This window comes from Vanessa cardui, chromosome 10, assembly GCF_905220365.1.
Source record: "Vanessa cardui chromosome 10, ilVanCard2.1, whole genome shotgun sequence".
In the NCBI taxonomy this organism is placed as follows: Eukaryota; Metazoa; Arthropoda; class Insecta; order Lepidoptera; family Nymphalidae; genus Vanessa; species Vanessa cardui.
Window position 1 is genome coordinate 8408281 of NC_061132.1, and position 288358 is coordinate 8696638.

At 33.3% G+C, this 288358-nt stretch overlaps 11 protein-coding genes across 17 annotated transcripts; 8 read left to right on the top strand and 3 right to left on the bottom strand.

Moving 5' to 3' along the window:
* Nucleotides 1-358: 358 nt before the first annotated feature.
* LOC124532985 lies at nt 359-4969 on the bottom strand. The gene is made up of 3 exons (XM_047108129.1): nt 4645-4969; nt 3401-3617; nt 359-1151 (listed from the first exon to the last, which is right to left on the bottom strand). Exons 1-3 carry the CDS (start codon nt 4687-4689, stop codon nt 1000-1002), a joined length of 414 nt encoding a protein of 137 aa, XP_046964085.1. The 5' UTR covers nt 4690-4969; the 3' UTR covers nt 359-999.
* A 5724-nt stretch (nt 4970-10693) lies between these two features.
* Nucleotides 10694-20962, top strand: LOC124533099 (cytosolic 10-formyltetrahydrofolate dehydrogenase). Its single transcript, XM_047108263.1, has 15 exons — nt 10694-10822; nt 11073-11214; nt 12044-12141; nt 14155-14291; nt 14687-14838; nt 15090-15208; nt 16443-16706; nt 16814-17418; nt 17599-17926; nt 18282-18444; nt 18530-18648; nt 18772-18969; nt 19079-19251; nt 19833-20032; nt 20687-20962. The coding sequence occupies exons 1-15, from the start codon at nt 10796-10798 to the stop codon at nt 20740-20742; spliced, it is 2781 nt and encodes a 926-aa protein (XP_046964219.1). The 5' UTR covers nt 10694-10795; the 3' UTR covers nt 20743-20962.
* Nucleotides 20963-22661: 1699 nt separating this feature from the next.
* Nucleotides 22662-24289, top strand: LOC124532718 (NADH dehydrogenase [ubiquinone] 1 alpha subcomplex subunit 7-like). Its single transcript, XM_047107756.1, has 4 exons — nt 22662-22845; nt 22981-23069; nt 23552-23653; nt 24031-24289. The coding sequence occupies exons 1-4, from the start codon at nt 22780-22782 to the stop codon at nt 24101-24103; spliced, it is 330 nt and encodes a 109-aa protein (XP_046963712.1). The 5' UTR covers nt 22662-22779; the 3' UTR covers nt 24104-24289.
* On the bottom strand, nt 24173-48813 carry LOC124532716 (bromodomain-containing protein 1). Of its 3 annotated transcripts, none has more exons than XM_047107752.1 (23): nt 48113-48813; nt 47123-47362; nt 46448-46591; nt 46073-46166; nt 44564-44665; nt 44090-44228; nt 40973-41081; nt 39356-39442; nt 38011-38230; nt 37277-37373; nt 35704-35881; nt 34071-34234; nt 33505-33653; nt 32214-32302; nt 31527-31656; nt 31087-31203; nt 30741-30830; nt 29769-29874; nt 28681-28785; nt 28117-28221; nt 26465-26588; nt 25020-25117; nt 24173-24871 (listed from the first exon to the last, which is right to left on the bottom strand). In XM_047107752.1, exons 1-23 carry the CDS (start codon nt 48560-48562, stop codon nt 24541-24543), a joined length of 3468 nt encoding a protein of 1155 aa, XP_046963708.1. In that variant the 5' UTR covers nt 48563-48813; the 3' UTR covers nt 24173-24540. The 3 variants fall into 3 exon arrangements, with proteins under 3 accessions (XP_046963708.1, XP_046963709.1, XP_046963707.1); XM_047107753.1 differs by having other exon boundaries at nt 29796-29895; XM_047107751.1 differs by having other exon boundaries at nt 29769-29895.
* Nucleotides 48814-49047: 234 nt separating this feature from the next.
* LOC124532717 lies at nt 49048-52967 on the top strand. Its single transcript, XM_047107755.1, has 3 exons — nt 49048-49497; nt 49657-49887; nt 51128-52967. Exons 1-3 carry the CDS (start codon nt 49211-49213, stop codon nt 51282-51284), a joined length of 675 nt encoding a protein of 224 aa, XP_046963711.1. The 5' UTR covers nt 49048-49210; the 3' UTR covers nt 51285-52967.
* Nucleotides 52968-56047: 3080 nt separating this feature from the next.
* On the bottom strand, nt 56048-131280 carry LOC124532891. 3 transcript variants are annotated; one of them, XM_047108005.1, is made up of 8 exons: nt 131007-131280; nt 90745-90811; nt 66842-67083; nt 65272-65470; nt 64397-64547; nt 59838-60107; nt 57149-57250; nt 56048-56548 (listed from the first exon to the last, which is right to left on the bottom strand). In XM_047108005.1, the coding sequence occupies exons 2-8, from the start codon at nt 90790-90792 to the stop codon at nt 56400-56402; spliced, it is 1161 nt and encodes a 386-aa protein (XP_046963961.1). In that variant the 5' UTR covers nt 90793-90811; nt 131007-131280; the 3' UTR covers nt 56048-56399. The 3 variants fall into 3 exon arrangements, with proteins under 3 accessions (XP_046963961.1, XP_046963962.1, XP_046963963.1); XM_047108006.1 differs by lacking the exons at nt 90745-90811; nt 131007-131280 and adding an exon at nt 76954-77162; XM_047108007.1 differs by lacking the exons at nt 90745-90811; nt 131007-131280 and adding an exon at nt 74511-74705.
* LOC124532892 (methyl-CpG-binding domain protein 4-like) lies at nt 92411-140799 on the top strand. 2 transcript variants are annotated; one of them, XM_047108008.1, is made up of 2 exons: nt 92411-92555; nt 138869-140799. In XM_047108008.1, exon 2 carries the CDS (start codon nt 138880-138882, stop codon nt 139591-139593), a length of 714 nt encoding a protein of 237 aa, XP_046963964.1. In that variant the 5' UTR covers nt 92411-92555; nt 138869-138879; the 3' UTR covers nt 139594-140799. The 2 variants fall into 2 exon arrangements, with proteins under 2 accessions (XP_046963964.1, XP_046963965.1); XM_047108009.1 differs by lacking the exon at nt 92411-92555 and adding an exon at nt 138658-138787.
* A 3945-nt stretch (nt 140800-144744) lies between these two features.
* LOC124532738 (jmjC domain-containing histone demethylation protein 1) lies at nt 144745-180369 on the top strand. 2 transcript variants are annotated; one of them, XM_047107787.1, is made up of 21 exons: nt 144745-144925; nt 146186-146412; nt 162961-163072; nt 163934-164098; nt 164745-164880; nt 165004-165131; nt 165595-165744; nt 166273-166452; nt 167312-167471; nt 168058-168187; nt 168662-168785; nt 169595-169685; nt 169882-170036; nt 170389-170481; nt 170627-170729; nt 171090-171265; nt 172370-172537; nt 173062-173198; nt 173720-174008; nt 175406-175572; nt 177235-180369. In XM_047107787.1, the coding sequence occupies exons 1-21, from the start codon at nt 144878-144880 to the stop codon at nt 177350-177352; spliced, it is 3057 nt and encodes a 1018-aa protein (XP_046963743.1). In that variant the 5' UTR covers nt 144745-144877; the 3' UTR covers nt 177353-180369. The 2 variants fall into 2 exon arrangements, with proteins under 2 accessions (XP_046963743.1, XP_046963744.1); XM_047107788.1 differs by having other exon boundaries at nt 169595-169676.
* A 56992-nt stretch (nt 180370-237361) lies between these two features.
* Nucleotides 237362-238695, top strand: LOC124533288. The gene is made up of 3 exons (XM_047108502.1): nt 237362-237591; nt 238026-238197; nt 238430-238695. The coding sequence occupies exons 1-3, from the start codon at nt 237370-237372 to the stop codon at nt 238666-238668; spliced, it is 633 nt and encodes a 210-aa protein (XP_046964458.1). The 5' UTR covers nt 237362-237369; the 3' UTR covers nt 238669-238695.
* Nucleotides 238696-239630: 935 nt separating this feature from the next.
* On the top strand, nt 239631-241314 carry LOC124533115. The gene is made up of 3 exons (XM_047108279.1): nt 239631-239718; nt 240247-240374; nt 241153-241314. Exons 1-3 carry the CDS (start codon nt 239631-239633, stop codon nt 241312-241314), a joined length of 378 nt encoding a protein of 125 aa, XP_046964235.1.
* Nucleotides 241315-243343: 2029 nt separating this feature from the next.
* On the top strand, nt 243344-245049 carry LOC124533116. The gene is made up of 3 exons (XM_047108280.1): nt 243344-244087; nt 244178-244343; nt 244736-245049. The coding sequence occupies exons 1-3, from the start codon at nt 243344-243346 to the stop codon at nt 245047-245049; spliced, it is 1224 nt and encodes a 407-aa protein (XP_046964236.1).
* The last annotated feature ends 43309 nt before the right edge of the window (nt 245050-288358 follow it).

A 288358-nucleotide genomic window follows, 5' to 3' on the forward strand; every position in this document is an offset into this window, starting at 1 on the left:
GTGGTCTGGCGAAGATGTCTTGCTAATGGACAGCACTTGGACATTTGGACTCCCTGCATCCTAGGTTAACAGGGATCTGACTGGAGCATGATCGCTGCTTAGTTTTAATTATTGAATAAATCCTGTTTAAAAATAATAGCAATAATAATTGTAGACAACATTGCTTTTAAATTTTTATTACATAAGTACGAATTTAAAAGAATTTTTACATTGATTATTTTATTAAAATATATTTATCATAATCAATTTATTGTTTCAATTGTTAAACAATAAAAGGAGAAATTAGGACCATTAGTTAAGGTATTCTATGTTTAGTTTAGTTGTTCTTTACAACATAATTTATTTATCAACCGAATTATCTTCAAAATTAATTGAATAAGATAAATTTATAATTATAATATAATTATTAATCAGAAACCTAGTTAGTTAATCCTTACTACGAACTGCTTCTAAAAATACAAAGTGATCATCAATTTGTCAAATGTCAAAACCCGTATGTTCCGTGGGGATGCAATTTGTTATTGTAAATTATTTCGATTTCACTAACATTATTAATACCTAAGTGCCCGTGTGCTCCCGGAAGAGCATTGTTATAAATTTATAAAATAAAATAATAAAGTAAAGGTTCGTTTGGTACGGGATCGATGGTCAATTATTTCTTATTAGCGTCTCTAACGTATTCGTACCTCATATTTCTGACAACACCAATTTCACATTGCCCACAAACGAAGGCTTAGGTGAGCTACGAAAAATCCCTATTCTGTGACTTCAGTCTAAAAAAATTACAATCATCACCACCAGCATCACTTGTCTTGACTTGACGTTTTTAAACTTAAATTAATAATTTATATAATGTAACTATTCTGATAATAATTCTAAGAATAAAAAAGTGATTTTCAATAAATTAAAAAAAATACATTCCTCTGATTATTTTACAAGAATTAAAGTAGATTTTGATAAAAGACAAATTGTGGAATATTTATTAATTATATCACAATACTATATGTTTTCTGAACTGGAGTGTTTGGAGTGTTCTCGATGGCTTCTTAAACTTTGGCTGTTCAGTTTTTGTCTCCGCAACGCTTGGGAACGAGCACGCCTGCGGCCAAACGATGACTGCAAGCGGAGAGGCCTTCGACGATCAGCTATGCCTGTAAAATAATAATAATACATGGGACACAATCAATCAATCAATCAATCAATCAAAATAAACTTTATTCAAGTAGGTTTTTATAAGCACTTTTGAATCGTCATTTTACAATTAAGTGAAGCTACCACCGGTTCGGAAAGTAGATTCTACCGAGAAGAACCGGCAAGAAACTCAGTAGTTACTCTTTTAAAACATTTAAAAAATACAACGTCATGTTAATTAAATACAATTATTTCAATTAATGTATCCTGCTTGGAAGTCAACAGGTATTAACTCCACGCTTTTTTATCATCTACAAAATCTTGTATCGAATAATATGCTTTTTCTACCAATGTATTTTTTACAAACGATTTGAATTTACTAAACGGCAAAGTTAAAAATATCTGCGGAATTTTATTTTAATTAATTTGACACAAGTCATTGTTTCGGCTTGGAACTTGCCGATTCTCTTTCATCGTCATAGCAATCTTGAACTGACGGAAAAAATATGTTTTTCTTGAATTCTTAATATCATATTATTTAATAATCCAAAATATAGGAAAGTAACACCAGTTGTATTGTGTAAGATGAGTCATGAGTTCAAAGAAAACTCGATGTATTAAAAATTACCAGCTCTTTATTATCCGTCTAGAACGATAATTTGTGGTCGCATGCGAATACAATATGTGATAGATTGAGTAGGGTGCTATGCTATTTATGTCAGGCGCTAACACCAGGAAATTTTCAGGTGCGATTGAATGATACATATATTATGTAGTGGAATTTCATCCAATACATGTGTTGTATATATGGTAACGCGATGAATCTGCGATATTCGATTCAGATTACCTTGTTCTAGTCACTGGACCGACTGTTGAATTTTCACACATAAACTAGGGTAACCCCTTAAGAACGTCTGGTAGCTTTTAATACAATACTAGCTCAACTTGTTGCTTTACCCGCGCGAAATTTATTAATTACAAACTTTAACCTCCGTTTACCTTCATTGGGTGGAGTGTCGTGAAATCCATTCTTAGTGGATATCTACACCCCATAGTGAACATACCTGACAAATTTCATGTATGTAGGTGTTATAGCTTTTGACATTTCGTACTTAGTCAGTGAGTTGTATTTCGCTTTTATACGTATAGATATATATTTGTGGACTTAAGGTAATAGGGAAGACAAAACAATAAAAAAGATTTACCGATTAAACAAATGAAAGTGATCAACTTCTTACTCTACCTGGAACGTAGACTGCAAATTGTGTATGTCTGTGTCGTTATAGTAGTTCAGTATTACATCAGATTAAGATTAGAAAGGAAGACAATGACGCAGATGATGAAATATTACGTACGAGTTGATATACAATATTTTATATCCAATGGAAAATATAAAGCCTAACTAACGTGCATTTTATAAAGAAATGTAAATTTCGCATGTACTTGGCCTGGAAAATTGGTACAGATTATTCAATCCAATAGAAAAGTTCTTTGAACTTATTTATTGGACAAGTAAAACTAATTTATTTGTTAGAAATATCATGTAGAGTCAAGTAAGTGTCATGATAGCCTACTGTGAGCAAAATGCGTGCTGATGTACATCAACAATCAACAATGATCATATCGTGCTATAGACAGCCAAAAAATCACTCCTATGGGAGATTCTCTTCAGGACTACTTTTCCTATTAATTTTTATATATCTAGACTAGCTATTCTCACATATATGGAATATATATTTTTTTTCTTATATAGACGTTGTCATTAGCGACACGTACCAACAAGTGCACATATATTTTCTTTTTTTAATTTTAAATATTCGAATAATCATCAGATCTAAATGTTGTCCCTTGTTTGTACCATAATTGAAAAAAAAAACTTGTTTGTATAATGACTTCAACAGTAATACATAGCTTTTTGTTTTTTATTGTTGTTTCGCTGTAGAACCTTTTCTAATATTTTATATAATATTTGCTCATTCTTATGAGCACTGATAAATAACCATAGATTTGCATATTCCATATTTGTTAGCTCTGCTTTATGATGCATTACAAATAGTTCTTTGTTAATGGTACTTTATTTTTAATGCAACACTATTCCATTTAACTACTTATAACCACTTTAATTTTACTTCCAAAGATCCGATAACAATTACGACGACATTCAAAACATCATTATGTCGCGAATATTTACGATTTCGACCAATCATTTTACGTAATAATAATGTGGTAGTCTCTTTAAACAGATATGTGAACACAATCAGATACTAACGCTTGAGTCTGGTTAGATCCGTTCCAATATTGTCATCATCATGTAACTCAGCGAACTCCGTGCTGGCTTTTAGGATGTCATTGTAAGGCTCTAAGTGTTCAGATCTTATTGGCGTATCCTTCACTTTGCCAAAATTCTCGCGTATTGAGAAGCCCAGAGATTTTGATAAAGGAAGTTTATCAAATATAGTCTCGGCCATCTTGTCCGATATGACATTCTGGAATTGAGCAATGTGTGTTTTAGATCACAAAATCTTAAGACTATTTGTAACATATAAAGACAGATATCAATTCTTAAAGGACTGGCTAGAAACATCGATGGGAATTCATCCAAAAAGTTTTTATTTTATGTAAGACGAACAAACAAAATTATATTCTACTTGTATTGTATAACAAAAAAACAGGTGACGTTCAATATAAATTTATAATTTGACATTTGTTTTATAAACAAAATATCCAGTGATAAACTGGTATTACTTAAACAAACATATGTTTTTATCAATATATTTGTTATTGATATTAAAATGAGTCGGCTTGTTTTTAATGGGATGATTTGACATTTAAAAACCATTGGCGACTGAAAAAAATACTGGTTGTTTATTTTATAATTGCACATGGAAAAAAACATTTTAATAATATGTTACGTAACGGTTGGTTATATAATATATTGTTATAGAAAGGTTGAGTTAGAGGCCAATGAAATACAAATATTTTTCGTTTTCACTATAATCATAGTAGCACAGTCCCTTATACTTTTCAAGGAATTACTAATATTCCTATTTATCCTTCTAATTAAGCTTAAAAGGAAGGGACGATAATATCCATATAGGTCAAGTTATATATACGTAACTACGATTTTTAATAGTTTTTTTCCAATGAAAAAATGAAACAAATAACATTTCAGTTTTAATTAACAAGATTGAAAACTTTGTAAGTTTTTAAGCACGCTGATATTCAAATCGAGTGAGCACAGATAAAAATAATTAATCTCTAAAGATTCACAAATGCTTTTAGAATCACTGCGCTCAGATAAAACAAAGAACTATTCAAAATTCAATTAATTAGGCTAAATATAAAAAATAACTACATAACTTACCATTCGGACCGAAAAATAAAAACAATATTGTTAACACATACTAAAATCTATGAAAGCAGATCGAAGTTTAAATTAATTTTGAAGATACACGTATTCAAATGAAAAGTACACCACATCGGAAACTTTAGTGTAATATTGTATGGAGATACCTCTAGCACAGTTATTAGTAAGATTACAACCGTCCACACATCCATCAGTGCTAAGGGATTGAGATCATTAATTGTCCCAGTTATAACACATCCAACAGTCACAGTAACCACTGTTACATGTATTCTCCGTAAGTCGGTTATCTGCTAACTCATATATCTCATTGTTCATTGGACAATGGTCTAAATAAACAATGATAATATAAACAGCATTTCTTTCAAGAAATTTCAATCATTGTCTCCTTTGTAGTTTATGATAACCGTCTGAATGAGCTTAGTTAAATAGCGTGTAATTTTTAATTATAGAATTTATATTAAGTGCAATAAATATGAATTTTAGTTTAAAAAATCAGTACTATATGTTGTGTTCGGTGTTATAATTGAATTTCAGTACATAAATATCATTAAGCTTTTGTTTGTTTTGTTTTTATGGAATAGGTTGGCGGACGAGCATATGAGCCACCTGATGGTAAGTGGTCACCATCGCCCATAGACAATGACGCTGTAAGAAATATTAACTATTCCTTACATCGTCAATGTGCCACCAACCTTGGGAACTAAGATGTTATATCCCTTGTGCCTGTAGTTACACTGGGTCACTCACCCTTCAAACCGGAACACAACAATACTGAGTACTGTTATTCGGCGGTAGAATAACTGGTGAGTGGGTGGTACCTACCCAGACGGGCTTGCACAGAGCCCTACCACCAAGTAAAAGTAAGCTAATTGAATCCAGCTCCGTTAAATATATTAAAAACTATTTGGATTTGCGATTTTTATTTTTTATTTTAGGTATCGATAGTGGCGTCCTATTCATGATACACGAAACAGACGTGTTAGTTGACAGTGATGATTTAAAGAGTCACAAACCTGCATTAAAGATTCTGCTTGAATTAGTACTTTATTTTAGATTGTATATGAGCAAATGGCCTCTTGACAATATGTTCTTACAAAGTGACCTAGTGGTAATGTACCTAACCTGACCTAACACAGTCAATTCATAGACCACCTAGGGATCCTTTGGGTAAGGAGACAGACGAGCTAACATACCACCAGATGGTGATTGGAAACTTCCACCCAGACACTAGCTATAAAAAACATTAAGGTATTAGATGGCGTAACCCTGTCACGTCAGCCGTATACCGTTGTCATCAGTACCTGTTATAACACTGACACATTCAATGTTGATATTAAATACTAGAGCAACCCACGGTAACATGCGAAAGCGATCTTATGGCGCTCGCTGAAAAGACGGAGCCCTCTCCGCCAGCAGTACCCTTACCGCTGGTTTTTCAGTGGACATCCCGGTGTGCCGGGACGCACTCGGTGAGTCCCACATACCCCCCACTACACGTGGTGGTAAAGCGTAATGCATTTTACCAGCGAGAAAAAAGAGGTAACTACCCAGATGGATGGATACCTAAATGTTATTTAATTCGTCCGTAATGTACTAGATATTTATTTTTCGTTTAGAAACATACAAACTGCCACTGATTAAATCATCATTGTAAATGAATCGTTATTGAAATTACTATTTGATAAAGGCATATTTTATGTAATATATCATTATGATATAAATATGAAAATTCCTTGTATTTGTTTTGTGATTGACATAAGCGCTTGGAACAATGAGTGATCATCATTATATTAATAAAACAAATAGACCATGCAGTGAGGATTGTGCCTAACATACATAGTCTAGTAATAATTATGCAATTTAGATTTTTTCTTTGATGACAAATTCATATTTGTAACCTCGGGGCGTTGTCTTGTGTTAAAATCAGTAATTTTACTATAATATCTCAATTGTTAACAACTAAAATGTTCAATGCAAAATTATAGAGGACAAAATTTCAAACATTAGTTTTCTATTTTTTTTATTCTATCGCGATGAAAATTGACACCTTTACAATTTCCTAGATCTATTTATTTTTTCTATCTAGTCCTTACTTAATTATGATATACCTTTAGAGGGCAAAGTGCTGGTGACAAAAATTGAGTTACCTATTTGTATATAATACTAATTGAAATATACTTTTTTCGCTTTCCTAAAACAATAAAAAACTACAAGAAACTTTTTAATTAGATTAATTTCATTTTTATGTATTAATAATAATATACCTACCTACTTTGTCTTAATTTAACTCAACGTTGATAACACAAGGAAAAAGAAATGTAATTATAATAAGCATCAAGCTCCAAAATATAATCATGGGCCACTGTGATTCAGTTACTTCTTAATTTATAAAAAAAAGATGACATTTATAATAATACCTATCAATTTACATATGAAAGGTTTTTAGTTTAACTTAAAATAATAATGACGATGTGTGCCTTTCGCTAATTCACAGGTCATATTCTTAAATACTGGTAGATTTTTGAGTCTGAATAAAGTTATTCATTTCAAATTATTGAATTTCTTTTTACCTGTATGGAAAAATAAAATGCAGTATTTTTATTTAGATAGTTTATTTAATCGTTAATTAGCTATCTAATGATTATAAGTGATCAGGGCCTGGGCAAAATGATTTGCTTTAATTGAAATACAAATTACAAAATATTTTATTGCAAGTAATTAAAATACGAAATACAAAATATATTTAAGTGAGGTATTTGAAATATAAAATACAAAATACAAATTACAAAATACATAATAAAAAAATGTGAATGAGTTATGAGTTTTAATGCATTCACAATGCTATGTTTAGTATTTGAAACTTCCTAACAGTATTATAAAAAAATCGACAACCCCTTCACATACATCTCGTTGGTCGCAGATCCTACTCGTGTATATGTGAAAGGGTTTTGAATTGATTCTAATACTTTTAGAAATCTTCAAAACCAGAGATCCATTTCATAAAAACTAAATTTTTTAATGTAATGTCAGTAGCATGATGCCAATATAGCTCCATTTACTTCAGGTGACAGTATGTAATCTAGAGCTGTAGCAATTGGTTTTAATACTTCGAGGAAATTCCAAGTATTCTAGTTCTATAGCAGAGAAAGTGTTAGTATTTTCCAACTTAGCAAAAAGTTCATATAATTTGGATTTGCTTCTTATCTGCACTACAGAATTATAAAGAGTTCCATCTTGTGGGACAGGGACATATTAACTGATGTCCAAGAAACACTTTTATGATTTCAGCAGATTTGGGTCTTCTGGAAACATTTAGAAATTGCTGAATAGTGAATCCTGCTAATATGAGAAGCTTTGATAACATTATTCATATCTGTTGTTGCCAGAAGACTTAATGTGTGGCGCATCTGCGGTGCCTAGGCAAATATAGTTTTCTCTCCCTTCTTTCATTTTCTGTTATATTTACTGCTGCAATACCATCATTACATTTTCGCGTCTCGCACTCACACTCACGACCGTTAAGTGAAGATTATATGTATTTAAATGTTTAAATGTATTTTAAGCCTCAAGTATTTGAAATTTACAAATTACTAAATACCTTTGCGTCAGGTAATTGAAATACAAATTACAAATTACATTTTAAGGAAGTAATTGAAATAAAAATACCAAATACGTATTTGTATTTTAATTACGTATTTTAATTACAAGTAATTTAAATACTGCCCAACCCTGTAAAGTGATACATCTTTTTCTACACCTCTGTAAACCAATCATCAAACCGAAGTTAAGGCCTTATGCTCCTGTATTAACACTGGTTCATTAACCATTGAAATTGGAAACCGTAATAAGCACTAGCCTAGATTAGTTCAGCTCTGACACACATATGTTAAAATCAATGATAATACCTACACAAATATGCTTCCACAGAGCACTGTAATCAGTAGGTTGAATATTATTGTATAGCGATAAAATATATTCCCAAATATTCCACAATTATAACACATGCCTGTCACACAGTAATTGTAACTTTGATAATACTGAGCGATGTAGGAGAATAAGCAATATTTCACATTTATCATTATCACAGGTCAAGTGGCCAGCACAATACGGCTGATGAGCACGCATCGAACCGGCGTGAACCGGTTACGTTTAAATAATACTTATTAATCGTTATTGGCGAATAAAGGAGTGTTTTGAAAACATTGCGTTGACATATTGTAACATTTATTTATAGTTTCGATAGGTTTAATTCACTTTAATATTCCTAATGGCGAAAGGTTTATCAGGGTAGCCGGTTTCGTAGACCTTTTATTCGACGTCATATATGGTGCGCAAGGAACAATTCCTGAAACCTTTGCAGTTTTATTAATGTCTTAAAATTAATATATCATTTTTGTTTCAATTTAATTGCCCTGTACCTTAAAATATTAAATTAATCAATGAATTCCCTTAAACTTTCTATGATATTTCTACTTAATTTAAGAAGGTGCTGTCATATTACTGTACCTAATAAGAAAATAATAATTAGGTACTTAGTAACAAATTGGAAACATTTATATAAACTACTTACAAATAGTTTTAATTAGATGACAAAAAGGCTTTAAAATCATATTTTTCCACAAACAACTCCAAACTACTTCACAGTTCATCAGGATTAGATGTAATGAAACTACTAATACTATTATTGATTTAAAATTACACACAAATATATTGATATCAAACGCAGCGTGAATTTGTTTAACCCTCAGTGATTTGAGCGATGAACTGGTTAGAACCGGTACGCGTAACGAATGTTTGCCTTCGCTATCAGTTGATATGTTATTTCGTCGAACGGCTTGTGACCTACGAACTGTGCTATAAACAAAAGTTAAAAATAATATGAGGCTACCTTTCAGGATTTTATTGTAATAAATTAAGTCAGTATTGAGATATTTTATATATTTCATAGAAATTCTGCCACATGTGTATTCCACCAACCCGCATTGGAACAGCGTGGTGGAATATGTTCCAAACCTTCTCCTCAAAAGGAGAGGAGGTCTTTAGCCCAGCAGTGGGAATTTACAGGCTGTTGTTGTTGTTGTTTGTTGTTGAGATATTTATCATCAGCCCATCGTAATCCACTGCTGGATCTTATCGATAGAGGCGCTAAATGAGCATGTCCAGAGGTATTCCGCTGGTTCCCGAGCAATTGGGTTCCGTCACCTTCTTCAAGTCATCAATCTCCTCTACAGGACTTGGCAGCCCTAACAATCATCGGTACTTCTACATACATCCTTAGCCCAGCACTACCAGCTCAGTTCAGTTATTTAGCATTTCCAATAACATAATTTTATTAGTAACAGCATTATAACCAACTATATTGGATTACTCGTATTCACTTGTTCACTAAGTTTGTCACATATTATTCGAACAAACTATGCAATCATACAAAATAAATACCTTGGGCTATTGAACCTGACCCACGTTAAGTTAATTTTTAAACTGAGTTTAAAATTATTTTAATCGAACATTGTTAATTTGTATTTAAAGTACGTAACGTGTTGTCATTGTAACCCAAGAATCCAACTTTAATATCGATAAATTTGAATATTGTTCCAAATTAAAATCGATCACTAATATAAGATATACGAATTTTGAACTTCTTTATATATATTATTTTTATGTTTTAATGTAATCTTATGCAAAAAAGATCAAAATATTCGTTTCTTAAATCATATTACGTTTTTGTCCTATTTGCTATCGAATCACTTGGAGTAGAGATGAAAAAACCTTCATTAAAAGTACAACACCTCGCCTTATTGCTTCCACAGTTGACAGGAGGGCTGGATCGTTTTTAGAGGATCGGAATTGCGATTCAACGTACATACAACATTCATCTAATTCAATATACAGAATCTATTTTTAATTAATATTTGTTATATATTTAAGCAGTTAATGCTATTATTTCAACCACATCATATGTGAACCAAAAATATATTATGTAATAAGATATTAAAAAAATAACAGACAAAGTAAGAAAATTATAAATTATTTCGTATGTATTCCAAAAAATATAATGCATTTCATGCCGTAAGAATCAGCTGTTCGTAGCCCGATACGTCAATAAAATAGCTTTGTCATCTTAAATAACGGATAGTTTATTTATCGGGTAACAGATAAGAAGTGGCAAGGTTGAAATGAAGAAGAAACTCCTTTATATATAATGAATGGTGCGGACGGAATCTAGTTAGACGGTTAACGCTCCACGGCCTGACAAGTCGCAAACATAACTTATTTCGAAAGTAAAGAGTCAACATAATGCCACCCGTCGCTGTACCCGATGAGGTAAATATTGCTTTTTAATTCCTTAATATTTCGAAATATTTTTTGAAAATAAATTTAGTGTTGGTGATTTTTTTTTTAATAGTGACAGCTATAAGCTTACAATTGTTGATGAAATATTCTACCATTTCCGTTGTTATAGGTAATCGAGTTAGCTAAACATCAGCTCAGACTACCTATACTTCTCATATAATACACCCATATTTGACAGACTTCAGATGACACAAATTTAATTATGATTGTTTTTTTCTAGAGCCCAAAGAAACACCTTCGCGTGGCTATTATAGGGCAGAGTACATTTGCAGCAGAAGTGTTCAAATTATTACAAAGAGACGGGCATGAAGTAGTCGGTGTTTTCACCGTCCTAGACAAAGGAAACCGGGAAGATCCATTAGGTAAGTAACATATACTTATATTTATAACTTGATAAAAAGTAGTAGTAGTTAGCATTTTGATTATGTCAGATTATTATTACAGTAACAACGATATTCTAAGATCATTAAACGTCTGATCACCTCACAAGTGACAGGTGGTATGGTGATTTTATCTTAAGAAACCGCAGTGAGCTGGGAAATTCTTGTAACCATTCCAAACGGAAATGATTGCGGCAATGCGCCGAGTTAGCTTAAATCAACTCATAATTTATTCTTAAAAATATTCCATTATCAATTGAAATAGTTCTGCAATAAATAGGTATTTTAAATGTCAATCATTTGAAAATGAATGTGTATTGAGTATATATTTAAAATTTGACTCAGATTGTAAACTGTTGAAAAATTGACTAACCGAGCATTTAATAACAATGAAACGTGTAGTCTTGATACCTTACGTTAATGTAGGTTTCAGTGTTTATTATTTCATCACAATGGTTTTAGTATTTATATTAGCATAGTCCGGTTCGCCTTCAAGGGCTCGGGTACCTCATAGAAGGTTTCAAGTAATTGAAAAATAAAGTATTCTCATAGTGGCCATTATGTTTAAAACATTGTGTATCATTCGTTAATTTTCAACAGTCTACAATCTGTCTGATTTAATATTAAACTAAGAGCCATTAAAATTAAACAGTAACATATACATATATGTGTACACAAAACGTTAAAAAAATGTTAAATTTTTTTATTAATTTTATTAAGTTTAATTTTCAAATAAGTACCGATAACTGGGCCTTATGCCTTAAGTTTCATAAGATTAGAGGCATAATTTAAAATAATAACATACTTACAGCAACCATTGCGGCACAAAACGGCAAACCAGTGTTCAAGTATAAAACATGGAGAGTCAAAGGAAAAGTCATACCAGAAGTCCTAGAAGATTACAAATCGGTAAGTCTTTTTTTATATGAAAATTGTAAAGACCCTAAACAAATGGTTAAATATTTATAAATTTGGGCTAAAATAATAAAGAATGATGAAATGAAGATGGTCTAGTGCTTAGAATACGTGCATCATAACCGATGATTGCGGGTTCAAATCCAGGCAAGCACCACTGAATATTCATGTGCTTAATTTGTGCTTATAATTCATCTCGAGCTCGACAGTGAAAGAAAATATCGTGAGGAAACCTGCGTGTGTCTAATTTCATAAAAAATCTGCTATATAAGAATTCCACAAACCGTCATTGGAACAGCGTGGTGGAATACGTTCCAAACCTTCTCCACAAAGGAGAAATAGCCTTAGCCCAGCAGTGGAAAATTTACAGGCTGTTTTTATTATTGTAATAAAGAATAAAAAGCAATTGTATCGACGGGGCTTTTTGATACCATTCAATCATGATAAGAATATACTGATGATAAAACAGTGAGGAAATTGATTTTTATGTGGAAAAAAGTACTGTTCTTGTTAAATTTTCAAGATAGGATTCGAATCTTTGTTTCGTATCGTATTCCAACTTATTTGTAATTTGTTATAATGAAGTATCACTTATATATATCTGAAAACTTATACAGTAAAAAAATTAGAATGTGTAAATACCCTAATGCCTTGGTACGTGTCTTTTGGTAGCAGGTTTGCAGCTAATCATATATTGCTAATAAAAACACACTATTAAAGTTTAATTACAAGTTTTTTGTTATGATTTTGAAACTAAGCTATGTATTAATAAATAACACGTATAAACAGCATGTATATTATCATTATGAATTAAACTACGCGCCACTGCACTCTTGACCTCCGTATCTCACACGTTTTGTGTGCCAAATTGTATATATACTATCTTAATATCTTGTCAAAAATATGTATTAAATGTCTGTAAATAAATTAAGTAGGTATTCAAATAAAATATTTGACTATTGTGTATTTTCATATTGTAATCCAATCAGCACTAAATGGCAGTTGAACGAAATCCGCTCTTTTTTAAATTAGATTCCTTTCGAATGACTCCTTATGTATATTTTATTGTTTTTATTTGTTTACGTTTATTTACGTTCTCGTATAAATGTGGAGATATAACTCTTAATAAAATTAATCAAAATTGAAATATAAAATACACCGCCCATCAACATTTGATTGTACCTAGTTTATTAGGTTAGAAATGATTATACATAAAATCTTTTTAAACAGAAATTTTAATTTTTAAATGACACAAAATTAATTATTCATAAATTAAAATTGCAATGATATTAAATTTATTTAAATAATCGTTGATATGATTGACGATAAAGATTTGCTTTAAAACTGCGCAAAGGATTTTGATGCTATGTCATTTAGAAGATAGAGTGATTCGAAAAGAAGTTTTTATATATAATAGTTACATGGACAATTTAGTAAAGAAACGCTGATAATTTTATTAGTTTCCACTGTGATGTCATAGCATTGCACCCGCGCGAAGTCAGGGCGAGTTGCTAGTATTGTTTATTTTGGTACTGCCCATGACTTTTTATGTTAGTTCATACTATTTACATATTGCTACGTACATATGGGTAGAATGGAGAAACTGTTTTTTGAAGTCAGTTAGTAAAGGTAATTGGATCGATTAATATAATCGGCTAAAACATGTTTTGTATGACATGCTGATATTACATTATTATTATGTAAGAAACTATTAAGAACTATCGACTGCAAGATAACCCATGCTTTATCGTCGTTATTAATGCTACGTGTAATATGTATTACTTAACACATTGAACACTGCGTCTATATTTACAAATAACGTGATTACCTAATTTGAAAATCAGCTGCGATCAATTTATAATCATCGTTTAATATACTACGTAATAAACTACCTTAATGTTAAATGAAAAAGAAAAATCTACATATGTTTGGAATTTCTGACGTCATTTTATTCTTTTGCTGCAGAATATTTTTGATAACTAATCTCTAACCGTATGTTTCTTCTAGGTAAATGCAGATATCAACGTGCTGCCATTCTGCACACAATTCATACCCATGGAAGTCATTTTGCATCCAAAATATCAGAGTATTTGTTACCATCCCAGCATCTTACCACGGCATAGGGGCGCGTCTTCTATAAACTGGTTCGTACATATTTTTTAATATACACATCGAGTACAATTTTTTCTTTTGGATGTGCTGTATTAAATTTATAAAGAATAAATCTCAATTTATTCTACTTCGTCTTATAATAATCATAAATAAAAAAAAATGTAAATCTGAAACTTACGTCCGTCTCTCTCTGATTATTTAAAATTAACTCTTATATTTTTATTTCATTTTAGTAGTGATTTTTTCAAGCCCAAGTTTGTACCACCCATTTTTATCAAGTATTCTAGCGCCTAACAGCAATAATCTGTATCTCTGTGTCTTAAGCAACAGTTAATATTTCTTGCCAATCAATTTCTATATATCCGTGGTAAACACTTACCGACAGGTCCAACTTGCAACCACAGACACAAATAGTGATTGGTTTCAGGACTTTAATAGAAGGCGACACAACCTGCGGTCTGTCAATATTTTGGGCAGACGATGGATTAGACACGGGTCCGATATTACTACAGAAGAGTTTTCCTTGCACCATAGACGACACTGTGGACACTTTGTACAATAAATATTTGTATCCAGAAGGTAAGTTTCGTTTTATGATTTAGTTTCTCAAAGAGTTGCTTTGTTTATTTGCTACTACAATTAAGCTTGCACGGCTTAAGACCTGGATAAGGTCATAACGAAAAATAAATTTGAGAACCATGTATCCATGTTGGAACACCTAAAAATTACCTTTACCTAAAATATTAGTGCAAAAAAATACGTCTGACATGTTCAAAATGTTTTTTTCGACAAACTGTTTGATATAAATAATTCTTATCCTAATATTGTAGGCATAAAAGCACTGGCAGAATCAGTGAACATGGTTGCCAATGGTACCGCACCAAGAATAAACCAAACAGAGGAAGGCGCTACTTACGACCCAGCTTTATTCAAACCCGAAACTCATCAGGTTAGCATAATATTTTATCTATTTCGGCGACGATAATATTCTCAATAAACAACCCAACAATAGCTTCAATCGCTATATTAATGTTGCACAACAATAAACTCCTGAACGAATTTAGGTCGCCCCGGTTAATACAAGACACATGCAGGATACATTATAGTACAAAAGTTTATGTGCCAATATAGATCCTATCTATTTACTCTTGCAGTACAATATTTATACATTCATTTTTCTACATATATAATACACAATACATACATTATATAAATGATACGTATAATATAGTACAAGTTTAGTATAGTACGACTTAATTTAGATGTAGTATCGGCAAAATTCAATTAAGCCGATTAGGTACAGCCGATTTATACATCCAATAGAAATAGCTCCCTATCGCGCCATTTGACGCTATTCGTCGCTATAGGTTCCTGCGTCATTTCAATCCGAGAAAGCAAGTGTATGTAAATCGACGTGTCAAATTAACGAATATTTTAGGCCATATGATATTACGTTTGAGTTTGGGAGAGCGTAATTCGGATGTGATCGGTTTTACGAATTTTGCCGATGCTACATCTGATTTGTGTCGTACTATACGTAGGTAACTAAAATAAAAAGGAAGCGCTATTAAAACAGTTATTAAACCTAAGGACTCATTAGCTATTGGATTGTAAAAGTAAAATTAACAAAACGTCTACAACAACTACAAGGTTGGCCAATTTTATGTACAATTTCTGCATCCGATCAAAATGATTATTGAAACATTGAATGTTAGACTACTTAGTAAACCTAATTACTTTTAAAGCAATAAATCGTAATTTCAATTTCTACTTTAATGAGCTGGATGCAAGAACTATAATTTGTATGAAGGTAATCAACAATATCAGTAAATGGCAAAACATAATTTATAGCCTTCGTATAAGTTATATTATGCTTGATTCATATAACTACGATATAAAGTGATACGGCGAATTTTCCCATTTCGCATTGTATTAGTAAATTACCTGGCATTAAAATGTTTTTTGACGGGCTTCGCTTGCGTGGCCTTGTTTCCTTCAGATACCAATAAAACGACATTACATTTACATTTCGAAATGTAATGGTAATATTGTCGAAGTTCGCTTATGTACTTATATATATTAACTGGTACGCTTATATTAAGGGATGTTTGTAAAGTGAAAAGTCACTGAGAGTGACTAGTTTATATATTAACCAAATAAAATAATTTTAACAATTTTTTCAGATTGATTGGACAAAAGGAGGTGTTGAACTACACAACTTTATTCGTGGTCTGGATTCATCACCTGGCGCGACCACTTTAATAAAATCACAAAATAAAGATGCTGATGAGACAAAAGACGCAAATATAGAAGTAAAATTCTTTGGTTCATCCCTTTGGGAAGGTGAATACGAAGCAGAGGGTGAAAAACTATTTATACCCGGACTATTGAAACCAGCAGTGGTACATGATGCCGGATTACTGATTACTGCTAATGACGGCGTCAGGGTAAGTGTTTTTAATAAAAATAAAACTGATATTTTCCCCGAATAAGATTTACTGTCTTCCATATAGAAAATACGTATATTTTTTAATAATAACATGTGTATTTTTAGCTGAACATACAAAGATTAAAGGTGAATGGAAAAATGATCAACGCACAAAATTTCTTCAAAAATAACGAAAGCAAAGTAAAGCTCGAACTAACAGCAGATGAAAAACAATTTATCGAAAACGTTCGTGATATTTGGAAGGCAATATTGAGAATAGATATAGACGATGAAACAGATTTCTTCTCTTCTGGAGCTGGCTCTATGGATGTAGTGAGATTGATCGAGGAAGTAAAAGATTTAGCTAATTTAGAATTACAAAATGAAACCATATACATGAATACAACTTTCGAAGAATTTTACACAGTGGTTATACTTAAAACCAGAGGTGAATCGGCTAGTAAAGAAGTGGTGTTTGATGGAGTAGAAGTAGAAGCGAATAAAATGAAAATAAAGTTTCCAACTCAGCTGTTTATTAATGGTCAGTTCGTTAATTCAGACAGTGGGAAAATGTTAACTATAGTTAATCCCACAGATGAATCTGTGATCTGTAAGGTACAAAGCGCGTCAGCTTCTGATGTAGATAAAGCAGTGAAGTCTGCACTAAAGGCATACGAAGAAGGCGAATGGTCAAAGATAAGTGCAAGGGAAAGAGGACAGCTGTTGTTCAAGTAAGAATTAAATATTGACTTACCTAATAAAAAAGGCCCCTATTTCGCAACTTATTATTACGTCGCATACCTGTCTTACTTAAATTAATGAAGAGTTTATTTGAAAACGTTGATTATGATATTGAATACTTAAATTGAGATCATATATTATATTTTAATAAAAATCATTTTTCTTATTAGGTTAGCAGATTTAATGGAACAACATAAAGAGGAGCTAGCAACTCTTGAATCTTTAGACTCAGGGGCTGTTTATACACTGGCTCTAAAAACACACGTTGGTATGTCTATCGACACTTGGAGATACTTTGCTGGCTGGTGTGACAAGATCCAAGGCACTACCATACCTATTAACCACGCCAGACCTAACAGAAATTTAACGCTTACAAAAAAAGAGCCAATAGGTGTTTGTGGATTGATTACGCCATGGAATTATCCACTAATGATGCTGTCTTGGAAGATGGCTGCTTGTTTAGCAGCTGGAAATACGGTCGTCATGAAACCTGCAGCGGTAAATATATTTAATAAATAATTTTACGTTATAAAATGACAAGTTGTCTGTCAGATTTACTTGTTTTCTAAACCTTTATGTTTTTGTAAACGATAAACCATTTTTTCACGCGCTTTATCATTGCGTTGGTAGCTAAATTATTATTAGCAATTATTATTATTTGCTAATTAAGCAAAATTCCAAGGTTGACCAGTATGTACCCAAAAATGTTATCACCAGGAATTACTCTAATTGATTAAGATTGATGAAGTTTAACACACTTTTACACAAAAATATCTGCTGCACAATTAACTAATATCGGTTTAAAATGAACATCGTTAATAGACAAAAAATACAAAATACAAAAAACTTACAGGTATGTCCACTAACTGCGTTAAAGTTCGCGGAGCTATCTGTCCGTGCTGGTATTCCTCCTGGTGTAATAAACATACTGCCAGGAAGCGGAACTGTAGCTGGACAAGCGTTAGCAGACCACCCGCTAATCAGGAAATTAGGTTTTACAGGCAGTACAGAAATAGGTAAGTCTAAATATTTATTTTCTCAATTAGACATTTAAGTCCCTCATTTTTTACCATGTGCATGATCAATATATTTTATTTCAAGGTCAAACAATTATGAAGTCATGCGCTGCATCAAATATGAAAAAGGTCTCACTTGAACTTGGTGGAAAATCGCCACTGGTTATATTTGAAGATTGTGAGCTCGATAAGGCTGTCAGAAACGTAAGTAGTAAACCTGAAAGTAGTTTTCATTCATTATCATGGCAATAAATCAAAAAGAAAAAGTTTTTAATAGTGCTACACTGTCACTACTAATATTTTCCAATATATTTTCATAAACTTCAGGGTATGGCTTCAGTATTCTTCAACAAGGGCGAAAATTGTATAGCAGCTGGTCGTCTATTTGTTGAGGAAAGAATACACGATGAGTTCGTCAAAAGGGTTGTAGAAGAAACAAAGAAGATTAACATTGGAGATCCACTGCACAGAGGAACTGCACATGGTCCACAAAACCACAAGGCTCATATGGATAAACTTATTGAGGTACAGGATTCAAATTAATATTCATATATTTTATAAAATAAACGTCATTTTTCTTTATGAGATTCATTAATAATTTAAGATCACATTTTAATATTATTTGTAATTCCAGTTTTGCGAACGCGGTGTTAAGGAAGGTGCCAAATTGGTATATGGTGGCAAACGCCTAGATAGACCTGGATTCTTCTTCCAGCCTACCATCTTCACGGATGTCACAGACGACATGTTCATAGCTAAGGAAGAATCATTTGGACCCATTATGATTATCAGCAAGTTTAGTAGCAAGTATGTAAATTGCAATAATCATGAAATTTTTGAACGATTAATCCAATTCTTATTTTCTCTGAAACATTAAGTAATCCACAAATAACTGCAAACCACAATAAAATTCAATCATGAATCTACTTTAAAATGTAAATAATAAATTAAAAAACTATTTTTTTTAATAAGTTGTATCAAAACGCCTGAGCTTAAAATAAAATCAAAACGAACGAAAGAATTAGGTATTAATAATAGCTGCCATTTATGAATCTTTATTAAAACCTATACCGTTGTCGGAATAAATCTGAATCAACGAGATATTATGATGGTCAATATTTTGTAGTTGTGTTTTGTTTTCCTATATATATTATTTAATTGTAATATTTAATATTATAAATGTGACAGTAACTCTCTCTGTCTGTCGTTCTTTCACGACCAAACCGCTGAATCAAATTTGATGAAATTTAATATGAAACAAACTTGAACTCGAAGAAAGGATATGGGATACTTTTTTGCCTAACACGTGACAACTAAGACCCTAAAACAGAAGCGAAGCGAAGACGACTTCTAGCAATCAATAATATGACATTTTACCTACTTTTCAGAAACCTCGACGACGTAATCCGGCGTGCTAACAATACTGAATACGGTCTGGCCAGCGGCGTATTCACTCGCGACGTTTCTCGAGCATTGCGTTTCGCTGAGCGTATTGAAGCTGGCACCGTCTTCGTTAACACATACAATAAAACTGACGTTGCAGCACCCTTCGGTGGCTTCAAACAATCCGGTTTCGGAAAGGACTTAGGTAATTTTCAATTTGTATTATTGTTCAATCGTTACATACAACAAAGTCGCTTACCGCTGTCTGCCCCTATGAATGCTTAGATCTTTAAAATTACGCAACGGATTTTTGATTGGAGATAAAGGTTCTCGTATATATAATACTTGGACAATATAGTAAAAAAACACAGATAATTTTAGAAGTTTATAATGTGATGTCGTAGATAAACAAATTCTATAGTATATTTAGTATCAGTATCATACCCGTTCGAAGTCAGCGCAATGCGCTGGTATCAATTAAATCATGGTTGGCTTAGTAAAGTAACAGCCTGTAAATTCCCACTGCTGGGCTAAAGGCCTCCTCTCCCTTTAAGGAGACGTTTCGGAACATATTCCACCACGCTGTTCCAATGCGGGTTGGTGGAATACACATATGGCAGACTTTCTATGAAATTTGTCACATGCAGGTTTCCTCACGATGTTTTCCTTCACCGCTGAGCACGAGATGAATTATAAAGACAAATTAAGCACATGAATTAGCGGTGCTTGCCTGGGTTTGAACCCGCAATCATCGGTTAAGATGCACGCGTTTTAACCACTGGGCCATCTCTGCTCATGGTTGGCTTAGTGTGAGCAAAAGTAAAATAAGCTTTATTCTTAATTTAACTCCTTGTTACAGGTCAAGAAGCTCTCAACGAGTACCTCAAAACCAAATGCATTACAATAGAATATTAATATAATAATTAAGTGTAAACTTCATCGGTAAGCACAAGCTGAAATATGTTATTATTATGACTTCTTTAAAATAATAGTTATCAAATTGTATTCCAATAATAATAGGACTTTTATTATAATTTATGTTAAGTATTTATAAGTAAGTTGTAAATAAATTATTTTAATTATGAGTATGAAAATGTGATTAATCGTTTGAATAAAATCATATGTTTTGTTTTAAGATATTCTTTTATATACCTACCTATCCCATCAATAGTAAACGCTGTCGAAACAAAATTTGCTAATTTTTTTAAACATCAAAATATAACCCTTAAGTATTTAATACTTGTACCTGTAACGTCTAATAGTTGAAAGTGACTAGATTAACGTTACTATGCGAGTAACTTGTAAAATAAATTAGCCTTTAAATACCTCACGCTGGAGAAAGGCCTCTTCCTCTTTTTGAGTAAGTTTTGGAGCTTACTCCTAGTTGGTGAGTTGGTGAAAACATGTGATAGATTTTCACCTACCACATGCCGGTCCTTTTACAATGTTTCCTATCACCGCCGAGCACGAAATGAATTATTAAATAAAATTAAGGAATTGAAATTACAGTGTAGTATGTATTGTACTTAGTACTTATATAATAGCTATTTATCCGGGCTTGAACTCGGAATCATCGGTCACATTTATTTATATGATATAATCTGTGTAAGGAACTAAATTTTTTAATGATTATTGACCGACGAATCTTTTTTTTAGAGTAATAATTGAAAGTTGACTGAAGGTAACTTATGTTGTTTGTTCATGTTCTGCGTTCCTTGATGCTATCGCAGTTTTAACTCAAAGATAACATAATAGCTAAGTTTCACATCTATCCCATTGGTGACGAAATCAAAGAGAAGTTATTAGGAACAAGAACGGAACTGTGCCTATACTGAATAAATGCATAGAGCAAATGCTTGCATTTGATGCCAATATGCACGCGGTTACAATTAAGTAGATAGTCGATTATTTTTACTATTATTTTTTTTTAATAATTATTATAATTCTTGTTCCTGTGAACGCTGCTTTAAATTTAGTAAATAGGTTGTAAGTCATTTTTTCTTAAAATTTTAATACATTTTTTATTTTCATGCAGATAAAGTATCTATATGAATCAAAGTATGCCCCATTTTTGTATCAGGGGGTTTGTTTTTTATCATTATTATATGGGCTATTTGGCCACGTAACTTATGTAGAAATACTAACACGTATACAAGAATATACATATTACATAATCATCAGCGTCAGAAATTATGCGTATAAATTATTAATAATTTTATTCTTATATTATGAATTTAGCTTATTTTTTCTCATCACATTTTTTTCGAGTTTCGCTTCATCGATTATTAATGGATTTACTTCGGTATTTATATTTTAATATGCACCCACCTTTCCCACGACTCAGAACTGTTCGTATCGAAATTACACCAATATAAAAATTTAAATACAGTATAAAAGTATGTATTATTATATAAGTTAAGAAATGTTTATGGAATACCAACGTAGCGACAAAGGACAATCTTATATTTTCGTAGCCGCATCTGCGATAAGTTCATGATCACCCTATTGTAATACTTTTAGCAACCAACGTGTTAATAACATTACAACATATATATTTTAATTAATAAACAAAAATAAACGCTTAACTAGATTTTTACTCTGGCAGCCTAAAATTGTACACCTCCAGGACTTTTTGGTTCATACTACCAGAATAATGAGATGTTCGGCAATAGATAAATGTAATTACTAATGTTTTTGAAATACAAAAAATAATTAGCGTTAGTAAAAACTTCCCAAAAACTTCCATAAAATGATTCTTTATTTTCTCGTATGTTATGAAAAATAAAATGTAGCTATTTAATTAATTAATAAGCTATTCCAAAGTTGACAACTGACACTGTCAAAAGCGTCAAAACAGTTGTCAGTTGTCTCTTTGACATCTTATCGAAGTATAAAATACGAGAAAACAAACAAAGTTATTCGGGTCTAGGCAATAATTAAACATATAATAAAATGGGAAAGGTTCAATTCCGTGACATTTCTCCCGCTTTACAAGCTTTTAGAAATTTTCTTCTAGGCGTAAGTAATATTTAATAAATTTGTTATGTAACCTCTACATGCCTATAAAAATTAATATATATATAATTACTATAAAAAATAATATTTCTACACGTTTTATATATGACGTATGTAATGTAATGCTTTTATTTTTAGAGGAAGCATACCAATGCATTAAGATTTGAACCACTACTAGCTGCCAGGACTCAACCCCCTCCAGAAATTCCTGATGGACCATCCCACAAGTATGTGTTAATAATTATTCATAAAATACATTGTGATACTTGCATAGCAAAATACACTACGCAATACCTGTAGGGATTTCTAAATATAAAATAAAATAAAAAAAAACAAACTGCTTGGCGGTTTGTTTTAGTTGGTATATTAAAAAAACAATTTTGAATTAAGAATAACAGTAAAGTTTGGAGAAAATACATTTATATGCATGTTCTCCTTAAATTTTCTATGATTATTTTAGAAGTTCCATCACAGGACAAACACGAGTCAAACTTTTAAATATTATCCTAAACATAATAAGAACCTGTAATTAATAAATACTATGCAGTTCTCTATTTTCCAGTTTTTTGTTTTTTTTTTTTTTTTAATGCAGATATGTGATCTAATTCAAGATTATTTAATTGAATTAGTTGCTACTACTAGAACTTAAAATGCTTATTCAATGTTATTTTCATTAGTACCACAGCTGACAACCTTTTTTAATTTTCAGACACGCCCACAATTATTATTACACTCGTGATGGAAGGAGAGAAGTCAGACCACCAATGGTTATCACACAACAACTGTTGACTGACAGCAGTGCTGACCAAGCGTATGTTTATTTTAATTTTTAAATTCCAAAAATATTTAAATTACTTTGATAAATGCATTGAATATGGAAACACAAGAATTAAATTTAAGGTACTTGTGTTAGACTGTCTGGTCAGGTTAACAGATAAACAGAATGTAAGCTTAAGTGATTATCTTAGTCCCGATATTGTGGGGCATTAGCAATGTAAACAGTTATGTTGGTGACCACTGACCATTGGGTACCATTTACCAGGTTGCCTATTACATATAAATAAAAGAATAATAATAAAAAATGTATGTATTAATGTATTGTGTCTGTCTGAGTTTCAATTAATTTTATAAAGCTTTTTACATTTTTAATTAAAATATTGATTTTTTAATATTAATCTCTTTTTACAGAACTCCAAAAGCAGCTGCGACTGTAAGACCAACACCTGGAAAGTTGTATCACTGGGACAAACATTACGAATAGAATTAAAGTGGATCTATCTGTCTTAAATGGAACTAGCATCTACATTTAAAGAAAAAAAGTAGACGAGTCATACTGTTTGAATATTTTATTTTACACAACACAAAATGTAGTAACACTTACATAGTACGAACTATACAACAAGAAAAGTTATCAATAATCAGATTCCAATAAACAGTTAATATTAAACCCATGATTATTATTTCATACCTTCATATTTTATTATAATTTTCATTCACACTACAATACTGACAGATTATACATATTTTCTTACAACAGAGAATGTATTTAGGATCATGATTACATTTGCCTAATATAAAAATATGACTTTAATCGCTGGTGTCTGTGGTGTCAGGCGTCCGTATATGCATCATTGAGAATGTTCCAAAGCTAAAGGCTCTGTTTCTCGTCGGCCGTCTAGACCGATAACGAAACCTGTGTCATTTATCGCCATCCACTTGTTTCCTAAACTGCATCGCATCACCATAGGCCTTCTTAACTGCCTTTCTATCGGTGGGTTTCCTTGATTCGACCAGTTTAGCTTGATCTACGCTTTTGTCTATACCCAATGATTCCAACTTATTGGGGGGCAGCCATTGCCAAGTACGTTTAACGTCGAAAAATAAGACGAGATAAAGGATCGGTTCGTGAGCGTAGTTCTTCTTAAGGTTTAGAACATCTTGGGGTGGAACGGGGAGAGGAACCCCATTGTAAATAAAACCTTTTGGCATCTTCGGGTCAATGATTAAAGCTGGATACCATGGATAACCTCTGTAATAAAAAACAATTAATTTTATTAACCGACTTAAAAAAGGAAGTAGGTATCATTATAGTAAGTTTAATAACACAGACAAGTTGAATCCAGTTTCTTTCTTACGGAGATATTGTAATTGATTTTCCTAGAGGCATATTTACTGACCTGCATTTAGCCCACACAAGCTGTAATGGTTCAAGCTGAATATCGGGCTGTGCACTTTTCACTGGGGTTTTAGATGTAGACGACCTCGTACCGCGACCCTGAAAAAAATTGTATAGCTTATTTTTTTCATTCATCTTTTTTGGCAGATATTATATTGATACAAAATGTTACTTAACTGAATAATATTCGTAAAATGTATAAATTAAAATTAAATTGAGTTTAAAATTTAAAATAAATTATAAATATATTCATTCCATACTTTAATTGAATTTGACTGTCGTTGTCGCTTCGGAATCAGGATAACGATATAGTTAACAGTAGTTGAGTTTTATTATTTTTTTAAATGATTTCTTTTTTCTATTTATAAAACTAGCAAATTACATTAAAAGTAATTAGATTTAGATCTGGTTAGCTGTGTCGCGCTTTAATCCGCGTTAAATATTGATCACATATCAATCCGCATTTATATAAGTCTGCTCCGAATCCTCTGAAATGATGTCATATGACCTCTACAACTTTTAAATCTACATGAATTTTTTTTTAGTTAGCTGGCTAGCTACAATACTATATTTTACGACGACCTCCATGGTCGAGTGGTGTGTACACCGGTTTTCATGGGTACGCCACGCTGAGGTCCCGGGTTCGATTCCCGGCCGAGTCGATGTAGATTACCTTTAGTTTTCTATGTTGTCTTGGGTCTGGGTGTTTGTGGTACCGTCGTTACTTCTGATTTCCATAACACAAATGCTCCAGCTATTTGCATTGGGATCAGAGTAATATATGTGATGTTGTCTCATATATATATAACGAAGGGAACGTTGGAGATTGTGGGCGATCTTCTTCCATCATGTACATTAAGAAACGCGGCGAAGTCGGACGTTCATCAATTATTAGCTTTTTTTCATATCAAACAACCCTTGGCAACCGTCAGCTGTCAACCATCTCAGTGTTGTCCACCATTGTGTCCGAATACGAAAATCGATTAGGATTTGACGTTCCGTTTTTCAATCTCCGACATATATATTATTCATTTCCAGCTTTGAAATATTATAACATCCACTTCCAGTCAGGGTTTACAGTATAGATGTAGATAATGAGAGGTGTATAGTACGACACAAATTAGATGTAGCATCGGAAAATGCAATGGAATGAAAATAAAACCGATTACTGCCGATTTACACAACCAATAGAAATAGCTCCCTATCGCGTCATTCGACGCTATTCGTCGCTATAGATTCACGCGTCAGAGAAAGCAAGTCTAGTAAATCGGCGCGTCAAATTGACGAATATATTAGGTCATATGATATTACAAGTTATTACGTTTGTGCAAAGATCATATTCGCGTGAGAAATAAATATTGATAATTTGGTATAGCGTACTCAATTCGGATGTGATCGGTTTTACGAATTTTGCCGATGCGACATCTAAGTTGTGTCGTACTATACCTTAACGGGCGTGGTGGGCGGCTCGACGTCGGAGGCGTCTGCGTGCGCGGCGCGGCGCTCCCGTCGGCGGCGCTCGGGCCCGCTGCCGCCCTCCACCGAGTCCATGGTCTCGTTGTAGCTGGACCTGGAAACAAGTATAAATATAAATATGAGACAACATCACATACATTACTCTGATCCCAATGTAAGTAGCTAAAGCACTTGTGTTATGGAAAATCAGAAGTAACGAAGATACCACAAACACCCAGACCCAAGACAACATAGAAAACTAATGATAATCTATATCGACTCGGCCGGGAATCGAACCCGGGACCTCGGAGTGGCGTACCCTTGAAAACCAGTGTACACACCACTCGACCACGGAGGTCGCCAAAAGTATATTAAATAACATCGCCTCATATAAATAAACAAAAAAATATTAGTAAAATAACATTATTAGCAAAGTTGCCAACACTATGAAGTGGTACATTATGGCGGCTGTACACTCTCGGACGAGAGCTCTTGTACTGCCTCGCCGAGAACTTCACGCGAGTCGAGCACAACCCCGTACATTCTCGTTGGTTCAGTTGCGACTGCGCGCATCGAGAACATGAACGCCTTGGAAGCTCAATGTTAACTGAAAGGCACGAGAATGTACAGCAGTGCTCTCGCCGTCGCTCGCGAGGCAAGCGAGACCCTTTGACTCGGGCGCAAAAATCCGCCACGGGAGCGAGAGAAGAGACACACTCTCGTACGAGAGCACTCCTCCAGGAGTGTACAGCCGCCTTTATATAATTGCCGTGCGCTCTAAAGATAAAAAAAGTAAACATTAACGCAGTTTATCATAATATAACATAAATAGGAAATTAAAAAAAAATTCAATATTTGGGTTTATCTAAATAAAATTATGCATACATAACTATACTATATACATAGCATAACATAACACGCGACTACACTTAACGAATAGCCATAAGCGAAATGGTCTAACAAGATGAAACTAATACAAAAAATCCCTGAGGAACGTGACGATGAAAGTTTTCACGGAAATTCGTTAAAAATTCTGTTGTTAGAAATATGGAAATCGGTTTATGGTTATTTAATTTCGTCTATTGGGACTTGAATTTTTTGTTGATAAAGCTTGAAAGTGTCGTCGTATCATCGTCAGTTATACATTATAATAGACTATTTGACAATGCGAAAAATAAATTGTGAGTTATTGTAATCAGTGTATATTATGAGTTGAAAAATGTTTATTTACTAACGAAAGTTGAAAATAATACTTAATTTATTCAAAAATCAATAAATAAAAAGGCATTTTTTCAAACGCTTGTCACGTGACACAAAACGCTCTTGATTGGCCGGGCTTATGATGAAGTCACATACTTGTAAACCTTGCTTTTCTACTATATGTAACACAGATTAAAATACAGCAAAGTGACGTCACCGACCCCATTGCAGCGCCATATTGTCCAAGTAGCGTTTTCGCGCGTTATTTAAATATGGAATTTTTATATGATATTTTTCGGCAAATATGTACTGAAAATAAAAAAAACAACTTTTACTGGGTTCCTTAACCTCAACTAAATAATATAAAATGGATTTTAAAAAGCTGTCAAATAGCCTATTAAGAATATGTATATTCTTAAATTATATAATAAAATTTTATTCACCCATCGCTCGAGCTAAAGGAGCAAGAGTGGTCGGACGCGTTCTCGTCGTCGTAATGTGTGCACGACGAACACGACTGCGACCACACTGAGCTACTACTCGAAGACCTAAAAAAAGAATCATTATTAATACACTAGCCTTTATAAATAACTAGCAATCCGCTGATATGAAATATACTACAGAATTTGTTTATTTATGACATCACATTAGACACTTCTAAAATTATCGAAGTTTCTTTACTGTATTGACCCACGTATTACATACAAAAGCCGAGATGGCCCAGTGGTTAGAACGCGTGCAACTTAACCGATGATTGCGAGTTCAAACCCAGGCAAGCACCGCTGTTTCATGTGCTTAATTTGTCTTTATAATTCATCTCGTGCTCAGCGGTGAAGGAAAACTGCATGTGACAAATTTCATAGAAATTCTGCCACATGTGCATTCCACCAACCCGCATTGGAACAGCGTGGTGGAATATGTTCCGAACCTTCTCCTCAAAGGGAAAGGAGGCCTTTAGCCCAGCAGTGGGAATTTACAGGCTGTTGTTGTTGTTATTTAATTGTTACCTAGATAATGCGAGATCACTGTCGGAGCCGACCTCTCCGGGCGGGCCGCGGTACTGCAGGAAAGACGCCCCGCCCGGGACCGCGCCGTCGACACCTCCCATGCCCCTTCAAAATAAACAAAAATAATAATTACTTGAAACTTACCTTTTAGTTAATCATATAATATATATATTAGCTTAAACGTTGATTTATTTTATTTTCTCAAAATTAAACAAACTTAAATAAACATAGCTTATGTTCTAGGGTGACCAAAATGGAGTATCTTTTTATAGGACATGTGACAAAAAAAAACTTCTCTCTAATTCCTTCGAACGTATAGTACGACACAATTTAGATGTAGCATCGGCAAAATTCGTAAAACCGATCACATCCGAATTGAGTACGCTATCCCAAGTTATCAATATTTAATTCTCATCCGAATATGATCTTTGCACAAACGTAATAACTTGTAATATCATATGACCTAATATATTCGTCAATTTGACGCGTGGATTTACATAAATTTGCTTTCTCTGACGCGTGAATCTATAGCGACGAATAGCGTCGAATGGCGCGATAGGGAGCTATTTCTATTGGTTTTGTAAATCGGCAGTAATCGGTTTTATTTTCATTCCATTGCATTTTGCGATCCGATGCTACTAATCTAATTTGTGTCCTACTATACTTGATGAAAAATTGAAATACACGTTTATACTGAGTTATATGACCAATCACCTGCGTATAAAGTAAAATAAAACATATTTTTATAAGTTCAACCGGTAACTGAGATTATTATAGTAATTACAATGAATAGTATTAATTATTTCTAATACTGTATTTAAAAGTGATTAGAGCTCAACTCACAATTAAAGAGGAAAATCTTTTTTTCCGTAAAGATTTTTCTCCATACAGGTCTGTAATACTATACATATATAAACTTACATAAAAAAATGATTATTATTACACACAGATAACATTATACTTATATATGGCTACCTAACGACTTCTATATAATATGTATATGTACTTATATTAGATGAAATGAATGTTAATGTTGTCTTGAAGATACTCTTGCATTTACGTGATAATGACTTATATTATCGTGATACCTAAAAAGGTCAGGAGATGACACGGACTTATCTTTGTCCTGTTTCCTCGGCCGGCCGCGTCCTTTCTTCCGGGGCGAAGTCTCCAAGTTCGTCCGGCCCATGCTGGCTGATAATGTAGGCAATGACGCTATAACATTTTTTTAAAAAATTTAAAAAAAAAAAATTTTTTATTTGGCATGCTTTGTAATAAATAGAGTTTTATGACTTAGATATGAGTCGAGATGGCCCAGTGGTTAGAACGCGTGCATCTTAACCGATGATTGCGGGTTCGAACCCAGGCAAGCACCGCTAATTCATGAGCTTAATTTGTCTTTATAATTCATCTCGTGCTCAGCGGTGAAGGAAAACATCGTGAGGAAACCTGCATGTGTCTAATTTCATCGAAATTCTGCCACATGTGAATTCCACCAACCCGCATTGGAACAGCGTGGTGGAATATGTTCCAAACCTTCTCCTCAAAGGGAGAGGAGGCCTTTAGCCCAGCAGTGGGAATTTACAGGCTGTTGTTGTTGGCATAAATAGATAGGCAAAGTCTATTACAAATGTTGTTGTATGTCTTTAGTGATGCTGTACTCGTCATATTAGTCTTTTTAAAGTTAGTCTAAATTATTATAGCTTTCATTTAAATACTACCAATTGCATATATTTTACTCTGTTAACTTTAAGACAAGGGGCACCACATATCAAAAATATTACATTAAGAAACCCTTTCTTCTTTTGTACCACCTCAAAAGCAATACCTCTTATTCACTCAAGATTGTCTGTAATAGTTTTAGCAATATGAGTTTCCAAAAACAATTGTCCTTGCGATACCTTTAGTTTAGTTAGGCCACATAGAACTATAATACATCTTACACTATGAATTAATATAACGGTATAGAAAGGGTTGCCCTTTTGTATAGATAAAAATTTGGATTATTATGAATACCTTATAACCTTATTTAACCTTATAAAGCAAGGATGGAATATTACCGTCAGATCCAAAGCTCTTAGGCGGCGTCGCTAAAGTAGATGGTGTAACTAACAATGTCGGTTTTCTGAGGCTTCCCAGCATTCCTAGAACTATAGCATAATTATAAATAATGACTTTATAAATGATTTATAAATTATGTTAAATTATTGAATAGTATTTTATTTTTTGTGTAAAAAAGACAAGATTGATACTCATGCTTATATGGTATTTAAGAATAGAAAAACTTTGTTGATATTCTTTATATCAATGTTAGAAATATAAATGTGTTTTTTCAAACATAGTATTAGTTTGATTTGTATAATCAAATTCAAGCAATACAAAGAGCCACATTTTATTCAAACTCACCAGGAGTGTCAGGTTGCTTTGGAGGCGACTTTTCTGGAGTCGGAGTAGCCAATTTTTGCGTGCGTTCCACACTCTTTCTGGTCACAAGGGGAGCCTCAGAGTCTGTCGTTGGGGTATCTGGATAACAAATAACATTATATTTAAAAAATTAAATGAAGCATTAATTATGAAATGATTTTGAATTAATGAGCAAAATAAATTGCATATACTACAATATATATATATATATATATATATATATATGTAGAGGACGACCAAGGAAACGATGGATGGATTGTGTGAAAGATGATATGGCTAGAAAGAATGTTACTTGTGAGATGACGTTTGACAGAGACCCCAAATAAAATTGGGATTAGGGCAGGAGGATGAATGATGATATATATATATATATAAAATGTAAATTTCGACTTATATAGATATAAAATATACAGTGCGCGTACCGCGGTCGCGCGCGAGTGCGGCGCCGGCGCGCCCGCGGCCCCGGCGCCCGCGCCGCCCGCGCCCTCGCCCGCGCCCCGCCCACCAGTTGCGGTTGGCCTTGCTCTGCGCCTTCGACGGCGGCGACGCGCGCTGCAATGCCCAACAACAATGTCATTATTTACTCGCTGGTTTAGTGGCTCAACATTTGGCCACAGGTCCAGAGATTCTGGCAAACTCAGGCTCGACCAAAAACAGTAACATTAAAAATCTGGAAATTGCAAGTGTGTGTATTCCCGTAGTGCACAGAGTACGTACACCATTTTGCGCCATCAAAATAGTCGCTCTTTCCATTCATTCTTTGCTGTTCCCTGGGATTATGAGATTGACAGTAAAAAGAGTGTAGACAGTCGCTCTTTCCATTCGTCCTTTACTGTTCCCTCGCATTATGAGAGTGACTGTAAAAGGAGTGTACCTGTGTTTGCGCAGACAGTTGTGCACTATAATGTGTCCAGCGAAGTTGATTGGTCATAATATTGGCCACCGTGACCAAAATTGGCCGGACAATACATTATGATGATGATAATGATGATGTCATCCCGCCATATGATATTTATATACAAATTTTACTTAAAGTAGGAAAGTTTGATACACCAAGTTTGATACCAATACAGAGTAATAACAAAATATATTTAATAATTGTATGTTACCGCACTGTTCTCCTCGTCTGTATCTCTGCTGACACTCGGGTTGCGGCGTTCACTGCGCGCAACGGACGCACCTCGTTCGCTACGGGTGTCTGCAATAACATATAGCATTACATTAATACATATATATTACAAATATATAATCATAATATAATTCTGATCTACAATTATAACAACTATGTCTTTCAAATCTTTTTATGTAACAGATTACGAAACATTATTATTATTTTTAATTATGAACAGTGTGTGGTTTTCCTCAGAGTAGAATTAAAAACAAAATAGGAAATTTCGTCAGAGTTGACCCGTGATGGATCTCAAACTGTTTGCAATTTTGATACCATGCTATCGAAATCAAAATAAACATTATTCAAGTGAGCCTTTACAAGCACTTTTGAATCGTCGTTTAACAATTAATTGAAGCTACCACCGGTTCGGAAAGTAGATTCTACCGAGAAGAACCTGCAAGAAACTCAGTAGTTACTCTTTTTCAACATTTAAAAAATACAATCATATTAGTTAAATACAATTATATATGTATGTAATGTATCCTGACTGGAAGTCAACAGGTATTAGTTTCAAGCCTTTTTATCATGTACAAAATCTAAATAATAATAATAATAAATATGAGACGACATCACATACATAGCTGAAGCACTTGTGTTATGGAAATCAGAAGTAACGACGGTACCACAAACACCTAGACCCAAGACAACATAGAAAACTAATGGTATTCTACAACGACTCGGCCGGGAATCGAACTCGGGACCTCAGAGTGGCGTACCCATGAAAACCGGTGTACACCACCACCATGGCCATACCACTCGACCATGGAGGTCGTCAAATATATGTATATATAATAAATATTATCATACATAAATACTTACAGTACGACACAAATTAGATGTAGCATCGGAAAATGCAATGGAATGAAAATAAAACCGTTTACTGTCGATTTATACAACCAATAGAAATAGCTCCCTATCGCGCCATTCGATGCTATTCGTCGCTATAGATTCACGCGTCAGAGAAAGCAAGTGCATGTAAATCGACGCGTCAAATTGACAAACATAATAGGTCATGTGATATTACAAGGTATTACGTTTGTGTAAAGATCATATTCGCGTGAGAAATAAATATTGATAATTTGGGATAGCGTACTCAATTCGGATGTGATCGGTTTTACGAATTTTGCCGATGCGACATCTAAGTTGTATCGTACTATACTTAAATGAGCAAATGTTTTTCAAATGTCTCTGCCCAAGCCCTTATAATGTGTTAGTGTAAGGTGCGTTACCGGCGGTGCGCTCGCTGTCGCTGCTGGCGGCCTCGCCCGCCTCGCCCGCCTCCCCCGCGCCCGCCAGCCCCGCCATGCCCGCCTCGATCACGTCGCGCCGCGCTTGCCGGAATATTATCGCGCACTGCTCACGCATTTTTATTCCAGCCCTGGCGATAAAATAAATAAATTTATAGGTTAATTATTTTTTTATTATTCATCATAATGTATGATTGTGTTGTAATAAATACAGTAGTACTTATCAAAATATACATGCTTATTTTTTTACACAGAGTAGGCAAAAGTATTTTACAATGCTGTTACAAGCTTACGTTGTAAATGACATATAATGCAAAATAAAACAATTAATTGACAGGTATCGTGAGACATTCGTCTAGCTAATACAAAATACAAAATTAAAAAATCATACTAAAAAAAAAACAAAGTTATTTTTTAGTTAATTAAAAAAAAAAAAACAAAAAAAATGAACACAACGACTAACAACTACGCAGTATCTTAAACACATTTAACAAATAATTCAAGACGTATCATATAAGACTTATCATATGAAAATTACATTAACTTACTTGTAGAAAACCGTATCCTTATTATTGTACGTGAGGCAGTTATCGATCATGAGTTGGAAGTCTGTCTCGACCTCGTCGATCGTCTTGTACGAGCCTTTGTCCAATTTCTTTCCCATTGTGCTCAAATCCATTGGGTGTTTCACTATTGTACTATAATCTGGTACCTATAATGAAATTTTTTTGATAATCATTAAAATTACATAGTATAAAGCAAAATCGATGTCTGTTTCTATGAATGCATAGATCTTCAAAATTACACAATGAATTTTGATGCGGTTTTTTCAATAGACAAATTGACTCGAGAGGAAGGTTTATATGTATAATACATTCACAATATAGTAGAGAAACACTAATAATCTTAGTTTCTAAAGTGATGTCGTAGGACGTAGAGGTTTGTATTGTCTAATGACTGAAAAACTGTGAACGTTGTAGGACATTCTGTAGTATAGTTATTATAAGCATTGCACCCGTGCGACGCCGGGGTGAGTTGCTAGTTTAATATATTTACAAGTCGAGGTTAATAGTCAATATGTACGAAGAACGTTAAATTTATGCTTGAAACAGTGACTGGACAAAAATAAATATATCAATTTGTTTCTATATGTGGTTTTCTAGTATATATTACATAACAATATGTTACGATTTATGCATAACTACAACTCTTAAAGACGTTCAATAAAGTTGAAAATTGGGACACAAACTAATTATAGAAGAAGTGAATAATTTTATTTTAATATATCGGTACGGTTAGCAAAATAAAAACAAAACTGATTTTACAGGCTACCGTACACATCGTCCTAGTACCGCGTGTTGTTTTAGACTTAAAGGCTACCCCAGTGACGTTAGTAGTACAAGTGTACTGGCCTCATAACATTTTAGCGATTCTAATAACCACCGGCGCCTGTTACTCGGGGATTCGGCCATGCTGGTGACGGGAGGGAAATCCGGTCTCAAGTCTCAAGGAACATTGTCCAGCGCTAAGCAGCTACGTACACAGTGATGTTAAGCTGAAACCGCACTTTAGCGTTTTAGCTTAGTTTAGCTTAAATGCGTCGATTAATATTATATCTAAATAATAATATGATTCAAACCGCACCACAGCGGCGCGGCGCGGCGTGAAGCGACGCAGCGCGGCTTGTTTGGGCACCAAAGAATATTTTGCCGCGCCTCTGCCGCTAGTGCGGTATAGCTAGCGGCGCGGCGCGGCCGAATGTCATATACTCAGTTCGAGTTCAACTAGCAGCCAAACAAGACGACGCACGATTGACGAGGAGAAATTGATATCGATATAAATTTCTCTTTTGACATTCTCAAATTGGTATGAAAACGAACGGTGTCTTTCAAGAGTCGTGGAAAAAGTTTGTGATATTTGTAGCGAGAACGTGGGATGTCATGTATCCATGTAGATTTCGTACATTTCCTTTTCTCTAATTTTTCTGCCTCTTCACATAGTAAAGACACCGCGATTACTTTTGCAAAAGTTTCGTCCATCTTCAATGTCGTCTAGCTACGCACTGACTAGTGAAAAGGCCGCAACGCGCCGCTCCGCTGCAGTCTAGTGCGGTCCGCGCTCCGCGCTCCGCGCCTCTAAGGTGCGGTTTCAGCCTTAGGGTAGAGTACTGTCGCTGAGTACCTCGAGCGGGTCGACGGGCTCGCTGAAGACGTCGCTGTGGTCGGCGAGGCGCAGCAGACGCAGCAGCTTGTGCAGCGCGGCGCGCTCGGGCCGCAGCGCGTGCAGCACGCAGCGCTCGCACACGCGCGTCAACTCCGCCTTCAGACGCTCGCGCTTGCGCACCAGCTCGCACAGCAGCCTGCCAGCACGCACACGCAACGACACAGCTTAGATGCAGCATCCTGCCACACACCTCACGCAAACGTAACGACACAGCTTAGATGCAGCATCGGCAAAATTCGTAAAAACCGATCACATCCGAATAGGATATTCTACGGTGTTTAAAATAGTACTTCCAAAATGTTGTATATCCTCATATAAAGACACGAAAAATTATTTAGGCAAAATAAACACCTTTCCTTGTCCGAAAATGAAATTAATATTTAACCTTTTTTATCCCCGCAAAAAACGCTTTCAGTCATTTTGGTGACGTCACACCTGTATAAATAACGGTCCATATTCATAAATACGAGAGGCATTCTGCTTTTAAAAATCCGGTTTGTATTTTAATAAATACATACGAATTTCATGTTTACGCAGACATAGTTACTTGTAATATCATATGACCTAATATATTCGTCAATTGGACAAGTCGATTTACATGCAATCTGCAGCGACGAATAGCGTCGAATAGCGCGATAGCGAGCTATTTCTATTGGTTGTATAAATCTGCAGTTATCGGTTTTACTGAATTTGCCAATGCTACATCTAAGTTGTGTCGTACTATATTTCATTATAGTGGCCTCATAGAATCACTTATGAGTTGAATTAAACATAAACTTACTATCGGTTCGGTGAGTTGGTAAATACTAAGTGCAACCTTTTATCTTTAATGTAATCTTGTATTATATTATTATATAAAAATATAAATTAGTGTATTTTATAGCTCTATAGCTTTAGATTTTTTAATAGAACAAGTAAAAATAACAGTGGAATTTTACTATAGAAACGTATACCTATACAAATACTGAGGAAGTAAGTACATATTGACTTTGCGAAGTCGGAAACTAGGTGTTATTAGTTTGCCTCGTGTTAATGATTGTCAGTATCAGTCTGACTGACTAAATAAATATCGACTATCATTTCCAAAAATATATTTTTTTAATATTTGTACTAAAGATAGAACAGTGATTCCCAAAGTGGTCCAGGCTTACATCCAGGGGTCCACGGGAGACATGATGGGGGTCTACGTAGGCGTGAATAAAAAATGGGAGTCTATAAGATGTTAACGGGGGTCCACAAAAATTTATCTGCTTTTATAGTAAAGAGCAAAAATGTATGCATAGTTATATTACCTTATTAATTTTTTCTTGTCATTCTATTCTTTAAATAGATAAAGTGTTAGGAAATGTATTATTTTTCGTTTTTATTTTACCTATCGGCATATAGGAACGGAACTCAGAAGCGACACAATTTTTATTTTTTGGCAACTTTACGAATGTGGTAGAATTGTAGCGGGTCCACCAGAAAAAATAAAATTTTGAAAGTGGTTCACGAGAGTTATAAGTTTGGGAACTACTGAGATAGAACATACCTTGCTCGTTCGAGATCTTGTCTTATCCTCTGCCAGTATTTCAACTGATTGCAGAGTTCGCGTATGTTGACCGTACCATCTTGGATACCTCTACTGCCTGGAAAAAAATATTTAAATACAACATAACTATCATATTCTCAACATTCATCATCACAATAAAAAATAAAGTCATATTAATACAGTGCTCTGGATGTGGCAAACGGAAAACACCAATGCTAAGTATTGCTTTTTAGAGTTAAAATATATTAGTTGGTATCAAATCAGATGAGGTTGCACAAAACACACACAGTGTGGCAGTGAGATAACGAAAAAAAAAAAAATACTGCATATCAGATTGGTATAATATAACCTAGAAACTATGGGGCAGGGTCCTTATTCACATAAGGATTATTTTTTAAATTAAATGAAAAAAATTGTATCATTGCTGTATGAAAATTTAGACAATGCAGTCTATCCGGGTCCAAATTTTTATTCCAAACTAGTCGTCGCCTGCGTCTTATGTGTTTTAGGGGGTAGGTTGTCATGTGTTAAGCACAAAATGTAGCCTACGTCCTTTCTTGCGGTTCTTGCTTTATTGCATATTTCATCAAAATCGGTTCATTCGTTTGGTCGTGAAAGGGCGTCAGAGAGACAGGGTAGGTTTGGCATGAGCGGTCACACAGAGAGACAGGGTAGGTTTGGCATGAGCGGTCACACGGAGAGACAGGGTAGGTTTGTCATGAGGGTCGGCTTACCGTGGTGGCTGGTGAGGCTCTGCAAGCGGCGCAGCAGCGGCACGCCGTTGCGGCTGTGGCGCTTGAGCGTCCAGTAGGCCAGCAGGCGCTTCATGAGCGCGGCGCGCGCGGCGGGCGGCCCGTGCGCCAGCTGCGCGATCTCGGCCACGCGCTCGGCCGGCAGCGTCGGCACCAGCACCACGGGCGCCCACGTGCGCTTCAGCGCCAGCACGCGCCGCGCCTGCGCACACACCACCACTCCTTATACGCACTGCTCGCACTCACCATCGAATACTTATCAAAAGCACCTTGCTTATTCCTGTTGGGTTAGGTCAGGATAGACTTAAACTGTCTGACTCGTTTTATATAGTCTGGATTTGACTCCCATACGTACTTATATACTTATAACTAAAGTACTATTTTTTTAATACAAAAATTACCATATCCATCTCGTTTTATATATATTTTAATAATTGATATTTCTTTCTAGGCGGAAGTATTTCAAAATCCAGATATATTAGAGAATGCCCTCGAAACGGTTGCCTTATTTGGTATGGTCGATAAGGAGTTTGCGAGAGACCACAAAGCATTCTTCTTTGCTAATGTAAGTTTAATATTATAATTACAATAAATGAATACGTAACTATATTCAAATTAAGAAGAAACAACTCGATTATAAAAATATATCGAATGTCTGCTACTATCAAATAAAATATTAATTATGTAGTAAAACCTACCCATTTCCCTTAATAATATAGATCATGACCAATGATATTCTCATAAACAGATATGTTATACCCATACTAAACAACAGAAAAAAGTGTACCGCGCCGGGGACCGTTTATTTTACATTTCGTTACAAGTATGAAGGATAACTTGATAAAAACAATAAGTAAAAGGAATAACTAGATGTTTTAATTACGCAAAACGTATTAATACATAATTATGATGTATTATAACGTATTACTGGCGTAATTATGATGAAAACGACTAAAGGCAAACGTCCCAATTAGGACGTTTTCTAGTCTTCACTTTTTGCGCGTTAATGACATATCTGTTTATTAGAACATCATTGGGAATTTTCGTATTTTTTTTTTGTTTATCATTGAGACATTATTTTACAAAAAACATTTAATTTCTGACGCCAAAACACACGATAAATCGATGCACTTAACTATACTCCCGTCTTGTGACATTTATGAGTTAATATGGCAATAAATAATTTCTTTGGCAGGTTATATCCTTGAAACAATTAAAAAACATGTAATACAAAAAATAAACTCAAAAAGGCTCAAAGGCCTGTGTTCTTTCACAGATACAAATAAATAGTTGAACGAAAAAAAGAAAACTAGTATATGATTTATACCTGTTTTATTTTTTCCCGGCCTTTCAGTCTTACCGCTGATAAATCTGTAGACTTGTTTTCACCTTCAGATTCTTGCGCTCGTCTCTCCTGCGACAATAAATACAAATTTTAACTCAAATCTAAAGAATATTTTTTATTTCTTTGTTTTAGGTTTGGGGGTTGGACTCACAATTAAATTTGCATTTAGAAATATACCTATTTATGTGCAGTGATGTTGGTTTGCAGTAAATTAAGTTTTGTGCTGAAGGTACGCTATCCATTTAGAGCAATACCATGTCTACATGCACTCACTTTCCCTGACGCAAGAATCAATAGCGACGAATAGCGTCGAATGCCGCGATAGGGAGCTATTTCTATTTGTTGTGTAAATCGGCAGTAATCGGTTTTATTTTGATTCCGATGCTACATCTAATGTGTGTCGTACTATACTTTTACTGTTACTCGTATTTACATTTTAAAGGAATACATAGTATTTTAGAAGTCACGAATTCAACTTAGATGACATTTACGAAAGAATCATCATCAACCATATTCAGTATATCCTTTCCTACATTAGTTCCAAGTATCTATAATATAGAAATATGCATTTTTTTTATAATGGAATAGGTTGGCGGACGAGTATATGGACCACCTGATGGTAAGTGGTCACCATCATCCATAGACAACGCTGTAAGAAATATTAACTATTACTTACATCGTGCCACCAACCTTGGGAACTAAGATGCTTTGGCTCTTGTGCCTGTAGTTACACTGGCTCACTCACCCTTCAAACCGGAACACAAAAATACTGCGTACTGTTGTTTAGCGGTAGAATATCTGATGAGTGGGTGGTACCTACCCAGGCGGGCTTGCACAAAGCCCTACCACCAAGTAAAAATTTTCTATCAATATATTCAGAAGACAATTCGCTTGTTCATGTGGTGTTTACAGAAATTATTTATACTCATTTTTATATGAGAATACAGCATTTATATAACACGGAACTGTAAAACCTTTGAAAACAATTTTTAACTAATAATAGGCTATTTAACTGGTTTTTAAAATCCACTTTATATTATTTAGTAGAGGTTAAGGAACCCTGTAAAAGTTGATTTTTTTTATTTCTAGTACATATTTGCTGAAAAATATCATATTAAAAATTCCATATTTAAATACCACGCGAAAACGCTACTTGGACAATATGGCGCTGCAATGGGGTCGGTGACGTCACTTTCCTGTATTTTAATCTGTGTTACATATAGTAGAAAAGCAATCATAAGCCCGGCCAATCAGGACCGTTTTGTGTCTCGTGACAAACATTTGAAAAATAGCATTTTTATTTATTGATTTTTGAACAAATTAAGTATTATTTTCAAGTTTCGTTAGTAAATACATAACCATTTTTAAACTCATAATATACACTGATTACAATAATTCACAATTTATTTTTCGCATTGTCAAACATATTATCCTATTTGTCAAATATCAGCGATGATTTTTAATGTAAAATAGTTTTTGTTTAAGTTACTGATATTTCTATATTATTCATAGTCATCCCAAATCAAGCAAATCGGGCTTAGAATCTCTTAAATAAATAAATGCAAATATAAATCAGAGTGATATCATTGTTATTATTACCTGCAATATATGAGCTGGAGTGTGTGTGTCGCAGTATGCCATCTTTGCGACTTGCACCGGCTGGCTCGGGTCCCGCCCTGAGCCGGCCGCTTCCATTTTCATATACAACCTAGAATATGACAACTTGTTACATGGAGATCACTTGGTGTAGAGTTTTCTTGGTGGTAGGGCTTTGTGCAAGCCCGTCTGGGTAGGTACCACCCACTCATCAGTTATTCTACCGCCAAACAACAGTACTCAGTATTGTTGTGTTCCGGTCGAAAGGATGAGTGAGCCAGAGTAACTACAGGCACAAGGGACATAACATCTTAGTTCCCAAGGTTGGTGGCACATTGACGATGTAAGAAATAGTTAATATTTCCTACGTTGTAAGGAATAGTTAATATTTCTTACAGCGTCATTGTCTATGGGCGATGGTGACCACTTACCATCAGGTGGCCCATATGCTCGACCGTCAACCTATACCATAAAAAAAAATGGAGCTCTCGGAAAACGACATTTACTCCGACCACGGTATAGTAACAAACTACACATAACTACATCCCAATAACACGTAAATAGAAATATAATATATATCAAAAGATATATAAACTACGTATTATTACATATTTGCATACATTAATTAGATATGGATAGGTAGTAGTTTCTCAAACGATGTTTAAAGATTGCGAATGATTTAGACTGCCGTATATGTGGGCATTGAACGCATAATATGATTTCCTACATAATATGTATGTGTCGCCAGTTTGGCAAGTTTGGTTGAAGCATGGTACGAAGCATTACTTGTACTCTGTAATTGGCTTTTCCTCGTCACTTTAGATAAAATGTATTTTATTACGATATTTTCAATGGACATTAAATTTAAAGCTCCTTTCCGTTTGGATTATCACTTATCACATATGTGCGCTGCTTTTTACCGTTTGGATTTGGCGCGAAATTAATTAGAGAAGGAATTCTCTTCTTTATTAACGTCAACCTAATAATATACCGAGTCGAGATGGCCCAGTGGTTAGAACGCGTGCATCTTAACCGATGATTGCGGGTTCAAACCCAGGCATTTCATGTGCTTAATTTGTCTTTATAATTCATCTCATACTCAGCGGTGAAGGAAAACATCATGAGGAAACCTGCATGTGACAAATTTCATAGAAATTCTGCCACATGTGTATTCCACCAACCCGCATTGGAACAGCGTGGTGGAATATGTTCCAAAAACCCTCTCCTCAAACGGAGAGGAAGCCTTTAGCCCAGCAGTGGGAATTTACAGGCTGTTGTTGTTGTTGTTGTTGTGTTGTTGTAATAATACAAAACAAACTGTTACTTGGTGGTAGGGCTTTGTGCAAGCCCGTCTGGGTAGGTACCACCCACTCATCAGTTATTCTACCGCCAAACAACAGTACTCAGTATTGTTGTGTTCCGGTTTGAAGGCTGAGTGAGCCAGTGTAACTACAGGCACAAGGGACATAACATCTTAGTTCCCAAGGTTGATGACACATTGACGATGTAAGGATTAGTTAATATTTCTTACAGCGTCATTGTCTATGGGTGATGGTGACCAATTACCATCAGGTGGCCCATTTGCTCGTCTGCCAACCTATACCATAAAATAAAATAAAAATAAATACTGTAGGATTAAAGTTAAGTAGAGTATATTGTAATGAGTGTCCGTGTGTGAGTGTATGTGAGTGTGTGTGAGTGTATGTGAGTGTGTGTGAGCTCACCCGGCATGCTGCGCGCACGTGACGTGGAATGTCCGTGTGTGAGTGTATGTGAGTGTATGTGCGCGCGTACCCGGCCTGCTGCGCGCACGTGACGTGGAATGTCCGTGTGTGAGTGTATGTGAGTGTATGTGCTCGCGTACCCGGCCTGCTGCGCGCACGTTACGTGGAATGTCCGTGTGTGAGTGTATGTGAGTGTATGTGAGTGTATGTGCGCGCGTACCCGGCCTGCTGCGCGCACGTGACGTGGAATGTCCGTGTGTGAGTGTATGTGAGTGTATGTGAGTGTATGTGAGTGTGTGTCAGCTCACCCGGCCTGCTGCGCGCACGTGACGTGGAATGTCCGTGTGTGAGTGTATGTGAGTGTATGTGCGCGCGTACCCGGCCTGCTGCGCGCACGTGACTTGGAATGTCCGTGTGTGAGTGTATGTGAGTGTATGTGAGTGTGTGTGAGCTCACCCGGCCTGCTGCGCGCACGTGACGTGGAATGTCCGTGTGTGAGTGTATGTGAGTGTATGTGAGTGTATGTGCGCGCGTACCCGGCCTGCTGCGCGCACGTGACGTGGAATGTCCGTGTGTGAGTGTATGTGAGTGTATGTGCTCGCGTACCCGGCCTGCTGCGCGCACGTTACGTGGAATGTCCGTGTGTGAGTGTATGTGAGTGTATGTGAGTGTATGTGCGCGCGTACCCGGCCTGCTGCGCGCACGTGACGTGGAATGTCCGTGTGTGAGTGTATGTGAGTGTATGTGAGTGTATGTGAGTGTGTGTCAGCTCACCCGGCCTGCTGCGCGCACGTGACGTGGAATGTCCGTGTGTGAGTGTATGTGAGTGTATGTGCGCGCGTACCCGGCCTGCTGCGCGCACGTGACTTGGAATGTCCGTGTGTGAGTGTATGTGAGTGTATGTGAGTGTGTGTGAGCTCACCCGGCCTGCTGCGCGCACGTGACGTGGAATGTCCGTGTGTGAGTGTATGTGAGTGTATGTGAGTGTATGTGCGCGCGTACCCGGCCTGCTGCGCGCACGTGACGTGGAATGTCCCTGTGTGAGTGTATGTGAGTGTATGTGAGTGTGTGTGAGCTCACCCGGCCTGCTGTGCGCACGTGACGTGGAATGTCCGTGTGTGAGTGTATGTGAGTGTATGTGAGTGTATGTGCGCGCGTACCCGGCCTGCTGCGCGCACGTGACGTGGAATGTCCGTGTGTGAGTGTATGTGAGTGTATGTGAGTGTGTGTGAGCTCACCCGGCCTGCTGCGCGCACGTGACGTGGAATGTCCGTGTGTGAGTGTATGTGAGTGTATGTGAGTGTATGTGCGCGCGTACCCGGCCTGCAGCGCGCACGTGACGTGGAATGTCCGTGTGTGAGTGTATGTGAGTGTATGTGAGTGTGTGTGAGCTCACCCGGCCTGCTGCGCGCACGTGACGTGGAATGCGGAGTAGCAATTGCTGCGGTGGCACTGGATGCAGGCGCCCGCGCCGCGCTGCTTGCACACCATGCACTGCAGCTTCCAGCGCGCCGCCGGGATCATCTCGATCGAGTCTGCGGACCGACATTACCGACATGCCTTACCGTCTCGGCCAATACACAGGCGAGATGGACGGACTGGGGTTGCCATTGTTGCGTCAATATTAAATTAATTTATAATAAATATATATTGAACAACAAACACATACATTACTCTGATCCCAATGTGAGTAACTAAAGCACTGATGCTATATGGAAAATCAGAGGTAGCAATGGTACCACGAACATCAAGACAGTATAGAAAAATAATGAACTTTTTCTACATCGATTTGGCAGGGAATCGAAACCGGGACCTCGAGTGGACTCCTCAACACGGAGATCGTCGTTATTTATATACATTTATAACAAACCGATAGGCTCCAAGAAGACTGTGTTCGCGAAACGCACTTCGGGTATCCAAAGGGCGCAAACGACGTGAGCCCATGTGCCTTGATCTGTCTGTTTGAACGCTCCTGAAAAAATATGTCTTTATATAAACATTTTCCATTATGTTGTGATGATATCCTACTGATGATATGCACGTGATATTATAGCTTTGTCGTCTGTACGTAAACATGGCTACTCTATTTCCTCACTATGATATATGGTCGAGCCTGCAAGCCGACATGACAGGAGACTTTGAGCACTGTTCCATACAACAGCTTTAGTTATATGGCGGTTCTTCTCCGTAGAATCTTCTTTTCGAATCAGTGGTATCTTCACTTAATATTTTCGTTAAATGACGATTCAAAGGTGCTTCTAAAACCCTACTTGAATAAAGTATATTTTGATTTTATATTCCAAGAATGTAGTACAGTCAGCGTCAAATAACTAGAGACGCTAAGGGTATTCAAATAAATAGACGCAATCCAAAAGTCAATAATATCGGTACAAACAAAGGTTCCTTATTGTTGTCAACAATATACCTATAATACGACACAACTTAGATGTCGCATCGGCAAAATTCGTAAAACTGAGCACATCCGAATTGAGTATGCTATCCCAAATTATCAATATCTATTTCTCATGCTAATATGATCTTTGCACAAACGTAATAACTTGTAATATCATATGACCTAATATATTCGTCAATTTTACGCGTGCACTTGCTTTCTCTGACGCGAGAATCTATAGCGACGAATAGCGTCGAATGGCGCGATAGGGAGCTATTTCTATTGGTTTTGTAAATCGGCAGTAATCGGTTTTAATTTCATTCCATTGCATTTTCCGATGCTACATCTAATTTGTGTCCTACTATACTCGCTCAAAAGGTCGAGACGTTTAAAATGTCATATAGATCGTTTCAGTCAAACCACCATAAATATGGTTACAGTCATCTCGCCAGTGGTGTCCAAGCATTCTAAGTGTTCAAAAATACAGAACACGTTAGAAAAATAAACTTTACTGCTATATATTTTAAATATAATTTCTCACATCAATGAATATTAAAATATTTATGCATAAAGTGAAAGGGATAGAAATTACTGCAATCCTTTTTATTTTAAGCACGAAGTCATAGATGTCTTGTTTTTTAAAAAAATCGTGCATAGTCGTTTAAGACACTTAATTCGTTAACCAGCTAAATCTATATGAGCAAAATTTACAGGGGGCACTATTAAACATCATAATATTTAATGATTACTTAATATTAAAAAAATTCGAAATGCTATGTACGCACGACACCAAAAACAGAGCCAAATGGCCTATGAGATAATTAGAGGGGCATAAATTGTTCAGACGTGATCTCAATGAGTTATGAGTAGACTTTAATACATGTTATATTTAATATTGTGTCCTTATAATCCTGAGACAAGGTTTAATATTTTAAGTCAAATACAAAAAAATAAATGTGAAGCTGTAATAATTATATGATACATTACCTCCTGTGTTAGGACATAAGACACAATTCACAAGACGCGAAGGCGACTGTAAGCACCGCCTGCAAAGCCATTGCCCTTCCGGAATGTATGGCACCTGTAAGAATTATATTTCCTATCTTTAATACTTTACAAATAAATAAAATTCAAATGTCAGTCTTTAATTTTAAACTAACTGTGTAGTTTGATAACAAGTAAAACTAGCAAAAAATAAGTTATTAAATAATTAATATATTTAATAGAATCAAAATTTTAATATAAAAAAATGGAATGTTTTATAACAACCTCTAATTGAATTTTGATAAACATATAGTTTTATATGCATAAATCTATAAACATATGTATAGTACAACTTTAGATTGTATTTAATGTACTAACCCCATAACAATCCTGATGTACAGCTAAGTTACACATGTCACAGAATAATATAACATTAGTGTTTTGACATTCTCCATCCATACAAATACAGCACACGGCATCCTCGTCAACAGTTGCTGTTGTCTGCTGGCCATTCTGAGTTGCCTGCAAAAAAAAAAATATTATTAATTTCATCTTATACACAAATAAAATGCCCATGGGGCCAAAACTCATATGATATAGCCAGCTTTTTATACTGCTATATATTTTTATTTTATATTATTTATTATAGATTATGTATATATTATTTAAAAAAAAAAAATCAGTGTGGGCCACGTCTCCCAAGAAGACGACAAAAATGATTTCCAGCGAAGATCTGCTGATGTTTAGTATAAAATATAAAACGCCAAAATGTAATTTAATATAAAATGTAAAAAAAGGCATGGGCATCTGCGAGCCTGTGGATGTTGTAAATTAAATAAAAAAAAAAGATATAGCCAGCTCAGCCAACTAATATAATATACTGGATGAATATTTTCCATATGATCTCATGGAGATGAGGCCTTAGGCCCACTTGGAGTTTCACAGGCTATGACTTTATTTTTTAAACATTCCATATAACAAAGTTTATATTGAACAATAAATAAATATTCCCTAATATCACCAGTACAATTATGAATACTATAACAATCTTACTTGAAAATATGATTCTTTTTCCAATCTATCCATCAATAATTCCAAAGTATCAACAGACACAGGCGGCAAACTCTGTTTGACTCTGTTCTTGTTGATGATAGATAACCAAGCTGTATCTTCTTCGTCCACATCATATTCAACTTCTCCATCTAATTCTTCAGCAGACTTCTCGATAAAACGTATATAAGCATTAGGGCGGGCTGGGGCATCACATACTCTTTCATTGTAATCCGGTATGAGCTGTAAATAAATCATATAATAAGTATATTAATATTAGTTAACATTGAGAGATGGATATAGTTTTTGATATAGCTCAATTAGCCATAGAGCTGAGATGGGGCAGTGGAAACCTGCATGTGTCTAATTTCATCGAAATTCTGCCACATGTGCATTCCACCAACCCGCATTGGAACAGGTGGTGGAATATGTTCCAAACCCTCTCCTTAATGGAAGAGGAGGCCTAAGCCCAGCAGTGGGAAATTTACAGGCTGTTACTTTACTTTACTTTTTTTCAATTAGCCATTGCTATGTAATTGCAGGCAATAGTGTCACAGGTCTGTTCAGTGCAATGTTTCTTTCCTCAAAGAGATTGCATGACAGTTTGTGTGTATCATTAAATAAAACAATTGTTGAATAATATTGAAAAACATATCATATAATTGTGTTACTCAATGGTACTTGTTGCTTAGTCCTAATGTATGTATATATTTGAACATCATATTATTGTATTTATTTAATTTGTAAATTATTAATTTTCTAGGGCACAAATCACTTAAGTAGATTCTATGCAATTGTTCTGGGTATCAAATGTAGTATACAAAATTAAATTTTATAATATAGTAACTAAATAAAATGATAAGTAAAAGTGTATATTTCGAAAATAATAATATGTATGTTTATATTGTTTAAATATAAGGAATGTTATTGTAATATGAAGTAAGGTTATAATTTATATATGAATAAATTAATTATCAAAACAAACTTAATCACCCGAAATGTAGCTTCTGGCAATTTGACATGTGGTTCAGCGGGTGGTTCAACAAAGTGCAATGGCTTTTCCAACTCTGAATTTTTCTTTTCCCACTCTTCTAATGAAATAATTGGTAGAGGCTGGTCAATAGGAATTCTACTTATTTTACCGTCAATCTCAAATTGTACGACTTTCTGAGCTTCCGCGAAAGTCAAAGCTTCCTTAGGGGGACTTTGAAGGGCAATATCTCCGGTCGGCACCGCAGCCCGAGCTCTTCCTTTTTTGCGGTTATTAGTTACAGCAGGAGTCGCCGGTGTCGGATTGTCATGATCGTAGTTAACTAAATGATATTGCAAGCCACACAAGCTTTTGTATACTTTGTCGCACTTTTCTAAAGGACACTGATATGGAGGAGGTCTGTTTTGTCTTAGTTTTTTACAAAACTCCAAAACATCGAAATCTAAACCCATTTTTAGTGTTTAAAGTACAGGTAAACCAAATGCCATCGTAGTGTTATATGTGATATCGATGACAGTAACAAATGCCCAGTTATGTGGACAGTGCTACTTTTAATTTCTAGTTTAAATGCACGTTTTTATAAAAAAGTGAAAGGCATATCGAAATTGATTATTGAACTAAAAAGCAAAGAACGCAGTTAAAACGACCAACTGCCAACGACAACATGAAACATTGACATTAAGACTATATTTTTGTGTTGTTGACTTTTGACTACTGAGATTTACCTTATATGTAATCTGTGATCAAAATTATACCAAAAACTCGGATAATTTAGACATAAACATATATTACATTAAGAAATAAAATTAGAAGTGTTATTTGAATTGATGTTATTATAGACAAAATCAAGTAAGATTTATTAATTTCATTCAACATTGGAGGAAACCAAATTCTAGAAATTTCGGTACCACTGGTATTGTTTATTATCATCTGTATTACTGCCATTCTTGTTTCTTATTATTCTGGAAGTGTCAAGCAATTTCGTGTTGTTTTTGTATTGCTATTTGCTACAGTATATTTGACTTTGGATTATCAATTGCGTTTTACAATTATTCGTGAGAGTTATTAACAACAAAGGAAGAAGAGAAAACTCATGAAAGATGGATATCTATGGATACCCTCCGTATCAATATAATCAACCAGATGAACTTGCCAAACAAATGTTCGCTCAACAAGCTCTTGCCTCATCAGCTGCATATAATCGCGAAACACCTGGACCACATCTCATGCCGGTGCCAACTGGAGCTCCGTGGAATGTTCAAAGTCTTCCCTGGAGCTTGCACTCTCCTCCGAATCTAGTTCAATTTACAGCACAAACCCCTGAAGATGCTAAAATTACGCCAGTGGTACACTGTAAAAGAAAGAGCTTAGACATCGAACCAGTAATGTATGTATAAAAATACGTCTATATTTAAAACATCATGTAATATATAAATACATTAGAAGTGCAAGTAATTTTAATCATATTGCTAATCTACGTCTGTGCTTAAATAAAAATAAACAAATATTTATTGCTCTTTATTTTAATATATCTTTACAATTGTAGCCCTACAAAGCAATTTATAACAGAAGAAAAAATGGCAGCACATTTAAGTGGTCTCCATATATCATCCAATTACACGCAACACTCATTGGCCTCCGAAGATGTAATGGAATTGAGCGTGGAGCCAAACACCATGAGCATCAGCGAGAAATTGAAAGGTCACACAATAGTATTGTCAGAAGATGTAAAGAAATTGCAAGAGGAGCCCATTTTACCCACCTCACTCATTGAAAGGTAGGTCGTATAAAAGTCAACAGAAACAATCAATATTTTTAATATAGTATTTTATTTATTTATATACTCTTTATTGCACACCAATATAGACAAAAATAATAGGAGTAAAACAAAAACAAAGAAAAGAAAAATGTTCAATAGGCAGCCTTATCTCTAAAACAGCGATCTCTTCCAGGCAACCTTTGGTAGAGGAGAGAAATAGGATGGGGTGTACAAATTATTTAATACATAAAAAAATAGATTTTTATTTTAATTTTTAAAGAATTGCAGATATAGACTAATAATTAAATGAAAGAAATAGAAAACTATGGCTTACTAAAATATTTTAGTAAGCCATAGTTTAGGTATATTTATATTATTTATTTAAACTTGTCAATGAAATATTATAAGATTAAAAAATTATAGTATAGAGTTGACTCATTATTTTATTTATATTTATGGTGCTTGTCTGTAGTTTGAGAAAATAAAACAGAAATAGGCATTATTACCATAAAAAAATTTAACATTATTAAATAGTTATACTGGCTCAGTCATCTTTCAAACATGATGAATGGGCAACCCTACCACCAAATTTCTGTATATATGATTACCATTATCTCAATTTTACTTTCATCAGTGTTTGTAGCCTCAAGAAATGAACTTATGACTTTTAGAAATAATCCTATGTACAATTCGATTTTAAATATGAAAACAAGGTTAGTCTTCTCAGAAATAGTCTTACATTTGATTAAAAGCTTTTTAAGAAAACAAAAATCTGTTGAATTGATTGTGTGTATGTTACAGAAATTGTATTTCTTTATATCTTTAATACAAACATAAAAAATGATAAACATGGAAGTCTCATTAAATTTATGCAAAATCCTCCTGCTGACACTGTTTACATCTAGCTATTGTTCGCTGATTGTATCAGTAATGTGTTTTCATGATTTGAAAAGAAACCAACCTTTACAGCTTAGTGTTCCTATAACATAACATGTCTTGATATAATTATTTATTATGTATTCTTTTGTTTGAAAAATATATATATTTTATTTATTTAATCAAAAGTTATATCAATCAGCCACAATGAGAACCACTTACAAACAAGTATATTATCATCTCTATTTCAACTTTTACATAACATTTGAATTTAATTTAGAGAAAACTCTTTATGTAATTTATATACGTAGAAAATTAACAATAGAATTTGGAAATGTAAACTGTTACTTTATACTAAGAATATGTTTTTTTTTTTTTGTAGATTACAAAAGCCTCAAATGTCCTTAGTTGTGTGGAAACCCAGGGAGAATGTCTTAAAGAAAATTAAAGAAGAAAAAGAATCATCTGATGAAGATACTCCCAAAAAGAGAAATGGTGTTCTTGTTGCAGAACATGGACGAATAGACATGGATATTTAAATTTTGTCTATGATATATTGTACAGGTGCATCGTAGAGATTGTAAAGGTGATGGGAATAATAATTAATTTTATAGGTAACATTTCAATGTTATACATTAAAAAATACAAGCTTACTTCAAGTCATAACGAATCATAATACAGTAGAACTGCACTAAGTCACATTTCAAGGATGACAAGTAATAAAGTTCTTGATATTTCAGATTTGTTGATAAATTCAACAAAGAGAGATTTAATTTATCTGACGTAATATATACTTACAAAAGTGAAATAAATAAAAATTTATGTTTCCTACACTCTGTGCTTATATTGAATGCACATTGTTAATACTTCTAAGGAAATAACAGTATTTGTAGTAAAAATTATAAGGTACCTGGCTACATAGGTTTGTTTTTCAATGTGACACAGTTGTAGGAAGAGTAGCGGGTTTCGAGTTAGTGTAGTTCTACTGTAATAGGACTAAAGTGTATAGAAGATATATATTTAATTAAATTTCAAATCAATATAGCTGTGGTTAAATAAATGTTGTGCCTGTTGCCTTTACAATCTCTTGCTATATTCACAGAGACTTGCACAGATTTATTACTTTTTTTAGAAAGATAATTTGTAAAGATATCAATGTAGAATTTTCTTTTTTATTTGTATCTGACATTATTATCAACTGATTTACCTAAGTAGAAAGTATAAAAAATGAGGTAAGAATACCCAATTATATCTTAATTTAAAATGAAAAAAAATGAGCAAGATTTACACAGATTTTTACCTTTTCAGTAGGATAATTTGTGTAGATATTGATGAAGATGTATGTAGAATTATCTTTCATTTTTATATCTAACAATGTTATCAACTGACATGTTTTGTGTGCTTTAAATGTCTTTTTATGAAAATAATTTATTTTACATTAATAGCACAATAGGATGACAACAGCATTAATATAAATGTTCTTCGTTTGAACTCATGCTTAAGTAAGAATCATGTTTTATAGTATCAAGATTGTCGTCGTAAACTTTATAATTGATATTATTACGCGATCGAAATAGGAATAGGAATTATTTTTCATCATGCCTGGAATTAACTCGAATTGAAAAGATTTGTCTTAGTCCATTCCACAAGTCGAACTCCCAGGGCGAAATATTAAACCTCATTGGTCGATGTAATAAATAAGCAAGACGATTCCAACGTATAAGACAATCCTAAGGAATGATCTGCTAATCCAGGTCACACGCAATTCATTCATTTGTTATAAAAATTTTCGACTTGTGAATGAATAATGAGGCCTGTAAGCCACATCTAGCATTTTCGTGCTATATGCACATTTGAAACGATCTTTGTTACATATGAAATATAAAACCACAGATTGACGTAAAAACCTAATTAGACCCTCTAAATTTAAAATGAAAAAAAAAATCTTGCTGGCCTTACTTATCAAGTGACATTTGTTTTTCCGTTCGTGTTCATTATCGTTTCTATTCTTATCTCGATCGTAAATTAGGACTGCTGTTTATTTAATTCAATGTCATAAATTTTCTCCTAGTTGTAAGTTTTTAATATAAATTACTTTTAAGCTCTGTAATGTTTTTTTTTTAATTAGTTGTTAATATTAATTTTATGTTGTATTCATTAGGTATGTAGAAGTGTTCTGAGTATGATTGATTGATGTACGAATAAAGATGAATAAACAATTATTATTTGTTTCATTTTGAAGTCAAACATAGTTTTTTTACAATATAGCGAAAAATGATGCGTTAAATTGCAATCCTATATCGCGGTTCACAATATTTCGACAGTTTATTATCTGACGAGTTAGATTGTAATTTAGGTAACACGTTGACTGTCCCGGCCAAATCCAACAACCTTCACGTGGCGTCCTGCGGTTTTTTTATTAAAAGTTGTTGGAAATACTTCACATTTAATAAATTTATACTTGAAATCTCCGTCACTGTAATATTACAGTTATTTTCAGCATGTATCACATGTGATACAAGGACGTCTCGTCCTTAATTTTAGTGTATCACATATGATGCAGGGAACGTCGAAGCAAAAAATGTGGGTATTCATGTAACTAATTGTTTTAGTTTTCTTGCGGTAGTTGCATAAAAATAATTATAAACGTTAATCATAATTAATCGAGCCTCGCAGATCTATTGTTGCACAAAATAGTTAGCAAAAATGAGTTCCCGACCGTCTTAGCAATATTTTCATTTATTAAAAAAAATGTGTTGGTTCATTGGTGTTTTGCTTTTCTTAATATCTATTCTAGACGTCCTAATAATATTTATTTCCCTAACTCAGACGTCCTCGCCAATAAACGGTGTAGAGTCTGTACGCCTACTTGCATCAGATGTGATGCAAGGACGTATGGTGAAACATAAATTTGTATTATATATGATGCAGGGACTGTCAACGTGTTAACGAATTTTGTAATCTTACGGTGACATATATATTAATACACTCATGATGTAATTATGGCGCCGCAGGAGATTATAAAGCCAATGTGACACAAATGCGAGATCTTAGTCCGATTAGGCAGTAATCCGACAGCAACGAAAGGGATTAGCCGCTTTGCTTTCCTTGCGAGCTTATCACAGTAGTCGCATTCGTTGTCTGAAAAACATACAATATTATATATATATAGCCTGTAAATGTTCTATTGGACCCAAGCCTCTTGAGAAATCTCGGTCATTTTCATTTCATTGGCCTGACAGTTTCGAGCTTAAGACCTAGGAGCTTATAAGCTAGCCATTAGACAGGCATTTCAGTTAAATAATATAAGCGATTTTAGTTAAAAATCAAATCCAAGCGATAAGCTTAAAAATTCCAATTCTAAATACTTATCTTAAAGTCATGCTGTTTATCATCTCACCAGTTTTTCGACATTTGTTGCTACATTGAAATGTTAGTTATCTACATTCTACAACATGGATAATATTTTCTATAGGCTATATTTTTTAATAGTCGTTCTCTGTGAACAAGTGTCAACGTAAACTCTAAGCAGTGTTCATAACACCTCTGAAAAAAAAGAAAACCGTATAGAGATCCCGAAAAATAAATATTTCAAGGAATAGGGAACATGCAAATATAATATTTATGGAATTTTTGCTATTAACATGTTGAACAATTATAAAACGCCTCTGCAAGGTTTAAATTTGATATAATGTTGTTTTTTAACAACAATTACGAATTAAAGTAATTTGAAACGGAACGTATTTCAAAACACTAATTAGCGTTCAGTGACGTCACCCCTGTTATGATTATGTATTTGAGGTTATAGTTGTAAAAAATTGAATATTAAAACGAAAATTAATTGTGTATTTCGAAAAAAATGGAAGTTGAGTTTGTCAAAGCAGATTCCAGATTCCTCTTTTCAGCTTGAAACCACTTTTTTCTCAGTTTTGTGTCAGAAGGTCCACTCAAAAACTATTTATTTAAAAACTTTGTTAAAGTAGATGAACACATTAGCACAAAAGATATGTCAATACGGCTTTTTTCGGAGTATCGAATAGTCCGTTTTAAATTTTTACAAAAAGGTGTCTCAAAATACGAGAAAAAATGCATGAGTATGAAAGCCAGTGAGGACAAGTACGCTCAATGGGCCAGTGACGGACAAGAGTGACGTCATACGAAACGAAGATCCGTTTTCGCGCGAAAATTTAAAATTACATTTTTTTTATGGAATAGCTCGGCGCACGAGCATATTGTAAGTATGGTATATAATATGGTAAGTAGTCACCATCAATGACTCTGTAAGAAATATTAACTATTCCTTACATCGTCAATGCGCCACCAACCTTGGGAACTAAGACGTTATGTCCCTTGTGCCTGTAGTTACACGGGCTCACTCACCCTTCAAACCGGAACACAACAATACTGCGAACTTTGTTTAGTGGTATAATATCTGATGAGCTGGTGGAACCTACCCAGTCGGGCTTGCACAAAGCCCTACCACCAAGTAACCACCATTTTGGAACTGCATTTTTTGAGGTAAATTAGAGTGCTTTGGATTTTTAATATACTTGTGATCTATCCTATATAGAGTTCTTTAAAATAAGCAGAAAAATAAAAATAGTGCATCTTCCCAATTAGGTCATGGGAAACCATGGCCTAGGTTAGTATTTTATACGTACTTATTTATTCAAATAAGGGACTATTGCTTCTTCCATATATAAATTAGTAACCTGTAAAGTAGCAATGCTTGAAATACGTCGAAACTTTCTCATTAAAGTATTGTAAGTGTAATAAAGTAAAACAGTTTTTTGACTGTTTAAATATATATATTTCAATTAAATGTAATTACTGACATAAATCCATTCTATTAATTAATAAATAATAAAAAAGTCTATAATATTGAAAGAATTGTCGACACTATTATAATATTCTATTCACAATAAATATTACAGTCTTACGAGAAACTAAGATTGAACTATTAAATTATTTAAAATAATTTTAATAATACTACAAAGCATAGCACAATAGGTCAGACACAATAAACAAATTTATACACTTTGAAATAATGATTTTGAGACTTGGTTCACAATAGTAAAATTCAATTAGTTATCTGTTACATTCGATTTTTAAACTAATCTCGTTTCGATATAATATTTTATAAATACCTACATATCTATTAAATTTAAATTTTACACTGATAAATACATCGTTATAATTTGATATTTGGGATTCTATCTATCTTCGTAAAGTTCAGAAAAAAGTCCACATTTTAAATTTTTTGTTTCGTTACATATTACTATTAAAATTGATTTCCAAATTTTTAAATTTTTTATTAAGTACATATATCTAAATTTTTGAAAACGTTTCATCGTTTTAGTATGAAATAATAATGGAATGAGATTTTCAGACTAGAAAAAAATAAATACCAATTATTATTTTTCAATCACAAATATCAAAATCATCTATTACATGACAATTATAGGTTATATATATTAAAACCATAGACAACAAAACATCACAGTATTTTTTCAATATTAATATCATACATTCGAAAAGAGTTCGCATTATAACAAATCGTATAGAATATTACATTTTTCGAATAATTACATACTACTTATTTTTCTATTACATAATTCTTTGCACTAACACGTTTTTGATATTTCATATCAAAATCATTGGTACATATTGACTTTGACGGTCGCGGTGTCTAGATCTCTTTTCATATTTTCAAGTTGTTTGATGTCCTGGACTGATGTCTCACACTTCTGCACGACCAAGGAGTGGTAGAAATGAATCGCAAATGCAACGAAGACAATTAATACTGCAAAATAAAAATGAAAGATTTAGTAAAGTAAAGAAAAGTAACAGCCTGTAAATTTCCCACTGCAGAGATAAGGCCTCTTCTTCCATTAAGGAGAGGGTTTGGAACATATTCCACCATTCTGTTCTCATGCGGGTTGATGGAATGCACATGTGGCTGAATTTCAATGAAATTAGACAAATGCAGGTTTCCTCACGATGTTTTCCTTTACCGCCAAGCACGAGATGAATTATAAACACAAATTAAGCACATATATACAGTGGTGCTAGCCTGAGTTTGAACCCGAAATCATCGGTTAAGATGCACGAGTTCTAACCACTGGGCCACTTCTTATTACAAGGAAGATCTTTGCCTTGAATTTAAAAGTATCAAAGATCATTGATCAATGCTAATTGTCTATCAGCGTCGATTACAATTACAAGCTGATGGATCTAGCTTCCAAAACAAACTTATAAAGCGTTATGACTTTGAAGTTTTTTATGTTTAGTAGAATTTTTATGTTGTTTAAATTAAGGAATAGGGAATTACGTTAATTCAATTGATGTTTAATTAATTATTAAATATATAATACATATATAATCAGTAGATATGAATAATTACCTGGAATAACGATAACGGTGGCTGCAGTCGCCGCAGCAAAGGAGTAGTCCCAAAACTTCACCCAACATAGTATAGCTATTTCCACTAAGAATAGAAATAAACCTGAAACAAGATTAATGATTATACTATTAATATACGATAAATTAATACATACTTCAAATGTTTAATATTGGTATTTAATAATAACTAAGTCACACTTAAACAACTAAATACTTATTAATAAAATTAATTAATGCTTAATGATTTTCATAAACAGATATTTAAATATACATTTGACTTATATTCAAGACTAACTGTGTGTAACTAAATTTAATGATTTTTTTATTGGAGCATAAGTTACTCCTTATTGTATAAGTTATCTGCCAGTGAAAGTCCCGTCAAAATCGGTCCAGCCGTTCCACAATTAGAACAAACAGACAGACAAAAATGATAAAAAACGTAATTTTGGTATATGTACCGTGTATACAAACATATTCATTGAGTACAAAAGGGCGTTTTTAATATTACAAACAGACACTCCAATTTTATTATATGTATAGATTGAAATCGTTTTGATTTTGCGTTTTCGATTGTAGAATACTCGAAGGCATCCCTACTCCCTATACAACGGTTTTTTTTAAGCGAAAGAATATTGTCATGTCTCTTGTGCCTGTAGTTACACCGGCTCGCTCTACTAAGAACACAAATAACTAAAGCCAAGTATTACTTTTTGGTTGTAGAACATATGCTAAGTAGTAAGAAAAAATCTATGTCTTAGTAGATACCACCCGTATCTACTAAGACATAGATTTTTTCTTGTTTCTTTACTATATTTTCCATGTATTATAAACAAAAATGTTCCTCTGGAATCACTGTATCTGTTAAAAAAATCTGCATCAAAATCCGTTGCCTAATTTTAAATATCAAAAGCATACATAGAAACAGACAGCAGTAAGCGACTTTGTTTTATACTATGTAATGATTTGTACGGACCTTTACAGTGGCTTGTTATGTCCATAAATAACATGCTTACGAATACTGTTGATTGTATAAATTGTTATTTAAATTAAGAATATTATAGTATGAATATAATATATTATAATTATAAATAATGATTTATGAATAGAGTACGTAACGAATTATCATTAATAATATCATTATTAATGATAATTTACACATTTATTCTGCATTGCTTGCGACAAACATAACCTAAAAATAGATAAATAAATATTAATATCAGTCTTATCATTACATCTCCAAACACCTCTAATCGAGATAGTGATGGAAGAAAACCAACGGAGTGCCAATTTACACATGTACGGGATATCGTCGGCAAAATGAGTAACTACTGAATTTCTTGCCGGTTATTCTCGGTAGAATCTACATTCCGAACCGGTGGTAGCTTCAATTAATAGTTGTTAAATCATGATTGAAAAGTGTTTGTAAAAGCCTACTATAATAATGTATAGTTTAGAAAAAATACTATGGACTTTATAGTCCAAGGAGAGAATAAAAAAGATAAAAAAATAAGTTTTACGTATGCAAGGCGATTTGTTAATATCCCAGGCTCTATATTGTGCACTATCGTTAATTGTAATATTTCACAAAAATACTCATATCCCCTTTATATTTTATTTCAATGGTTATTGAAACATTAAGTCGCGTCGACGTTCAAAACGCCATTAATTTGCAAATCCATAATTAACATCACAGACTATTTAAGCTCTCGACCAATGACATCGCTTAATTTCCTTGTCATTTCACAGTTGTTTATTTGACTTTTGTTCTCTTGACGCTGGAATAGACTTGGCGAACTTGAAATGGTGAATGAAAAGATATATAAAGAACTTTGACCTTGAATTGATAGTACATTGGTCGAGATCTAAGTTAATATGCCTTAGAATTTTCATTTTCAATTGGTCTGTGAGTGAGACACAAAAATAGAAATTCATAAATCTAAATACACTTCATACACAAACATGGGTTGAAAATGGCCCTGAATGATTTTAAGAAGAGGATGTTAACTATGAGTATTAAAATTCAACTTAAAAAAAATTGTAACTTATTTTCAACTATGGATACGAGGTTATTAATTTCGGGATATTTACCATGTTTTTTATTTTTGTTCGGTCGAGCTCGATATTTCGACATTATCTACGAATGTCTTGTTCACGAGACTCGATGTCGAAATATCGAGCTCCACCGAAGAAAAATAAAAAACATGGTAAATATCCCGAAATTAATAACTTTAATAATAAAAATAACCATGTTAATTTAAAATCCTATATATGGATACGAAACTACTAATAAAATAATAATATTAGTTATTTTTTTTTTATGTGATAGGTCGCAAACGAGCAGTAGGCTCACCTGATGGAAAGCGACTACCACCGCCCATGGACATCTGCAACACCACCTGCGTTGTCGGCCTTTAAGAAAGGATCTCTTCAGTGGCGTAGCTAGATGAGGAAGGGCCCCGGTGCATAGAAAAAGAATCGGGCCCTCATCCCCTCTTTCCCATCCCTCTTTAACTAATAATTACCCTTTAAAATTATAGATAGCAAATAAGAAATCTTGTGCGTAGGCTCTTGATTTTCCAGCTTCAGAAGCTTAAGGTTTAGTTTAGAGGGCCCCCTAAACTCCGGGGCCCTGGTGCACTGCACCATCTGCCCTACGATAGCTACGCCACTGGATCTCTTTGTCAACTCACCTAAGACAGTGCTGAAGGCCCAGGCGAGCTCTATGAAGCCTCTCATCCGCTCGTGCGGCGAGTCGAGCAGCGCGCGCGCGGGCGCGCCGGGCGTGTTGTCCATCTTGCTCACCGCGTCGATGTTGGGCAGCAGGTACGTCGATATCATGAGGGCGAATATGTGGACCGCCACTAGGACGGTGGTGCAAACCGCGAACATCACGAACAACCATTCCGGAACGTTCGTCGGCTCGTTGATTTGGAGTTCCACCATCGCTACCATCGCGAAACCTGCGAATAAATATTATTATTGTGAACGAGTACAACTCTGCTAACATTGTTTATTTGTATTTTGTTAATTTTGTGTTACTTTCTTTTTTTTATTTTTCTTTGTGGTGTGCAATAAAGTATAATTCATTTCAAAAGCCAATTAAATAACATTTGACAGCAAATTGATATCATTTGATCGAGAATTGCGAAAAAATGGTGTTTAAACTTTTATAGTTTTTAAACTTTTTGAGTTAGGTAGCCTATATGGGCTACCTAACTCAAAAAGTTTTTTTCAAATCAAACTGAAAAGTTCTGATTCAAGTTTGAGCGATGCAATGAAATGTTACCTTTACAATGTTAAAAAAATATTGTTCTTAATAAAAAATATTTTTTTTTTCTTCTTTTTGATTCGAAAATACGTGGGGAAAATTAGGCTGAACTGGACGATACCTTGTTACTACTATAATAATAAATATAAATGTTAAAAAAAAGTCAATTGATTTTCATCTTTTGACATGATCTGGGTTGTCATTGATATATGTGGTTGCTACTTTTTGCATGCTTTTTCTTTACCTATTTTTTGCATGCATAATGTATAAAAATATAAGCTTCCTGCACTCATACACCCTATATAAACATTAATACATAATGCCAAATTTCATACAACCCCCACTTTTTGGAAAAAAAGGGGTAAACAGTGATTTCTTAACATATACAGGGTTACAGGTTTAGTCGTCCGAAATCCTTTAAGAGAGGATAGATTCCATCATTTCTAACCGATTTGACTATGGAACCCCATATCCTAAACCTAACCCTTCTCAAGTTATTGGCCTTTGAATTTATTTTATAAAAATTACAGATTTTTTGTCGATTGCCCCTTTATTTTTGTTTTGTGTCCCAATTTTGTATTCTTTTTGCTAGTTTTGAGTAGAAGGTTAGTTGCTTTATTATTTTAAGCTACAAAACTGCCAGTAACTATACCAAATAAGTCGTAGTAGACAGTCAATTGTTAAAAAAATAATTACATTTTAAAAAAAATATTTTTTATTTGTAAGATATCTTTAAAAAAGTCTATGACACATGTACTGCAGATGTGCTAAAAAATATCTACAGCTCTTCAGCTTTCCGATAAGGTATAATAACATAGGGTATTATTAGAATTCTTGAAAAAAATCTTAAAACAAAGACGCCCGAGTAACAAACGTTAAGCCGCTCGCAGTGCCTATCGTCCTGCAATGAGTGCGAGCGGGACATTTTTTAATGTAAATAGCTACGAAAGGGATAGGTAAAAACTATTTCGTTGTTATTGTGTGTGCTTTTTGGTAATTCCTTAATTCCTTATTCAGTCTGCTTACGCGTTTCGTCCGTGGTAGATGCGATACGATAGTGCTCTTGATTTTTTACTCGATTTGGCTTGTTTTCTGGACCGTTTCTTCCTATTCGTGACTATGCTTGTTAACTGGACCTTGAATTGAGCTTCTGATTTGGAATGGTCGAATTTTGACTCATCAGTCCACAAGATTCTTCTAAATAACAACGGATCTTCTAAATCTGCGTTGAGCATAAATTAACAGAAGTCTAGTATCAGGATCTCCTTCTTTGATGATATGTACTGGCGTGTAGTGGTAGGAGTAAAGATCAGCAGTATTTAAACCACATTTTCCACTGTGAGAGTCCAAGTTCTCGAGCAGAACAACATTAGTTGTAGTGGTATCCTGTCGAAATCGTCGAATTATCTCATTATCTTGTTCTTCGTCGTCGTCATAATTTCGTGGTCTACCTACGTCTGTTCGTCGTCTTGAAACAGAGCCAGTCTCTCTAATTCGCCGATAAACTCTATCAAAGACACTAATATTCGGTATACGGCGGCCAGGATAAAGTGCTATGTATTTTTCACGGGCTCGTGAAGATACACATTTGCAGTACCCATAACAAATCAGAATTGCAGCATATTCTTAATTTGTAAAGGTCGTTATTTTCAACTGTTCCAAATCAGAAGCACAAATCAAGGTCTAGTTAACAAGCACAGCCACGAATAGGAAGAAACGGTCCAGAAAACAAGCCAAATCGAGTAAAAAACCAAGAGCACTATGTATCGCATCTACCACGGACGAATCGCGTAAGCAGACAGAATAAGGAATTAAGGAATTACCAAAAAGCACACACAATAACAACGAAAAGTTTTTACCTATCCCTCTCGTAGCGATTTACATTAAAAAATGTCCCGCTCGCACTCATTGCAGGGCGATAGGCACTGCGAGCGGCTTAACGTTTGTTACTCGGGCGTCTTTGTTTTGAGATTTTTTTCAAGAATTCTAAGAATACCCTATGTTATTATACCTTATCGGAAAGCTGAAGAGCTGTAGATATTTTTTTGCACATCTGCAGTACATCTGTCAAAGACTTTTTTAATGATATCTTACAAATAAAAAATTTTTTTTTTAAATGTAATTATTTTTTTAACAATTGACTGTCTACTACGACTCATTTGGTATAGTTACTGGCAGTTTTATAGCTAAAAATAATAAAGCAACTAATCTTCTACTCAAAAATAGCAAAAATAATACAAAAGTGGGACACAAAACAAAAATAAAGGGGCAATCGACAAAAAATCTGTAATTTTTATAAAATAAATTCAAATGCCAATAACTTGAGAACGGTTAGGTTTAGGATATGGGGTTCCATAGTCAAATCGGTTAGGAATGATGGAATCTATCCTCTCTTAAAGGATTTCGGTCGACTTAACCTGTAACCCTGTAGATTTATAGATAATGTTATGCGCATGCGGCTACTTTACAGTCTTAATAAATTCATAATATAGTTATTTATAAGTAAAATTGCAAAGATATTTAAATAGGGACGAATAAAATTTTTATTTTGTATAATTTTAAACTATAATTAATTTCGCCTTGAATACAGATTGTTGATAAATATTATGCATCTCATTTTAATTAACAGTCTAAAGCTATAATAAATTAAAAAAAAAGATACCAGAATATTTTTATTAAGAAATTACAAAGCAAGGTTACAATATTAAGATTAAGCCTGTTGCGAATTGAAACTAATTGGTTCTGTTTTAAATTTCTCTACTTCCTATTAAACGTTAATTAATTTTACATTATATGTAAAAGTGGTTGTTGGTAGTTTTAGTGTATTTATTCATGATGAGATTTATTGTAGATATTATAATTTGTTGTAGTTTACCACTAAGTGACTGCAGCATATTAACTTCCATACCGATTGCCAAAAATATTGGTATATTTACTTGGTGGTAGGGCTTTGTGAAAGCCCGTCTGGGTTCCCCAACACTCACAAACCCCACTCATCAGTTATTCTGCCGCCAAACAACAGTACTCAGTATTGTTGTTTTCCGGTTTGAAGGGTGAGTGAGCCAGTGTAACTACAGGCACAAAGGACATAATATCTTAGTTCCCAAGGTTGGTGGCGCATTGACGATTTAAGGAATAGTTAATATTTCTTACAGCGTCATTGTCTATGGGTAATGATCACCACTTACCATCAGGTGGCCCATATGCTCGTCCATCTACCTATACCATAAAAAAAAAAACAACAAATATAGGCTGTTCCATTGGAATAAGCTATATAACAATTCAACACAATTCTAAGTAGGAATAAAAATAAACAAACTTGAAATTTACGTAATTCATGCAATTTGCTAATAAACTCAACTATATTGTGCGTTACTTAGAGTTTTATTAATGTGTTTTTATTTATAATACAACACTGTTGCATGTAATTACTTATTTTCACTTTAATTTCACTTCCGAATTCCGACAACACAATAACATTTAAAACATCATTTTCTCGCAAATCCATAATTAATATCATAGAATATTCAAGATTTCAATGTTGTTGTTGTTTGTTTAACTTTTCTCCTCTTATGTTTGGAATAGAGTATAAACAATGATGTCCTAGTAAATAGATATGTCATTAACGCGCAAAAAGTGAAGATTAGAAAACGTCCTAATTGGGACGTTTGCCTTTAGTCGTTTTCATCATAATTATGCCAGTAATACGTTATAATACATCATAATTATGTAGTAATACGTTTTGCGTAATTAAAACATCTAGTTATCCCTTTTACTTATTGTTTTTATCAAGCTTTCCTTTTTACTTGTAACGAAATGTAAAATAAACGGTCCCCGGCGCGGCACACTTTTTTCTGTTGTTTAATATGGGTATAACATATCTGTTTATTAGAATATAATTGAGTATAAAGACACTATATCTGCCTGGTTGGCTGGAATTATAAATAAATAACACTAGGAATGTAACAAAATAATATTGACCTGATAACAGTTCGGAAGTGGTAGCGGTGGCTTTGAGTTTGGCTCTGGACATGTGTAATCTCCTCCACGACAATCCATCTGGTGACGCGGGCCCGGGAACCTCCTCGTTGTATCCAGTAACTGGCATCGCTAGTGCTACTTCGCTTGTACTCTGAAATTATTTAATAAATATATTAACTTTAATTTTCAATTTACGAACAAAATAATTACGTGTTCGTGATTTGTATAGCGGTTATTTTTATTCTTTAATTATATATGATTATATCATTTAAGATCACAATGTTAAAATCCTTTTGTTAAAAAAATATGAATATTTTATTCATCCATATTTATATTTAGCAAGTAGGAAACCCGAAGTATGTCTTGGCAAAACCTCACAGATTCAAAGTACATGAATTCTAATGCCGATTTTTGAAATAAATATGCACCTCCAAAGCTAACGGTTAACCGGGCTTCAAAACGTTCTGTATCTTCAATAATAATTTCTAAGACTATCATCATATCCACTCGTAGCTTAGCGTACTTAAAAGCACAAAATAGTTAGCAACTCATAACTCCTTATACATCTGTTCTTTATATATTTCTAACAACAAGGAGCGATCATATTCTATTTTAATATTTTTCCCTTTTAACGATTCTTGACAATGTATCTCAAGGATGATGAGGTGTTTACCTTATAATTAGACTATCGGCCCGTCTTGGATTCGCACGGGCATAAGCTTTTTTTATATTTTTATATAAATATATTTATTAAAATAATATATAAATTCATGAATTATATAGTAAAGAAATAAGAAAAATCTGTAGTATATTTAGTATCAGCATTACACCCGTGTCAGCCGGGCCGAATCACTAGTAATTAGTACATTACTTACCCTAATCGACTGGTTACATTGGCAAGGACTTTGCAAGTAGGTCGGGCTTAAGAGCACCGTGGTTGTGGACTTGTTGGTCAACATGCCGGTTGGGGTGACACTCCCGTTCGGAGTGCTGATACCCTTCGGACAATCGTACTCCAAGCTGTGGGGCGGTGTCACTGATATAGTGGGGCTGTCCGCTGCCGTCACCTTGACTCTACGAAAAAAGGAATTTCACGTCATTAATATTTCGCATTTTATTTTTTTAAATTGACTTGAATTATCTACTATTAATTGCGCCTAATAGAAGTTCACCTGAGATGGTCCAGTGGTTAGAACGCGTGCATCTTAACCGATGATTGCGGGTTCCCAGGCAAACACCAGTATATATATGTGCTTAATTTGTGTTTATAATTTATCTCGTGATCGGCGGTGAAGGAAAACAGCGTGAGGAAATCTGAATGTGTCTAATTTCATCGAAATCCTGCCACATGTGCATTCCACCAACTCGCATTGGAACAGCGTGGTGGAATATGTTTCAAACCCTCTCCTTATTGGAAGAGGAGGCCTTATCCCAACAGTGGGAAATTTACAGACTGTTACTTTTTTTTCTTTTTATACAATATTAAAATATGTACATATATACATACAACTCCTGCCAGCCATGGTTTCTGTGATATAACATACCTCATGCTTGCTTACAGGCTTAAACACACATCAAACTACGAGATGAAAATAGGGATCCTACCAGGATGAATACTAGACAATCTTTGCCCTATTACTGGTTTAAATTTTCAGTATTATCTTTTGTCGCGTTGTTGCTACATTTGATAAAACTGTGACTAACTAGAACATTTATTGCTCCTTATGTTTACTAACACCTTGTGGAAAATGACAACTTGTCAACGTAAACAAATAATTTAATCTTTATGTAATTAGCATAAAAGCAGATACGTTATTTATTAACATTAGTTACTCTACGACTGAAACAAAAGGTGCTGCTGTATTGTACATTATTAATTATTTTTGTCTCTAGGATATTTCATTTGTTCCATAAATTAATTAAATTAATGTCATTCTGTAAAATAACTATTAAAAAATAATCGCAAGAGTCGACCTGAATGAAAAGTATAAATTTGATTTGAATGAAGGGATCTTATTTAATACGTAAACGAATAGATTACAATACGTATTAGACTACTGTGGTTGTAAAATGAGAATAAATTAGAAGGATAACAGTACCTCATGATAAATGTAATATATATCTATGTAGGTACTAGTGAGTAAAATAATTTCTACTTTAAGTTTCATATATTTACCTATAATCTTTTCCTTCATGTTATATTCCTTTTAGTTCATTTTGTTATTAAGACTCATTCCTTAATAGGTTTTTTCTTGAAAATAATATACGATTACCTTTTGATACCATGAGTTATTCAGGTGGAAACCATATAAGTATAAGATAATACTATAGAACTATAAAAGTGATACTCAAAGTTTGAGTAAGATTTCTGAAATATGACACCAAAGAGTTTTGAGTTTTGAGTTCGTATTTCCCGAAGAAAACTCTAAGCAAATTAAGACTTACTTTGCCTGACTTCCACTGTCATAGCTCGGCGGTTTCCCGAGACATTGATAGGACTCGCAGACGCCCAAACTCTTCGGTCTGTAGTCCTTCAGTCTGTAAGGCCGATGTCTTTCGTACAAATGGTCGGTTGTGTTGTATCGTAGTAATGAGCGCGGCTTTGACTTCCCGCACGGCGGAGTCTGGGTACATTGATCTATCCGAGACGCTTCTTCTACGCTTGTTACGAAGCTGGCTTCGGATATCTGAAATATAAAGATAAATTCATTAAAAAAAAATCTTCACACAAAACTTTACTGAATCTGAAATGTCAATTAAAATTTTCATTATACTTTTCATATGTTTTTTATACAAATCAAATCACTGCCGACTTTTTTTGTTGTTATTTCCTTAGGATTATTTTTATTTTGCCTGCATATTTTTATTTCCCCTGTTCGCAACTAATATTATTATATTGTTTTCTTTCAGTGTAGAGAAATGAAACCAATTAAAATATGCACGTCTTATAATAACCCTCTAAATAACAGCACTAAGCTTAATCAAAATAGTTCCAGTCGCTTTTGTATGATGCACGATTTACCTTCTTGTTTATTAAAACAATATATGGCAATTTCGTGTGTCATTGTGGTTAAAAATATGATAATATGATCCGTGTTCGTAGCAAAATAAATATATTGTAACAGTTTTTATATTCCTTGTCGTTATAAAAACGAATACACGATTTGGGATCTTGGAAGAACCCAGTTATAATAATAGATTGGAAGACACAAAAACTATAATGATAGACATTGCCGGAGCAAGGTTCCGTCTACAAATATGGCGAGGCAGTGCCATTACAATTGTGACTTAAAAAAAATTATGCGGGTGTTTAGTTAAACACGACTTTATCTATTTTCATCATAACTTCATGTAAAGCGACATAATCATGTATTAAAAAAGGTCGTTCACTAGGAGTGCAATTCTGTGTAATAGCGTCAACCGACTTACGGACTATATGCCATTTTGATATATAATATTAAATATGAGACAAAATCACATACATTACTCTGATCCCAATGTAAGTAGCTAAAGCACTTGTGTTATGGAGAATCAGGAGTGACGACGGTACCACAAACACCCAGACCCAAGACAACATAGAAAACTAATGATAATCTACATCGACTCGGCCGGGAATTGAACCCGGGACCTCGGAGCGGCGTGCCCATGAAAACCGGTGTACCACTCGACCACGAAGGTCGTCATTTTGATGTTTGTAGCTTATAAATTTCATAATAGTTATTGTTAATGTCACATATTCCATTCTGACCTACTTACATTAGGGCTTCATCCGAGGATACCATAGGGCCTTGAAATGGGCTAAGACAGTACTGTCTCCATATTTACGGCCTTAGTTTTATTCATTTTTTGAAATCATGTATCCGTCGCTGTGATATTTGACTGGGCCACAAGAATAAGTTACACCGCGTTTTCGAGCTACATCTAACATGGGTCGGTACACCACAAAAACTTGTCAAATGAACGTGTCAGAGTCGTTTGTTAATCAGCGATTCGTTGACGCAGGCATCAGGAGAAAGCATTGTAAGATCTGCGATTTGGATATTCGGATGTCTCATGAGTCGGAGACGCATGGTTTCTCAAACTGTTCAGAAGGAAGAGACCGCTCGAATTAGCACTCCCGGACTGAACCACGAGTGGAGCACAGTATAACACATTTTTAACTTTGTCGTCTCGTAAATTCAAATCGTTTATAAAAAATACATTGGTAAAAAAGGCGTATTATTCGATACAAGATTTTGTAGATGATAAAAAGGCATGGAATAAATACCTGTTGACTTCCAGGCAGGATATATTAATTTAAATAATTGTATTAACTAACATGACTGTATTTTTTTAAAAATTGAAAAAGAGTAACTACTGTATGGCCGGTTCTTCTCGGTAAAATTTGCTTTCCGAACCGGTGGTAGCTTCACTTAATTGTTAAATGACGATTCAAAAGTGCTTGTAAAAGCCCACTTGAATAAACTTTATTTCAATTTTGATTTTGATTGAGAGGAAAAGAACATTTCTGGCCTAGAATTTGAAGCTAGGATTTCAGTACCTTCCGTTTTGTAAGTTACAATAGCTTCTACGTCGACCATTTTTGCCATCGGAATTATATAAATAATATCAAAATAACATCCTATTGTGTTAAATATAATGAACGCCAACAATAAGTTCTTGAAGTTTTGATAACGATGACTCGTCATTATTGACCGATGTTAAAAAAGCATCAGTACTTCGTGTACTCCTACGATTTGTGCGTCATCTCCTCATAAAATTATCTAAAAAAAATAATAATGAAACATGAATAGATCCTACGGCGATATTTTTTTTCAACTTTTTGTTGGTGTCGAATTAAAGGTTAGGACCTTTTTATTTTTTGTGATTATATTTATTTTATCGATCAGCGTTATCATCGATATTTATATACAAAATACAACATGAAGGGTTAAGAGTACAACAGCGGCGTACGTCTCTTGCGGTAGTCGCTCGGCATTCGGTTTGGTTTGGTATTAATGATTCTTAAAAAAATTGAAAAGATTATGTTATGTATTATTTAAATATTATTCAAAATAAAAATAACATGATTGTTAAGCTTGCAATTTTCGTTTAATCATAAATAATGGACTTGAAATTATGTGTTTAATGTTCGTGAAGAAATTACGGATGAGACATAAAAATATTATATTCTGCTAGTTTCCAAACACGACTTCCCTCGACTTTTGTTGGTCGGTATTAAGTAGGTCTTTTCTTTATTGAAACAAGACCTAACACAGAGATTATTTACTGTTGGGTACCTACAAACGTAACCATAAGAAATTATTGTTAATATCACCCAACGAGGTTCGATAATAACTGATGCCTTTATACCACAGCATATATGATCAACTACGCAATTATTTAAAATTGATGGTTTCTCTTTTGTTTCTCCGTACATTCGAGTGAATTTACAAGCATTGCTGATCATCAGCCGCCAATGTCACTGGCAGGGTAATTGTTGGCGCAATCAACGAAATGACTGTCTTCCACGCCACGCGGTTACCACGCTCATGTTACGGTCCGTTCCACTCAGTTGAATTTTATTTGTTATCATTTTAGTCACAATATTTGGTGGCAACGACGTTATTATCTATTTAGATATGTCATTTATCTATTTTTTTATGTATTACGTAAAACAATACTAACCATTCAATCGGAACTTCCAAAACTTATTGGAACATATTTCTGTATTATTTTTTAGTCTTTAGTCTACTTTATCTGTGAACTCAAGATAAACACGCGGTATACTTATTAATAATGATAGGAAATATCTGATTGAGACCCTACAAATTTACGGTATTTCCATAGACAAATTAATTCTTAAGTAGTTTAAAACTACCCACCCTAACAATTTCTAAATATGACAGTAGTTTGTTGCACATGAAAAAGGAATACCATTGAAACACGTATATTTCATTTATGTTATGCGGATAAAATTTCAATTATATTCCGAATTGAATTATCATGATTAAAATATGTACGTCATTATACGGATTCGTCTGATGTATTACAAGTAGAACTCCGTTCTTTTGTTTTTTTTTTTAACACATCACCAACTTATATTTCCTATCAGTTTTGATTTTCTATTTATACGTATTACGTCGTGACTCTTATGGAAAGGCCACTTTGCAAATACAGCCATGAGTTCCGCGCAAAAGATGGTTATACTAAGGAAGGTCGAATTATTTCAAATCATTAGGGCGAATTGGTCGAGTTAATTCACAACCCTCAGTTTTAATCAGCTCCTCTATCAACGCAGTGTCGTTTTTATGCCATTTTTAGATTGACATTCCATATTGCTTGTCGCTATCTTCAGAGGCAAGATGATAATTTCATTGTAAAAGATGATTGCAGTTTTGCAGTACTGCAAACATATTTATGCCAGCCTTGTTCAGTAATCCCTGTCCTTATTTGATCACTGTGCCCATCTCATATCCTTCAATGATGAGGGTACTCTGAGGCTCTGTGACTGAAGGCCTGGACTGTATTATTCTTTAAGTAGAGGAAGATAGGCGAGCAAATGGGAATCTGATGGTAAGTGGTGCTGTAAGAAATAATACCCATTTCTTGTAACGCCAATGCGATGAAATGCAAACATTAGCCATCGCTTACGTTTGTACACTGACTTCACCCAAACCGGAAAACAACAATACTGAGTATTGCTGTTTTTCGGTAGAATATTTGATGAGTGGGTGGTAATTACTCAGACAGTCTTGCACTAAGCCCTACCACCTAGTGCAAGACGATAGGACTGAGACGAATAAATATATCACCGTATACACTTAAGACGTATTACGTCTATTGGTTTTACTATTGACTGAGGATGTGTTCAGTTTAGTTGGCTGTATTTCAACTTCGGAGATCGAGTTATTGTGGTGATGAATGAACAACTATATAAATTCTCGATTAGCAAAACTTCATTGCACCGTCTATTCCTATCGCCAGGCCTCGGGATAATCTATGAAGTTCTCATTGACTAAAAAACTTTGACATCAGACCTTTTTGGTGGTCATCTAAGTCATGATCCTTAAGGGGGAAACGATTTTGGCCTTTCTGGTACTATTTATATGCGCTGATAACTATCGTGCTAAACTTTTATTCGGCTTTGAACCCTCTACTTCGTGCAAGTCTTTTTTCAAACAATTTGTATATGTAAAAATCTTACAGAATTTAGATTTCTAGATTATTGTATTCTTGTATCGCTTAATAAGTCCGAATAGACAAGTTACTCACTGGCTATATTAACATTTTAATATAATTTCATAAAATCTTAATCAAATAATATGCAGCATAAAGAAGAACGTTATTATAATCTGTCCTGAAATTAGAAATTTACTGGTGGTAGGGCTTTGTGCAAGCCCGCCTGGGTAGGTACCACCCACTCATCAAATATTCTACCGCTAAACAATATAGTACGCAGTATTGTTGTGTTCCGGTTTGAAGGGTGAGTGAGCCAGAGTAACTACAGGCATAAGGGACATAGCATCTTAGTTCCCAAGGTTGGTGGCGCATTGATGATGTTAGAAATAGTTAATATTTCTTACAGCGTCATAGTCTATGGGTGATGAGGACCATTTACCATCAGGTGGCCCATATGCTCGTCCGCCAACCTATTATATAAAAAAGAACAATTCATAAAATCCATTTTAATGACATTATATTATTAAATATTATTATGATAATATGTCATTGAAATATCGGTTAAAGATTGAAGAATGAATGAGCTGGTGATAAACTTAAAGATAATATAGTTTTATTGTTAAGCGCATAATATCCACTCATTGGTTTTTGTATGAGCGTAAAATTGCAAATGAATTTATATGTCATGTTCTGTTCATTTTAATATACAAACAAACATTATGACAGAGCGAAACATATTGTAAGACAATTAAATTATCCAAGTAAAACATTTTACTGCTTTACGCGCAATCGAAATAATACGGTCAGAAATCAGTCACGGTTATATAGTAGTAGTATTATGTAAGAAGAAATTCGAAATTCACCGCAAAACTCGAGTGTGGAACGTGAGATGTGAAACTAGATATTATCTAGTAAATAAAAGTAACAGCCTGTACATTTCCCATTGCTGAGATGAGGCCTCCTCTTCCATTAAGGAGAGAGTTTGGAACATATTCCACCACGCTGTTCCAATGCGGGTTGGTGGAATGCACATGTTGCATAATTTCGATGAAATTAGACACATGCAGGTTTTCTCACGATGTTTTCCTTCACCGCCGAGCAAGAGATGAATTATAAACACAAATAAAGCACATATATACAGTGGTGCTTGCCTAAGTTTGAACCAGATATTATCTACATTAATTATATTATTTTTAGAATAAACGAATCAAAATGACGTATCTCCATAAGTCCCTTGTTAACATTTCACTAATGAGATACGAAATTAACCTTATAGAATTGCACTGCTGATGTATTTATTATAAGTAAGGGCAGACGATAACTTGAGAATAAAGAACATTTTGCGGTTGCGGATTACAATTACGTTTTGTATATTTATTTTTATTACATTACGCGCAAATAAGTTCTTAAAAATTAAGGTAAGGTACTTACATATTAAAGCCAATGCAACAAAACAAAGTTCTGCGATTTGGACAATATAGGTTTAGGTTAAGTTAGAATTTATTTATTAATTTAGAGATCCGCCCGACTTAAGTAGAAACTTTTAAAATTATTAAAAAAGTATTTATAATACTATTATCCGTTGCGTATTTTTCTCAGCATACTTAGGGACAGACAGCGGTAAGCGACTTTGTTTTATGCTATGTTTATTTAATATTTAAAAAAAAAATCATATCCTAACCTTAACGGCGTTATTACTTACTTATAAAGGTACTAAAATTAGTTAGATTGACAATCATTTTTTACTCACCAAGTGTTTTACACGATTAATATCTCACTAAACATCAGAGGAAAATGTAAATTGATTTTTCCTTTGGGCATACATGCAGGATAGAAGTATATTTTATTATAAGTATATTACATTGTAATATCGTCCATTGGTTAAAATTAGTGATGGCGATATGGTTAACGTTAATTACTTTTGCGTACGATAATAAAAGAAATACAAACATAATTTAAAACTAATACGCGTAATATATTTATTATAATAACTCAAAACACTCTTGAATTAATTATTTATTTGTATACTTTTGCTGGAGCTGATACGGACCAGGGGTTAGATCACGTGCATCTCAACCGATGATTGCGGGTTCAAGCCCAGGTAAGCACCACTATATACATATATGTGCCATATGTGCATTCCACCAACCCGCATTGCAACAGCGTTGTGGATTATGTTCCAAACCCTCTCCTCAATGGAAGAGGAGGCCTTATCCCAGCAGAGGAAAATTTACAGGCTGTTACTTTACCTATACTTTTGTGTTTTTTTAGTTATTTAGTAACACCGATTCTAAAACTTATCAAGTACACTTAGACAATTTTTCATCACCTTATATGCAACAGATATAATATGTAACAATGCATTTTATTGTAATAAATATTTCATAGAAATATTTACATAATGAGATTGTGAAAACTATGAAACTATGTACTTATATTTAAATAAAAATGATTTCTATTTGTGACCCACTTCACTCGTCTTAAATCTTAATCATAATATTTATTCAAAGATATGTTCGCACCTGATGTTTTATCTTAGTGAAGGTATCTGCATCGAATCGCAGTGTTTTTTTCTTATCAACTTCAGTGTAGTTAATTAATTTAATTTTACTTTAGAGTGATTAATTTCCGAAAATTTAAGATGAAATGTTTATCTTTGGTTTTTTTTTTCAAAGAATGTAAATTAAATATAAGTGCTTATAATTTAACTTGGTAGCTATTCAAACTTAAGAAATAAAGATTTTTCTTCAGTGCTATTTAATTTTTTTTTTATAATACATAAATAAGCTTGAAGTAGTTATCAGAGTCGGTTCTTTTCTTTCAGAGAAGACACGAAAAACATTTTAATTAACATACTTGTAAATACCTATTTAGTACAACAAATATCACCAACTATACTTAACATTTACACATTTTTTTATATTAAAGAAATAACAATTAAATTAAAACGAACCTTTTTCATAATGCTTCACTATTCGCTCCACTATTTTGTATGATGTATCATTGAATTAATTTCTAATAAAACTCCTTACATAATATAAAGTATTTAAAAAAAGAACAGATATTGTCGCTAATTCAAAATAAAACTCCCGCGTAAATAACAGCCGTAAGTTTACATGTCGCTGGCCGACAAGTTCCCACCACAAAAGGAAAAAGCGCACTGATAGTTGATACAACAATAACGCGCGCTATGATTTTACTATTTACCGCTTGATGTTCATTCCGATATAAGAATTTAACCCACGATACGTAATCTCCTGTAAACATTCATCACCACTGTACATATAATTAAACTTAAATACTATAGGCCACACACAATTTGTGGTTTAGTGTATCAAGTATTTAGAATGGCTTGTGATGCCATTTGTAGTGGTTAGGTTATATGCATTTAGACCCATAAATCCTATAGTTTGTTCAATTCAAAGCTATTAGGGATTTTTTTAAATCTTGAAGCCAATTTGATTACTACAAATAACAAAGAAAAAATCACAAAGTTTTACTGAGCATGGGATGTTTTCAGTCACTAAATTATTGTAATGCCATGATTTATTCTGTAAAATCGAAATTAAAACGAAAGAGTATGAGGGACATTTGTAAACATTTCACTAGTGAGATACCGAAACTAAACCTAGAATTGCACTGCTGATGTATTTATTATAAGTAAGGGCAGACGATAACTTGAGAATAAAGAACATTTTGCGATTGCGGATTACAATTACGTTTTGTATATTTATTTTTATTACATTACGCGCAAATAAGTTCTTAAAAATTAAGGTACTTACATATTAAGCCAATGCAACAAAACAAAGTTCTGCGATTTGGACAATATAGGTTTAGGTTAAGTTAGAATTTATTTATTACCTTAGAGACCCGCCCGGCTGTAGTAGAAACGTTTGAAAATCATTATAAAAGTTTTTATATTACTATTATAGAAATATTTCTTCAAAAATTGTCCATGTATTATATACAAAAGCCTTCCCCTCGAATCTTCTAAAAAGACTGCATCAAAATCCGTTGCGTATTTTTCTCAGTATACTTAGGGTCAGACAGCGGTAAACGACTTTGTTTTATGCTATGTTTATTATATATTTTTAAGAAAAACCTAACCAAACTTACTAGTACTTATATAGGTACTAAAATTAGTTAGATTGATAATCATTTTTACTCATTAAATGTTACACGATTTATATCTCACTAAACATCAGAGGAAAATATAAATTGATTTTTCCTTTGGGCATACATGCAGGATAGAAGTATATTTTATTATAAGTATATTACATTGTAATATCGTCCATTGGTTAAAATTAGTGATGGCGATATGGTTAACGTTAATTACTTTTGCGTACGATAATAAAAGAAATACAAACATAATTTAAAACTAAAGCGCATAATATATTTATTAAAATAACTCAAAACCTTCTTCAGTTAATTATTCATTTGTATACTTTTACTGGAGCTGAGATGGCCCAGTGGTTAGATCGCGTGCATCTCAACCAATGATTGCGAGATCAAGCCCAGGTAAGCACCACTATATACATATATGTGCTTAATTTGTATGGGTCTAATTTCATCGAAGTTCTGCAACATGTGCATTCCACCACCGCATTGGAACAGCGTGGTGGAATATGTTAAAAATCCTCTCTTTAATGGTAGAGGAGGCCTTATCCCAGCAGTGGAAAATTTACAAGCTGTTACTTTACGTTACTTATACTTTTGTGTTTTTTTAGTTATTTGGTAACACGAATTATAAAACTTATCAGGTACTTAGACAATTTTTCATCACCTTATATGCAACAGAAATAATAACTAACAATGCATTTTATTGTAATAAATATTTCATAGAAATATTTACATAATAAGATTGTGAAAACTAAGAAACTATGTAGTTATATTTAAATATAAAATGATTTCTATTTGTGACCCACTTCACATGTCTTAAATCTTAATGATAATATTTATTCAAAGACATGTTCACACCTGATGTTTTATCTTAGTGAAGGTATCTGCATCGAATTGCAGAGATTTTTCTTATCAACTTGAGTGTACTTAATTAATTTTATTTTATTTTTCAGTGATAAATTTCCGAAAATTTAAGATGAAATGCTTATTTTTTGTTATTTTTTTTCGAAGAATGTAAATTAAATATAGGTGCTTATAATTTAATTTGGTACCTATACTTATAAACTTAAGAAATAGAGATTTTTATTCACTGCACTTTGAACTAAATCTTCGTAATTATAGTATTTAATAACCTCTATTTAATAACTGATTTTTATCAAAATTAGGTCTTTTCTCAGATAATACATAGATAGAAATAGATATAAAATAACATATTTGTCCACGCACACATTTAGTGATATATTATTTTTATTCAAAAAAAATTAATTAAAACGAACCTTTTTCATAATGCTTCACTATTCACTCCACTATTTAGTATGGGGTATCATTGAATTAATTTCTAATAAAACTCTTTACATAATATAAAGTATTTAAAAAAAGAACAGATATTGTAGCTAATTCAAAATAAAACTCCCGCGTAAATAACAGCCGTAGGTTTACATGTCGCTGGCCGACAAGTTCCCACCACAAAAGGAAAAAGCGCACTGATAGTTGATACAACAATAACGCGCGCTATGATTTTACTATTTACCGCTTGATGTTCATTCCGATATAAGAATTTAACCCACGATACGTAATCTCCTGTAAACATTCATCACCACTGTACATATAATTAAACTTAAATACTATAGGCCACACACAATTTGTGGTTTAGTGTATCAAGTATTTAGAATGGCTTGTGATGCCATTTGTAGTGGTTAGGTTATATGCATTTAGACCCATAAATCCTATAGTTTGTTCAATTCAAAGCTATTAGGGATTTTTTTAAATCTTGAAGCCAATTTGATTACTACAAATAACAAAGAAAAAATCACAAAGTTTTACTGAGCATGGGATGTTTTCAGTCACTAAATTATTGTAATGCCATGATTTATTCTGTAAAATCGAAATTAAAACGAAAGAGTATGAGGGACATTTGTTACAATAATTATTCCTGGAAATATACCATATATTTATGTAGCAAAAAAATCGTTTTCAGTAGTATGTAGTAATAATAAAGAGCAAGCGCTGTTTAGTTTTCAGGCCTCCTTCCTCTGACGGAGATATGCCAAGTCAAAGTATTAATGACCAAATTGTGGACCAATTACATTTTCGATGTCGGTTAATATAATAATTATTTCGCAAATTTCACGAGCGAGATCGTACACAAGAATAAGACTAGCAAGTTATTTTTCATGAATATAAAATTGTTTTTATAGGGAGACAGACAAGAAAATGAATCACTCATATTTCATACCATACTTGGTAGCGCACTGATGGTAACGAGTGGGGTATACTTCCCCTTCAATTGCCATTATTGACACCTCTTATGGTGCCAGTGATACCACTGGATAAGCCACCACTTGTAATCGAATAGAACTTAAATGGATAGTAAACTCACTTACCCTATGACTAGACACTATTAAATACATAGAATATTACTAAAAACAAAGCAGGATCAAAATATCTTTATGTACATTACTGTGGAACTATTCCATCTGCACATACTTCATAATCAACTAAGATTAGTCAAAGGAAGCACTTATAAAAATAATAATCATAAATATAATAATCAACATGGATGTAAATATTCCACTGGCCAATTCCGTTTAGTAACATATATGGCAGATGTTTATCCAAGATATGCTTGAACTTGGCTTCTAAAGTCGAATTTGGCGGTGAGTGGGTTGATACCCAAAAAAAAAAGCACATGTTTTTGCACAATTTTCAGTTATGATTTTAAAATACCACTGTACTATGTCGGCTCTTAACTAAGAGCGTGAAACTATAAAAATATAAATATGCACGTAATGCCTATTGAGATGACAGAAGTTATTATTACCTTTTAATTTTACAACGCTTTGTACTTCATTTGAATACCACATAAACACAAATCCTATTTTTTATGATTGCAATCTTTTCATTATTTATTATCTACATTACGTAGTAATACCATAATTATTATCTTATTCTTTAAATTTATTTACCTAGACGTTTGTGAATAAGGACATACGAAGTTGTTTTATTACAGTATATATTTATTACATATTAGATTGTTTACTTTAATTGCGCGAATTATATGACGGATTCATTGTTTTTTTTTTCATGATATCGATTCGTATAACTAACACTTATGTCATTTTTGACGTGCTATTCTTGTCTATTGCTTGTCTATTCTATTGACGATTTTTGATTTTATAGCATTCGGGGAATTTCCTAAATCATTCTATTCGTATTCTTAATTCCATCCGTAATGGGACTTTTATTTAATTCGGAAGGTCTTCTCCATTTCATAACAGTAGAAGTCGTTTCGAACTTTTCAATTACTAGACAGTTATTACTATTACCTATATTATTTAATACAATGAGTAATTTTTTATTTGAATCTAGTCTCGAGAGATTATAAATTGTCAAAGGACTGAATATATACATCTGAACTGTAAGATACTGCTTACAATTTAACGCATCATATATCGGTAGATTATAATCTATCGAAATGAACCCAATCTAAAGGAATGATAAACGATATCGAAATGTGAAACACTTGAAGTAAGGGGTTGGTGCAAACCCGGCTGGGTAGGTTACCCAGTCATCGTAATACATTCTATGGCCAATCTATCCAAACAGTATTAATCAATATTGTTCTGTTAAGGTCCGAAAATTGAGTGAGCCAGAAATACAACCACAAAGGACCTATCATCTTAGTTTCCAAGGTTGGTGGCGCATGGGAGATATGATTAACGAGGGCACTATTTTCCAAACCAGCGGTAGTTTCACATTTAATTCATCATAGAAACATGTCGATATAAAAGTGCTTTCATAAACTTGATAAAAGGAAATTTTGATTATTATTTTTTATAAGTGGCTCATCTGCCAATCCATCCGCCTATGACCAGGGCCGTATTTAGGGGAGGGCAACCGGGGCAACTGCCCTGGGGCCTTCCACATTAGTGAGGGCTACATTTTTCAGCAAGTTAACAAATACCGAGATATAGTCAAATTATAATAATGTTATTATTTAATATTTTAAAAGTTAACGATACAAGTAAATAAATCACAGCTTAGTGATTGAAATGAAAACGTAATTAATTCATGATAACATAATTATTAGGTTGTTCACGCTTCTGTTTGTCTAGGGCCCCAACTGCTTTGTGGCCCAGGGGCCTCCAGACCTTTAAATCCGACTCTGCCTATGACATAAAAAATATATACACGTTGTACTATAAGTTCAATCACCTTTAACAATGATTCGAGATACTCTTATGAGATATATCGTAATCTAACGGTACGTACAATTTCATGGTTCTATATAATATCAAAAATCGTTAACAATATAACACTATCTGATTGCCTGTACTGATGACTGGTGACTGGTGGGTGGCCCAAAAGAACAATTGCGATTCAACGGAGAATTACTGCTAACATACCACTATCCCACGCGGTCATGGTCTATTTTTAATTAAATTTCTATAAATGTATGGATTTAAGGTAAATAAATGTTAATATATATGACAAAAGTATATTTATCCTTACGCCTTATAAATTTTTTAATGGTCCTCTGCCCAAAGATTACCTGGAAGAGACAGCTGCTTTAACGATAAAGCTGCCTGTTTAACGTTTAATAATTTATTGCATAAATATTACCTAAAGGAAAAACAACAGTGATTTCAATCTGTTATCTATAAAACCGTATATTGATCTCAGCAATATTGATCAGCAGATGCATAATATATTACTGATCTTAGACTATAACTACGATTTGCGTTGTGCAAGCTCAATAATAGCTCAATAATAATAGTACTATTAATCACGAACACATGTGCTATTTGTTAAAATATTAATAGTTTCAACGAATGAAACGTAGATATTTAATTTTAATTAAGCTTAAGCGCATATAAACTAGCCTTTATATAATCTATGGTTTAGCATGGAATGTTGAAACATTAACTAGATATGACACGAGAGAATCAATAAAAAACTGATTCTACGACAAAGCGAAACATCGTATTGTTGTGTTAGTTACTACAGATTTGGTTGAGTTAGCCAGTGTAACTACAGGCACATCTTAGATCTCCGCTTGGCAGCGAATATGCGATTTACGGAATGTTTGATATATCTTAAAACACATATATTTTGACCATTTAATATCAGACCCATGCAACATTCGAAATCGTTTTCTTAAAAAATAGGAGGTATATTAGTAGCATACACTGATTTGACTTTAAAAAGATTTAAATCGAGCGTGTAATTTTGTGCGATTTTACGTCAATATTTTGGTTTGCATCTCAAGTTACAGGTATTCGTGGAAAACAATGACAAGGAATACTTTCCCACGACGTTTTCAAATGAAACAAATGGAAAACGGTGGCATGTGAATCGTATCAACATCGATAAATGAATGATTGTGTATCGTGCTTATATATGTACATTAGAAAAAAATACACTGTAACAGATTATTATAGTCTGACATTGACATTTATGAAATTATTTTAATTATTACAACAATGATTTAAGGTTCTTGAGGCGTTTAAGCAACAAAAATGTAGAAACTCCTGATAATTATTTTACAAAGAAATTCATTTCTTTCAGTAAAATTTGTCAACAATTTATTCACATTATATCAAGAACTTTTGACTAAATATAGACTCCTAAACATATGTATATTCAAATCAAACAAAATATTATTTATTATTATTGTTATTTGAATCGTCATATTTAACAACTATATTAAAGAGTTACCACCGGTTCGGAAGGTAGATTTTACCGAGAAGAACCTTAACTCTATTTCAACATTTAAATTTACGAAGTAATGCAAGTTAAATACAATTATATACATAAATATGTATGTAATATACCCTGTCTGGAAGTGAACAAGTATTCATTCGTCTGTATAATCTTGTATTGAATATTATGCCTTGTTTTTGTTATCTCGAAGAATTATGTGTATATTTATTTTAAGGACCGTTTTCTTGTAGAGACCACAGGGCAGTTACCCTTACAATCAGGTACTGTTAAATAAAACCATTCTACAGATGAAACCAATTTTGTGGACAATGCCGATTTATTACTCCATTGATGAATATTTTGTTTACTATTTTTGAAGGCAAACTGGCTATGCAGTCAGATCGGTTTAATAATTCAGTTTCGACAAGTATTTACACTACTACAAACAGAGAAGAAAATTTAATAAGACGTTAGAGAGAAACATAGCTATATATTTAAGGGAAGTAAAACTTCTATCACGTGTAGGGTATTGTAAATACAATTATTTTCTTATCTACTTGTTCACCTACAGAGCAGAACTTCATGCAACAGTTGTCATTATGGCTTGAACATATTTAAAGTAACTGACAGTTACCAAAGAGGTTTAACTGCCATAATTGTAATAAAAACATTTTGTATTTATTTTGTCAATATTACTAACTTTCTACATTTCTTTTTCTTTCTTCTTAAGTATAACACCTCGCCTCATTGCCTGCTCTGGTGATGGGAGTGCTGGTTCGTTTATTTTTGTCCAGAGGATCGGAATTGCGATTCAACGGGGAAATGCTGCTGCATTCTTGCCACCATTCCACGCGGTCAAGATTTGTGCAGTACCTAGCTTAAGTTCATATTTGTAAATATTTAAGCATTAATGTTATTAATTCTTATGTTAATGAAACATTATAACTTTCTAGACGTATATATATTATATGTATACACATTAAATAATAAAAATAAGTAACCGGGGTAAGTACTTCAGAAAAGTCCTGTACGTGAGTAGAATTTCAATAATGTGCTTGCGTTATTTTACGTTCAACGACCATCCTAATTTTATTTAATAAAATATGAGGAAAAATTATAAGGGATTTTTACCGTGTAGTTAGTTCTCTGTACGTGATATACTTTGTCCTTCCCTATTTCCTATCAGTTGATTTATGATATTATTTTATACGTCAAGTATTTGTTTGTACATAACCATGTATTACTTATAAATAATAGAAGTATCTAACAGTGAAATTAGTTCAAAAGTGATTTATCTCTTAGTTTTGAAATAAAATTTAATAATAATAGTAAATAGTAACAATTTGTTAGAAATACTTCTTTATGCTAATACATTTAAATTATAATTATATATTTAATAAACTCATATTTTCTTAGTGTATCCGTTTTCGTAAAAGTGTAATCGATTTTAGAACGTCATTGGTATGGCTGTATAAAATAATACAAGATGTTTTCCCGCGCAAACGGATTATTAAAGAAACAAGAGAGGATCGCGCATGGAACGACGTTTAAAAATGATTGTAAATTTCAATTTGTAAACTTCAGGGCACTAATATAAAAATAAAACGAACAATAAATAAATACCATACTTTCTACAGGCGTATTTAATAAATCTATATCAAGACAATAAGAAAGAAATAGAGCTCCTTCCGAGATTATCTGAGACTGAAATCATCTGAGAATAAAATTAGATACATCTTTATGTATAATTATATATAAAGCTTATGTGCGTTTGTACATAAGTGAGCTCGTAAACGGATGGATCGCTTTTTTGTTTTTAGTTGAGTAAGATAACGCTGCGTATTGGAAGTAAATACAATATGAAGTCATGATGGGTCCTTTATATATAAATGGTTTTATAAGAAACATGAATTATATAAAAATATATATATATTTTGTTTATGGTATAGATAGACGGACGAGCATATGGGCCACCTGATGGTAAGTGGTCACCATCACCCATAGAAAATGACGCTGTAAGAAACATTAACCCTTAAACACTAACTAATTATTCCTTACATCGTCAATGTGCCACCAAGTAAAATTAGTAATGTAATGATTGAATGAACTTTCGATTTAAACACTTTACAGTTTCCTAAAGAGGCGGAAAAGACGTGTACCGTACGTTCTCAAAGTATAAATAGTGCAAGAATACATAATATACCTACATACAGATAATTTATAACGTAGTAAGTTATAACACAACATAATCGTTATTTTTGAGTTATGTTCTTACCGAGTACCTTGAACTTAGCAATGCTTACTGTCAAGTAAGCAATGCTTAGTTAGAGAGGAAAAAGAAAAAACAATTAATGGCGCCTTGAACAATTTATCTTTCACATCTTATGAGCAATAATCATTATATTATATCAAGTATTAAACCGAATCGGATACAATACCGATAGAAATACGGAAATTATTGCTAGAGTAATTGACAGCGGAGGACGAATATGTACCTACTAGTTATATACTTCAATATATAATTGGTCGTATGTGCTGTATACTGGCAAATGGTGTAACTAAAGATTTAGAGTCGACTAGATACCTCAACTACAACAACAACAGCCTGTAAATTCCCACTGCTGGGCTAAAGGCCTCGTCTCCCTTTGAGGAGAAGGTTTGGAACATATTCCACCACGCTGTTCCAATGCGGGTTGGTGGAATACACATGTGGTAGAATTTCTATAAAATTTGTCAAATGCAGGTTTCCTCACGATGTTTACCTTCACCGCTGAGCACGAGATGAAATATAAAGACAAATTGAATGAATCAGCGGTGCTTGCCTGGGTTTGAACCCGCAATCATCGGTTAAGATGCATGCGTTCTAACCACTAGGCCATCTCGACTACCTCAAGCCATTGGCCAAAGCGCGCCCGAAGCTGTGTAAAAATTTGACAGGCTACTACTTTAATTTGTTGTGTAATTCTGCCGTTATGAACTAATACTATAATCGGTTAGTATTTTTTGCTAAATAAACTATGATTAATTCAAGAATAATTTATAACGATGTTTAAGAATGGGGTGACTTCATCGTAGGTATAAAAAAGATGACACGCTCGCTTTTCATAATATACAAGGAACATGCGTTATCTACCCTAGGTATGTGGGTGCATCAATGCGCAGGCGCACTTTTCAACAAAAGCGACATACAAGACTGTCTTACTCATAGAATAAGCTACTCTTACTGATAGTATGGGAAAAAAGGAATCGATAGATGCACGAGAGGAAGCTGATATAACGTAAAACAAGTTTAGTTATTCCTGACCGTGAACGACTAACGCTAGTTTCACACCTCGCTAATTGTGTGAAATGTACAGGCGATTACACAGAAACATGCATCATTGTTGTGTTTGTTGACATCGAAAAGACGCATGACCGAAACTTCCGCGATATTGTTATATGATATATGATATCGTATGTCATGAAAGTGAAAGGAGAATTTATATGGATATATGTGGAGATATTTCGAGCGGTGTGGGTACAGCTGATTTAATTAAAAAAGAAAAAAGACATACAAATGAGCATGAGCAAAGGTGACAAAACTAAATAAAAATATGATAAATTAATGAATGCCAATATTATATCAATAAAATATTTTTTTGTAACTATGTTAATAATAATTAATTAAAAGTACATAACCTTTGGAATTGCGAATTATTAAGAGATTTTGATGAGTATATCTTTATGACAACACACTTAACTTCTAAAACCACTATAATATATTTTTTTATTTTTTATTTTTTTTAACATGTGATCTCATTGGCGTTTTTTTTACTGATACATAGTTTTATATGTATTTTTGTTTTTTTTTCTATTCTCAATCTCTTTAAAATTGTATATGAGAATATTGGCCTAATAGTTATTAAGTATTTGTTATTTTGTTTATCAACAGCTGTATCTTCTCCTATTAAATAAATAAATATTTATACTTCCTAAAATTCCGATAAGAGTTTCATAAGCTACAATAAAATAAAATACTAATGTAATATTATAAATGTGAAAGTAGCTCTGTGTGTCTGTCTGTCGGTCGCTCTTTCACTACAAAACCGCTGAACCAAATTTGACGAAATTTGGTATGAAGCAAATTTGAACTCCAAGGAATACATAGGCTACATATTACTCTTTTTGCAACCAAACCCCTAAAACGCGAGCGAAACCGCACACAACAACCAGTCCATAATATATCACAAGTTGTTTATTTGGTTTTGTGCTCTTGTGGTTTAAATAGACTATAGCTAGTCTATTTAAGAATTCACTAAAGGTTGAAAGCGTTGTCAAATTCAATGTGGCGCTAATACTAGTCTAGTAATAGCTTACTTATCTTTTCTGTTTTAATGTCGAATAAACAAGAGGATCAAAGCTGAAAGCTATTCGACACATCAGCTATGGTTAAGTTGGCGGCCCTGGGACATCAAAGAAGTGTAGCCCACTAATTATTTTCCAATCCATACTTATAAATGCTCTAAAGTAAAAAAGTAATTTTGTCTATCTGGCTTTCATGCTAAAACTACTGGACCGATTTTAATGAAATTTGGTGCACAAATATTCTAGAGCCTGAGAAAGGACATAGGCTATTTTTTTTGGAAACAAAGAGGTAACACCTTTTTGTATACCATCAATCATCAGCGTAATATTTGTAAATATATTCATATTCTACGCGAGCAAATCCGTGTGTAACAGCTACCAGGTAACAGCTTACATATAAATATTTTTTTAAGTCGTGTTTTTCTTTTATTTTTTTGTTAACAAGTTAAATTATTTCAACAAACATCGTAAATATGACTTATGTTTGATATTTCTCCACGGACGTGCTAACCATGGCGTTATTTTATCAAATTATTCATAATTCTATTATCAAATTAAGGAATTTTAATTGCCTGCGTAATATTATATTATGTTACGAGAATTATACTTATAGTTTTCTTTACCTATATTTTATATTAAAGCGATGATTTATATTAATGAGCTGAGAGGGCCCAGCGGTTAAAACGCGTGCATCTGAACCGATGATTTCGGGTTCAAACCCAGGCAAGCACCACTATATGTATGTGCTTAATTTGTGTTTATAATTCATCTCGTGCTCGGCGGTGAAGGAAAACATCGTGAGGAAACCGGCATGTGACTAATTTCATTGAAATTCTGCCACATGTGCATTCCACCAAACCGCATTGGAACAGCGTCGTGGAATATGTTCCAAGCTCTCTCCTTAATGGGAGAGGAGGCCATTAGTCCCGCAATGGGAAATTTACAGGCTGTTACTTTACTTTTATATTAAAGTAGCTTGCTTATCGAAATTCTTTTGATGTTTTTAGAATTCTCCTAAGAGTTTCAGTCCCGCCCTGGATAGTGGTTGTGGAGATAATCAGGTCCAGTGCATATTGTTAATATTGCACCAAAAACGAAAAAGCAACTTTTGGAAAATCAGAACCAAAACTAAACAAAAACTTTTTGATTCAGTCACAGTTTCGGCGTTACTCCAATTTACTGACTTTTCTGACTCAGATTCTCAGTCATATAAATCGATGTTAATCTGATGGAGTAACACGAAAGAACGTACTTGGTGATAGGGCTTTGTACAAGCCCGTCTGTGTAGGTACCACCCACTCATCAGTTATTCTACTGCCAAACAAAAGTACTCAGTACTGTTGTGTTCCGGTTTGAAGGGTGATTGAGCCAGTGTAACTACATGCACAAGGGACATAATATCTTAGTTCCCAAGGTTAGTAGCGCATTGACGATTTAAGGAATAGTTAATATTTTTTACAGCGTCATTGTCTATGGGTAATGGTGATCACGGACCATCAGGTGACCCATATGCTCGTGGCCAAACTATACCATAAAAAAATCAGCATCACAAAAATATTGACAGACATTTGAATAAATATTTACATATACAGTCTTGACATGATTAAGACGTTTACACATAAATATTATAATTGCGCTTATCTTTCGCTGTCTTTTAAATAGGGACGCTGCTATTTGACTGTTACTTTTTTTAACTTAAACACGAAAAATTATTTTACATAATTTGAATACTTAGATCGCAACACTTTTTAACACAACATTACGGAAACGGACCTCGGCTGTATACAGATGCAATTTATTAATAATGAAAGTGATATTGGATTATTAGTTTCGAAGATAACTCTCTACACAAAAACTAAGAAATTAGACACATCTCTTTATAATATTAGTAGGTGTAGATGAATGAAGGTTAATGAGAGATAACACGAGTGTTATTTTATAAAATAAAAATGGGTTAGTTAAATATTTGCAAAAAAGGTAAGTACCCACAATTTTCTGTCCTCTATACATAAAATAAAATTGAAGTGTCTGTTTGTAATATTAAAGTAGCCCTTTTTTACTCAATGAATAGGTATGTATACACGATACATTGTTTGTTCCGGTTAATCTATGGATCGGCTGGACCGATTTTGACGGAACTTTTACTGGTAAGTAACTGATATAATAAGGAGTAACTTAGGCTACAATAATATATGTTTTTGTTAAATTCAAACGCGTACAAGATCGCGGGCACAGCTAGTATAAAATATTTTTCTACCTAAAATAAGAATAATTCTTTCATGCGTAATCGCACTAATAAGATTTCAAATCAACACTCTTTTTTGCACACCAATAAACACATACATAAGTCAAATTCAAGAAAAACGCACAAGAGGCGGCCTTATCGCTAGATAAGATCTCCTCCAGATTTCTTAAACGGAATGAAATCTATTTATTCATCAATACAGTATCGTCTAAAAATACGCATTCGGTCCATTACATCGTCCGAGATCCGACTGACTTTGAAAGAATTAAATAGCAGAGATTGCTAAATATATTTTTATTATAACCTTTAATCGATTTATAAAATAATCTTATATTAAATATCTGTCTATATACACAAAATCTCTTTAAACGGCAATCGTAAATATGTATATGCAATTGTGAATCGTTTTGGTGGTTCAGCCTTAGTATTCATTACACACACCTGTTTGCACTTCGAATCTTATTTTGGAAATCGACTGCCGCCGTTTAGAGGCAGAAATAATCATGAATATATGCATTGTTAACAGCGAAAAAACGTAGAAGATCAATCGCTTAGGTAACCTACCCGATAATGCCTTGCAGATTCTTATCTAACATTTAACAAAATAAGTACATATTATTAACATTAGCATTGACCGCTGACAACTCAATGTAAATACCATCTCAAATACATTATTTAAAACGTATATTTAATAAAAAAATACGCACGTTTTCACAATTATATTTAATTATCAATAATTAAAATTACTTACCTAGTTCATCCCATAGGAAATACGCAAGCGATCTTATTTTATTACAACTTATATTTAAATTAGTTCTACGTCCAATAATCACATTGAAACACAATACGGTTCCAAGAAGCATTAAAGTACACGTGTTATTATGGTTTGCCTGTTCAAAACGAATTATTAAAGGTACGTAATGATGCACTTTCGTACTTTATGGTTGTGTACATTTGATCATTAGGAAACGGCGCGCACGACTAACGTTCGCGTAACGAACAAATACAACATCGAACGTACACAGCTTGACCTTATACACAGGGCTGGGATAGCACAATTAACTTCCTTACCCTTTTAAAAATAAGTTAGCGCTACAAGTAACGACACAGTGTAGACATAATTATGTCGATTATCTTTAACATAAAATAACTCAATAGTATTCGAAGTATTTCTTACGTATAATTATTAAACAGATATTTAAAAAAATCTTCTTTGCGTTTAATATGAAAAACAATAAATAAAACTAGTAATAAATCTTACATCCAAAGAGCTCAGTCGATTGTTGCAAAGGTATAATAAATTTATTACAATTATTCAATAATTCAACATTTGACAATGTTAGAATATTGAGTAAGTGTGTAGTCTTTAAAAAAAACTTCTGAAAATTGTATAGTATTATGCTTACCGAATACATGCTAATACGTAGTGTAATTATAACGTGTAGTGTTAGTTATATCATTTTTTAAATATATCACAATTCACAGATCTGAGGTATCCAGCATAGCTGATATATTTATGCACAGGCAAAAAAAAATGTTTTTAGTACCGATTGTTTAAATATATATTTTTATGATTTTATTTGATAAAAATAACCATGACTGTATTTACAAATGATAACTGATTTATACTAAATTCTTTGATATGAAATAAGGAAAGGAAAACTGTGAAGCCTTTAGAAAAATTACATATATGTTCATCCTACAACACTTTTTGTCTCGGAAAATTGGGACACCACGTCCAATATTCAAATTAATGAAATCGCGGCTAAAATACCGAAATAATAAAATAAGTAATTATCGTCAACCCTTAATATGAACGTTTACTAGAAAGAGTTAATTATACGGTAAAGGCTTGAGTTAATGTTTGAATAAGAACGAGATAGTATTGTCTCGTTTGGTACATTTTACCTACTGGTTAGTTGTTATCTTTAGCCGACTTTAAACGACCTAGATCGACTAATATCGATATAACTAAGGCTCTTCCGGGATAACGGCAATAACCATTAGGCATCGTTAGGTCAACCAGTATGCGTCATTTTAGTTTATACGTGTTTCCGTAAATATTAATTGGTACTTTTTTATTACGCTCCTGATGTCATTCCTTAAATATAACCGATTCGCTTATTTATTTATGTTTAACGATATTATATAATTGGAAGTGTAGTTAAAATAAATAAATGTAAAAAATATATATGACTAACTTGGAAGTGTTAAATGAAACATCTGTGTTTATGTTTCCATGGACTCAGGAAAAAAAATGTGAAACGAAGTAAAACAATAGCAGTGTTTTTGCCAATAACTAGCAGTTGTTATATTAATTAGTTCAATATAAAATAGGAGCAACAGTCTACAATCCACACGTCAAGGCACAAGTGAAGACTTGTTACTCAAAACGTACCCTAAGCGACATATTTAAAGAAACTCTATTACAAAATAATAAGATCGATAATGGCTTGATATATTTAGTTCATTGCTCTCCACATATGTTTTGGATATTTTCCAATTGAAGACATAAGAATGACTTTATTTCTGTGTAGTCAAATGATTCCACTGTTGATTAAATTTGTTATATAAATCATGGTATTCATTATTAAACTTAAAATTATTTTTTCTAAGTTCAATAACTTACCTGTACATATTTTCGGTAATATATCCCTTCCACTAAGGAGAAACAATTCGAGTATAACGTAATACTGTCAGGGATGAAAGAAAATGACAATTTCGTTGCCGTATATTATTTACTATAATTTTAATATTATATATTAAATGTACTTACATTGTCTGGTATTTCCAACATTTTTGCCAAGTAAAATATTAGCATCATCGTCGAAAATCAGCTCTATCTGCAACAAAAACAAACAATACTTTTAAATATTGTCACAGTGACAGAGGTCGATTAAAAGATAACAAATAGAATCACAACGATTATGTTCAAACATTTGCCGACTATCGTCTACTTAATAAGTAGTTGTTGATCCAAAACAGCACACAATAGTAAATATGTACAATATTCGACAAAATATTAATGTTTATAATACAAATAAGGATTGTTTCATAGTATATTGTTGAGTATCGTTGCCATATATACAATTTTTCCCGGATGTTCCTAAATTCAAATACGATTAAAAATGTTCATCAGACACACATTTATTATTACGTTTTTTAACCTTGCTAAATCAAATATAAATAAGTCTAGTCAAAATGATAATACCTACATGTTTGTAATTAAATAAAGTTATTTAGGAGCAAACAATAACAATCGAGGTATACTTGAAACAAGACGTAGTAAATTTATAAGCCTTTAAACTAATACTTTAAATGTAAAGTGTAGTGTATTTAAGGAAGTAAAAATATAGTTTTAATATCAAAGTACACAATTATTGTTGATGCGTAAAAAATAACATTTTAATATCATGTTAAAGGTATTTAATCGTGATATACTCAAATCCAATAAAAGAAACATTCATTTGTCAAGCTAATATTTTTTATTCTTAGAATTTTTTACGACCATCTATTGTTATCGTGCCGAAAAGACAGATTTATAAATACTTAAGAAATGCATTGATAAATTATAAATAAATATACTTTTGGAAAAATGCATTTAATGGCTGTCTAAGTACAGATGTGAAAAGCTTTAGTGTGAAGTGGAATATAAAGTCTTATACCTTTAATGATAATAATAACTACGCATGAGAAATAATAGAATATGATCGATCGATAGACAAATAAAAATAAGACAAAATATGAAGAACGGGTGGACAATAGGACGACTTTTGCTAAAGCGTCAGATTTTTTTTTTTATTAGACTCAAATACATTTCTAATATCAATGTTATTTTACCTATAATAAATCAGTTTATTTCACATTGCCTCTCGTTAAAAAAAGAGCTTGTACACTTGTTTAATACAACGGATATTAACTTGACAAAATAATCTAACAAAAGTAGAACAGACTGATAAGTAAATATTATTAAATACTCTTCCCGACATGATCATTAAGTTTATCCTAAGTACGCCCAGTGCAAAGCAATTGTCGAGGCAATTAATTAACAACATTACATGCATAGTAATAAAGATGCGCCGGATTCGAAAGTACTAAAGACCGAACTTTTATCAATTGCACAGTACCGCGCTTTCTTTCTGTACCATACGCTGAGAGCGGTAGCCTCGAGCATGTCGTGTTTAGCAAGTAGAAACAATTCGCCTTGTCTAGTATTTGTTCTGTTCGACGACTTTAAAATTTCAAAATAGTCCAGTTAAAGCTCGACGGCTGGCAACCCTAAGACTTTTGGTGTAAATTAACCTTCAATCCAAATATGTTGATTAGTTTTAAGAATGCCAAATAGAATATTTATTTATTGGATATGGCGTGGTAGTTCGGTTAAAATGAAAGAGTAGTACTTTTTATGCAATGAACTGTCAAAACTGACAGTCAAATGTCGATGTCTATCAATGATCTATTTTGGTTTTGATTTGCTTTATGTTGTTTATTTAAATTTAACAAAGGCTATTTTATTTGTTGCAAATAACATTTGAAAAATATAACATTCAGCTTTCGTTTGATGGGTTCAATATCTGCTACATACTTGTGAGTTTTTTAATTCGATTTTATTATTATTTAACTAACATTTTTTAAATCTATTATTAATTTTGATCAGAAAATATTAATGTTTCGTGAAATTTACGATATTTAATATAATTCATATAATTTTTACCAAACTAATTACATAAAATTAGGTAGGCAAATGTAGATTTTAAATCATTAATGTTGGAAAAAACTGGTCATATGTTTAATATTAATTTTGTTATAAAAAGTATCTTATTATACTATTTACTAAAGTAGATTATCAGACAGCTATATAAGTTTCAGAATGTATAATTGTACCTGATGGTTTCCGTGTCATGTTATTACAATAAAAATATATAAAAGTATGCCTTTGAATAATTGTAACATAAAATTAAAACTATGTAGGGCTTAAACATATATAACCTAATAATGAATGTTGATGATGACTGTTATCATTGATTGGTTTACATGTATTATCAGCTGGATCAGTTTTCTTCATTTTAATGGCCAAATAATGTTTTTCTTAAATTAAAAATAATGATTTCAGAACCAGGTATATTTATAGTAAAATTAAAAGACTTTATTTAGACAAGAATAAAAATAAAAATATAATTCATTCGAGTAGGCTTTTACAAGCACTTTTCAATCGTCACTTAACAACTATATCAAGTAAATCTACCTCTGGTTCGGAAAGTAGATTCTGCTGAGAGGAGCTGGCAAAAAAACTCAGTAGTTACTCTATATCAACAACATAGAATTAGAATAAATTACATTAAAGCCTGTAAGAATTAAAAACAATTATAGGCAGGCCTTTGTGTAAGTGCATCAGTAGGTACCACCTTTCTGGTATTTTGTTACAAACAGCAATACATAGTATTATCGTGTTCTAGGTTGAAGGGTAAGTGAGCCAGTGTAACTACAGGCACAAGGGACATTACATCTTAGTACCCAAAGTTTGTTGAATGCTCATTTGACATTTATGAGTAAGGAATGTTTCATATTTCTGACATCACCAATGTCTATGTATGCCTAACACATATAAAAAATATTACTCACACATACATAAAGGTTACCATACTAATTATGACCAAGTGTAATAATGGTGGCAAAATTGCTAGTTGTATTTTCTCATTGAACTAGAACTTTTTAAATCCTTCCTTTAATTTCTTGATTATATTTTAAAATTAGATAATTTGAAAAAAAAAAACAAGAAATTTAAATGATTATTTTATGTTAATGTATTTTTATGAGCAGCCATTATTCCTTACTAAGGTAAAAAATTTAGCAGAATAGCAATTTGATGAAATTATACCAACCATTTTAAAAATAAATACATTTAATAAATATGGTAACTATTTCTTTAATTAATTAATGAAGTCGACTACATATTTTTCAGTAGATCTACTAATAAAATCATACCACAATAAAGTACTTGGAAAATATCAAATAGATTTTAAAAATCCGATAAATTTTAATATTCTATTTTACCTGCAATGGAATAATTTCATATAGATATGTGATTGAGTATAGGTAGTAGTATAAGTATAGTATTATACTTTAGGTTATTGTATGTTAGTTTATAGATTAAATTAAATTACAAGTAAAAATAAAATTATTTCATATGCAATCAAATAAAAAAAAAGTAAGAAACGGTTATTACATATACATTCAAATTTTATTCATTTAAACTGCAGATGTAATAATTTATATATACATATGTATATTTTCGTACTTACTATTAAGTAGCCATATTTTGTTGGTCATCCAAGAAATTAAATAGGCAAATATACATGCTTTATAAATGTAAAACAAAATACAATATAACTTAATATGGAGGGTACAATGGGACTGGCATTCCTGTGTAGGACAAATACCAAAGTAAAATAAGATTTTAAAAAAAGAATACTTAATATGCAATTATGATTTCTACAGCAATTTCTGTATTTTATAGTTTAATAGTTGTTAATTGAGGAGAAAAATTATGAAAGTTTAGTAGGAAGATAAATAATTGTTTTTTTTCTTTATCTTTAGTAATTAGTATCATAAACAATAATAGTAATAACAATAATTTCTGCTATTGGTATTTGATTAGCCTTAATATACTCTATTCTAATGTAATATGGTCGAAATTGCAAAGTAATACGGAAGGGTCGACGAAAGTGGCCCTGCACTACTTTCTAACAGTGACAATTGAACTAGAATCCTCTTGAATGCCGCAAGTGTGTCGAATCTTCCGTGAATGACGCCACCAGAAGTAAACTAACAGACACTTGTCATAAATACATATATATATTCTGTAACACGGCGATTTTTTAAGTGAGTGTAATATTTTTTTTTGTTTTAACATTGAGATTGAACCCATTATTAAATGTTTACAGTAGACTAGCTTCAATAGGCTATTTGACAATGCGAAAAATAAATTGTGAATTATTGTAATCAGTGTATATTATGAGTTTAAAAATGGTTATTTAGTAACGAAACTTGAAAATAATACTTAATTTATTCAAAAATCAATAAATAAAAATGATTTTTTTTTCAAACGTTTGTCACGTGACACACAACGCTCCTGATTGGCCGGGCTTATGATTAAATCACTTTCTTGTAAACTATGCTTTTCTACTATATGTACCACAGATTAAAATACAGCAAAGTGACGTCATCGACCCCATTGCAGCGCCATATTGTCCAAGTAGCGTTTTCGCGCGTTATTTAAATATGGAATTTTTAATATGATATTTTTCAGCAAATATGTACTAGAAATAAAAAAAATCAACTTTTAATGGGTTCTTTAACCTCTACTAAATAATATAAAATTTATTTTAAAACCAGTCAAATAGCCTATTGGATTAAAACCTTTAAGAGTAATTATTAAAATATACTACAATTATTAGAGAGTAATAATTTTGTCTATGAGTCTAGCTCTATAAGAGACAAACTTCTGTGTCTGGCTTCCCGTGTAAGGGGATGGAGGCTTGTAGGCGTTACGAACGTACTCCGTATCAATTTTGTAAGCAAATCTAATGATGATCGATGGAATAGTATTGACATGAATAACAAACAAAGACACTGGCTATCATAATATAATTTTGAATTTAATTAAGCCCTATTGAGTTTTAGAATGGGCTTTGGGCGTATTACATAGCAATTAATAAGAGATACTAGAATTTAGTTTAGAGACTAGTTTGAATGGCGAGTTAATTACTGGGTAACTTTGCCTTTGAATTTAAGCTAAGAAACAAGTAGCTCGTTCCTGAGTAATTGATCCGTACCCACTTTACTCCTACTCACGTGTGCCAGTGTTAATGCTAATAGGTCTTAACGTACAACCTACGCCTCTTTAACGGCTTTTAATTAGCTTTGTCTATAACATTCATAGATAATAAAAAAAGTGTCACTCATTTAAAAAAAAAATTTTGGTGTAACAACACTTGTAACATTTAACTTTCACTGGAATAAAGACATAAGCTTTGTTATACGTTAATAATCTCCTTAAACTCCTTGAAGAAGAAGAAGAAACCCCTTTGAAGTGATACATATTCACTCTGATATTAAACTTTAGTATCTACCTATCTAGGTTCTCAATTATCTGATCAATTCATTTGTTGTATGTATGTCTGACGACTTTAAATGAATGGCTCAATTAATCGAAATTATAATCACCTGATTGCACCTTTGGTTTCTCATACTAAGGCCATTGCTTGACTTGTTTTCGTTAGCCTTTACGTAAAGTATTGTAATTATATTATGAGCCTGATGATAGTAAGGGAAGATTGGCATGGCGAAATCATTGTTGCTTATTAACAATAAACAATCAACATAATATTATCGTTGCAAGATTCAATTATTTCAGTTTGATAATATTTTGTATTATATGTTGCTTTTCGAAAAATCTTTTAATCAATATCGATAAAACGGCTGGTCAGAATAACAATATTAAATTATATAACCTCGCCTCATTGCCTCCACTGTTAACAGGAGAGCTGTTTTCTTTTTTGCCCAAAGAATCGAAATTGCGATTCAACGGGAAAATGTTGCTATCATTCTTGCCACCATTACACGTGGTCAAGATTTATAAAGGTACTAGTTTTGGTCCATATTTGTATATATTGAAGCACTTAATGTTATTAATTATGGCGGCGGTTTTAAATGCGTTCGAGAATATACAATTGGACATCAATTATACACTACAAAATAATGATGAAGATTACACTAATACAACCTTACAAGACTTTTGTTTTTCCTTTGACGGTAAATTATATGATTGTTTGAATGTTGAATAAACTGTATGTATTATATTTACTAGGTCATGATATGATAAAAATACTATTTTTTCCGTATTGATGATTAAGAGTTTGTATAACATCAGGTAGCCAATTTACACGAGTGTTTTCCTAAACAATAAATAAAAAAGACAAGTCGTGTGAAATTGGCGGGAAAATATGTATAATGGTCATTGTAATTGCCCTGATAGGATGAACTGCTCAAGGCTCTCTTAAACCTTTGGCTTTTGTTTAAAAATACGTAAACATGAACAATTCGTTAATCCATATTTCTATATCTCTCTGCTTGTCGCTCTTTCACGACAAAACCGCAGATCCGAATTTGATGTAATTTGGTATGAAGCAAACTTGAACTCCAAGAAAGGCATAGGCTACTTTTTCTAGGCAGCGGACGTGCTGCAAAAGCGATCTCGCACCCTCTCCGTTTTCCGTGCTGATGGCGGCCATCGCAGGGTTTTTAGTGAGTACAATCTCGCAAAACCCGAAATCCCCCCCAGGAGTCGGGTATTTATGAACATTTTCCCTGCGTGAAAAAAAAGGTTACTTTTTCCACCGGACATATTATAACAACTAACACCCTAAAATGCGAGCGAAGCCGCGTACCACTACTAGTATTTTGTATGTTTTATATGTAGGTACAGTTGGGGTAAGAAAAGATTCGTCACTCATTATGAGCGATATTCCCATCGAGAATGACATATTGCGTCACAATGATTTGATGTTTTGATTCAAAAGGTACTAAGAGTTTATGACTTGACGAAGGAATTAATTTGAAAACCGACAAAGGTTTTCTTACTCTGACTGTACATAGATAACATAACGTTCGTGCCATTTTTCGCATCATCCCACATACAATAGCCGCTAATTAAAGCCGTTAGCCGTTTCCTCGTGTTAATGTCATTTCTATTACCGGTGTCCCCGATTACCATTTAACTGTAAGACATGACCCAGTGCTGTGAAATGACGAAACGTATACAATACATCATATTCAAATCAATCATATTTCAAAGAATCGATGAGATAATAAGGACGGAATTAAAAAGAAAAAAAATAAAAGGCTTTATAATTAGGTACTTCTCTAGTAATTAGTGGGCCAAATCCAATTCAAAAATTAGATTTTTTTTTCATCTCATTTGAACGTATTGTGTTTTTCGAACGCGTCTTTAATACTTCGCGTTTGATATTAGGATTTTTCAAATGAGAGAACAGCAGTGCGATTCTGCAAAAACCACATTAGGATTTAAAACAGTTTTCATTTCTTAACTCATATCGAAACGACCTTGAATGGAAAAATATTTGGTATTCCGCAACGATAAGTCAAATCATGTGAAGCGAAAACTGTGAAGCGAGATGCTAGTGCAAACACTTCAATTACCGATTTTTTAAAAAACATTCCCGATTAGAAATTTCTAATAAACTAATGATTTGAAAAATAAATGACGTCATGATGCATGCTAAATATATTATAAATAATTTATTTTATAGTTTAAAATAATTTATAACGCAAAATCAGAAATATTTTATTAATATCTGGCTGAAGACAGATTACCTTTGCGTAAAATTTTGTCAAAAAAAGTATAAATGTCAACATTAATATTTAATAATAAAATATCAAGTAAATATAGTAAATTGCTATTAAACAAAGAATTTAATTGAATCGAAAGTTTACCCGTAACTACTTTAATAACTAACGTTTAGATTTATTATGGAATTCTAATGATGAAGTAAGTACCTATATACATACCTATTTATTTTCTATGTTCGGAATACAATAATCCCAAAAATTTAATTATATAATTTTTACGTTATAAACACTGGTCATTAAATATATGCCTAATGCCTATAATGTATATTAACTGTAATTATAAATTCTCAACTTAATTAGAAAGCATCCTGGTGGTGCTACTCCTAAAAGTTGTACTACATAATATACAAACAATGTAATATACAACTACTAGTTTGAGTAATTATTTAAGTCTAATTTGGTTGATTCAGACGAATGTTCAGACATTCAGTAAATAATGTATATAATTTAGTATGTAATACAATTCACATATGTATGTTATTTTTCAGCTTCTTTATAATATGATTAATGTGTTTTTAATACTATTTTATTTATTTTAGTGATACCATTGATGCTCACAGCATACCAGCTAGGCAGAAAAACATGTGATAATACAGGAATAGCATCTATATATTCTATCATTTCTACACAAAATGATCCATATTTTAACGAGGAGGAAAACATATTTGGGATTTGAATATGAAACATTAAAAAATTTTACACATTTTGTTGTTTTATTATTTATGCAATACTATTTTTGTACATATAGAAATACAAATTATTATCATTACAGTATCTGCTTATTACAATGGTCTTCAAATAAGAAAATATTACAATTAGATTAGTAAAGTAACTGACATTTAATAATTCATTACACTTAATTTAAATAAATAATTGAAATACAAACATACCTAATTGGAATATATTCATTTAATAAGTTATTTTTATATTAAATAACATTAATAGAATACTGTACATACATTATCTAACATTTAACAATTTATAACACTTCATTTTATTAAATAGTTAAAATATTTGCAATGTCTATACTATTTTTATTTTTTTTTTATTAACTCACTTATTCATGTTTATACTAGTTGTATTTTATCAGAATTTCTTATTTTGTCTTTTCCTTTAAAATTTAGTATATTCCACTGACTTGAAATACATGTAAAATTTTTTTGTTTTATTATTATTAAATATCCTAATATGTGTTAGACACAACAGTATGCAGGAATCCAGCTTCTTAAATTAGAAAAGAAATTGAAATTCAATTCAAGTATCTACTTATTGTTCTTAAATCTTTACCATGAAGCATCAATTTGTCCGTGTAGTTTGTATGGTATCTGGTTGTAATAAATTATATCTGTTTACCTATAATTTATATATGTATATATATTTTCTAGTAAGATATTATTGACTTAGCTGTAGTCTTATATAAATGTATGCAATCCATCTGAAATAGAATGATAATAAATTGATATGTTAATTAGAAGGAACTAATACCCTTAATATAATAATCAGCATTATTATATGTTAAAGAAAAACTGTGTAAAATTGTAAACCTCAGATCAAGGCCTTTACAGCTTAAAGGTTTTTGATAATTTTCTATATAATATTAGATCTTAAATACTTAATTGACAATGAATTATTAGTAATTCGTAGATGCGAGATAAATATGACTTCATTTTCTTAATGATTAAAAGTAAGATCTACTTAGGTATGCTTACGTTAGGATACATTCTCCGAGTGATATCATGCCAAGGTAGTTTTATTTGGTCCGAAGGTACAATATTAATAGATCACATAGATTTACAGTTTTCGCTTAAGCCTTCCGCCACCTTTGATCTACTTTTAATTTGACGTATTTAGCCGAGATTAGTTTCATTTTTTAATTTCGAAATCGAGATACAGAATGCCAATTAATGTCAAATAATACAGTTCTCACTGAAACTAATTCGTATTACTTTCAATCTCACAAAACGGCGCTAGTGTAGATTTAATTCGAGTTTGCTGAATGCCAAATAGAGTTTTCATTAGAAATCCCACATATGGAGTCGAAAAATGGGTTTCGGAATCGCCCAGCAGCTGTGAATAAACAGCCAGTAAATATCAGCTTGATGAAAAGATTCGACTATTATTCCACCACGATGCTCCAATGGGGTATAGGTACTTCAATAGTAATACACTTGTGGCAGCATTTTATCTGACACATGCAGGTTTCCTTCCGATTGCTAACATTGTCGAGCATGCAAATACGTATTAAGTAAATTTAAATAGCTTTCATTTTTTTTTTAATATGGATGAATTAGTCGGTGGGTACCACTGTCTAAATTGGTATAAAGATTATCTTTCACGCGAGGTATGTTATTACATAATATGTCAGAATTACCAAATACTATAACAGTCTATAAATATCCCACAGCTGGGCTAATGTCGCCTCTTCCTTTGAGGAGAAGGTTTGGAGCTAATTCAACAACAATTACAAGTAATTCATTAAAATTTATGTAACCTATTGTTATATCTGTTAAGTTGCAATAATTATATAGTGAAGATATGTAAATCACAACTTCTCGACGGCAACACGAGCATGAGATTTAAATGTGTTAATATTTCCGTTGTTATTTGTAACTAGCGACCCGCCCCGGCTTCGCACGGGTGCAATATTGATACATAATGTACTACAGAATTTGTTTATTTTCGAAATCACATTAGAAACTTCACATTCTAAAATTATCAGTATTTCTTTACCATATTGTCGTTTGACGTTGATTGTCAATGTGATTTGAAAATAATAAAATATTGTCTACCTATTATACTAATTATGAAAGCCTTCTTTTTGAATCAATCTATCTATTAAAAAAACTGCATCAAAATCCGTTGTGTGATTTTAAAGATCTAAGCATACATAGGGACAGATAGCGGTAAGCGATTTTATACTATGTAATGATAAAGTTAATGAACATCCATATTTTCTGATAGCTATATGCCACGAGTTCGCACGGATATATTTAGTTTCCATTTTTTTGGACATTCCACAGACACTAGAGGATGATGCTTTACCCTATGGTACGGTCGCTTTACGGGTTGCTGAATTTAAATGAGGTAGATCGAGCTATAAATGTCTGCGTTCTGGGCGACCTTACGTAAGTAAATATTAAAAAGGTTAAAAGCAAATGATTTGAAAGGAGAGCAGACCAAGCGTAAATCGCTAAATTGAGATCCTTAATATGTCATTAGGTGGCATTCAATCCAGTTTTTCAGATTCACTGGGATTCGGAAAAGTGCTGATAAAATAGGCACTACGAATGGTAGTCGAGCAAAACAAAAGTATGTATTTGGAAGATTATTTATACCATATCTTGAAATATTCCAGCGTGTTTCGGATCATTTTTGCCATCAATTTGTCACCAAGAATAAAACACTTATGGGATAGGATGTTCTAAAACGATTTTTATTTTATTATTATTTTTTTATGGTATAGGTTGGCGGACGAGCATATAGGCCACCTGATGGTAAGTGGTCACCATCACCCATAGACATTGACGCTGTAAGAAATATTAACTATTCCTTACTTCGTCAATGTGCCACCAAACTTTGGAACTAAGATGTCCCTTGTGCCTGTAGTTACACTGGCTCATTCACCCTTCAAACCGGAACACAACACTACTGAGTACTGTTATTTGGCGGTAGAATAATTGATGTGTGGGTGGTACCTACCCAGACGGGCTTGCACAAAGCCCTACCACCAAGTACGATTAAAATTGAAGATTGATATCCATGTCTTCTAGTACGAAATGCGGAAGCTCCATATCAATGTGATTAGTACTTTTTACGCTAACCCAAAATAAAAACAAACAAACATAACTTCCTTCTTCATAATATGAGTATGATAAATAGCCTGGATGTAAATTGTTTCTTATCAAGACCATTCGTCTAATCTGGGAAGTCCCATTTTAATAATTACACCTGCAATTATCCGCAATCATATGATAGATCTCTGAGTGAACTTCAAGATTCTTATATAAAGAAATTAGTAATCGTAACCTTATGGTTATGTATTATACTAGCGTCGCGCCTCGGCTTCGCACGAGTACATACAATTAATAAAAAATATATGACATAAACAATTTTTTACCCGATGCCATTCAGGTGTAACGAAGGTTTCTAGTAGTAGATTTTTTTTAGAATTGGATCATTAGTTTCGGAAATAAACATCTATCTACGTATTAACCAAACAATTTTACTTCTAAACGAAATAATTTTTCGCGGTCTCGCCTGAATCTCAAATGGATCTTCTCGTAAAACTACGAAAAATAAATTGAGAAAAAAAGAAATTGAAATTTGCAATTTTGCTCCTTCCCATGTACTTTCTAAATATTCGCTGACTACACTTCACATAGGTAAGAAATGGGTGAATAATTCACATTTTATTTCCTTTGTTTAATATTGAAGCATTAAACTTACTTATTACAATAAAAGAACTACCTCCACTTTAAAAAAAAGACACTCTGGTTCAGGGGATTATTACTTCAAATACAATTTTTGAATAATGAATTATTGTGCGTTTCTATTTTCAAATCTTCAATCCTTGATCATAATTTATAGGCAAGAAGTAATTTGGACGGTATAAAAATGTATTAACTAATTTCTTAATGCATATGCACATGGTTTTTATAGATATACTTAAAATATCTCGTCTGTATAATCTTGTGTTAAATAATATCCCTTCTTCACTAAAGTATTTTTTACAAATGATTTGAATTTATGAAAAGGCAAATTTGTAAGTCTGTAAAGATATTAAACAGCCTTTAAACAATTCCAAATAAATGATTTATGTATTGATTTTTTTTTTAATCGGGACTAATATTTTCTTTCATTGGCGTGTTCAAATGGAAATCAAATGAAAAAACTCTTCAGCTTTATCTTTAATATCTATACATGTAATAAAATTGAATTTTCTGTTTGTAATATTAAAATAGTCCTTTTTCACTCAATGCATACGTATATATACACGGTACCTATACCAAAAAACCATTTGTTACAATTTTTGTCTGTCTGTCTGTTCGTTTGTTCCGGCTAATCTCTGGATCGGCTGGACCGATTTTGACAGGACTTTTATTGAAATGTACTGATATAATGAGGAATAACTTGGCTACATTTTTATTTTGTTAAAATTAAACACGTACAACATCGTGGGCATAGGTAGTTATAAATACGAAAGTAATTGTGTATGTAAAACAATCTTTATTCCCAAATCCCAACCGGTGGTAGCTTGACTTAATATAGTTGTTAAATGACGAATTAAAAGTGATTGTATAAGCCTACTTGAATAAAGGAAATTTTTATTTTTTTGTATAATTTGAAAGACATTGAACCTTGTATGTGCATATAAATGGTCTAATTCCGTCCAATATAATAGGCCAATTGAAGCTCGATAAAATATAATTTAATTGATTATAATTAAACGATTCGCTAATTCGAATATATAGCCTTCAAAAACCGGTTTTTGGATTCAGCCATATACTTGATCGATTCTAATAATATTATTAATTTATTTAAAAATAGTCTCTAAAATCCGCTATTAAAGTTATTTTTACACACATCAATGTAAAAAAAAAAGTTGGATGGTTTTAAATAAACTAAGCTTAGCTTAGAACTTTATTTATTTGTATAGGATGTTTTTTTATGTCTGGTACGAGTTTTTAAACAGCTATCTTCCTTATTTCACAAGTTATCAGTGGGGGATTTACAAATCTGCCGCTAGTAGGCTATTCAGTTTTTGCCGTCCCTACTTTTTTTTGCAACATTTATGATTTGTGTTCTATCGTCCTCATTACATCAGTTTTTTCCCGTTATTAGTATGATTATAAGCTAGATGACATTTCTGTCAGTTACTAGATTATTTTTTCAACCCGCTCTGTAGTGACGAGTATGCGGATTACGGATGTAATGTCCATACACATAAGTATAGGCGTTTTTTTAAATTTAGAAAGATAATAAGAAATTTGTGCTAAATCTGCCGCCCTAGGCTCCAGCCTACTTAGCCTCTTGGTAAATCCGCCCCTGCAATTTATATTACTCTTCGTTGGTATCCACCCAGGCATAAAGCTTCATAAAAAAACTAAGGCATTCTGCGAAGTAGGTATCATACCCCGTTTCTACTATAAATATATCGTTAAAGCTAAGCAGTAATTGATCCTTTATAAGTTGCGTTACAGACCGTTTAAGTAATTCTTATAAGTTTATAATTTTCGATTTTTTTTATATATGACACCGACTCTGCTTCGCACGGGTGAAGTGCTGATACTAAGTATACTGTAGATTTTTCTTGTTTCTTTAATATATTGTCTATGTATTAAACTAAAACCTTCCGCTCTAATCACTCTATCTATTGAAAAGAAAACACATCCAAATCCGTTGCGTAATTTTAAAGACCTAAGCAAAGGTACATAGGGACAGACAGCGGAAAGCGACTTTGTTTTATACTATGTAATGATAATGATAGACCATTCCATCATTCGTAATTAAAACGAATTTTTACTTAGATAAAGTAAGCGGACAGTAACGAGAGTAATGATATGAATATAGAAATAGACATTTATTGCAATTTATTGTGAAATAATTTTTTACTATAGGAGTCCTGTAACAAGTATGTTATTGACCAGAATAAAATCGTTTTGTAATAAATAAACACGTAATAATGAAACTGATAAACGAATAAAGACATCAGCTGTCCGATTCTGTAAGACCTTCGTATTTCACTAGTGAAATGTTGAAAACAGACTTACGGTGTTACGCTATTTTAAATAATGTGTTCTTTAAATGCTGTAATTATTTATGGTTATATATTGTGGTTATTGTTGCAATCAATCTATATCTAATATTATAAATGTGAAAGTACCCTCTGGCTGTTTGTCTGTCTGTCTGTCGCTCTATCACGACCAAATCAATTAAGCGAATTTAATGTAATTTTATGTGAAATAGAGTCGAGATGGCCCAGTGGTTAGAACGCGTACATCTTAACCTGCTATGATTGCGGGTTCAAACCCAGGCAAGCACCGCTGATTCATGTGCTTAATTTGTCTTTATAATTCATCTCGTGCTCAGCGGTGAAGGAAAACACGTGAGGAAACCTGCATGTGACAAATTTCATAGAAATTCTGCCACATGTGTATTCCACCCACCCGCATTGGAACAGCGCGGTGGAATATGTTCCAATTCCAAACCCTCTCTTCAAAGGGAGAGGAGGCCTTTAGCCCAGCAGTGGGAATTTACAGGCTGTTGTTGTTGTTGTTGTTTGTTATGTGCGGCAAACTCGAACTCCAAGAAAGAACATTGTCAACTATTTTCCTTGACACATGATAACAAACCCCTAAAACGCGTGCGAAGCCGCAGGCGACTACTAGTTTCTCATAATTGAGTATCGTGTTCTGAAGTGAGTTTCGAGCTTATTATTATAGAATAGGGCTGCTAATTATAGTAGATTTATATACAGAGAGTTCAATTTAAAATGGCGATAAAAAACATTCATATATCAAATTCGCTCGAGCACAATTTAATTTATAACATTTTAGTTTTTGTTTGAAATTCACAGAACGTCTTGAGGAAATTTGCTTCGAACTATAAGTGATGATTAATTTTTTATTATCATTAAAGCCAATTCATATTTAGTTATTAAATAAACTTGTTATTTATGTCATGATGTCATTCTATAAACATACAGATGTTATGTTAATTATATCATTCACTTGAAAGAATTCAGACTGGTGATTATAAATAAAAAGAAATCGTAATATCGTATTCAAATATAATTATTAGTATAGTGCTTGGAAAAAATATTAATCTTTACTACTACGAAAGCCTACTGTAGTTTTGATGATATATTATTAACGTCGTTATAAATGTCCTATCATCCTTAATCATATATAAATTAATGATGTATCAACTCCCAGTGTGCCGAAGCACGCCGGGTTTACCCACTAAAAAACCAGCGGTACCCTCTCCGTCTTTCGGCGGACGCCACGGGATCGCTTACACATGCTACCGTGACGGAGCATTGCATTACAGTAGTGCGAAATAAGCTTGAAATGCCAAAATGTCATAAGCGATATTAAATAGCAATACTAAAATAATTATAAAATTTACAAGATACACAGGTCAAAATGGCATATCACTGTAAGTCAGTTGCCATCATTTGCAGATGACATGCAATTATGTTTGAATAGAATCAGTATTGCCCTGCTGACCCGTTCCTATCCTGTCGTGTCAGTTGCATTACTTTGTAATGTTCGATTATTCTATCTCACTGATGTAATGTTACAAATTGTATTATTACATGTTGAGCACTGATGTGCTAAGATTTTCAAGTAGGTACTCTTGTTCGTACTGCTTGAATCGTAACTTTTAACATAAAGGCGAGTGCTCCCAAAAACGGGCTGCCTTTGGGCTAGTTTTTCTATGGTATTAGTAACTTTAGTAACTAAAATAATTCGCCTACTCGCATTGGAGCTGCATTGTGCTATATCCTCCTAACCTTCTCCTCAAAGGGAGAAGAAGCCTTAGCCCAGCTGTGGGAAATTTACAGGCTGTACATTAGTAAATTAAACATTAAAATACTATCCAAGTGATAAGTGTATATGTTAAATATTTATAACAAAGATTAATCGAGGCATACAATTATTGATACAAGTGTTCTGAAGAGAAGTTTACTAAAAATATTGAAGAACTCTATTAGAACAAACTCGAAAGTCTTTGCATAATTTAAATTATTCGCGTACCAAATACAGCGTGTAACCGTAGTTCTGTTTTTCAATATTTCACGAGTGAAATACGAAGTGAGTTCTTACAACACTGTTGATATATAGCAGTTAAATAAACTCAACATAAATATTTTAACTAGCGTAAAGAGCTCGGTGTTGGGTCAACATGTCGCAACTTTAAAAAGCGGAACTTATATGTACCAGAATTTCTTTTGACTCATGTGTATTACTGTTGATATAAATAAATAAGCAACACCATAGAATTATGGTTTTATTACGAATAAAATTAGACACATTTAAAAAGACATTACATGTCATTAATTTACTTTTAAATATTATATGTCATTCACCCCCTCTCTTAAGACAATACGTAATCGTTTAAATAGCTCGGCATTCTTCGCGGTCGTGTTGAACGACGTTCTTTAAATGACGAACTCGTGGAAGGAAGTTCATGAGATTGATTATATTCAATAGATTCTTGATTAGGAATAGGATTTTCATCTTGAATATTTTCAGAATTTTGCATTTCATTATTTTCATTACAATCTTCTAAATTTTCTGGTAGTGGAGCTAATTGTCTGTTAGAGATTGTAGTTTCTCTTCCATCTGACAATCTGACATACGAATATTGCGGATTGGGCTGGAGTAACTCTACCTCTTCAACTATAGGATCGTACTTGGTAGCTCTCACGTTCTTTTTCATTAAAACAGGTCCTGGATTTAACATCCAAGAAGGAAATGATTCGCCGTTTGAAGTTCTTCGGGCATGGTTGAACATTCTTTCGTGAGGAGTTACATTAGTACTAGTACATAAAAGTGACCTGATGGAGTGTAAAGCCACTGGTAAAGCTTTTTCCCAATCTGATATCTCCATATCTTTAGATCGGAGGTATAATTGTATGTTTCTCCAAAGAGTTCCATTAAGTTTTTCAACTTGTCCATTCCCCTGGGGATTATATGGAGTTGTTCGACTGCAAGCTATCCCAAGAGAGTAAAAAAATTGCTTCAATTGTTCAGACATAAATGTCGCTCCTCTGTCTGAGTGTACATAAAGCGGAGTGCCAAACATAAAGAAAAGATCCTTCAAACATTTAATTACAGTCGTTGCAGTCATATCTTTGCAGGGATAAGCGAATGGAAATCGGCTGTATTCATCAATAATCGTTAACATGTATTTATTTTGCGTGTTAGATGGTAAGGGTCCCTTAAAATCTATGTTCAATCGTTCAAATGGAGAAGTAGCTTTTATGAGTTGATAATTATTTTTATTAAAACGAGGCTTGATTTCAGCACACACTCTGCAGGAAGTAGTTATAAGTTTAATGTCATTGATAGAGTATGGAAGGTTCTTCGTCCTTACCCAGTGTGCTAATCTTGTGACACCAGGGTGACAAAGAAGTTCGTGAATTTCTTTCAACTTACTATTATCAGAATTAATATGAGCACATACTCTAGATAGAGCGTCAGCCACTGTATTATCCTTACCAGGTCGATAAATAATTTCAAATTTAAAACTGGAAAGTTCAAGCCTCCATCTTTCAATTTTCTCATTTTTTATTTTGCTTGAATGTTTTTGATTGAACATGAATACTACAGACTGTTGATCAGTTAAAAGCAAGAAATGTCTACCCATTAAATAGTGCCGCCATTTACGCAGAGATTCAACAATTGCACTTGCCTCCTTTTCTATAGAAGAATGTTTGCACTCAGACTCAGTTAAAGTTCGTGAAAAAAATGCAACTGGACGACCGTTTTGAGAGAGTGTAGAAGCAATGGCAAATTCAGATGCATCTGTTTCTACCATGAATGTTGCATTTTCGTCGACCACTACCAAAGTAGATTTACAAACATCTGACTTTAAAGAGTTAAAACATGTAACAGCCTCCTGGTTTAAAGGAAAATGCTTAATACCAATAAGTGGTCTGATCTTCTGAGAAAAATTTTGGATCCACTTGGAATAGTGAGCAAATAAACCTAAAGTCCTTTTTAAGGTTGGTAAATCCGTAGGAATTGGAAGATCCAATAGTGGTTTAAGACGGTCATTGTCAGGTTTAATCGTATTATTGTATATTGAGTATCCTAAAAGATTTATAGAGTCGCTTCCAAAGACACATTTACTTTCGTTTAGAGTTAATTTGTATTTCTTAACTGCATTCATAAATTCATTGAGTTTTCTATCGTGGTCATCTTTACTCTTACCACAAATAGTGACATCATCTAAATATGCGAACGTTCCTGCTAATTTTTCTGTATCGATAATGTATTGTAATGTTCGCTGGAAGGCCGCGACACCGTTTGTTACCCCAAAAGGTATTCTTGTAAATTGATAAAGTTTACCACATGCTTCGAATGCTGTATATTGTCGTTCGGATGACAAAATTGGTACCTGGTGATAAGCGCTTTTTAGATCGATTTGGCTAAAATAATTAAATTTTGCAACTTTTTCAATTATAGACTCGATGCTAGGTAGAGGAAATGCATCTAGTTCTGTAAATCTGTTTATGGTAAGCGAATAGTCAATAACAAGCCGCTTTCGGTGTGTACCACCTCCTGTCACTAATACTTGTGCTCGCCATGGAGATACGCTGGGCTCAATGACGCCTTCTTCTATTAATTTAGATATTTCATTATTTATAAATTGTAAATCGTCTTCGGAGTAACGTTTAGATTTTATAGCTATTGGTCTAATATTAGGAGATAAATTACTAAATAAAGTTGCAGGAGGAACTGATGCTTCTATAATATTGCAGACTTTCAGGGGTCCTTGGTTACCTCCAAACTGAAATTCAAGCACTGAATGATTTTGTAATAAGTCATGCCCTATAATAAGGTCTGCGCAAAGATTGTTTACAATTAAGAGGGGCTGACTTTTATAGATATGTTGCCCTATTTTGATTGTCGCTACACAGGAACCTTCCACAAAAGATATGTGATTAAGTGAGGCTAAAGTTATGGCCTGCTTACATGGCTTCCTTTTCAGATGTATTGTTTGCGCTAAAGAACCGCTTACGAAACTTACGGAACTACCAGTATCAATAAGTGCATCAGCTTTGTTATCGTTAATTGTTACTGATACCGTAGCTCTTTTTAAGCTAGAAGGTGAGGCCGCAGAAATCGTAGCAACTTCCACCGGTGCATCTTCTTTTACAACATAGTTAAGTGTTTCTTTATTACTACGGCAGACATTAGCGAAATGACCTGTTTTGGAGCAAAGTTGGCAGGTGGCATTACGAGCAGGACACTTAAATCGTCGATGAATGCTTCCACCACAAAAGAAGCACTGCTTCTTTCTTGAATAATTTGCTATAGCTAAGTTTTGTTGAATTGGCGTTTCTTGTTCCTGCTTAGAAAGAGCATTTAGATTAAAAGAAGTATTATTAATATAGCCTCGAGAATTTCGTTCGGCTGTTTCTAAAGCAATCGCTTGATTTAGGGCCTCATCTAAACTTAAGGTAGTGTTTTCTAAGAGTCTCTGTCGTATTGTTTGGGATGTGATCCCAGCAACAAACGCGTCACGAATGTATTCATTCTTATATTCTTCAGGAGTCGCGGCTTTAAAATTGCAATCATGTGCTAATAATTTCAGTGCGTGTACGTATTCTGTAATAGTTTCATCCTGTTTTTGTTTTCGAGCAACTAAAGTATATCGAGCAAAAATTTCATTTTTAGGCTTTAAATATATGTGATCTAATAATGATAAGGCATGCTCGTAGGATTTATAATCACGTATATAGGAGTACACGGTAGGAGATAGATGATTTATTAATAATTTGAGTTTCATTTCATCAGTTTCGTTACAAGCTTCTTCTGAGATAAAGTTTATGAACGTATACCTCCAGTGTGACCATCGCAAATCTGCAGAAGCCGTATCAGGTTCGACATTAAAAGTTTCAGGACGAAGATATCTTGACATGGTTGATATATAAGATGGCATAGAATATTCTTCTGACATTGATATTAATTATTCGTAATAAATTGATATAAATAAATAAGCAACACCATAGAATTATGGTTTTATTACGAATAAAATTAGACACATTTAAAAAGACATTACATGTCATTAATTTACTTTTAAATATTATATGTCAACTGTTTTGCTTGCTTATACTTCCTAGTGCAAGGTAAAGGTTCCGGTAATAAAATCGGCATAGTGTTATGCCGATATTATGTGCAAGACCACCTGGGTAGGTACCACCCACTCATCAGACATTCTACCGCCAAAGAACAGTACTCAGTATTGTTGTGACTCGGTTTTAAGGGCGAGTAAGTGAGTAACTTCAAGCACAAGGGACATAACATCTCAGTCCCAAGGTTATGTAAGGAATGGTTGACATTTCTTACAGCGCTATAGTCTATGGTATGTGGCCACCACTTACCATTAGATGGCTCATTTGCTAGTCCGCCTACCTATATAAAAAATATATATATTAAGCATTTGACTCATGTTTTACCATTGTTGTGTCTACTGTGTGAACATAACACAAGAGTTAAAGAATAACAAAAGGCGTGGAAGTGATATTCGTTGATATCGAATTCAATTCTTTTTTTTAATAAATAAATAAAAATTTTAATTGTTTAAATATGTATTATAATTATGTATGTATGTATTATTGTCATGACAGATTAAAAATTGCTCATAAGAGCCAATAAAATGTATTTTAATTTGTTTATTTTTCACATCAATTTTATTTTTAATTTTTGAGTTCCAAAATTTTTTGTGGTTATATTGTTCAAGTTAGTGGTGGAAGAGCGTACGTTTTAATAGCGACCCTAACATCTATAGACAAAAACAATAGGAAACTCTACCTGCCACGAGCAAATTAGCCGTGGATTAAAGGCCGACAGGTTCCACGAACAAGCTAGCCAGACTTGACGCTCCGAAATATAACATTTAGTAAAGACAGGTCATTATAACATATCTGCGATTTACAGTTAAATAATTATAAATTTAAAAAATGGCGTTTTGTTTTTTGTATTTTAATACATAGTCGCAAAAAACAAATAATAACTTTGGTTGCTTTTTGTTTGACTTTTTGTTTAAGATTCTTCAAGTGACGTAATATTCGTAAAACATTGTTTTGCCGCCCACATTATCTCCTCCATATCACCATGACGTATCAAGGCTTTATTTTGTGGCGTTGCAAAATTGTTTAAAAGATTACGCATCAAAACCTTCACTTATTCGGTCAATTGATGGTTACAATCTTTGACCTTAGTTCACTATGTGGTAGGTAAACTGAGTTTATGAAACCATCTTTAAAAACAGCCTGCACTTAGCACTTCATATATAGTAAAACTACTAATTAAATTGATAGGCAGTTACATTGAAAACGGTACAAAAATACACAAATATTTGCGGATATATAATTACTAGGAAATGTAAGACAATTCGATAATGTTCCCGTTTTTTTATATTATGTGTGTAATATTTGTTATATGTAATATTTATCGAACAAGCTTTATATAGATAATACAAGAATTATAATAGAACTGGCTGTGCCCGAGAATTCGTGCGCGTTTGAATTTACCAAAAATATATTGTTGTAGCCCTGATTTCTCCTTATTACATCAGCTTTCTGCCACAGATAGTTCCGTCAAAATTGGTGCAGCCGTTCCAGAGATAAGCCGGAACAAACCAACAGACGATCAAAAATAGAAAACAATATATATACTATGTTGGTATACTCGTATGTACCATATGCATTTAGTAAATTCGGTTAATTTAATTTTACAAATAGATACTGCATTATCATTATATGTACTTAGGTATAGATGAGTTCGTTTTAATTAATTTATTCATATAATATTAATATAAAATAATTAACTTATTATAACCTTCAATTGTGTATGTGTTAGGCAGGCCTCGCCTTACCGAATTATTGAGAATGTGTCCTTTCCCTTTACGACTTTCTCTCTTTGATTTGTTTCCAAAGTGCCGCTGGCAACTTTTATTTCCGCACTCCGCCTATTCTAAAGTAGAGTTTGGCTGCCACAAAGATGTCTTGGACATTTTTTTGAAAGTAGCCATACTTAAATCTATTGAAAAAGTTTGGTAACAAATTTTTTTTCTGCGTAAAACTTATGTATGTGAATAAAACGAGTAACAACTTGTAAATTTCTCACTGGTGGGTTCTGCTATTCATAAGAGGAGAAGGTCTGGAGCTTATGGATATGGTGGATACACATGTAATACAATTACAGTAAAAACTCATGCATATTCACCTAAATAAATATATGACTTTTCAGTGTTGTAGCACAGTCAATAAACGCCTGGGCTTAAACCTGTAACCATCAGTCAAGAGGTAAGCAGTCTGACCACTGGGCTATCTTGGGTCAAATAACTATTAACTGCATTGGATTTTAGTAATAGAATTATTTTTAAATAGTTCACTACATTTATCCGTAAACATTGATTAGTAGCGATCTGTTTTAATTAAACCGATTGGTCTCGGATTGACATTGAACAGTGAGAAAGAATTGATATGGCGTAAGGATAGGTATAGGGATATTTTATCGTAGTATATTGTAAGCAATGATCTATGGACATTTGCTAGCCGATATATTCGTCTCATATCATTCTCCTGCCCTTATCCCAATTTTATTTGGGGTCGGCACAGCATGTCTTCTCCTTCCATACTTCTCTGTCAGACGTCATCTCATAAGTAACATTCTTTCTAGCCATATCGTCTTTCACACAATCCATACATCGTTTCCTTGGTCGTCCTCTACCTCTATATCCATCCACATCCATGCTCAAGGCCTTCCTCACAATGTGTTCCTCATTCCTCCGCATTACATGCCCATACCATGATAGCCGCCTTCCACATAACTTCTCGGCTATCGGTGTCACTTTCAAACTTCCTCTTATATACTCATTCCTTACTCTATCCATTCGCGTAACACCACACATTCCTCTCAGCATTCTCATCTCCGCAACATGCAATTGTCTTTCAGTCATCCCTTTTGTAGCCCAACACTCTGATCCATACAGGACAGCAGGTCTGATCATGGTCTTATAGATCTTCCCCTTAAGTTTAAGGGGAATACGGGGGTCACAAATTGTTCCCGTAAACTGCCGCCATTTCATCCACCCTGTGTTAATTCTGTGCTTCACCGTTCGATCTGCCGATATATTCGTCTGTACTGTACTAAAACCTTTTCAGGACATTCTCTAAACACACGGTAGCGTGTCAAGCCAAGTTCGTTTATATAAAAAAAATTGAAACGTCTACTGATCCTTATTTATTAAATATGGCTGTCGCCTACTTTTCTGTAGATATTTTTAACATTTATAAATCACTAGCGATCCGCCCCGGATGCAATACTGTCAATCTAAATATTCTACTGAATTTGTTTATTTACGAAATTACATTAGACACTTCTAAAATTAGCAGTGTTATTTAGCTATATTATTCTTTCCCCTCGAAACACACGCTATAATATTAGTATGATAAAAATTTATTTACATATAATTGACCGCGACTATACATTTCCTTGTCCGTCTGACATTGTCTGGTCATTTATAAGCGTATTCGTGCAGGAGACTTGCAAATTAATACATATTCGTGCGCAGTGCCTCTATTCGGAATTATCCGCTGTTGATTACCTATTGTCAAACATTATAATTAAATATTAAATCATTACTTGTTAAGGCTTTGTGCAGCATTATCCAATATTGTTGTATTCCGATTGAGTGAACCAGTTACCAAGGTTGGTGGCGCATTGCTAATGTAGAGAACAGTTAATATAACTTACAGCATTAAAAAAGCAAAAAATGCATTTGACCTTTTCAATGAGGCTCCGTTTCCTAGAGTCTTAGTGGTATAATATAAAAAAGAATAAGAATGACTTTGTTAATTTGTACGTCACCCTTTCACGCCTTGCTCAACCAACTGTCAGGAATTTTAATATTTATAGTCAAGGCCAAAGGTACCTAAGATGCAGAAACGCATGGGCAAGGCAAAACTAGTTCTTAATTAATGGACTAAATTTCTATGTGTTTCCTAATTGAACTGTAGATGCTGAGATAAGCGTATACAAACAAAACTATTCTGCTTAAAAGTTTTAGGATATACTGATCGAAACTAGCAATTTATATGTATACTGTTATTTGGATGGATATCATGATCGTGTAACGTGGAAATAAAACATATCATTATTAATGTTCCATGCAGAAATAGATAATGAAATGAAAATTATAAAATATCCAATAACATGTAACTGTTAATAAAAATTACTGAGAAAGCTATTGTTAATAATGCGGCTGCGGTTGATAGGTATTTTAAAGGATGACCATGTTTACAGATTATATTGGAGGGTTGGTCCTTAAGTTCATACTTAAATTCTGTTCGTTGATTGTTGGTTGCACTTTCACAGCTAAACCAATCAACCAATTTTGACAAAATCACTTATTAATCTCTAAAACGCGAGTAAAGCCGCGTGAGACAAATTGCTATCCATATTTATAAAATCGTTTGTCCTGTTTCGCTATTACGATACAAATACACAAAGTCAAAATTATCCACTAAATTAAGATGAAATTTGGAATATTAATTAATTTTGTAACATAAGCATTCATTAAGATAGGTAATAAAATACGAGGAATAACTTTGTATAAATTAAAACCGTACGAAGTCGGAACAGGCAGCTAGTAATAAATTTATTTTAGGCAGATTCTGTTTGCAGATGATTCGACTCTATTTGAATGATTTCGATTTTGTCGAAGTTAGGCAACCCTCCAATTGGTCGCAAGCACAGAAATCGCATGGTCGCAAAATTTGTCAAAAAAGAGCAAAGTTTACTAGTGTGTGATCAATTAATACATTGCTGAAATATCATAGACTGGTTCGTCAAATTTTAATTATTGATATAGTTTTATCAATATACATATTTTACATTATAGTGACAGTAACCCATTTTAGTAGTCTACCGAAATCCCTGAAAGTCGAAAGTTTGTGTTCCCCCTTAAAAGGTAGTGTGAGCCAGTGTAACTACAGGCACAATTAAATTGATATCTTATGACAGTTTGTGGTCGCCAAATTTGTCATATGGGTATATCAAAAAAATAAAAGAAATCAATATGAAAAACGGTTATACATATGCTATTTGTAAGAATGTATTCTTAAGAGAAAATTTTTATTCTTGAGGATTTTGGAAAAAAAACTGGTTAGTCGATCATAACACATTATTCGTTTTTATCTAAATACTAGTAGGGATATATATACCATGTAGGTGTTTAAGCAATTTCCTTCCATAAGTAATTAACGGTCACAGTACGTCTCGGAACAGCAGTCTCGAAGATAAAACAAAAGAAAGTCTGAGGAATAACTTACTGATAAAAATGGCTCCCATTTCGCGGTAGTTTTGTCCTAACGCTGACAATGTTTGGAACATTGAACTAGTGGAAATAATCTCAAATTTGACTAACACATGACGATGGTGATGTAGTTCTAATAGATTTCGGTCACGGCTGGAACGACGAGGTAGACACGTAGGGAGATGATCTAATTGCGCAAGACATAGCACAGTACACAAGCATATGCTCAAATACAAGTGCACTCTCTCTTCCTTTGTTACATATTAGGTCGAAAGGCAATTCCGAATCGAGTGGAAAGACTTCTGACGCAGGACTAACCTTTTCTCATTTTTGCGAAGCGTAGTATGTTAATACAAGCTTCTAAATTTCAATTCTTTAGAAAATTTTTCAAGAGCAAAACCCAGTCATTTTTAGCATCCTGTCCCGGGATTTGAACCCAGAGCGTCGGGATTTACACTCTTATAAGCTGGCCTCTAGTGACCAAACCAACGTAGTAATTACACATAATAACAGGAGAATGGAAGCTTTTATTTAAAGCTTGCAAAACTGCGGCGTGCAGTTAAATGTATTTATATTTAGCTCGGTAAGTGCTGATGGAAAGCTTGTTAGTATAACATAATTTTATAATACTTGTTTATATGTTTGTAAAACTTTAATATTATTTAACAAAGTCGGAGTAAGTTAGGTACACTTTTTAATGAAAATGTTAAATCATAAAGGTGTTTCATTGTAATTATTCCAGTAGTGCCAAAACGAATTCGACAATAAAGTATAAAAGTGACTCGATTATTGAAAATTCGTGAATTCGAAGAATTTTTATTAATTATTAATTTCGAAGAACGCTTTATTCCGTGTTTATAAATTAATCGCAGTGAAACTTCAGGAGATATTGCTTCAAGACTTATGGTTTAAATGTTTCGTGAACTTTACTTGGTGGAAGGCATTTATTCAAGCCTAGTTAGGTATCACCTACTCTCATTTATGTTACCGTCAAATTCTTTGTATTGTTGTGTTCTGGGTTTAAAGGGTGAGTGAGCTAGTATAACGTCGGGCAAGGGACATCACACCTTAGTTGTTAAGGTTATGTATTGATGATGTGAGGAATGGTTTACATTTATAACAGCGACAATGTATATAGGCAGTGACATGCCTTTTGCTTGTCCGTTTACGTCTATTGTAAAAAAATGTAAATGTGTTCAATAGTACTGTACGTCGTAAATACATGCCATTTCTATTGCTCATTTCGCTGATATAAGTACAACCCGAAATATTTCTGTGTCCGTGTCGAAACAATTTAATGTAATATACCATTGATATAGTAGGTTTTTTGAGTCGAGATGGCCCAGTGGTTAGTATGCGTGCATCTTAACCGGTGATTGCGGGTTCAAACACAGGCAAGCACCGCTGATTCATGTGCTTAATTTGTCTTTATAATTCATCTCGTGCTCAGCGGTGAAGGAAAACATCGTGAGGAAAACAAATTTCATAGAAATTCTGCCACATGTGTATTCCACCAACCCGCATTGGCACAGCGTGTTGGAATATGTTTCAAACCTTCTCCTCAAATGGAGAGGAGGCCTTTAGCCCAGCTGTGGGAATTTACAGGCTGTTGATGCTGTATGTTGTTGTATAGTAGGTTTTTTTAGATATTGTGTTATAGGTTTATTAAAGCCTAACTATAAATTATTGTATTAAATTTTACTTTTTTTTGCTGTAGCAAAAAAATACTCAACTACGCATGGCCATCCTCGCCTTAACGATCTACAATCTTTTTTTGGTAAGTTGGTATAAAAAAATATTATAAATTTATAGACCTCGTTCACACTTGAATATTTTTTTAAAGAAGTCTTCATACCCCAACCATTTCTCTTAGGATTAAATGTAAACGTAGTTTAAGATTTTACCTACGTCAGGCTAATTTATGTTCGAACATCATTTTTATTCCTCATTAAAAAAATTCGATCGAATAAATTTGAATAATTAATAATAATAAAATTTTCCTCATTTATGTTTTTGTTAGGTTTTAAAGTCATTTTTTGGCTGTATGAGCGCAATTCTAAATCAAATGTTACATGTCAAAAGTAATACCGTAAGAGGAAATTTATTACAACTTGCGCAAACAAACTATAAAAACCGTACGCGAATAAAACAGACATATTTTTTTATGAAGCAAGCTCTAAAGAAGCAAATGTGCTAAGTAATGGTAAATAGTCACTCCTATTCATAGTGTATGTTATTTGCATAACATCGCCATAGATAAAAAAAATATTAGTACTTAATTGCAAAATATTTAAATTGTATTGTTTTCATTCATAATAGAAGCGATAACTTGAACTAATCTAAGTCGAACTATCAACAAGAGCCTTTAAATTTCCCACTGCTGGGCTTAGGCCTCCTCTCTCTTTGAGAAAAGTTTGAAAATATTCCTCCATGCTGTCCCAATGCGGGTTGGTGGCTACACATGTAGCAGAATTTCTATGAAATTAGACACATGTAGGTTTCCACTTAGATTTCTTAAGCCGCCGAGCTGGAGATGAATTATAAACACAAATTAAGCACTTGAATATACAGTGGTGCTTACCTGAGTTTGAACCCGCAATCATCGGTTAAGATGCACGCAACCACTGGGCTATTTCAGCTCTTCTCTTCTAGAAACTATCGACTATTGAAATTGTTTAACTTGAGATAAGCATCTGTCCGAAATACGGTTAATGCTGTGGATTAGAGTGAGCCTGCCTTCTGCTGCCCTATGCGTAAGGAAAAGGGAAGCCAGATAGACTGGTAACCACAGCGCGTTACGTAACGAAACGGCTCACCCTCCCATAAGACGATATCACTTTAAATAATTGGGTCTGGAGAGATATAGCTCTGAGAGATAATCCATTAAGGCCACTGATGGTAACCAGTTCCCAGTACCAATTTATTCTTTACAGAGGCGAGAATTCGTCCCACTAACTTTAAGAACCATAGTTCTTAAGGTTAGTAACATCATAATGTTATGTACTGTGTCTGCATTGACACTGGCACAACCAAAATCAAATTATACTTTGTTCAAGTAGGCTTTTTCAAGCACTTTTATATGGCCTTTTAACAAGTATATTAAGTGAAGCTTTACCAGTTACTCTTTCAGTAGTTACTCTTTTTCAACGTTTAAAAAAGGATCCGGTATACTATGTTTCGCTGTTTAGCGGGAGCATATGTAATAAATGGGTAGTAGGTACATAATCAGTCGAGTTTGTACAAAGCCTTATAACATTAAACGTTAGTCACTGTACTACGTCACACCTTAGCCCATACATCATCTCTACATGATCAAGTCGATATCTTCATTTAAAACATTCATTCTTTTCATTTTTTTTTTGCGTTTATAACATAAACTATTAATATATATAGAAATGATATTCACTATTAAATATTCTATATCGAAACAGGTTATATTGCATTTACATTTACAGATTCTAATTCGTATACTTTGACGTCACTCTGATGATCCGTGTTGCTGATTTTCATTAATTTAAATAAAATAGATAATTATAAACGAGTTTCTAAGAGATTTACGCTAACACGTTAACCGTCATTAGGTACCTAATACCAGAAAAAGTGCCAACATTCCGGATTATAAATATATTATTAAGTTCTTCACATGTGTAGATATATATCTACTTTGATTATTTTGACTAGATTCTAGATAAATCGTTGAGTTTCAATCGCAACTTATGAAACAGACCAAAATTAAAATTCTCGCGTAGGACGTGCGAACATTCTTTTGTTTTACGTACGTACTGACTCACGATAAGATCAATGTTAGTATACGATGTTGATTATTTAAGTCCCATAAAATTAAAAAAGTTTGTATATGTTTTGTTGTATTCAATTTAAATACATTTGTGTAATTTTTGAATATGGATACAAAGTAGCTGGTTGTACGGCTTCGTTCCTGTTTTAGCTGTTGGTCGTAAGGTGTTAGGTTTAGGTATATTTCTTTCAGTGGAGTGGCTTGCTTCATACCAAAATTTCATCAAATTCGGTTTATAAATTTAGCTTTGAAAGAGCCACAGACGGATAGAGTAACTTTCCAAATTTTAATATTAGTATAGATTGTGTTAATGACTTAAATAATCTTCTTATTATAAATAAATAAGATTGTCCGAGAAAGTTACTTTCAATGCGAGAAATTTTTGATGAGATTTTTTTTAAATATATAACTAAGTACAAAATGAATTAATAAGAAGTTTCCGGGACAAAGACAAAGAACGGCAGGTATACTTCCCGTTTGATACATAACTTTAGATAGGTACCTACATAAAATTTTCAATAAATATTTATATTTTCAATTTAGTATTTAAGTAGAAGTATGCACTAATTTTGATTAGTTTTTTTGTTTAAAAAATAATGAAATGTAAAATTTATCACAATTTTAAAGTTTATATTCTTTTTATTATTGTCTATTTACGTATTTAATCTCTGTAATCTGCCAAAAATAATCATTATCACCTACCAAAACTCACCGAGCCACATTTCATCTCTGCAACACGGTACGATCTTATGAGCCAGTTTTGGCTTATATTTTTTGATTAAATACATCAATTGATATATGGCTATCAAAATGATAATTCTCATTCGTTATGATATACAAGCGATTTATATTTATATTCAACGTAGTTATTTATTTCATTCAATAAGTTTTAATACATTCATTTGTACGAATCGCTATTCCGAGAGACTGCCATTCGTACTTTATGATAAATCTCGCGTGTTCGACACATAATAAGTAATAATGAAATAAAAACATTATTAATATTTATAACAACATTTTTGTAAGTCACTAGCTTAATAAATAATTTATCTTATTGTTCGTTTTACTAAACACGATTTTATTGAGTTGATAAATTGGAATAATTAATTACGAGTATAGAACAGTATAGTATAGTGAGCAGATAATTTTGTATTAGTTGTTACGTTATATTGTTGTCAGTGAGTCAATCGTTATAATAATAATACGATTTTTTAAAATTAGAGCTATCTATCCGAATTTTTTTTTATGTATTCCATAAAAAAAAACGGTTGGCGAACGCTCATGGGCCACCTGATGGTAAGTTGTTACCATCACCCATAGACAATGACGATGTAAGAAATATTAACTATTCCTTACATCGTCAATACGCCACCAACCTTGGGAACTAAGATGCTATGTCCCTTGTGCCTGTTGTTACACTGGCTCACTCACCCTTCAAACCGGAACACAACAATACTACGTACTGTTGTTTAGCGATAGAATATCTGATGAGTGGGTGGTACCTACCCAGGCGGGCTTGCACAAAGCACTACCACCAAGTATTAATATAATAAATGTCAAAGAAACTGTCTGTGTATATTTCTGTCGCTCTTCGTGACCAAACCTCTGAACCGAGTTTGAAATGTAGAATGAAGCGAAGTTGAACTCCAAGGCAGAACATCAGCCTTTTTGTTGTCTGACACGTGACAACCAACACCTTAAAAGGCGAGTGAAGCCGCGAGCGACCACTAGTAACATATAAAATGTATTACAATTCAATCTCTCATAATCTCAAACATCTATGAAATGGGACAAATGTCAAGAAAAAGAAATATCTATAAAGTATCACCTAAAAACTCGTACTTGTTTATATATTTATTTATAGATATGTTCGAAGAACAAAGGATTCGTTTAACGCCATAACGATTGTGTTTCGAATCGAAGTAAACATATTACACGAATATGAGTCGAGGTGGCCCAGTGGTTAGAACGAGTGCATCTTAACCGATGATTGCGGGTTCAAACCCAGGCAAGCACCGCTGTTTCATGTGCTTAATTTGTCTTTATAATTCATCTCGTGCTCAGCGGTGAAGGAAAACATCGTGAGGAAATCTGCATGTGACAAATTTCATAGAAATTCTGCCACATGCGCATTCCACCAACCCGCATTGGAACAGCGTGGTGGAATATGTTCCAAACCTTCTCCACAAAGGGAGAGGAGGCCTTTAGCCCAGCAGTAGGAATTTACAGGCTGTTGTTGATTGAATTGATTGATATTACACGAAGCAGAACAAAATAATGCCTAGCTAACCATTAAAATATTGTAAATAGCTCGAATTCCATAGAAAAGTCGTAAAAATAACGCGAAAAACAACTGATCATTTATACGCTTGAACGCAACCTAGAAAGGCACAGTCATAAAAATATATTTCAATAGCGTATGGAAATGCGAATAGCTTTAATACTTTTGCGTTTCGTTCTTTGAATGAAAATAGAGATTTACATGAAATATGTACGAGTCTTAGTTTACTGCGTTCTAAATTTTTTTTCTTGAATCCCACGATTAGACATTATAAATCACAGATAATAAATCAAACTCATTTATTTAGATTTAAAACGGAATACTATCTCCTTGATTTTACAATTTAATTTTGATATTAATTGCAAATTGAATACGAAATTGTCTTCCATTTATTCAATTAAACGCAATAAAAATAAAATTTATTTTTAAATATAGAATATGTTTTATTAACTTATCTAAAACAGTTGAAGGCATACTATTTATATATCGTTGTAAATGTGTGCGTAAAATCACACATATCCAATAATGGTCAATACAATGAAAGTATTCAATGAATATGAGTTGTTTTCATAGATTACAATAACATAGCAACTTGATACGAAAGAAATACTTTAAACAACGTTGCATTTGCTTTCAATATATACGAGTGGCTCCATAGCTTCTTCTGTGCGTAATGTATAATATAAAATATTATCTTTTGAATAACTGTCCATATAAAAAGTAGTAGTTGTTTACCTACAATAGATACTACTTTTTTATGGTATAGGTTGGCGAGCATATGGGCCATCTGATGGTAAGTGGTTACCATCACCCATAGACAATGACGCTGTAAGATATATTAACTATTCCTTCGGAACTAAGATGTTATGTCCCTTGTGCCTGTAGTTACACTGGCTCACTCACCCTTCAGACCGGAACACAACAATACTGAGTACTGTTTTATTTGGCGGTAGAATAACTGATGAGTGGGTGGTACCTACCCAGACGGGCTTGCACAAAGCCTTACCACCAAAAAAACTAAATTGTTATACGCGGCTTGACTCGCGTTTTAGGGGTTTGGTTGTCATGTCTTAGGGAAAAAATGTTGCCTGTCCTTCCTTATAGTTCAAATTTGCTTCATACAAAATTTCATCAAGATCGGTCTAGCGGTTTGGTAGTGCAAGAGCGACAGATAGACAGGGTTACTTTGACATGTATAATATTGGTATAGAAGTATTTATTGTAAAAAAATACGTACTATATTTACTTTTAAGATGCCTTTAAAATAGGAACGTTTGTGTATGGGTTTTGGATATCCGTCACCAAGTATAATCCGATAGTTGGCGAATCAATTTGCATAAAATTAACTACGTCATTTCTGTCTAGCTATGACTTCCTTTTTGCAACTTTTTCATTTAAAAAAAATGCACTTATGTTGATAAACGTCGAGACCACGCAAGGTGTAGACATCAAAGCAAATCTTCAAATATATGTACGTTTAAACTACACGAATCACGCCGCAGAACCCTTGAGGCTTGAGCACGGCCGAAAAACAGAAAGCGGATGATAGGCCAGGCACGCCTCAATTCGAGCCTTGAGGAACGTTCGCATAATTATGTAAGTCGTGCCTTGCTTTAGAGTTGCTTCTGATCCTTAGGAACCGTAACAATTATAATCTTCTTCCAAAAACAAATACATGTTTTTAAAGGTTAGTTATTCATCTGTGTGATAATCTTTATTCTTTAATATTTATGAAAGTGTTCTATTTTCAAATCCGTATGCGTTAAATCTTTCTATATATTACAAAAGACAATCATTACATAGTATAAAACGAAATCGCTTACCGCTGTCTATCTATATGTGTTAGATCTTTATTTAAAATTACGCAACGGATTTTGATGCGCTTTTTTTATTAGATAGATTGATTCGAGAGGAAGGTTTTAGTATATAATACATGGGCAATATAGTAAAGTAACACTGGTAATTTTAGATGTTTCTATTGTGATGTCGTGAATAAACAAATTGTGTAATTAGAACATGCGAGTCGGGGCGAGTCGCTAGTGAACTATAAAGTATAAAAACACAGAGCGCAATGATTAAGCGACCTTAGATACGGAAGAGAGAATTAAGTATGGACATTAACTCGACTCCAAGGCTTAGCATACTAGACAGTTGTTACCACGTCGTTATGTACGACACACTACGTATGTAAGTGGCTTTACACATAGATCTAGTAGTCAGAAGCGATTCAATTACGAATATGGCTCTCAACGGCACAACGGGTTGTGGATAATAATTATTACATTCTATTCTACAGAGCTTATACACTGTGCTTGTATTTAACACTTACTTTGTTCTGTATTATACAATTCCTTATCAATTATTTATAATTATTACATAGTATAAAACAAAGTCGCTTACCGCTGTCTATCCTTATGTATGCTTCTTATCTTTAAAAGATTTTTCACACAGTGTTTTGAGAGGAAGTTTGTACATATTAATGGATACAGTGTTTCGAGAGGTAGGTTTTGTACATAATACGTAGATCATATAGTAAAGAAAAGAGAAAAATTCTGTAGTATATTTAGTATCAGCATTGCACTGGTGCGAAGCCGAGGTGGGTCGGTTATTTCCAAAATAATGATAATTTAGTTTTTCTTTTAAATTAATGACTATTGATTCGACTCCGTTATATTATTATTCTTAATTAAACCAAATCGAGATACATATACACGCTTTATTGTAAATTTAGCTCGACAGTTTACAGTATAGAGATTTAATTCTCCCACCGTAAAATTTTAGATACCGTTAGATTATAATCAATCTCGCGAGATTGTTAAGTATCGAAAAATTGTAGACCGCTTGTAAACCATGGCCCTGAAATGGCCCAGTGGTTAGAACGCGTGCATCTTAACCGATGATTGCGGGTTCAAACTCAGGCAAGCACCACTATAAATATGTGCTTAATTTGGGTTTATAATTCATCTCGTGCTCGGCGGTGAAGGAAAACATCTTGAGGAAACCTGCATGTGTCTAATTTCATCGATTTTCTGCCACATATCCATTCCACCAACCCGCATTAGAACAGCGTGTTGGAATATGTACCAAACCCTCTCCTTAATGGAAGAGGAGGCCTTATCTCAGCAGTGGAAAATTTACAGGCTGTTACTTTACTTTACTTTTGTAAACCATATTGCTCAAAAATTAAACGCAAATAATTCGGTAGTTTATAATATATCGAAGTTAATTTAGTAAAATTTACAAGTAAACACTATTTTATTTCCCCTACTTGGTAGAGTGCGTAGCCACTAAACGGGATTACTTTCCCATGCTACCCTAAAGTAACTGGAATATTATTACATATCGAAATTGTATACGTTTTATTCCAATCGAATCAACTTCCACGATCTGTCAAAATTTTACAATTGCGTAGGATAGATTATAATATAATGATATTTAGAATCTTGCAGTTATATATTTAATTAACGGATTTATTATAAACTGACGGCCCTTACAATTTTACGGTACATATCGTTATATATATTAAGTATATTAAATAGTGCGTAATAGATTAGTTGCAAGGAACTTTGTTGCTAAGGCGAGTTTAATTATGCGTCCAATGACATATTTAATTAGCAGTATTGAAGAATCATGTTTACGTCAATTTCTGGTTTAAAATTACCTTTAAATTAACCATAGATGTTTCATTAAATTGCCTTTGTATGACTTTAATTATAGAGTACTGACCGTATACGGTTGATAGTTTTTGTGTGACTGGAAAAAATATATTATCTGCCTGCAAAGATATGTTATTATATGGCTATTTGGATATGAATAATGCACCTATTGTTGGTTTACGTATGTTGGTATGTATTATGTATGTATGAGAGCACGTTGAGGATTATTTAGGATTATATATAAAAGTTTATTCTAACATATATTTCAGCAGTTTTCCAAGCAAGGGACTTAAATATCTTGTATTATATATTGACGTCATTTATCAGAATTGCTCTTGACCAATTATATCGCGTCAAAGTACTGTCAAATGTTGTATATTTAACTTTTTTCCTATTATGGATTGAATAGAGTATAGGTTATTGATTAAAATATCGGTTAGGGTTGACAAAGAGTAGTTGTTCTATCAATAAATACTCAATGGTCCTGAAATAAGGATGTTCCGTGCCTCACCATCACTATCATCACCACACACACCATGAATCACCTTCTTATCGGATTTTGAGTAGGATTAGAGAATGTGCTTAACATACTTGTGCATCTCGCATTTGAATTATTCAGATCAGTGTTAAGGAATTTTAGTTAGTTGGACTTAGTGCTTCATCTAAGAGTATTCGATGTCTCCGATATTAGAATATATGTTATTGTAGATTATGTTTAGAATTTCTTCTAATATATCTTAATCTACAATCATATTTTATTAACTTTTTTTATACTGCACGAAATTATTATTTTGACTTATGAAAGCAAACCGTGACCGTAAAAATCAAAAACCCGTTAAACTGTCATATCATTGAATTTCATAGATTAGAAATATCTATATAATAATTTAGATAAAGGCCATTAAACCTGCCATTAAACCAAGAATTTGATTGAATTAATATCGATTTATGCTGCGTGTCAGCTAAAAAAATCTTTATTTTTTATCGATCTATAATTGTGCATCGGGTTCTAATACAAACAAGCATCATAAATTATTCGTGTCACGTGTTCGGTAAATAGTAAATACGAACCGAATAATATCTTTACAAACCTTACATCAAAAAAGATCTGCCATGTTCACTAACCCGCACTGGAGCAATGTATCGGTGTAGTAAGATCGATAACCTTCTCAAAAAAGAGGAGCTATTCCAATCCTAGTGCTTACCAAATCTTTCCTTTTTTATGTTTTCTTTCCTTTTTGTTGTTTTTTTTTTTTTATAGATAAGTATCAGGTATGTTTTTAATATTTCTGTCGTATGCTACATAAACATTACTGTCGTTCTTTCTAGTATTTTCTGGTATTGTAAGATATTCTACACAATTATGTCATCGATCACTATCTAAGTATGCATATTCAAATCTCTCCATTCGCCTGAGTGATGTTATGTCAATCAAAGAAACTTTCACATTTCTTAGATATACAAATAAATAAAATTTATTTGTATGTCTGTAATTTTAAAATCTTTTTTTTTGTTAATATCTATATTTTCATGTTACTGTTATTTTGATTGAGGTTTCCTCAGTATGTTCAGATTGTTTGACGAATGTAAATAATACGATTGAAAGGCTTTTCAAGGTACTGTTAACTTTTTTATTTCATTAATATCAGTCGAGATCATTACAAGTTATAAAAACAAAGTTACATACATATCTCTATGTAACTTTTCTACAATATCAAAACGAGGCATCATCCTACTGCACTTATCCCAATTTTATTTGGGGTCGGCGCAGCGTGTCTTCTCCTTCCATGCTTCTCTGTCAGACGTCATCTCACAAGTAACATTTTTTCTAACCTTATCGTCTTTCACACAATCTATCCATCGTTTCCTTGGTCGTCCTCTACCTGTATATCCATCCACATCCATGCTCAAGGCCTTATTCACAATATCAAATCAAGGCAATAAATAAATAATCACTAAAAACTTATTAGCCTATTTAATATTGTTTGGTTTTGATATTTTTTATTATTCCATATTGTATTAATTAAGGCGGATATAACCGCGGGTCATAGGCAATCTTACGAATGTAATGCTCGATCTCTCCGCCCTTCCACCAAACTCATTGCTCTTGCTAAATATATGTATGTCTCTTAGCGACCACCAACGCTATTATTTCATCATCGACTTAAAGTATTCGTAGTACTCGATTTTTTCTTTAATTGCTTTGAATGTTATACTTATTGTATGGTGTGTTTTTTTTATATTTATTTGCGATTGTTCGAGTATGCACTACTAATGTATATATTTCTATCAAAGGAGCAACGCTCTTGGATAAGCAAATGCAAATACGGTATAAGTCCCATATTATTGTAATTTTTGAGGAAGGAGGAGCTGGTTGCTGATTGTGTCCGAATTATGTCATTTTCGACGTTGAGTTATGATACTAAGTGACAATTTTATGATGATCGTATACTAATTAGGATGTTAAAGCATTACAAACAATTGCATATTCGCATTATGATACTCTATATGTAGGCGGACGGACAAATAGGCTATATAATGATAAGTGGCTGAAGACAATGGTAGTGTCAGAAATGTTATCCAGTCCTTACATCACCAATGCGCCACAATTGGGAACTAAATTATATTGCCTTGCGTTTCTAGTTACACTGGCTTTCTCACCCTTCAAAACGAAACACAACAATACCAAGTATTATTGCTTGGTAGTAGAAAATATGGTTAATGGGTGACCAACCCGGGCTTGTACAAAACCAAGGATAATTTTTTTTGTAATTGTTTTAATTTTATTGTTCACTCGTCGACATCTCAATGGTTTTGATCCTGAGCCTACACTTGTATTCATCCCCACTCAAGAATACAAGCACGCCTAATTGGAGAGGATGATACGATTATAGGTTTTTATGGAACAATATTAATTCATCGAAATTAATCTTACTAGTTTTGTTTTTTATTAACGTGATTTGATGTGATGAATGATTTGATTTGTTCGCGTGAGATTTTGCATACTACATACTATGAATGGGGTTTTGAGTATTTTATTCGGAAACATATGTATATATTGCTAAAAAACCTAAAAGATGATGAATTGATATTATAAGCGTTTTCTCTCATAGAGAAGGTTGCAACTTATTCCCGGAGATGGATTCTAAACTCAATAGCGCTTATCCGGTTTTGATCCTACTGCCTTCGGTCAATATCGCCCTTCTATCCTCCAAGACATTCAGGCTTTTAATACTTGTTTTCCCTCATATAAATTTAAACCGCAGCTATTTATTTTTATTTAGATTATGGAACAACGCGGTGCTGTATATCATGAAACGTCTTTAGTTCAATTATTACATCGGAGAAATGCATAATGTTTGATTGATATGGCTGATTTTTTGTGATTTTGGTGTGAATTTCCCACACGCTTTCCCCGCAATTATTAAAACACTTTTGACACGCCATAACTGATTTGATCAATTTCATTGGTTTAAAGTAAATTTAGTTCAATCTTGTTTTACTTTATGATAGAGCTACAAAGCTCTAAGCTTAAGCCAGTCTAAGCGGGTAGGAACCCAGGTAGTCTAAATAGGTATTTAAACTGGCTTAAACAAAGTTCTTTCATCACTTATATTGTACAGACAAATAAAATAGTTTTGTTGTGCCTTGTCAAGTGTGAGCCGGTGTAACTACAGACAAGGTTCATAACATGTTAGTGCCCAAGATTGACTTACAGAGTTAATATCTATGAGGGCGACAACTTAACATCAGCTGTGTTTGTATGATCCCCAATCTATTCGAAATTTAAAAAAAAAACTTTTTTTTTAATTAAGTTCTTAATCAATTTACAAGCACTTGTTTCACTTCGTTTGACAGTTAAGTCGTTAGTATTGTTTTTTTTTCATTGACCCAAAGATTCGTAATGAAACTTTATATTCCAAGTACGAATAAACTGTAATTAAACATGAAAGATATGTTTCAAACCATTCTATCATCTCGAAACGGAAGAGACTTCGGTGGTTTATAACTTTGTTTTCAGAAACTTAAATACGTTTTTTTTTAGTAGGATACGATAGGGTTGTCATAATATTTGTAAACAAAAGCCTCATAAATAATAATTAAATAACTCTCGTACAATGAAGACATATTTATATATATGTGTATTCAAGTATCTTTAATACCACAACTAGTCAACTGTAACAAGCTGTTTTAAGAGAGACCGCTTTTTAGAAAGACGCAAACATGCCACTTGGTGGTAAGTGGTCATCTTCGTACTTAGATACTGGTTCTTTGAGAAAGATCAACGACTCTACACCTTCTAAAGAAGTTCAACATCTACTTAGAAGTTCAAAGAATTGCAGTTCAGTAGAATAAAGGTGCAGCCACATTTATGAGATCCTACATAATATATAAAGTAAATACCACAAATTTTAGATACAATCGGTATTATTTATAGCAGTTTTTTGCTAATCCGTGTTCGCAGACATACATTATAATTTTATACATAACTAGCGCTACCAATAAGTTTATCGTTTCAGATTCTAATTTGATTTTTTTTAAGATTTTAGTATAATATAAAAGTTATTTTTTTTAAAGGAACAATTTTAGTGTTAAGTTGTAATGAAGTTAATTATGTGATAGTTGTTTTTGTCGATACAAATAAACAGGATATAAAAATTACCAATGATTATTCGCTGCTATGTTTTATAAAATGTGTAATATGCACAATTAAATGAATGTTTCGAAAAAAAATATTTAATGAACACAATGATAACTTATACGTTTTCAAAAACTTTTAAATAAATAATGCACATAATGTAATATGATTTTCTTACCCATTTTATCTGGACCGATCATACTCAGTTCGTATAACTTAGATCCATCGTATCCATTCTCAAGTTCAATTAGCAGTAAAACATTGACCTTTCAGTATCACAATTTTCGCTAACAACAACTGCAATGAGATCAAACAATAGCTGTTTCCAAACGAACACGACACACGATTACCTTTTTGTAAACAATTTCGTTTCGATCGGATACGCTGTTGAACGTGATTATTTAGGTTTTACGACACGGCGTGCGGGCGATATACGCGTGTTGCTTCCGCTGAGCAACTCACCGTAATAAACTTAACTAGCAAGTTAAGACGCTCAGTCAAAGGCAGTGCGACATGCCGGAGATGTTATCTTTAAAACACATTTGATATGTTGCGTTTTCTTTTTTTTTTTTTTTAAATAATATTCGATTTTTAAATTTGTCAAGCGATACAGTCAGTCGTTTTTCCTTTTCGTTCTCGTCGCGCATTTTAACGTATTATCCATAACTATCAGATATTACTTCTGCATTACTTTTTTATTGATACTGATTCGTATTTGAATACGATTTTGAAATATTCGTATTAAAAATTATTTCAATAACGGTATGATTGTGAAGTACCTTATTACGTATAATTGGTTATAAAATTAAGTATACATGTACACGTAGGTAAACGTAATTTCAAATTATGATGTATTGTTATTCATGTGTGTGTAATATTATATGGTGTGAACTTTGGCCTTTGAATCATGATAATATACTATAACAAGAAGACACCTTAAGAAAAACATATTCAAGGAATTTTAGATAAGAAATTAATGTTTTATTAACTCGCTTTCGGCAAAGCCGGGGGAAAGTAATCGATTTTAAATATGGGTAAATAAATTGTTAATTCGTACAGGTAACTTTCTTAATCATTAAAAACATCTTTAAAATTGCTTGGAATTCAATGCAGTAAATTCCTTCTATTTTTTTCACTCTAAGCACAAAAGGTACAAAAATATATTTTCTCAATGCTTGATATGAATTAAACATTGAACCAAAAGTGTCAGTTCCGTTGTTCCTTTTATTTCGAATTTATTTTGTTTGGACTATATCCACTAGCCCATACATTATTACAACGACATACCCAAATATCAAAAATCGTAACTATCTTTTATAATCTTAGAGATATGATCTGATTGTTAACTTGTTTATCATTTAAAGGATTTTTATTCGGATATTATTAGTATTCTAAGATCATGAGGCCTCACTTCTAGTAAGTAACATCACATAGCATAATTGCTCTCAGAATATCCGACGAGTAGGTGCTACCAACACTCCGATCTCTACCGTTTCAAGGAACACGATAATTGGTTTATTATTAGCGTTACGTTTCTTCAGAATATCAAAATAACCCAATTTTATTATACTTTAATAGTATTTTAATGACACGAGTATGATTAAGAAGATAATAATACGATATAAAAATGGGTTAATAATAATATGCAAATAGAATTAACTTGTTTCTATTGAGCTATTTTATATATCTGATACTTAATTAAACATAAAAAACTTAATGAGTATGATGTTGTCAGCACAAAATCAAAATATATTTTTTTCAAGTAGGCTTTCAAAAAATCTTTGTAGCACTTTTGAATCATCATTTTACAAACTATATTCAGTGAAGCTACCACCTTTTCGGATTGTAGATTCTACCGAGACAAACCGGCAAGAAACTCATTAGAAAAAGATAACTTTTTCAAGAATTAAAAATGCAAAGTCATGTTAGTTAAATACAATTACATATATATGTATGTAATATATCCTGTTAGAAACAAGTATAAACTCTTATATATGTATAAGCTTTTTTATCATCTGTATAATCTTATATTGCACTAGCTGTGTCCGCGACCTTGTACGCCTTTGAATATAACAAAAAAAAATATTATCGTAGCCTAAGTTACTCCCTATTATAGCAGTTATCTGCCAGTGAATGTACCGTCAAAATCGGTCCAGCCATTCCAGAGATTAGCCGGAACAAACAGACAGACAGACCGACAAAAATTGTAAAAAATGTTATTTTGGTTTATGTACCGTGTATAAATACATAAGCATTGAGTAAAAAAGGGCTATTTTAAATTTACAAACAGACACTCCAATTTTATTATATGTACAGATAATATGCCTAATTTACCTATGTATTTTTTACAAATGATTTTAATTGGAATACACATGTTCTCTCTATATTCATAATAGGATGGGGAAAATTCGGCCCAATTGAATGGAATTCAGACCCAGGACCAAGGATTACGTTCTTTCCGAGGCACGGAAGCGTTACTTCCAACTTCCAGACTATGGACTGTTACTGAGAATGTTTCGACACAAAAACTTTAATCTGTATGAACCAAGTATTTCGGATATATTATAATATAGTAAATAAACTAACATGAAAAGGAGGAAATGAAGGTGAAAAGGCAGGGCCTCACCTTAAAGAGATTTATTCTAGTAGTAAATAGGAAAAAATAATAACACAAATAAAAAAGAAGTGGACATAAGAAATCTCAATGATCATGCACAGTAAAAATAAATAAAATGTATTATATGTATTAAAGTTTTATTAATAAAATTAATTTCCATCCGCGGTTTTCATTCCTGTATATCCTTTCTTGTTCCTCTGAAAACGTTTAATCTAAATTTCATAATGATCGTTTGAATAGTTAAGCGTAATAAATAGTCAGTTTTATAGTAATATTCCTTCAAAATAGTTTTTTTAAGGTATAGGTTGGCGGACGAGCATATGGGCCACCTGATGGTAAGTGGTCACCATCACCCATAGAAAATGACGCTGTAAGAAATATTAACTATTCCGTGCATCGTCAATGTTCATCAACCTTGGGAACTAAGATGTTATGTCCCTTGTGCTTATAGTTACACTGGCTCACCCTTCAAACCGGAACGCAACAATACTGAGTACTGTCATTTGGAGGTAGAATAATTGATGAGTGGGTGGTACCTACCCAGACGGGCTTGCACAAAGCCCTACTAAAGCAAACAGCCAAATCGGCTATCCGATCATCTCCTCTTTAAACGCGCTGTAACAAATAATAAACATTATAGCAACCCTATATCGCTAATGCCTTAAAACCTTAGAACCAAGATGTTATATTCCTGTGATTATTTTGGCTCATAATATTATGATTATCAGGTACATAACCACACATAATTATACATTTTAATATAGTGAAATAGATGTAGCAACGACACATACTAGTTGACATATTATATATAGATAAGATAGAACATTAGCTGATAACTCCGTTATACTATATGAGCCAACTTGAGATAAGAATCTTAATTATAAAATTAAAAACACATGTTTACTTACCCCAGATCCGAGATTTATTATGCCTTACGTGTCATACTTATATTATACAGTTAACTTTAATTTGTTTGGGTTTAACCAAGAACTGAAATCCATAAAAAAACTTAAACTCATAGATAGACAAGCTGAACCAGGCTTTAATCGCTAGTATGAAACTAACTTCCAAGCCCCATTTTACCCCTTAGAGGTGGAGTTTCGTAAAATCCTTGCAAAAAAATTCTTAACGAATGCCTTATAAGGGACCCTGCCAAATTCCAAGTTTGTATGTTATAGTTTCTGAGATATCGTGATTAATCTGAATGGTATTTCGCTTCATAATTTCACAGTATAAAACATAGTCGCTTACCGCTGCTATTCCTATGTATGCATAGATCTTTAAAATTACGCAACGGATTTTTATGCGGTTTTATTTAATAGATAGAGTGATTCGTGAAGAAGATTTTTATATATAATACATGATGTCGTAAATAAACAAACTATGTAATATATTTAGTATCAGTATTGCACCCGCGCGAAGACGGGCCGGGTTGCCAGTTTAAATATCTAGGTAACAGATAACAAAATCAAAGTGAATATTGTCCGGTCGCTCTCTAAGCGAACGCTGTTTGAATTATAACGGTAAGATAGTTAATGATAACACGAATTGTGTAGGTACGTTAAATTTGGAGATCCTGAAAGTTTATACTCAAAGATTCTAGGGAATGTTGTTGTATTAGATTTTATCTTTCACTATCAAACCGCAGAACTGAATTTCATTAAATTTAGTATGAAGTAAACATGAACTGAATGACAGTACATAGGCTACTTTTTTGCCTAACACATGACAACCAACACCCTAAAAGGCAAGCGAAGCCGCGGGCAACTAGTAGTTTGTAATAATATTACAATAACAACCTCTCGTGATCTATCCTATAATAGATAAAGGGTGGGGCTATATTGATGACACGAATATGTAAATTTTATAAAGTATAAGATGATGTAAGATCATTATTAATAGCCAATATTTAACTTAATTAATCGCCAGCAAACATACATAAATAATGGATAAATTATTTGCGTAACAGTTTTATTTTAAAATATATCATAAATATATAAAAAGCTGGACTTATTTATTATTATTTTTATATAATTAAATTATTTAAGTTTTTCCCCAAAACAAAGTCGATTATAGTAGGTGTCAGCTTACAATAAAATTAAATCAAAATAAAACCCGTCATAGGATTTGAAAAACTTAAAAAATCTTTTGAATAAACGCATAGTTTCGCAGGCGACCCATTATTTTATATATCTAATCTTGCCAATAATATCAAATCAAATTTCATAAAATGAAAACAAAAACAAACAAAACCTTTGAGAAAGTCTAAAAATATTACACGTTATTCACTCATTTGCTACAGTGATGCTTAAACATTAGATAATGCAGTTACTGCAAAATCCGAGCGGCAGAGTTAAATGTACGCACTAAACAAACGACAGAAGTTGGTATATTATATTTCATAGATGCCGACTATATCCATATATGTACTTAATTATGGACTGGAAAGTATTATAGGATATATCCTTTATTGATTTAACTTCCACTTACATAATACGATTAAAATACCAAATAAGATTTTTTTATGGTATATACCATATACTATATATATATATATTTATATGGTATATACCGTATACCATGCCACCTGATGGTAAGAGGTCACCATCACCCCCTTTTTTTTTATTACGCTGGAAAAACGCTTTACACGCTTCCCCCACGTGATGGAAAGTGGGGGGGTGTGTGGGACTCCCCGGAGCCCGGAACGCCCAGTGCGCCCAAGCAAACCGGGTTTACCCACTAAAAAACCAGCGGTACCCTCTCCGTCTTTCGGCGGACGCTACGGGATCGCTTACGCATGCTACCGTGACGCCCTGACGGTCGGCCCGACTATACGGGCCTTCAACAGCTAGGGGGGATTCCCAGGGTACTGGGACCCCCCCTGGTCCCTACGGCGCCTATTGAGGCGGAGGGAGAAGATGCGCGTAGCGTTCCTTCTCCCCGGTGGTCTTCTGCGGAGCGAGTCAGCGGCGGCATTTTTTCCCGCTCCCGCTCCGCTGCTTCCTTCTGCGACATGACACTTTTGCAGAAGGAGCGCATCGCTAAAAATCAAAATCAAAATAAACTTTATTCAAGTAGGCTTTTATAAGCACTTTTGAATCGTCATTTTACAATTAAGTGAAGCTACCACCGGTTCGGAAATTAGATTCTACCGAGAAGAACCGGCAAGAAACTCAGTAATTACTCTTTTTTAACATTTAAAAAATACAACGTCATGTTAATTAAATACAATTATTTCAATTAATGTATCCTGCTTGGAAGTCAACAGGTATTAACTCCACGCTTTTTTATCATCTACAAAATCTTGTATCGAATAATATGCTTTTTCTACCAATGTATTTTTTACAAACGATTTGAATTTACTAAACGGCAAAGTTAAAAATTTCTGCGGATTTTTATTATAGAAACGGATACCTTGCCCCAAGAAGGATTTACTGACTTTGCGGAGTCGGAAACTTGGCGTTATAAGTTTATCCTTACTTCTAGTGCATATACAATGATTATCACTGATTTTATCAAAGTGATCAATGTTACTGTGAATATACATGATATTGTTGTTAATACATTGCGACGCAACAGTAAGTATTCCTACTCTGTTAAAAACATCCCGAAGAGAGTCTCTAGCTCCAAGATTATAAATAAACCGAATTGCTCTCTTTTGTAAAATAAAGACAGATTCAATATCTGCAGCGTTACCCCAAAGTAATATATAATAATAACCAGCACACCTCGCTACCGAGCATGGTGTTGATAACGCTCGGTAGCGAGAGGTCTCCGCCCATAGTCGCCGCAAGAGTGCCTCTGGGGCCCCCACGCAGCACACTCGTACAGGGTGTGGTACGCCGTGTCCACTGGCGCACCACACTCGTGGCAGGAGGGTGACTCCTCCCGCCGCGCTATCCCGTGCAGGTACTTACCGAAGCATCCGTGTCCGGTAAGTACCTGCGTCATTCTGTACGACAGTGTGCCGTGCTTCCTCTCGACCCAGCGACTCAAGTGGGGACGGATCGCCTCCACTGTCGCTAGGCCCGCCGTGGGAGACCCCAGATCCTCCTGCCATCAGGCGATCAGGGCTTGCTGGGCTAGAGCCCTGATCCGCCCGATCTCCGCCGACGTCACCATCACCCCTAGACAATGACGCTGTAAGAAATATTAACTAATGCTTACATCGTCAATGCGCCACCAACCTTGGGAACTAAGTTGTTATGTCCCTTGTGCCTGTAGTTACACTGGATCACTCACCCTTCAACCAGAACACAACAATACTGAGCACTGTTGTTTGGCGGTAGAATAACTGATGAGTGAGTGGTACCTACCCAGACGGACTTGCGAAAAGCCCTACCACCAAGTATATATGGCTCTGTCTACTACTGTAGTAGAAACTAAATTTTAACAACAGTTCTTATCTAAGTCGTCTGTAACTATACTAAAAAATGCCTCTAAATTACTTATACCTGCTTTTATTTTACTTTTAAAGTTCCGATAACAGTTTTGTCATCGTTAAAAACGGCAATTTTTCGTAAATCCATAGTGAATATAATGGAATATTCAAGCTAGACCATTGATATCCTGTCAATTCTACGTCAAAATTGACAAAAGCCAAATAAACAACACTGCTCACATATGAACACATACTACAAACAAAAACAAGTTGGAATAGACTATAAGTAAAAAGCTATTTACTGATCCAAATTTAAAAGTGAATCATATTATTTGTCAATAATATGTAGTAGCATTAATAATTCACACATAATTAAAATAACTAAACAATCTTTAAGCAGCCTTTATCATCTAATGAATTTTATAATTTGAATACATACAAAAAAATCGAATTCGAACGATTGCTGAAGAAGATGTAAAAAAAAAAGTAACAGCCTGTAAATTTCCCACTGCTGGCCTAATGGCCTCCTCTTCCATTAAGGAGAGGGCTTGGAACATATTCCTCCACGCTGTTCCAATGCGGGTTGGTGGAATGCACATGTGGCAGAATTCCAATGAAATTAGACACATGCAGGCTTCCTCACGATATTATCCTTCACCGCACGAGATGAATTATACTCACAAATTAAGCAGAAGATGTAAATTATTTTCCAAATATATTGTGACAACAAAGCCTTAAATGAAAAAAATGTTTTATTGCTGTGATAAAAAAAGGTTGTATACACTATGTTTCCTTGTTTTTGAATCGAAAAAATCCATTACGTAAAAACCCATTCAATTGTTTTGCACGAAATTGATGTTCAAAAAAAATTGTAGTTGTTTGGGATTATTTATCAAATTCCAAATTTAGATAACATATTTGGTTCTCTAATTCACATGTGTGAAATGTTATATCATTAAAGGTACACAAGTTTCGCGTATTGAATACTAAAAAATGTATATCTAATGATGAAAAAGCTAATTTTAAAAACTACCTTTTTTAGGTACACAGAAAATGTCTCAAGATTCCGGATGCATCAGTTCTTTCTTCGATAGTGATTTGAACACCACAAGCAGCCCAGATAGATTATCACTGTCATCGTTTGCAGAAACATCTCAAGACATCAGTCAGACTTCAACCGACTCCATTTCAGACTTGAGTTTATCACAACTGACGATAGAAGAGCCTGTATCCCTAAATATTCAACCGTTTTATAACCTAACGCCACGTCCGTTGCCCCAGTCGCCGCACTACGTCATCGAGGAAGATTTCTCATCAAACCCCTGGGCTTTATTAGTAGCAACAATTTTTTTGACGAAAACTTCGGGTAAAACTGCCAGGCCGTATATGAAGAAATTCTACGAAGAGTATCCTACTCCATATCACGTATTAAACGACCCGCCAGAGACGTTCGAGAAATTTTTCGAAAATCTCGGACTAAAGAAAAGAGGTCGCATCATTTGGAAATTGAGTTATCAGTTTGTCTCTGCTAAATGGCGTCGAGCGAGCGATCTTTGTGGGATCGGAAAGTACGGTGAAGATGCTTATAGGATATTTTGTTTGGGTCATACGGATGTGGACCCTGAGGATAGATACTTAAGGTTGTATATGGATTGGCTGAGAAGACACACCGAGTTTATGGAAGACAATAGCGTGACGGATAGCGAACACGTAATCGATGATCCGGTTTTGAACTATTATAGAATTACTTTGCGAAATTGTGTTTAGTATAGTGCTAATAACATGCCCCTAAACTGATTTTACATATGAAACATTATCTCAAATATTGTGTCTGTCTACAAATAATATTATTAGGTATATATGGAAAGAGGGCCAATTTGTACAAATTCCTTGAAAGATTTTTTAATTAATTTTCAATTACGGTCAACAAATAGTCATTATTAAATTCTATTTAATTTATTTTCTAATTTTATATTGCGTATCTATTATTAAAAATGAATATTGCTTCTTTTCTGTATAATGCTATTCATTAAACTCGTTTACAGCTAATAATAATAAGTGGGGAATACAACCTAGCGTGATTGTTATTAATAATTAATTAAGGGTTTAGCAAAAGATTTTTTTTTATTTAAAACCAAGTTATAACATTTTATTCTCATAATAATCAGTTTTACTTTATTTTAAATTTATAATTTTAAAAATGTTACATTTTAATCAACGTAAATTGTGTTATATGTAGTCTACTTTAATTTACTGTGGTTTTGATTACCCTTGCAAATATGGAAAAGGGTAACAATTTACAAAATAGTAGTTATTATGATTGCTAGTGATTATTATTTATAGTTAATCTTGTGCATGTCATTTAAAATTAATTGTTCATAGTTTCTGCATAACAAAATGAAAATAAAAGTAAGATTATTTCGTGATTATTATATATATATCTATGTAATTAATCTAAAATTATTTCTTGTTATTGTGTGAAATACTTACAATTAAGTCGGTAAAGTATCAAAACAAATATTTAAATTATTAAATTTTATACGTGATAGATAAAAGATTATTTTTTAAATTGGTATGTTATATTCCTTTTTTAACAACCCTTCGCCTCATTTTTCATCACATTTAGATTGACGAAGAACAAAGCATGTTCGAAATTTCTTATTTTAAATATAATTACAAATACCATTAATTCTAAAAATTCAAGCTAGATTAAAGATAAATAGATAAAAAAATTATCATGTAATATTATTACTGATACGAATAAAAAAATTAAGATTTGCGATTGATAAAATAACTAAGAATTGCTTGTTATGAAGTTTCTCAGTGACGCCTTACAAAATACTGCTATTATTTCATTATTCGACGTAAACAAGCTATTTTAAAATTCAAATAAAAGTTTCAAAGTATTTTTAGACTCATTTAACATTGATTTGAAGTATTTGGTTTATTTTGAAATATTAAGCATTCAGGAGTAACGATTTGAATATTTTATAAAATATATTATAACGCTGTGTGTACAATTAAAATATATATACGCAACCATACATATTTATATTTTATAAGTTAGCTTTTAACAAATACATTAAAATTTGAACATAAATAAAAAATAGTTTTTGTAGTTTCATTTTTATCTGATATTATTTTATTAATGTTTTCATTACACTATCTTTATGTTATATTTATTTCGTATTGTGGTATGATGAAATTTAAAAAGATATTTTCACCTGAACGATATGTTCTTGCACACATCCACAAAATTAATTTCCAAATAATATGTCGCCAGGTATATAAAGTTAATAAGTAGATGTGTTTATATTTTTTTATTATATACAAGTAAATATTCATTGACTTCAAATATTTATGCAATGCAATGGTCACACCATTGCATTGCATGAATATTTGAATTTCAAACGTTTAAATATTTTCATATATTTTGTAGTAATACTAGAAAGAGATCCAAGATACATTCCCTCGGACGAATCTATATGAAGCAGTTAGTAGATATCTATATAGTACCAACTAAATTAATAACTATGAGTGGGTATGGAGGAAGTGCATATCTCCTCAAGTGGCTCTATAATGTTGCACTATTATGCGACAAAATAAACAAAATGAAGTAATAAAGTATTATTTCTACATTTATTTATAATATGTAAAAAAGGGCATTTAATAATTCTTAGAATGAGTTTAATTGTGTTTTGGGTCTACTAATGACAATTGTGCTTTTTTTTCTTTTTCTGATCTGTAACTACGCAAGTTGAGCGCATAATATTCTGCCAATTGAGCACTTATGATGGGAAAAAGTCATACACTCACACATTGATACTATGTCAGACGTCGTCGGACATTACTTGTGTTTATGTAATATTGCCACATAAAAATACATTTCCATTTAAATGGAGAAATTAAATTTCTTAAATTAAAATTTTCTATTCTTTTATTTTTTATAATAAATATATTTATTAAATGATTTTGAAAATGTGTTTAAACGTATAATATCATTAATTGATTGACGACTTGTAAAATTTTATTTCAAGTTACAACAGATAAGAGAGAATAACTAAAATAAAACCTTAAAATATGAAGGAATTTAACATAGTAAAAGGGTTCGGAGTACATATGTATAGTCTGTTCCACACGAGGAAAACCCCAAATAAACAACATTTGACAGTAAATTGACTCGATATCATTGGTCGAGAGCTTGAATAGTCTATGATATTCTTTATGGGTTTGCGAGTAAACGACAATGAATCTACTATCGGAACTTTGGAAGTGAAATTAAAGAGGATATAAGCAGTTAAGTATTATATTTAGTAGAAATATTATATTTTTAATTATGAATGAATAAAATACTAAACCAGATATTACTAATATTAAACGAGAATAATGGAGTGCCTATAGCTCTAGTGATTTAAGCTATGATAAGGATAGGGAAACCATGCTCTTAGCGACTTCCCGATCCCGACTCTAAGCATATAGAAAATCGGGATCTGACTTCACATTAACCGACAGCTATTAAGTATAAAATATATTTATACTTATTTAATACTTCTCATAAATGTAAAATTTACTAATAAATTTTAAATAAGTATAAATAAATATTATTTTTTTTAATTCACATGTAGTAGAAAAAAATTAAAGGAAGGAATAACATTATGAACTTATAAATTTGAACGTTCCATGTACGTTTCATTATGATGATGGTTATATTATCGTTATTTTATTTAAATTTTAAAAATTATGGTTTACCGGTCATCGGTTTTTTGGAATACTAAAATAAATTAAAAAAAATTTAGGCATACTAAAATGTGGACCATGGTTACTTTAAATTAGAATTTTAAAATTTAAGTTCTTGACCCATATTATTAAAACAGACAGAAGACACATGGAGGGCGCGGAATATTATAGTAACGCCACAAAAGCAAATATGAAATGCGATTGAAATTTCGCGATAGTGTGTAATGCGTTTTTTTGTTAATATTTCTAAAGTATGTCTTTAATTATTAATGTTTTAATTACTACACACAATACTGGTAATTTACATTTGTTTTTGATTTTGTATTCGCTTTTGTTGCTTCACTATAATATTGCACGTATTCCATATGCCTTTGTTAATATAATCTGAGGGGATTGAAATCTATAGTGTACTGCTTAAGATGTTATACGAATCTGCACGGTTATAAGGGAGAATAATATAAAAATCATTTTCGCCAATGGTGGTGTCTGTATAAACTATAAATACAATCACATGCTGTTTTTGTGTAAAGCAATTAAAACGAATAATCTTAACGATGATTGAAGTATGTCGGTGTAAAGTTTTATCAGTAATAAGATCTCATAAATATTTCGATGGCTAATGTGTTCCTGAAGACGCAATTAAATTCGACCTGAGAATCAACGAAAGCTATTTTTGGTTAAACAAACCAAGTTCAAGGACTGGTAAGCAAATTTACCCAATTAAAAGTATTAGTTCACTTCAGAATCGACTCGGCAATCTATGTAAAGCCAATGCAAAATATAACTGACGTAGGATACTCACTTTATTGAAATAAAAGACTAATTACATATTTATCTAGGGAACAAAGCTTATTTCGTTTGCATTTTCTTTTTTTTTTAAACTTTTATTTAGTATTTTTACTCTAATAACATGGCCTTAGCAAAAACAATGGACATTGTTCAGAGTTAGTCAAAGTTACATCAAGATGTCGCTACAATCGAAAAGACGCCTTGTCAAAGATAGGCTTAAGTCACATTACAAAAAATAACTGGAAAGCTACTTGTACCAAATTCACTTTCTCTTTTTTAATCGAGCATGAATACATTTCAGTAGATATCTATTGTAATTGGTTAATTTTATCTGTCAACTTAGAAAATATTTTTTTTTATTTATTTTTACTATGTCAAAATTAGGGAATTATAATGCCACATTACTAGTATTATAAAATTTGTAATTTGATTAGTACCTAGAAAGTGTATGAACCGATTTCGTAATATAAATCTAAGCTATTTAGAATCTTAATATCATTTACTAAAAAGTTATTTATTAAACAGGATAAATTTATATTTTACCTGATATTTGCTTTATAATAACTTGATTAAGAATAATATATGTTAAATATAAATAAGAATATTCTCATAATACTTACATTTTCAACTTTAACTTTAAACACAAAGGAGAGTTAAATATGACCAGATAATTTTATTGATATAAATTGTTCGTGAAATAAAAATAATACTTTTATAAGCTATGATGCTAAAAACCTTTTATGCATAATATGCTAAGTTGTTATAACAAAAAAAAATTATAAATTTAATAAATATGTATATTCATAATACTTTGTGTTCGACACCTATTTACGATGATTAAATATATTAAAAACAGTTTGGTATAAAATCGTTATTTATTTATTTATTTGAAACACCATCGCCGTATTCACACAAAACCCTTATGTAATAAAAGTACACGGACCAGTGCAGTGTGATACACCACTACGGGCATTTACAGCACTGTTGAATTAAATAAAAAGTAATACACTCTTAAATAATATTAAAAACTAAAATACTATTTAAAACTTATATAATATTAAAAATTTAATTTTTTAACGGTGCACAATTAAAGAGTGTATTATTTGCAAGATTTATACATTGTTATATTAAGGTAAATAATGATTTTTATTTACAAAACATCTGTTATAATATCTCTCAACAACATATATTTATATTAAAGCGATTATAAAATTTAAAGATATTTAAGACGGAATTATCGATTTTGTAGTCACATTTTATTAAACACAGAGTTCTACTATAAAGAAAATATTTCGTTTGCGATCTTTTGAAAATTCCCGCTCTGGTGTTTCATAAATAAACCAATAGGGCAATTCACGTAATACCAACCTTCAGTACATTGCCAGAGTGATTGCTGATCGCATTGTTGGCAGCAGTGTCGACTGTTGCAAATGGTGGATTGCGTTACTTTTTCTCGTGCTCCGTGTAAAATATTTACGTAAAATAGTGCAAATCTTGTGGTGCAGTGTTTCTGACTAACAGAAACATGTCGGAAACACTGCCGAATAACAAAAAACAAGTTCCAAGGCAACTGGTGAGTGTTTATTGTTAGAATTTTACGTATTTAGACCCGGGTGACGCCATGGTGGCTTTATCTGGGATCACGTAAACATGAAATGGTGCATCGCTGCATCGTGTATCGATTTATGTAAGTTATGGGAGTGTGTTAGAAAAAGTATTTTTACAAATATTTCGTAAATGGTGATAATAAATGAGGGTCATCGGACTTGATTTTTTGTGCGATCACGCCGCGAGCAAGTTTAAAACGCGGCGGCCGTATTCATTCGCGCATGCGAGAAGGTGTCAAAATCTATAATAGTTTTGGTGATCGCAGTATTGCGATGTAGCGGTGTTGACAATGAACGACAAGTAAATTGCGCACGGCAACGACGTCGTTATCGGAGCATACCTAGTGGGCATCTGGTAGGGACGAAGGCGTAACCCTCCCGCGGGCTGGCGGAGGACAGGCGGCCAGGGGCGTGCGCGGTACGAACTACGACCACACGTCGAGTCGGCACGTAATCTAGTTTATTACTTAAATAATCTTGTGTCGAACAATTAAAGGCCGACGACGAGGCGAATGTCCAAAACATTGTTTTATTTGCTTACAATGAAAATATTCTACGGCTACACATTCTCCATATGACTGACTTCTTTGTTTAATAATTGTAAACTAGAGTACGACAACTGAAAAGTTTTATTGTTAGGCGATCGAATACTTTACAGCTTTATTTAGCTTATTACATATTTACGTTAATATTCATTAGCCTTGAAATGGCTTTTAAAGTAACCTACTTTATGAACAGAGAATTTTTTATTTATGTATATTACTATGTAGAGTCATTTTGACAACACAAAAAAGAAATTTTTCTTGCACTGTAACACTTACCCAACTAATTTTAAGATTACTTTCAATCGCTTGAAAAGGATTTTTTAAATTTATTGAACACTTATAATATAAAGATGAGTATATGAAGTTTTTTAAATTACATTAAAATTAATTACTTTTTAAAGTTTTACCTGAATAAAAAAATCCATGAGAATTTCATTCAAATGTTTTTCTGTATTCAAATTCAAATATAATATAAAATAATAATTACTGGGAAAAGCAAATTAGTAGATGTAAGGTTACATAAATTATACTGTACATTAAGTATTGTTTGTTTTTATTTGGAAGTTGATAAATATATAAAAAACCAATTAGACGAGTGTGTTGCTCTGAAATGCTATTAGTTGTTTTGATATATTGTATAAGCATGTTATTTTATATATTAAATTATAATATTTTTCACAGCGTGAACGTAAGCAGCGGAAACTGTATTCAGATGAATGGGCTCTCGGTGACGATGAAGCAGAGGGTGGTCGAGGATTTTCTCTGGCTGACAAGCTGGAGAGTCCGCGGTTTGAACACACTGGTGCCGTTGTTGAGATGCATGGCACGGACCTGACAGTGTCTTACCTTCAAAAAAATGGTTTTACTACTCCATTGCTGTTTAAAGAGAAAATTGGACTGGGGTTAAGGTAAATAATCAGACATTTTTATTCAATATCATAATTAAAATTATTTACTCTTGTTTTCAGGTGTTTTTAATTATATAAATATTTATAAATGTGGAAAGACTTTTTGCACTAAAATCTATGTGGTCTTAGCTATAAAATAGATTATCATAGTAATAATATATTGTGAAGATAACAACATAATTTTATTCCCTGAAATATGGTAGACAGCTGATTAACTTTTGTTTCCCTCAAGCAACTAAAAGTTTCTATATTAAATTTTGTCTCTACAGTACCATTCAAATTAAAAATGAACAATTATTTTACTACCAATTGCTATTAAAATTTTATATAGAATATATATACACAATTTACGTTTTTTTTATTATGTTTTGTTGTAAGTAATAATTGCTGGTGAATTGTCAATATCTTATTTATTTATCAATATATTTAAAAAAACAATTAAAAATTCTTCAACATATAACCAGTAATGCTTAGGTATATAATCATAAAGAAAATATATAAATCACAGAAAAAATAATTAAGAACGATTTAATTACGATTTATAGCTGAAATTATTAAGCATTCACACTTGTCCTAATTTTTAATCGCTATGTACAATTGTTTTTATACGAATATCGTGAAATGATTAGTGCTTAGCATTTTTATTGCTTATCATTAAAGTTCCAAGCGATTTACTAGACACCAATGGACGCGAATAATCGAAAGTGAAAACTCGATTCGAATTAAATAAAAACTTTTTACATGCTCTAAACTTCGGCTAGTTAATTGAAGGCAATATTGGTTTGTGGAAGTTGTTATTTTTGCGTAATATACCGAAATGATAGCAACATTCGATTTTTAAAATTTCTTCATCTAAAAACAAAAACTGATCTAAAGAGACATGTTATGGCTAAAAAGTTAAACAACATGGGTAATTCATCCATGAGTCCATGAATTTGAATGTCAAGGATAAAGTAAATGTTGCCGTGTGAAACTTTAAAATAGTATATACCGCGATATGTGTACACGATTGGAAAGTAAAACATATGAATAAATCGTGAAATTAATTGAATTTCATGGTACAATGTTGTTGTTAATATATTATAAAAAAAAACAATAATTTTTCAAGCTAATAACAGTTACAAGTAATTTTAAATAGTCCGTTTTGATGTGATTAAACCTAAAGCGTAGGTTAAGTTACGCATGCAGATTCTAACAATAATAATATTTGAAAACATAAACTAAATTACAAAAATGGTTATTACCTTAAACACCAAAATATTATCTAAAATATTATTCAAAATTAATGATTAAATTAAATTCAAAGTATTATAGTTAAATTAAACTTAAATTTAAACTCGACCGCAGATTTATGTACTCACTATAAAGAAATATATTTTATTGTGCAATACGTAATAAACAGACAACAATTATAGACAAACAAAAGAATAGTGCTAACGAATCCAAAAACATTGATCTAGATTTGCCGTTTAAGATAAAACAGGAAACATTTCAATATGCTTACTGTGCATGTATTATCTGTGTATGACAAAGTGATTCATTTCTGATCACGTACGCCTAAAGAAGCGTACATAATATTACGATTGCGTTCACATTACAGTTAGAGTGCGATTGTGCAATACATTGCTGCTTATAATCAATATAACTTAAGTTATATTTTTTAAAATATAAACATCTCAAGTTTATCAACCTTCGATTAATGTGAATACATGTAATTCTATTTTTGACATTTACATTTGACAATGACAGTTCACAGATCATATAAAACATGGTAGTGGTTTTAAAATAATCTTAATTAAACTGTGTGTTTTAACTAGAGAAGTTGGGATAGGCGTGTATTTATTATTCGTGTAACCCTTGTTTTTGATTAAGTTTAAAATATTCAAAGATCTATGATTTTGATTCGTTGTTCTAATTTAACTTAAAAGTTATTTTATTATAATATGATGATATATTTTTTAATATAGACTATTAACAATAATTGTTTACGTAAATTGGTAAGTGAATACGTTAATAAGGAACAATCACGATGTTTATTTTTATCTGTACTGCTTAGGAACGGTATTCACTTGTTTATATTTTAAATAATAGTGAAAGCACAAGTTCTTTCAACGATTGTCGACTGCGAAGGTGACTTTCGTTTTTTTTTTTATTTGTTCGATTACGATAAACACAGGTCTCTGAATTTTACGTGACTCTCGTGAACAGCAGCTGAAGAAATCCCTTTGTGTTTATTTATTTAAAAAAAAATATGGCTGAATCGGTAATACCATAAAGTTTAACAAAACTTTCCATAGACTTGACTTAAACTTAATTTTTCTGACTTAACTTAAAAGATGAGAATTGAAAGTGTTATAATAGTTAATTATTAAAACTCAATTAAATAAAAAAAAATAAACTATGAAAATAATTTAGAAGTAGTAATTTATCATTTTAAATGAATAAAACTATATTTTATATTATAACTGTCCTAAATAGCTTTGCTAATTTTTTATTAGAAAGTTCTAAGAATTGGATATTAGCGAATAATATTTTAACGCCTTTGTTGTGTAAATAGAAAGTTTTACGGAAGATTTAGAATTAGTTTAGTAAAAAAGGACATTTTTAATTAAAAATACATTTTTATTGATATATATTTTTATTCTCACTCATCAGTTGAGTAGTTCAACATAGAAGAGGTCTTATAATATAAATAGTAGAGTGTTAATAACACTGCTGGTGATACTATTAACCAGTTTTCGTAATGTTACTTTTAAACGAGTAAAACTTAGCATCACTTTCCGAAAGATTATAAGATAACTAGAAGACAAGTATACAATTTTGTTCTCTATCTCTCAGACTACGTTCTCGTTATTGTTTCGAAATAAACGAATTCTATTTTTAAATAGAATCATTAGAACTTTATCGAATTAATACATAATTTGATTTTGATTAAAAACATGTGTTGGTAATAATGCAGTTTATCAATTTTTTTATGTTGGTAACATTACATTTTAAGAAAAAATTGAAGTCGGTTTTTGGTTTACCATACAGTCTGGAAATTTGTGGATTACGCACGCCGTATAATTGGTATATTAGTATTTGATAATAATTATATTTAGTAATGAACTAGAGAAATAACATTTTTGTAACGTTAGTTGAATGACTTGACATGTGACGGACAGATGGTTTTTATTCCAATTGTATTATACCTGTTCCATTTCTGTAATAAATATGACATCGACGTACCTTTAGTGTTCCAGTTACGCTAACAAATATTTAACCGCTCGTATCGTTTACGTTCCGTCGCCTGTAAAGGTCACGCCGTAACTTTTGTTAATCACATTGAATGTCATCTAATGTGCTCCTATAAATAACGTTGTTTAATTAATTAAATTAAATAAATCTGTATTGTTTTGAGAAAATACAAGTAGTTATAAGAAGTTCAATTTGGCTCGATCTATTTATAGATACCTACCTCAAGTGTAACGGCTTAATGAAAATATAATTTTTTGAGTTTCAGTACTATGTATGAGAACCCCAAAATCGATTACTTTTTTTTTTATTCTTTCCTGTGGAAATCCTAATGCAGTTTACAGTATATAACTACTTAGCTTCAACAGTATAGTACTTATAGTTTCGAAAAAAGTGGTCGTGACATAAGGTCTGTCAGACAGACAGAGAGACCTGATGAATTTTATACCCATATATGGGTTCCGTTTTTGCCATTTGGCTAAGGAACCTTAAAAGTTATCCCTCTCTAGTATAGATTTCATATAGCTTTTATTCTTCGAAAATTACTAACAATTTAGGACATTACAGTTTTGGTTATCTTTTTGCCAAATGTTCTTGTGACCTTGAATTATACAGAAAATAGTAATATCACAAAATTCGATCGATGACGACTTTTGACATTTCATTAGGGTTGATGGTCCAAAAGGGTTAATACTTGGCTCTGTTGATTTTTTTGGATAACGCGTATTTTTATTTGAGATTTTATTATATCACTCAATCTATATATTGATAGGTTTCGACATTTTATGCAGCGCTATGAATACGTTGTTTTTTGTGTTTCAATTCCATTGAATTGCTGGTTATTTTTGGGTTTTAAAATTACTTCATAAAATCTGAATATAATATAACCAATTCGAATCGTCTTTTACAAGCACCATGGTTTAGAATGCAGAAACTTAGCAGTTGCACTTTTAATAAATCAAGAAATGGCTATCTAAAAAACTTTTTAATAAATATTTAAAAAAAAATATATTCTAGTCTACGGAAAACAGCTTACTGTACTTGTAAGTTTTAATGGAATTAGTTTCATCGATATAATAAGTGAACTCCGACCAGATATTTATTTTGTTTACGCATAGTAAACATAAGCTATAGCAAAATTGCGCTTCGGACGTGGGCAGGTACCGGGCATTAACGGTCGAGTAGGTACGGCCGGGGAAATGGTACGTGAAAACTTTCAAGTGTATATTGATTGTACTATTTCTAAATTACTTAAATATATTTGTAATATCATAGATGATACGACCAGGGGTCAATTCTACTAATTCAAATTATATCGCAAATGAATTAGAACGTAATCGATGCCCTTTAACCAGTTTCTTATTCCACTAACACGAATTCGTTAGATAGAAGTAATAAGAAGTGTCGTAGACAACAGCAACAATAGCCTGTAAATTCCCACTGCTGGGCTAAAAGCCTCCTCTCCCTTTGAGGAGAAGGTTTGGAACATATTCCACCACGCATTTCCAATGCGGGTTGGTGGAATGCACATGTGGCAGAATTTCTATGAAATTTTTCACATGCAGGTTTCCTCACGATGTTTTCCTTCACCGCTGAGCACGAGATGAATTATAAAGATAAATTAAGCACGTGAAACAGCGGTGTTTGCCTGGGTTTGAACCCGTAATCACCGGTTAAGATGCACGCGTTCTAACCACTGGGCCATCTCGACTCAGTGTCATGTGTTGTCGTATAATATTTATTAATTTAGTAGAATCGCCCCTAAGTGCAAGTCGGTTTTAATATTCAGTAACGACTCTCACCAATGTTTTTACATGTACACGTGAATGAATACCTAGTATAGTAATGTTCCAGTTTTAATGACAAGTGTGCCAGTACGTATAACATCTTAGATTCCTTAGTTGGCATGGTTTATGCAATTGTTTTACAATGCCAGAAGGCTATACTTAGCTCTGGTCGTTTATAAAGTCGCCCTGCAAACACATGTTCATGATAATAATAATTCACTTTATCGTACACCAAGACTAAACAGTTAAAACAAAATATGGCATTGCATAAGCAACTGCGTTATCTCTTCCAGGCGAGCTCGGCCTATACTATATTATTCCTCACTAAATGTGCCTTACCGACGAATTTAATATTATTTATATAATTTAAGATTTAAATTGATCTTAGATGTGGACCAATTAAAATATCTTTCTTCAATCTGCGTGCCAATAACTGTACTGTCAAACCATTTTACTTTTTCAGAAGCTTTATTCGATATCCTTTCGAGTTATGCGATCCTAGTACCTAAGAACAAATATATTTCTGTATGAAAACTATATTTAACGGAAATTGATTTTCATTTTCTTCGTCGGTATCGTCCAGTAGTTTATTGTGAATAAACTGGAGTTTTCACCTTTGTTATTATAATATTGAAATGTAATATAATATTTCGATTATATAAATATCTCGATTTTATTGGCACACTTTTCCGGATAACATTTTCGATGTTATATTTAGATTTTGGATTGATTATAATTTGAGGAGAAAATCACGGTAGCTTACAAGCTTTTTTTTTTTAATATGGCTTTTATTTGTGCCCAGAGGGCACAGATTATTTCGCCAATGTCACGTGCGAAGCTTACAAGTTGTTATATGGACGAAGTTATGTCATGTCGCTAGTTGTGTGACTTGCAGCAATTTTTTTTTATAACCTGTGGTATTGATTCTATGATAATCAAAGTAAATATTATTTAGATCTGAGAATAATCGATGAAAGAAACGGTTTCTGTGTTATTGGCCATCACCGGCCATTGGCAAGAAACATTGGCGCTGTAAGAAATGTTAACTTTTTCTTACATCGCCAATGCGACACTTGTTTAAATTATCTTCCTTATGTACAGACATACACTGGCTCACTGACAGTCGAAACAGAACAATTATAAGTATTGCCTTTTGCCAGAATACCAGATGTCTGGGTAGTAGCTACCTAGACCTTGTATAAAGCCCCACTGTCAAGATTCATTTCATTTCCAAAGTGTGGTTTAACATGTGAACTGTCTTATTACTTAGGAACCTTTGCGTACAAAGATTCCTTCAGGAGCAGTAGCATTTTGTACGTTCTTGTTAATGCTTTTGTAAAATCATATTATTCAATGTCTTACGAAGCTACGTTTTATCAATTCGAGTAATTGAAAATTTTCATTTATTATCTTAATATTATTGTGTATTTTTTTGTTATTTATGCAAAATATCCTTAATCATACGATCATGGAGGTTTAAATAAAATTTTAAACGCTAGCGAAGCTAAAATTTATAGCAATTACATATTCCTGCGCTATGGTCTACTTCTTGTTAGGAGGTCGAGAGTTAAAGTAGTGAATATGTAACAAGATTTAAAAGTCATTTCTTTGTTTACTATATAACCTTATCGCGGGAAAAAGTCGTTCACAGATAAAATATACTCATGAGGTACAAATTGAATTAAGACAGAAAAAATAAACATTTTCTTTGAGTATTTGCTCTTTGTTATTGTGTGTAAGTAATGCTATCCATATGTCAAGGATCGTTGAACTATTGTTATGGTTTTCTAGTCCGAATTTTTATTCCCTATTGTGGCTTTTTTATATATTATATTATATGTGGTATATTTTAATCGAAGAAGAAATACGGATAAACATTTGATTTATGTATGCCAAGATATTTGCTAATATTTCAGCTATATTGCACGTTACCTACAAAATTTTTCATTTCTTTTGAAAATATTTATTTATATTATTCTATTTATTTATTTTAGGCTATCACTGAACATTTTTACATCATGATCGAGATTTAGTTATGGATTTGTAACATAAGAAACAGTAAAAGAACCTGTTACAGTTTCCTTCCTTTTAATAGTAGGTACCTATCTTATTCCACTACGCTACACCAATGCAGCTTTGTGGATACACATGTGATAGAATTTCTTTGAAATTTGTCACATATAGGTTTCCCTGCAATGTTTACTTCACTGTCAAATAGATGAATTATAAGCACATGAAAAAACAGCGGTTCGGTCGATTCAAACATGCAATCATCGGTTAACATTCACGTATTCTAACCACAGGGCCGTTACGACTCTTTTACCCTATTCTGTGCACTAATATTATATTTATAGCAATTTTAAACTTATCGGATTAAATACAATATAGATAGAAATGCAAAGTATTCTCGCAAAATATAATTTGTATATATAAAGTTTTAATACCAAATAAACAATATTATAATGTTAATAAATGATCTTAAATAATATTGATTCGATTCGCAGTTGTATATGAAGTAAACGAAAATTAGTTTAACTCGTAGCTGATAAGCTCGATCTTATCAATCAGTGTGATTGTACCTAATACTCGTGCAAATCCCTCGTTTTCGATTGTACGTGTGTTACGAATTCACTTGTTCAAATCAGGTCAATTTATATTTGTTTAGGTAACACTATATCACGGTAATATTATGTATTATTTATGAACAATAATAATAGATAATTTGTTGCTATATTACTATCTTGGTTAATATCGAGGCATGAACCCATTTCATATAACTTTAATTTTATGTATATGTCAATATGTGTAATGAAGTGATCTCTAGGTAATTTTTGATTACCTAATTATTTTGTATCTTTATAGTTACAAATATATATTACCCTTACTGAACGCTTTACCTGTATGTAAATTATTAAACCTTATAGCGCACATTTTGTTCCCTCGAGAGGTAAGTTTAAAGAAGCTTATGTCCTATCCAAAACTCATTATCACCATACAAAATTTAACCCAAATCGGTTCAGCGCTTTAAGCGTGAAGTGGTAACAGACAAAATTACTTTCACATTTATAATTATACTAGTTGTCGCCCGTAGCTTCACTTGAATTTTAGGGATCGGTTATCAGATGTAAGCTGTAGCCTTTGTCCTCATTTAGGGTTCAAGCTGGCTTCATATATAATTTTATCAAAATCGGTTCAGTGGTTTTGACCTTGATAGAGTATAACGCATTACATTTGCTCTGTATTGTTTTTGCAAGTAGAAGATTCTTTCATGTGAAGATAAACTTGTCTAACGTTTGTAAGACAATATGTTACGTGGCTTATGGCATTTGCAAACATTTACAGATTCAAACAGACATCCTTGCAGAATTGTTTTGTAATACATTATTCTGCTGACTAGAAAGATTGACACGGACATGTTTGCATTTTTAATTTATACTATTTTGGAAAAGTTGTGTTATAATTATTTAAATTGCAAAACAAAATTTGTTTGTATATTATTTAATGATCAAATCATCAAATAATACTTTACGCGAATTTTTATGATTCATTTATCAAAATAAATCAGTCCATCGTCATAAACAATTTTAATCACTATATGATATTCAGTGCTTTATTCACTTATATTGATTAGGGTATTAGTGACAGAGTTATGCGTTCCGCGCCAATAATGTTTATGGTAAGGAAGATCTTATCAAAAGTAACAGACCTCAGTCTTATTTCAGATTTTGGATATACATAATTGTTTTTCTTTATTTTATGTTATGCCGCCTTTTGCTTTAGACTGTCTGATAAGGTTTTGTCCAATATTTTTATTACCTTTGTTGGGTTTAACTTTGCAATGTAATTTCAATTATGAATATTTAATACATTTCTCTTCATTAAACCGGTTAGTGATTGATGATTTTTTTAAGTAAGAAAAATAATTTAATTATAAAATTGTCAAGTAAAATCTCATAAGGCTGTAGTGGAATATGCGCATTTTTAATATTGCAATATGTATTTCACGCTTTTAATCTAAATCGATGAAAATCATATTAGGTGATACAGGTCGGATCTTTTAAATACAACTACGCAGCGCTTCAGCCATCAAGCCTTTTCCCGGAATTATCGTGTCCGAGAGAGATGCAATTATGCCCGCCCGCTGATAGATACCGCCCTATATGTAGTTTTATGTCACATAGCTCGAAGTTGGAATGATTGACGTAATGACGACCTCCGTGTTCGAGTGTTGTGTACACCGGTTTTCATGGGTACGCCACTCCGACCCGGGTTCGATTCCCGGCCGAGTCGATGTAGATAAAAATTAGTTTTCTATGTTGTCTTGGGTCTGGGTGTTTGTGGTACCTTTTATTTTGGTTACTTCTGATTTTCCAAAACAGTACAGAGTAATGTATGTAATGTTGTCTCATATTTATTATTTATTTTTATTAATGATTGAGATTATGTCCATAATATCTTTAATTATAAATGTTGTACCTCAAAAAAAAAAACAAAAGGTGATACTTTTCGATTTTAAATACTTAATGAATATCAATGATTCATAAAATTATGCTACTTGTCAATCAGGTATTATATTAAAGGGAGGTAAATGAAGTACGACAAAATGATAATGCAACCTTTGCACATAGCAATGGTATTGTGGGAGATATAAATAACTAAAAAGTTAAGTTAGTGGTTAATGGTAATCACAGTTTGTACCAAATGAAACCAAACTTGGGAGTCATAAAATATCCCTTGTTCTTTTAATTGTAATGTATATGTATAACAAACAACCTACCTATACCTTTCGACCTCAGTTTATTTAACAAAGAAAATGATTGTAAAACAATCGGTTGGAAATTTTTATCTCTAACAAAATTCAGCATATATCATTCGAAAATCCAGTCGAATTATGAGAAGCGTAATAGCATAATGTTCTAAGTTTTCACTAAAATTTCAGCAACATTTTTATAAGTAGTCGAATGTTGTGTTGCTATCTAAGTGCTCAAATGGAAAATTAATAGTGTGGTCGGACCGTACGTGCATTTCAGATATGTTCAGGGCTACCAAGTTTTGAAACCCAATATCAGGACAAATTAGCTAGTATAACTGGGCGTTAGGTTAGACCGAAAATTATTGACGATTTGGCTATAGTAATATTTTATTACTTGTAACAATAAATTAACTTGTAAAAATATTATCATTAAATTTGAGATGAACTGTTTTGAAACTGATGTGACTTTTATAAAATTAAATGACTCCGTTTTAATTATTAATCATTCGTTCCTATTACCAATCACATGCTAAAAGCTTAACTGTATCCGGCTTTATCCGTATGCCTCGTGGTAACCCTAAGTTCAGTGGAGATCAACTCTTAATCAAGTGTTTTCGAGATACCTATATCTCTGTTTGTCACTTAAATTTTGATGGTAGTTTATTCAAAATACTTACGTGGTTTGGTATAATGTATACTGTGTTGACATGACATGATATGACGTCGTTCAGAAGAATTTATAAACTTAAAATAATTAATCTTATTATTGACCATTACGCTTCGATTCTTAAATCTGTCTTTGATTTAATGGTGTCTTGCATTTTTTTTATTTGGAATGGTTCTTCAATAATTGTGCTCCAAATAACACCAAAATTGTCAAGTGCTTGTTGTTACTCTGCTTTCTAACAGACATCTGGATCAATTAATATGTTTTTCGAAGCGTGTACATCCTCATGTTCCGGTGAATCAAGTCGTGTCGGATTTACCGTCCCATTGGTTGAACTGAGTGACAGAATAGAGAGTCCTTCGTATTTGTGCAGACGCTTGAGCACTGCAATATGTCCTGTGTATAGTTGGTCTCATGAGATAGATCGCTGTGTCCAAAATTGATCATGGTATCACATCACTTGCGAATGTACAGCCGACGTATACTCGATCGAGATCTAGCATCATTAAAAACTGTTGTAAAATCAATAACGGGTGTCTCTTCGGTTATTTCCTATATTCTATGCAAAATGATCTCCAAATACACTCAGAATCCTCTGAAGAACTCGAAGACTGTATTTATTTATTAGACAGATACCTCTCGAGCGTAAATCAAAGTAGTTTATCTTATGGTCTTAGAGATAAATGTATGAACACATATTATTTCCTCGATTTTCAGCTTCAGACGCTGAGGTGAGCGACATGATTGAACAACTAAACCGAATCAAAAAACAAATCCCAATCAAATATTTTTTCATAACAAATCGAATGATGGGAGCTTCGATTGGATTTCAGAATGTCCATTTCCTATTCATTTCACGGCTTACTTGTCGAAAAAAAAAGAAACAAAACGTGAAGCAATGCTGAACGATATTACAAAAATATCATATTTGTACGTTACGACCTTATAGGTCGCCAGGATTTTTTTTTTATTAATAAATAAATAAAAAAAATTATCAAATAAAAATTAGAGATAAGTAAAATAATAAACAAATCAGTTAGTAATTAATAAGGTTTTACGTAAAAATAAGTTGTCTGAAAGAATAATAGTAATGAAGCCACAAAGTGACACCATTTAAACCTGGCTACAATTATAGCAGCCTAATTTATGCATGTCGTGTTAAAATATCATATATTTAAACTGATAAATAAAATAATCGTAAAATTATAAATTATTAGTTCATAATACAGATACAGATAAAAGATGTATGTAAAGCCAGTGTGTGCCACGTCTTTTACGAATATGACTAGCTCGAAACTAGCTCCTGCGAAGATCTACTGATGTTCAGTATTAAGATTAAAAATATAAAATGCCAAAATGTATTGAGTTAAATTTAAAAAACCTTTGGCAATTGAGAGCCGTGGTTCTTGTTAAAAATGAAATAATACACATACAACCGTAACTTAATCATAAAATAAAAAATAAATAATATGTAATCACACTATTATAAACAATTGTTTGAATAATATAATAATAATGCACAAAATTGTCACAATGTTAGCTGTTACTTTATGCTTCAAAATATACTAAAGATACACCAGAATTTAATATTTGACTTTTAACCTTGGTGAAGGGCGAACCCCTTTAACGCCTTCCTCAATATGCTATTCCATTTCCATACTGTTTAATGACAACTTTAAGGTATTTCAATATTTATATACTTGTGTCGATACTTTACAAGTTATTCCGAAGATACTTTGTTTTAATTATTTCGTTAATGATGGTAATTATAACAAAGAGCGGTCGCCGTTAATAGACGGACATATTATGTGTGAAGTGCGAGTGGCATGCGACAAGTGATAGATTGTATTTCGCGTCTTTAGAAAATGTAGAAAGAGCGCCATTTTTTTAAAGTAAATATATACCGAAAAGTTTTAATAATTTGCCCATGTCAGCCCTAGATTACGTGTATATAATAAACAAGAATGATGCTTCTCCGACTTATGTATATATACATATATATATTACACTAGCTGTGCCCGCGACCTTGTACGCGTTTGTATTTAACAAAAAAAAAAAAACATTAGTGAAGTCTATAGATAAGCCGGAAAAGTCAGTCAGACAGACAGACAAAAATTGTAAAAATGTTATTTTGGTATATGTACCGTGTATACATACATATGCATTGAGTAGAAAGAGCTATTTTAATATTACAAACAGAAACTCCAACTTTATTATATGTATAGATTTATACAGTTTTGTATATTACGAGGATTAATAAAAAAAGTAAAATTTAGAGGAGGACACTTTATGGTTTTTTCTAACGATTTTTTATGGTCATGATCGGTGTCAACCTAAAACATAATGTAAGTTACACGTATATTTTAATATTGACTTTAAACTGCAACTAAGTTAATATTACGAATTATTCTTTATATCGGCTCCTAATAAGTTGTCTTTTTTGTATTTTAATAATTTTTATTGTATTAGTTTAACTCATAATGCCGAGATGGCCCAGTGGTTAGAAGGCGTGCATCTTAAATCTTAATCGATGATTGCGGGTTCAAACCCAGGCCCGCCACCGCACCACCGCTGAATATTCATGTGCTTAATTTGTCTTTATAATTCATCTCGAACTCAGCGGTGAAGGAAAACATCGCGAGGAAACCTGTATGTGTCAAATTTCATAGAAATTCTGCCATGCTATTTTCGTGTGCTGGTATATATGAGACATAGACACATATTTTGAATTCAGTAGAAGATATCATATCTAATTTAAATATGGAATGTCTAATTACGCCAATAAAAAGATTTCATATTGACATAAAACTAGATGTAGTCCAAAGATGTTGCACTATTTTAGTTTCAAAAGGTACTAAGGAATAAGAATAAGGAATTAATTTGAAAAAACTGACGAAGGTTTTCTTACTCCGATTGTACATAGGCTACATAGCCTTAACACCTGACGAATAAATTCTAGAAGGCGAAGCCGCGGGCGTTTACTACTTTATGTTTTATTAATAAAAACAATTTCCCGCACACGGCACGTATGTATTTATGATATGAAGAAAGGATATATAATTTAAAGTAACCGCATAGTTGCAATTGCTCTTTACCCCGAGCAGGTGCAACGCCATGTGCTCTCAGACCGGTTGCTAATAGATGGTCAATAGCAAAGGCATTATATATTTGCATTTAAAATCTATCTATATCTATACATATAATAAAATTAGAGTGTCTGTTTGTAATATTATAATAACCCTTTACTCGTATATATGGTACACGGTACATATACCAAAATAATATTTTTTACAATTTTTGTCTGTCTGTTCTGGCTAATCTGTTGGAACGGCTGGACCGATTTTGATGAAACTTTCATTGGAAGATAACTGATATAATAGGGAGCAACGTAGGCTACAATATTTCTTTTTTTGTTAAATTCAAACGCGTATAAGGTCTCGGGCACAGCTAGTAAGTAGTAAATAGATATTGTATGTACATGAGTACTTTAAATTATTTAATGCGCGAATGCTGCAAATTTGAGTCTACTTGCCTGCATTAGTATGGGGATCCATTGCAGTGTATATTTTGTTTATTATTGTATGACAGAAAGATACAAACGATATTATGTTTGTCGATAGATTAACTTCAATTAACCATCAAATATTTTATCGATAACGGTCGAACCGTTCAGTCACGCACGGAGTTCGGTTACATACAAACGTATAGATTTATATTTAAAAAATATAAATACATAACACGATTGGAATGCGATTATAACAAAAAAAAAAAAAAAAAACAAACGTAATTTTAAATTTGGAAAACTTGTTTCAATATGTTCCGTGAAACATGATTGAGTGTGGAAGTGCATTTATAGCTATACGAGGTAAAGTGAAACGTTGGAAGTAAAATTCAACGCTATTACTACAAATTGATCAAGAACGGCCTGTGAATGACTATATTGCGCATTTATAGTTCCATTGATTGATTTTTTTACATTAGTGTAACTTCATACAATCCTAATAATTATGTGTATATGTTTTACATTACCAATGCTTATGTATCTAAGTATTTCGTAAAAAGCAATTATATGCTTTATGTATGCATATAATTCTTCTGTGGATGTTAAATGTAATAATGTTTTCATAGATAGCTGCACCGATTTTGATGACCGTTGTAGTTTTGTTGAAAGGTCTAAAGTAGTTCCCCGGGTGTTTTAGATTGTTAACTGGCATTGCTTTTGGCGTCAAGATTATTTTTAATAATAAATAAGTAAAATAAAAAAATTAAAACTGTCAGTTAGTAAATAATAGAGTATGGTTGAAAGTTTTGAAGATGATTACTTAAACATCAGTTGTCTTTGTGTAATCTTTTAATATTCACATTAAATACACTTTAGATAAAAAATAATGAAGCCACAGAAGTGGGCCATTTAAACCTGGGTACCATTTAACAGCTAAATTTATGCTTATCGTGTTAAAAGTAAATTAACTACCAATCAGCGATGGCGTAGCTTGATGTAGGTTTAGTTTACGAGTGAGACAATTTCTTTTCTTTAGCTAGCAGGTATATTTGTTGATGGTACTAAGTAACTTTGTTATTTAGCCAGAGCTTTGTGCTGGCTCCTCGGAATGGGAGCCACTCACTCATCATTAAGAAGTCTGATTCTTCTGACTTGGAGTGCCCTCAAGCTATTTACCATTCAGCTGAATATTCGCTCGTCTGATTTTCCAAAATAACAAAACGATGAGAGCAATGACCTTATTAAGTCATCCAATCATATATTATTATAATTTACAATTAACTTGCCATATAAACGACTTTTCAATTGTCACGGTTAATGAGACATAAGTTGCACGGTAAAAAAGTCTAGAAACTGGGTCGTCCGCTGAGTGTCCTTAAAGTCCAAAAGGGCGTAAAGAAGTAGCAAATAACAGAATGTTTCGCATCAGACTCTGGTTATTTCACCTCATAAACAAGTAAAGGATTATGTATACTCGCTTAAATCTCATTAATTAAATTCACTTCAGCCCTTGTTTCATTGTACTCTGTCGGATCTGTGTTACTTAAAAGACAATTGTATAAAATGTGTTGCTATACAAACTATATAATACTGAATATCATTTAATACGTACATAAAACTACATTGTATTATTATACTATCGATACTAAATTTACTATAGATTTTTCTTGTTTCTTTACCATATTGTACAGGTATTATATACAAAAACCTTCCATTCGAAAATAATCGCTTAAAAATCCGTTGCGTAATTTTAAAGATCTAAGCATACGTAGGGATATATATGTTAGGATTACATACTAGTTGCCTGTCCAGTACAACCTACAGTATCAGAGATTTCATAATATCATAGTAGTAATTCGTTAATATATACATATATATTGTACTTATATAGTATTGTCTATATTACGTAAAAGCCTAATAAAAATGATCTCCGTTGAAACTGAAATAAGTATATGTTGAACTCTTTATCACAATATACGTAGGTAAAGTAACGTGATTGGTTGAAATTTTCGTTATTACGTGTGAAAATTCTACTGACGGATAATAAAAGATTTCATCTTGCGGTAAATTATAAGTCGGTTGCGGGGATCGGCTCGGAAGTGTTGATGAAAACTTTGTATACGTCTCACCTCGAAGACCGACAGAGCGCTACTAACGCGAGCGCTCGCAGCAAACCGTATGGACGCTTGAAACTAAAATATGTATAAACATTAATACTATAAACTAGCTTCATATTATGTTTATTTGAATGAAGATTTATAACAACAACAACAACAGCCTATAAATTCTCACTGCTGGGCTAAAGGCCTCCTCTCCTTTGAGGAGAAGGTTTGGAACATATTCCACCACGCCGTTCCAATGCGGGTTGGTGGAATACACATGTGGCAGAATTTTTATGAAATTTGTCACATGCAGGTTTCCTCACGATGTTTTCCTTCACCGCTGAGCACGAGATGAATTATAAAGACAAATTAAGCACCCAAGTTTGAACTCGTAATCATCGGTTAAGATGCACGCGTTCTAACCACTGGGCCATCTCGATGAAGATTTATAAAGGAAGAGTAATATATCAGCAAATTTTAATTATTTTTTTCTTTGTTTACAGGGTACCAACCAGCAACTTCACGGTGAACGATGTGCGCATGTGCGTCGGCTCTCGGCGCCTTCTCGACGTTATGGATGTAAACACACAGAAAAACATTGAGATGACTATGAAGGTACTGGACGATTTCAAACAAAATCGTATTTTTTAAAATTTTTAATACCCTTAAAAATATACAAACTTCTTTGTAAGCATTGCGGTTTAATATATTTTATTAAAAAAATAATTCAATTGCGTTAATTTTGACTTAAAGCCACATAGTAAAAATACGCGAAAGTGTTCATACAAACGAACAGTCTGGACTCTTTCAGCTCTTCTTCAATTTAAAAATACGTTAAATTGCAATCATATTATTTTATATTAGATAACAATCTAACGAGACAGATTATAGTATAACGAATTTTGTAATCTTACGGTGACTTATATATTATTTATACAAACACCACGTCCACTAGGGACGCTCACGGCGGCTGAGCTCGTGTTTCAGGGGTTCCTCGTCAGGCGTTAGGTATAAAAAACTAACCAGCCTGCCTGCACAAAAATGTTGTATGTTTTTTTTTGGGTTCAGGCTTCCTTCCCACCTAATTTTCATCACAGAAAACGTATCAGACAGGGTTATTTTCGCATTTATAATATCAGTATATATTACATATATAATTCACTCAATAAATATTCAAACCATAATAAATAAATATGAGACAACATCACATACATTACTCTGATCCCATTGTAAGTAGCTGAAGCACTTGTGTTATGGAAATCAGAAGTAACGACGGTACCACAAACACCCAGACCCAAGACAACATAGAAAACTAATGGTAATCTACATTGACTCGGCCAGTAATCGAACCCGGGACCTCAGAGTGGCGTACCCATGAAAACCGGTGTACATACCACTCGACCATGAAAGTCGTCGTATAATAATGAATCTCATATTCTATAATGTATTTCAAGATTGTTTTTGTTAATGTTATAGGATTGGCAACGGTACTACGACGACGCCAACAAAGAGAGGCTGTTGAATGTGATCTCACTGGAGTTCTCCCACACTCGCCTCGAGAACTACGTGCAGGCGCCTCGCATCGTGCGCCTCATCGACTGGGTGGACACCGTTTGGCCTCGCCATCTGAAAGACCAACAGGTAAACCGTTAACTCAATGATAAGACGTTTTATAACAAGTATTTCAAATAAAGAATATTTTGTCACAGTACTTCTTAATTGACCCGGATTGTATATTTATTTATTAGTATTTATTAGTATAACTATAACTTGTTGATAAGATATTGACATTGCTAATATAAATTGGTGAATATGAGAAGCAGAAGATTGTAATATATAGTCTGTTCTAACCATTACGAGACAAAAACCAAATAAAGAGCATTGAAATCGAAATTGAGGCGATCTCATTGGTTGAGATCTGATGATATTCTCTATGTATTCAGGGAAAGTTGCGTTTTGTACGTTGACAAAATTGTTATGAGTAGTTAAGTAGTATAAATACAATTACTATGAGTTCCTCATTAATTAAGATACCTATTCACCAGTAGTACAGGAGTTGTTAGTAGTGCACAATATAGCTGAACTGAGAAAATCATGCGGAATACTTAAATCTAAGTTTTGTTTTTTATAGTTCAGTCTTCAATTGGAAGAGTCTAAATATATTTTTTTTGACATATATTTTTTTTGTCTACATATGTATTTATTGTCCATATTTTTGACTCTTGAAATATGTGGGAAACTTAAAAGCCAGTGATGATGATTTATGTATATTATTTTCTCTTTCCAGACTGAATCTACCAATGCTTTAGACGACATGATGTATCCGAAGGTGCAAAAGTACTGTCTTATGTCAGTAAAGGGTTGCTACACTGATTTCCACATTGACTTTGGTGGCACATCTGTTTGGTACCATATTCTCAGAGGTAATTTAAATCACCTTGTTTCTATAATCTATATATGTATATATATAATTTATAAGCTCTTAAAAGTGATAAATAATATCTGTACAAGCAATTGCACATTTAATTTAATACAATATCTTTCAGGTGCAAAAGTTTTCTGGCTCATTCCGCCGACTGAAAAGAATCTTCAACTCTACGAGAAATGGGTTCTCTCTGGCAAACAATCTGACGTTTTCTTTGGAGATACAGTTGAGAAATGCATTAGAGTTCATGTAAGTATTTATTTCCAAGCTGATTGCTCATTAATAAAACTTATATATTAAATGTTTGAACATCTAAGATAGGGTCAATAGTTGAATTTAAGAAGGAAGTTTATTAGTAACTAGTAGAGCGAAAGCGTCGAGATGGCCCAGTGGTAAGAACGCGCGCATCTTAACCGATGAATACGGGTTCAAAACCAGGCAAGCACCGCTGATTCATGTGCTTAATTTGTCTTTATAATTCATCTCGTGCTCAGCGGTGAAGGAAAACATCGTGAAGAAACCTGTATGTGACAAATTTCATAGAAATTCTGCCACATGTGTATTCCACCAACCCGCATTGGAACAGCGTGGTGGAATATGTTCCAAACCTTCTCCTCAAAGGGAGAGGAGGCCTTTAGCCCAGCAGTGGGAATTTACAGGCTGTTGTTGTTGTAGAGCGAAAGCAAGTGATTATTACTTTTTGTTTCCACAGCTGCAAGCTGGTTACACATTTTTCATCCCAACCGGTTGGATCCACGCTGTGTACACGCCGAGCGACTCTCTCGTCTTCGGCGGTAATTTCCTGCACCAGTTTGGGATAGAGAAGCAACTCAAAATTGCTCAAGTTGAAGATGTTACTAAGGTAATTTAAAATATATATGTCATGACTATTTATAGACACTGGAATAAAATAATTACTATTTTACCTAATATATCAATTTTTTAAAACATTTTTGTAACGTTTAACTATTCACTAGTTAAACGTTGTAAAAATACAATTCAGTAAACGGGTTGTCCATTAATCACGTGATCTTTTTTTAGCATTTTTTAACCCCCCCCTCTCACCCGTTGGTGATACGTAGTGAGGTTTAAGACCACACCCCCTCCCCCTTCTCAACATCACATGTATTTTTAGTACCTACAACGAATCTTAAAATTTTCTGAATATTATCTTAATTTAAATACAGGTATAAACTATAATCTTATTTTATTCTGAAATTAAGGACTACATTTGTTTAAAAATCGCGCATTAGACGAAAAAATAAACACACGAGATATCTTACTACACCCCCCCACCCCCTTGTGTTATTTTCGTGATTTTTATCAAAACCAACCCCCCCCCCCTTTCAAGACAACCCCAAAGATAAACGCTTAATTTAAACAATGGCAGGTGCCTCAGAAGTTCCGCTACCCGTTCTTCACGGAGATGCTGTGGTACGTGCTGGACCGCTACGTGAGCGCGCTGCTGGGCCGCTCGCACCTGGCGGCCGAGGGCCACGCGCTGCCCGCGCCGCCGCCCACGCCCAAAGATCACGTGCACCTCACGCAGAACGAACTGCACGGACTTAAGGTACCCTAATCTACCCTATCTTCAAAGGATACTCTTAGAATTCATTAAGTTTTTTTGAATTAATTCAAGAACGTTCGAAGTAACGTAATGTATTTTAAATTGAGTTTAAATGAGACGGTGAGGTAATCAAAACGTGATACCAATACTGGGAAAACAAAAACAGGTGATAGCTATAACGCTTAAATTAATAGTAAGAAAAGAATAACAGTGTTTAAATATATTTATTTGTTCACCTAGCACAAAGTATCGTGATAAACTAAAAATTTTATCAAAAAGAAAAACCGACTTCAAACAAAACACTATTTTAAAACAAATAAAAAAGTACTAAAAAGTAATAAAAATAATTGCATATTTAACATATTTTTGAGAGTCCTCCTAGGTAAATGAAAAATTTTAGACTACTTAAAAGTCGATTTACGATTATATAACGTAGTTATAGTTATATTTGGAGCCGGTGTATATTATTTATTTTGTATATGATATGTATGTATATGTTTTATTTTTATTTAGATTTGTGTGAGTATATCCATATATTGTTTTAAATTGTTATTTATTTATTAAACACCGCCTTCTTTTGCTTTTCTGATTAGCCTAAAGGTTGACTGGCAGAGAATGCCTCAAGGCATTAAGTCCGCCTTTTGTCCCATATATATATATGTTTATATACATGGTGTTTAATAATATATTCATATATTAAAATAAAGTTTTCAAATTATAAGATTATGATGGTATATTAATAAACAAAAGATCAAATCAAAGACCACAATGGCGTGCACTTGGAAACGCCTATGTCCAGCAGTGGACAAAAAAAGGCTGTTGATGAATGATGATTAATAATTATTTTTATATATATTTTCAGGCAATAGTTGTGTATCTGCACCAGCTGCCCGCAGCTCGCAAGTCAGTGCCGGAACTGCTAACCGATCCCATTGCGCTCGTTCGCGACGTGCGGACGCTGGTGGAACAGCACAGGCACGACAAACAAAACTTGGCAGTCACCGGTGTGCCCGTGCTGAAAGGTAAGATATATACAATATAATTTATTTATTTATTTCAATTTTATTTAAAGAATAAAGGTTGTTACATGAAATCCTTAAAAGCAAATGTTACATTATATTCTATATATTGTTTATACAATATGCTAAAAATTTTGACATAATTGAAAACTAATATTTTATATGAGTCAACTGCTTATCCTAAGTGGGTTATTATAATAACCTGTATAAGGATAAAACAATATATATGGTTATATTATGACGACCTCCATGGTCGAGTGGTGTACACCGGTTTTCATGGGTACGCCACTCCGAGGTCCCGGGTTCAATTCCCGGCCGAGTCGATGTAGATTACCATTAGTTTTCTACGTTGTCTTGGGTCTGGGTGTTTGTGGTACCGTCGTTACTTCTGATTTCCATAACACAAGTGCTTCAGCTACTTACATTGGGATCAGAGTAATGTATGTGATGTTGTCTCATATGTCTCATATATATATTTATCAAAATAATTACAATATAACCTTATATAAAACTTAACCATAACGGTTTAATTCTTCAAAATTCAAAATGTTATATATACTAGGATTAACATGATATTGTAAATCTTCAGGGCCTGAGGAGTCAGTGACGGGCGAGCGGCGTCAGTCGAGCGGGCGCGGCGGGCGCGGCGGGCACCGCGGCGGGCCGGCCCGCCCGCGCCCCGACCACGCCAACAGCGCGCCCCGGCGCAGGCGCACGAGGTATTATACAACAACAATAACAGCCTGTAAATTCCCACTGCTGGGCTAAAGGCCTCCTCTCCCTTTGAGGAGGTTTGGAACATATTCCACCACGCTGTTCCAATGCGGGTTGGTGGAATACACATGTGGCAGAACTTCTATGAATTTTGTCACATGCAGGTTTCTTCACGATGTTTTCCGTCGAGCACGAGATGAATTATAAAGACAAATTAAGCACATGAATCAGCGTTGCTTGCCTGGGTTTGAACCCGCAATCATCAGTTAAGATGCACGCGTTCTAACCACTGGGCCATCTCGACTCCATTGTACGACGTGGTGGTTTATTTAATACCGTACTATTAATTATGTATATTTACCGTATAAATCTATTTATTGTAGTCTATTATTGTTTTCTTATACAAATTTCTAGCAGCTTACATCTTAACAGAAGCCCGGTTAGATAATTAAATGAAATTAGTTATATTCCAATTTCAGGTGCAAGAAGTGTGAAGCTTGTCAGCGTACGGACTGCGGCGACTGTGTGTTCTGTCATGACATGGTCAAGTTCGGTGGACTCGGTCGTGCCAAACAGACGTGCATCATGCGACAGTGTCTGCAGGTTAGCTTTTTTTTATATACATAGTGTAAACTCGTTATAACGAAACTCAAGGGACTGAGCATTTTTCGTCGTCATAGAGAATTATCGTTATATGGAGTGAACAAAAAAAACAACCAAATCGATCGAATCGAAATTTAAATAGATAAAATATGCTTATAAATTGTTGTTGACACGTATAGTCCGGGTAAACTTTGTGTGGCTTTTTTTGACATGTGGTGGAATCGTCTTGACTAAACAACAAGAAAAAATTCTACCAACTCAGCGACAATTGGTGGTGATTCGGTTTCCGTCCACTTGATCATCTTCTTCATCTTAATAAAAAAATATGGATTGTATTAGCAGCGAAAAATGCTAACTTAACTTTTTTAACTCTATGTTTCGAAGATTAGATATGATTGGGTGAGCAGGATAATAAATAGTTACTGTCTAAAATTATGAACACATTTCTTCGTAATGGAGGATGGCTGTATCGCTATAAAGAGTGTATCAATATGTTTGTTTTAATGGAAACCAACCTAGTCGTCCTCACTTCTACTTTATAGAGAGTTTATCGTTATAATGGATAACGTTATAAAGAGTTTACACTGTATATATTCATGTGGTGGAATAAAGATTTTGGTGTTATTTACAGATGTGTCCATAACTTGCTTTCAGTGGTTTCCATTTCATTAACTTTCTGCCATATTCTCGTCAGTAAAATATAGGTATATCTTTAACATACATGATTTTTATCTTGAAAATATAATTGCATTCGAAATTAATATACTTTTCTCTACTTGTTTCTAATGATACTTTTTTTTTGTTTTTAGCCCATGTTGCCCGTTACCGCATCTTGTGCAGTTTGTCATCTCGACGGCTGGATGCAGACACCCGTCGCGCCACAGGCTAAGGGTAACTCGGGTAAAATGATGGTCTTTTAAAAATATCATTGTTGATTTTATTTATTAGTATAAGCTAAATTCACGTGAGATACATATTCTTCTCAAACCAATAATCAAAGCATATTCTTCAAAATACACATTTGCATTTTTAATATGTTCTGTTATTAGTTTTCTCATTGCGTAAATATTTATTCATAACGCTAATATTCTTCCAGGTCGGAACGGTCCGTCATCGCTCCGTGAGTGCTCAGTGTGCTACAGTATCGTGCACCCAGCTTGCGTGCCTCCCGGTGGGCAGATCAACGAGGATCTGCCCAATTCATGGGAATGCCCAACGTGTACAACAATGGGCCTTAACCATGACTATAAGGTTAGTGTTCTAATATGCCATCTTATTACCATTTGACAAACGGCAAGTAGACCCTTCATATTCTCCAATAAGCCGCATAGTAGATCTAATTGTATTTATACTGTCCGTAATTGCTTCTGTGTCTGAAATGCTGAAATGAGCGATAGAAATTTTATATAAAGGTATTAGTATGCCGCCAGATGGTAATATCAATTGACTGTTGAATTGATCAATAACAATTTAAATACAATATTTATTTTTTATATTTATGGATGTTACAGTTTTAAGTATACGATTATTTTATATGTATATTTTATTGTGTACTTAAGTACGTATTTGTGGAAAGTATATTATATACATTTGTTTTTTTCAGCCGCGACACTTCCGTGCGCGTCAGAAGTCGTCAGACCTTCGTCGGATGAGCGTGGGTTCGGATGCGTGTCAATTGAGCCAATACAACAACAAAGTGAGTGCAATAAACAAACAAAATAAAAATAAGGTTCACTCTTATATTTAAAAAAAATTTATGATGTTAAAACAAGTTTGAATTAAAGTGTTAATATTGTAGATCTCCAAAGATCTTTAACGAAATAAAATTTAATTACTTGCAGAATAAGTTACCGGCGCCTCCACCGATGATCACTGTTAAGTCAGAAGTCGGTTCAGACACTGAGAGCAAACCTGAAGGTGTTGATAGCATAAAGACAGAAGACGGTAAGTCTAAGAAACTGTATTTAAATTATTTTGTTGTTTTGTTTTAGTGCAATATGTTTTCTGAATTCATAAATATCTAGGAGAGAATTATTAACGTTCAATACAGAAGATAAAGTGGGAAAGTTAAATTAAAGTAATGTAGTTAACTAGCGACCCATCCCGGCTTCGTACGGGTCTAATGCTGATACTAAATATTTTTTCTTGTTTCTTTACTATATTGTCCATGTATTACATCTATTAAAAGAAACCGTATCAAAATCCGTTGCGTCATTTTAAAAATCTAAGCATACATAAGGACGGATAGCGTTTAGCGACTTTATTTTTATAATATGTGATAATAATTTGTAATGTTATGAACAGAAATAAAAAATGAGGAGGAACGGAACGTTGAAGGGGGTACCGTTGGTGAGGGAGAACGCGAGGGCGAGTGGGAGCCCGTCGCCAAGAAAAGGAGGCCCAGCGACGAGGACGAGGCGCCTAAGAAACAAGCGCTACGGGCGCACCTCGCACTGCAACTCACACATCACTCAGCTAAGGTCAGCGGCGTAGATAAATTGATTGAATTGAATTATTTACTTGTTTTAAGATTGTATGTTGACGTTCGAGATTTGAAATTTCTAGAGACTTAGTATAAAACATTTAATGATGATACAATAGTCTCAACAACAGCCTGTAAATTCCCACTGCTGGGCTAAAGGCCTCCTCTCCCTTTGAGGAGAAGGTTTGGAACATATTCCATACACATGTGGCAGAATTTCTATGAAATTTGTCACATGCAACTTTCCTCACGATGTTTTCCTTCACCGCTGAGTACGAGATGAATTATAAAGACAAATTAAGCACATGAATCAGCATTGCTTGCCTGGGTTTGAACCCGAAATCATCGGTTAAGATGCACGCGTTTAAACCACTGGGCCATCTTTTCTTTTTTTTTTATGTTATAGGTTGACGGGCGAACATATGGGCCACCTGATGGTAAGTGGTCACCATCACACATAGACAATGACGCTGTAAGAAATATTAACTATTCCTTACATCGTCAATGTGCCACCAACCTTGGGAACTAAGATGCTATGTCCCTTGTGCCTGTAGTTACACTGGCTCACTCACCCTTCAAACCGGAACACAACAATACTGAGTACTGTTGTTTGGCGGTAGAATAACTGATGAGTGGGTGGTACCTACCCAGACGGGCTTGCACAAAGCCCTACCACCAAGTAATAAATCTCGACTTACTGGGCCTATAAAATAGTCTATATCTTTTAAAATAAAATTATTAGATTTACTAATAAACCCTTGATACGTCGCTTAAAAAGTAAGACAAGTATATATCACGCAGTGAGATATCTAAAAAATTCTTCGTAAACTCGGATGACTCGTGTTCTCTCTAATATTCCGTTTACAATTTACTAACTATTTTCTAGGAGTAAAATGTATGTGCGACGCATTAAACATAATTAATTGTTAACACACTATAAGATAAAGTTAAATATGCAAACTAATCGAATATCTTGAAATAAAAATAATATGTTAATGTGGAAGAAGTAAAACATCTTTGTATATATGAGAAGATAAGGGCTAAGTACAAGTAGCATATATTTATAGTATATGTTTTTGTAAAGGTGATTTATTAATTTCAGGCATTAAAGAAGCCTCTATATCCAGTACGACCGGCTCCGTTGCAGTTTACATCCTCAAGCGGCTCGCCGTGGCTAGATCGTGAAGCAATGCTGTGCGTGTTTGCTAAATTGACGCCCCACGAGCTTGCCACTTGCGCGCTTGTTTGCAAAGCATGGGCTGAGTACTCGGTAAGTTCTACAGAATTTTGTTCATACCAAAAATATAAAATCCCCTAATATAAGTTCTCTTAATGAAGAAATTTGTGTTCAATAATTTACTAAGTTTAATTACCGTTTTTTGTCAACGGTTAATTAAACTTTGCACTCAGTTCAGTTGTCAAATAATTAGGAATAATGACTCATTTGTTACAATATTATTTATTATTTAATGTTAGCATGATTTTAACTTTAAATTACTTCAAAATTATGCTAAATTCTTTGTTTTGTTGATTGATAAATAATGTTAATTAATGTTGACAATTTAAAAGTACTTCAAATTGCTCACAATATTTTGGCGAATGGCCCATATCTAGCCTATATCTCACAATAACTTTAATGGAGAGGTCTGGAATTTGTCGACAACCTGCAGACATTGTCATATGTCACCATATATTATTAACTAAAAACCTATATTATTGTTAGACAGGAAATACATATATTAGTATAAGTTGAACGAAAACTGCATTCATAAATTCTGTCCAATGTTTTTGCAGATGGATCCGTCATTATGGCGCAGTATGTCGTTCGTGCAAGTGCGCGTGTCGGCCGCGCAGCTGGCGGGCATCGCGCGTCGGCAGCCCCTCAGTCTGGGCCTTGAATGGTGCCATCTAGCGAGGCGGCAACTTGCTTGGTATGTTAATAATATTTATATAAAAATTATATAATATTCGGAACATCTGTGTTCAGTGTTTCTTATGTAACTACAACATCTTGACCTTTAAGAATAAGCTAAGAACTCTACAAGAGTGAGAAAGTTTTTTTTTTTTTTTGAGAGGGAAAGTTACCAGTGCGCGCTAGTTCTAAGCCGAATATAAAAAAAATGCTTCATTATAAGACATGTTCCACATTTAAATTTGGTATTAGGCCAATTCAAAGTAATTTCGTTTTGCTGTCAAAAAATATTCAATAGTAGTCCTGAGTTTGGAAATTGATTCTGTTTACGTTTCCGTGTTTCGTAAAACACGTAAAACCTTTGACTTAGCGCTGAGCCTCACCTCTGCTGTAGTTTTTTACTGATTATATCAATGAACTGTTTATGTACATACTTATATATTACAAGCTGGCTAGTCTACCTTGAAAAAGATCGTACTAGCCGGAATCAGGTAGAAATTATAATTTTTCTTTATAAATATGTTTTCTTTTACTCTCCAGGTTACTAGCGCGTCTTCCAGCGCTTCGATCTCTTTCCCTGGCCGGTTCACCAGCGGAAGCCGCACTGGCTCTTCGATCAAGTTCATGTCCGCCACTCACTGCATTGGACTTGTCTTTCGCGAGGTGTTTGGATGATGCCAAATTGCGGGGAATCCTCGCTCCTCCAGAGAATTCGAGACCGGGTGGTGGAGCCAGATCAGGCACTGAACCGTCGAGGCTTGCGGCTCTAGCCGTACTACGTCTACCTGGAACGGACATTACAGATGTCGCTATGTTATACATAGTTCAGGTCAGTAGTACCAATATTTGCTTCATTTTTTTATATAAAGTACTGTTCGGTATATAGGCAGGTTAAAGAAAACTTCCTTGGTTTTGCTAAATACTTTTATCTGAAGATACAAGTGTTACTAAGACAAGAAATCGTAGCGGAATTATATTCAAATTTGAAATGTAAAGGAAGTAACTTATGTACATAGATAAAAAAGGATTACAAATTTGTGTAGAATATCGTAATATGTAACTACAGGCACTAGGGTCATAACAACTTAGTTCCCAAGGTTGATGGCACATTGACGATGTAAGGAACAGTTAATATTTCTTACAGCGTCATTGTCTATGGGTGATGGTGACCACTTACCATCAGGTGGCCCATCTGCTCGTCCACCAACCTATACCATAAAAAAAAAAGAAAAAAAAATGTCGTGGTTAACATAGACAAAATGTCATATAAAATAAATGTAGTGCAGGTCCACACGTATATAGGCGCCAACAAGTACTAATATATTGTTAATTATTAAAGAATATGACGTCTGCATCTACTTCTTTACAAGTCATCCAAGGGTCAAGTGAAGTCTAAGGGCGCCCTGCTGCGTTAAATCTACACTAATATTATAAAGAGGAAAACTTTGTTTGTTTGGTTGTAATGAATAGGCTCAAAAACTACTGGACCGATTTTAAAAATTCTTGCACCATTCGAAAGCTAAATTAATCCAGCATAACATAGGCTAAATTTTATTTTGAAAAAAAAAATAGGGTTCCGTAAGATATTTTGGGTTTTTCGGACAAAAAAGGAAAAAATCTACAAAAAAAGTTGATTTTTTGCGTATGATGCCTAAACTATAAAAGATAGAACTATAAAATGTTCTAACTCCGGTCCTTAGAGGGCATAATGTCCTCCGACCCTAAGAACCACATCAGATTCGTGGCTGATGTTGGTCTGGCTGAGATGTTGTGATCACGAATTTGAGGTTTATCACAATAGATCCAAGCGTCGGTTGCAGTAGTTCTTCAAATGTGACCGTGCCTCAGCAGTAGGGATATTAGAAGACTGATTATGAACCGTTGGAGCAGAGTGGAGACCGCGTCTCGGCAAACGTAGTGTAGGACGTCCCCAGGCACGGTGGAGTGACGATATACGCAAGACGGCTGGCAGGAGCTGGATGCGAGTAGCCGGAGAAAGACCACAGTGGCGTGCACTGGGAGAGGCCTATGTCCAGCAGTGGACAAAGGACAAAGGATGATGATGATGATGATGATGATGATGATGATGATGATGATGGTGGTGGTGGTGATGGTGGTGGTGGTGATGATGATGGTGATGATGATGATGATGATGATATGAACCGTTATGAACCGAAGCCGCGTGCGACCGCTAGTTAAATAATAATATCAACGTTTCGTCTTCAGGCTTTGCCGAAGCTGTGCGAGTTGGACGCGTCGTCGTGCGCGCGGCTGACGGACGCGGGCGCGGCGCAGCTGGCGCACCACGGCCTGCAGCGTCTGTCGCTCGCCGGCTGCCGTTTGCTCACCGAGGCCGCGCTCGACCACCTCGCCAGGTGTCCCAACCTCGTCAGGTAACCTACGTCACTTTACTCTTAACTTTGATTTTGAGAACATCCGTATCGATGAAACAGTTTTGTTAACTATATTATGATATAATGTTGTCTTAAATTTTCGCGATTATAACACATTTAAATAAAACTATAGTCTGTTCGCGTTAAGAATGCAGTGATTTGTCATTCTTTACCGGCCTGACTCCGCCCCCTTTGACCAATCAAATCTTTTCAAATTACAAAGTCAAGTTCACATTTAATTAATTATTAACTGATATTTTTATTTTTATAATTTAAATTTTGTTTATTTATATATTTATATTTAATTTATTCAAGCTGTACACGTAATAAGTAATGTAACCTATAGCTACAAGATGACGTTATGTCAAAATATGTAAATTTCTACATCGCGATGGCAAGATTAGCAAACGATTTTATATAGTGTTAAGAATTTTGTTGATTAATATAGACCGCGTCGTGTAAAAAGAACGCTGGAAGAAAGCGGAGGGGGTGTGCTTGCGCATAGGTACAATCGAGCAACAAAGTACTAGGCATATTGTTTATTTTTGAAGGAGAGGTTTGAGAGGCACGCCGAAAAATTTACTGGACAGAATATAATTAAATATAAATAAAAACGTGTTTGATTAAAGATAGAATATTTAATCTAATTACAAAATTAAAGGTGTGGTAGATAATCCTTTTTCGATTTCAATGTCTGTTATTGGTTTTTTATACAGTTCTTTTATTTTTGCCGCTAGTTAGAAGGACAGTAAGAAATTCCGAATCTTTTGAACCTTTTAAAATTTAGATTCGAACCACCGACCACCATTTTACAGATTGTTATAAATTATTATCAACTGCATTAATATCAGCCTCTCTCTTCATAAAAAAATTTACGTCATAAATATTATTTCTTTCTTTCCTATGTAAAACCATTTCGTAATAAAAACTTTTTTGCGTGATGGTATTTTGGGAACAAACGTAACGTGGACACGGCGTGGATAGCAAAGGGCGACTGACGAACCAATAGCGCACCGGCAAGCATGCGGCGCTTGACCCGCCGCACCTCATACCACCAAATAGACCGATAAATAGTCTAGTGCGCAGGTTGACTGCTAGCGTTCTTTTTACGTGACGCGAGCTATACCCCGATTCGATTTTTTATTTTAATGTGTATTTTTTAAATTAATTATTTTTTTAAATTAATAATCTTTAAAACAAATATAATTTGTTGGAATTTTAACACAAATATGCATATCCTGCTGTTAAAAAAGATTTGATTGGTCAGGGGGCGGAGTGAAGCCGGTAAAGAATGACAACTCACTGCATTCTTAACGCGAACAAACTATAGTTATAACGGATTTTAATCGCGTATATTAATTATTCTGGTCGTGGTCATTTTGGTTTTGGTCGTGGTCACGGGTAACGCTGTAAAGTGCTCGAAACGTCGGGATGTCCAAAACAATTAATATACGCGATTAAAATCCGTTGTAACTAGTTTTATTTAAATATATTATGATATATCAATGAGATTGCAATCGGGAATTGTTAAAAAAAGGTCGCAATAATTCTTTGTTGTTTCTAAAAGTTGTTAAATTAATTTTAATTTGATTATGAAAATATTTTTTATTATATGATTTTTATACTGGATTATTACTAATATTTTATAAATATAATTTATAGATTGGATCTACGACACGTACCTCTCGTGTCAACGCAAGCAGTAATCAAGTTCGCCGCTAAATCAAAACATAACTTACACGTTAAGGATGTCAAGTTAGTGGAGCTAAGGAACACCTGATGCGAGGCGGAGTCCGCCGCACCGGCGGAGGAAGAAGTATTGAGTGAACCGCAAGAAAATGAGTGAACGAAAAGTGATATAGGATAGTGATGTGTTGGTGGCATAGCAAAGTCAGCCTAACGCTAACCATTCAATATATTTGCAGTATAAAATACAACTTTGAGTTTACTGTTTTGTATCTCATAGAAATATATACTAAGATATTACCCATAGAGGTTAGTAAAGTTATTAGTTTTAACATTTCTCTATATGTATCTTATTTCATCAAGAAATTTTATCACATTGACAATTTGCCAAAAAGAAACGTAATCGCTGTAAGGTAACATTTTATATATTTTATGTCATTTACATTTCGCACATATCAAGTTATGTCTATGCTGTCAACATATTTTGTGAAATGTAAAGACAGAAAAAGACTTGTTCGATTGATGTTAAGTGTTGGAAGTGATAATTTAAAGTAATATAGTTTATATAGGTCCCGGAAACTATGATTCAGTCTTGTAAATAGTAAATAGCGATATACTATCTGAGAGGTCTATCAATTTTCTTCCAATATTATTATATCACCTTGATTAATGTAAGCACCTCAAGGGCATAGCTAGTGTTAGGTTTTTCTTCCTATTTCATACTAATTTCATACTGATATCTAGTATATTTATATGTGTATCAACGATGGATTATGTTTTCCAAGTTTTGTACATCCCATAAGTTAATAGCTATGCCTATATGCAACCAATCATACGAAACCAAATAGTAGATATAATAAATGGACAGCTGCATGCATTCTTTTATTTAATTTAAAATGAAGAACTATAAACTATGTTTTTATTTTAATGACTAAAACAATACTGGTTATTATCACTCTATTCGAAATTACCATAAGATAAAATGAATTGTCTCTTGTTAATTTTTAGCGGATTTCAAGCATAGACACAAAATAAACGTAGCAAAATGTATGTGTACCATACAAATTATTTTGCTGTGTTTGTTTTTCTCTTGAGTGAGGTTACGATGGCAGGTACACATTTCATTAGCATTTGTTTGTGGAAGGAAGGAAATTGACTTTAGTATTTCATTTGTATAACCATACAAATTTTTCTTTGTATTTACAAACAGCTAATTTTTGTTTCGTTTAAGTTATCATTGAGTTATTTTCTATGTTTAAGTGATTCATTTAAAAAAAATATCAGTATGACTCTTTATGTATTTCAGACGTAAATACATAAACCATGAAAGCCTTGTCTTAAATGGTTACATCTCAATCTAAATGACATATTGAAAGTTAAAAATTATAATTTTATTGCATGCTGTTGCATTGGTATATATTTTATTGTTATTTTTATGTACCCTCATTGAAAAGGTGTCAATTTAATACATTATATATATTATTTTCAATTATTTGATTTTTTTTTGTGTAAAAATGAGACAAGTAATAGCAAATTGCACGTTTGAATCTTTGGCCCAATTTTAGTTTGAATTCGTTACGATTGTTTTAGTTTCCTAGTATCGCATAAAGATATAATAACGCCTTATTAGTAAATGTTGTATATGAATATATAGTATAATAGTATATGTTTTTTATTATACATAATATTTCTTTCCATAGTCAAATTAATGTTGACCGATATAGAGGAATTTCTCTATTAATATTCATAATACAACATTTGTCAGTAAGGCCGTCGTATTAAATAACATTGAAAAATTTAACTGCAAAGGCTATTTTTAAAATGATTAGATTTTGCCCGCAGCTAAAAGAATAGCTTTATTTTATTCTCATATTCTTAAAGTGAATGTGTAAATCATCTAGACTTGGGTCATAGGAGTTTTTGTTGACATTGAAATATCAATACTTAGGAACTGGCGTTAAAATAATTATACATGTGTAAATATAAAAAAAATATTTATTACTGCACTTACAAACACGAAGCATATATTTTAGTTTCATGACAATTTAAAATTGCTTGTATTCTTTTTAGTTCTAGTCGCTTATTAGATTTAGGTCGTTGTTATAAATAGCTCTAATAGTGACCAATGTTTGTGGTTTTATTTCAAAACATTTGAGGCTATGGAAATCGTTTGTTGAAAACCATCGTAAATTTATATTATGAATAAATAAAAATATTATCGAAAATGTAATACATCCGACGAATTTATAACAGAAATTGTGTAAATTTGTAATTAAATTTAAAAATCAAATATAAATTTTAATGTATTGTAAATAGTTATTATTATTTCATATCATCAGACCCGTTAATAGTTGAATTATGAAAATTAACTCATGGTCTATTATAAATTTTTCGTTGTGAAAAAAAGGTGAAATACATCAATGAATAATGATAGTCTATAAGTTAACCGACTCTGGTCACAGTATGCGAGGTCGGAGGGCCGCCTATAGTATTAGTTTAGTAAAAGTATCCTTTTCGACTTTGATTATAATTAGTATTAATGTACACAAAAAGTAAACGTGATTTATCTTAATAGTAAATTTAAAAACAGGGAAAGTATTTGTTTAAATGTTTTAAATTTCAATATCTTTAATGCTATGAAAAAAAAAATGCCACGTCTATTTTTTATGTACATTATTCCAAGTGTCACTTGGTAAATTATAGGCTCTATGGATAAATGACTAGATTTAAGCATCGTGTGCCTCTGTGTATAAACCATTAGAAAAAACATAAAATAAATGTATAATAAATAAATATTATTATCATTAATCACAAAAAGTTGCTTTTTGAAATCAAATAAACGATAAAGTTGATGATTTCATAAAATTAATACTTATCAAATGTAACATAGATATTATATAGTTTTTTAAGAGTGGACTTTAAGAAGAAAGACTTTGTTTTGTATTGGCTAGGCCCGCAGGCTGGCAACACTGCGCAGAGATGGTGATATTACGACTAGGTCTAGCTCTATGATAAACGATGTTATGTGAATTTGATGGTTTAAGAATCGTAACATTGTATCATTGGTTACCATAAGCACTTATAGTATTTGAAATAAATATTTACATTGAAGTTTACTGTTATTATTTATCCCATTTTTAAAGAATACCAATAGAGAATATATAAGTGTAAGTAACCTATAAGGTTTTTAAATTCAGCGATTATAGTTATTTAAAGTTGATAACCTCATTAGTCTAATATCTAGTTAAATATAAGTCCGCAAGTCCAGGGTTCTCGGAGCTGAGATGGCCCAGTGGTTAGAACGCATGAATCTTAACCGATGATTTCGGGTTTAAACCCAGACATGCACCACTATATATAAATTCTTAATTTGTGTTTATAATTCATTTCGTGCTCAGCAGTTAAGGAAAACATCTTGAGGAAACCTGCATGTGTCTCTGCCACATGTGCATTCCACTAACCCGCATTGGTATAGCATGGTTGAATATGTTCCAGACCCTCTCCGTAATGGAAGAGGATTACTTGTCTCAGCAGTGGGAAATGTACTTTAATTTTACATTCAGTCCTGGGTTCAAACCTCAGGTTAGGTCGGCAAAAAATGTTTATGTTTTTCAATAACCGTCCAGTGTCTGGAAGTTGGAAGTGTGTTGAAAGCCGTTGGTTCTGAGGATGAAACTATCCGGTCGTGTTGGATTTGCCGTTCCCTTTGGGTTGTTAAAGTGAAGGATTATAAAGTGCTCCTGTGTTTGAGCACACTTTGATCACTTGGTGTACTATATTATAGTGTATGCCTAGATGGATATGTTCTCTTAACATTGGCCACCGTAGCCGAACAATAGTTAATACAAATAAAAAAAATATTAGACAAGTGAAAATATACAGAGAATCGGAATTGCAATTCAACGGGGAAATGCTGCTAGCATTCTTGCCATCATTCCACGCGGTCAAGATTTATACAGTAACTAGTTAATAAATTTTGCATTTATTCTTATGTTAATAAATGATAAAAAAAGTAAAAATTAATGTTTACACAGTACTTTCAACTTTATTATACATTTTTGGTATCTGGATATCATCATCATCACCATCAATCATCATATTTTTTAATTGAATAAAAATGTTTGCAGAATTAACGGATGTTAACTTATTATATTTTCAAGGTTTATATAATACACATTAATTTTGTATTATACAATTTTTTAAAAACTTCTAAATGTTAACATTATTAAAATTAGTTTTTACTCAATTTTAAACATAATAATAGCCCATCAGACTAGAAGATCGAAGAGACCCAAAGGATTAGGTAAAAGATCTAACGTTACGTGCTTTCCGAATGACAGTTGTGTTATGTGTATAACTGTCAACTTCGTAGATTCGTTAACATTTTATTTCAACATAGATCTCTTGTTTATTATAATATCAAAATTGGATTCGTTTGTAGAAGAACTTATTTTATAAAACTTAAATATTTGATTATTAGTTAGTAATTTATGGTGTCCGATTTTCGTATAACATTGAAAGCGATCAGTTTCTTTCAATTTGACAGTGCAGCGCTCTGTCGCGCGCTATTTTTACTAGAGAACCATAAGCTATATTTAACAATCTTTATCTCGAATTCAATTAACACATTTTTTATGATTGCCTGATAAAAACTTCTACGAATCTAGAGTTCAAGAAATCACTCAAAGTAACTTGCGTGCTTTTATTGTTCTCAGGGTCCTTTTAGCGAAGGCTAATTGTTACCTGCTTGCTCGCTTTTTTCTTGTTAATCTGCCTGTATATAATCGATGATAAAATCTACCAGTTGTAGCGTTTGTAAATACAGGAATTAGGAAATTTTAATATGATTTCAACAACTCTTGATATTTATGTGATGTTTTTTTGTTTAATTAATATTGTAAGGAAAAATAAAATAATTATTTTAAGTTTTAAATTTAATATAAATGTTTATATATAATTAAATCAATATTTATTTATATTTGTGACTTTCGCTAAATCATCATTTTATAATGTAACAACAGGTCATTAAAGGATTATACTTAATTATAATTAACCAAAATTATACATCATTTGTAAATATAATTGCGTCCATAATTAAAGAGTAGGTATAATAACATTTGTATAATCTAATTCATAGGTAAAAATAATATAACATCGATACTTACTATGTAATTTAGGCTACGTATTGAATACCTACATTTCATTAATAATATATAATTTAAATAAGTTCTGGAGAGATAGGTAAGTAGGTATTTCTATTTCAACACGCACTCTCCCCTCAAGAAACGAGAGGCGTTGAGATTAGTCGAGAATCCAATTACATTTTCCAAATACCTATTTTTCCCCGCAGCGGGTTCAAAGCTCACGGAAAATTATTTTCTTCGCCCCTTAAGAAATGAAAAATAAACGTGTCCCGGGAATAATGGAGGCTATAACGACGAGCGAGATCGAAGCATGCCGAGTTGTAACGGTTAGAAAGAGATGGAATACAAAATGTTTCAGAGTTAACACTCGCGCTTTGTCCCCAGAAGATTTGGCGAATGAGTCAAATAGTGTGGATTTAAAGGTCAGAGACTGGCTTCAATTGCAAATGAGGCGAGGAAAAAGTTCCTTCACGGCAAAAGATTGTACATTTTTATAATGAAATATTATAATTTGAGCCTTCGATATTAGCCTATGAAGTGTTGCCGTTTGAGCGTTTTCCAGAGGTTGACGACTTTTTCAGTATAATTGTGCGTGCATTTGAGAATTTCCAATAAATAATGTCCAAAGAGCTCTAAATTATCCTATTCAAACCTATAGACGATACTAGAACGTATTACTTTAAAAAAATATTTATCTTTGATTATTTGCCATAGCAGTTTCTAATTAAAAGTTTTCTAAAAACTATTTACAAAATATCACGTGATTCTTAAATATGCAAGAAATTCAATACTTAAATTTTTTTCATGTATTTGGGATTCGGGAACTATCTTTACGACATCGGTATAAAGGTATTTTAATTCGTAATAACTTAATAATGCCATCCTTATTGACTGTGGCCACAGAAGCCATTCTCAAAGAAGCCGTTCCAACTGCGCACGTTATATTATATGAGTGTAAACACAGGTGTGCTATTTGTTCCTTCATTGTCATCATCTGATGACACGTCCAAACCATCACTACCGGACAAAGTTCAGACGCAACCAAAAGCTTGTCGTGCTATCCGAGGTGTAGGAGAATTAATGTCCCAACTCTCACAATCGAAGCTGCTACAGAGATATTTCGACCAAGGTGCCCAAAAACTATATTGGTCTGACTCAGGACTTAAACCTAGGACCTCACTGAACCACCCTAACTAAAAACTAAAATCTCAGCAGTTTCTTCACGGCGATTACTAACTAGACCGTAGATTAAATGTAGTTACACGTCCAGTGTTTACTTATAGGTATACGCTAAAGTGAGTTAGAAGACATGTAGCAATCTAAATAAAGCAAATCGTCCTAGAAAACAAATCAATAGATTAAGAAAGTGATAAATAAATGATAAAAAATGTTGCTGTTTTATTACATTCACAACTCAACAATATATTTTTATTGAAAGCTCCTGCACATTCGGTATTAACAAACAGTAAAATAGCATTATATATAATTTACGAAATCACAGATCCCCGAATTTATTACGTAAATTGCCCAAAACGTTATTCGATTTCCACCCTCTTTGCGCAAACATTTGGCGAGTGTTTCATATACAAGGTAATCGATTTACTTGAAATAAAATTAACTATATCGATTGAATAGACCCCGAAGTTTGCTTCAAGCCCTAAGTTAGATTAGGTTTTGGGGTTTCAAGCCAGATATTCTAAGGATTTTTTTGACTATCTTGGGAGATGGATGGGTTAATGTTTGTTGTCATAATATGTATATAAATTGGCGTTGTTATAAATATTTTTAATACGTCATAAATTCACAAACAAAATAACAAACGAAGATGTTATATCCGATGTGCCAGCTGTTACATTAGCTTAATCATTATTCAATACATATTGGAACACAACATTGGTAAGTATTACTGGTTGCATATAGAATTTGGGTCGAATAGGGGTCTATCTGAGGCTTGGATAAAGTCCTACCAATAAAGTATTACCCGCTTGAAACCTAAAGGTTCGAACACTTGCTTGCACTCCTGTGGTTAGAAAAGCATGAAAATTTTGAAAAACTCTTTCGTGACAAATTTGCTCTTCCTTCGTATGATAAGAGTTATAGAAATGGAAGTGTTGAATCTGACAATTAATAAGTAAATATATTGCTTCTATCTTGAATAAAGGAATTTGAATGGTATTGGGTTGATTTGGTTGGTAGCTTGGTAGCTACCTAATATAGCTGTGTGAAGTGACGACTCAAAAGTGCTTGTTAAAGACTACTCGAATTAACTATATTTTGATTATTTTTTACTTTTATAAAAAAAGTGTTATTTTCTTTCTGAATATTATTTCACGGAAAGAATACGTTAAGCAAGTTTGCTCTTGTAAAACATGAGGCGTTAAAAACATCGCGCTGTAGTATGGGGTCTATACAGAATATTTCTTTATAAAGAACTGGGATTTTTCCCCAAAAAACTGTGGTTATTTATTTCTGGTTGATATTTACTCATAATTGTATATATTATCTTTTTATTGTGCGTGTATACTGTCTGGCAAATATGCGAACCCGATATCTTATATTTCTACATTGAAGTTTTCTTTATACTTAGATCTCGATACTCAGTTTTAAAAGATAACGAGTATTTAGCAATACCGAACCTCCAATGGCTCACAAAATCACAACACCTTAACTGCATGTACATACGTATGTAGCGCAAATATAAACGTGTACTATTGCGTCTTTTCAACTTGGCGTATCCTTGCCGTTACACTAAGCGGCTTAGGAGGTTTTGACGTAGGTATATTATATAGAAGCGACCTTTGATATATAAACAAATTGATGTATAAACAAATAGTATACTTATGTCTTTTATACTATGTAGTTTATGAACGTTACTTTTGTGCTTTGTCAGGAATAGTTGTTATAGGTGCCTCTTGTGTCTTTTAAGACCACCTCTTTTGAGAATTGCATCTAATCCTAAAACTATACATTATTTTTTCAAATGTAATATACCATACTTTTCCGTTCCACTCTCTATAGCCGTCAAAATGTTTAAACGATTACAGTAGCAGGAACATTATTCACAAAACGAAAACATCAAAACAAGAATTAACATGTTTTTCTTGTAAATAAATTTCGTAAGCTTAATATGCGCTGGGTAGATATCGATCGGATTCGAACTTGGTGCCCGCGAGGCGCGCACGCGATGTTCCTTCTAACCACTGATTCTCGCGTCCCCGTTGACAAGTGACGTATGTCTAGCAGCTGGCTTGCGTACAATCTAGAGAAAAAATGTTACTCAATTACTCAAGATTTCTTTATTGACAGACATATACAGACTTTTTCTTTGCCTTGAGTAATTTTGTTTTTGATATACTTATAAAGTACTAACCTTAATGTTCATCTTTAATGTATTGCGATAGAAAACCGATGATCCTTTTTTTATATAGCATTTTATACGCCTAAGGCAGGCAGGTGGACCATTTCTAATTTCGCCAATGCGCTACCTACCTTTGGGGATTAAGGTGTTATGCCTTATATGCCTATATACACACTGGCCTACTCAGCCTTCAAATCGGAATAATATATTGATTTTTGGAGTTAGAATAAGTGATGTTGAAGACTCAAACAAAACAGGTCCACAATACCATATTTTATTTTAAATTCTGAATAGTTTTCAGTAAAAAAACAATAACAAAGTGGATTTGACCACCCTGAGAAGTGAGAACTATGTAAAACATTGAGACACAACTAATAAAAACTACAATACATAACGCGAATTAAACATATAACAAACTAATGAAATATAAAATAAACTGCCATAGATATGATAGATAAAAGAGATATTTTAAGGGTAATCTGATAAAGAATTAACACATAATAAGAAGTACTTACAAAATATTTTGTTAAAAAACAAATATAAAGTATTTATTTTAGTTTTCTATCGAATTGTCCGTTAAAAACTGAGGTCGGACGTGAGTGGCGTGCACGCTACGCGGTCGCGGCCGTCCTCCGCACAAACACGCATCACTACTGTTCTAAGAAAGTATAGCCTTGTTAGAGTTAGGAAACTTGCACGAAAATAAGAATCGAAAACTGTAATCGTTAATAAAATACTAATACAATTATTACCACGATACTCTATGTAATGTATACAGATCTGTAATAACATGATAATTATTATTGGACTTATATTTGTATATGATTGTATATATTATCTGTGTACTTGTGAATCTGTCACTTTGAGTGACACACATCGCGGAAAGCGCGGTAATATAAAATGGCGCGGGTGATGACAGTGTGTGTGCACGGCGAGAGAATATATAAATATTATGAATATTATGTAGTGAACACTACACTTTAAATTAAATTAAGTGGTATATTAATTTCTTACTAGGTTTATTAAAATAATGATTTGTACTACTTTTTTAAACGACTTCAAAAGGTTATCAATTCATATTATTTTTTGCTAAATATATTTCAGGGTTTTCTTGGCTGACGCTGACTCTAAATAAAACTAAATGATATAATCGTAAACCGATTTTGGGTAGTCTAATATTTTTCATTTCATTTCAATTAGAAGAACTCTAAAAAATATTTTTAATACCTAATTATTATTTTTTAATTTTTAGTGCATATTAATTTGTTTTGAAATAGTGTTGTGTTTGAAGTCGGTTTTACTTTTTGTTAAATTTTTTATTTATTCTTGCAGTTCAGTTTCTCCCAAGACAACCTGCCTTCAAGAGATCGCTATAGCGATAAGGTGTTCCCGTTTTTAAATTACTAGACTCGTATATTCTTTGGTGTGATGCATCTAGTGTGTTTATAAGCAATTAAGTTTAAATTAATAAATAAGAAAGTGTATTCTATTAATAAATATTCTTGCAAGTGTTTGTTGTTGTAATTAACTTTGGAGAATAAATTAAAAATATCTATGCATATTTAATATTTATACTGATAAAAATAAAAAATGTAATTTAATTAATTGTTGAATAAATTTTCGAAAATTGTGTTTTTCCGTAGACATTGACAATATTGCCCTGATATATGGCTGAATAGATGTTCCCATAGTCTGTTTTTTTTTAAAAAGGTAGCTGTAAATATATGACGTCACTTATAATGGATAGTAAATAGGTGAACTGAATTGTAATCGACGCATGTGTTGCGGCAGAAGATGATAGATGTAGCGACATCCACCTAGCGCGCTATGTGCGCTCATAAAATGTGCAAGATTTTATTTAAAATTTATTTACTGTTGATATTTTTACTACCAAATATTACGGAAACTAGAGATTAATGAAATCAATAATAAATTTAAATATAGACCTTAATAGATTATATAAATGTAGAAAAAAGTTATAAATTACTTTAAAAACACGTTAAAGTTGTACCAACTAAAAAGGGAAGTAATAGTATAAATTAATTTATGAAATGTAGATTACGTGTACATAAAGTTTTGTTAAAAATATTCTTTTTGTAGTACTAAAATTGATAAAGATTTAAATTATATTACTAAAAAAAACGAAAAAACTACTTTATTAAAAAAATAAACAATTATTAAAATAGAATGATTACTTACGACTTCTATATTCTAAACGTAAGAAATAGAAGCCGCGATAAAAATATCCGTATAACATTGAATTTTAGTGTAATGATAAATATTGATAATTATGATTAAGATGACATCTCTAATATATTTACTAAAATTAGTCATAACGGAAACTATATTCATTTCATTTGAGTAAGCTATCTTGCTAAGCTAACACCATTCACGGTTTCCGTTTGTTACAATCTATCATTACCAACATTTTATTATACTTACAACGCACTTAAATCGTTCGTGTGTCCCAGAGCCGGGTGTTAGTAGCTGAGCGGCGCTTATTCCCTCAAGTTATTACGGGCAGTGAGGCGAATAACGAACGCTGTGTAAATAATACATGGCCATCAAGCAGGACCTTCATTACGCTAGTTATGAAAATCAGATATTTGACAATTTATTTTGTACCTTATTTACAGTACATTGATTTATATTCAGAAATCAAAATAGGCTTTTTTCAAGTTGACTTTTACCCTTTTGAATCGTCATTTAATAACTACTTACCTATATTGAACGAAGCTACCAGCAGGAAACTCAGGGTATTCTAATTTTATTAATAATGATAAATTATCTTACAATTTTTTATCTCTGTAAGGAATTTCTTCTAGCCACCTTACATAATAAACTTATATATGAAGCACAACTATGTACCAACCTTATAAAATCTTATAAAATAAGTAGCAAAAACCATAACCTAACTAGTAGTATTTGAAATATATTATACTGAGCATCAAACTAACGTAGTAACTCTAGACCGTCATCGCCAGGATACCAACTTGATGTCGAAAAAATTCTAGAAATAAATTAACAAACCCACCTGACCAAGACTTTAATATTAATTCTGCACAGCTTGGATTTCTGGCTAGATTTTAATGATTTGAGCATTTTAAATCTTAAATATACAGTACATTTGGTATTTAAAGCTATTACGTTAATAGAAAAACATATCTGCTTCTCGACTTAAGTCGTACGTCTGACCTTGTCAACTATAAAAACCGATGTAAGCTTTCTCGACACGCACTTAGTTAACTGGTGAACTAGAGGAGTTTTTGATATCAAATACCAAATTATGTGAAGTGGGGCGTCGCACTCTCTAGATTTAAATTAGAATGTGGTGTTCAGAAGGGCTGGCTTCTTTGAACCTATTTAAGCCAACGTCTTTTGAAGTCAGTTATAGGTTAATTGGGTAATCATATTGGTAATATGTCTGTTAATAAAATGGCGTCGAAGTCATAGTGCTTCTGAGTCTCAAAAATTCTAAGTCCCAAAGACTTCTGGAACATCACGCTGTTTAGTATTCAGATAAAAAGCGTGGTGTCCAATACAATTATGGGATTAGTTGTAAAAAAATATAAAAGAAGGCCCACTGCAAGGTTTATATTTCATATGATTTTGTTCTTTAACAATAATTACGAGTTAAAGTAACGTGAAACGGAATGTATTTCAAAAACACTAATTAGCGTTCAATGACGTCACTCCTGTTATTACAACTTAGTTGTAAAAAAGTGAACATTAAAACTAAAATTAATTGCGTTTTTCGAATTGCAATTGACGTTTCGTTTATCAAAGCAGACTCCAGATTTTTTTCTTTTCAGCTTAAAACCAGCCCTTATCTCAGTTTTGTGTCAGTATGTCCAGTGAAAACACATTTATTTGAAAACTTTGTTGAAGTAAGTGAACACATTGGTACAAAACATACGTCATCAAAAGTTTTTTTCGGAGTATCGATAGTCCGTTTAAAATTTTTACAAAAACGTATCTCAAAGATCGAAAAAAATGCATAAATATGAAAGACAGTGAGGACAAGTACGATCGGTGGGTTAGTCACAGACAGCAGTGACGTCATGCGAAATATACATTTTTCGCGCGAAAATTGAAGTTGACATTTTGAAACCGCATTTTTTGCAATAAATTACAATGTTTTAGATTTTTAATATACTTGTAGTATTTTCTATATGGAGTTCCTTAAAATGAACACCAAAATAAAAATATTGCATCTTCCCTATTATATTCGGTAGAACAGTATTCCTCGACAAAACAGTATCGTAATATAAAACAGATAATAATTACTTTAACAGATAAAATAGGAAAATTCGACCACATTTAAAGTATTCAAAATATTATGTTATACAAAAATGGGCAATATTCATAGGCTAGGCAAAAAATGTAAGTTTAAGATCCATTTCTGGATGGAGGGAATTTTGTCGCATTAGAAACCTTAATAAATCATATTTAGCTCGGGTTTATTGTAGTAGGAAAAATATATTATAATATCAGCAACTTTGTTTAAACTAAACACGTGACTTATTAACAAAGCAACCCTTAACACGATCATCAGTTGTCAACGCTAACGCGAATTGTTTGTGATTTATGAAATCCCTGTAGGATACAATGTGACGTTAATGGATTACAGCCTTTATTTCGTTTGGCATAAGCATCAGAATTCAATGAAAAACTTGATAGTTTCATTGAATGTAAAATATATTGGAATATTTGATGATAAATAGGTCTAACGTTTGTGTACAATAATGATAACTATAATATTATATATGTATGTTAAAAAGTTTTCTTCAATTTATACTATTATTAATAATTATTTATTGTGAAGAAAATATTGTAATCGTCTCGATAAAACTCACAATAAATTTGGCTGTAAGGTCACAGATCCTTGCCTATATGAAATCGAATACATGGAAAAAAGTATAATGTTATCTGACGACAATCAGGTAAAATTATTTTTTGTATATTCGGCGTTGCTAACCACCTACGGCTATGTAGCTGTATTCATTGTTGTGGTTTGATTTAGTTATAGCAATTTATATTTATAATAAATTTATTTTGTTCTAATAAAACTAGTTTAAGTATTATCACCACACAACAACAACAACAACAGCCTGTAAATTCCCACTGCTGGGCTAAAGGCTTCCTCTCCCATTGAGGAGAAGGTTTGGAACATATTCCAACACGCATTCCCAATGCGAGTTGGTGGAATATACAAGTCGCAGAATTTCTATGAAATTTATTACAAGCAGGTTAGATCACGATGTTTTCCTTCATTGCTGAGCACGAGATTAATTATAAAGACAAATTAAGCACATAATCAGCGGTGCTTGCCTGGGTTTGAACCCGCAATCATCGGTTAAGATGCACACGTTCTAACCACCGGGCCATCTCGACTCATTCACCACACAATAAGAGTTATATTCCGGGACATCTGTACAAGTATATTGTCACCGATTGTAATCGTATGTATATAATTAAATGAGTGCAATATGCGTCGGTCTTTAGCCCCGAGAGACCTCCAGTTTCAACACCAACATCGATGAGGTGAACTAGCAACGTGTGGAGGCGGCATTATAAATTGTAATACCTTTTTTAAAATTAATGTTGCCCGCTTATAGTTTTGTTTTAAATAAATTTCGAATAATAATTATACAAACTAAAGTTACTTCTGAACAGTTTTAAGTATATATTTATTTAATTTATTTTGGTTTGAAAATATCATAAACAACAGAAGATTTATAAAGAGATAATTAAAGTGTTTTCTATTTTTTGTATATTTTTAGCAACAAGTGCGTTTTATATAAAATCTCCATAATGCATCAGTGATCGTTTTCGTCCAGGTCTCAGGAGACCGGGCCCCTGGGCAGGGCGATCAAGGCCTGATTTATTTCTCCCCCGAACACGAGCTGATGGGCGCAAGTGTGTTTGCTCGGAGCCCCGTTTTTGTTTACTGATCATTTATTTTTTACGCCATGTTTAAAAAAAATTGATGGAGACTGGTTCTAAATTCGAATTTAAATTAAGGTTGAGAGGATTTAATTATTATTAAAGCGCGTTCAAGATTGTATTTATTATTGTAATAACGTATTATTATTATATTACATTATTTCATATTATTAAGGCAGATAACACTTTAAAAGATATCATAGAAATGAAAATAATTTTATATTACCTATATACATATGTATTCTGTGATATTAATTAGTTTCTATAAAAATCGCTTTATTCCCGCCGTAAGGAAAAACAAAAATAATATTATTATGTCGCAAAAATTTACCTGCAGTACAACAATTACTTTCAGTTAGGTATTATTTCATACAAAACTAGCATTTCAGCTTCGCACGGACGTGATAAGCGTAAAACTTTTATATTCAAGGTCAAACAACAAATATTTTATAAACCACAAAACTGGCGTACACAGAAAAATTCACTAACGTTTAATTATAATTTGAAATCGTATGAATAGTATAGGCATGTATAAAAGACAAAAACAATGATTCATTATTAAATAAAGATCAAATAAAGCGAAACCATTGCCATTATTAAAAAAAAAAAAAACGAAATGTATAAAATTTAGGAAATATGACCCCTTTAAATAAATTTGATGAAGGTGTTGCAAAAGATATCAAAACACGATACTCTCGTGGGATATGCAAATAGAAGCGATAGTATTCGCATTTATAATTCAAATCTAACCTAGCTTAGCGAATTTCTCCCCCAAGCCGCACACAATTGACGTTTCGTCCGCGAACCCCGCGCTTTTGTGCGTACGACGTGAATGCACCGCCTAATCTTAGTCACGTGATCGCCACGCGCGGGGCTCCTGCACACGACAACCAGTGAACACTCCAGCCATAGAAACGATTTTTTAAAACATCATTCAATACTCTATAAACGACCTTATACCTCACCGATAAATGTCAATTTGCAAATGTCAAATTTTGGCGCTTAAATCCAAGCGAAAGTAGCACCATTTTAAAAAGCGTGTCTTTTATCTTAACTGATTGGATAATCTGTACTCAAACGCCATAGTATACGGTATCGGAAACAGAACCAGCCCGATGTCCTGATTAAGTTTTGGATAGTTATGGGGCGTATTCGGTCGTTGGAAATTATGGTGATTTGACGTCTGTATTGAATTTCCCTTGCTTTTGCAATTTTTGTTGAATATGTCGAAAACGTCGTCTAATTATTGCCCTTGTTCGGTGCGGGAGTGGTTCCTGGGAGATTCGAGAGAATAATAAATAACAATGTTATATTATTTAAATATATTATTCAGATGTTTTTTGAGCATAGCAGTTAGATGTGTCGTGCAATCACTTAACCTATTTATCAAAGTAATTTAGTATATATTTGATTAAAACTTCAGCGATGTCGACCCTCTCGCTCTATCATCACATGCCAGACTATTCAGGCTAGAACACGAAGGCTAGGCTTATCAGTGAAGCACACGGAGCCTGTACAGCACTATCGTCGTGTGAGTCGTTCGCCATTTTTATATATCGCCTCTGCTCCTTCAAAAGTTAATATGTGCTTTTTTCATATTTTTCGATTGCTGTGCCATTTTAATCGTTATTTCAATGTATGGAAATTTCGATGTATGAATATTGCATATAGAAGTAATGACAAAACTGTTTTTACAGTTTGTGGGTATTGAAATAACGATTAAAACTGTGTAATAATCGAAAAATATAAAAAAAACACATAGCAACTTTTGCAGGAGCAATGACGATATATGTATTATATTATATTCTATCACATTTTTATGAACTCGCTTTGGGCTATTACTCAATTATCGAGATAGAAATTAATAATTGATGTTTAACTTAGAGACTGAAATCAACTGAAATTTTGACTAATATTTAGGATTAATCGATTTGTAATTTATTATACGATGTAGAAGAATACAATATTATTTATATATACTAGCTAACAGAGCATTTAAGGATAGTATTAAAATTTTAATTTGCGTCCTTATAATTCGCAGATTAAATAAAAACAAAAATATGAAGTGTTTATCGATATAATTTGACAAGATATATTAACGTTTTATTAAAAAAAAAAGAATTAACATTTACCAAGGGTGGCTGTATTTACTCAGGGTTGGATTTGCAAATTCCGTTATGATAGCTTAAATATTTGCACGAGGCGCTTACGTTAACAAATGTTACAGTATATTGCTAATAAATACATATATTACGATTCTGATCTAAGGATTAGCATTGATTTGAATACGTTATGTCGAATTTTGTTACAGATCTTATAAAATATAAAAAAATACTAGTAAATTATTTGTAGTACAAACAATTTACAAAGAAATTCTGCCACATGTGAATCCACCAACCCGCATTGAAACAGCGTGGTGGAATATGTTCGAACCTTCTCCTCAAAGGGGAGGAGGCCTTAGCCCAGCAGTGGGAAATTTACAGACTGATGTAATAATTTTTACAGACATTTTCTGTGGTTTAAAACCGTAATAAGTACCTAGCTACTACCTACAATTTGAAAAAAAAATCCTAATAAAAAAATATGCAGCCGGTTATGTAGTATCTGTAATCATTTTCACAATAATAAAGAATACGAATATTATAATACATATGTCTGATAAATATTGAATCAAAAACGACTCAAAACGAATTTATTTGACGGTATTATAAACATATTTATGGCAGTGTGTCGAGGAGTGTTATACAAATTACTGACACACGTTAAAGTAGTTCGAGGGTACTTAACAATATTTTGGCCTGGAGGCATTGCGTTATATATACTTGTGTGCATAAAATGTGTAAAATTGAATATTAATCTTTTTTTTTCAAATATTTTCGAATGAATTTGTAAAGAAATAATTGAATTAAGAACAAACAAATACACAATATCATTATCATAAACAAAACCATATAAATAAATTGAACTTGAAAAATAAAACTTTATAACAGCTGAGGCATGTCGAACATTTATTTAAAAATCGATTTGAATTTTGAATAATCGATTTACAGTTAATACTGTATTTTAATGATGTCATGTCACCAACTGTCATAATTTGACTTTATATCATAACTTTTTAAAGTTTTGTCAAAGGTACAAAATTATAGAGCCAATGAAAAAATATATTTTTTATTAATATCTAGTTCACAATATACTAGTCAAAACTACCCTGAATTTACAATGCCCTGCAGGGGTTAACATATTGCTATCAGCATGATGTTCGCAGCCAGCGATGCGCCCAGCTGTTACTGTTACAAATATCTCTTAAACTCGAGAGCTGTTAGCGAATAATTTCATGTTGTTGAGGGCTCTTCAATTTATTACATGAATTTAGGGTAGTCCGAATAGAAAAATTATTCAAAATATGATTTTATTTTTAATATTGTACGGGAAACACAAAATAAAGTTAATATGTGAATTAAATCGTTACATATTGTTATTAGACACATGCATTGTTCCCCCTTTTTTAGTCTGTAGTATTTAAGTATATAAAATTAATCATAATTTAAAATTATTCTTAAAAGTTTTTTTTGAAAATAGAATACCATAATTAGTGTACTAAAGGCTAGTCGCTACAGTATGTAATGAGGTAATTGCGTCCACGTTAATCTTTTTTACCGCATGTCCTGCACACCGCACTATCATTACGATTATTAAGGATTATCGGGTCTGCTATTACAATAAATAGCCTAATTACTGTACAAAACACGGCCCTCGAACACAGCTCCGTGCGGTGTGCATTCTACGCCTAGTTAGATCTCGCTTGTCAAAGAGTATGTTGGATTACGAATCGCATTTTGACCCTAAATTTTCGCCGATGTGGTTACTTTATTCAAGAAACGATCTGCTTTGCTTATTTGTGATAGTTTTTTTTTTCTAAATAAATTAAAATGTTTCGTAGCAGTAATAAGACCTTTAAAGGGTCCGGTGTAAATAAAGTAGGTAGCTTAAAAGTATCGGTTATTCGTGTAGTCTGAAGGACTCGTTAAACATAGAAATTCGAAGCCACCAACGTTAGAAAATTTAATGTCATATTGATGTTAACAGATAAAATATCTGGCAATGACTAAATTTCAAAATAGTATTTTTTTTTATTTTGCCTCTGAGAGAATGTCTTATTATACGTAGCAATATTCAAATACCCTTTACAACATCTAGATATAACGTGTACAAAACAAATCGGCAACAAGGGGAGGCGTGGCGGCGCCCCGCAGCGCGCGTCTGTCGCCGTGTTGCCAACAACAGAAAAAAAATTATAATTCTTACTATTGTACCATTGTGCTGGTAACCCCGATGACAGGTCGCCGTTGGACACATGTTTGAGGCATTTTAGGGCAATTCCTTCGCTTAATGGGCGGTGTTTTAATGTTCTCTGCAGATTTATGACGCAGGGAATCACCCTCAGCTTAGTTTTAATATTGTTAACGAAATTACCTATTATGTCTACGTTAGTAATGTAGGTATGTGGTTTTGATGATAATTATAGGTTATTCCAGGTTATCAATCTAAATCTACTTTGAAATAACTACAAAAAATATATATATTTTTTATTTGCAATATTTTTAATGATATGGACAATATCTATACATAATAAAATTGAATTATCTGGTTGTAATATTAAACTAACTGGGTACATATACAACAAAATAATATTTTTTACAATTTTTGTCTGAAACGGCTGCACCAATTTTGACAGATTTTTCACTGGCAGATAACTAATGTAATAATAAGGATCTGAGGCTACTTTTATTTTAGAATTGTATATAAAATAACAATGAAGTGAGTGACTTCATTGCTATTTTATATATCATTGTAATGTCTACATACTGTCCAATACCGCGCGTAGCCCTAACTTACGAATAATATTTTTTTTGTTTTGGACAGAGCTAGTTAATATATATAAATCGATGAAAGACTTGACGTATGATACGATGTACAATAATTTCAACCAGAAGTCCAGTCAAGCACTACAAGCATTTTCATGTGCTTGATTGGAGTTAATAAATTATCTCATCGTATACTACGCTCAAGGCCTTATGCGAGACAAAATGTTTGCCCAGCTGTGGGAAAAGAAGCGCTCTTAGTTTACTATATACGTTTAGATTATACTAGGCTTCATTAGTTGGTTGTCACGTGTTAGGCAAAATGTCGTAGTAGCCTGTGTTTTCTTGGGGTTCAAGTTTACTTCATACCAAATCAATAAAATCGGTTCAGCGGTTTGGTCGTGAAAGAGCGACAGACAGATAGTTACATTTACATTCATATTACTAATATAGATAATAAAATGACGTCATTGTTGATATCATGTATATTCGAAATCGCTTTCGCATGCTGCCATGGTTTTTTAGTACTCTTTCGTCAATTCCGAAAATATTTCACACAACTGTCTATTAAGAAGTGTCGGTCATATTATTTCTATTAACAGACTTTATTTGAATATAAGAACATGAGTTTTATGTTACGAATCTTGAAACTTTTTCCGATGCCTTACATAAATTAAAAAAAAAAATTACGAACCATTAACACTCTTGATTCTTAGTTCGCTTATTTTCATTTTTATTTCATTAAGATTATTAAAATTTCTTTTTGGATTTTTGAATTGTTCATATAATTAAAAAGATACATACAGAAAATAGTGATAATGTGACAGATGTATCTATATCTATAATTATCACTGACATCAGATTTACGAAATTGTTTTAATCGTAACCTTGTAAGTTTTTACTGTTTGATGATACATATATGTATATTAAATAAAAAAAAAATTAAAATTTTAGTTAAAAAATGAAATAGTTTAATATTCCATTCGTTTGCTCATCAGCTCCACCGTTTGAACAGAAACTAGTTTTGTCAATGAAGCTTCATTGGGCATCATTAATCAATCGGCCATTGATTATTTTTTGTCTATATTAAGTTTGATTGACGCCTAGACAGAGGTAGTAATGAGGCTTTGAATCATCATAACCAGTTGTTATTATTAGTATTGCTTGTGTTGAGGTCAAGGGCTTAACTTTAGTTCAAAGCAATCGCGAGTTTGATTCCTTAGATGTATGATTGTGAGCAATTCTGTTATTTGTAACCTTCGTCCATCACAAAGGATGACTCTTTTACGTGTAAGAAACAAGGCTGTAAACATATTTTTTTTATGGTATAGGTTTGCGTACAAGCATATGGGCCACCTGATGGTAAGTGGTTACCATCACCCGTAGACAATGACGCTGTAAGAAATATTAACTACATCGTCAATGCGCCACCAACCTTGGGAACTAAGATGTTATGTCTCTTGTGCCTGTAGTTACACTGGCTCACTCACCCTTCAAACCGGAACACAACAATACTGAGTAATGTTATTTAGCGGTAGAATAACTGGTGAGTGGGTAGTACCTACTCAGACGGGCTTGCACAAAGCCCTACCACCAAGAGATATTTAGTGATATTTCGGGTAAGTTGTTCGTAAATATTTAATAATTATTTTGTGGTATCGTCTTTTTTAGGAAGCTCGTATGGGCGATCTGATGGTAAGTGATCACTACGGTTGTAAAAAATAACCATTCCTTACATGGTCAACGCGATACCAACTTTGGGAACTGAGATGCAATGTCCTTTGGTTTTTTTAGTTACAGCGGCTCACGCATCCTAAAAAACCGGTACACGACGATAGTAGGTATTGCTTCTTGGCGGTAGTATACATGATGTATATGATGACCGATATGGACTTGTAAAAAGCCTCCAAGTATACGCCTTAGGAATTTTAGGAATTTTTAAGAATTTTAGATAGAAAATATTAGTAATTTAAAAGGGACTTCCCATTCGAAGGATGAGTGAGCCGGTCTAATTACAGGCACAAGGGACATAACATCTTAGTTCACGACAATAAAGTACAATTTTATAAGGCAAGAGTTTTTAATATTTGTACCCTAAACATTTTTCCTTGTGATAATTATTGCAAGACAGACACGTCAAACGTCAAACCAGACGTGGTTGAATGAAAATGACAAATCATAAATTTATTGATGATAAATTAACATTGGGTCATATTTATTTTGGGAGGATACATACGAGAACATAAATGACCAATGCGAACATAATACGATTGTATAAAATAAAGTGTCATAAATAGTTTATTCAAATTTAAATGCCTCCTCTGTGAATTTACCGAGCGTTATAAAGTCAATTCTTTTTAAATCTCCCCAGCGAGCGTCGCATTACAGCTTATCTGTCGATGTTGCAGGCGTCCGGACCCTTCGGACTTTATCGCGATACTGCCAGATTTTATAACAATAACACCTCCCTACCCTAACCTTATCTCTCAACCAATCACGAGGGGACTGAAATATGCGTTTGAATTTGGAACATCACAACTGGAAAATTTATTCCAGCAAGAATCCAATGGTGTCCCGAACACTCGAAAGGCAGTCATGTTGTTTGATCGTATGAGAGCTTTTAAATCCTTCTTGGGGCAAGGCAACGAATAGTTTCTATAAAAAATCGGCTGAAATTTTTAACTTTGCCGTTTCACAAATTCAAATCATCTGTAGAAAATAAAATGGTAAGGAAGGCATAATTTCAATACAAGATTGTATAGTTGATAGAAAAGCGTTGAGCTAATACTTGTTGGGTTATAGGTAGATTATATTACTTACATATAGAATACTATTTAAATAACATGACTTTGTATTTTTAAATTTTGAAAAAGCGTAATTACTGATTTTCTTGTAGGTTCTTCTTGGTAAACTCTTGAATTTGATTTTGTATCGTGTTATATTTAACTAACTTAAAGTACTTTATTTATTTCTTTTATGGTAAAAATAATAAACCTTATTTTGCACACAACAACAACAAAATAAGGAAATGAATGAACTGGAAACAAAACAAGTAACTTATAAATAACAAAATAAAAGAGGGAAACTTTTAACTACATAACAGTGTGACGTCACGACTAGGATAATTATATAATAAGATAGATAGGAACATTTTTACATTATTTTTTTTTTGAACAAATTTGGAAAAGACATTTAGACGTTCTAACTAAAATGCCTGTTCTTTTCTTTTCTAAGACTTTACAACAAGTTTTCGTTCTTATCGAAGAAAAAAAAATTGAAGAGAATTTTACATATCATGTAAATGTTATAAAGCCATTAAAATTTATGTGTCTATTAATTTTGCGTAAAATAACGAGACTTGTGAAAACTACTACGAGTGTTGTCATTTGACTCAGATACAGGGCCGTAGCCAGGATTTCATTTCGGGGGGGGTTCGTGCTTCAGGAAAAAAAACAACAGGTTTATTTTAAAATAAAATAAGCGTAAATATATTAAAATTATACACAATTTATACACATTTATTTAAAAGACAACCGACGACTTTTTTTATATTATAGGGGGCAAACGAGCACGATGCTCATCTGATGGAGAGTGATTACCACCGCCCATGGACATCTGCGGTGCTTGCAGTTGCGTTACCGGCCTTTAAGGAAGGAGTACGCTTTTTTTTTAAGGTTCCGAAGTCGTATCGGTTCGGAAAAAGCGTCGGCGAAAGCTACTAAAAGAAATGAAGAAAATATCTTAAAAATCGTTTTTGTGGATTTTTGAACATTAAGGTGGTGCGGGTGAAACTTTAAATTTTGACGAGATGTCCGAAGGTGAAATTTAGTAGCCGGGATTAATCCGAACAATACCTCCGAACATTTTCCATTAAATATTCGATATAAGATGCAGAGTGATCTAACATCTCTACGCAAAGCCAAATGATCAAGCAGATCGAAAAGGGCTTGATCGTCGATAATTCGAGCAGCTCTGCGTTGGATACGGTCAAATGGAAGGAGCTGGTACTGGGTAACACTCGCCCAGAGGTGTGAGCAATATTCCATGTGAGGTTCAATTTGCGCCTTGTATAGTTTTAGGCGATGGGCCGGCGTGAAATACTGTCTTGGCTTGCTGAGCACACCGAGCTTTTTTGATGCAAATTTGTCTTTGTGTTCCAATTGACTGCGGAACTGAACGAGCCTTGAAATACGCCAAGTAATTCGATACTAGCTGTGGTAGCTATTGGAATGTTCTGAAATCGTGGAGATACGAGAAATGGTATTTTTTTAGCGGCTAAGGCGCAAACTTGCCTCTTTTTGGGGTTGAAGTGGACTAATTTCAGCCGGGGTGTCCGAAGCTAAGTGAGCCTAAGTGACTACCAAGGGATAGTACTTCCCCGCCATCAGATATTTTAATAGCAAAATAGCAATCATATATGGACTAAGTTTAGCCGGCCCCAGTTCGAGAGTTTGTTTAATGAAGACTCGATTTCAGACACAAGTTTCTTCCGGTTTTCTCCGACGTTTTCCCGAGAAATATTAGCCCAGCTAGTATATGAGGTGTCTACAGTACGCATAGCAGTGAATGTTACATATTTGCTGTCCACTGTTGATCATAGGCCTCCACCGCCGATCCTGCGAATGTCGTCGGAGCAGCGGGTCGAAGGTCGTCCTACATTCCGCTTACCGAGACGCGGTCTCCACTCTAGGACTCGTCTGCTCCGGTGGCTATTGGTCCTACGACAGATATGGTCAGCCCACTGCCACTTCAGCTTGCTGATCGTCCTAGCTTTGTCTGTTACTTTGGTTCTCTCACGGATAACCTCATTACTGATTCTATGCACGAGAAAGACACCTAACATAATTCGCTACATCGCCCGCTGCGCGACCTTTAATTTGTGGACTAGCCTCACCGTTAGAGTCCACGTCTCGGCACCGTACGTCATCACCGGTAGGACGCAATGCTCAAAAACTTTCGATTTCAAGCGTTGTGGAATCCCCGACGGAGCCTGCCAAACGCTGCCCAGCCCAACCGAATCCTCCTATCAATCTCCCTTCCAAAGTTGTGTCGGCCTTGTTTGATAGTCTGGCCAAGGTTATCCTGCACAGCCTCGAGGGAGATGCCGTCGACAGATATCGGTCGGACGATAATCTTGGTTTTGTCCAAGTTCATGCCTAGACCGACCCGCCGGGAGGATCCATTTAGGTCGCCCAGCATTCCGCGAAGCTCTTCCAGCGTCTCTGCAAAGATGACTATCATCTGCGAAACAAAGATGTGAGATGCGCTCTCCATTGACGTTGACGCCTCGTGCAGTCCAATCCAGAGTTTTGAAGACGTCCTCCATCGCGTTGGTGAACAGTTTTGGAGATATTACATCTCCCTGTCCCACCCCACGTCGGGGCTGAATAAGTCTTGTTTTCTGGTCCTGAACTTGCACGGTCACCGTCGCAGCGTTGTAGAAACATCTCAACACGTCGGTATATCGCCAGTCGATATGACATCGCTGCAGAGATTCCAGAACAGCCCAGGTTACGATTGAATCGAAGACTTTCTCGTAGTCCACAAATGCCATACACAGCGGCTGATTATACTCTTCGGTCTTCTGATGCACCATAATAACGACTTTAATGTTCTCATCTGCCAAAAAGCTGGTGATCCAATTGCATAATTTCCCGGGAAGCTCGTAGGATGGGTCCTTTGAAAGAAGCGCTTAGTGCCATACGATCATTAGTGACATAGTGCTATCGAAGGCCTTCGCTAGGTCTAGACTGGGCGCCAATGCGTCTCCCTTGCTCTCAACTGCTTCTGCCCATCTATGATTAAGGTAATCTAGAAGATCACCAGCTGAACGACCCCGATGGAAACGAAACAAGGAGGTGATGGCTAATGGCCTATAATGGGACAGGTATGGGCGGTTGCTCTTTTTAGGGATAGGATGCACCAAAGTAGTCTTCCAGGAGTTGGGCTGCTTTCGTAGTCGGCGACTATTCGTTAAAGAGCGCCAACTATCCGTTTTTTTTAATTATATAGTTTGTAAATTCTCAAAAAATATACATATATAGAATGTATCAGAAATTTTAGAAACTGTCTTACACATTTAAAAATGTAATGGCACTTTGTTAAAGGTTTATCCTCTTTAGTATCTAAAATTACTAACAAGACATTATGACATCAAAAATTAGTATCTTAATAAAATGTGAATAACGGTATGATTATTATTGCCTTTGCGTAAAATGATTCATTTTGTTTAGATTTATTGTCGTATCTAGAACAAACGGCTTAATTTTCTGAAAAAAAAAAATATTTTTTTGATAATACGATAGCGGTTAGCGAAAAGATTTCGGGAGGGGTTTGAACCCCCAAAACCCCCGCCTGTCTACGGCCATGCTCAGATACATAGATATATTATTCTCAAATAATCTCAACTCATACTAATGAGAGTCGAGATGGCCCAGTGGTTAGAACGCGTGCATCTTAACCGATGATTGCGGGTTCAAACCCAGGCAAGCACCGCTGATTCATGTGCTTAATTTGTCTTTATAATTCATCTCGTGCTCAGCGGTGAATGAAAACATCGTGAGGAAACCTGCACGTGACAAATTTCATAGAAGTTCTGCCACATGTGTATTCCACCAACCCGCATTGGCACAGCGTGGTGGAATATGTTCCAATTCTCCTCAAAGGGAGAGGAGGCCTTTAGCCCAGCAGTGGGAATTTAGAGGCTGTTGTTGCATTGTTGCATACTAATGATATTATGAGTTGAGCAGGAAGTAGGTTGTAATCGGTTTGAATTGGCGTGTAGCGATGAGGTGAGGTGAAAGGTGAAGCGAAGAGTGAATGTCGAAATGTATTTGAACTATGGTATCGTTAGTGAAGGTGATTGTGAGAAAGAAAAAAGTGAAAAATAAAATCATAAATTAAAATAGTACTACTTCGTTTGAATTAAAGTTCTTTGTTCTATCATATAAGTGATTGAACACTAACTGTTAATAACAGCATTAGAAATCTGTTTACTTAAACAACTTTGCGAGTATCATGCCGTTTCATCGCGCTGGAGGTGGCTCCGAAACGGTGGTAGTGTTAAAATATTGAAAATTTAAAAATGCCTCATCGTGAAGTTTATTCCAATAAAATAAGTTTTGATTTGTTTCATAATTCAAATGATATTTGTTCTAAATGACACAAAAAACGACACAGTGAAATAAGAGACAGGACAAAAAATATTGATGCTTTACAAGAAACTAAAGTGGAAGTGGGCTGATCACTTTGCATTGCAAAGAAAGATGGATGAGAAAAGTCACTGCATGGGATGGCCCATCTGGAAAAAGTAAAAGAGGTCGCACACTTGAAAGATGGGAAGACGAACTATTAAAATTCTTAAACTAAGACTAGATGAGAGAAAAATGGAGAGGTTCTTATATAAAATTAGATTTAAAAAAGAAACCCTTGTTAATATTATTATACTAAGGAATTAATAAATGACATTCAAATCTCCTATAATTTTCAAAATACTGATACAGAAACAAAAAGAAGGGCACGTAATCCCCCAAAAATTAATAGTTGATAAACGTAATCGAATTGTAACATCCGCGCCATACGGCGGGTACCGCTTCGTCTTCCGTCTGAGCACACCCTGGAGGGCGGTTACGATTGCGAACATCGCTGCCAACTGTTACTTTACGATATAGATGCGCACAACTGCCGCATTGTACGCGAATTAACTCCAGTGGTTTGTTGTCTATGGTCAGCTGGTTATGAATCAGCGCTTACTCTATCGATACCAATGGGTACATTTCATTTTAATTTGATTTTAATGCGACTATTATGTGCATAGTTGGTGTTTTAACGGTGAATGGTTAGTGAAGAGCTAACTAGCTAATGTACTACAGAGTTGCAGGTTTAATTATTGGTTATTACAATATGGAGCCGAGATGGCAAAGTGGTTAGAACGCGTCCAATGTGCATCTTAACCAATGATTGCGGGTTCAAACCCAGGAAAGCACCACTGAATATTCATGTGCTTACTTTGAATTTATAATTCATCTCGTGCTCGGCGCTGAAGGAAAACATCGTGAGGAAACTTGCATGTGTCTAGTTTCAGAGAAATACTGCCATATGTGTATTCCACCAACTCGCATTAGAACAGCGAAGTGGAATATGCTCCAAACCTTTTCCTCAAAGAGAGAGGAGGCCTTAGCCCAGCAGTGGGAAATTTACAGGCTGTTGTTGTTGTTATTACAATTATTTTACGTCATAAAAATGTTTGTCGTAGTTTTAAATTTCTGTGTAATATTTCTATATAAAATCCATTTAGTAGTTAACAAATACGGATATTTTAATGTTGGGCAAATGTCTTTTATCTTTAAGGGAAAGTCTTGTATCTCATTTTACTGGATTTGTCTACTGCGATTTTATTGACAAACATATGTACTTATGATTTGATTTCACAAATTAGATGCTGCATCTAATTTGTGTCGTACTATAACAATGTTATCCTTAACGGTCAAGCGCTAGGTTAATTTTAAATTAGACAAATGAGTTTTTTATGTTTAAATTCGAAGCTGAAATAATGATTTAAGAGTCACGTGACATGATCCCCCCCCCGTTCTTATTGTATGTGAAATGTTTTTTTTATAACTGTTTATTTATATGTTATGAATTTAACCGATACAATTTTTAGCTATTACATAATAGATACTTTGAACAGCAAAAATGATTACATAAGTAAATTAAATTTTGTATTAAATATTGTACTTCAAAGAATTCGTAGCTTGATTGAATGTTTCTTAATATCCGGAGAACATTCTAGATGAAAGAAAACGTAATAAGAATGGCGAACAGTCAACAATAAGCAACAATATCAAAAACATTTGCTTATTTTCTTAGTTATTAAAATCTGTTTGAAAAATGGTATTCTATTATACTAACAAACGATCAAGACTATTCAATTATTTTTGCTTAACCATCTGATGGTAAGTGGTCACCACCGTCGATATGTATTAGGTGTGAGATTTTAACCATCTCTTACATATTGCGCCATCGAATTTGAGTTGACTTAAACCTTGTGCCTGTAGTTACACTGGCTCACTCAACATTTAACCAGGAATACAAAAATCCTAAGTATTGTTATTGGCAGTGGAATATATGATGAGCGGTTTGAATTGTTGAAAGTAAAGGTCAGGTGAAGAGTGAATGCCGAAATATATTTTAGATACCAAATAATATTTATTATGTTAGTTAGAATGAACAATGTGAAAAATAAAATCATTAATTAAAAGAATACTTTTTAGAAATGTTCGGATTTAGGCTCGAGTACTATCACAGGACTGTAACAGCCTGTAAATTTCCCATTGCTGGGCTAATGGCTTCCTCTCCCATTAAGGAGAGGGCTTGGAACATATTTCACCACGCTGTTCCAATGCGTATTGGTTGAATGAACATGTGGCAGAATTTCAATGAAATTAGACAAATGCAGGTTTCCTCACGATGTTTTATTCACCGCCGAGTACCTACGAGATGAATTATAAACACAAATTAAACACATATATATTGGTGCTTGCCTGGGTTTGAACCCGAAATCATCAGTTAAGATGCACGCGTTCTAATCACTGGGCCAAATCGGGTCATCACAGGACTGATTGAACATCATTTGTTAAGAACAACATTATAAATCGGTTTGGTGGTAGGTACGTACCCAAACTGGCTTGCACAAAGTCCTACCACGGATTAAACATACCAACATGATATGCGAAGAATAATTATACCTTAAAGAACCAACAGAAAAAACACTAGTTACACTTTTCTCACATTTAAAATACGTATAGGTTAGTGCAATACAATTATATATGTATATAATTCTGTCTGGAAGTTAACAAGTTTAGCACGACTTTTTTATCATTTGTATAATCTTCAGTTGAATGATATGCTTTTTTATTCAAGTATTTTTTATAAGAAAACCTTTTGAATAATGAAACGGCAAAGTTAAAAATATCTGCAGAATTTTGTTATATTTAGTACAAATATAACGATTTTTTAAAGTTCAAACATAAAATAATACATCCTTTAAAGTTTATTTTAAAACATACTAAAACTAAAATACAAATACAACAATCCATTATAAATATAATTTTGGCTTCTAAATTGTAACCATTTAGTTAAGGGTTAAGAAGCCATACATTGTCACGATGGGGTGTCTTTTTAACGCCGACTATTTTGATGGGACGGGTCTTTTTGGCCCTTTCAATGAAGGGTTAGTGCCCCCATAATTTGAAACGTTTTTTATTCCATTCTGACGTGTAAATCGGAAACTCTACATTGATACAACAAAGAAACTTGAATTGCAAGCGACAGCGAACATTATTTATTAATTATTATTATTAATCGTTTTAATATTAAACAATTATTGTACCTATTTATAAATAGGTCACAATGTCAGATAACTTTTCCAATTATTTTTTTTTAAATATGAGACATCATTACATACATTACTCTGATCCCAATGTAAGTATCTAAAGCACTTGTGTTATGGAAATCAGAAGTAACGACGGTACCACAAACACCCAGACCCAAGACAATATAGAAAAGTAATGGTAATCTACATCGTCTAGGCAGGGAACCGTACCCGGGACCTCAGAGTGGCGTACTCATGAAAACCGGTGTATACACCACTCGAAAATGGAGGTCGTCGAAAAAAAATTAAAAAAAAAACAATCCGCATCTAAGTTTTTTTTTTAATTTCTGTACGGCCTATACTCTTGTCAGTGTCAAAGATTTTTTTTTATCACACTGGTTCACTGTTAGTTAATTAAGTGACGCATGAGAAATTTCCATGTTACGTTAAGTTCGGTATTAAATATACACACAAATTAAGCAAATGAGAATTTTCGTGATTTCTTCACGGATTTAAATCTGCGGTCGTTTTTACTTTATTGTTTCAATTGTCAAGGCTCTTGATGTTATATGTAATCTATTTTATGCAAATCCTATATCCACGGAATAAATAAATAAATATTTAGCAAGATCACGTACATTACTCTGATCTCAATGCAAGTTGTTAAAGCTCGTGTGTTATGGAAAATCAAAGTAACAACATTGAAAACTAATGAACTTTTTCTGCATCGACTCGGCCGAGAACCGAACCCGGGACCTGAGAGTAGCGTACCCATGAAAACCGGTGTATATACTACTCGACCTCGGTCGACGGAATAAACATGTATGCCAATTTTTATTATTAGTAGAGATTTCACTACTCGACCACGGAGGTCGACGGAATAAACATGTATGCCAATTTTTAATATTAGCAGAGATTTTAATTTTTAACTCGTAACTAACTAATCTCGTAACTTTATTTTTTTCGTGTTCAATAAAATTTGTATGAGTATCTGGCGTAAATTCGATTCAAACGAGAGCGGGTATGAATTATAAATTTAAAAAAAAGTCCCATAGACAACCTTCATCCCAACAATCGTTCAACACTGGCCATAATCTCGGCAAATCTAATCATTCATCATGCACATCTGTGTTGCCATCAAACGAACGTTTATAAAGTCGCCCGTGTCTACCAACAGTTGGTGTCCAACTACCCCTGTTTTAGGTTAAACTTAGGGTGGCATTTTAGTGTCGTGCCCGTTATGATAGATACGGTTACATTTTTAAAGTACTTATATTAAAATTAAAAAGGAAATTCGTATTTCGAATTCTCTAAGATTTGCTTTGCTGATTGTGTTGATATTATCTTGACTGATTTTGATATTTAGTTCATTCTCAACTGTCCCACTGCGCTAGAGATAACTCCTTATGGAGAAGACTGTAATAATATACATAGTTTATTAAAATGCGCCAATCGAGGTGCTTAAGATGTTCCCTCACATTCGTAATCCGTTGCGCCTTGCGCCAATCCACACGCCGGCAGAAATATTAGAGACATCAGGCACAGTGTAACCGTCAACTATGGGCTGATTACTAAATCTTTTATTAGCCTCACCTGACGCTAGCTTCCCTCAAGACAAACGACATAGTTCGTTACACAAAAGAAATTATGAGAATAATTCAGAATACTTCACCATGTATATATAATCTGTAGAGAAAAAATAACATATAATTCAATTAGAAAAAAATGCCATGCCAAGTTTATGTTTATATTTTTATGGTTCAAGGAAATATGAGACGTTAAAATAGAGCAATAAATTCGCCAGTCTAGTTCAAGTACGAATCCGTATGTTTACAAATGTTCACCGCTTGGGGATTTCGTGAATTAAATGACGATTTGAATGTGTAACAGTTCAGTAATAAAACAAACATCGTTTCCTATATACTGCATGTATGAAATAATATTCGGATTTATCATTTGCACTTATATATCATCTGTGGTATACTATATGTACGAGCTTGTATAAGGTAAACTAAATCCCACATCTGGGCAAAGCTAAAGCTGTATCTGTAGGTAGGTAAATATGCATTTATTTGGCATAATCGTATAACCCTTTCATTCCTTACGAAGGCTTTCTTTCACTGCCGAGAACTTGAGAAATATAGCCTTAGGACGTGCGAACATTGGTGCTTGTATGGATGACTTGTATTTTTCAACTCCAATCCTTTTTCATCTTCAACTTCCATCCAAGATACAAACATACATCTAAGGCTAAATATTCCGTCATATAAAATATTTAACGTAACTGTTCCTTTGCCTAATATATAAATGTAAATAATCGTTTGTATTTTTTTGCTTATAATGCTATTTTCTATTTTACATTTAATTATTATATTTACTTATTCTAAGTTGAAATACAACTTAAACAATAAATTAGGATTTGAAGCAAAATTAGTAGTCGTAACTTCAGATTCCGTTGTGAATGGTGGGCGAATCGATTTTTTTTCCGATGACACAATTTGTCGCCGACTAAGGGTCGAATTAAATGGCTCTTTGTTAGGTGACACTTGTTAGGGTTCATCCATACAAGTTGAATGTTTAATTGCTTGTCAACCGACTTCCAAAAGGAGGAGGTTATCAATTCGTCTGTATTTTTTTTTTTTTTTTTTTTTTTTTTTTTTATGTTTGTTACCTCATAACTTTTCACTGGGTGGACCGATTTTGATAATTTTTTTTTTGTTTGAAAGGTAGTGCTTCCCGTGGGGTCCCATTTTTTTTTTATTTTTTTCCGATGATGGTATCCATATGAAAACGACATAAGTCTTAAATTTGCATTATGTATATGCGCGACAAATTGGTGAATAACTGAAAATCACGTTAACCAATTTTGATAATTCTTTTTTTATTATAAAATATATACTTCAAGGGTAATTTGGTGAAAGTTTGGTAAGGTTCTGAGCACAGGATCCATGACAAAGTAACGGAACGGAAGGGAACGGAACAATTCTGAGGAGCACGTTAGCGATACTCAGACGAATCTTTTATTTATTAGGTTATTTGGATATTTGAGTCACCTTCCGTAATGTGGTTATGTTTATGTAATTATCATAGTCGAATATTATTATCAACTAGCTACCCACCCCGGCTCGCACGGGTGCAATACTGATACTAAATATACTACAGAATTTGTTTATTTACGACATCACATCGCAAACTTCTAAAATTATCAGTGTTTCTTTACTATATTGTTCATGTATTATATACACAAACCTTCCCCTTGAATCACACTATCTTTTAAAAAAAACCGCATCAAAATCCGTTGCGTAGATTTAAAGATATAGGGACAGAGAAAGAGACTTTGTTTTATACTATGTAGTGATGGAATTCCTATACGGCTCGCAGTTAGGGTGCGATATGGGGCAGAATTTCTTACTATCTTTAATAAAATTTTGTGTATGTGATGTGATGTCATATGATGTACGAAATATAGTTGGCTTTTTCAAAGATTTTTTGCTGAGTTCGATTACAGCTCTTTCGAGGGATCCTTGTAGTTTACGCAGCGTGACGTATTAAATCCGCATTTTCGAAAGTCTATTTTTGCTTTATTCGCAAGTTTCCTTTGAAATTGTCCTCGAAGTAGTTTCTGACTCATATAAACGGAACGCTTAATCTATCCGTATTAAAAAAAAAAATAGTTAGTCAACATCAGCTTCACTTAAAATCAAAAAATAAATAAAATTTTAACAAAAAGAAAAACCGACTTCAAACAAAACACTATTTTAAAACAAATGAATATGCACGAAAAAGTAATAAAAATAATTGCGTATTCAACATATTTTTTAGAGTCTTCCTAAGTTAAATGAAATGAAAAATATTAGACTACTTCAAAGTCGATTAACGATTATATCATGTAGTTATAATTATTGTTATATTTGGAGTCGGTGTCAGCCAATAAAACCCTACAGTATATCTATCAAAAAACAATACGAGAATACTTTAACAAATATGTTTTTTTACAAATTACCTTTTACACAATAATATACTGGATCAATCAAGGGGCTCGTATCGCTTCTTTCTTTTGATTGTTGGGGCAAGGGCACCGTGGCTGACACCGGCTCCAAATATACCAATAACTATAACTACATGATATAATCGTTAATCGACTTTTAAGTAGTCTAATATTTTTCATTTCATTTAACTTAGGAAGACTCTAAAAAATATGTTGAATACGCAATTATTTTTATTACTTTTTCGTGCATATTCATTTGTTTTAAAATAGTGTTTTGTTTGAAGTCGGTTTTTCTTTTTGTTAAAATTTTATTTATTTACATTGACAAATGTTTAGTTCAAGCAGTGTGGGTGCAGCTTTCCCCGCTGGACCCATTCATCATGTCTGATTAATTAATATTATTTTCGTTATTTATCCTCAGTAAACTATTATTAAAATATGAGATAGTGGAAATTTAAGTAAAATTATTGAGTGGCGCTATAATTTATGAAATAGTTAATTTTAAAGTTCGAAACTGTTTTTTTAAATAAAATATATTCTGTGCAAAGGATTAATATCCTTCGTAAATTGATAATAAATTGCAATGTACTTATAATTCCGTAAGTTACCTTGGTGCACCGTTCGACATCCTTGCTCAGGCAGTCAGGCACCTACACGGCTCAGTTCTAAGCTTAAAGGATTTACCTAATTCAATGTGACATGGGCTTGACGAGAAAAAATGTAAAAAACATAAGTTGACAGCGCTGCGTCTTACGACATCGTTAAATCCCGTCTGCTTGATAAAGATCTGTGACACCTTCGCTTTTAAAAAAAGTAAAAAAATTAAAAAATAAAAATGTCAGACAGAACCCACCTGGGCTACTGTATTCAAATGAATTTTTTTTCGAAACCCCGCAGTTTTCGGGAAACCACCCCTAAAACGTGTGAGGTCGATGTTTTTAAGCTCATTTCGTTAGTTTTTGTCGCTGTAAAGTTTTTATGATCATTGTAGTATCGGGGTTAGTGACATTGTTGTTTGTGGTCACAAATGGGTACTTATTTAGATAACATCGAGTGGTTCTTTTTGTAAACAATCCCATTGCCTTAAAGAGGATGCGCTTAATGATATGCGAAATCGTATTAGTTTGAAATATATTTTTTAAAGAAGTTTAAGTATATTTTATTATTATTTATTATCTATACGGACTGGGCTTTAGTGGTATATTTTTAGTTTTTTTTAATCTCAAATAGTATCACATACATTATATTCATTATTGTAGACATTATTTCCAATTAAAAAAAAAACTACTATTTTTTATAATTTTTGGTATTAAATAATTCGCTATTCAATTTATTAGCAATTACGTTAAATAAAAATATTAATGACATTATATATTTTCGACAAATTACTAACATCTTAATAGTCAAGCCATGCAATTTGATATCTTACTACATCTGAATAGAGTATAATTTGCAAAGTATGTTCAACGTATTATTTGACGCGCCCATCCCATTATTGTCTCCAGGATCGATCTCAGTAGCGTCATTGTATTCAAATAACTAGAATTTAAATACAAAAACGCGATTATGTGACGAAGGAGCGCATTATGAGAAGCGTTTCCTTGCGAGATTAGCATCTTGTCCGTGAGATGTCTGTTACACACTATACGAAACTAACGTCACGTTTTCTTCCTTAAAAACGATTGTCTGATCGATTCTTTATAAATTGGAATTTTTTTTGCAGTGGTAAGTTTATAAGATTTCAGGTTCCAATATCCTGGGTTTAAGTTTCGATATATGACTACAAAAATGTTGGAATTCTCTGACGAATTGTTTTAATTACTAACCTGAAATGTGTCCAGTGTTTCGGCTCGTAAAGTCTTTGGTGTTTGATTTTTCCTCGTCCCTTTTATTTATTGTATATCTTTCACTTTAATTCCACTGTCGTCCAATCGGATAAAAGTGAAAATAATAATGTCTTTTAATTTGTATGTAACTCCTTAGTTAGCTTTCTAAGCACGAGTTAACTGATCAGCAGAAACGAAGTCCATGTAAGCACGTTAGCCATTTGATGTTTGTTAATATCTGAGCTATCCTGGCTCAAGAATAATCACACTAAAATAATTGATTCGTACAACTTGTAATAAGATAAAGTATAAATCTTACACTTACCAAAACACACGAATTAAAGTTTAACTATCGACTTTCAAGCACTAAATGCTTTAGTGGTCATGACATGACTAATCTAAGAATACATACAGCAAATAAATACCTATTAGGTTTTATTTGATAAACAGTAAATAAATCTATAGCAGACTGTAAATGATTCGCAAGCCAGCTGGTAATATTTGTTGTATGGGTGTATTACAGAATAAAAAAAACGCGGCGTTTATTTAAACGCGTGCGTTGCACACAATTCCTCGTTCCATTCTAGATTGAAAACCTCGTAATCTGTCTCGTTGGAGTTAAATCGCACTAATAATGTATGCCTTTGTTCGTTCTTCCGGTTTAAGTTCAAGATGACTATGTTCTCATACTTCTATGGAAGGCAATTTCAATTTTTCTATCAGTATATTTAATTTTACAAATACAAAAAACTTTGCTTAAACCAGACCATCATTCATAAGTTTTTTAAACTTGGTACTATACCTTTTTCTCTAATTCCATAATCATTAGTAGTCAATATTAGTATTTAGTATTACTATTGAACTATAAGTTATAGTACAATAGTCTTTGTACCAGTGCGAAGCCGGGGTGGAAGGCTAGTTCTTTGACAATTGAATACATAACACAGTGGACAGTTTCTACGCAATAATGGTTTGATTATATTTTTATCAAATATGTCTCTGTATCTGTTCTATGCGTTTTTCCCAAACAATATTCTAGTAACCCGTTCAATGTGATTATTCTTAATAATATTACCTATATTGATTTACGTTAGGGTCTGATTCAGTGACTACAAGGGAGGCTTTATAACAAATGAGCGTATATAAAAAATACTTTGTATTTTTTTATGGTATAGGTTGGCGGACGAGCATAATGAAGCTGTAAGAAAAACTAACTATTCCTCTGATCGTCAATGTGCCACCAACCTTGGGAACTAAGATGTTATGTCCCTTGTGCCTGTAGTTACACTGGTTCACTCACCCTTCAGACCGGAACACAACAATACCAAATACTGCTGTTTAGCGGTAAAATATCTGATGAGTGGGTGGCACCTACCCAGACGGGCTTGCACAAAGCCCTACCACCAGGTGAATTACCTCAAACATTTGGTACTACATTGGCTATTTGGTTGGTTGGCTCAAACAGACCAAAACACAGACCATTTGAGTAGACAATTTAGACGTATATTGTGATTTTTTGGATAATTAATGGTGAGGTACAGATTGAATTGACGTATTAATGTTATTGCATGTGGTTGCAACACGTTTTGTTGGTTTGATACTGCAGCGTTATTTCTAAAAGAAGTCAATCGTATGTCACTCGTAAAATGTTGAAAATCGAATTTTTGATTGGTTCTGAAAGAGCGACACACAGACAGACAGAGTTACTTGCATATATATAATACTACTATATAAGGATAGATTATTTTTTATTGTTTATGACACAGTTCTACAGCAAATTCTAAGTGTGCGGATTTATCACTATAGCGATTTTTTCCAGATATCTTTTGGTTACGGAAACTATAAATATCGGACGAAAAAAATAGACGTGTTTTTAAACGCTCCAAATTAGTAATCATTTTGCCGACATTGACTTTTTTGCCAATACTGTTTTTTTCCAAGTTGTAATCTTAACAATAAGACTTAATCATACTACGAAACCTACATGTGTCAAAACTTAAAAAATGGTCGGATTTTTTCTGAACACACCTTACCTAGAAGTATATACGAATGTTAGTCATGTTTAACAAATAGCAATGATAGGTCAAACTTTTGTTCTTAACAGGAGGTACAACTTTATTTTTGTATCTACGATCCTTTATTATTAAAACGTATGTATAAGTTGATGTGATTACAACCGCTCTATGTGGTAATGTGACCACTTACCAATGGTAGAGCTATCAGATAATTTATGATTTGAAGAGCAATGGCAACGAAACGGACTACCATGATAGTTTCTGAGTTGCTGGTTTCTGAGTTACATTACATAGTATAAAACAAAGTCGCTTACCGCTGTCCCTATGTATGCTTAGATCTTAAAAATTACGCAACGGATTTTGAAGCGGTTTTCTTTAATAGAATAAATTAATTCAAGAGAAAGTTTTATATTTATAATATAACATTTTAAGACATTCTGCAGTATATTTAGTATCAGCATGGCAACCGTATGAAGCCTGGGCATGTCTCTAATTTTTAATATCGGATCCCACGACAAATTTGAAGGTCGAGTCAGAATAACATTGTCTTATAAGCAAAGGGAATCTTAAAAAAACTTGCCATCAAGTAGCCAAATCTTTCAACATCACACTCATACATACTCACTAAATAAACTAAACTTCTAATACTTGAACTCCATAATAAAAATGATTGGTCCACCTTTCATTTTCCGCTAAGAAATCTTCGAAAGACACGCATATATAGAACATCAAGATGACTAACTCATCACCTATCCAAGCCTGTAAGTAACCGCTCTACAAGTAAAACCTTTTAATAAAAATCATATAAAGGTAATATAGTACTTAAAATAAAACGAACTCGATGTAGGTGATATTTAGCAGTTTTTATTCGAACAAGTTGTCATATTAATTGACACATAGGCGTGAGAAATATTTCACAAAGAATAATCGTCTGTAGACGCGTTACACGAGGCGTATTTAAGGCTGGGGTATTTAAATAAATCCACTAAAAGATCAATACATACCAATAAATGTTTTTAATCGTCGGCGCGAGCATTTTGACTTATGTCATAGATTAACTCTTCTAGAAGCGCCACTTCAATTGAATTGAGATTTTGTTACTGAAGGTTTAATTACATATTATTTGTTTTTTTTTATTATAATTATTACATTTATTAAATCAGTTTTTCTTACTTAAATTTGTGGCCAGGACGTTGTATCAATAAGGCTTCGATTACATTAACTAAAAGTTGTATATAATTGTTATAAATGAATATTTCACCGTAATGGATGTTCGGTAGAAATAATATATCACAAGCAAAATCGTAGAACATATAACGTATACATAAAGTACAAACAATATTTATCTATTTCATACAACAAAAGTTATCTATATAAAAATAAATAAAATACAAATAAATTATCTATAGTATTACTAGTGTATATGTATCCTTAACTATGTTTATAATATAGTATATATCTCGAAACAATAACAATTGTACAGTAATCACTATTTCTATTTTTATGAACTTTTACCGATAATAAGTATTCGAAATGCTCTACATCTATTCAGTCTATGAATCAACTCGTGTGTCATTCGGATTAAGGCGCGCGCGCAGGTAGTCTGAATGAATTGTCAATGTCTTCCCGAAGTGACAGCTCGTTTAGGGCTATCAAGGTATATTGTAATAAAAAATATCTATAAACTTATATATAACTTATACTTTTTTATGTAAAGAGTTTTTTTTTGTTTCTTTATTAACATAAGAATTAACAACATTAAATGCTTAAATATATATATACAAATATGAACTAAAACTAGTTACTGTATAAATCTTGACCGCGTGGAATGGTGGCAAGAATGCTAGCAAATTAAAGGAAGGTAAAGTGCCCTAATGATGATATCCCTAAGGAAGTTACAAAACAAAAACTTTGGGATTCTTCATTGGTTCACGCTACACTACACAGTTTGACACAAAATTTAACAAGTGCTCAAGACCGTGCCAGGCTTCTAGCGTTATCATCTAAAGAGTCTAGTCACTGGTTGAATTCATTACCCTCTAAAAATCTTGGGACACTTTTAGATAATTAATGTTTTCGCATATCGATTGGTCTCCGACTGGGAACACCTCTGTGTTCTGAACACAGATGCCCGTGTGGAAAGGAGGTAGACTCTTTCGGTTTACATGGTCTCTCTTGCCCAAGGAGTTCAGGTAGGCTTTTCCGCCACGGTTCTCTTAATGACATAATAAAAAGGGCTCTTGCCACCATCGACGTTCCTGCTCTTACTGAGCCTTGTGGAATTAGTCGTGATGATGGTAAGAGACCTGATGGATTAACATTGGTTCCCTGGGAACGAGGTCGGGCCCTTGTGTGGGACGCTTCATGTGTTGACACGTTGGCCCCATCTCATATCCGAGAAACAATGTTAAGAGCCGGTGCTGCTGCGGAAAAAGCTGAAGCCAAAAAAATAACTAAATATTCGTGTATTATGTCTAATTACTTTTTTGTTCCATTTGCTATCGAAACGCTTGGCCCTTGGAGTAGTGGTGCAAAAAGCTTCATCAAAAGTATAACACCTCGCCTCATTGCCTCCACTGGTGACAGGAGGGCTGGTTCGTTTTTTGCCCAGAGGATCGGAATTGCGATTCAACGGGGAAATGCTGCTAGCATTCTTGCCACTTATACTTGATACATAACTTGAGAATTTTCTAAGACATATTAGAGATTAAGTAGTAAAGTAACAGCCTGTAAATTTCCCACTGCTGGGATAAGGCCTCCTCTACCTCACGATTTTTTCCTTCACCGCCGAGCACGATATGAATTATAAACACAAATTAAGCATATATATGTATAGTGGTGCTTGTCTGGGTTTGAGCCCGTAATCATCGGTTAAGATGCACGAGTTCTAACCACTGGGCCATCTCAGCTCAAGATTATTATATATTAAAGATATTAAGTATTGGTAGCTTTTACGAGGTAGGTAGGGTGACTGACATGACATCCCTCGGATATATTGAAGATTCTGTCGTACATGACTTTGCTCGTCCGTCATGTAATGAAAGCTATTTAGATAGCCTACCTCGATACACGGGCTATCTAATATTGCAATAATTATTCTAATCGGTCTAGTAGTTTCTGATATGATTTCGTTTAACCAAACATAATATTCAGCTTTGTGATATTAGTATAAATAGTGCGAATTTATTTGCCAACTTGCCTACATGTATAAAATAAAATAAATACCACAAGAACTCAAAGAAGTCATGTGACTTCACTAAATAACACATGGCTAATAGCACTACTGAAAAAAACAGCGATATAAAGCGAATAAGACTGTATACATCACTCAATATATCATATATGCATAAATGAGATGAATCTTTTATTAAAGAGTTAAGTTTAAATTCATATTCCATTAATTTTGCTGATGCATTAAAATATTTTTAAATTTAATAAACATATGCAAGTAAGCACTCGTCTATATTTTTCAAACTGGTCATCTTTCAGAACGGCCAGTGCCAGTATAAAAGTATATGCTTTTGCAAAATAATTTTTCGGATTTAACTAATGAGTGGTATAATTGAAATTTTTAGCTTAATTACATAATGCCTCGATAAACTATCATGTATAGTTTATTTATTTTTATAAATATAATCAAATTAAATAGACATATAAAATCATTCTGTGTATTTATAAAGAAATCAGAAAACATGCAATAACAGAATAATTAAATTAAATTATAATTATCTTTAAATAATTGTACGCGAAATAATTAATTGCGAAAAAGGAGGTTTTATAAAAAAATAAATAGAAATTTAGTATGTGTTTATTCGTGTAACGATGTGGCAACCCTCAGGTCCTGTCACATTTAATCCTCGTCAGCATAAAGCAACACGGGTAGCGCGTGAGAACGTATAGCGCCCGTGACGAATGCCCTCCACACCTCACCAAGGTCAGCGTTCATTTAATATTGTAATTAAATTAACTTAGACCATTTTCATAGATCCACTATATTATTTACAAACTGACAATCGATTCTTTATTGATTAATACAGGACTTTAATGTGTAGAAATAATAGTATCAACTAAGTCAAAACATTTTTTATGTTTTACATAATATTCTTTTAGTGCGCTATAAAGCGTTGAATGCCCTCGTAGAAATGTCTGTGAAAACGAGATGATATCTTGGGCATCCTTCTATGACACCACAATGCTATACCAAAACACCAAATATTTTTATAAATAAGACTGTGTGTATCTCTATTGTGGTTTTTCCAAAAATATAGTGCTATCACTATCGCTAGGCGATAAAAGAAGATGGATAGAAAAGAGTAAGTGAGAGTATATTTCCGTGAAATATATTTATGTAAATACTTTTGTAAATATAAATATTTATAATATAAATTGAGTATGAATATACGACAAAAAAGGAAATAAGTCATTTGATTTCCTGTAGGATGCGTACACAACATAAATGGAGTTAGAAATCGTCATATTGTGCCAAATATTTCGGTGTATACAAATACATATTTGAAAGTCGGGTCACTGTTTTCATGCATTTAAATTCGTCATATGTGTTTATGTGGTTCTTTTAAAATAATCATTGTCTAAATATTGTAATATAATTCAAGGATAAATATAAAAAATTGCCAGCCTCGGGGCATGCACACTGCACCTCCAAAATCTCGCCAGACGTGGCTCTGACGGCGGCTGCCACTCAAAAGGGCTTTAACCTAATCCTGGGTTGGATTAACGAAAAAATACACCGACGGACCCCTCGTGTCCCGCGCAAGCGTTCATGCTTCGCCGCGTACACAAGCAACCGACGATACAATTTATTTGCGAAACTGAATGTCATACGAATGTGAATGCTATTACCATAACAATAAGGAACTACATCGTTATACGTTACGAATTTAAAAAAATTGCAAAAAAAGGTTCGGCATTTGACGCTTGAGGTTTCGCGTTATAATGTAATTGTTGGATAAAGGTTTGTGTTTTGTATGGTATCTGTTTCGTAGGTGTAAAAAGTTTGAAGCATTTTTTTTTTACTCGTAAAATAACTGAAGTTGACATGTGGATGTTTTAGAGGACAAAAAAGTGACATTAAATTGATATTAAAAAAAAAGAAATATAAGTTCGTAAAATCCGTTTAAGCATTCTGCCTATAGCATATATACATACAAGGTCAAAGATATCTTCCATGAAATAATTTGACTAAACGACCAACGCGATGAATTTCCAAATAACAATATTATAGATATTCAGAGCTATTGAGACGTCGAGAATTTTGTGTGCAAGTGATCGTAAAACTAACCACAATATTAAATTCACTTTCTTAAACATTTGCGGTTTCTGAGAACCAGGAAAATAAAAGAGAATGCTTTTATATACAATTACTCCGAAGAAATCCGCCGTTGAAAGTAAATGTTTCTAGAAGTTCTTTGATGTTCTTACCGAAATGTCACTGTCAATTTTGAAAAGACCACACAAACTAGCGAATTATTCGCACTTCGGATTTACTTTACCTTCCCGTGAAACACCTTTCATTGTATACATGGATAAACCAACAAAGAGGCGTCGAAACCTATACCTTTACTAAGCCGCTAAAAAAATATACCAGGCTAAAGTTGCCAGACCGAAAAGTAGAAAAGACGCATCCAAAACAGATTATGACAAGCCCCTATTTTGTTTGTAAACATATCTATGGATATCACAAAGGAGGTCCGTAATGTGACACCTTTGCTGATTGGATGTATCATAAGTTCGTCATTGATACGTGAATTTTTCATTGTGGCAATACTACGTTCGGATTGGCGGCAAATAGGCAAATTGTTGACATTTCGAGGTATTAAATAGCCACATCTGCGTTTTCAAATGGTCATGTTATTGTATAATTTGATTGGATTTTGTAAAAAATGAGGTTTGTTCGGAATCGGATGTTCCGATGAATAGGATATGTACATTCAAGGTATATCCTATTATAGATGTGTGTGAGTTTTTTTTTAATATTACGTACAGTTAGTAGAACAATATACATTATTAAATTGAAAGATTCTTTTTCTTGATTAATGCTTGAAGTAGTCAGATAAAATGTTTAACAGAATTATCGATAGTTTTCACATATTCATTTGGATTTATAGATTGCTTTTATAGTCTATAACTCCATTAAAAAAACCGGTAGCGATTTATAGTCAAAGACGCTATCAATATAAAATGTGTTAAACTTGCAACAAAATATGCTTTACTGATTTTTTTTATCGTTGCAAAATAAATTTATTAGAAATTTATTTCGAGCTGAGATGGCCCAGTGGTTAGAACGCGTGCATCTTAACTGATGATTGCGGGTTCAAACCCAGGCAAGCACCACTATATATGTGCTTAATTTGTGTTTATAATTCGTGCTCGGCGGTGAAGGAAAACATCGTGAGGAAACCTGCATGTGTCTAATTTCATCGAAATTCTGCCACATGTGCATTCCACCAACCCGCCTTGGAACAGCGTGGTGGATGTTATAAGCCCTCTCCTTAATGGAAGAGGAGGCCTTATTCCAGATGTGGGAAATTTACAGGCGGTTACTTTACGACTTTACTTTACTTTTGCAATTTATAATAAATACTTATTTTAAGATTCAATACCCATTGTCGATTTCTTAATTTAATTTTTAATCGAATATTTTATCTGCGAGTTAACTTAATGGAGTACCTACTCTGTACTGTCTAAGTACATCTGTTCAATCAAATTTTAGTCTGTTTGTTGTAGAGTCATGGGGTAATCAGATATATGGATTAAGTAATCAAATATATTATGTTATGAACAAGTAAATAGTACAAAAGTTCAACTGTATTTTCTATATTAATATTATAAACGTGAAAGTAATGTATGTCTACTATACTATCTCTCTGTGTGTCACTCTCCCACGATCACGCTGATCCGATTTTTATGAAATTTAGTACGAAAAAAACTTTAACTCCAAGAAAGGAGGCTTTTGTATGACACATGACAACCAACACCCTGAAAAGCGAGCGGAGCCGTAAGTGACTACTAGTTTTATATATAAACAATTCAGTTTGAATGATCTATTTTAGCAATCAATCTTGACCTAGATTTGATATTACATTAAATATTCTTTAGAATATGTTATATTTTCGGTAGTTAGACATTTTTTATGTAAAAGAATCTTACTGCATTGGTGTGTGTGATCATGCTTGCTACATATGTTAGTGTGTGTGAGATGACTAATCTAAGAATTAAGAGAGAGGAAGATTAAATAATAGGTTATATTCGATAATGCAATGGAAGTATTATATTATGCTAAAAGGTAACAAGTAAATAGTTCAAATATGTCAAATCATATAATTTTTTCAAGTACACTTCTAAATTAAGCGTTTTTGAATTGTAAATAATTAAATACTACCACCGTTTCGGAAATCAGCCTCTAGCGAGAAGAAACAGCAAGACTCTCGTACGTCATATAAGGCGAAAACGAAAACGCAATAAAATTTCTCTGTCAACATAAAGCTGCGGTCATATTTTCGGCAATTTCAAGATAATTTCGAATTCGTCGAGTTAGCGAAGTCATTAGTCGAGTTACTTAGCGGGACAATCGGTAGCATGCAAAATTTTGTCTGCCACTCGGCCACTCGGGGACTAATGATCGCAGATAGCGGCCGCCCTCATCCCACTAGGGGTGACGATGTAAATTATTCGTTACTTTCATAATTATGTCCGAGCGTTACAATGGTTGTATAAATAAATTGACTTCGTTGATTCGATGACGTCGAGGTCCCGAGTTAAGGCGTTTCGGGCTATTGTAAAAGTTAATGTAAGTATTATTATATCGAGAAATTCTCAGAAGTAGTGTGTTTCTGTTATGTGTCTGTTAAAGTATGTAATCCGGATTATAGGAGTGAAGAAAAAGATGGTGTACTATGTTAACACAGTTGTGTAATATACTCAATTGATATAGCTGTTGTAGCCGAATTATATCAGAAGGACATCTTCATCATATTGTTTCAAATATGACAGCAAAGCCACTGATAGTGAGCATATATTATGTACTAAAACCTTCTTCGATATGAGCTGTTTTAAAAGATTTATTTATTTAGTTTAATTGTTTTTTTTGTTGTTGTTATGAAACACCAAACAGTATCGTTATTTATAAATGTTATATGATTACATGACATTTTTATTATGCAGTTGTATGTTTTATTTAATGATTAATGCGTAGTTCAAATAAAAGCCTTTAAATTATTATAAAAAAAAAAATCAGAAAAGCAAAACATTTTTCTCGAAAATATTTTTTCCTAAAAGTACGCGTAAGCCCCATTTTTCCCTGTAGACAACCCTAAACTCCGGCGTCTAGTTCTGTAATGAAGCAATTTAAATGCATGAGGCAGGGCGCGAGAGCCGCTTGGAGGGGGGATGACTTTGTGAGATAGAAGATCATAACCGATAGTTCATTACAATGAAATTTACACCCTATTACATTGTCGCTAGGGTTTATTTTCATTTTTTCATATTATATCTTATTATGGTTTTGTACTGGCAAATGCGAAGTAGGTATGGATGATAGTGGCTGCTCGGGGTAAGCATGGTATATCTCTCTGCAGGTAGAGGATTATACGAGGGTACAGCAACGTAGGCGAAAATGTTTTCCTAACTTATTCGGACAGTGAAAGGAAAAGTGGAGAAAGTGGTATCAATTCCGTCCACATTCCAAGTTTGCATCTTTTCATCGCGATCTTTCTCAATTAAGTCTTACTAGCTGCGGCCGATGGTTTTACTGTTTCAATTTGTATCTTACATAAATGAGCTGGGGTTTTTTTTAACACATACATAATAGTACATAAATCTTATAGGAGATGACACAGCGTGATTCGGAGAAGATTTTAGTATGTTATACTATTTGTGGGAGTAGTTGCGTTTTTCTGTTTCAATCGTTTTAAATTTAGACGATAAGGTTGACCTTTATAGTATTGTATTATCTAAACAACGCTTTTTATAAATGTGACTTAGTTACTTTACTTTATTACCACTTTTAGAAGATCTTTTAAAATTTTAACTCGTTATGAAGATTATCGCGGAAAACCATAAACGACAGACAGACAAACAGACAATATATAATGATTTGGTAACTTCCAGGTACCCAAATGAACTTAATAAGGAGGTTTTTATAACAGACAGACATATTAGATAATTTTTTGCGAGTCAGGTCAATTATGAAACGTCCTGTATATATGTATGAGTATGAACATTTATTACATTTTGTTTTCGGCCCCAATTTTATTTTGTTTATAAACTTTTCGTTTCTATGATCTAATTTAGACATAAATATTGACCTTTAATTGATTTTTATATTCTTTAGAATAAATTACATTACTATTAAATATAATTTTTTTATCTAAAAATATCTTACGGCATTGGCACGTGTGGTGCTCATGCTTGCCAGATACGTTAGTGTGTGTGAGTGGTGTAATCTTAGAATTAGAAAGAGATAAAGTACATACTAGGTTATATTTAATAATGAGCCCCTATGAGGTAACGTATAGCCTATTTCTAATTGAGATGTGAAAAAAGTTAAACAAATTACATTAAACATATTTCATGCGATTTGCTAATAACTCAGCTATATAGAATACTACTAAGAATTTATGATTATGTATCTATATTTGTAATACAACACTAATACACTTAACTAATTATTTCCACTTTAATTTTAATTTCAAAATTACAATAAAAGTGTCATCGACGTTAAAAACGCCGGGTTTCGCAAATCCTTAGTGAATATCAAGGATTACACAAGCTTTCGGCCAATAATATCGCGTCAAATGTTATTTATTTTGCTTTTTTCCTGCGTCTTCGTATGAGTATAATAGCATATTATACCAAGATGCATGTTATAGCTAAGCAGTCAGCTATGAAGGTATGGAATACAAAAGGGGTAGATGTTCGTGTCCGTGAGGGCTTTTGATCGATATCATCCCATTGAACAAAGCTCCTTTGCACAGGGTTGACATACACACCACAAGTAATTGAGTATTAGCAAATATTTAGTGTAAGTAATCAATTGGGTATTCTTATATATATATATATATATAACGTAATAGCTTGTAAATATATCACGGCTGACTTTCTCGTTTAGGAAGTTTTGAAGTTCATTCCACCATGCAACTCCAATGTGGATTGCCGGATACAAATGACGCAGATTTTCTATTTATTCATTCAGATTTTTCCCTTAATATTCGTCGCCGAGTAAAAGAGAAACGCATATGATACCTACGGATAGGATATGAAAATACTGGTGCTTCCCTGAAAGCCTACATATACTAGCGACCCCTCTCGGCTTCGCACGGGTGCAATACCGATACTAAATATACTACAGAATTTATTTATTTACGACACCACGTTACAAAGTTCTAAAATTATCAGCGTTTCTTTACTATCCATGTATAATGTACAAAAACCTTTCTCTCATATTATCACTATCTATTAATAAAAGCCGCATCAAAATCTGTTGCGTAGTTTTAAAGATTTAAGTAGACAAAGGGACATAGGGACAGAGAAAGCGACTTTGTTTTATACTATGTAGTGATTGTAATTTTTACAAAATGAGGGAAATACTTTTTTATATAAATGGAAAAGATAAGTCCTCCAATGAAGTAATATTTGACTCTGTGATACACTTTTTCCGTTAATAGAGTGATTAAGTTCATAGTGCAGATTTTCTTAGGAATTTTAGAACGGTACCAAAAAATCTTTGGATTTCAAAACTTTATTTATAGTTTATTAAGTCCCTCTAAATATTATTTTATTTCTAGTAAAACTTGCCACAAATTATCTTTTACGGTTTAAAAATATCAATTTATTCCATAATTGAAATTAAAAAATATATCCAGGGGAATATTACGAAAGTATTCGATATATCAAGTCTCTCAGCCCTCAGAGCTGCGGTGGCTGTTGTGTCTGACAGGTCACATTTCACCTGATCGAGGGGCAACCACGGAGCTCTGTTTCTGAACGATTAATCGAATTCGCCATTCAAGAGTTCTAGCGAAATGTTCTCTTAAAAACGTAACTGCTATTAAATATATGTAGATTAATTTGAGAGAGACTATTTTTTAAATAAATCGAATTTTTTGAAGCGACCGCTTTACCCATGATTATTACTTATACCCAAATATATACCCATACACATAGATAATTATTTCGAAGTCTATGTCTGTTCTATCGTAGTATGAATTATGATTTATTATTTAAGCAAAGTTATTTTCAGGAGATTTTTGTAAGTATTTCCAGGAAATAATTCAAGCAAAAATCTGTTTAACATTTCAGGATTTTCGCGGAAAGTAATAAAAACCCTTATAAAACAGGCATGAATCCATTCGCTCAAGCCAACCAAGATATGATAGTGCTCAAGTAAGCTGTACCCTCATTCTCATGGTCTGATAGGACTGAAGTCAAGAGTAATTATAAGATCCTTAAGGCAAAATAAATAAACGGTATTTATGACGTTTTGAATGCCAGCGCAGTAGCTATCGGAAGTTTGACGCAAGTTACAGTCAAGTGAAAGAATATTGTAATGATATAAATTTTCGATAATCACCTACCCATGATAGATGTAAGTGGCAGATTCTCATCCGCCATTTGCAACCCGACCTGATTTATAAACACAAATTGGTCAAATGAAATCTGTGAAGTTTTCCCCAGGTTTGAACTCAGCATCATCAGTCACGTCTTGTAACCACTAGGCCGATATGGCTCTTATGTATGTTTTCCATTTATTCATAATAGCATAATATTATATAATAAATTGTTTCCTTATAGCATACAGTCTGACGCGCCTCATTACAATAGCCGACACGTGAACTACGCCTCAGGTAGAAATGATATACGTAAATCTACTACAGTTAGATACTATCTGAGCTAATATAATAAAGATGGAGAGTTTGTACATGTTCGGAGTTACTCTGAGGAACTATGAATTCATATAAAAAGTATATATGTATATGTTAATATTGGTAAACAAATTCATTTTTAAGATTGGAGTATTCGAAAAACATACCCCAATATAAAAAAAAATCTGTCCAATATTTTATCAACAGCAATTTATTATACTTACTGTTATTAATTTTACTTTTTGTATCCCACATAATAAGTTCTTATATAGTATATTCAGTCAAATCTGAGTCTACTAAATTCTGAGAAATCTATCTTTTGTATGACAATACGATGAACTAGGTATTAGGGTAAAACTACTATTTAATAGTAGATTTATGATTAGAAATCGAACCATTACTGACTTAACATTATTCTCAATGTACAAAACATACATACACGGCACTGCATTCTCTGCCAGCAAACTTCAAAATTTAATAGCAAAGACATTAAATAATTAAAGAAATAATTTTGAATTCCACAAGTTTATATATAATATAATATAAATAAATAAATATTATTAGAAATCAGAAGCGGTTTAAATTTTTAAAAAAAAAATACAATTTATTACCTAAAAATAAAATTTACAATTACAACATGAATTTAAATTATTTGAAAAGAAATGAAACAAATTCCTTAAAAATTAAGAGAAATAACAATCGAAAAACAATGTAACAAAACGTAAATTACGACACACGTCTATATCGCCCGACAGATGCAAACCGAATAGCAGGAGACGTTGGTATTCAGCCGCTTATATAACAGTCGTCACCGTAATCCCACTATTGACTTAAGGAATCTCCAACACGGCCTTTCCTGACATTCTGACGTCCTCGTCAGATAGTCTAAACCGATCGCCAGGCTTCAATTCAAGTTAGGCATGTCAAGTCCTCGGGAAGATTCTGGTTCCAGGTGATCTGGTCTTGATGAGGGCCCTTGTACTGGTTCCAGTGCAGATGACTCTGGCTGAGATTGTTGGTTTTCAACCAAATTATCACCGTCATCATCGTCATTGTCTGTAGTCAAATTTAAACCATTATTAAACAGCAAGGGCACTAGCCCATGATATCCATATGGCGGTTAATTTGTATTAGTGTTAGAATAAACAATTAGTTATAGAGTTTGAACGTCGGTGCTTAGTAGCTTAGCTAGTTTTCTTTACTTGTAATTTAGAAACAACTCCAGCTCTCGTAAACACTAACGTTCAGACAACTTAGGTACTAAAGTGATTAAAAATAACTATAACTAGCATGCTTAATAAAGAACACTGTGAGCACACTCCTCACAGCGACTGATCGGTTTGCAAAGCCGACCAGCTTCCAGAGGTCATGGGTACACCCAATGGGTGCACCACACTGACAGAAGGCCAAACAGTATTACTATTCCCACGAATAGTAAACATAACCACTGAGTCTGAAAGGCCACATTGCCCCAGAAGAATATCTCTTCGAGGGTATTACAAAAGTTGGTCAACGGCACCAGCACACTTACCCTCGAAGAAACCAGCACACGACTCGGGTGTCCACTCGCCACCCCAAGGCACCATATACTGTGCAGCAGCAAAGGTTGTTTTGCCATAGGAACCGGCCACTAGTCGTAACTCGTAGCGTCCATGAGGCAAAACACGAACTACTCGATAGGGCCCGCGCATGCCATGATCAAGCTTCCCCGTAGACTGGGTATACTTGATTACAAAGACCAGATCGCCTTCCTGAAACACACGAGGGGGACACCTGTCCCGGTTAACTTGAGCGTCCATTGCCGCTTGGTTTCTGTCTAGCCGTTCGGCCGTCCTTTGTCTGACGAGCTCCCTCCTCGATTCACGATTTTCTGAGGAAGGGCCCAGTGCGACATCTCGCACAAGGACTCGAATTGCTGGTGTCGCATTCTCATGGCCAACTAAGAGGTTCAAAGCCGAAGTTTGTGTGGTCTTTTGTTGTGTCAAATTAAGAATTAGCTGGAGACGCCACAGCTCCTCAGCCCATTCAGCTTTTTTGTAAGCTACTTCGATCCTCAACATATTCAAGACAGTGCGAACATACCGTTCCACCTGTCCATTGGAACGGTGCATCTCAGGTGTTATGTGGTGAAGTGAAATGCCCAGAGATTGCGCCCACGACTTAAAGCTAGCGGATTCGAACATTCGGCCTCTATCGGATATAATCAGACGAGGGGTACCGAATAATGAAATAACATTTTGACAGACTTGTTTAAGTGCCTCTAAGTCTTGGGAGCGGATAGGTGTAAGTAAGCAATATTTACTGAACGCATCAATTACTAGCATCACATGTCTGAAACCCTTAGATATAGGCAGAGGGCCTAGTGCATCAATATGAAGGGTGTCGAATGGGATATTAGGTTTAGGCCAAGAAGAAATAGGTTGAAGTGGCGTACGAGGGACCCGTTTATGCGCCAAGCAAGTTACACAATGACGTATATACTTCTTAACGAATGCCCTAAGGCCGGGAAACCAGAAATGTCTCAATATTAATTCTAAAGTTTTATCGACACCTATATGACTATGTTCATCATGGAACACACGCAAGAGACTCAGGCGTTGTCCCTTCGGTATATAGCAGAGAAGTCGAGTCTCCTCTCCGACCCGACTGTACCGATAATAAAGCACCTCATTTCGTACTAAATATCGGGAAACGTCTAAGTCTCCTCGTTCTAACGCCTGAATCATGTTACGTGTTTCATCGTCCCCGGCTTGAGCGATCTGAGCCCAGTTACGTGGTCTATCAATGTTATTTACGGGGTTACGGCTTAGATAATCAGCATGTGGCAACATGATGCCCTTTCTATAAGAAATCGTAAAATTAAAATCCTGAAGAAAGATCCACCATCTCGCCACACGCGGGACTAGGTCTTTTTTATTCTGAGTTGCTTTTAAAGCATTACAATCGGTAACTACAGTAAAATGAGATCCTATTAAATAATGTCTAAAATGTTTTAGAGCCTTTACCACAGCCAAGGTCTCGAGCTCATACGAATGGTACTTTGGCTCTGCACCCTTGGTAGCCTGGCTGTAGTAAGCGACCACGCGTTTAGTACCATCCTTGCACACCTGTAGCAGAACGGCACCATAGCCCAAGCTGCTGGCATCAGTGTGCACTTCAGTTGCCAAGCTCGGATCAAATATGGCTAACACGGGTGCACTGGTCAAACAAGCAATAATTTCTTGTCTGACTCGCTCTTGCTCTGATCCCCAGGAAAACGAAACATCCTTACGAGTCAAACGTGTTATGCAAGCCATTCTATTTGAGTAATTGGGGATATATTTGCGAAAGTAGCCCGCCAATCCTAAAAATTGACGGACCTGTTTTACGCTTTGTGGAGGGCCAGAGTTCACAAGGGCCTTGACTTTACTAGTTGAGGGTCGCACTTCCCCGTTAGATATAACACGCCCCAAATACTCTATTTCGGTACACAAAAATGAACACTTTTTAAGATTGATCGAGAACCCAGCTGCGGTCAAGGTGGCTAGGACTCCCTCCAAGGATTGAAGACCATCATCAATAGTGTTTGAAAGGATTAGACAGTCATCTATGTATACCAAAACCTTTCCGGATTCTATAAAACTACGCAAGGTGGAAGCAATTATGCGTTGGTACACTATGGGTGCGTTGGTGAGACCGTAGGGCATTTTTAAGTATTCGTAATGCCCCTCAGGCGTCACGAAACCGGTATAGGGGACGGATTCATCATCAAGGCGGATTTGATGGAATCCTGTTGCCATATCAAGCGCAGTGAAATAACGACACTTACCCAAGCGATCGATGTGGTCATCGATTAGAGGTAATGGGTAACGGTCTTTGACTGTTATTTTATTGAGGGCTCGAAAATCCACGCACATGCGGTCGGAGCCGTCCTTCTTTTTGACCAACAAAATAGGACTGGAATAGGGGGACTCCGACTCTCGAATAATACCCTTGGACATCAGGTCACGGATGATGTCGCGGACTTTCGATTTTTCATCGTACGACATTTTGTAAGGTCGATAGTTCACTGGAACACTGCTGTTGAGCTGAATGCGCATGCACCCAGTGGTAACAGTGGATGTTGCAGTGCCCGAAATCATGTGCTCTGAATATTTTTCTATAATACTTTTTAATTTCGTCAAATTATCTCCAGTTAGCGGGGTATTAATTATTGGTTGTGCGCTTGACTCCACATTAGACACTAGTACAAGATTAGAGTTTCGAACAATACGTTGCGTGTTTTTTGTACGAATGTAAGTAACCCCGTCCCTATTAAGCACGTCCGTACCTATTATGATGGGTGCATTCATGCACTCACTCGGTACAATTAATAAGTCTACCTCCAATGAGATCCCCTCTAACTCGATCATTAATGTTACATACGTATCTATGTGGGTAATTGACCCACCTACACCCTTAATTTCGCGATTCGTGGGTTTCCTATTACACACAAAATACTTAACCACCGAGGAGGATATTAAAGATACACCTATCGCGCCACTATCAATTAGGAGGTCAATCGGAATACCCTGGATGACTCCTACGACAATATCATTACGTTGTGTGCCTGCTGCACAGAAATTTACGTTACTTTTATAACTCTGCTGATCAACACGTTGCTTCGCAAAACACGACTTAATGTCATGACCAGGCTTTTTGCAGTAAGCGCAAACGAGTGAAGAATTAGATTGTTTATCACTTGGCTTTGGCTCTGAATTAGAAGCTTTGGAAATTGTAGGCTTTGCCTGCTTGGGGCATGTAGCCTGCTTATGACTAGTATCGCCACACCCAAAACATTTGGCTGGACCAACGGGGCGTTTCTTGAAACCATGTGGTTTACCGTTACGACCATTATTAAACTGGATATTTGAGCGAAAAGTTGAGGTTGAAATTTTTGGTGGCTTTACAAAAGTGGACAAGTAATTAACTAGATCCGAGGGTTTCAAATTTGAATTGGTCGCAGTTGCCTTAACGTGCGGGTCGACAATACCCCTCAAAACAATTTCCGTGATTAAATCGTCACTGAGGCCCTTAACAATGCGTAATTTTAGCAGGGACTTACGGGCATACTCGGCGTATGTTTGATAATTATCAGAGTTAGAAGACATGACTTCATATAAAATTCCTGCCGAATCGATTTTCTTTACACATAAAGGTTTAAAATCTAATTTGAAGCTACTCCATGTGCGATCATTACATACCCATTCATTGAGCCAAGACCTAGCGTCTCCCTTCAGACAATTACCTATCTTAGAAAGGCATTCGCGGTCATCCCACTTGTTAGCTAACTTGGCCCTGTCAACCTCTTGGAACCAAGAATCTACGTCATGAATACTGGGATCGAAGTTCGAGACATAATAACTGTGGGTACTCACGGATTTCAGCGATTGAATTGCCTCCACGATTTGCTCTGTACCTTGTGCAGTTGAAGTCAGTCCAACCGAAGCTGGCACACGAGAACTTTGTTCCAGCGCCTCCAATCGCGCCAGTACAGCGTTCCAGGATCCACAGTTGCTCGATGGCAGAGCCGCAGGTGACAGCGACGGCGTGCGCACAGCGCGCGACGCCTGCTCATCATGCGGTACGGGGCCGTGCCCGCAGACACGTTCACTGGAACGACCTGCGTGCGGCGAGTGCCCGCAGACACGTCCACTGGAGCGCCTTGTGTGCGGCGAGTGCTCGCCGACGCGTCCACTGGAGCGCCTTGTGTGCGGCGAGTGCTCGCCGACACGTCCACTGGAGCGCCTTGTGTACGGCGAGTGCCCGCCGACACGTCCACTGGAGCGCCTTGTGTGCGGCGAGTGCCCGCCGACACGTCCACTGGAGCGCTTTGTGAGCGGCGAGTGCCCGCGCGAATCGCTGCGAGTGTGACATCGCCGCGTGTGCCGGTCCCGTGAACGTTGAAGACGCGGGGTGCGTGTGCGTGAACTATCACAGGAGTGCCGCGACCGAATACGCGAACCACTACGTGAACGACTATTCCGTGCACGACGGTGGGTACGCGAGTATCTATTGCGAGATACACGCGTACGGCGTTGAGGAGAACGGGAACGATCTCGTTTATCCATTATCAATTTATAAATAAAAAAAATAAAAAAATATGTAAGAAAATATACACAAAAAAAGAGGGTATGAAGATAACAAAATAAAAAAAACTACTTCGCGATTCAAATAGAACTGCTAAAATCACGTCAGGATATTAGTGGGAATGAATTATTTATCCCACTTCTGATATTAGAAATCAGAAGCGGTTTAAATTTTTAAAAAAAAAATACAATTTATTACCTAAAAATAAAATTTACAATTACAACATGAATTTAAATTATTTGAAAAGAAATGAAACAAATTCCTTAAAAATTAAGAGAAATAACAATCGAAAAACAATGTAACAAAACGTAAATTACGACACACGTCTATATCGCCCGACAGATGCAAACCGAATAGCAGGAGACGTTGGTATTCAGCCGCTTATATAACAGTCGTCACCGTAATCCCACTATTGACTTAAGGAATCTCCAACAATATAATATAGTAAATACATAAAATTGTTATGAGCAATGGTGACAGGAGGGCTGGTTATTTTTTTGCCTCGGGGTCGAATTGAGATTCAACGGGGAAATTCTGCTAGCATTCTTGAATAATAATCATGATTTGTTCATAATTATTTTATGTATATACTGTACTATTAATGTTTTATTGTATTATATTTCCAAGTGAAGTATTTGTACGCTTTGTAAATACTTGTGAGTAATATAACATGGATTCTGTTTTTTTTTTACGTGAACATGAAAATATTAATGGGAAAGAAAGTAGAGGCGTTGTTTAGTAGCGGTGAGCGGTTGCTATAAATAATACCGACCGCCCCCAGCCAGTGAGTTCCGCCTCGCATTCGTTAATAAATATTATATTCCGACTTCCAAGATTTAAAGATATAAAGAAAATAAGAAGTTAAATTTTCTAAAAGGGAATCATTTTTTCAATATTAAGTATAAGTAACATTATTTCTGTATAATATTAATATTGGGTTTGTTAATTTTTTAACGCAATATAAAAAAGAAATAGCAAATCTATATTTAATATTATGAATATGAAAGTAACTCTATCTGTCTGTCTGTTTGTCGTTCTTTCACGATCAAACCAATGAATCGAATTCAATGAAATTTGGTGTGAAGCAAATTTGAACTTCAAGGAACGGCATAGTTTACGTTTTTTCCCTAACACATGACACATCCCCATAAAACACGAACGATACCGCAGACGACAACTAGCTTTAATATATTTAATTCATAACTTTTCAAGACGATCATGTTTAAATGTTGAATATATTTTAGTATACTAAGTATATCAACGGAATAAATTTAATAAAAGAATATTATCGATATGTGCATTCTTCAACAGACGAAGTTCTATAAACGATTTGGCACTTGGTATAAAAACTTACATAACTCTAAATCGCATACAAAAAAGTTTTCGATATAATGACTCACATAGGTAAGTTACAGTAACCAAATCTATTTATTAAAAAGGGAAACAATACGCGATTTTGTCGCATTCAATCGTATTCGATCGTATCGGTATTTCCGAACCGATACGACATGGGAACCTTCAAGAAAAGAGCGTACTCCTTTCTTAAAGGCCGGCAACGCACTTGCAAGCCTTGGTGTTGCAGATGTCCATGGTGGTAGTCACTTTCCATCAAGCGAGCCTCCTGCTCGTTTGCCAACTATATCATAAAAAAAATCTAATACATATAAATATTAAACTTTGTATGGCATATACATAGTATAATAAATAGTGTGTAAAATTGCGTTTACATTTTGCAATTCGCAATTGCAATCAAACTTAAAAATAAAACAGATATCACAAGATATTTGAATTAATTGCTCCGGTTCAAGCGTGGTGTTAGGATATGTACAACAACAACAACAACATCCTGTAAATTCCCACTGCTGGGCTAAAGGCCTCCTCTCCCTTTGAGGAGAAGGTTTGGAATATATTCCACCATGCTATTCCAATGCGGGTTGGTGGAATACACATGTGGCAGAATTGTTTTGAAATTTGTCACATGCAGGTTTCCTCACGATGTTTTCCTTCACCGCTGAATACGAGATGAATTATAAAGACAAATTAAGCACATGAATCAGCGGTGCTTGCCTGGGTTTGAACCCGCAATCATCGGTTAAGATGCACGCGTTATAACCATTGGTCTGGTTCTGATTTTCCATAACACAAGTTATGATATGTACGTAGTCTATATTATTTCACAATGAATACCTGAAACAAGCAAATTTAAACATCATAGATACAGTGAGTGTATGACGAGTGCTCCTGGATTAGACCAACTAATATCTCCCACGCGTTAGCTAGTTACAATTTGCCGTTGTGATGTTCCGTCAGCTCCGTCGCTCTATATGTCAGGAGAACCATTTTATTTCATTGTTATTGTTGGTATTCAAATATTTCTTTAATTTAATTCAAACATAAAAGTACTATATTGCGTAATGTCAATCTCCAATTGTAGACTGTATAATGTTGTTATTTTTTGTAGACTATTAAACGAATCTGGGCAGACATGAAGGAGTACTCGGAGACACAGCCGACCTAGACCCGCGACGCTTCATCAAGCAAATTTAAACATCCGGATTTATTTCATAGATATTTATTTATTTGTCATTAATAACATGACGGTGTAAATAAAGCCTTTATTATAATCTGAGCGAACTAAAGGTTAGCTAGGTGTATGATATAATCGGTAGTGTGTTTGTTCGAGACCGCGTAATTCCTGAACGAAGTGTCTGATCTCTCAGACACCTCACACAATAAGTGCATTAATATTCTGTTTTGTCAGAATACTAGAATTTATAGTAAGCATAACTATATGATATATAAATAAATATAAATATTGGACAATCACATACATTGCTCTGATCCCTATGAAAGTAGCTAAAGCACTTGCGTTATATAAAATTAGAATTGATTACAGTATCACAAACACTCAGACCCAAGACAACATAGAAAACCAATGAATTTTTTCTACATCGACTCGGCTGGGAATGGAACCCAGAACCTCGGAGTGGCGTACCCATGAAGACTGGTGGACACACTACTCGAGCACGGGGGCTGTCGTTAAACAAACTCCATAGAGTTTGTAATCAAATTTGATATCAATCAGTCCTGGATCCTAGATACTACATATAGTAAATAAATACCGCTGTATTCGCTGTAACGAGTCGCTACTCGCCTTCACTTCTGCCTTCACTTTCCTATTATTTACATAAACAAAATAACAGGCACTCAATGTATTTCATCATCAGTCAGAGGTATTCCAGTGCTGCACAAGAACTGCTGAACTGCACAAGCTAGGCTTTAAGCCCAAAGTTCCAAGTTTTTTTCGTTTTAGGTAACCAGTATTAACTTCTTCAAATCATTGGGCTACTACGGCTCGTCTGATCGAAATCTGGATACTATCCACACAAATACTATTTAGGTATAAAAATTGTATATGACGTTGAAATAACTACTAAAAATACAAGTATTAGGAAATATGACAAAGGTTCCAAAGTTCTCATAACCGTCATCCAAAGAGGTTTTTCGAAAAAGTTTTTACTTCGCTGATCGTTCGTAATTCGTTGTTTATTTTTTTAATTTCAACTGGGCGGTGCGGTCATTAAGTTCAGCTTGGCTGTCACTGTGTAACGACTGGTAATATTATTCCGCCCACCAATTCCACCTATTCTAGAGATACGCATCGGTGGCCGAACACGCCTACACAACAAATGAGTGCAGTGTTTTGATCACGCGAACGCAGTTGAGTTAGAAAAAAAATATATAAAAAAAAAACGAATTCATATTTCGAATTCCAAGAGGAAATGGTCGCGTATAACTATGAGTAGGAATGTTTTTTTTTTTCTTTAAAATATATTTCAAATTAACAACTAAAGCTAACAAAGAAATGGCAGTACATTTTTCCCACGCTTCTACCACGGTCGTAATTCGTACGATCAATATATTTTATTTCATATTTAAGCATATTGTATTTTTGAATCTCGTAATTCTTGTAGTGTAGAACATAGAATCACGTTTCTTGGATGTCTTATAAGTTGAATAAGAGATTTATTTACGGTGCCTAAAATAATAGAATTCGTCAGTGCTTGTATGCCCATATGTTGTCGTCAAATAACCATCAAAATCAAACGTACGAAGGTATAGTATAAGGTAACCACTGTAAAATCATTTGACTTTCCTCAGCAGCTGCACTGACCCCAAATAAATACTACGTTTTTCAAAAATGTATGATAGATATATAAATAATTAATATAACCTTCTCTTCAAAAAAGGGAGAGGAGGCCCAGCTGTGGGAAATTTACAAGCTGTTGTTGATAGAAAAATGCTTAAAGAGTTTAGCACTATGAGAGTTAGTTTAGCTCTCTTTGGAACTCAATTTAGGTCTTACCTATCACTCTACTATCAGCGAATACAAATGTTAGCTATATTTAATAAACGCATATTAAGTATATGTGTGAGGCTACAGTTTACTTTATTTTTACAATGTTATCAAAGTAGACAATCAGATTCAAATCCCAAACAACACTGCGACAATGATAATGTATGATGAAAGTGTAAACTTTCCCATGTACCGGTCTTTATAATGATCCGTTGACTGCCGATATTTTCCATTCAAAATGGGGGTTTCAGATAAAATGCATTTATTTGCTTTCCTGAGTCTTATAATAAGTATATCCGGGCAGATTTTGAAGCCTGAATTTTTCGAGAAGAATCGCCAAACGTGCGCGAAGATGGCAAAGGACCCATATTTCGATATTGACATGGTGGTCGGTAAGCCGTGGCGAATTTATTACACATGGAATTTAAAATTGGACACTAAGTGCTTGGACATGGTTATCAAAAATGCTTCTCGAGCGGTTAGTTACTTTAATTTCGTTTCTTTATATTGTCTATCTTGTCTATTGGTCCACTTTTATGGACTGAAGATTCCAAAGCTACTAAAATTTGTACGGTGATTTGTTACAAAAATCTCTGACTGTCTGGAGTCACCTAACAGGCAACACCCAAAGATCATCATCATCAAGCCCTGTCATGTTAGATTGCCATCCTAATGTACAATGACAGTGAGTGTATGAAGAGCTTCTGGATTAGGTCAATTAATATCTCCCACGCGCTGGCTAGTTGCAATTTGCTGTCGTGATGTTCCGTCTTGTGCTTTATATGACAGGAGAACAGTTGTATTCCTTTGTTATTATTGCTATTCAAACATATTTTTAATTTAATTAAAACATAAATATAATAGGTTATGGTAACGTCAATATCTAATTGTATACTGTGATTTTTTTTGTAGACTATTAAACGAATCTGGGCAGACATGAACGAGTACTTGGAAACGCAGCCGACCTGGGAAGCTGCGACCCTTCACATGACAATGGGATCTGCGAAACACGAAGTTCTACTTTTCGCCGATAATGGACCAGCTGGAGCATTCCTGGCCGTTCCTAACGTTATCAGAGATGCCAGTTTGTATATTATATTCTACAAAATAGTCTTATTTTAGCAGTTTGAAGTGTGGTTTTAATTTATTTAGATTTTTTATTTTTATTAAAGATCAAAGCGTTACAAAAACTATGCTTATTTTGGTATATTCTTGATCCCAAAAGTTACTAATCAATTCTTTCTTACCGTACGACTATTTTTTATCAGCGTCTCATTTACTTATAATTTTAAGGTCACATTACAAATACATTCCAGATATCAACCCATTACGCAAAGCGGTCCCACTTCTTAAGTTCCAAATGAAATTACTCCGCGAAGGCAAGTTCCTCCTCTTGATGGACTGTCATGTTGGTGGGGCGTCCCTCGCAGCATGGTCTGATCGTCCACCATACCGCTCGGAGATCGCCGCTGAAGCCGCTAAGCTGAATATAGGAGATGGGTATCCAGCTTGTACCAAGGAAAAGAATAAAGAGGAACAGTTTTTCGTAAAATAATTATTTTACATCGACACGAATTCTTACAGTAAATAAATGTTGAAATATTTGGTCGTTTTTCTGAACCCATGATAATATATATTAACTGTAATTCAGTTCACATATTTCATTTATTGCAATGTAAACTATCAGATTGTTTAACATTTTGTTGAAGAAATAAACAACAATGAGAATATCAATATTTTGGAATGAATCACTAAAATAATGTTTCTTTACTTTCTTGCTTCACAAATAATATAGTCGTTTAAGTATTATCTTGTGTTCGGGATCAGAAGTAATCTATAGTTAATTTCTTGTTAACAATTCCGTTATATAAATATGATACTGATTTATCTTGTATATTTAATATTTCATCAATCACAAGCTGATAACAATATGGCAGATGTGAGAACAGAAAATTGGACATCTTGTGAGGAATTTCTCATTAATACCACGTTCGACGTTGAAAGTGTAATCGGCATTGATTGGAAAATATTCTATTTCTGGAATTATGATAATGACAAATCGTATAACATAAGATTTTCTTTAGCCAATCCTATTGTAAGTAAAAACGAATTTATTATGATAAACATGAAATATTCAATGTCAATGGAAATCAAATACAGTTTCGATCAAATTAAGTCTAAAACCTTGAATCTTTCTAAAACATTTTTAGCATAATTCTTACATCCCATCTAAAATATTAAATGTGATAGTGTGTTTGTTTGTACGAAATGTTTTCGAAAACGATTTGGGTACTCAACACTTGGCCCTTCCTTTCCATATGTGGAAACTTTAAACAAACTTCGTTCGAAATTTCAAGTATTAATTTTCTAAATTACATCAGTTTTATTCAATAAGAGTGGCAAAAGATCTTCTATTATTTAAATGTAAAATAATTAAAATTGCAGTTAGTGGATCGTTTTAAAGCAGAACTAAAAAATATGGACTCATCAGTGGACTGGTCCCGGGCGGTTCTCTTTATGGAGACGTCGATAGACTTCAGCGCTCTCTATCTAGCTACTGATGTACCTGGAAAATTCAGACTAATACCATCATTTGCGTTTCAAAGTATGTAAGATCATCTATACATATAATTAAATTGGAGCATCTGTTCGTAATATTAAAATACCCCTTTTTTACTCAATTCATATGTACGATAGATATACCAAAATAACATGTTTACAATTTTTTGTCGGTCTATCTGTCTGTTTGTTCGGTTAATCTCTGGAGCGGCTGGACCAATTTTGACGTGACTTTCACTGGCAGGTAACTGATATAATAGGGAGCTGCAATGATTAATTTTTTTGTTATATTCAAAGGCGTACAAGGTCGCGGGCATAGCTAGTTTAATATATAATTACTTGTTATATTTTATATGGTCTAGTTAATTGATTTATAATGATGAGTTAGCATGTCATGGTCGAACTAACATTACGTGCTGTCCGAGGCATTGGTTACCTTACCGAGAGCCCCACTATCGAGAAATACTCATCTTTTATTGCCGTTACTAACCCATAACCCCACGACCAGTAGCATTTACAAAATAGTCCAAAACAATACAAGAATTAAATTAAATCTTCTGTTCATATCTTTCAGTGGACAAAATACCTTTAATGATATTTGCTTTGAAAATTGTAAAACCTCATTACTTGGGTATAATCAATTGTCAACATAAGCTGTGCTACGCGTTGGCTCCAGTGGACAAACTGCCGGACGAAAGTAATGTAAGAATATTAAAAATTAATACAGCATTATTATCTACTTACAGGAATTCATTTTTGGAATTCTTTACGTATTTTTTTTTAATTAAGCGATTAAAAGACTTTCTCTTTTCGACTAGTTGTTTACAAGTTTCTTAAAAATATTTATCCGATTTGAGTGTACTTTTCTTAATTATAAAACTACTTAATTACATGTTGATTAAATTATTTGTTCGCTTTCTCTTTAAAATATATGATAAAATAAATATATAGGCTTTTTTTATGGAATAGGTTGGCGGACAAGCATATGGGCCACCTGATGATAAGTGGTCACCATCACCTATAGACAATGATGCTGTAAGAAATATTAACTATTCCTTACATCGTCAATGCGCCACCAACGTTAGGAACTAAGATGCTACGTCCCTTGTGCCTGTAGTTACACTGGCTCACTCACCCTTCAAACCGGAACACAACCGGAATACTGCGTACTGTTGTTTAGCGGTAGAATATCTGATAAGTGGGTGGTACCTACCCAGGTGGGCTTGTACGAAGTCCTACCGCCAAAAAAAAAATTAAATTATTTTTTCTTTTTCTTTTATTTTTTGTTCATTTTAATAAAATGTATATTTAGCCAAATAATTAGGACTAGATTTAGGACTAGCTAAAAAAATTAAATAAGAATAAAACCTATTGTTTATCTTTAGGCAATTGTGTGGAGCACAGGCACAGCCCATTAAGTTCGTTAAAATATATGATACGAAAGTATCATCGGTTGATTGGTTGAAATATTTATTTACAGTTAATAACAGCAGCGGAGACAATTGGATTCAGAGGTGATTTGAACCAGTCGTACCTAAACCAGGAAGTTGTTCCACGTGTACTCTCACCATTCGCTGAAGACGACGAGGATGAAGATGAACAGTTGGAAATTGAAAATGAAGAATATGAATTGAACATATAATATCTGTATTCTTAATACGTTCTTAAGCATTGAGAAAATAAAGACCAAAGATTGAAAATTTAACATTTTAATAAATGGCTTGGACAACAGATTTTGTTTTAATGTATTAGTAAAAGTGTATCCTTCACTTTCACTTTAGGGCTAAGGCTTCTTTTCATCTTTTCCTTTTGAGCAATGGTAATAAGCATTGTTCAAAAGGAAAAGATGAAAATAGCAATGTTTGTTATGTTTTGTATACATAACATCCTTCTAAAATTTTGACAATCAATAAAGAAAGGTACATTGAACAAAGATATTTGAATAATAGTACATAACATATAGGTACTTAGTGTAAGTTTGCCTTATGTGTATGAAGACTTATCCCAAAGATATCTTCAAGTCAAATGTTCGTCATGAGTTTAAAGCAACACTACAAAAAAAGCGAAAAAGGGTCCCTCTTATTAATGAAGTATTCATAAGTTATGGTTGTAAATTTGGCTGTAAAAATATTAGAATGTTTTGAAATTTTCAATTTTAATGAAAGCTATTTCGTTGTAGAAATAGAAAGAGGGAGACACAGATATCAGTGAAAAATTATTTTAAATACCCCTTTATTAGCTTTTCCTGTAATTGGAATCTTAGAATTTGATTTACACTCGATTTAAAACGTCCTAATTAATTGAAACTTTGCCCATCTTTTTTTTTGCTGGACAAATTCCTCTTACGCGTTTCGTTCAAGAACGTACAGATGAAGATGAGGATGTGATGATGAAACTAGAAGATGATTGTAATTCTTGTAACCTTACCTGTAATTAATACATCCGTCGAGTTTTTTAGATTAAGACTGTTCAACATATGACGAACTCTTTGTATAAATTTAATTTGGGATTATAGTACATACATAAACATTGGTCTTAGTTAAAAAATAATTAAAAATGGAATATATGCGACTGATGCATTCGTATCATAACTGGCGCGATTATATATTTTTTGCTTTTTAATGTTGTACTGTGAAACTACTACTTTATTAATCCAGAGAAGGGAAAGACAGACAGAAGCGGGAAGTTGAAAAGAGTTGAAGTTAATTGATAACAGCTACCAAATATAAAGTATTTAAGTCACTATCACTCTCCATATATAGAGCTGGTCATTTAAACTACTCATTTCTTCTAAAATAGTGTTATGAAAAGTAAACGATACCAGGAAGTATGTATCGTGTGGATTTGTTTTGTATATAGGACAGGAGTTAGAAACCATTTGAAATACCTAGGTTTTTTTTTTTAATTAAACTTTGTTTTTTGTTTTTTTTTTGTTGTCTCAAATAAAATGTTTTATTTTATTTTTATTTCATTTCATTTTAAACTCAACAAACAACAAAGTCACTCATCTTTATTTGGCGCCATTATTATGAAATATTATTTAAATGAAATTTTGAATATGGAATTATATACATAATAAATGATTAGTTTGTGTGAACCCGTCTGGGTAGATACCCCTCCCAGATCATATAATCTTCCACCCAGCAGCAAAAAGGGTGAACGAGCTAGTGAAACAACGGCTACAAGGAACGGAACATCACAATTCCTAAGGTTGGTGTCGCATCAGCTGGATCTTTTGCTAGTATGAACCACCGAAGCTAAAAACAAAAACCATTATTGAAAATTGGATGAATGATAAAAGAAGTAGAGAACTTGGCTTGATGTATTTGTTATTAATTTAATTGATTGTTTTGAAACGTCAACTGTACAAAATAAATAATGAATCAATAACTCACTTATAATATTACTGTTCGAATACCTATAATACTTATTTTGCAATGTGATAGTGCATCGTGAGAGTACCTGTAATTAATAGAAAATTTGCCAAGATCTAAGTGTAAGAATGTTATTTTTTCGTATTGTGACGTCATATTGTATCAAATGTTGTGCTACTAAAAATAGTAATTTTTTTTTTTTATGTTATGTACCACACAGCACACAAACCCTGTCCTTTAATACACGCTCAGTATAAAGACATCAATACGATAAAAAAAGAGGTAATACACGGAAGAATGTATGCATTGTTCGTTTTGTTTTTAATCACGACTACAGAAGCGAAAAGAGCATTGGATGATATACCAGAGATACGATCAGACTATAAAGTTTTTAATAATTACGGAAATAATGAACAATCAGAAACGGTTCAACAAGGATTTGACTTTGGACATGTGTACAGAAACAGTTTTCGAGATCCGAGCCACAGACGATTTGAACCAGAGAGCGAAATGCCTGAATCAAAGCAGGGCGGCAAAATTAAGGAAATAATCAAGAAATCTCGACAGAATAAGTTGAATCTGAATGATCATCCGCAACTATTCTTGAGTCCGAGAGATGAAATTTTACATCATAAAAAAAATAACATATCTTTAGACTATAAAGGAGAAACAACTTTGAAAACTAATAGACCACTGGGGATCGATTTTTCTAATCTCTTAGAAAGAAATCTAGCAAACCCTCTTGCTCATGTAAGAAACAAAGCATTCAAAGAGAAATACAATAAAAATTTAGGCACAGTTAAAAGTAAAGCAATCGAAACAAATCTTCGAGGCAACTTATCTGATTATTTTCAAGAAAATACATTCTTCGCGAAACCTAAAGAAGAAACGCAATGGACTACATGCACTGAATTCGCTAAACGAGCGGTCTTTCATCCCGATGATGTAGTCAACACTAAATGGCTGCCTTTCTATATATGGTCAACAAGAACAGAAAAAAGTCCTGCAATAGTTCATACTTTTTCATATCCAACCAAAAAGGTAATTACATATGTAGATTTTATAAAATTTGTTGATTTATTATTAAATAAAAGAATCTCGTGTTAAATTAACTTTATAAAATTATTTTAGATTGTACAATTTTATAAATCTACCTATTCTCGTTATATCAGAAACATAAATTGGAAAGAACCGAAACTGCTTTTAAAGGAATCAAGAGATATTCTCTTAATTGCTGGCGATAGGAGAGGATTATTTTACGGAATACCCAAACAGGAGTTACCGTCGGCCGTTGAGGGTATGTATTACTAATTTCAGAAGTCAAGTAGAATTAGTTAATAATCTAAGCAATGTAATGCATGATTAATATGTACATATATTATATACTCTGGGTAAATATGTGTATAATGTGTGATTGATGAGTATGTTAAATTGATACTTTTTTAATACATTTTTATTGGCTTATTTTGAAAAAAAGCTGAGAAATATAATAACTCAAAAATGGTTCACTTTTGCGGTATGCATATGGGGGTTAAACGACCTCCTAACGTGAATACATTGAATTACCAGTAACCCTATATAAGGGTTTTTCGAAGTGCATAAATACACGTGTAAAAATTTGTTAATTTTACTAATAAAATAATTAAATTGACATGAATGGCTAAACTAACAGTATTATAATTTTTGTAGGCAAAAATATAACGTTACCCCTCATAACGTTAAGAATGAAGATACATGATCCGTACCTTGCGATGTTGTATTGTGATGAGAACTATGCGCTTCTAATGGCAGAACTAGGAACCGAACCTCAAAGTGACCAAGATAAAACCCTCGAAGCTAGCACGTTGAAATTCCGAGGCGTGGGGTACACGGCTTATCGTGATTTAGAAGCAGAAGCGATGCTGGAAAGATTGGAGAAGTTGAGGAAAATAGAAGCAGAGTCCAGAAAGATCATACAGATACCAATACCTAGCGGTGATGTAGATTTCCAAACCAAACACTAATATGTTATGATTAAAAACATAATCATTAAATCACGTCTTTATTCTTTTAAACATCCGTTTGGTGTAATCATCAACATCCTGTGTAAACTCGTCATTAAAAATGTCAAACATCCTTCGAAAGTTGTATAAATGCTCTAATACTTTTCCTTTGAATGAGTGTTGTTCTTGATTCATCGAGTTTTTTTTTATTATCTGTGTCATTTTTTTCTGTTTCATTTGCAAAATAATTGGTCATGACAAAATTTATTTTAAAAATTAAAGTTATTACAGTTTTAATGTTTTATGTACCAAGTATTAGGTGTGGAAGAAATCCAAGCGGTTTAAATGATAATGAGACGACTACATGTGACGACTTCAGTCGCTTTGCGAGGTTCAACCCATATTCGGTACTGGATTCAGAGTGGATTGCTTTCTACTACTGGGGTATGCCGCAATCAATAATGTTTGTGAAATTCGTTGTACCGACAGAAAAGGTAAGAAAATTTATTATATTATTATTATTTCGAAAGTCTCTGAAAAGTGTCTTCTAAAAAATTATATATTTTTAATAGAAGTAGTATATAAGGCAGTAATTTAAATTCATTAAATTTTTTATGATATATGTATGTATGTAGGTCAAATTGTCTATCTGTTGGTAAATGGACACCAATACCCATAGACTGTAACACTATGTATTAACCAAATGTATTATCTATTTTTTACGTCACCAATACACCATCAATCGTGGAAGCTGACGTTGTCTTTTGTGTCTGAAGTTATACTGGATCATAACTAAGTATTAATGTTTACCTAAGTGCAGTTGCGCTTATTTATAAATGAATTTATGAAATATTATTTGACTAATGGTATCTTCTTTCGAATGTCAAATAATTGATGACAATGTGAGGGAACAATGTTTGTCAGTAAGATTTGTGAGTAATATAATTGAGAAATGAATGTATTGTAATGTATATTTAATGTATAGCAAAAAGCCTACCTGAAATATGTTCTTGATGGACACGTATTGGAACCAGTTAATTGGACGGCCAAGAGCTTACTTATGATTGAACGAAACAACAGCACATATTTTCTCGTTGAGAGAAATGATAGAGGTCACTACTATTTATATGTACCTTACAAAGGTTAGTCGAATTGTCCTTTTAACTCTGAAGATCTTGATCTTGGTTATGTAGCTATTTCTTCTTTCTTCTATGGTTTTCTATGTGTCTTTTCGCGAGCGGAGCAGAATTGGCGATCAATCTGAAGAATCAGAATAATGCGAGTTATTTTGTCCTTGTTATTATTGCCTGTCATAATATTCTCTAGGTGTTTTGTATGTTATATCCACGTCCTATAATGTACCCAATATTCAGTAGCAGTAGCATTATCTTGATCACCATCCTTTTATCCCAATTTTATTTGGGGTCTGCGCAGAATTTCTTCTTCTTAAATACTTCTCTGTCTGACGTCATTTCACAAGTCATAAGAATGTTTATATCCAGCCATATTGTCTTTCACACATCATCCTCATTATCAACATTAACAACGTTCTGTATCTAAATTCTAGGTCTGAAGGAAGGCGATATTATTGATCGGTTAGATATTCGAATCAAGCAGACAGGCGATAATTTATACGTAGGCATGATGTTGTGTAAGGTGAGTATTGACTTAAAGTATTATTATAGTAGTGACAGTCTGTAAATTTCCCATTGCTGAGATAAGGCCACCACTTCAATATTCCACCATGCTGTTCCAATAAGGGGTTTGTGGAATGCACATGTGACAGAATTTCGATGAAATTAGACACATGCAGGTATCCTTACGATGTTTTCCTTCACCGCCGAGCTCGAGATGAATTATAAACACAAATTAAGCCCATATATATATAGTGGTGCTTGCCTGGGTTTGAACCCGAAATCAGCGATTAAGATGCACGTGTTCCAACCACTGGGCCATAGTATATGTATTATAAATTATTAATAAACTATAGATTAAATTGGAAGCATCTTTTTCTGATTATTTATTAATTCATATTGTGAACAATATACTAGTTATCTAGAACATTCAGATTTTTCCACTTATGAATAAAAAATGAATAGTATTACATGATATCATCATTTCTAAATTATGTACAAGGAAAAAAATCGGCATCATCAAACAATAGCATTTTGACCTAGGCAGTTCAAATTATCTAAATTTCAAATAAGCCGACACATTGTGATCTATGTTTTACAATAAAATGAATATTCATATTTATTATTGTAGGAAGACACTGTTTTTATATTCGCAAGAGTGAATCAGGTGCCGAAGAAAGATCAGATACAAGAAGCGGCAGGCAGGTTGGGTTACCGGGGACGCGGTGGCAGGTCCTACCTGTACCAGGGCCATCAATGGATGCCAATACCGGAAGCTGACGACTGGCATTTCGAACAGGCTATGAAATATAACGACGCATTACCTACAATGAACAACAACGACGTTTGACACGTTTTTTTTAAATTAAGTTTGTATATTGACATTAAAATAAAAAAAATTGTTATTATTTGTTAAGTTCATATTATTTCTTTTAGCTAGCAGACAAATATTCTTTAACCAGTAACGTAAATTAATTTTACGCTTTTCCGTGCTGTTAACTTACTAAATTTTATTATAAAAATTACTAAATAAAATTGTATATATTTTAATTATATTTTTAAAAAGGTGGATAACAAAATACGAGACCACCGAAATGATTAACTTTTTACGAATACGTATTTGCATTGATTGGTATGATTGTACGTTTTCAAAGTAATACATAGGTACTATCTAGTCGGTCCAAATAACCGATAAAGTTTGTTAGGACTGAAAACCACATTAATCCAAGGTACTTACAACTACAACTTTCTCATCCAAAAGTAATGTAAGTTGTTGATCTGTTGCCGTATTATGTTTAAGTATTTGTAAAGTAAAACAAAATAATTTCAAGGTATTTAAATTGTTGATAGTTATCGATATAGTTCGATATTTTTGTCATACCTTCGCTTACCAGCTCATAATATACGGTGATTTGCCGCCACAACATAATTAAACAATTTTCCTGTTAAGAGAAAGTTTATTCTACTAATTTGTTCAAATAGGTTCCTATTAGGCGTGTAAATATTTAATGCTATTGTTACGAGCCTCCGGCGCCCTTAACAATTACAGCGTTTTAATCATACAACTCTTAAGTTAAACTCGGTTTTGAGTTTCTTTAAAATTAATGAAACGTGTCACTGGATATGTTTGCGACAATTACAACATGTCATTAAAACCTATCGCTCTATTGTCATTATATAAGATGAGAAATAGCCGAAATAACTTATCTATTGTTACCTAACATTGTTAGACGTGTTTGCCGGTTTCAAGTGCACAAATTGTGTTTATAATACCTACATCTTGTGCTTCGAAGTTAAGGAAACTTAGTAATATACATTATTGTACATTACAAATATATAAAAAGGATATAAGAATATTTTTTATTATTAAAAACATACATATGTATTCGTATATATAGGTAAGTATTGCAGACATAAATTTACATACGAATAAGTATATGATATAATGAATAGAAAATATGTGACTGTTGTGCATTAATAAATATTTTAATTACTAAAATGTTACTGAATATGGAGGCTGAAATTTTGTTGCTAGTATCTGTTTTGAATATCTACTAAAGCCCATTTAAGTAGCGTGGTGATGCAAGCCTTTTCTTCAAGAGCCATTAGTTATTCTATATAAGCGTACTTTATTACTTTTTATGGTTAGGTATATAATTACATAATATTCCTTAGTGTATACATAATGTTGCTATATTACAACACGAAGATATATGTACTTAGAACAAATACATCCTTAAACATATCTGAAATCATTTGCAACTTTTTTACGACACTTCTTAATACTTTTGTATTAAACTTCAAATCCAATAAAATTGTTTAAATTATTTGTTTCTATAATGTTTTGTGTTTAAGATAATATATAATTTAACAAAAAAAAAGTAAAGAGTTAAAGTATGTCAACATCGTTAGAACTAATCAATTTAATATTTAAAATTTCATGACATTTATAATTATATTAAACACCAACTGTCAAACAATAGACAAATCGAAACGAACGTACAACGCAGTGTTGCTACACTTCATAATTAACTACAGTTATTTATATTGTTATAACTGTGCCTTGTGAAATTACAATTACAATTTATGAAAGTCCTGCAACAAAATGAACAGGATTAAACTTTAATATAGTGTTGTTTATATGTCATATTAAGTAGTTTTTGTTTGTTGCCACTATGATAAATAAATAAGTTGATACGTATCAAAATAATTTACATATACATATGAATATTGTATTTGTAAATGTCTTTGTTGTATGTTTAACGTAGAAACAACTGCATTGTTAATCAAGAAATTGAGACTTGTATTGGTTAAAGGATCTAAGGTAAGAGTATTTTGTATTTGTTTATGTATTAGGAAACATCTTTCTCTCTCTTTCTATCTCTGTCTCTTTCTCTGTATACAACAAACATCAAAAATACAATCTGTAAATTTCCCACTGCTCGGCTAAGGTCTCCTCTACCATTTGAGGATAAGGTTTAAAGCATATTCCACAACGCTGCTCCTATGTGGTTTGATGGATTCACATTTGGCAGATAATTACAGTGGCGTAGCTAGGTGAGGAAGGGCCCCGGTGCATCGAAAAAAAATCGGGCCCTCTCTTTTCCATCTCTCTTTAACTAATAATTACCCTTTAAAATTATAGATACATTCAAATACGAAATCTTGTGCGCAGGGTCGTGATTCTCTAGCTTCAGAAAGTAGAGGTTTAGTTTAGAGGGCCCCCTGAACTCTGGGGCCCTGGTGCATTGCACCACCTGGCCATACGATAGCTACGCCACTGGATAATTACGTTGAAATTATTATAGTCACTTGTTGTTTTGACCACGAGATGAATTATAAATACAAATTAAGCACCTGAAAATTCAATGGTGCCGGCCTGGGCTTGAACCCGCAATTATCGGTTAAGATGCCCTTGTTCTAACCATCGGCTCTATTTATATATACGCTTTCAAATAATATAATTGAATTGTTTTGATTTATTTCAAAGCAAATGAAGCTCTTTAATTGAAGTATGCATTTTATTATTACCCAAAGTAGTAGTTATTTTTATGTAATAAGCGTCTTTAACTTAATTATATTGTTTCATTATAGTTCAAAAACACGTTCAATAATTTTATGGACATTTAATAGACTGGAAAAACTGTATCATTAATAATTACAACATACTTGCTGTGGGAGAATTTAGCACTTACACATGCTTACTAATTTTAATGCGATTGTGAGTTGTTTATCTGTCTGTTTGTTACTATTACATCTTGACATTAATTCTTATACATTAATAACTAATGATGTTTTGGAGTTTTGTCTCAAATGCGTAAAATAAACAAACTATTTTTGGATAATACGAAAATTTAATTATTTTACTATTTTCACAATTTAAACGGTAGGTACGTCAATTTTAGTTATATATAACGATTTCGATGCGATCCTAATTCGATCAAACTCCGATCGAAACGCAACTGGAACTTAGTATCTTTCGATTCAATGACGATAAATTGACAATTTGTTAGTAGAAATTTCCTTCGGTACTTGTTTTAATATATTTAATTACAGCGGTGAATATAAACTGCATACGCTTATTATATAACTCCAGCTTAATGTCATACGTCATTATCAAACCGTATTGATAAGCATTAAACAACCGTTAATACAAAGTAAATTGATATTCTCATAGCAAACTTATAAAACGAACTCTCACGAAATGCAAATCAAAACATACGTCGGTGGATGTACAGAACTCATAAAATAAAACCTCTTTGGGGCCTTCGGAAAACGATTAAGCATTCAAAATGGGGTTATTTAGTTTAGTTTATAACGACGTTTACTATCTAGACTGCTTTAATGGCTAGGAAGCGGCGTACGTAAAGCGGACGATTATACGATTATACATTATGTTAACGTTAGCCCGTCTGCTCGGGGAATAAATTTTATAATTTATGGGAGATTTTTTTGTAATGGCAACCTTCGCTCTCACCGATCTTACTTGTGGTTCTCGAATGATTTGTTTATTGGTCAAGGCGAGATTATAGAATAGGTATTGTAGTCCAAGATTTTTAGATGTCCGCTCTACATAAAATCCTTCTTTGCGATTTTTCGATTGGATTATGTCGGAGGGTGCCCCCAAGTATGAAACCGAGATTCTGTCGCCCGAAACTGCTATTTATTGTTTTATTATATTAACAATGAATACCTATTATTTTTCTGACACTGATATCACAGTTTGTATATATAGTAATAAGTTTTAGAGTCAGAGGTCAACTACCAGAGTTGACAATTTAAAAACCCTAGATTTAGTTACAAGTTAGAAAGAAACACAAAAAAATGTGTACATTACTTCTTGGGTGTGTCAATAAATTATTATAATTATTATTATTTTTAATATAGAGAAATCATGGCATGATTTTTTTACACATTTACTAAAATTTATATTTTTTTTTTTTTTCAAAAATAATGTTTATAATTTTGTAATTTTACCTTAAATTGAGTATGATAAATATATATTTGAATAATAATTTCACACAATACACCATTAGTAGTAAATAATAAGTAAGGGATAATCTCGTATAGATTATATTATACAAAAATCACTGTTTATTTCTTAATGCGCATCGTGCAGATTCCGCTGCTTATACATAAAAATACATTATATACAGCGTGTTTTACATAAAGTTTAACAATGGGCACATTTTATGTATAATTCAACAATAAAGAAGGCGGTCGAGTCGACTAGTGTCTGAATATAATACATTAGTAGGGACTCCGCTATATTTTAGACAACTTGAAAACCTTACCGATAATTATATATTTATAGAAAATCTTGTGACCTATCGAGGTCGTCCGTTTTCGTCTTAAAATAATATTTAATTAAACGATTTTACTGTTCGTTTTTGTTTTTTTTTTTATTTATGAATTTAAAAAAATGTGTAATAACATACAATATAATAATCATATTTCAATAAAATTTTATTTAACACAACTTATAATTTTATTCAATTGGTCGTACTTTATAACATCATCGCCACGGAATGGATTAAATAAAAAAAAAAAAAGAAAACAATCGAAGGCAATCATTCTTAATACAATTTCGTATCATTTATTTGTTATTTCAACAAAAACTAAATTAAAGCACCTTGCATTTGAAATTAATAAGGAACGAATTATCACCTGATCCTAACAAAGCCCTTATCCAGGTTTGTATCGGTAATTATCGTTTTGAAGGTGAGGGAGCAGTTTCGACCATCCATCCAGTCGTCCATCCATCTTCTGGAACCATTGACGTGCGTGGATGATTAATGGTATCGACTTGTCGTTTCAAATACGACGAGATATCGCACACTAAGCGAGATCTTATTAGTTCTAAAATATATAAGCGCACTTAACATTTTTTTTTAATTGACTTTTTTAGTCAGCAATATCAAAACGTCGCTGTATTGGGCAAGTAAATATCTTGTCACACTTATTAAATATGACTACATGTAATTCTTAATTGTAATTCGAAATTTAAAATTTTTTAAAGTTTTTTGTTTTATCTGTCTCCACTTTCAACTCGAGTTGTTATAATGCGAACCATTATATATGAATATTTAAAAAGAATTACAACAAATACGGTATTTAATTGTTTTTTTTTTTGTTAATCATGTTTACATACAGAATATTGTTTTAATTGAAAGAGAAAAACTCGTATTTTTTAACGATTATTATTTGTTCGTTATAAATTTTATTTTAATATTGATATTTAATGCAACATAATGACTTTTGAGTCAAAACACATTTGACATCCAGTAAGCAAATCTCAATAATATTTAATTATTATTATTATGATCATCATGAACTTCATACTATTTTTCTTAAAACTTTCTTAAAAATAGATCCTTTAAGGAAAATAATTTTAAGCTATACAAAATGCTTTATTTCGGATTACGAATATCGTTATTATATGTCTAATAGTTTCAAAGTTTAATTTTAGTTTATTACAATTTACATTAAACAACAATTATATACAACAACAACAACAACAGCCTGTAAATTCCCACTGCTGGGCTAAAGGCATCCTCTCCCTTAGAGGAGAAGGTTTGGAACATATTCCACCACGCTGTTCCAATGCGGGTTGGTGGAATACACATGTGGCAGAGTTTCTATGAAATTTGTCACATGTTGTTTTTCCTCACGATGTTTTCCTTCGCCGCCGAGTACGAGATGAATTATAAAGACAAATTAAGCATATGAATCAGCGGTGCTTGTCTGGGCTTGAACCCGCAATCATCGGTTAAGATACACGCGTTCAAGGCAATAACACTGGGCCGTCTCGACTCTCAATTATATACATTAGTATATAATTGTTCCAAATCTTTTTCGCAAAGGGAGAGGAGGCCTTAATACATCAGTATATAATTGTTGTTTAAAAATACATAAGTATCACGAAACCTTTAAATCAGGTTCGATAGCTCTCATTGTTATATTCTGAGACCAACAGCTTTTGCAGCTGTAAAACATTGAAACATTAATTATGACAATATTTGTAAATATGCAGCTAAAACAACAACAGGTTACACAAAGTCAAAATCAAAAATCTTCATTCAATATAGAAGTCAAAAATCTACCACCAGCTTGGAGACACTTCGACCGGCGAAAGAAACACAGCAAAAAGTATAACTTACAAAACATGGAATAATTATATCCTACTAACGCTGTAGGTAATGATGTACAAGGTGCAGAAATAGATGCTAATCGAAACATCGATAACACATTACGTTTAAAAAAACTCGATAAAAAAAACATGTCACCATTCACAACGAACGTGTTAGTTGTTGAACCGTCCACAATTGTCACATTAACGGCGACTACAGGTTATTCATTAGCCGTTATACAACCACGATTATCATAAAATTCTAGTAGAAAATAATCTTGGTACGGACCGAAATGAATAAATATGCCACGAGGGAATTTAGTACCGAAACTTGGGAATCCCTGCTGTGACCAAAGGACCCGCGGGTATTGCGTGGCGCTACAACCTTTTTTTTTTTTTGAAGAAAAAAATTCTCCTAATAAACCAAAGTCGGCCGCTGTCTGTGCGTACTAATGTGTTTTATAGGAAAAAATATGAAAGATAAGTATATTTTTTAAATTTTTATTTCGTCTCGACTCGAACTATTCCTTAAGAATTGTGATCAGAAAACAAATCGTATTCTTTCATTAGGCAACATTTGCAAAGTCAGTCAGTACAGATATATATATATTTTTAACGTAGTGTAAGGCTTCAATTGCGATAACGATGTTCAATTAGCGATACAATGGCTAAAATATGAGCACAAATTTCACCTAGACTTTTATATATATTCGTGTAAATTAATTAAAATAGTTTTATTTCAAATACAGAAATGATTGGATATTGTATTGGTTTAAGAAATATTAACCATTCATTTCATCGCCGATGGGGAACCATGGGAACTAAGATGTTATGTCTGATGAGCCGAGATGTCCAGTCGTTTTAACGCGTAAGATGCACGCGTTAAAAACCAATGATTGCCGGTTCAATCCCGGGCATGCACCAATGAATACTCATGTGTTTATAATTCATCTCGCGCTCGGCGGTGAAGGAAAACGTCGTGAGGAAACCTACATGTGTCTAATTTCATAGAAATTCTGCCACGTGTGTATTCTATCAACTCACATTAAAACAGCGTGGTGGAATATGTTCCGAAACTTTTCCGCAAAGGGAGCTGGCCTTAGCCCAGCAGTGGGAAATTTACAGGCTGTTGCTGTGTTTTTTGTGCCTGTAGTTACACTAGCTTATTTATATCAAATGAGAATGCAATAACAAGTATGACTTGGTTGCAGAATATATGAGTGTCTCGTACCTACTATATTCTCGCACAAAGATCCAGCAAGTAATTAAAAATATCCAAATACAATGTCATTTTTTCTCCCAATTATATTGTGTTTTGAAATTAACGAGACCGGGAGAGAGGCGTCTACTTCGTATGCGTTTTCTGAACTGTCATCGGGAACTAATTTCGGAAAGCTTTATGATTTTTTGTTCTCTTATAACGTTTTTTCCTTACACACGGTTACTATAGAGTATCGATTGAACCTCCATAAGGTATATTTTATATAGTTATATATAGATATATGTTCGAAATATCCCTAATATGTATTGAAAATGACTATGATACTATGCAAGTTACAAGAGTAGTGTTATTCAGTATAAACTCATTTCGTAGTGTAAAAATATCTAATTTTTACACTGGGGCGAGCCATACAGAGTGAGAAATGAAAATCTCCCTCGTGAAATGTTGAAAACCGCAATTCTAAGTCGATATGACCCAGAGGTTAGAACACGTAAAGCTTAGCATATAATTGCGGGTTCAAGCACGAGCAAGCGCAACAGAATTTTCATATGCTTAATTTGTGCAGTGAAGGAAGTGTCTAATTTCAGTTCGAACGAACAACGAAATTCTGCCATATGTGAATCCACCTATCCGTATTGGTGCAGTATGGTTGAATATGCTCTAACCTTCTCATTAAAGAGGGAGAGGAGGTTTTAGCTCAGCAGTGGAAAAAGAATAGGCATGGACTTATTAGTACGTATCAATTTAAAAATACGATTTTTTTTTGTGGTATAGTTTGGCGGACGAGCATATGGGTCACCATCACCCATAGATAATGACGCTGTAGGAAATATTAACTATTCTTTACATCGTCAATGTGTCACCAACCTTGGGAACTAAGATGTCATGTCCCTTGTGCCTGTAGTTACACTGGCTCACTCACCCTTCAAACCGGAATACAACAATACTGAGTACTGTTATTTGGCGGTAGAATAACTGCTGAGGGGGTGGTACCTACCCAGGTGGGCTTGCACAAAGCCCTACCACCGAGACATATAAATGTAGGATATATAAAATAATAATTGTATTTTACTATGATACTCTATAATTACAAAAGAAAAATACTGAGTCTCTCTCAGCTTTCCGACCCGGTGGTAACTTAACATTTAATTAAATACGGTAACGAGACATTTCAAAAGTTCTTTCATGAATAAGTCTACTTGAATAAATAATATTGATTTTGATATCATGATGGTGTTTAGGTAACATCTGGCTGCAGAGGTTTTGCGTTTAATGCATATTTTAATGCACCGATACCAATATAGATTTTTTGTAAGTATTTATTTTATTTTATTTTAGGGAAACAAACAATAAAATAAACGTATGGGGTATGAATATACAAAATTACATATCAGCTAAGTTTCCACTGGTAATTAAACACATATTATTAAAATTAAAAAAAGACTAACATACATAAAATCAAATATTAAAAACATATACTGACGAAAATCTTCGGCAGTTATGAAAAAAATCTAACATAAATGTAAGGCATTAATGGCTACATCGGTTAATTAAATTACCGGCAAAATATTTGTCTGTAATAGTAATACACGTCAGAACAAACTATGAATTGATACATAAATTAATCTTATTAACTTTATTTTTTAAATAATACATTTTTTCGAATAATATATCAATATTTGAATAAACTTTATTATAATTTTGGCAGCTACGATATAAGAAGATATTATTAGTACTTTTCGTTTTACAAATCGGCACATTCTCTTTACCTTTACATCTGAAACTCTCTCAAGTATGGGTAAGTTTTATCTATATATTTATGCTAATATTATAAATGTAGTAAGTCTGCCTGTCTGTTCTATCACGGCTAAACCACTGAACTGAATTTCATGTACCTATTTGATATGAAGCAAGCTTGAACCTATAACCCAAAATACATAAATATCCAAATACTCATACCTACTGTATATATAAACAAAGAAGTTGTAAGGTTAATTAAACAAGATATTATATTACGGTGTATTTATTTAATAAGTTTCAAATTCATAAGTTATAACTGGCCATAGTCACATAATTACTTTAATTATGTAACTATAACAATAGGAAAATAAGGAAGAGGACACTTTTTTTGTGGAATATAATTGTGAATAATAAAATATTTCAATAACAAAATAATCTACTTTAATTTGGGATAAGCTTAGATCCTTTTAAAGTACATTTACTGAAATTTCGTTTATACTCAGTATGTAGTAGATTTGTGGGTGGTTCAGATACAAGTTAGAATCAAATTTCAATAATTGGTGCAGTCACGGGAAAACATCACTAACTACTGCCACGCGGCTCTCCCGCCCCAGAAATATATCTACGCAATTCTCTACCGTAGATAATTCTATTTATTTATTTCATGCTTATAAATCTATACCGGCGCCCTTATTTATTAAAGCAATTGCATTTTCAACTTTATATCTATAACGATTAAGTATGTTTTCATTTGAATTCACGATCAATTGATACGGTATTAATTTTTGATAACTTCCATGGCGTAGCAAAAGATGGCGCGTGGCGATGCTATGGGAAGCTCGGTGTCGCGACGGTTTACAAATTTAAATACGTAATATAAAAGCAATATAAATTATTTAGCTGATTAATAAGCATTAAATATGTTACTTCCTTGATCTGTGTTAAGAAAATATGTTTTAATTAATTATTTTTTAATTCACCACTATACGCATATATACGTACCACTATGTATATGTGCTTAATTTGAGTTTATAATTCATCTCGTACTCGGAGGTGAAGGAAAACATCGTGAGGAAACCTGCACGTGTCTAATTTCATCGAAATTCTGCCACATGTGCATTCCACCAACCCGCATTTGGAACAGCGTGGTGGAATATGTTCCAAACCTTCTCCGCTATGGAAGAGGAGGCCTTATCTCAGCAGTGGGAAATGTACATACATAATATACATACATGTAAATGAAAATATTCTCGGGATTTTTTTGTAGTTTAAGATCTAGAATTTCTCGATAAGATATAATCTGTTTAAGTTAAAGTTGTTTCTTATACTTTTTGATATAAATGCTGTTTGAAAATAGAATATTAGGTATACTATTATATTTAAAAAGAGTATTTATATCAAAATGATTAAATATTAATAAAAATTGAACAGCGAATGTAGCGAGTTTCAATTTTCGAACTTCAACTTATATGAATTGGGATATAAAAATGATTATATATATTTTATAACAATAAATTTGTATATTTTTATATACGTTACGCAAAATTAATTATTATTACGATCATAACCGAGGGTCCGTAAGACCTCGGGCATTTTCTCTGAACTCAATTTACTAAAACTCGTCCGGAATGCAGAGAATCCGCACTGCTTGTGAATGTTGTGTGGAGTACTGTGAAGTGAAAAAGGCTTACTGCCAATTATAATTAATTAATTTACCGTTTTCTAAAGCATTTGATAAATACGTGTTAGCATATTTATTTTAATATGATCATATTTTTGTATTATTCCAACATACGTTACCAAGTTTTGTTCACTATTTGAATAGAATAGACTTATAATGACATTGTGTTTGAATCCTGATTTTAGTCCTGATATACCTAATCATTTCGCATCGTTCTGTTAAACGTTAATTTCCCTTTTTCTTTTTTGCAGTCAGCATCACAACCTAAATTTTAAGATCGTTGGCTTATTTTTTGAATTGAGTTCTTAATTATATCAATGAAAGTTTAAAAATAGAACAACAACAACATCTTTACATGGTACATACATGCATCACAATAATGAGGCCTAAAATATTTATCAACACAGAAACGAAGAACTGTTTTTAAATCATCCAAATGCACATTGCGATGGATTTTCTGTGATGTTTCTAATAATGTCAGTTAATATTTTCTGCTATCAAAACAATAGTCACTTCTGTACGTGTCTGTACCTCAACCCTAGCAAAAGGGCCGAGCCCCACGTGGAAGGCGCGTCAGAAAAACGGCTCGCGGCCGCAATGAATAGCAAAAATGTAAATTTCACGCAACTATACATCGCACGGGATGAATCTGGTTCGGTGAAGGGGTCTAAGTGTGAAGCGACTTTATAATTAAGACATATTTTATCCATACCCTAAGAAAAGACTAAATAACTTCACAACAAAAAAGGGAATAGTGATTTGCGATATTAACTCTGACTGTTATAGCATTTAACTGACATACGTGTCAAAATAGCGTATCAGGTTAGTTGGTTGTTAAGATTTAGAAAAGAGTAGATTCTTCGTTCGTTTGTAATAACCGATCGCGTCATCTTTTTTATACATACGATGACGTCATACTAGCCATACTTGAAAATACAATGATTTTTAAATAAGTTACAGCTATATGAGAAATAAAATGACACGGCAAGCTTGGTTGGAAGGCTTGAAAGTAGCCTGTTTGACAGTATTTAGCTTATTTTAATCTGTGCTTCTAATTTCGCAGGTGAAATGATTTCGTACTGAATAAGACTGCAGTTCTAAAATATGTATTCTAAATAAGTATTTAATGTAGTTAATATTGTCATTACATTAATTTAATTCAATTTGTTATTTTTAATTCTGGAAATTGTATTACATCATACATAATTTTTTGCGGTTCAGATTAGAGCTTGTCTTGAGATAGGTTACATTACTAGCGAACTAGTGATTTGCACTTTTAATGCTGATTGATTTTCTTTTCACTATTTTTCTTTATTATTTTTATTACTTGATAATATTTGTAAATTTGTTTGGATACATATAAAACGCTATCGCTTATACATTGGACTGGAGATAAAGAATAACTTTATGCATTGAACTGGTACAACTTAATGATGGTAAGGGTCTAAGCCCATGTTTTGGTTAGCTGTTGGTGGCTTACGTCACACTCTTTATATTAGTACATTTGTAATGTAACTAGTATCGAACTTACAGTTGAAGTTATATGAAATTTGAAGCGATTTGAAAAAATATATGACAATTATTTTTTTATGGTGCGCACGCACTGGATGTAATTTATACTGCCAATTAAGTGTTAAGATTCTCGAAATAGAACTTCATATCTTATTTAGTTTTATAATATGTGTTAAATTTGTAAATTTGTGTAATAGTGATGGCGAGAGAAAGCACTGTAGGAAAATGATTAAAACTTAATAGAACCACATAGTATGTCTTGAAAAAGATTTAAGAATAACTGAGGAATTGACAAAAATTGTAGAGACCTACGTTTAAGGCCGTGTTGGACATTATATATATATATATATATATATATATATATATATACATATCTATATCCTACTAGAACGAATATATGCCAAGATTCTTAACGACAACAAAATAAAACCACAAAATAAATAAAAGAAAAATACTTTTAACAAGATTTTGTTCAGTAAAATAAAAAGCGTAGATAATAATAACTCTGTGTGATTTTTATTGTAATAAATTAAAATAAAAAATCAGCAGCAAAATGATTAATAAAAAAAAATCGTATTATTAAGTACTCAAATTGAGATTAATCTTCTTATGTCACGGCGTTGCGTAAAGTGCGACACGCGCGCATCACGTGACCTGCGCGGGCGCGGCCGCCGAATCGATCAGTTATGGACACAGAGTATGTAAATTATTAATGTTAAACACGATATATTTCACAATTTTATGCATAAAAGTACAAAAAACTCATCATTTTTTCATAGAATTTTAATCATAATTTTGAAAAAACATGTTACTGAATGAATAATTTGTCACTTGTTCAAACTTTACAATAGTTTGATAATAAATCGACTCGTTTTTGACGCGATATATTAATAAGATATTTTGTAATTATGTATTCTATATTGGGTAAGTTATTAAAATTAATTGCAGTCGTTTTGAAGTAGTGTGAAAAAAAATGGAATATGCACCGTAATTCGATTTAAAAAAAAATAAAATACATATATATGGCTGGTTATAAAGAAAACATATTGAACAAGAATAAAAGAGGCTTAAATAAATGATCTGATTTGTATTCAGACATAAAAACTACTACTGCAATATAACCTATAAGTCAGGTATAAAAAAGAAAACAATTTAATTATTATATTAACTCAGTATGAAGTAAAAAATAAATGAAATAGTTTCCTTTATTTGTCTCTCAGAGTATGTCCAGTGTCTAGGCACAATATACCCATCGATACTCTTTGGTATTAAAAAGATTATAATGTATGAATGTCGTCGTGACAGATTGTACGATGTTTAACAGGCGGGGGAAGTAAATTTCGATATTAATACAGATAAGTTGATTTTAATGTGAGAAAACCAACGCTGACTGTTTCTAGTTTAATGTTTATTCAACGCTTTATAGGCTTATGGATATATTTAATACTTAAGTTTTATAGTATTTTTTTTTCTGTATTAAAAGTAAAGTGACAGCTCGGGAGTCGATTCTATGATACGTTACTGATTCCATTCTGATTCAACTTTTTTTTTGGATTAGGTATGTGGTCACCATCACCCATAGACAATGACGCTGTAAGAAATATTAACTATTTCTTACGTCGTCAATGCGCCACCAACCTTGGGAACTAAGATGTTATGTCCCTTGTGCCTGTAGTTACACTGGCTCACTCAACCTTCAAACCGGAACACAACAATACTGCGTACTGTTGTGTAGCGGTAGAACATCTGATGAATGGGTGGTACCTACCCAGGCGGGCTTGTTTGATACTTTAACTATTTCTTACAAAAAGTAACCTCAGTTTAATCATAACTGTGGAACAATTCTACTTTTCATGACATAGTATAAAACAAAGTCGCTTACCGATATCTGTCCCTATGTATGCTTAGATCTTTAAAATTACGCAACGGATTTTGATGTGGTTTTTTTCAATAGTCATTCGAGAGAAAGGTTTTTGTAATATATAATATATGTAATACGTGGATAAAGAAACACTAATAATTAGACATTCTCTGCTATATTTAGTATCAGCACTGCACACGTGCGAAGCCGGGTCGGGTCGCTAGTTAAATATAATTTCGATTATATCCCGATACAACTTTGACTGAATCGTTCTAGAATGTTCTAGAACTTTCAAGAACAGTACTAAACTGTAACGATTATGTTTCGGTTCGATTCAATTAATTAATTGATTTAAGGTCTAGGTAAATGTCCTACTTTTGAGATAAATCTTTCCTCTTGGTGTAACGGAATAAAGTTTGCTTGCTTGGTTTTGAACTGGCATTGGTTTGACTAACTTTAGATATTAAAACATAATACACTTACTACTCGTTTTTCCTGCCTTGATAAATAAATTATATACAATAATTTTGCATACATATTGTAATCATACTTTTTTGTTTCTTTAATTTAAAAAAAAAAATTATTTATTGTATAAGGACTTTTTTGTTTTGAAAAAATCACCACATATAAAACAAAGTCACTTTCTCTGTATCTATATCCCTATATATGCTTAAATCTTTAAATAAATAGATTCTTTAAATTAAATCTTATTCTAGTAGTGTTTTAAAAATCTTTAAAATATATACATAGATACGTGGACAATATAGTAAATAAAGAAACACTGATAATTTTAGAAGTTTGTAATATGATGTCGTAAATAAAGAAATACTGTAGTAGATATATTTAGTATCAGTATTAAAACCGCGCGACGCCAGGGAGGGTCACTAGTACATAATAATTTAAATAGAGAAGAAAAATTACCATACCAGTATTATTATAATATTTTAATCATAAGCGTACTATATAAATTTTAGTATTAATTATTTATATTTCGCATTAGGAATCCCGGGATGCTTTGTTTCACGAATAACACACAAATTACGTCCGTGTCATCCCATATCATTTTCGTGCTGGCTGACTTTTTCAATTCAATTCCTACCAAATTGCCAGCGAAGTTTTGTTTTTGCTTTTTGTTTTAGAGGATCGGAGGTTGCGGGTTCGGATCAGACCGTGACCTCTGAAGTACATTTTTTTGCGTATCACTAACTAACTGATATCCATACTTTGCTCGTAAATTTGTATTACATTTTTATGTATCATAATTTAGTATTTAATTAAGTCGAGATGGTCCAGTGGATAGAACGCGTGCATCTTAACCGATGATTGCGGGTTCAAACCCCAGCGAGCACCGCTGATTCATGTGCTTAATTGTCTTTGTAATTCATCTCGTGCTCAGCGGTGAAGGAAAACATCGTGAGGAAACCTGAATGTGACAAATTTCATAGAAATTCTTCGACACGTGTAGTCCATCAAACCTTTTCCTCAAAGGGAGAGGAGGCTTTTAGCCCAGCAGTGGGAATTTACAGGTTGTTGTTGTTTGTTTTTGTTGTTGTTGTATCATAATTATTACACTGACATGGAGAGTTGTGTCAGTGGTGATGGTTTTCCTGCCCGATGGTGGTAACAGCGTCCGTTGAAAGCGGGGACTATCTAACTTCGTAGGATATATTCTTGAACAAATTTGTGTATAAACTAAAGTGTATGTATTCTATCACTCTCGTCTTATATCTTTTAACGCCCGAGAGTGTGAAACTATAATATACATTTTTTATATTTATATATACTGTACTACATAGTATTAGTATCTAAAGTATAAATAAACTTTTCATTAATATAAATAAAATAGAGAAAAAATAACTTAAGTTAATAATTATTACAAAGTGCATGTGTGTTTGTGTGAGGTAAGTGCTTTTGTGTGTGTGTGTAATGAAACTTCAAAACTATAGGGTTTTTATTGTACTCACTTCAATGAAAGACTAAATAACTTTTTCTGAATTCACCAAACGTCATTTAAAGTCGAGTCTTCATCGAGTAGAGTTTGGATGTAAATCGTACATACAGTCAGACATACCAACATTTGTATATGTAACATTAGTTTAATATCCTTAAATCCTCGCCTTCTCGATAATATATGATTACGTAATTATTGTTTATATTTAAAATACATTTATTTAATGATTAATCATTAGGTATAATGTTCTTGAGTGGTTCAGTTTTGTAATTTAAAAATAAATTTTGTATAAATTGTTAAATGATAATTTTTATCGCAAGAGCGAACTGTTTATTTTAAAATTAATTCTAATTTACTTTCATAGTTTGTACGGTAATGTTACTATGATATTAACTTTTATTTCTATGTATAGTTAAAGCCTTAATGTATTATGTAAATAGAGATTTTACTATAATTACATAAAAAAAAAACATTACAGCTTTGCTTTCGATGTTAATTTATTAATATTCGTAATATAAATATTAATTAGTACCTACCGCATGTGGTCGTAATTTTTTTTTACTCTGCACGTCAAACAGACACAGAATCCTTCGAATTGTATATGTTTCAATTCAATTACTTTAAGCCGAGATGGCCCAATAGCTGGATTGCGGGTTCAACCCAGCCAAGCACCACACAATATTCATGTGCTTAATTTGTGTTAATAATTCATCTCACGTCCGGCGGTGAAGGAAAGCATCGTAAGGAAACCTGCATGTGACAAATTTTAGAGAAATTCTGCCACATGTACCACAATCCGCATTGGAACAGCGTGGTGGAATATATTTCAAACCTTCTTCTAAAAAGGAGAGGAGACCTCAACCCAGCAGTGGGAAATTTACAGGCTGTTATTGTTCTCACTGTACTTTTACATCAAATAAATAAAATTCATCGATTATTATTTTCGATTTTCATAACATAAATATAATATAAATTTTTGGTCATAAATTAACCTTTCGTTGTTGTTGCTATTATTTTATATTCATATTTTATTACATTTATTTGTACATTAGAATTATTTTGGTATAAGTATAATTACATTAATGACATAAATGAGTAGGTATATAAGCATCTAAGTTTAAAATAGTTTCTGCAAAAAATACTACGTAGAGTTATATGGTATTCTCCCGTTGAATCGCTTTTTTCTGTATATGAAACAAAAAGACCGAAACGAATGCTGATACTAAATATAAGTACTACAGAATTAATACACATTAGAAAATCCTAAAATTATCAGTATATCATTACTATATGTTATACAAAAACCTTCCATTATAATCAGTCTATCTATTAAAAAAACGCATCAAAATCCGTTGCGTAATTTTAAAGATCGTAACATGCATAGGGATAGACAGTGGTAAGCGACTTTGTTTTATACTACGTAAATATGATGAAGTTGTAACGTGACGTGTGTTTTATCTTTAAGAAACGTCACCACACCAAACCTGATCAAATACAGCTGTTTGTTTAGTGATCATTAAATTTTAATATTTGTCGCAAAACCGACAACCGTTGACAAAAACGTGTTCTAGAGTGGAGACCGCGTCTCGGCAAACGTAGTGTAGGACGTCCTCGGGCACGGTGGAGTGACGACTTACGCAAGACGGCTGGCAGGAGCTGGATGCGAGTAGCCCAAGAACGATCTCAGTGGCGTGCAATTGGAGAGGCCTATGTCCAGCAGTGGACGGAAATGGGCTGATTGATTGAAATTTTAATAATTTATACTAACTAATCACAACGTATATTGGATTTACCATAGTGACGAGGTAGCTTGCTTTTATTTCAGTGACAGATTAAGTTCTTGACATTGTAGTGGAATGTTTACTTGTATAATTATTTACAAATAATAAATAAATAAATATGGGACACTATTACATACATTACTCTGATCCCAATGTAAATTGCTAAAGCACTTGTGTTATGGAAAATCAGAAGTAACGATGGTACCACAAACACCCAGACCCAAGACAACATAGAAAACCAATGAATTTTCTACATCGACTCGGCCGGGAATTGAACCCGGGTCATCGGAGTTGCGTACCCGTGACAGCACGGTGTACACACTACTCGACCACGGAGGTCGTCAAATAATAATATAATTTGAATTTAGAATTGTTTAGGTATTGATATTGATCCAGCTACCATAGTTAATAATTTATGATATAAAGGTAACTTTATTATAAAGCATTTGTTGTTTTTAAAGTAATATTACAAAAACAAAATATCAAGCATTTTATAGACAAAAACACGTGTTTAATACAATCGTCCAAACCCACTGATCCGATAGTGCGACTCTAACGCGGTCTGTATCCAATGTCACGGTAAAAAGGGGATCCCGACAGCTCATGAAATAAATAACGAAACCAGTGAAATAACACAATTCAGAAAATGAAACGTATAAATACTTTACTTATAAGTAACTTACAATAATTCTAATTACATATATCCTTCAATATAACTTAGATAGTTACCTTATTTTGTACGTATGCGAAGCCAGGACGGCCAGTAACTACAAATAAATATTATAGACATATTTACAATATATATTATTTTGTCATTAAACAAAATACGGATGTATAGTATTGAAATAACTTTTGATAGCCATTTCACTATCCTTGCTTTAGTAGTCATAGGTACTTTTTAAAAGCGCAGGTTTATTTCGAAACGGCTAGACAGACATGCAAATGGCTGACCGAAATTGTATGTAGCTTTAGACACCAATGTGAGAAATATTAACCAGCTAATATGATAGGTGCCTTGCGCATTTATTTACTCACCCTTTAAACTGATGCACAACAATAGTAAGTACCTAATCGGAAGTATTGCTGTTTGGCGCTAGAATGATGAGTGGGTTTGTGATAGACTGGCTTGGACGAAGACCTACTGCTTTTGCTTGAAACTATTTGCCAGTTTAAAAAATTCGCTACCACTGAGTACCTAGACACTTAAATTAAATTTGATAGTAATTTTATTTTATTAAAAAAAAATCTAACAAAAGTTGGCATTTTTGTTTGTTTGTATTCTTTATTGTACACCCCACAGAAAAATAAATTATATTTGGTCCGAATAGAACGAGAGGCGTACAATTTTGGTGACCATATCGCTACATAGCGATCTCTTCCAGGCAACCAACGGTGTGAGTTAGGATAGCTTATAGAATATGAGATGGGTGGTGCTTTAATAATAAATAAAATAACGTAAGTAAGTAATAAATGTAAATATATAATACACAAATTATATATCAGTTAGTAAATTATATTATCAATACATATAAAATAAAGGTATATAATAAATTATACGTATAAATCTCTATACAATGAATAACGTAATAAAATATATACAATATCTTCAAACACAGCGAGAAATAAAAAATAAATAAACAAAATATTTTAATTAGATGTATTAAATTGTCAAGGCTTATTAAATCGACAAATGTGCAAGAAATGGCTTATTAATATTGACCTCTTAAAAAAAACATTGCACAATAAATTACTAAAAATTTCTTAAATGCTAGTTTAGGTTGTACGCCTTAATGTATTTTTTATTGGTTTATATATATTAAAATTTGATGTTCTAATTTTAAATTTTCATGTGTGTTTCATATATACTAGTAAATCTCTAGTTATATATATATATATATATATATATATATATATATATATATATATATATACATAGACAGTTCTAAGTGTACGTATGTGCCATAGTATCTCCGACCGTCACGTAGTTAGCCGGCAATCTGGCTACACTGTAATTTAAGATATTGCCCGAAGCCTCCTCGGTAGCTTGATTAAAAATTGGATAAAATTGCTTATGGGTATAGTTTCTGTTATACTGTGGGAAGATTTTGCTTATTTTCTGTTGAATGGTAGAAATGGACAGACAGTCGGTGCTATTACTCGTCTTTTGTAAATTGTTTTCAATCCCGTTGTCGGTAGGTACCTACTTACGTAGGTAATCTATAGATGTTTGACATCTGTGTGCTTATATTTTTTTTAAATAAATTTTTGTGGGCAAAGGTTTAAAATTTTTATGCCAAAAAATAAAGAAATGATCAGTGAACTGTATTGTTTATTAAATTTATATGAATTGTTAAATTATATATAATTGTTATTATGGATTTCTCATCGAATACTAGTAGTTATAAGTTAAAGAGGTAGCAACTTTAGAGTAATCTAATATTGTAACGTTAAATCTGTCAAAAGTTGCAAAGCAAAAATTGGCATATATGTCATTAAAAAAAAAATGAATGCTTAGCACTGGCGTAACTAAACGTCACTTGTACACTTGCGTTGTTAATCGCTGGGCGTGTGCGAACGTAATTGAATATTACACGGGCTCTTTAGGCTACATTGAACTACAAGTGTGGAAGTAATTATACAACAGCTCTGTCACGGCTTTGGGGAAAAATGTATATTATGTCTTATAATCGAGACTAGAATTATCTTCCATAAAACGCATTGTAATTGCGGATGATTTTGTCTCACAAGTCCAGCAGTGCAGCGAATATGCTCCAAATCATCTTATCCTAAGATTATTAAGCTGTAGGTCAATGACCTGATCAATGAATGACCTGTAGGTAAATGAGTTTAAATTTGAGGAAATACACTAGATGAGAGTAGCGCAAGACTGTTGTGGAAATCTTTGGGGGAGGCTTTTGTGGACGTCTTTAGGCTGAGATGATGATGAGGTTGTTGTTACCTTATTTTTAGCTCAAGTGACTTTTTTTCTAATAAAATTTCATTTAAATCCGGATTTAAACCTTTTTAAACCAATATATTTTTGTTGAAAAAAGTATAAATAAATAATTAATATTTCTATAAACATGTACATTTTAGTATACATAAACTAGTCACGGATAATTAATATGTAAAAATTGGCCTTTTTAAATATTTTAAACAAAGTACATATTTGTATAAATTTACAAACGCAATTACGAGTTGAATTGGCTATTTAAAGATCCTAGATAATATGACACAATATTACGGTTTAAATTGTGTAAAACGGTCTATTTGAAAAAAACAAGATCGTTTTTACGATGCGCCCGCGCCGCCCACCACGCTCGCTTCCTGCGAATAGTCTGGAACAACTTCCGGTTGATACTAATCGTTGAAATTGCTCGTATTATGTTATTACGGCCTGTGGTCAGGCGTCATCGGTTTTTTGTTCGATTATCCGTTTAGTAATAATTTGATAAAATATTTAAAAAAAAAAACATTTGCTATTCGTGTATGCTGAATATAAGTATAGTAGCATATTTTACGAGAATTTTGCTCATCGAGTTTGATTTGAATGGTTATACACTTTCAAAAATTTACCCGCGCTAAATTTATAAAGAGTAACGTATAGCACATAAATCTAAAGGGTTAAAAGCACTTGGAGACTTTTTGTTATTGGCCTGCCCTCTTTCTAATCATGTCGGTATTGTCGTACCACCTGTTTATGACCTGCGTACCTTAAGAATCGAAGATTCCGACGACCGAATAATCACTGTTTCAATGTTTTACGCTCGGCTCTCGAATGTCGAATAACTGACGATAGAAAGAGAGAAATGGATAAGGAGATTTAACCATTAGAGTAATCATAGTATAAAACAAAGTCCCTATGTATGCTTAGATCTTTAAAATTACGCAAAGGGGTTTTTGATCCGTTTTTTTTGTAATATGTAGTGTTATATTTTGTAATATAGTGTATAAACTCGAAAGGCACCGCAGAACACGGGTGTGAAATGTTATATGCGCCATTTACTATGATAAAACTTTTAGGATGAATATCATAATGGCTTATCACTGTAAGTCAGTTGTAACATTTATGCACTGCTGTATATTTCTTTTAGATACCGTAATTAAAAGTTGTCTTAAGAACGCCTATCTTAAAAGCCTTGGTTTTGACGTACAAAGGAGATTTGCGAAAACAAGTAAAGCTCTTACAACCCTAACAATTGTAAAACGATTAAAATTTCGTTTTCAAACAAGTAGAGCCGCCATATGCGCACGTCAGACTCGCAGCGGGGCGCCTTACGTAAATATTCGCAAACGCTAAATGAAAATTACATGAAACAATTTTAGCGCCTACCCTGTATACAATAAAGAATGTTTTCGTGTGCATATTTTGATGGTATTCTTTTACTTTTCGCTTTTCGATTCGAAAATAATTGTATCCCGTGGTTTTGAAAGTTGCAAATTTTGTAGCAAATTTGAAGATTCGACATGACGTCATTATTGAATTTCGTTTCATTGTTAGGTTCGATCATGCGTGTTAACTCATTGTTTATATTTAGTTAATGTATACAAAGAAATTACCATTGTTTGTCCTGATCATGGTCAGACTTGCTGTCCTATATGGATCAGAGTGTTGGGCCAAAAAAGCTATAAATGAGATGTATGTAGCGGAGATGAGAATGTTGAGAGGAATGTGTGGTGTTACGCGAATGGATAGAGTAAGGAATGAGTAGATAAGAGGAAGTTTGAAAGTCGCACCGATAGCCGAGAAATTACGAGGAAGGCTGCTATCACGGTATGGGCGCAGATACTATGTTATGCGCAGTAATGAGGAATATATTGAGGAAGGTTTTGTGCATGAATGAGGATGGATAGCGTGGAAGATGATATGCCTTGAGAGAATGTTACTTATAAGATGTCGTCAGATAAGGAAGTATGGAAGAAGTAATGCTACGCCGACCCCAAGTAAATTGGATTAAAGGCAGGAGGATGATGTTGATTATTCTTTTTATTCTAAGCTAATATATATGTATTATATACTATATACTATTCTACAGCCAAACAAAAATTAGTAATTTTGGGTTTCGGTTTGAAATAAGAATGAGAATGAGACGTATAAGAAAGGACAACATCTTAATCCCCAAGTTTGGCTACCAACATTGGCGACCAACAGCATTGGCGATTTAATGAATTGATAATATATCTAATGGTAATGAGCACTTACGATCTCTTGTATATTGGCACTGTGAGATTTGATATATTCCCGAAACTGACAATACGCTGCCAATTATGAAACTAGAGATATTTTTTAATAATATCAAGTAAAGATACAAGCTACAAGTATTAGTATTAGTATACATATGATAAAATTGTATGAGATTATTGAGAAGGCAAGGCGAACGTAATGTTTCTGCGGTTTGGCTAACTTCTCCGATATTTGTTCCCATCGACACCTAAACTTTCCATCGTATCCTATGTTTGTCTAATAAACACTTTATAGCATCGTTATAACTTATTGTTCTCGAATATATAATCTATACTAATATTATGAAAGTGCCGAGATGGCCCAGAAAGTGTGCACATTAACTGTTGATGGCGGGTTCAACCCAGGCGAGGACCATTGAAAATTCAAACATATTAGAAATTGAGTCAAAAAGCGTAACGTGTATAATTGTATATGAGTAACATTTGTGATAATCGTATTTAATGTAAAAAGGATTGTTTTTATTTAATATTTAGTTAACTATTGATGAAATCCAGCCATATTTGACGCCTACTAATAAGTAATCATACAACCATAAATAAGAAAACATTATAAAGATTATATATATACTATAAAAAGCGAAGTTAATATGTGTTGATTTTGAAATTACATTCGAAAATTTTGAATCTTTTTATTTTATCTATAACTATAACTTTATTATTTTTAGATTACGTCAATTATGAGTCCATATTATTGAAGAGAAAATATGAAAATATAAATATGTAATAGCAATTTACATGCAATTGTAATAATGAGATGCTACAATATGTATGTTTAACTGACAATCAGTAACAAAATGCTTAAAGTTTGATCGACAAACCGCTGTAGGGGCGTCAGGGCGGGTGCTCTCTCAAGCCTGAAATGAGTTCGGGGTGAGATGTGGACCCAGTTGCAGCGGACTTGGAAAAATTAATAAATATATTACCCATTGGTACATACCATAGAGAGATCATAATCTATATTTGGTATGTACTTTAAAATACTCATGAAAATACATGTTGAAATGTCGTTTATAATAATGATCTAGCTTTTAGATACTGGAAGTAGGTTTAAGGCATGTGCTGTATATATAAACTGTTATGTACAACTATTGAAGATCAAAATTAAATAATTAATAGAAGTTAAGTATGTATGCATAAAAGTAAAGAAAATAAAGTTACTTGTTAATGTCCCACTGCTTGTTTGACGTTTCAGGAAAAGGTTTACAGATTATTCCCCCACGCTGCTCCAATGCGGGTTGTTGGATACAAATGTGCCAAAATTTCATCAACATTAGACGCATGCAGGTTTTACCGAGCACTAGAAATTTAGTGACGATTGCTTGAATATGAAGCCACAATCAAATTAAAATATACGTGTTCTCTAACCTCAGGGTAATCTTGGTTGTCATTTGTTTTTCTGACTTACTAAAATAAACAAATCTCTCGCAGTGACACCACACATTGTGACTGTGTCACCCGCCCTCAGTCAAAGCCCTGTTTAAATTAGGATAGGCTTTGACGTGCCTGTAGTCTTTATACAACAACTGGTATAAGCTCGTAAATCTCATTGGTTTGCAGTTAATGTATGTAACTATAAGTACGTACGCTAACAGAAAAAATACACTTTAGAAACCTTTAAAATTTTCAGTGTTTCTCTGACTATATTGTGTATGTATTATACATAAAACTTTCCTCTTGAATTAATCTATAATCTATATATTAAAAAAACAGCATCAAAATCTTTTGTGTGTAAAGATCTAAGCTCAGGATAGATAGTGACTTTATTTAAAACTATGTAAAATATGATTCTATGTAATATATCTAAGCATCTCAAGTCGATAGCAATATAATAACAGCACATTAAATACAAGCAATACAAGACGCCATCGTTTTATTTATTATGATAAAAAAAGTTATTGAAGTAATACGACGTCCACTACAAAATTACATTTTGTTTGTATTATGTAAGATACTCTTGTTTTATTTATTAAGTACACGTAAGAGCAAGCCTGCCCGAAGGTAAGAGGTCACCACCACCCAAATACATCGGTGTGGTAAAGTATATTAACCATTAGGGACCCGCCCCGGCTGTGAATGGGTGCAATGATGATACTATGTATACTACACTTTCTTTTTTTTGTTTACTATATTATGCATAAATTATATACAAAAACCTTCCTCTCGAATTTCTCTATCCATTAAGAAAAACCGCATCGAAATCCGTTGCGTAATATAAAATAACTAAGCATATACATATAGGAACAGATAGCGGTAAGGGATTTTGTTTTATACTATGTAATGATGATAATAATACCTCGGGAACTAAGATGTTATGTCCCTTGTATCTGTGTCTGCACTTTCGTAGTCACCCTTGAGATTGAAATGTAGCCCATAATCATAAGTGTCACTGTTTGACGGTAGAATACTGATAAGTGGGTGGTACCTTGTGGCACGTTACTAGATATATCATAAATAAAATATTATACAAGATATAAATAATATTAGAGCTGTGATTAAAGTAATAAAAGATTACGTACTAGATAAAGTCCTATTTCCTTGAGTTTATGAGTTAAAATTACTCAATTTTATACATAGTGCCGGCTATCTGTTATCTGTTTTACTCGTAAATTAAAAAGTAGGTAATGTCGTGTAATAATTTATATATATGATAAGATTTATTAAGATCGTTCAAGTTTAATTGATTTTTTTTTTTAGTGTCGCTGAGGATGGGATACGGCTTAGTGGGATAAGTATTAACAAATATTCATTGTTAATACCATCAACGAGTCAATATTAGGAAATTGCTATCTATGAGGGCATTTGTGTATACGCCCACACTTGTGAGCAATACATACTTTTTCTCGTTGGGAAAACGCATTAAGCGTTTCCCCCATGTAAAGTGAAATGTGGAGCTTGCCGGTGCCCAGGACGCCGAGAGCGCCCTGGAGGCACACTGGAGTACCCACTGAGCTAGCGGTACAACTCCTTGTCAGTGGGCGCCACAGGATCGCTTTATACCTGCTACATCATTATTATATTATATTTTAACCAACATTGGACTATCTTGGTGGAAAAAGCTTGGAGCCTTTCTTGATGTCCCCATAGTAAGACAGAATGGTGTCATTATTTCTGTCTTGGAATCCTTTCCATACTAATATTATAAATTCGAAAGTAACTCTGTCTGACTGTCGCGCTTTCACGAACAAACTACTGGACCGATTTAAATGAAATTTGGTACACAAATAGTTGAGAACCTTAACCCTTTTCCAACTAAAAAGTACCCTATACCCTTTTCCAACTAAAAAGTACCTTACACCCTTTGGTATAGGGTACTTTTTAGTTGGAAAAGGGTTAAAAAAGGGGGTTGACAGATTAGCGATCCCGTGGCGTCCATCGAAAGACCGGTACCGCTGGTTTTTTAGTGGGTAAACCCGTGCTTGGGCGCACTCGGCGTCCAGGGCTCCGGGGAGTCCCACACACCCCCCACTTCCCATCACGTGGGGGAAGCGCGTAATGCGTTTTTCAGGCGAGAAAAAAAGGTGCTCTCATTTTTAGAACTAGAAGCATAAAACTTATGTTTTAGGCTGTTGACTACACTTATAAAATATCATATCATGACACCCAGTAAGGAGTGTTTTCATATTCTACGCTAGCAAAGCCGTGGGTAACAACTAGTCATAAACATGTAATTGTACTGTTTTTTTTTTTTAATTTTTCACTGCAAAATAATTGACAATTTATGCTATCATCGACAATGTTTTTTTTTTTTATTTCACCTGTGATTAGATGACTTAGGTTCCTAACCCGAGGCGTGTGTACGAAAAAAAATCGACTACCACGCGTAAAACGGAGTATTTTATCGGTTTTTATCGGTTACCGATTATTTTAATCGGCCCGGGTGTCCGTCTGTCGGTAATAGTGGTAATCGTCCGCTAATCGGCGGACAATTTACCAAATTGTCGATCCATGTCCACGACCGAGTCGATGATCGATACGTTAGTGCTGGGCACGATTTTTATCGATGTTTTTCGTCTTACGATCTTTGTTCATAACTGCTATAATTTTTTTTTACTTAAATCGTTGTATATAAGATAATTTATATTCCAATAATAAAACGAATATGTACGATCGTAAATACGGTTACAAATACGTGTATATCAAACATCGCTAATTGTTTTGTTTATCTACTTTTGCTTATCTGTGTTGAAAAGATCTTTTTAATTACGTGTACGTTTGAAATATCAATGATTAAACTTTTCTTTATTTATAATTGATTTTAATCTAGCAGCTGTTTGATACTGTTATCGATGACGTGAATCAACCACATTATTTGTTACTAAAATTATTAAAAAAAACATGTAAAATTGGCAGCGAACCGTCTAACCCCTGTATTGATCACAATAATCGATCGTGTGCCGCGTAATTGCATGGAATCGAACCCGCGACCCATTATACCATTATGGTCGATCGACCGCAACGATACAAAAAAAAACATTCAAGACAAATACGCCCTTATTCCAGACCGATAAAGGATATAATCATAATACTACCTTTATCAATTAGGTCATCTCACTTATAAATGTAAAATGTAATTTAATTCAAACGAATTTAAAACATATCCAGTTCTGATAAAGTTGAAATTTATTTGAATTTCAGATTCAATAACTAGTTTTCGTTCTAAATTCGAAATTGGCAACAAACGTCCGGGCGCCAGCGCACCTGTGACGTCATATTACATGACAGATGACCTTTTTTTTCTCGTTTACAAAAACACTATCCTGTATATTACTCCTAGCATTGACATTACCAGGATTATTGCAGGCGCAAACCGCAATAATAAAGCCATAAAAAAATATACTACTACATATGTGTAACATAAATTTAGATTACAAGTTTTTCTTCAAATTTATTCATTTATATTGCATCCATCCATCCATCAGCCCATTTCCGTCCACTGCTGGACATAGGCCTCTCCAATTGCACGCCACTGAGATCGTTCTTGGGCTACTCGCATCCAGCTCCTGCCAGCCGTCTTGCGTAAGTCGTCACTCCACCGTGCCCGAGGACGTCCTACACTACGTTTGCCGAGACGCGGTCTCCACTCTAGAACGCGTTTTCCCCAACGGTTATCGGTTCTGCGACAAATATGACCAGCCCACTTCAGCTTACGAATCCGTTGGGCTATGTCGATGTATTGCATACTTAAAAGTAAATTTGACATTTGGACTGACAAAAGTTGCATGAGGTGCAACTGGCGTCTTGTCCCTAAAACAGAGATCACTTTCAGATTCTTTGAACGGTTCTAATTATTTTAAATGACGAAAAAGTAACTAGTAAGTAATGAATCATATATTCTAGCGCCAAGCAACAATACTTCGTGTATTGTTTTTTCCGGTTTAAAGGTGAGTAAGCCAGTGTACCTACCGGCACAAGGGACATGTAATATATTAGTTCCTAAGGTCAGTTACGCGTTGGCAATGTAAAGAATAGTAAACATTTTTATGGCTTCAATACACTGGACCAATTTACCAGTTCTGTCTATGACTAAAAAAAATCAAATTGTGTGTTTATGTGTGAATTGTATACAATGTGTGTGTAACACACACTGTGTTATAGGTTGTTTTTTTATTAAAGATATAACTTTAGCGAAAAGTCGGTTAAGTGTTCAAAGAATTTCGAGACTACCTTACGAATATTCTAGTTCTGAATTGAAAATACCGTCTCATTAAAAATTGCTATATTATACAAATAAGTTGTACTATCTTAAATGTGTAAGTTTTTTAAGGGCGTTCCCGCCACCAGTAATGCACCAGTACCAGCTAAAAAAAATAGTAAAGTGGACAGAAATTAAACAGCCAAAAATATTTTATAAAAATCAAATTTTATCTATAGAAATTGTAATCCATTAAATGTTTCAGCAAAGAGGTTTCACTTCGTAAATGATACTTTTTCTTTGTAACGCTCTCTGGACGGACGCGATTGGTGTGGTTAGCCGCAGACACTATATACACCTTTGTGAACGCCGACGCAAATATTATGAGAAAAATAACCATAAGTTGACAGTAAAACACAGTTATGCGTCTACACCGCAAGCTTAGTTACTTTATAACTCATATAAAATCTTATGGGAAAAATAAAGCAGATTCTATAAAGACACTAGTAGTGTCTCGCTGTTTCTCAAGCGTTACAGCGCTATCGGAGTTGATTCCAGTAAATAAAAAGTTTTAATATTATTTATTATCTATATTAAAATAGTCTGTGGTCAAGATCACAAAAGTATTACTAAAGTTACATTATCTTAGTCATCGGATATACGTTATCTTGAAGTCTATTATTGATTTTTTTTTTCAAGTTGTCAAAAAGATTTCTTATTTTTCATTTAAAAAAAATAATGTTTATGTAAAGTTATCACTGGTTTCGGATGTATATTTCACCGAGAGAAGTAACTGGAGGTAGGGCTTCGTGTAAGACCGCTTGTAGGTAATAACATACTATTTTATCATCAAGCACCATTTTTAATTTTATTATTTGTGTTCCGGTGTCATGAGTGGCAGTAAGCACAGGCACATAGTTAAGATTAGTGGCGCGTGTCAGTGTCAATCATAAACTATTAACATTTCTTGCAGTATCTACAAATAACAACAGACTGAAACCAATCTGGTCATTTGTTAGATGAAAATTACTGTATTACTATACTATTAACTTACTATTATACTTACTATACACTTTACTACCCGAAAACCTAAAAATTTATCTCACGCGGACAAAACACGTTAACTCAAACTCAAACTACTTTACTCAATATAGAAGCATTACACTTACTTATTGATTGTCAAATAAACACTACCACTGGTTCGGAAAAAGGAACACCCTGACCTGAGAAGAACCGGCGAAAGAAACTCAGCGGGTCCTTTTTTTTGTCAAATTCATAAGATACATAGTAGTATATGATTAGAAATAGCCAGGAGGAATCACGTTTTCTCATAAAAACATTAATATTTTTTCGTACATACAAAACATTACAAAATATGTATTGAGAAGCAACAGTCGATATATTTTTTTTTTAATCTATACTTTAATGATTCCTTGGCTCCTACTATGCATATTTTCAAAATTGCCATAATTGTAATAAATAATCATCAAAGGACTAGTAACGTAGTCTATATTAAAAGTTGAAAGCTAGCTCTTTTATTATTAACTATTTAACTTTTATTATTGACTCGCAAGCTCAAATTTAAAAAATATTGTTTCATTGTAATCTTGTGAAATATTTTTCTAGAAATTTAATTTTAGTGTTTTTTTGTTAATTGCCCTCTTTCTCTATCTTTATGCAACATATAATATTTTAATACATTAAATACCATAGCCTTAGCTATTTCTTGCGTAATATAATAAAATTAAATATTTCAAGTTTCAATAAGGTAATCGGTTCTCAATATTTAATTCGTTGAAGTTAATTAATTACATAGTACAGATTATATGTTCAAGTACCGAATTTCTTGACAGTTTGGTAATGATTTACATTTAGTTTAAACCACGATTCTAAAGTTATTTTATGAAACTACATAAATTAAGATTATTTTACAATTTTATTTTATTGATTCCGTTTAGTATTCTCAAAATATCCCAAATCTAAAACAATTACTAAGTTTAAATAATTATGACACAAGTAACAACTATACTATAATCCACCGAACGAACAAGATCCCATGTATAAAAGGTCGATTAATCCAAAGTTGAAACTAATCAAGAACAAGTGAAAATCGAAAAACAAAAACGCATCGAGAGTAGAACTAAAAAACAAATGAATGGAGGCGGTACAGGCTCCCTGGAACATAAATCATGCCGGTGAACCGAACGTGCTATCTTAAGCAAGATTTTAATAAACATGAGGCTATCTCGATATCCATTCATGGGTATATTTTTTTTGTTATTTTAATTACAGACCCGTGTGAAGGGACTGGACCACTTTAGTAATGATTTACTTTGAATTATCTCTAGGTATTTAAAAATGATAACCCTCTATGTTACAATGGTGGGTAGTTCTGTGTAAACATTTAAACAAAGAACTTAACTGAAATTAGTTTCTTTATAATATTTAATACACGCAAAATAAAATATAAAAATACCAATGTTCGTATAAATTTTAATATGTAATTAAGCTATTACTTAGATACAACACGTCTTATTTATAAATAAAAATCTCACAACTTTAATCGTTATTACTATAACTTAAATGAAACTTAAATCTTTATAACCTAGTAGTAATAACATAGGTATATTAATTTAAAATCAAGGCATACTATTACATATCCATAAAATAAAACTATGAAGAAACAACAAAAAATAAATAAAAATTTTACGAAAAAATAGCATTAGGATGAACGAATAAATAACTCTGCGGTATACAACGCAAAACATATCATTATTTCCAAAAGAATCAGTACATGGCTGCCTACATAAAACCTGTGTACATTCAAATAAAAAAAAAATGTCTATGGAAACTTGTGGGCGGCGCGCACACAGCAGCCTTAATTACGGGGTAGCGCGCCTGGCCGGCTTCTTGCCTCGTAGAACCTGGACACAGATAATACAACCTCTATAAGGCAGTCTACACACGTAGCTATATAAATTATTTAAATAATTCTAATTTAGTAATTTATAGCAAAATTAAATATATATTTCCAAATGAATTCAATTCTACACTGGCTATCTATGTACCGTTAGTCAAACGTAACTATTGTTGTGATGTTAATGCTAATTCAAGAGATATTATAAAAATATTATTAATTATGCTTCGATTGTTATATTGAAACTTACATTTTTAACATTGAAATATAAATTTTAATAATATGTATGGAACTTGGTCATTTCTTTTAAAAAGCTTTTTTTCATTTGACGTAATTAGTTTGTTTTTGTATTACCTACATTAACTTAAGTGTAGTTTTTCATTGCAACACTTAGCTAATATAAATATGTATCATTTCTAACAATTACGTAACACCTTTGATAATGTTGAAAAGCAAACAAAAGTAACGATGTCAAATGGATGTCATGTGGGAATTAACAGGCTGTTGTTTGTTATTTGTTATACTAACTTATTCGAGACCATTGTAGAATACAAGTAAACTGTGTCAAACGAAAAATAACAAAAATCTATATAGCCAGTAAACATTATTAAAGACCTAATTATTGATAAGTCATTTTGTAAGACCCAATGCCTTATGACATTGTATATAGTAGACAGCTCTAATATAAACATCCGAATATGGATCTAATTTAATCTAAATGTATAAAAATAGCAAGAGTTCTAATATATATAATTCTTTTTTTCTTTAAGAATATTATTTAAAGTCGAATGTAGACTATGCTTAATTCCATTCACTGTAGTTATCATTAATACAAAATCTTTTGCTAAGATAATGCGGACAAGCGTTAGTAAAATGGATTCTAAAATAGTATTTTGTAATATTATAATATTAATAATGACCTGAATTGAACTCGAATGATATTCATTCACTCATTTATAATAGTTTAAATATAGTCTTATAAAATAACAAAAAAGAACAAAAAGCTAATTTACAGATTTAAAAAAAAAAACTTATTAGTGACATTCGGGTACTCATAAGCATGCCGATTGTTTTTTTAACATCTAAATCTTATTTCGAATTTCAAAGATATATTAAAAAGAAAACACAAATTAAAATATACTCTTATCGATTCGAGTAAAAATGATCTTAACCAAATTTCGGACAAAGAAAAATTCGCAATCCGAATAACCAAAACACAATTCAATCTAATCTAAAGCCACTTTCTCGTCATTCAAAACAAAAAAAAAACTCCAAATAAAACTTGTAAATTAATTTCGTTCGACAGACAGAAGTCACATGGTTCCGCCGACCAATAGAAACTCGCCACAAAAACAAGTATCTATAGAAACAGTAGATTAAACTATGATTAAATTTTATTTCATATAAAAAGTTGAAAGGCCGGTGACTTAACAGTTTTTACTGGGCGGGACTGTGGGAAAGGCTCCGATAAATAAAAAACTCCATGTAGGTTGTATCTTATCAATAGGCTATATACGAGTATTATTTGGTAGTAGTCGAATCATTCGTTTTGTGTCTGTTGATGAAAGTTCGTCTAAATATTTGAATCTTGGAGATACATCATTATATATAACAGATTAAAAAAACCTCACATTTTATCTCTTTTTTTACTGTGTTACGTTTTCAATTAAGAGAGTAAGAAATGAGTACGTAAGAGGAAGTTTTAAAGTGGTACCGGTAACCGAGAAACTATTTGGAAACCAGCTGTTATGGTATGGATTTATTATGCGGAGGAATGAGGCGTTGTAAGGAAGGTCTTGAGCATGGATGTAGATGGATATAGAGGTAGAATACGACCAAGGAAACGATGGATGGATTGTGTGAAAGACGATATGGTTAGAAAGAATGTTACTTGTGAGATGGCGTCTGACAGAGAAGTATGGAAGGGGAAGACATGCTGCACCGACCCTAAATAAAATTGGGATAAGGGCAGGAGAGTGAAGACTATCAATTATGATTTTATAAATCAAAAGTACCAAAAGATCAAAGAACGCTATATACGAATATATTTACGTACATTCGAGGTTAAAATCTAGCTGAACTTTCCTTGAATGTAAATTGAAATCTACAAGTTTCGGGAAGATATATCTCACATAAGAATCGGTTAGAATTTATTTGAAAAATAACTCACACAGAGTTATTTTTCCTCAACGATAATTTTATTTGTAATAAATGGTATTAGATTTAATTTTTAACAGATATATTTAGATATATAAATACCTATTTATTAGATACTAGCCGTGTGAATGGGTTATGACATCGAATACATTGATATGTTACTTATAAAGAGGATAAAGAGCTGAGTAATTTAAAAAAAATGTTCGTCCCCAATTTCACCCTCTTGGCTGATGAATCTTCAAAGACAGCTGTATTTTACTCAATAAATATGTAGAAGAAGAAAAAATTGCGATTTCCACATTTCAAATAAAGGAAAATCGCCATCATTTATACGAACTTACATCCCCATTTTCACCCGCTTGTATAATACAATTTCAGAGACGCTTTGGAAACTGTCTTCTAAAAACAATAAAAGAAACTTAAATACGGATTTTAATATTTATAACTGTCAAATTTGTCTTTCACCGTTTTCACCTACTTGGTATAATTAAAAAATATTAACATGTTAGGTCAACGAAACAAATATTTTTATCCTACAGAAAGGGGTTGAAAGCATACAGTTACCATCTTGAAAATTACAAAGGTGGTGTGATCTGTGCCCGCAGCGGATAAAGCTATCCGTTAACAAGAAGCGAAGCTATACCGCGCCTAAGGGCTCCACAAAATTATACTTTTGCGGTATTACATTTCGAACGTAATATAGATAATATATACGCAAAAATAGATGAATGAATTATGGGAGTGGTCTAATAATTATACTTTTGCGAACCGTAAGGGTGTGTCGTTGCCCCAAGCAGATGAGGCTTCAACACAAGTAGCAAAGCACGCCTACACTTAAGGCACTACTAAATTATGATACTAAGTGATTTCGTGATGAAATATCACGAAAATTGTTGTATAAATTATAATTTTTTTGTAGTAAAATTAAAACATTTATTTTTTTCCAAACTTAAAACATTTATTATTGATGTTAAATTAAATATGACAACATATATATAACATCGCCGATAAACGAAAGGTAAAACGGCACAATAATTATTACATGATTGTGTGCCACTAGGTATATAAGTGCAGTTATATAAAATTAAATCCTAACGCTGTGATGCCACTGCAAAACATTAATGTATACATACTAAACAACTTAAATCATAACTCTCCTTTTTTGCGTAATTGGATAAATGCATAGTTATCATTAGTCATTTTTTTTATTATAAATACACATTTAGAATTTTAATTTTAACAGAATTTTACGGAAATGTTTTACAATAAAAATATATACAATGACACCCTAAGGGTGTGTAATCTTTATAGGGAGTATGTAATATTGATGATATTAAGGAGCACACACAGCACATACATAACGCTTTGAACTCGAATTGTAGTTATGTAATCTTTAATTTCAAGCTCAATTTAAAAATGTTTACGATTATGGTGAGTCTGTTTGTTTGTTCCGCTTCCACGCTTCAACAATCCAAATGATTGACGTGAAATTAAGTTTACAGATATTTTTGGATGTTGAGCTAATAGCAACTGGGTTAGCCTAGTACGAACTCCATGCGTGAAGACATGAATCATCATAATTAGCCAATCACAATCCACTGCTGGGTATAAGACATGATTACAGTAGCTGTTTTCGTCAAATCCATCAATGTAATGTAAACTAAAATAACCAATCAATTTTAAAACGAAATAGTTTGTGTTGTCATTTCATCAACAATCATTAATGTATGAATAAAAGTGACAGCCTGTAAATTTCCCACTGCTAGGATACGGCCTCCTTTTCCATTGAGGAGAGGGTTTGGAACATATTCCACCACGCTGTTCCAATGCGGGTTGGTGGAACGCACATGTGGCAGAATTTCGATGAAATTAGACACATGCAGGTTTCCTGATGATGTTTTAATTCACCGACGAGCACGAGATGAATTCTAAACACAAATTAAGCACATATACATATATAGTTGTGCTTGTCTGGGTTTGAACCCGCAATCATCGATTGAGATGTTCTAACCACTGGGCCATCTCAGCTATAATGTATGAATGCTTTGAAAGCAATACAGCGCAGTGTATCTACACTATATGCTCTATTCCAAATTCCAACTGAAGTAGAAATATAAATGAACAAAACCCATAGATGTATACGTATTCCTTACAAAGATCTAAAAGCTCAGCTATATTGTTTGAACAGTTTTTGATTAACAAATCATTATTTATAATACAACAATATTATACTTGACTACTTATGTCCTGTTGAATTTTACTTCTAAAGTTCTGATACGAATTCCGTCTAAGCTCAAAACGGCAATTTATCGCAGATAATTAATATCCTAGATTATTCAAGCTCGACCAATGATATCACGTCAGTTCTATCGGTTTGAAGTAAAAGCGTAACTTACAGACAGACAGCGCAACACATTTTTGCATTTATAATTTTTTTTAGGGTCAATAATTAGTTATATAAAAAAATATGAAAATTTAATTTAACTTGTTTTATCAGACAGTAATAAGTAATATAATTATGTATAAGTTATCTGTTGAAAAAAACTTCATTCAAGCTTGTTCTCAAAATTTAATAACCGTCATTTTGCAGAACAACAACAACAACAACAGCAGCCTGTAAATTCCCACTGCTGGGCTAAAGGCCACATATTCCACCACGCTGTTCCAATGCGGGTTGGTGGAATACACATCTGGCAGAATTTCTATGAAATTTGTCACATGCAGGTTTCCTCACGATGTTTTCCTTCACCGCTGAGCACGAGATGAATTATAAAGACAAACCTGGGTTTGAACCCGCAATCATCGGTAAAGATGCGCGCGTTCTAACCACTGGGCCATCTCGACTCGACTCTTTTGCAGAAGTAATATTAATTTGAAATTAGAAAGTACATACTCAAATACTATTTATATGTAAATATCGTTTAACCCAATAATAATTTTAATCTCCCACGCGCCTTCAAATGCCGTACACGAAGTTTCCTTAGGCAAGTAGGCACATGAAAGTTATCTACAGTACTTACTTATACGTTATATTGACTGCCTCGTTAGTCTAGTGGCTATGAGGACTAGACATAAGAGGCCCTGGGTTCAAACTTGACGACCTCCATGGTCGAGTGGTGTGTACACCGGTTTTCATGGGTCCGCCACTCTGAGGTCCCAGGTTCGATTCCCGGCCGAGTCGATGTAGATTACCATTAGTTTTCTATGTTGTCTGGGTGTTTGTGGTACCGTCGTTACTTCTGATTTCCATAACACAAGTGCTTCAGCTACTTACATTGGGATCAGAGTAATGTATGTGATGTTGTCTCATATATAAAAAAAAAACTCAAACAAGGTTGAAGTATGTATCATCTCGTGCCTCGAAGAGCACGTAAAACTGGTTCTGCACCTGAAGAATTTCCGGACTTGTCGTCCCTTCGTATAATGAGAGTGAGAAGACGAGTGCACTTGGGTTAGTGCACAAACTTGTGCGCAAACTCATTCGTATTATATTCTAAGTTGTCGGTCGGTCTTTTGTTTCAGTATGGAGAACTTAGCCAAATATTTTTATCAATTATTATGGAGATTTACAAATATTTGTTGCAGTTTCTTTTTTTTTCAGAAATATATTAAATAATTCGCATTTTTTTAATTTTTACGTCTACTTAAAGTATTAAAGATGATACAACGGTATCATTATTAACATTACATAGTATAAAACAGAGTTGCTTACCGCAATCTGTCTCTATGTATGCTTAGTTCTTTAAAAATACACAACGAATTTTGATATGGTTTTTTATAACAGACAGATTGATTCAATATTAAGATTCATGTGTATATACATGAACAATATAGTGGAGAAACACAGCTCATTTTTGTGTCTAAAGTGATGTCGTAAGACGTAGGCTGTTTGTATTGTCTAATGACCGAAAAACAGTAAACGTTGTAAGACATTCTGTAGTATATTTAGTATTAGTATCGCACCCATGCGAAGATGGGTTGGGTCGCTAGTTTAATATATAAAAGGTATGAAAAATAGGATCTCGACTCTTACAGTGCTACAGGTAAACAAACAGCTTAGTTTCAATTTCAAGATCGATAGCATATTAACAAAATAATTAATGATTTTTATTTTACGTTATCAAAATCTATGGCTTTTGGTGATTATTACCATCGTGATCGATTTGGGCAAAATCAATATCAAAATATACTTGATTTAAGTAAGCTTTTGAATCTCACTCACTTTACTATATTAGATGAAGCTACCACCGGTTCGGAAAGTAAAAAGTAGAAAATTATGTCGAGAAGAACTGGCAAGAAAGTCAGTTACTCTTTTTCAAAATTTAAGAATATAGTCATGTTAGTTAATTAAAATTTTATATGTGTATGTAAATTGTCCTTATCGTCTGCATAATCTTCTATTGAATAATACGCCTTATTTACCAATGTATTTTTACAATAGATATACATTTATGGAACGGCAAATTTAAAAATGACTGTGGAATTTTATTAAGGTCGTACCTGTGCCATAAAAAACATTCTTAAGAAAATCTTAAGATAAAAAGTAAAATGATGTAGAAATTAAAAAAAAATGTTTGTTTTTTCATTCATTCGTGGTTACCGACGAATGAATGAGATTAGTGTCGAAGGCGTGCACGATGCCTAGGGGTGAAACCAGCCTGGTATTATAAAGAAGCGTTCCACCCACCACCGCTGGCGATCGCTACCTCTTACTGGACTACGAGATAATACATGTTTGTGTTCAGTAAACATGTATTTATAAATATTTAGGTTAACTCTTAATGGCTATGAAGTAACTATTAATTTTATTTCATTTATGTTATTAATAGTTTTTATTTTAATAATAGCAATACAAGATTAAGAATTCTTGTTTAACTTTTGCGTCGCAAAAGTTAAACAAGAATTAATTAATATTATGATGGTGATTATTAAATTGTGATTAAAGAATAAAAATAATAATTTTAAAATTTAATGTTGAATTTAAATAATAATTTGAAATATGGTTAATATTAAAATTCGTACAAATACTTTAAATTTAATATTTTTATTAGTCTTATCTGCCTTCAGCTCGCTAAATAAATAGCTATAATAAATAGCTGCCTTTACAAGTTTGATAGACAGGCAGATTGATAACATTTTGCTGTATGTAACCATCTTAAAGCTATAAGCAATAATCAAAAGCAAGCAAAAAATCACATAACTATCATCGGAACAGACAATTTATCGCAAATAAACAATAATTCCTTATTTTAAAATGGCGGAAAAATATTTTGGAGGAAAAATTTAAAGTTTTCTGTTTATAAGTATTTTGAAATGTACCAACGATATAAAGACTGAACTATTTTTAATGAAAAAAAATACCAGATTTTATTTTACAATAGCAACACTATTACATATAATGTCAAATGTATAATAATCATGGCTTATCCTGAAGGCATAACCGTATCATTTACATATCTTGTTTACGGGCTGTCTGTCTGCATATGTTAATGACATACGAACAAATATATTCGCCTCGGACGCCTCACCAAGTCCATTGCATTGTTTTGCGATACGCGACCAATTTATAACGAACTTCGAGTATTCAATTTCATGTGATATTTGGGGATCTTAGTTAAATGGTTGTCGGTTTAGTTTTTTACGTTATAAATCTCGGTTGATTTTGGTTTTTATTTTGTTATAATTTCGCGAAGATGCCGCGGGCAACGCAGCAATATGAATATTAAGATTTTTTGTTTCATGTGAGGTAACTGTTTCCATTATTTTTTTTTTCAATTCTAAGTTTGAGCGTACATCAACGTATATCGAGTCTAAGTACCTGATGTTTAATTTTAATAATGTTTTTTTTTTTTTCAAATTGTACCTTACGCTTCTAATATTTCTTTAAATTATATATATAATAATTAATATTTCTTCTATTATTTTTTTAAATGGGCCACCTGATGGAAAATTTTCATCATCGCCGAAATACAATGACGCTGTGAGAAATATTGACCATTTCTGACATCACATCTTGGGAGCTAAGTTATGTCCCTTGTGCAGTTACACTGGCTCACTGACTCTTCAATCCGGGGCATAGCAATACTAAGTAGTCTCTTCAGTAGTGTCTTTTCTTTCCATTCTCCTTTATTATTCTTCTAATTATTTACATCAATCTCTCTTATATTCCTTCGCATCTTAGCTCATCCTTCTCCTTCCCTCCCTCCATCTGCTTTCGTGTGTTAAACATGGTTTGTTAAACCTCCTTTTATTTTGATTAGAATAGGCTGTACAATATAAAATGTAAAATACCAATGTATTAAGATGAGTTCAGTTAATAATCGAACAATAACGCGCATTAAGTGTTTAAAGGTTCTCTTGTTAAAACAGCAAAGAGTTTTCATCCATATATAAATGTAAAGTAACTCTGTGTGTCTGAACCGCTAAATAGATTTTGATACAATTTGGTAGCAAGCAAACTCAATCTTCTAGGACGGTCATATGCTGTCATTGGTCACTGTTTATTGTTGTTGATGAATTATAAACAAGTTGTTAAAAGAATCTCGTCACAAACAGAATTGTAAGCGGGCGAAGCCGCGGATTCAGCCAGTTAATGTATTACCATTTCGGTAGATTCTAATATCCGAACGTCAGCCTTACGTTTAATTGACATGAAAATTCTGTGAATGAAGTTTCAAAAGAGCCTTCTTGAATAACAATTATTTAATGAATAAATTATTATGCAGTCGAAATAGGTTATCTTTTCTCATAACGAGATCGTTGGTCTGATTGTAACCTTAGATCTCTAAACCAGAGAAAAAGAGTTCAGGCGCAAGATGCTCTACGTGATTTCTAAGACAATGTTGTGTTACCTTCAGACTCACAATCAT

Coding starts and splice junctions, on each gene's coding strand:
- LOC124533115 (XM_047108279.1), top strand. CDS start 239,631: ATGGAGACGTCGATAGACTTCAGCGCTCTCTATCTAGCTACTGATGTA. Junction 239,719..240,246: donor ACCATCATTTGCGTTTCAAA/GTATGTAAGATC, acceptor CATATCTTTCAG/TGGACAAAATACCTTTAATG. Junction 240,375..241,152: donor AACTGCCGGACGAAAGTAAT/GTAAGAATATTA, acceptor ATTTATTTACAG/TTAATAACAGCAGCGGAGAC.
- LOC124532891 (XM_047108005.1), bottom strand. CDS start 90,792: ATGATGCTAATATTTTACTTGGCAAAAATGTTGGAAATACCAGACAAT. Junction 65,471..66,841: donor GACAGTGGAAGTCAGGCAAA/GTAAGTCTTAAT, acceptor CTTTTTTCGTAG/AGTCAAGGTGACGGCAGCGG. Junction 57,251..59,837: donor GGCCTTCAGCACTGTCTTAG/GTGAGTTGACAA, acceptor ATCTTGTTTCAG/GTTTATTTCTATTCTTAGTG.
- LOC124532892 (XM_047108008.1), top strand. CDS start 138,880: ATGTCTCAAGATTCCGGATGCATCAGTTCTTTCTTCGATAGTGATTTG.
- LOC124533116 (XM_047108280.1), top strand. CDS start 243,344: ATGTATGCATTGTTCGTTTTGTTTTTAATCACGACTACAGAAGCGAAA. Junction 244,088..244,177: donor TTTCATATCCAACCAAAAAG/GTAATTACATAT, acceptor AAATTATTTTAG/ATTGTACAATTTTATAAATC. Junction 244,344..244,735: donor GTTACCGTCGGCCGTTGAGG/GTATGTATTACT, acceptor TAATTTTTGTAG/GCAAAAATATAACGTTACCC.
- LOC124532718 (XM_047107756.1), top strand. CDS start 22,780: ATGGGAAAGGTTCAATTCCGTGACATTTCTCCCGCTTTACAAGCTTTT. Junction 22,846..22,980: donor TTAGAAATTTTCTTCTAGGC/GTAAGTAATATT, acceptor TTTTATTTTTAG/AGGAAGCATACCAATGCATT. Junction 23,070..23,551: donor CCTGATGGACCATCCCACAA/GTATGTGTTAAT, acceptor TTTAATTTTCAG/ACACGCCCACAATTATTATT.
- LOC124532716 (XM_047107751.1), bottom strand. CDS start 48,562: ATGGGTTTAGATTTCGATGTTTTGGAGTTTTGTAAAAAACTAAGACAA. Junction 35,882..37,276: donor CAAGATCTCGAACGAGCAAG/GTATGTTCTATC, acceptor GCGTGCTGGCAG/GCTGCTGTGCGAGCTGGTGC. Junction 32,303..33,504: donor CGACAGCGAGCGCACCGCCG/GTAACGCACCTT, acceptor ATGTTATTGCAG/ACACCCGTAGCGAACGAGGT.
- LOC124533288 (XM_047108502.1), top strand. CDS start 237,370: ATGCATTTATTTGCTTTCCTGAGTCTTATAATAAGTATATCCGGGCAG. Junction 237,592..238,025: donor TCAAAAATGCTTCTCGAGCG/GTTAGTTACTTT, acceptor TTTTTTTTGTAG/ACTATTAAACGAATCTGGGC. Junction 238,198..238,429: donor TAACGTTATCAGAGATGCCA/GTTTGTATATTA, acceptor AATACATTCCAG/ATATCAACCCATTACGCAAA.
- LOC124532738 (XM_047107787.1), top strand. CDS start 144,878: ATGTCGGAAACACTGCCGAATAACAAAAAACAAGTTCCAAGGCAACTG. Junction 169,686..169,881: donor ACAGGCTAAGGGTAACTCGG/GTAAAATGATGG, acceptor ATATTCTTCCAG/GTCGGAACGGTCCGTCATCG. Junction 174,009..175,405: donor CTATGTTATACATAGTTCAG/GTCAGTAGTACC, acceptor TTTCGTCTTCAG/GCTTTGCCGAAGCTGTGCGA.
- LOC124532985 (XM_047108129.1), bottom strand. CDS start 4,689: ATGGATGTGTGGACGGTTGTAATCTTACTAATAACTGTGCTAGAG. Junction 3,618..4,644: donor TACTAATAACTGTGCTAGAG/GTATCTCCATAC, acceptor GCTCAATTCCAG/AATGTCATATCGGACAAGAT. Junction 1,152..3,400: donor GGATCTAACCAGACTCAAGC/GTTAGTATCTGA, acceptor ATTATTTTACAG/GCATAGCTGATCGTCGAAGG.
- LOC124532717 (XM_047107755.1), top strand. CDS start 49,211: ATGGATATCTATGGATACCCTCCGTATCAATATAATCAACCAGATGAA. Junction 49,498..49,656: donor TTAGACATCGAACCAGTAAT/GTATGTATAAAA, acceptor TTACAATTGTAG/CCCTACAAAGCAATTTATAA. Junction 49,888..51,127: donor CCCACCTCACTCATTGAAAG/GTAGGTCGTATA, acceptor TTTTTTTTGTAG/ATTACAAAAGCCTCAAATGT.
- LOC124533099 (XM_047108263.1), top strand. CDS start 10,796: ATGCCACCCGTCGCTGTACCCGATGAG. Junction 10,823..11,072: donor CCGTCGCTGTACCCGATGAG/GTAAATATTGCT, acceptor GTTTTTTTCTAG/AGCCCAAAGAAACACCTTCG. Junction 18,649..18,771: donor TCGATAAGGCTGTCAGAAAC/GTAAGTAGTAAA, acceptor CATAAACTTCAG/GGTATGGCTTCAGTATTCTT.